The sequence below is a fragment of the Crassostrea angulata genome, chromosome 7, assembly GCF_025612915.1.
Source record: "Crassostrea angulata isolate pt1a10 chromosome 7, ASM2561291v2, whole genome shotgun sequence".
NCBI classification, from domain to species: Eukaryota; Metazoa; Mollusca; class Bivalvia; order Ostreida; family Ostreidae; genus Magallana; species Magallana angulata.
Window position 1 is genome coordinate 16,784,775 of NC_069117.1, and position 288,358 is coordinate 17,073,132.

Here is a 288,358-nt window from a genome sequence, read left to right on the forward strand (position 1 = left end):
AGGACATGAGTAGTACTGGACCTGGATTCCTAACGGTGGAATGGGTGACATGTACTTTCACCATGGGTTTTGCTTTCGGTGACTTGTCTACCCTTGCCACATGTGTTGTATTCTACTACAGCGCGTGTAGAATAGTTTTGTTAGGATTTGTACTCTTTAAGTCACTGGGGTGGCTGTTGTCCATTTGACATATATGTATAACTCTGGATATTTTATTTTTCTCAGCATGTAAAATGTTACATGAATAAATTCTTTAAATTCTAATTATATTAATTAGAGATGGGGGATGATTTTCTGGACTTGTTTGCTGACATCGAAGAAGTAAACGAAGTGTTACGCCAATGCGAAACGGAGTTCCTTGAGGTAAAGTTTTACGCCAGAGGCATGGGTTGTCCTGTGAGTGGATGTAATGGGATAATGTTTCCCACCAAGACTAAGTTCACTCGACACTGGGAGGAGAGGCACAGGATACAGACAAGGAAGTTCCTGTGCCCGGTGGCTGGTTGTTCGGCAGAGTGCCGCCGCATGTCAGACATGAAGGCTCACCTGAGGAGCAAGCATGAGAAGGATCCACAACGCCTGGAGACCATATTGCTGAAATGTCAGTCGGTGGTGAGGGAGAATAAGGGTTACATCGACCCAGGACTCTTTATTTTCAAGGGTGCCTCAGTCACTGAGGAGACAAAGACTGTCCTCCCGACAGTGCAGGAGATTGCGGAGACGGTTCAAAGTGACAAGGATCGGACAGGGAGTGACAAGGACCGGACAGGGAGCGACCAGGACCGGACAGAGAGCGACAAGGACCGGACAGGGAGCGACCAGGACCAGATTCTGAGCGACCAGGACCAGCCTTTACTCAAGCGGCAGAGGATTTCGCTGGAAGAGTACCGGGATAGAAGCACTGCCAAGAAGGAAAGTTCAGGGACCTCCATGGCAACCCAGACCTCCTGGAAGGACTATTCAAGCCTGTGTCTCCCTATCCTGCCAAACACCAGAGAAGAACTACAAAGCTGTCTGGCGTGGATTTGTAACAGTATGGATCAACTTGGCAGGGCAAGGGAGATCGCGAAGAGGAGACTCACCGACCTAGAGGGAGGAGAACTACATCGTGAGAGAGAGGCTAGGAGGCTGCTGGAAAAACGAGACAGGGAACTTGAGAAGGAACTACAGATGCTGAAGGAGAGGGATGCCCTTTTTCTTGAGGAATAGACTATAGTGAATTGACTTTAAGTGAAGTGAACACTCTATTAAATAATGCTTTATTGTTATGAATTTAATATACATTTCGTTTGTACATGTATAAATATATTTAATAATTGATATTATCACTTTAAAAATGCTGTTTCTATTGTATTTGTATGTAACATGTTGATATTTATTGTAATTTAATATTGTTTTTGACTAATGTGGAATCCACATTAGATCTTAGGGAGGGGGAGTGTGGTGGTTTTTCCTTATTTTTATTTTAGAGTTATTTCCCTTTAACCCGACCGGGCGTGGTATGCGCGTACCGGGACTATAGAGCCCGACCGGTCGGGGTGTTTTAGTCAGTCTTTAACTCTATTATATCAGATACAGACGCACTTTCGGGGATTAGGGCTAAATTTCATATTCATCTATTAATTACGGTAAATATCACACTCCCTTGGATTTTTATATGATACTGTTTCATACCTGTTACGTTTATATTTGTTTATGTCTGTTATTTATTACAGAATATAATTTCTAAACACTGAATATATACTCGTTATCCTTTTGAATCCGGATCACATACATATGTACGGGACTTAACCCCTAGACGGTCCCGTTACAATACATTAACTCAAACATATCCTCATTGCTTCAAAATACAGGATAGCAACTTGCTACTATTAGACACAGGAAACAGAATATCCACCAGTGTGACAGAATTATCGGTCCCAAATCATATTATTTGAGGTAAGAAAATTCTTCACAACATTAAGCGATAGTTAAGACCAGTTGGCACCATAACTTTTCAACATAAAGTTTTTCTTGAATAAATATTTACAGTATCTACATTAATTTGTTGCTTTACCTCAACAAAGTTTATGTTATCGAAAAGTATAAAATCAGTTATGCTTGGTTTCTTCTTTCAGAAATGTTGTCTTAAAATATTATTTATTCTATAATGCAACCAAAAAAGATGTTTATTAATCATTGTAACACATCCACTAAAAATAAACTTGATGTAACAAAATCTCGACCCTTACCAAAGTAAAATTATTGCTGCAACAATGCCGCAATATTGCGGCAATATTGCAGCAACACATTTTTGTTACCAGAAACCAGATTTTGAGACTAGTGAAATGTTGCCGCTAGCTGCAACAACTTCTGGTAACATTTTGGCAATACTGCTGGAGTGTTGCCGCTAGCGGCAATAACTTCTGGCAACATTCTGGCAATACTATTAGAGTTATTTCTGTAAAAAATTATATTAACATGCACCTCGAATATTGCCACTAGCTGCAACGACTTCTGGTAATATTCTGGCTACACTCATCATACTGCCAGAAATAATTTTCTGGTAACATCTACATGTATTTGAACATTTAAAATATGAACTAATTTATACATAATATATATAATTCGATCTGGCAATACTGCTAGGCATCATATTCGATTTCTGCTTTAATTATAATTTGAGGAGAAGCCGAGCAGTGGAGGGGGGTTAAAAATTGTCAATTATTTAGATTATGATTTCAGTTATATAACACCTCAAAATTTGCCAGAAGTTTACCACAAACTTTTCTTTTTCCTCTGATTTATTATGCTTACCCAGCTTGCAAAAGCTTTAGCAGAATTTAGACTTATGAAATTTTACACATTCACCACAAGTCTAAAACTGTCAATTATAATTGCATGCACACATATTTCCCCCCAAAAAATAATAATAAGTCGAAAAAATTAAATCTAATAAATATTTTTTGATTAAAGTCTTATTCTAAGAAAGTCTCAATTAAAAAAATCCAGTGATATTCCCTTCAATGGCATATAACTGTTATGCATGGTTACGATGTTTCACTATAGAATAAAAGACTTTGAATCACACCCCCCCCCCCCCCCCCAACTCATGTTTTACGTGAATACCGACCTGTCTGTTCTTTTGTAACGGTATATTCTTTTTTATTAAGTTAAAATATCAGTCTACTTAGATTTGAGTGTCTAAACTGCTCGATGCATGTTGAATTAAGAATTTCGTATGCTGTTTGTTTCCACTTTTACTTTCGTTTCAATGTTAAGTTACGCGCGCGCTGATTGGTCGATCAAATCGCTAGCCGCCAATTTTCACATTCGAAGCTGCCATGTTGTCTGCCATCGAATCTCCTGCGAGCTGCCATCACTGGAGAAGGTGAAATGAATGAAATACGGGAATTATCTGTAAACAGGGTTGAAAAATACACTGTCAATGGAGTGTTTATCTGTAAAAAAAAATCAACGGCTGAACTGAGGACGAATCTGAGTGAACGATTCGAGTGTTGACATCCCCTGCACCATCTGCATGAGCACGTTTTTGAAAAAGTAAGTTTAGCAATAAAAATATATTCATTGAATGGCAGTTTAAACATGTTTGTTATAAGAATATAAACCGAAAGACTGCGATCTACCATTATACCAATGGGTTTAACACTGTTTAAGAACCATGCGCGGATCTAGAATTTTATTCGCGGGGTGGGTGGGGTTCGACGGTTATTTAAGTTTGCCAGGGGAAGGGGGTCCGAGGCATATTTTTGGTAATTTTATAATATAATTTTAAAAAATTTGAAAGGGGAGGGGGTCTTGACCCCCCCCCCCCTCCCCCTTGAAACTGCTTAAAACCTGAAAACAATTTCCAATGTGCTTATATGAAATCCATTTATCTTCCCAGTAGGTCTGCCCTGGGTTACACAGACCTGAAGAAAACCATGAAAAAGCTGTCACCTTACTGATTAAATGAATGGTGGTACTGGCAACCAAAAAAGAATGATGACGTAATTTGTTTAAGATTATGGAGAGAACATATACTCAACAGTGCTGAATTCCAATGTGGATATTGTTGTGATATTCTGATAGCTGTTTTTGTGATTTTTTATGTGTGAAATCAGAATGCCCACGAGGCTGTCAAAAAAAAGGACATTTGGAATGCCCAGGACGAATGCCTTGATCAGTCGTAATACAGCAAGTGGTTGTGCAGGACTTGTGAACTATATGGTTTGAGCTTTGCTTACGGTAAACAGTGAACTTTTGTCCATATCCGTCTGTGCGCGTTGTGTCAATCCGTCTGTGCGCGTTGTGTCAATCAAACTACGATACATGTTATTCTGCAGCAATAAATTGTCACTGATTGGCTGAGTACTTTAAGTCAAGTTTCATCATGATTTGTTCATCATATTTGTGTTTATTGTATTTATGTGTTAAATTTAAAGATTATTAATTTTAACTGGTGTCCTTTATAAGCATGTTGAAATTCCAGTTTCAGGTCTCTAATATTATACATTATATTTTAATTCAATACTTATTTTGTGCATGTTACATTGAATAATATAATTTTTTTACTTCTGTAATATTGTGTAATCACAAACTGTTTTTGATTTTTTATTTTTGAAAGTCCAAATTTAATGTAATGCGAAATGTTAGTCTTGTTGTAACCTTTTTGCATCTTTAAAAAAATAAAACTGTAATGGCAATTAAAGATTTTTTTTTCATTTTGGTTGTAGATTAATATAATATACATGACTGCTTTACTGTGTACATTTATTATTTATAAATATTGCATATATTGTACCATTGATGCCAGAGCACAGAAAATGCATTGAACCAATATTTCTGCAATGTCATTTTTCTTATGCAAATGTATTGCCAGAAAGGTGTTGTCGCAACAATGTGTTGCAGCAAAACTTTTGCGGCAACATCTTTCTGGCAATATTGCCGCAATCTCATTTGCATACGAAAAACGCTACTGCAGCAACATTGCCGCAATGTATTGCCAGAAAGGTGTTGCAGCAAAACTTTTGCGGCAACATCTTTCTGGCAATATTGCCGCAATCTCATTTGCATACGAAAAACGCTACTGCAGCAACATTGCCGCAATGTATTGCCAGAAAGGTGTTGTTGCAACATGTTGCAGCAAAACTTTTGCGGCAACGTCTTTCTGGCAATATTGCTGCAATCTCATTTGCATACGAAAAACGCTACTGCAGCAACATTGCCGCAATGTATTGCCAGAATGTTGCTGCAATATTGCAGCAATAATGCCAGAATGTGTTGCCAGAAGGTCAATATTTTGGTAAGGGGATTTAAGCGACAAGATCCTTGAAGACCAAAGGAAGAGATAAAAAGATTAAATTAACTTTACATTGCAAGACGGAACAAAATAAACTCTCACATTTATCATAATGCACAGTTTCCTGAAAAAGATGTTTTTGAAGTAACATACGTCAAAAAGTTAAAAGTTTAAGCTGTTTCACATAACAAGTGAAAAATGATTTTATGTCATACAGTTACTATTCATTTTAAAAAGTATGCGCAGAAAAGAAAGCATAAAATCTTAATTATATTCGCATCAGGAAGGAACCTTGTGATTTATAACAGAAAAATTAAATGGTCCGACCTCTTGTCTCTAAATCTTTAAAAAAAAAATGGCCTTCAGGCAAAATTTTGTGTAGAGCATGTGATCAGCTAACTCTCTAATACGCTACATTTATATTGACAAAATTTTAAGGACAGGAAAAAAGGCCGCTAAAAGTGACAATTGGTTTTTGATAATGTTGAATGTTATACGTAATTGGATATTGTTCAATAAAATATCTGAATAGAAACCCTTTTTTAATTTTTGTAGAAAAACAACTATTACTGCGGAATCATCATTGTTTGTGGAGGACCAATGTACATGGCTATCGTGGGTAACCTTGTACACGAATTTACATCCCCATGATCCTATACACAATCATTTTATAATTATTAATATTATCCAGATTATACAACCAACGAAATTATAACCCCACGAACATTGGCCTCCACGAATAAAACACCTAATTTTAAAGGTATAATAATTGTGAAAACAAAACTGATATCTTTTTCTTTTATTGTTTATCATTTTAAAATTCATTATAACTTAAATTATAGGATGAACAAAATAGATTTCATGTTTCACTGTCGTGTATCCGCGCCGGTAGTGACGTGTTTGGATAAAGTGAAAATGGTGGTTCCGTTTGCTTCTTGATAAGTTTTCGTGTTATTTAAGGCTTATATTGTCTACTTTTACACGAAAAAGATCGTCAGATCTATTTAAAAGTGTATAAAATCTTTAAAGTTCTACGAATTTTATGTTAAAATTATGTAAATAAGCAGTTCATGTCGATTAATTGTGAACACGGAACAGGTTTGGATGACCTTCTTTTTCAAAATAGGATCGGTTTGGATACGCATCTGATACGGTTTGGATGTAATTAATTTGTGAGTGTAAATAGTTCCTTTAATTATCCCCTCGCGAAGGGGATATACCATCGCTACTATGCGATATACATGCCCTCACTGAAAAGCATGCTGATATCGTCATGTGATAGACATTAAAGTCACATTGTTTAAAAAAATAAACATACACGTTAAAGACTTGTGCATTTAAGCCAACAAAACTTAATATACCGTAATTTGAATTTCAATTTTACACACGCTCCAAATAACGTGCAATTGGCTTACAAAAATTGCATACAGATTGCTTTACAGATATGTTAAGTCTATTGTATAATCATTCCATCGACATTAATTTCGAAAGATTCAGCCTTACCAAAATCTGTACCGACACAAAAAACATGTGTTTAAGACAGTTTCAATCGTTATGCTTCTATATCGTTATCGGCTTTAAACGTGAAAACGTCAAACAAATAAAAGAGATCAGTCAAATACAGAATTCTACCAACTTTAAAAAGTTTAAAGTCTGTAAAATCATCTAATGATACAAATATTTTTTTCTTTTAAAATTGAAACGATATAATATATCGATACACTGTACAGAACAAACCGTGATAACGTGGATATTTTTAATTATTGGTATCCTGATTTGGGATTCATGAAAATGAAAAAAAATTCTCTTTTGATACAGAATATTTAACTTATCCAACATTATACTTGTCTATTTTTCTAAATTAAAAATTGAAACGTTCCAAAACAACTTCTTAGTTTTGCAACAGCCTAACAACTTTGCCCTGGCAAATTTTTAACTATGACATTTTTATCATTATACTTTCATGTTAAATACTAACGCGGGTTTTGTACTTTTTCTGCAGTGACACCACCTTCATTACCCGCATGAGTCACCAAAATCTCTTGATATACATAGATACATATTTATTGTTTTGATTTTCTGGTGAGAATTATGATTGAATAAAATTTAATGTACATATAAAATGGCGATGTTTACTTAGGTCTCGTCATCACTTGAATTTTTTGGACAAACTATTTCTAACAACAGAGTAAATATATGACTTGGCAGACACCTATGGTACTTTGTATTATATCAGCATAATCACTGGGAGTGAAATAATTGTAGAACTTTCTTTGTCTAGCGATGTACAGGCTTGGTATTGAATGCAAACGAGGCTCACTTTCATAATATTATTACCAAGCACGTTCTCCGTTAAACGTACTTCACGATTATAAATATCATTTCAGAATAACTAAAAAACACATCATATTGTCGCTTGCCACAAAAGTAGTAGATAGTTGTCTGTTAAGGTGTGTATATGATATATTGCTTTTCAGGTTAAAGGTGAAAAACTTATATTTTCTTTATAATTTAAAATTAAAGAAAGTATTCTTTTGAAATGTCAGTAAAAAAAAACTTGATATAACTATATTTACATTTTCAATGTCTTTTCATTTGATAACGCTAAGTATCAATTTGTTCATATTCAGTCCAATAAATTCAAATGACGTTTGCTTATTAAAATATTTAAAAGTACAATTGCTGTGAATTAAATTAATATAAGTAATAAGGAATCATTCTTTCGATATTGTGAGGTGTAATTTCGTTTCGAGCTTTATTGGGTTTGACCACGCCCCGACCAAAATAATCAACTCATGATATTCGAACAAAGAATGATTCGGATCCTTATTCGTTAAATAATCAATTTCTGATCAATTATACACTAAATATACCATTTTATCAGAGGGAAAGCACAGGCTTGTCTAAAGAAATAAACTTATAGTCATCCAGTTTTAGTTCCCTTCGAACATGTGGAAGTATTTTGGTTTTAAAATATGTCATTATAATATTATATAAAAATATTAAAAATCCTAAAACTTTAAATTATTCAAACCGTACCATTTGCACAATTGATATTTTAGCATCCAAACCGGAATAATTTATTTATCCAAACCGTACTACTTCTTTAGCAGGTGCATGAAGTTATTGCTATTTTTATACATATTAATGTATTAAAAAGACATCGGTTTGGTTTTATTTGGTTAATGCAATGTTTTAAATTAATTTTGGCTGCTTCAGATTTTTAGTATGTGTTATATTATCTACGTAATCTAGAAATAGTTCTTGGTTTTGCGTTAAAATGACACGTTAACGATTGATTTTTCTACAAATAAGTCGTTTTTATAAACGATGAACGAAAATAACGCACACTCTTTTCAACTGCAAAACCTTCAGAAAAATATGAATGACTATTACGATATTTTAATTAATATTTACCCCGTTGTCGATAGAAAAAAGGACACAACACTCATTGTTTTTGCAATGGATACGCCATTTTCACGTTATCCAAACATGTCACTACCGGCGCGGATACACGACAGTGATGTTTGTGACAAAGTTGTAACTAAGGTGGCCATCTTGAATTTGATGCTTAGCATAAACTATTTAGACTAAGAATATCTACTAGGATAGCTTACCGTTCAGCAGTGTAGCTGCTACTTAGCCCTACGTAGCAGCTACGCTCTTGAATGAAACCCTGGTATTCTATAAAAACAACGATCAATCAAATTGGTAGTCGTAAAAACAAACACCAGGTGAATACGTTTTCGATAGAAACATGTCTTGTGATATCGTTTATTATTACATACCTTAAAGGAACGGAAAACAGTGACGTCTATTTCATTATACGCCTAACAAATTGATTAGAAAACCTCAGTTATACCTATATTATCTTAAAATTGAATATGAAAATCAAATTGATACAATTTATACTTGATATTGGATTTCCTATGTGAAAAAAAAAACAATTTTAAAATGCAAAAGCAGTCAATTTTTCTGACAAAGCGGAATAACTTTAACTATGGATGAATAGATAAATATTCTGAATAGGGGTGAAAAAGTAATGGATATTGTAAACAGACCAAACAGATAATAAAGTTTTTCACATGTTGGAAAATGTAACAGGCTGCAACATCCCCTCTCCCTTGCCATAACTTCTGTGCCGGGGGTCCTCCCTGACGCCGGCACTGATTAATAACTATATTTATATTTACACGTTTATTTACATATTTACAACGTACATAAACTACGTCTTCATTCGATGGCATTTAACCTAGTTCTCCCTTCTCTCTCTCTCTCTCTCTCTCTCTCTCTCTCTCTCTCTCTCTCTCTCTCTCTCTCTCTTCCACATGTTCCCTGGGTATGGCCATAATATCTTGGAACTCTTATCATGCACAATAAATAAAATGACAACTACAGAGATTAACTTACAAATGATAAAACTCATGCTTTCTCGCTTACTTAACAAGCTACAACGATACTTTTGAGAACGGCGTCTACAACCGTATTAAACCTTTTATACCACAATTTTTACTCAACATTTATTAATAATAATTACCGGAGAGGTGGCTCCCTAACATTTCCTATCATAACAAGTTAATAGTGAAATGTAATGAAAATCAAGAATCGATTTACAGCATTTTTTTGCATATATATTCTTTGTAACTCTTCTTATGGCCATAAATAAAAGTGTGTCGAAAAGAAGGTTAAAGATGAAAGGTCTTAATGATGACCCTTGCTTTAAAAAGAAAACCCATGTAAACACAAACCCATCCGTCAACTTTTTTCAGATGCAGTAGAAAAGAAATCTGACGTAGGACATGTGATGTTCACGACGTTGTTAAAATGGTTTTTGATTGGTCAATTGTTTCTTATTTAGAAGAGACACAGACAGGTTCTCTGTTTAGTTCGTAAAATAAAACAAATGAAAGTTGCACAGCTGCTTTGTTTACTTTGGATATTGTATTTAAACACTGATGTTCTAGCTCAGAGGCAAAGAGGTGTTAGAAAAGAAAATACAAGGAATGATGAACCGGGTTATGGTAGGAGACAAGGTAACAAACAACAAAAATTCTGATAAATATGCATGTTCTTTACCTGAGTCAGTGTATTTACTACATCCCGTTTAAGGTCAAGGCGAACTACGATTGTGAAATGACGAATGAATATATCGTCTTTACTTTATTGCAAAGTCAATTCATAAAGTCACAATCAATGGATCCAATATGTTGAGGATTCGAGCTACAAAGATTTAAATATTTAAAGCAATATGAGCTGCAATTTTCATTATGAAATTTTTTAAACGAAAATGTTATTTTTTACTAAAATGACAAAAATATCATGGTTTTTAAATTTCTTTTCGCCAAATTTTTGTGGAAAGGGCTATTGAGGAGCCTTAATTGGAGCGAAATTGAATTATTGTCTCCCTGTACAAAAATTGATTTGCTATATGTTCCTTAAAAGAAATATCTTTCCTCTGACAAAAATTTATGATTTTTTCCAACCTTATTTATCATAAACGTTTAAGTTACATGCAGACTTAGCATACTAGCAGCTACGAGTTTTTACAGCAAAATAAAATTCTAAAAAAAAATTACAGCTCATATTGCTTTAAACAAAAACAAAAGCTTGATTCATTTATCAATTTTTAGAGGGCATATTAATTAAAGTTTTTTTCTCTAAAAGCTTCGCCAAGTATAGGAAAACCAGCAGAGAGTAGGGAGAGGAACCGAAATGATGGAAGGAATAGAGGTAAATAATTACTTGCCTCAATAGACATTAATGTCACTTTTTTTTTCTTTTCTTTTTTTTTTATTTTTTTAATTTATGCTTCAGAAACTGATGTGGTGGTTAAAGTTCAAACTTTTGATAATTATGTAACAAAGAATACGTTTCAAAATTAAAAAAAACTATACGTTTGGTAAGCGTTCAAGACTGATGTATAGTATTACGTCTGTAATTGATCTGTAAAAGACCGACCACACCGAAACGTCACCGACGTAAAGAATAAATTGCTATACCCTTGTTCCAATGAAAGCCTCTTTTAACTGCATATATATAGCTCCATAATATAGCAATGAACGAAAACATTATTTACTAAATATTTACTAATAAATTTCACTGTTGTTTTATGACGTCTAAACGTTTATGACAACTTGTAAACAACGTCTTTCTAGCGTGTAAGAGTAACATGGAATGCAATCACAACTTTGAGGCTTGATAGCTCTTCCAACTATAGCCTCTTTAAGGGGCATGGTCACGATTTTGAAAAAAAAAATTATCTTTCCGATTTTAATGTTTACAATGCTTCAGTAAGGCATTTTCAACAGGCAACCAAAATTTGAGTGTCTTTCGTTGAGTTATAAGCGAGTTACTGAGCTTGCAATTCTTTGCTTTATAAACAAAGATTTTGTTTACATTTTGAATGTTGAAGTGGAAATTCCAGTTTTAGACCTATAATGAATGTGTTGAACGTTAGAAACTATATATTTATGCTTAAAAAGAATTAAAAGATAGAGAAATCAGCTTGAAAAAGATTTTTAACAGGCATATTGAACCTATGTAAACGAAAACAGGGCACGAGCCTTGTTTACATGACAAAGATTTGTGAGCCCTTTATCTTGCTTATAACTCTACGACTGACTCTCAAATTTCATTTGATTATTAGAAATACATTTCTAAAACATTGTGAAAAATAAAACAGAAAAATGGAAAACAAAATCGTGACCAGGCCCCTTTAATTACCGGCCTTGGGTCTAGTTAGTAAGATTAAATCATTACGTTCAATGTCTACTACAAGGTTATCAATCTCTGGCATTGAATCAAGGGGGAAAACTCTGGTATCCAACTTAATGGATGAAAAATATCTTTGTTTGGTCAGATATTGTTCTACATTTCATTTGATGACATGCTTTAACTTTCTCTGTTCTTATGTTAATAGGTCACTTCCGCAATCATTGAAATTACTTTATAAAGACAGTTCTACTTTAATTCTAACCTAATTTCTAGGGTAGAAGGATGCCATCATCATATAAAATCGTCTTCTCCGATTGTTCCTGTTTCAAATCTTAATATTTCGTTATGTTTTGCTGCAGATGTGTAAAACAATTATATGTATGCACAAAATCAAAGGCATATATTTAAACATTTCTTAACCTTCAACAAACCCAACGCTCAACGGAACAATCGGAGTAAGGTGGGCCTGGAGGACTGCCTATATTGAGATAAATTGGACTGTTAAGTTCAGACCAAACATAAGTAAATTAGTTTACAATGATATTTTTTCATTGAAGATATATAAGCCTGAAAACAAGTTAAAAATTTGAGTCCAAATGCTTGCATAGCTAGTCAATATTTTCTATAGAGATTTATCATATATTTCCACTAATCAATTATTTGGTGACCTAAAGGCTGAAGTCTTTCTTTTCGCAATACCAGTTATTTCTAAACAGAGACGCAAACCATGACCTTGATCTGTTCGAGCTTTTTTTTTTTGGTTAATATTTGAATTTTGATATCTAGACTATACTGTATCTATTTTTTACAAATTCATTTGGTTATACAAAACCATTCGTCCTGACCACCAAAAATGTTGACTTGTCTTCTTCTGTCCTACATTTAAATGATCTTTCACACAAAAATTGGAATTGATTTTACACGTCTAAAGAATCCTCGTTCAATAAATTTTCATTTCCAGTATTCCTAGTTGTTATGAGCCAACTGATGTATGCTGTCAGTTCTAAGTGACTTGTGAGATTTACTTAAAATTAAATATTTTTTAAAGTAAATCCACCCTCCTGTGACGTCATACATTTTACATAAACCATGAATTCATTAAAATTCTTGCAAGTAGATTTGTAATTTTTAAGTTATTATAGGTGCACATCAAAAACTCAAATCAGTGTTTACTTGGAGATTTTTTATAAGCGTTTTTCATCCTTATATTCGACATAATTAAATAATGACAAAGGGAAATAACTCTTTTCTATTTTTCTCGAAGTGATATATCTAAATGCTATAATTTTTCTAAGGTAAACATTTTTTTCTTTTTTTTTTAAATAATTTTAGTTTTCTGGCATAGTAAGCAATAAAATTTAAATATATAAACAAGTGTCCAACCACTTTTATTTAATTTCTAAACAAGAAAAAGTGTGATTTTCAGATGATAATTTCAGCCTTTGGTTTTTTTTTACCTTACATCTTAAATAGTATGAATACATATATATTTTATTTATTTTTTGATGAAATTCAAGTCCAATAAGTTAAAAAAGTTAAGTTTTTTTAACTATGAACCCATAATTTTATAGGTACGGAGTTACCTTAAATCAACTTAATCTTCACCATCATATGCATTCTGCAAACTTTGGCACTTTTTAGAGATAAAAGCGATCATAAATCCACGAAGAAATAAAAATTCAATCATTTTTATTACCTTTTAAAAAAAAAACTCACTCGTGTTTTTTTTTATTTCATACTGTCACTACATTACTTGTGTATGGTTTGTGCATATGTTTAACTTAGGAAAACTCAAACAAGAGGCCCATGGACCACAAATCGCTCACCTGAACAAGTCCTTGTATCATTTTATTTCGAAAGGGTTTATTATGAAGTGAACTCTGAATAAATATTGTAAAACTCATATATTTCAAGATTTTGCCATATATTAAACAATACATAAAAAGAAGGAACAATTTTATCTTTGGCATGTTTTTATTCATAGTTATTTTACACATCAAATGAGACTGAATTTAAAAGCTCTAAAATACCCATTTGCAGTAAAAAAAAAAATCCCATTTCACTGAAAAGATTGAAAAATTAAAAGATGATATTGGCATCTGTTTTGTATTTCAATAATGAAAAGCTTCTTTATCGATTCATCAAATAAAAATATTGCAGGTGTGATGAGGACATTAGGCATGTTAGATTTTGCATTCTCATCGATCATCTGTCTTATAGACTAAACTCAAAAAACATGGAAAGTCTTTATATAGCTGATAAAGTCTATCAATGATTCCTCCTTTTTCCATAACCATTTTTTATCTTTTGTTCCTTTATCTTTCCTAACTGCGTGTTTGTGAATCAAAACTTCGTAAAAACTAAGATCCACACCTTTTTGAAGTTGTTTGAATTTATGATCTTTGATCCCGATCACTTGGATCCCAATATGTGAGTAATTGATGTCGGGATCGAAATTAAAAAAAAACAAAAAACAAAAAACTAGTCGATAAACATACTCATGTATTTCCAGATAATTTAACTTTGATAAACTTATCATGGAAATTTCTTTTTTCTTTTTTTTTTTGAATACTTCTTTTAATAAAAAATGATTTAAACAATTTAGAATCTGCACTATCTTATAATGATTGCATAGTAATCTCACAAACTGTAGCATTGTAATTCTTAAAAAGAAGAGTTTAAAAACATTTTCCCATTATATAAGTCTATGTTAAACTTTGAACATTTTTTGGAGCCGTACGGAGTATTAGTTCGGGGATCACGGTTTTCACAGTTTAGAATCTACACTATCTAAGGGTACTTGTATAGTAATCTCAATAATTTTAGCACTGTAGTCCTTAAGAATACATTTTTAAAAACATTTTCCCCCATATATTTCTATGTTAAATTTGTCTTTTTTAATCAACTTTGAACCCCTCTTGGGACCCGAGATTGACCGGGGACCGTGATTTTTACAATTTAGAATCTTCACTATATATACAAGCTTTGGTGTAAATATTGGCATATCTGGTGCAGTGGTTCTTAAGAAGAAGATTTTTTAAGACACCCACCCAATTTTCGCAGTTTCGCAATTATCTCCCTTTTAAAAAGGGCTGTGTCCTTTATTTTAACAATTTAGAATCCCCTTCTTATATGGATGCTTTGTACCAAGTTTGGTTAAATTTGGCTCAGTGGTTCTAGAGAAGAAGTCAAAAATGTGAAAAGTTTACAGACGGACGGACGGACGACGGACAAAAGGTGATCAGAAAAGCTCACTTGAACCTTCGGTTCAGATGAGCTAAAAACGGTCTGGGTATCTATTAAGGATTTATAAAAAATGGTTTTGATTGCTCAATTAGGTTTTATGTACAGGCGACACGGACAGATTCTCTCTTTAGTGCATAAAATAAAACAAATGAAAATTGTACAGCTGCATTGTTTACTTTGGATACTGTATTTGAACATTGGTGTTCTAGGTCATAGGCAAAGAGGTGCTAGAAAAGGAAATACAAGGAATAGTGACATACGTTATGGTCGGAGACAAGGTAACAAACAACAAATATCTTGATAAATAGATAAATATGCATGTCCTTTACCTGAGTCAGTGTTTTACTACATCCCGTTTAAGGTTAAGACGAACTACGATTGTGCAATGACAAATGAAATTATTCGTCTTGACTCTATTGCAAAGAATGTTGGATAATTTTGTTTGTATCAGTTCATAAAGTCACAATCAATGAATCAAATATCTTGACGAATGTGCAAAGATTTAAATAATAAATCAAAAACAAAAGCTTGATTCATTAATTTATATTTGGGTATCTATTTATTTAAGTTCTTATTCTCCTATAGCTTCGCCAAGTAGAGGAAAACAAGCAAAAGGAAGGGAGAGGAACCGAAATTATGGAAGGAACGGAGGTATTGTCTACAAATGTCAGTTTTGGCAATTCGAACGAAAATATTGCGTGTCAGCAAGTAAAATGTGAGACGCTGATCTTTTAATTCATTGTTATGGAGACAAATTAGCTCGTGCCATGTCTTTGTTTATGTACTGTAAAGAAATTATGAGATCATTGCCAAATGGAGTGTCACTTCGCGACTTTATTTTTACATGTGTTTTGAATCAAATTAACCATTTGTTCCTGAGGTATAATGTTTACCGTACATACAATTTTAATGTCGTAAAAAAACTTTCGAAATAAACAGGATTTGGTCTAGTTTAAAGATCTTTTGCAAATGTTTTCTTTCAATCTTGCTTCGACCACATTTTTAAGCACTGACTTTCTTTAACCACCAAAATATTTTTAATTACTATCAATATATAGCGAGACATATCTAAAGCTAAGGTCTTAATCTATAATTTGTTCTAGGATACCTCAAATATACTTGAAATTTAATACACATTATCGCAGAACAGTTACGTGCTGATCTACCTACTCTTCTTTTGCAAACACAATATATATAAAATTCACAAAAATAAGCTTAACATCTGTTAATTGTGTGTACAAATTAGACGTCAATTTTTCTTTAGTGACGACTTTTACTTTTCAACCTAAATGATCAAAAAATGATTTCGTCAAAGATTTCAACTGCTATTCATTACAGGTAGTTGAAATTTGAACCCACTCTTAATTTAGGTTTGCCATATGATGGGATTAATTTTTATTAAATTCGATATTAACTTTCTGTGATATGTGTACTTCCTTTATTTTGTATATTCACTTCAACGCGGGGGTATGACCAGTAACAAAATTCTCATGTATGTCTTGTTTCTTCTATCTAATACGGGACTTATACCTTGTTGAAACCTCAAAGAACCAGCATTTGTTCTAACCTCGGTTAGAAAAAGTTATGGCCTGTTCGATTTCCAAATAAGTTGTTGCCCATTTCTTTGCGTAAAAGCAAAGTCCTCTTTTCGAAACGTTTCCTCTTTGAGTGGGACCTTAAGTGATGATCATCTAAATGATGTCTAAGTTTTTGTTTCATTATTAATGACATCTGGGACACGGGTCCTGTCCTAGAGCGGGGCTAATAATGCCATATAGTGAAAATGTATAAATCTTAGACAATCTTTACTACAACACACGTGGAGAAAAAAATGAATGCATGGTTATAATGTCCAAGAACTCATCTACCTAAATTGTAACATTCATGGCCCCTGGGACAGGAATTCAAGCCTAGGGCGGGCCAATAATCCCTTAAAGTGAAAATGTACTTACAAAATCTTTATCACAACACATGTGGAGAAAAAACTGAATGCATGGCTATAAGGTCCACGAACTCCTCTACCCTAATTGTGACATTCATAGCTCCTGTGTCAGGGGTTCAGGCCTTGGGCGGGCCAATTTTGCCATATAGTTTTAATGCATACAGTATAAAGTTTAAAAAATCTTCTTTTCTACTCCCACATATATGTAAGAAAAACTGAATTCATAATAATGTAGACCAGAAAGCGCGGTCTTCTACCAAAATTGTAAATTTCCTGTCCCCAAAGGTACAGGTTCCGACTCTAGGTTGGGTCCAAAATGGTCAAATACATGTAGTGTTAATGCATTTAATGTTTACAAAATAAAAGTGTTTCCTTTGATTCTGATGATACTGAATGAAAACTATTTGCAAACTAAGAAAGAAAATAAAGCCTTCTACCAAAACGGTAAATTTTGTTCTCCAAAGTAGGGTTTTGAATCTAGGGTGGGACCAAAACAGTTATCTAGTGTATAGGGTAGGGGTTTTAGTGCAGGGTGTGGCCAAATGGTCATAAAGTGTTAATCTATATTATCTTTAAAAAATGTCCATTGACATAGAATAGAAACTGACTGCATAAAAAAAATTAAGTTGCAATCTTTGATTGATTCATTCTATATTTTTATATTTTCTTTAAAGAGTTTAAAGAAGGGGGGGGGGGGGGGTAAAACAGTTCATGGAGTTATGTTTACTTGCTTGTTCATAATGGAGTTATCTTCCCTTGCGTGTTCAGATTTAGTAGTTTATCATAAAAAATAATGTAATTAAGAAGTTGTACGATTAAAAGAGATATACAAAACAGTTTTTGAACTTCGTGAATAAACAAATAGACTTATCAATAGTACAATAATAATTGGCTAGCCAAAATCACTGTTAAGCAGTGCATGTAAAAAAAAAATTGGGATAAATATTAATGCAAAATGGTGATGCAGCAACAATGGTTGAATATTAAACACTGGAATATGCGAAGGAAGTAGAAACGTAAAATAACAATGGGTTCTATTTTGTCGTTTAATTGCGCCAATTTAATGGGGAGACTTTCTGTCTAGTCCCTTGCGAAGGGGATGAGAGGTTGTTTAAATGAAACATGTATAATAGCAATCCTGTTTTAGTTTATCTTTGAAACCACACACACAAATCTTTCTTGAAAGGTAACAAATATGGGATAATCATTCGCTGTCAGAGTTTTGCACCTTTTCAATATCAGGTCATACACTCTTTTATGATCTTAAAGTTTTTCGCCGAAATTATCGGTTTCATTGTTCTTTGACAATATTTTTTTTTAAAATCCAGAATGAAACTGAATTAAATGCAAATATGAGATTTCCTTGACAGGACTGCGTATGGGTTATGGTATTCAGGTGACTGTTAAGGCATGTTGGCCTCTTGTCTCTTCTTAACAGTCGCAGATGTATATGAGAAATATATCTTTTTACATTATTCATTAGAATGTATAGTTGGAAAATACTTAATGACTAAAACTATTCACTTTTTTCATCGAGAGAAGGACGAAGACGAGCATCTCCTGAACCAGTTTTAACAGAGCGGAAAATGATGCAAACTCTTTGTAAACATTGCAATAATAGAGACCCAAACAGCGCAAACTGTCGATCTGTTTGCCAAGGTATGTATAACACTGATTGAAGCATTAACCAATTCTAGATATATCATATAAAATTAAGTTAATAGTTTTCCTTTTTTTCTTTCCATAGAATCAAACAGCCCCGACGGTAGCAGAGCTTTCTCTAGACAACTCGGAGATTCGTTTTGCTACTTTTGTGAAAACTACCGAAGCAACTGGAGTTATTACCAATTATGCAGAAATCGGTTATGTGCAGCAGGAAAGTAGTGGAAAAAATCGTTATTTTTTGTTTTGAGAAATAATAAAAACAATCTATTTTTTATTCATTTTGCTGTTAAATGAATAAAAGTGAGCAAGCCAGAAATTTGAGATTGTATTAAAATTATACAACTATTGTAAATCTTCGTTGGAAGTGACGTGCAAAATCTAAAAACAAAGATAAAAAAAACTGAAGAATACTCAGCGTCCATTAATAATTGTTAAAAGTTAGCTCGCTTTAACTTTGCATAACTAAACACTTATAATGAGGTAAAAAGAATTCTGAAGTTAAATTAGGTAAGGAAAAGAAAAGTAAGTTACGTGTTTATGTAAAATTTCGAAAATATTTCACTTTGTACATTTATGGGTTTTTTAATATTCGTTCAGGGAAAATTAATAGCTCTTGGTTTAAAAGCTCAACCAACTAAAGCCTCTTAACTACCAGCCTTGGGTCCAGTAAATAAAATTTACTTTACTTTACTTTAATGTCTACTACAAGGTTATCAATCTCTGACATTGAATCAAGGAGAAAATCTTTGGTATCCAATTTAATGGACGAGAAATGCCTTCGTGTGATCAAATATGATCTACATTTCATTTGGTAGCATGCTTTAATTTTCTTATGTTTAAACTAGGTCACTTTCGCAGAAATTGAAATTACTTTATAAAACGTATCTACCTTAATTCAAACCTAATTTCTATGGTAGAATGGTACCATTTTCATACAAAATTGCCTTCTTGGATTGTTCTCAGTTTCGAATCATAGTATTTCTTTGTGTGTTTCTGCAGCTGCGTAAAACAATTATATATTAGCACAAAAGGATAAGCATAATTATATATTTAAACATTTCTCAACCATTCAACAATTCCTCGGAACAATCAGAGTATGTAGTGCATAAAGGATTGCCTTTGATGAGATAAATTGGACTGTGATAAGTTCTAGACCAAACATAAGTAAATTAGTTGAAAAAAGTATCCTTTTTTAATTGAAGATTTATAAGCTTGAAAACAAATGGTAGATTTACGTTGCAATTTTTGTATAGCTAGACAATATTCTCTGTAGGGATTTAATAAATATTCCACTTATTAATTTTTTGGTGACCTAGGGGTTGTAGTCTTTTTTTCGCAATACCATCAAATAAACGGAGAACAACTCTGACGAAAACCCTGGCATTTCTCTGTTCGATTTTTTTTTCGAAATTAAAATCATGCACAATTCAGATGGAATTTAAATATATATACTATAATGTATCTATTTTTACCAAAAAAAAATTCATATCGTTATAACAAACTTCCCGTCTTCACCACCAAAAATGTTGATTTGTGTTCTTGTATCCTATATTTAAATGATCTTTCAAACAAAAATTGCAATTAATTTCATACGTCTCATGAATCCTCATTCACTAAATTTTCATTTTTAATGTTACTTGCATTAGTTGTTTTGAACCAACTGTTGTATGCTTGTGAGTTCTAAAGGACTTGTGAGATTTACATTGAATTAAATATTTTTTTTTAAGATCATCTTTAACTTTTGCATCATGTGTATTCTGCAAACCTGGACACTCTTTCAAAAAAGCGCTAATAAATCCACGCAAGAAATACAATTTAATAATTGTTATTGCTAGTTTCAAACAACTATTTGAAGTTTCTTAATTCAAAACTATCACTGCATTACTAGTGAATGGTTTGTGCAATTGCAGCGATTTGTTTAGCAGTACAACACATAAAAATGGTCTGGGTTTGTATTGAGGATTTTTTAAATATATGTGCATTGAACTCAGTTTGATTGGTCAGCCATCAATGATATATTTACCAGTGTAGTGGTTGTCAGTTTTAATATTAAAAATATTTGCTTTCAGCGTTCAGTGTGGGTGAATGAAATGCCTGAATTCGGTGAAGCATGAATAGTATTATAGTCTATTTATAGGTATGTGTTGGGATAAGCGAAACAACCCAACTTAAGTGCATCCGTATGAAATTCAGGGAGTATTTGATGGTCTAAATAGCTGATAAGATCATTAAAATGTGTTGTTCAGCTTATCTCCACTGTTCCTTTTTGACTGGATTACATCTTCGGAATATGTAGCAAATGGAGTAAGTATAAAGATTTTTAGAGAGGTTCCGAACCGTTGCACGATAATATCTCTACAAAATAATTAAAATGATGGATTTGCGAAAGAGTATATAACGTTAAGTTCGATGTAAGTCATATCTACAACCTTCAACTTCAGGTTTAGTTATTTTCCTTTTTGAAAAATGCAAATGTCGTATCAAATTTTAAAAAGTCATGCATATTCTATTTTCAGAAAATGAAAAAATATAGATTGAATGTTTCTCAAGTATTTGGATTAAACACAGAACTATATTAAGAGATTTTTTAATACTATTTCTTATTAAAAATTTTATTTAAATTTTGGTATGACATTTTATCCAACTTTAATCGCATGATACCATTATTATTTTTATATTAATTGAATCAAACCTTGAAGTAACTAACAATTCGAAAACTGTAAAAACTATAAAGGTATTTGCAATCTAAGAGCAAAAGTATTTTCAATAATTTTCAAAAAACACTGTACCGTTCTTTTTAACTTTGCTTTTTAACAGCTTCCTGTAGATTTTTTCTTAGCTGGGTTTATAAAAATTACAGTCGCTCAATCATTCCAATCCATATTATTTGTATTGGTCCTCATCAAAGCAACACTATATATATCACCACAAAACCCCCAAATGTCAAAAATTCAAAACATTAAGACTAAAAAAGATTTTACACTTACCAAATCTTTTCACCTGTTTTCAGAAAAACACAGATGTTTAGCTATTCAATTTTTCATGCAATGTGTCAAGCTTGTCATTTTTATGAAAATTGAGTAGACTCAGTCTGTCACTTTATTGACATGCTACATGTATCTACAAAGAATGCGCAAACATAATTTAAATATCAAAATTTGGATTGGTAGAAAACATCAATGTTAGTTTCCTTTCAAAAGTATAGCTGTAAACAAAGAAAATCAAAGAACGCTTTTTTCAGTAAAGAAAAAAAAACATCAATGGCGTTTTTCACTAAAGGTACTTTTTAACATTTACTTGTTTGGCTTTAATAGTTTTGAATAACCTGACTGAATTATACAATATGTACCAAATTACTATTGCATTTAACTTAATTATCTTAATCATAAAGGCAATCCATTTTGATGAAAATTACTTATTCAAACTTAATTGCAAAAACCTCATGACATACTTACTGAAAATTCAGAATGAAAAGCAAAATATTCATATTAGTATTTGAAATGAAAGTCTGGTATTACCGATCACAGGCACGACGTTATAAACATGTAACTCTTTTTCTTATAATAAAACAATATACCCTCTACCTAATAAAACAGAAGGTACACATTGCTGCCAGCTTGTCTATACTTACTAGCCTTTTTGCAAAGAAACTACAAAATGCAAGCACCAGAATAACTGCTTACATCTGTGGTATTTCAACACTTACGTGTGAGGTGATGCCCGCAAGCTATAATTGATTTTAGCTGATAAGAAATTATTGTGAAGTTCATCAGAAAGCTACTTTCATTTTCGATAAAGTAGCCCGAAATAGCAAAAACGCTTTGGCTGATCAAAGTCAGCGGTAGTTTGCATCAAAATATATACTTGCAATGAAATGATATTGAATTATTATGTAAGAACGAATATATTTAATGGTAACTTATTTAGAATTTATATAAAAATTATTATTTAACAAATGTTGAACTAATAAAATGAGCCAATTCGTTTCTTGAGTGCGCGATTTTAGTTTTGATGGATAGAACGCTTGCGAAACACGACCTCTGGTGACAGAATGGGATAGAACTTTCCAGAACGGGGTAACCAAGAACGCAGGTATATTCTAGGCATATTTCACTAGTCAATGTCAATTTTGACTGATGAAGTATACCTAGAATATGCCTAGAATGCCTACAGTATCTCCAAAAACGGCATTAACCAAGCTTCTGAGCTTCTTTCTAAAATGATGTCAAATTGAATAAATGTACCGGGATCGCTTTTTACATGATTTGATATAGAACAAGAAATAGTTTTATTTTCTACATAATTCTTTGAAAACCGTTAAGGGAAAAAATATCATTAAATCAATTATGACGTCATAATGGTTCTAGCACCATAAGGACACTCTGGAATTATTTACTAAATCTTGACCTTAAAATTCAAATATGATACTATCTAACAGGTCTATCAACGAACAATGGTACTCAAGTGACCGTCTAGGTCTTTGTCTCTTATGGGGACGGGAATACTTGAACATTTACTTTTATCATTTAATGTATACTTTAACTCATAATTTTGTAAAATTATAAATACATTAATATATGAATGTCTGGCTTTCCTGTATGTTTTTAGACTAGTCCTGATATGTATTTGCTTTGTTTTCAATTTTCATTCGAGAAAAGATAAGACATGTTACAAACAATAAAGGACGCTGATATAGTACTGCTAACCTTTCATTTTATGCATGCAAATAGCTTCACTCAATGCATTAGTGTAAAGAAAGAACAGTACATTTTATCTTTTAAAAAAAAATGTAATTTATTTTTATAAACTAATGCTAAAAGCAATTTGCACTTTTAACAAATGACGTAATGTATCGTTTATGCATTCAAATACAGATTAAAGTCCCTTCAAAAAGTTCACAAGATTAAACATTCAATGACGTGTGCATTCACTACTAAAAGAATATGTGCAAGAAAAGATTGATTTTCAAGCTTTTATATTTCTTTTTAAAGAACAGGTTCTACTTGTAAAATGTGCTGGCAATGAGTTTTTCATTAGTCTTACATTAATTGGGTTTTTTTTTTATTTGGAGAATGATTGGTTTCGAAATCAATTTACACCAATCTTTAAGGCCTGATTTTCGGAGGTCGGATAATTCAGCCTCTTTTTGACAATCCTAAATCAACAAAATCAATGGATCATTGTATGACAATCGCCATTTTAATGTTGTTTCAAAAATCCATATCCCGAGTTACACATTTTTTAAACCAAAACTTATTCTATTTATTTCTTATGTCTTTACTAATATCAATCATTTATTTTGTAAACTACCTTTATATGTTTATTTGATGTTTTCAAAGCGTTGTTATCGCTTTGGTCAATAACAAGTATCTATACTCATAGGCGTCGGAACCGGGGGGGCTAGGGGGGGCTTAGCCCCCCCCCTTTTTTTGCAAAGTTATACCTAACCATTACATACATAACATGATAGAGGGTTCAGCCCCCCCACTTTTTGTCGTAGGAAAGATTAAGTTACCTTGAAAGATTGAGAAGTTAGATTCAGAAGCATACTAGCCCCCCCCCCCCCCCCCCCCCCCCCCCACGGATTAGGAATTTCATGATTTTTGGAAAAAAAATTTGGGTATGTAATTTTTTTTTGGGAAGTATAGGTATCCTCCCCCCCCCCCCCCCCCCCCCCCCCACGGATTAGGATTTCCATGATTTTTGGAATTACTTTTTTCTCAATATTTCTGAGGATTAGTCTAGCCCCCCCACTTTGAATTTGCTTCCGACGCCTATGATACTAAAAGTACAATGTGTTCTATGATATTACTTAACTCGATTGTTTCATCAATAAGAGATGCCGATGCTTTGATTTGCAATCAATAATGAAATTTCCAGCATTTCTGTCTTTAGCGATTGATCATTGACACTAAATAAACTGAATTTTATAACTGCATTTACATCAATGAATATTTTGCATTGGATATATCATAGTGAGCAAAAATGCATTAAGTATTTACAAAAACCTTTCCGATTTCAGCCAAATTGAAAGTTAATGATGATGAATGTTTATGGATGAAGATGAAGTTATATATCCTTTACAAAAAAATAAGGGGATTAAATATGAATGGAACTTTGCAACTTAATGCAAATTCCCTTGAGCACAGTGCAGGATTGTCGACAGACACTTGGTGCGTATGGTAAATACTGTCCAACATCCATCCAATTGCCAACGTGATACAAATATTTGCATTGAATGGGAAGAAATGGGAAAGCTAGAATATACAATCAGGTGTTGAGTGGGACTATAGGTAATGTTTATTGCTATAAGCTGTAAGTTACTCCCACAACCTGACACTTAGAGCACAAATGTTTCTGTCAACGGAATTTATTTGCCATTATCATGAGACTTTTTTCCACAATTAGAATACTATGAAAAAGTGTCATGTCGTTAGTTTACGCATACTTTTGGCAATGTAAGATTGTTACATAATAATTGGCTATTACTGAGGACAATATAATTGGATGAAATTACTTTAAAATATGCGAGTTTTATTGTATGTTCTTAGCCTACCCGAGTGCTCAATATTGCTTTGTCCTTTATATTTCACTTTTAAGGGATGTATACTTTGACAAATAAAGTGATAAAGTGTGAATTTAATTATTGAATAAAATTGCATATTGTGCATACAACACCGAATAAGAAGACCAAATAAGAAGTTAATGATTTAATCTTTAGAAGAAAAAAAGTGGTGGTCCATCATGTAAAATAAGTTTCGAGACAGAAAAACAATTTTAACTGATACAATTGCATCACGAATGACAAGGCAGATCTACTTTGAATCGTTAATATCATTGTACATAATCGGTGATGCATTTGGCCTTTCCTTAAACTTATTTATGTGTCTTTGTTACATAATCAATTATCTCAACAATATAAAACCCAAACAAACTAGAGTGTCTATAATCTGATCTGGGAACCCGTCTATTCGTCCTGTGGTATGTATGATGCTGCACGGTCATTTTAATGGTTGCTCTATACGTGTCTCTAAGGAAACTTAACCTTTTTTTACTTCATCTCAAGATCTCTCAATTTTAAAAACTCTTTTGTCTTCTTCATATTTCTTAATATTGTTTTTTTAATATCTTTATTTCTTTATTTATAAAATTTGCATGCATTGTTCATGTAAAGGGAATTTCTTTCATATATATTAATCAGATAAAAGTTATTATCATAGAGGTATTTTATTTTTTTTTCAAAAAAACGTATTGTAGGCTCCTTTTATTTTTTAAAGGATCGCAGTCATTTTCTTAAAATGAATTTCCGTAAATTTAAAAGCGCTGAAAATTCACAATAGAAAAATTTTTCAACTTTCAACGCCTCAATCTCCACCTTTCATTGTTCAGCCATCTGCAAGTTGTAATTTGCCAAAATCAGCGAAGCGTATTGCGTTCTTTGATGTAACCTACATCGTTAACGTTGCTTATGGCAAGAAACTAAAACAGAGACTGGTTAAATATACAGCGACATTAAATTAATATCTAAAGTAATTTACTTATCTCTCTCTCCCTCTGGATTAAGTGTTGTACGACACCTCATTCTCCTGCATTTAATCATTCTGTCAGAGAGAGAGAGCTCTCCTAACTGTACACAGAGAATGTTGATTACTTCACTCCAAAAGATTCTCCCTCTCACCAGATATCCAATGTACTGCAGGAACCATTCAAGATTGTGGATCGAAGGATTATCATGCACTTATTGCTTCCGATGCTCATTTGTCTAGTGTATCCTGTTTGGATTGTAAACAGCGATCATCAGAAACATCACCAGTTTACCAGATACAGAGGTAAGAAATTTTAACGTACCCATTTCATTAACCTATTGATACAAATTCTCAAAAACATTATCATTGCATGTTTATTTTGTTTAGTTTTTTGTGTTTCAAATTTGCTAATGTTGCCTAAACATTAATGTGTTGCTGCTATTTTTGTTGATTCGTTAAGATGATGCATATAAGTGTTATGTTGTTATTTATGCTGTTAGTTAAAGTACATACACATGTCCCCTCTATATAATGCAAACTTTCTATCTTAATGCTGATTATTTTGAATCCTAAACTTCAAGAAAATATGCGTTATCGAAAACATGACGGCTTGTCTTGGCTCTTGCCAATTTCTAAATTAATTAGTAATCGGCTGGCACCTGGAACTCGATTACCGTGGACATTTCTAATTACAAAATATTAATTAATGCTGTTTTTTTAGAATGTGTACACCTTGCAACAGCATACAGAATAGCATATTGTATGTGCATTGGAAGTATAATATCAACGTTTTATTAAAACTATAAATATTCATCCATTTTACATACAGATGTATATTGTAATTTCAGCATGTTTAAAATTGTTTGAAAGTTACTAGTAAAGTTTTCCCATCAATATTTTCAAACTTAATGATTATCTTGTTTTGTTTGAGTTTTACTTAGTATCACTTTGCATTTATTTCTGTGTATGCAATATTACATTTTTTTACCTTAAACATTTTTGTGTTATGTCAGGCATTCCTTTCTTAGAAAAAATAATTATGCGGCATATGATATAATTAGCAATCTATTGTGTTAATGTGACATTCTTTAAGTCATATTTTGGTTTTTTCTAAGTTACAATATTCATCACACGTTCACTTTTTTATTTCCGGAAGACAATCATCTCGAAGGTTTACATAATAATAACATAACAAAGGAACATGATGAGTGCATACATCATACATTGTATACTGATAATTTGATACTTTAAGTCATATTTGTTATAGTAGGTACATACTCGTTTTATATTCCATAATAACTACACACTTCATCCAAATTTATAATATTGAGACCTAAGTTTATTTGCAATATACAGATATTTCCATAAATTGCTTATTTCTTTTGTGTTTGTACTACAAAACAATCGAATCAATTTGAATATCCTTGGTTTACGATAGTAGTGTAATACAAAATATAATACACTTACGTCTTAAATAAGATAAAATGGACATATAAGTACAAAATGATGATCATCCTCAATCTCCATAATATTGCATAAATCAAATGTCCTATTATTTCTTGATTAATTATCATGTAGAGACAATCTTAAATATGCAATCATATTTTAATACTTTACATGTATTGGTTAAATCTAAAATAGCAGATTCTTTCATCTACCATCATCCAAGTCACCCAAGCCTTAGGCGTATAATTCATTTTTGGTATTCAAAATCCATATGTCATTGTTCATAATCATGTCATCATAACATGTTTTTCATATACAATTTTCACTTTTCACATTTCTTATTTTCAACCAGTATTTAAAAATGTTTTGTTTATTATTAAATATTTTTATAGAAATTATTCCAAATTCGTAATAAACTGCACTTTTACAAGTATTTTTTCGTACTCCATGAATGAATTCTCTTAAGAAGTAATATGTACCCTTTCTAAATCTAACCTTTATGACAACCCATATTTTAGCACAATAACATGGCACACTTTTTACATAAAAATCAAACACGCTTATCTGGGTTTTAACATTAAAATGTTTTATTTTACAAACTACACTAGACAACGTTTTTGTACCTCGTATTACACAGTGTTTCTGCGTAGATGAAAACTTACCGTTATAATTAGACACCATCCCCAAATAGTTAAACTGGTTCACTACTCCAAATTTGTTACCATTGTACTCCGATTTGTCGTAATTATTAATACATTTTTCATTTCTAAAAACTACAATGTGGGGTGGTTGTACATTGACAGTTACATTCCAATCTTCTGTGTATTTATCTGTTTATAGAGTTCATTTAACATTATTTGTAAGTTGTCAGCCGGCTCTGCTATAAGTGCAGTCTCATCTGCCAACATTATTAGAAATATATGAATCATCTGCATTTCAATTGATGTACAATTACTTTATAAAACGTCTTTCAAAATCATTAAGATACACTGAGAATAATATACGTGACAATATTTCACCTTGGAGGACACCTGCTGAGATACTAAATGTATCAATCAATTTTCCTGGTGTTCTATACATGCTCTAACATTTCTGTACAATGACTTAATAATACACAAATTTTCCCTTGTATGCCATCTTCTTGCAATTTCTGTCATAATTAAGATCTATCAATTAAGTCAAATGCCTTTGTATAGTATTTAAAACAACAGTACAACCCTTTTATCACACGTAAAAAAAAATGATATGCAGCTGTAGAATTCTCTACATTATACAAATATGTTGTTGGAAATAAGTTCAGAAAATGGCAATTGTTTTATTTCGTGTGTATCTATAAACGTGAAGACAATTCTTTTATTTACAAGACTCTTAAATAAAAAAAATTCTTCTGAAGACATTGTGTCAAGTTACGAAGAAAAACAGTTATAAACCTTGGATTGAAATTTCAATTCTAAGAGTGGATGCTACACAGTTTCCGTTTGTATTTTGCATTATAATTACTTTTTTATTTTATGAATTATTTTTTTTTCCTTTTTTTTAATTATATCACAACAATTATTAACAACAAGAAATTATGATATGCTTTCTGACGCCTGCAATTCTGCATTTTAATTACAAATTGCACTTTTGTTTCTGTGGTCTAAAAGATTTTGATTGTCTTATAGTAGTAATAATACACTACAGAAACGTTGGGTTAGACGTTAACCGTTAGAAATGCTTCGTTATATATAACCGACAATGACTATTTAAATTACAAGAGCGCTTTGAATAGTACTGGTAACGTTCTCTAAGTTTTAATCTGTATAAAGTAAAATGATGTGTTCAAAATTGATTTCCTGTCTCTGAATACATTTATGGAAAAATTCGCCTCTAAAGTAGAAAGGTAGAAAGACAACACAAACGCTCTCTCTCTCTCTCTCTCTCTCTCTCTCTCTCTCTCTCTCTCTCCAATTTCCACAGACATAAACCTTCCTTGATCTAATGAAAAAAAAAGACTCAAGGCCATTTTACACACTAATACTCTTCTTGAATAAAAGCTCTCTAATTGTTTAAAATAAGCTAAGATACGTACATTTTGAAGAGCACGCGGGCAATAAAACAACACAAAAACTGAGCTATTAGCATGAAGCTAATCCATAATATCGTTCATTAGCACACATTCCTTCTTTATTTATTCAATTTTGAGTTAAATTCATATTACTAGAATTTGCAACATGGCACTTTGATTTTTAAATTAAAATGTATTTCAGTTTACGAGATTAACATTATAATAAGTTTAGTTTTGCAAATACCAAACAATTCACTACAATAACAATTCTATCCTGTGCTCCTTAACATTTGCATTTTATATTTATTTTCTAACTAATAACCATTTAAAAAGTTTTATTTAACATTTTTAAAATCATCAAGTTTAAAAAACAGAACTGTAACCTGCCACTCGTTTTTGAAACAGCCAAGCTACTCGTGAATTGGTCAATTTCGAACTCACAGTAATATCAAATAAAAAATTGTTAACACGTACATCAACCTTGCTAGCCAAATTGAAGAATTTTCTACTTTTAAAGAATCTGTTTGTTGATATACCAATGTAAACATAAAAAAGAAATCCACAAACATTGGTTATTTTCACATAACAATTATTTTCCCAAACCTTGCATCTGCAAAATGTCTTGTAAACAATATAAACTTGTTGATATTTAGTAGTATGATTGTTATAAAACGTTTATTTTTCGAACAGGTTTTTATTCATTGATTCTGAACAGTTTCTAGATGTGTAAGGTCCTACAAAACCTGCTGATTGACTCATGCAAAAATAGACATCTGTTTTGCTTTTTTTTTGTTTGATGCCTTCCAACAAGCCATGCATGAGGCTGTCCTTTAAATGGGTTTATAAAAATGATATTAAAATGGAAATAGCTTCCGTAAAAACATGACAACTGGAACTTGAAATAAATACACTGTATTTCAAAATTTCTCATAAATCATAAGATATAAATAGCCTTGGTTTTGTTTTAACCTGGCGATGCGTTTTATTTAGATTTTATTGAGTCGTACAACTCTCAGAAGGACAGATAAAAAATCTCTGGTTTCATTAGTTTCTAATATGTTAATCTTTTAACAGTTTGTGATATAAAACTGCATTATCTAACTATAGAACCTATACATATGTAGTATTTAAGATCAAATATCAAGAAATTGAAATACATGCAATTAAATGATACGTTGAAAAATTATCAAAAATGCTGCTTGCAATTACTTTAAAGTACGTCGAAACACAATGAACCTTTGTATACATACGAAGGCATTTTCCTTTTATTAACAGCATACAAAGACCATCTGCGTTTATGTACATACAAATTATTAATGTGCCTGTTTCAAAATTCGTTTAGCATTTTTTGAATTTAGAATTTTTACATTGTGGTCATTGCCTACAAAGATGAAGATGTGGTAGGCTGCAAAGCAGGGCAGGTAGTTTTATAGTCATAGCATTTGTCATAGTCTTGTGAACTTGTTGGTGGTGCGGTCTTTTCTCGTATAGTAAGTAAGTTAGGTTAGTTAAGAAACATGCATTATGTGTCGGAACGTTGTTTGACTTTAAATCGCAGGGCCAGCTTGATGTATGACTGTACAGAAATAGTTTAAACGAGTTTTAATGACATCATTACTCACCTAACTGGCACCAATATAACTTACTAATTTGTGCAGGCAAAAAAGATATTTGTGTTTTACTTGAGGTCTTCTGTACCTCCGTCTTTGTTGTTTATAAAACCTGTGCCTTTGAATCATTCAACATAAGAACATTGACTATTGACGTGTCCTCGGATTTTTCAGACCAGCAAACAGTTAAATGACAAATCTGACATGGTCCATATAATATTGTAATTTACTCTCATTCTATGTAAATGCGGTTTCACGGGATATCGTGGTGCTGTGGTTGTTATTCCGCAGGAATTTGGTATCATAAGTGAAATCTCTTGACATCTCGTTATGTACATTTATAGCATTTTTATTCAAAAAGATTTGTATTAATTTATGTATGTTTTTATCAGAATTACATATAGCAGAACATCAATAAATATCTTTTACATAATTCTAATATTTCATTACTTCCTCTTCTAATTTGTCTTTGTTCTAAACAATCGGCATCCTTACATTCAACATTTTTCTATTTCATTTGTGTGAAAATAACATTTATACATTGTGGACATCACTTTAGATAATTTCCAAGTTTTAGTTAAAATTCATTTATTTTTATTTTTTTATTTTTTAAGATCGCCATCAACATATTTTCCGGGACATTACAAATTTAACCTTGCGCTTTCTGCACCAGAAGACTGCTACAACAATAACACCGACCACTTCTATACCGCACAGTCTTAAAGGACTGTAAGTATTCCTCCATTATATTTCAGTTTATTTTACTTATATCTATATTTGCTTTAAATGGTGCAGTTTTATCAACCACTAATTCAACTATATTTCATAATAGTTGTGTCCAAAAGCAATTTGAGTTTTCGAGGCTCTTCTTGGTAGACTAGATTTGGAAGTTTAGGCTATTTTGGTTAAACACTATTCTGGTTACATGTATTTACTGCAGCAAAAAACAAATTTGCTTTTCATAGATGAACAAACAAAATAAAAACCCAACCATAAATGAACGCAAAACCACACCTTTAGATCATAAGAATAATATATTGTTAAGACTTAAACGACAAATGATGAAATTTACAGACATCGTTAAATACAATCTCGGTTGTAATTTGACAAAACATGCTTCAACTCCCAATTTATAATGGTATCTTTGTGTACAACTTCCACACAAAATTAGCCTTATGAAATTCATATGCTCTGTCAGGTTTACAATTTTTAACAACATTCATTTTCTAGATAATTTACTTGTAGAACTTCTAATAAAGATACACGTATGTATTTTTTTTTTGCTTGTTCGCCACATTGTGAAACCACAAGGGAGATTATACGTTTATTATATGAGCAACATTTTGCAACGAAATTGCTAATCTGGCGTATATGTATATCAGTGGTAACCTATGTATATTTATGAAGCTTTTTTGAAATTCTTATGTTTTATTTTAAGGTAGTCCATCCATAACTATCATGTTTCATATCTAATCGATTGCAAGGTTGATAACTAAAATCTTAGTGTGATTTTAAGGGGTTTATTAAATAGTAAAGATATATCTTTAAGATTTTTTTAAAAATATTGAATATAAACAAATTTATCACATATTGAAGTTAACATTGAAGTCTATGGAAAAATATGTATTTTTAAATATATCTTTATAGTATGAATAATTTTATCACAAATCTCTTGGTAAAAAGTTGCAAAAGCTTTCCCTTTCTTTGAAAATGCCAAAAAAAAAAATCATTTTTATAAATGGAATTTTCCTCATTTTTGCAAGGGGCAGACAACTCTTTTAAAAGTTCCAAGTGCAAAAGGTTCATTTAATTGACTGCATACATATCCCCGAGTTTGGTTTATGTCAGCCTCATAATTATCTTAGAATAGGTATTCAATGTAGTTTATATAAATCAAAATTGTTAAATTCACCCTAGTTTTGGATGGACTGCCTTAAGGAATAAATTGTATATGTTTTAACGTTATTTTCACTGTGAAAAGGTTTTATTGACATCCTCTCTATTTTATTGCATACAATATAAGAAAAATATACAATGTGAGAACAATTTGAATTGAATTGTGTACTTTGCAAGAAGTTGTTGTCTAATTATTGTAGGAGAAAGAAATTCAATTTCAGATAACCGTATGTAATATTCAAACCGATCTCGATAAGTATTAAGACAAAAGAGACACCTTAGATCTGCAATAGAACTAAAACAGAATGAAACACTCTTGGACATGTGTTTTTTGGTGTAAATTATCATGCTCTGGTGTACGACAGATGCGCTTGAACGATTTGACAAATACCCGTGTGTAATAAGTCGGTGTTCCAGTGGTCCTTGGTCCATTCACAACGTCAAAAATAAGTCTTAGGTTTGACATAGTTATTACCAACGACAAAATTACAAGCAGTGACCAAAACCATCTGTTGAAACAAACCTGTCAAAGAAACTCAAAATCTAAAACAACCAATTTCAGTGGTCAAATATCAAATTGAAGAATATTGTCATATTTATACATAGATATTTCTTAATTAAAAAAACAAAACAAAACTATATATTGATATAAAAAAAGATTTTTTCCAAAGAGTTTTAACCTTTGAATATTTTTTGTATTCTTAACGTTTCAGACATGCTCGTAAATATTTTTAAATCACGCCCCCTTTATATTGAGTATTCTTGTGTGCAATAAAGACATTACATCTGTTCTGAACAAAATTTTAACGAAGGAACTTCAACACACGTTTTTTAGATACACGCAATCATACATGGTAAAGTGACAAATGTGGTCAAGAGTAATTAGATACCTCCAGGTAGTCTTTTTATAATGAGCCTATTAGACGTATACCTACACGAATACAGGAAAATTAATTGGAAATAAACATAGTAAGCTGGATTTAAAAGCACTTGCTGTTATGAATTATGTTTAATTATCATAATGTCTTCTGACTTGCTTTCACTTTTTTCGTTATACCTATTAAATCATATTTCGTTATGAAAAGTTAAGTCATAAAACTTTGTAATATGGATTTTTATTTAAATAACAATCATTAATTAAAATGTGGTTAGTTTTTAGAGTCAATTCTCTTTCAAAAAATTTTCATTTTTAATACACTTTAACAAAGATGTCTCTTCATCACAATGATAGTATTTAAGTCGGCCACTTAATTTGAAAACAAAAATCTGACGAATTTAACAGGTTACGTAATAAATGAATTAATAGGACAGAAGTGGAGAAAAACTGTGTCACACGAGAGCATTTTAATCCAGTGAGATCAAACAGAGATCGATTAGCAGGCACTGCTTTTGAAAACTTTTTAAAATAACAGAAAATGGACAATAAATGTAAAAACACTAATAAAATTCTGAAACTGCCTAAACATGTTATAATAAAACTTGTATCTAATAAAACTGCAATATGATACATATATCGCTTCAGTTTTTCATCATACGTTAAAAAATTTAAGAAAACTGGTCCCTGACTTTAATCTATCCATAAATTTAAAAGGCTTTGCTTTTGAAAACGAATACTGCAAAGCAATCGCAAAAAATGTATCATTTGTGAATTTAAAATTCATAAATTTTAAGAGGATGTGAAGGAACCCATTCATTGACTGTACTGATATCTATATCATCTCTTTTTAGAATTGTGAGGAACGAGAAAGACATCATGGTTATAGAGCTGTGTCAGTATTTACAGCAGAGGAGATCACCATCATGGTTCCATAGATACTTTTGTGTCAGAGATTTCAATCCAATCTGGTGACACTGTCCTCTGTCTAGGAGTAAGTTGCCTTTTTGTGTGAAACCATTTTATCGATGTAGTATTAATGTTTCGTGCACAACCAATATATTCAAAATGAAGTAAAATTTAAGCTATTGATATTAAGTAATTCAACTGTATATAAATGAACATTTTATATTTTATGTGAAGCTTATACAGCTTTGCAATTCATAGTTTGCAAGAAATGCATTCTTTTCTTTTCTTTTTTACGTAATTAATCTGGTATGATAGGCAAAAATTATTATAATTCTATATATATATATATATATATATATATATATATATATATATATATATATATATATATATATATATATATATATATATATATATATATAATACAGCTGCCTTGTATTATTTGTGACTATATTGCAAACGTTCTTCGAATTTGCGTCCAATATGGCTTTTGTAACTGATGTTTCTTTTTCCCTTGTTTCCAGGTTTAAGTGTGTTTGTTCTTGTCACGGTATTTGTATCCAGCATAAAGGTTATGCTAATGACTGCAAGTAGCGGTGGTCTATCCAGTGTATGTACCATGTACAAAGGGGACACTTACAGTGTGATATAATGGTGAAATATGACAAAAATGCTGGAAATTAGTGATATTTATTATTTATAAATCATTTGTGTACTTTTTGAAGTGTGTACATCCTCCTTTCTCATCAAAGCTTAGATTTCTCATTCAAAGTCATATTCAGTTGGATATCAAATGAACGGTGTTGTATTTTTAGTTCTTTCTGTAATACTAAGTATTGTGATTTCAAATTATTATTATCTATTATTAAACTTTCAGATATGATACAGTATCAATCATCGTTTTTAGATAGTTGTTAACAACATGTTCAGTGTATGTCACAATGAATCCTTGGTTTAACACGATTTGATATTTCGTCATGTATTTTTCTTTTTTTCTTTTTTAATTATGTATGGATATACTTCATGTTTATTGGCACAGAGGAGAGAGAGAGAGAGAGAGAGAGAGAGAGAGAGAGAGAGAGAGAGAGAGAGAGAGAGAGAGAGAGAGAGAGAGAGAGAGAATGAGAATGAATTCTGCTACTTGTAAAATTGTGAAAACAATCATTTTAGAAAAAGAAAATACGTGTTTTATACCTTTCTCAGTTTTTATTCGTTAAAATAAATTCCTTAACAATATAAACTATCAATTTTATGAATATTGAGTGGTATTGTTTTTAATTTCATGATTCGAATTTTTAAAAAAATACACTATGTATGAATTTTGATACTTACATCACTAGGAACACACAATTTAAAAATTTTAATTGAACAAAATACTTCACCCGTATTTCATCCATCATTATAAGGACTAAGCCTTGTTGACCTCTGTAATCAAGCTATTTGCATACAATCAGTTCATTAATTTGTTAATTATTATACATGTAATTTGTTGTTTTATCACTCAGGTCAAAATGGTACGATTCTACAATATAGAATTAAATGTCGGACAGTGTTTTAAATGAGAGCACGATTGCAGTCGATCCTCCGGTGAATGACTTTAGAAAATGCCAAGTCACGACAAGGTGATTTGGTTGTGTTTTAATTCTCTCTTGTTATATAACTATTGTCAGCGAAAAGGACAATTAGCATATTACGGAGATAAGATATACTGCGCGGTGAAACATATCTGTGTATTGAAAAGGTCAGGGTCATAGTGATTTGTTATATTTCGTTATATTGAATCTATATTTAGGATAACACATGTAAGGGTAAACTTTGTTTTGCAATTTTCGGCTTTTTCTGACTCGGGCAGTAATATCCAATAAAGGCCGGATTTTTATTTTATTTTTTTTTTGGCTACTGTATATATTTAATTTATTACAAATAACTATAATGCATGATTGAAAATATCGTGGTTTCAAAATTATATATGTATGATAATGGTAAGTTTTTGCTGTGAAATAAAAATTTTATATAAAATAAGCCTATAAGAAGGATGCAAGACAGATTCTATAATGCGTAAATCTTATTCTGGACAAGAGGTTATGGGGCATATCGCTCACCTGAACAACAGGTCTGAAGTGCACGAGTTCTTAATAAATATTTTTTTTATTAAACTCTAAAAGGAGAAGTTGGAGAAGGTTAGGTGGTACAAAATTGAAGTAAATGTAGTTTTAAACTTTATTGGTATATGATGCTTTAATAATAAAGTCACGAGTTGAACAATTATATTTTATATCGGACACTTGAAAAAAAAAGGTTTTCAATGATATACTAATACGTATGCTAATGTCTGGCTTCATTACTGTTCAGTGTTGAACTGTGAACCACTCACTTGTCTCCAGTATTGATTCCGGGATCAGGGTTGGGACACTATCTACACTATACATGTATCATGAACCATCCACAGTAATACAACAAATCATAGAGTTGTAGTTCTGGAGAAGATTTTAAAAGATTTTTCTCTTTATATTTTTCGAAGTTGATTTATGAACCCTTTCTGGGGCTTCAGTATTGGTCCAGGACATGGCTTGCACAGAAATATCACAAATTGCAGTTTTTAAGAAGATCACTTCCTATATATTTATTCCTTAAACTTTGAACCCCTTCTAAAACTCCAGTATTTATCGAGGGGTTTAGATAAGAACATTTTAGAATCTACACTTGTCTATAAGAGGGTGTCTGTATTGTCACTTATTTTATCACTCTGGCCAATTTTCTGATAAGTGGTAAAAAAGTGGTGCAATATCGGTCCATGTTACCATTAAGGAAATGGAAAACTTGTATTTTAACCCCTCTTTGGACCCCAGTATGGTCCTGAGATTAACGGTTAAAACATTTTTTTTTAAATCTTCAATACGCATAGAAGCTTGATAATAAATCATAATAATTATAAATTATAAATGGTTCTTGAGTAGATTATTTTAGGACACCGCCCTGTTTTCGCAAGAGAAACTTTCTCTTAAAGAATATGTTTAGTTTGATAAAGGCCAGCAAATTTAGGAAAATTAGTGCGACTTAAAAAGAAGAAAGGACGGCCAATTGGAAGGAGAAAACGCACGGACGACGGACATCAGGTGATGATCAGCAAAGCTCACTTCAACATTCGGTTGTAAAAAGAGTATCAGAGAATAGTAAAGAGTGTAAATTAATTTGTAGAATTATCTAGTTAAGCCTGTTAAACTATACTGATCCGTCGTAGAGCCATATTTTTCGACTACATCGATAGTTCTAGGTACAGTCTCTGTGTATAACAGAATGCCTCCCATCTGATGAGAACCATTTTTACCAGGCCGACGTTATTGCTTCCTTTAGTCGTACAGATGATTCAGGTAATTTAAAACGATAAGTCTCTATAAATTTGCAAGTATTCAGAAAAGACATGAAATAAAGGACTTGCAATGCCTTTATCTTACGACATTTCATTTTACAACACAAACTATCTTAAAGTCAACTTGGCACAGAATAGTGACACCTTATGACATTATGCCTTTGTCACTGGGCTTCCAAGAGAAGAATGAGGCGTCGGTCCGTTTTGCAAAAGAAACTACAATATATTCCAAATCAGGAACCGGACTTCTGATACACATTTTAAAAAATTAACGGTTTTGTTGAGGAGCCAAAAGATTCTGGTTTGGTTTCATTTGTATGTTCTGTTGTACAATGTACCTTGTAATCAGAATAAAAAATCTTTTACCGACTTTTACACACATATTTCGCCTTCATCGTGAATTTCATATTTAAAATAGGAAAACCTCCGAGACAGTGACAAATGGTTTCTGTATACTGCTTTGCCAGATTTCATTTTCTTTTCACATCATTCGTCTTTTAAAAGATGGAACCGCATGGTATGTTCCTTGAATGGACATTAACAGCACTTATTTACGGGGAAACGTGTCGGAGATGACACTATCCCCTATACAATATACAGCGTGTTTTGGTCCGAAGTTCAATAGTTTGTATGCAAGACCAAGAGCTATTAGATTTATTGTTAATGACATAATGACACAACTTAAATTACATATCGGTTTGCATGTTCAATGTCATTAATCAACCAATTTAATTCATCTAATTTTACTACGAACATTAATATAAACTGGCCATAAGAAAAAACGGTTTACATTCATTCGGTTTCTAGCCAAAGTCAAATGCTTTTTTGTATATATTTGTTTCATTGAATAAAATGAGAAGTAAATGATAAAATGAAAACAAAGTATCTGCAAGGTCATCCTTCTATTAATTTTCCAGAGTCATTTGCTCTTATAAATTTCAAAGAAAAAACTTACGAGATAATATTGTGAACGGGATAACCTTTCTAATTACGGAGTTCACGATGGAGAAGGTTCGTTTATCTTAATGGTATAGGAGGCCATCACGTAAAAACATTACAAACCACATCGTTTTGGATGAATTCTCCACATTAGGGTTCTAGGATCCCTATTCTGCGGCAAGATACAATGTTATACACAAAAATATTTTGTTCTTCGCAGTACATTGTATAATTCAAAATAAGATAGAACCTTATCTTTGGCATGTTTTAAAAATACTAGTGATAAATTATATAGTAATTCAACACAGCCACAAAAGGCATGTATTAGTTTACCATTTATTGTGTTCAGACTTACAGAACTTAGCCACTGGACTTATAATAGAATAACCAAACAAAGTCAAAAACAGGCCTCGGACCCTCACCCCGTCAAACACATTTATCCAACGGTCCACCCCAACCCCCTCCTTCTGGCAGACATACATGTAATTCTCCCTCGAATCCTCCCTACGGCAATTTGCACACTTTTCACGTACTGGGAAAAAACCTTTTAATATTTTTTTTTATTCCTATTTGTTGAAAAAACAAAAGGCCAATGGGCCACATCGCTCACCTGAGCAAAAACAGACATAAAATCAGCTTTATGAAATAATATCCAAAATATCGGGACAATGAATAAGTAAAAAGATAAGGTATTAAAAAAAATTCAAAATTTTCTACAGATGTTCTTATGTTGAGCCCTTTTTGTATCTAAAATATTTCATAGTTTACATCACATATTGAACATTTCCATTCTAAAAAAGATCTTAAACAACTGTTCATATAAATATAAACCTACATCAAACTTTGAACCCCTTGTGCGGCCCAAGAGTTATTCAGGGCCACAGTCTAAACAAATGAGAATCAACAAATGTCAATATGCTTGCATATTATCAATATTATATTATATTTTTGAGAATAATCAAATTTATTTCCTATGCAAAAATTTGACCCCCCCCCCCCCCCTCCATTATAGTCTCTTCATTTTTCATTTGATTTTAAAGATTTTTTTCTATATATACCGGTATATTACACTACACTACCTGATGATGCTTCTAATCAAGTCACAACTTTTCTGGCCAATTGATTTTGGAGAAGATATTTCTCTACACATTCCTACAATGTATGTAAAATTCTACCCCCAATTGTTGCCCCACCATACTCCCGGGGATCAAGATTTGAAAAAAACTAAAATCTACACTACCTGAGGGTGCTTCCACACAAGTTACAGCTTTTCTGGCCAAATGATTTTTGAGAAGATTTTTCTGGATATATTCCTATGCATTCGACCCCCCACCGTGGCCTCAATCTACCCCCTGGGTTCATGGTATGAACAAACTTGAATCCACACTACTTGAGAATTCTACCATACAAGTTTCAGGTTTTTTGGCCAGTTGAATTTTGAGAAGAGAGATTTTAAAACATTTTTGCTATATATATATATATATATTCCTATGTAAAAATTTGACCCCTAAATGTGGCCCCACCATACCCCCGGGGATCATCATTTGAAGAAACTTGAATCTACAATACCTGAGGATACTTCTAACAAGTTGAAGCTTTTTTGGCGGATTGAATTTTGAAAAGATATTTCCCTATACATACCTATGTAAAAATTCGACCACCAGTTGTGGCACCCACCTCACCCCCAGGATCATAATTTTATAGAATTTGAATCAACTCTACCTGAGGATGCTTCCACACAAGTTACAGCTTTTCTGGCCAATTAACTTTTGAGAAGAAGATTTTTAAAGATTTTTTTTCAAAATAATCCTAGCTACGCAAAAATTTGACCCCCAACTGTGGTCCCATCATACCCCTGGGGATCATGTTTTGAACAAACTTGAATCATCTCTACCTGAGGAAGCTTCTACACAAGTTACAGCTTTTCTGGCTGATTGATTTTTAAGGACTTTTCTCGATATATTCCTATGTAAAATTCGACCCCTGATTTTGGCCCCATCCTATCCCCGGGGATCATGATTTGAATAAACTTGAATTTTCACTACTTGAGTATGCTTCCACACAAAATACAGCTTTTCTGGCCAATTTGTTTTGGAGAAGAAGAAGAAGAAGAAGAAGAAACCAACAAATTTTTAATATTTCTTAATTATCTCCCTTAAAATGAGGGTGTTGCCCTTCATTTTAACAAACTTGAATCTCCTTTACCAAAGTATGCTTTGTGCCAAGTTTGGTTGAAATCAGCCCAGTGGTTCTGGAAAAGAAGTAAAAAATGTAAAAAGTTCACAGAATAGTCCAGAATATTCTATTAATAAACTAACCTACTAAATATTACAAGACAGATGGACAGACAGACGGATGAACGCCAGACAAAAAATGATCAGAAAAGCTCACTTGAGCTTTCAGCTCAGGTGAGCTAAAAATCAAATAATTTAAGACAGTTAAATTACATTGCTTTGCCTTCAAATTTTCTCTAGCAACTCTTCAAAGGCATTTAAATACAACATTACACTTTATCCATAAAAGATGGGAGAAATGGATAAAATAACTACAATGTATAATAGTAATTAGACTAAAGTGCTCTAAAAATAAAATAGTTTTCTATGACCCAATTAAACATAGCAAATATATATATATAAGCATAACTATTATCATAGTTTCAAAATAAAGGTTCAATAAAATGAATACACGATACAACAAATAAAAAGTAGGAAATCCGACTAAAATTCAAAGCCTCATAAACTATTAAATACTACATGTTTGTATAGATGAACAAACTTTTGTATTTCAATGAATTTTACAACTTAAGGACAATTGATTGAATTATTTTGAAGTGAATATGGAGAGAGAGAGAGAGAGAGAGAGAGAGAGAGAGAGAGAGAGAGAGGTGTTTACATTCAGATTGGCAGTGACTGTAAGACATACAAATTTAATATATGAACATTATCGCATCAGTTGCACAAAGAATACATGTAAGGGATAAGGAGTTAGTTTTAATCTGACCTGCTAATTGTATGTATAAATATAATTTTAAATAACTTACATCAAATTGCATGAAAAGGAATACAAAGTATAATCAAAATATAGTTACTAGTATTTCTACAATCCTTGTGCACATAAAAATATGGACAGTGATGGTTGTAAACCATGACAAACATTAAACATTTCAGTGTATATCTATGATACACCTATTCCACAAAATGTAAATATTAGTGGCAGTACTTTTTGTAAAACCTCCAAAAACCATACCTGGTAGATGTATATAAATCTGAGTTTAATGCCATATCATCAAAAAGATTTCATGATTACTTGATATGTAATAAAAAAAAAATCATGAACACTTATATGTGTAACTTTTGATGAAAAATTAGGTTACCTCATGTGTAAAACTGTATAAACCTTTGATGAATAATATGGTGACCTCATGTCATAATTTTTTTAGTGCTAGTACTTGAAATAACGTTACAATCATTCACTCTGATTTCCAGCACAGACTACATGTACACTATATATTTTCAAAACTTGAATTTGTGTAAAATTGTCCCCGGTGTATTTTTTTAAATGCTATCATTCAATACAACTCAGCTTCTAGAGAAAGACATAAGAGGGTGACTGGAGGAGTAGCCACTTGTTATGTTAGGGTCTTCCCTGGTTCCCACCTCACTGACATGGTATTTGTTATTTTGTGTTTTCCTACACAAGTACTGTCTGACTAAATCAGCAGTCAATGACAGGGTCACTATGGTAATGAGTGAGATGGCCATGGCGAAACTCCGGAAGGGGAACTGCTGTCCATTATCCTTGCTGTACATTGGATACTCGATAAATGGCTGCCAGTCCAGCAGGACTTCCCCTGCACCAATCCGAAGAAGAGTTCCAACCAGGAATCCTGGGATAGCTCCGTAAACGTTGGTCTTCTTGAAGAAAACAGCACAAAACAGTTGTGGTAGAACAATCACAAAGACAATGTCAGCTGCTAAGACAAATAGTCCATACACTATGGGTACAAAGAGAGAGACCAGGGTAGCCAGTGTACCAACACAGAATATAGAGACAGTCTGTACCCACAGGGTTTCTGTGTCCTGGGCCTGCAAAATAAGCAACATTTACATGTAGATATTTAATATCTATATACATTTAGATATTTAATATCATGTTAAAGGTAAAACTTAAGAATATTTAATTTTCTTATATTGACATGCAAACTAAAGATAGCTAGCTATTGTCCAACAATGGGAAACAACTAGATTTTTCAACTTATCATACAAAATAGCATAGGAGTGTGTACTCATACTGTACATGCTGAAAAAAGAAAAACAAAGAAATACACCTTGTGTAATATCAGTTACAAATATTCTTGATAGTTATATATATATGCTATTGTCTTTATCGCAGAACCACCATTTTTGTGAGTTTTACCTTTTTTCTAATGATCTTTTTATAGATGTTATTGGTAAACATAGAACTTGAGCCAAGTATTGAACTATCCATTGAGGACATCACAGCTGCTGAGATTGCACCAAGACCTTAAAAATAACATAAGATATCCATGTACAATTCCGCAAATAATTTTGCAATACTGATGGTACAACAAGATCATTTTATGTAAATTTTACTCTATTGTAGTAGAAAATTGTTGCAACCTGTCAAAATTAACTTTGGTCAGCTACAAAGAAAATGGCTGCATGTTATTTTTTTTATATCAAATATCACTGTTATCTAGCATTGATTGTCATTGTAATCTTAGGTTATGTGAATTTGGGTTACTGTCACTAATCTTCAGTCAACTAGTACATAACTACTGTAAATTAGAATAATGATACTGTATTTTTAGTCCCTATTACTGTTATTGCCATCTTCAAATAATTTTAACAGTCATTCTGGATCATTAATAATGTTGTTTTCAGTCAATTTGTGAAATAATATTGGCTCCCTCTATCAGTCATCATTAGTCAATAATTACAATAATCTCGAGTCAGCTGTTACTTTTTCCTTTGATAGGTACTTATTGATACAGATTTTTTAATATCCCAAAATATTTTTCATCTTGAGCCACTATGCTAATGAATTCTAGATCCATGTAAGCAATGTTAAAAAAAGAATTGCACGTTTCAGCATATTGCATACCTAAAATAGCAACCCAGTTAGGTGTGAATTCATGTAGAACATAGGGCAGAGTCATGCTTGATTGATTCAATGCCATAGGGGAGGCACCAAGTGTAGTGTTGCTCCAATCTACAAAGAATATCAGCAAGAGGCCCATGGGCCACATCGCTCAACTGAGGAACAATGGGTATGATAAAATCAGCTTAATGAAGTCATAATACAAACAATCTGGACAATGTACAATAATACATGCAGATCCTGTATAAATAAAATCCATTTTTCCCCCTGGATATTCTTATGTTTATAATCATTAGTCCCTTTTCTAACAGGATGATTTTACAGTCATATCACATGTTGAGTATTGCAGTCCTCAAAAAGATCCTTTACAATTGTTTATATATGGGATATTAAGCTACATCAAACTCTGAACCTTCTTGTGAGGCCGAAGAATTGTCCTGGAGCCAAAGTCTTAACAATTATAAAGAATCATCTGGTTGATTAGTTTCTGAGAAGAAGATTTTAAAAGATTAACTCTATATATTCCTTTGTAAAACTTTAACACCCCCCCCCCCCAATGTGGCCTCACCCTACCCCAAAGGATCATGTTTTCACAACTTTGAATCTACACTACCTGAGGATACTTCAACACAAGTTTAAGCTTTCCTGGCTGATTAGTTTCTGAGAAGAAGATTTTTAAAGATTTACTCTATATATTCCTATGTAAAAATTCGACCCCCATTGTGGCCCCACCCTACCCCTGGGGGTCATGATTTTCACAACTTTGAATCTACACTGCCTGAGGATGCTTCCACACAAGTTTCAGCTTTCCTGGCTGATTAGTTTCTGAGAAGAAGATTTTTAAAGATTTACTCTATATATTCCTATGTAAAACTTCGACCCCCCCATTGTGCCCCACCCTACCCCCAGGGATCATGATTTTCACAACTTTGAATCTGCACTACCTGAGGATGCTTCCACATAAGTTTCAGCTTTCCTGGCTGATTAGTTTTTGAGAAGAAGATTTTTAAAGATTTACTCAATATATTCCTTTGTAAAACTTCGACCACCCCATTGTGGCCCAACCCTACCCTTGGGGGTCATGATTTTCACAACTTTGAATCTACACTACCTGAGGATGCTTCCACACAAGTTTCAGCTTTCCTGGCTGATTAGTTTCTGAGAAGAAGATTTTCAAAGATTTACTCTATATTTCTATGTAAAACTTTAGTTTAGTTGAAATTGGCCCAGTAGTTCTTGAGAAGATGTTGAAAATGTGAAAAGTTTACGGACAGACAGACAGACGGACGGACGGACAGACAGACGGACGACAGACAAAATGTGATCAGAATAGCTCACTTGAGCTTTCAGCTCAGGTGAGCTAAAAATGGATAAGTACATGTATATAGGTAACTGCAAAATTGAATTAAATATTTTTTTTTACAATGTTTATCTTTATGCTTGTTTGATTTGCATATAAATGTACAGAATAGTGAATTTTAAATAAATCCATCTAATCAAAGATAATCTGTTCCATGCACTTAACATAAATCAACCCCATAAATCTTTTTCCCTCTGTCTATGAAAAAAAACCAGAGTTCCTATTGAAATAGCTCTTTAAAAAATGTGAGTATGTGTTTAAGTCTGCAATTTCATTAGTTTAATTCTCTTTCAGTCTGATCTTATAGATAAATTGCTCCATTGATTATCTGATAATAAGCATATTCTGACCCTTTGCCTGGCTTTGTCTTATTCGTTACCCAGATACAGTCTTACGGTACATGACTTACTGGCACTCACTGCCACCGCCCCAATAACCACTGAGGGAATGGCCAGGATCACAGCACTGAACGCCCCCACCACTGACAACAGCTGGGCCTGTCTACCACTTCTGACAGAGAGCACTCTCTGGAAATAGGCCTGCCAGGGAATGGTTCCAAAAATCTGAAAAAATGCAATAACACAATCATGTGAGAAATCTAAATGTGGAAATAACAATTTTTGTGGAGCCAAATACCAGACTTTGTAGTTTTTTAAGATGGCTGACTTGATTACTGTATACAAGAAATGCTTGCCCCGTTTTATTTTCACCCCTTTCGCCCTCGTTGTTAGCTGGCAAATTTAAGACTTTACGAATTTCAATGTCTCAAGTTATCTCTTTTGCAACACGTCTGAGTGAATTCGAGAATGTAAGAAACTGTTTGCAAGTGTAGAAGGATGAAAATTACATAGGGCAAAAATAACCTTGTTTACAGTATATATTTTGTTTTATATGCTTATATCTTTAATTAGTTTTTATGCTATGCTTTTATGATAAATCCTTTTATCTTTGAAATTTTACATATTTAAGTAGTTTCTTTTCCCCGTACCTCAATGAAAATTATTAATCTGACAAAAATTATCATTTTAGATGAGCATTACCATAGCAATGAATAGGTCAATCCAAGGACTGGTGATGCTTGGGTCAAATTGTCCAATCCATACTTCTGATGATGCCGCTACACTGCCAACATTTTGATTGGTCAGAATGAAAGGCAGTGTCAAACCCTAAGCAAAACAGTATCTTCAGTATTGACATCAAAGCAACAAAACAGCATTTTAGATTTCAGAGAAATTATATGACTCCAATTTTGGAACAATAAATAAATCAAGTAGAGGGTCCTAAAGCACATCATTTGACTGGTATGTATGTATAGCATGTAGCAAATTACCACATGTCTTCACTATGCAAAGCTTTATATTACTCTTTCTATATATGCCATATTGTTTCACTTTTTAATTGATTTCAAAAAAAAAGAGGTTTATTTTGACTTTCGGCAATAAATGGCTTTAAAAAAATAGCATTTATCCTTCCTTATTGTGTATTATATGAATTAATACAAAAAACTGATTTTCTAGGTGAGAGATAGCTAAATAGCATACAAAACATAAACTTATCCCAATATCCATAGGATAGACATTTAGTATATCACAAATGCAATAATACATCAGATTTATAAACATCAATTCGCGAGCAGCAAATATCTTTGTACGGTAGATAACATGAGTATAATAGCTTAGTTATATCATATGATTTGCAAGTGATTTGGAGAGTTAAATATCTTGATGTGAGCAGCAATTGCCAGCAAGAATGTACTAGTACATGTATATGATTTAGCAATTAGGATCTCAACTGTTTTTCAAGATTATATTAGCAATGCTAAAGCAATGGAGTCTAAATGTCCATGTTGGCACTTTATTAACCTTGAAACAAGCAACAAGAGTACATATGGAAAGGTATTTGTTAAAATATTAAAGCACAACACTGATGAAGGAAAAACTGATTGGAAAAGGTATTCAGAGGCATGTTCAACAGGGAAAGCGCTCGCCAAAACTAGTGTTGCAGGTACAGATAATGTTGAACACACCTCTTGTTACTCATAAGACCTTAAAATCAAATATTTAGCATAAAAAAGGAATGCTGTCATTCATTTTTGACATTTAAAAGATAACTTTTAAAGAATATTCACAGGTATGAAGTTGTCCATGTTAATTAATACACACCAAACCAAAGATGATGAAGATGAGCTGAACAATGTCTGTGTAAGCGACAGAGATCATTTGACCAAACATGGTGTAAAAGATGGTAGCTGCTGAGGAGCTGACAATGGCTATACTCAGGGGGATGTTCACAATAACACTAAGGCTGGTCCCTGTCAATAAACACATCACTTCTGTAGGTGCAAGCAGCCACTCTTTACATACCAGTGTAGATACATGTACACAGAGGAAATAATGTCACCATTTCATTCATTAAAGATTTTTTGTCTACCAAAATCCTGCAAAGCTAAATGATGAAAAGTTAAAAGGCAAAACATTAAAAAAAATTTGATTTTTAAAATTGATTTTTAGCATTTAGAAGTCAGAACACACTTATTTAAGCTGTTAGTAAATGCCTTTTTTATCCTTTGTGAGAATGCATTAACAGCATAAAAAAACACATCTATGATAAGTATATGACAGTCATAATATCAATTATGCTTTGTGATTATGTTTATCATTTTAATTCTGTACATGTATTTAATTGGCAATCCTTTCTGATACCAACATGGCTTTTAAACATTTACAGATTAGAACAAATTATATAAACTCTTTCTTCTTAGATGTAAAAAGTATGATATTACAGATAAAAAAAAATTTTGACCAATTTTTTTTCTAAATTGGTTTGTAACTATTGTAGTAGAGCGGTGAATTTTTACTGTATAAGCATTAGAATAAAAGAAAAACAATATCCAAAAAGAACATGTACATGTCAAAAGAGAGTATATGTAATACACGAACTTTCATAAACTGATACAGAAGAATGGTGCTCTAAAGCTTACCGAGAGCTACCAAGATGGAGGCCGTCCAGAACACATCCCCACACAATGTAGCAAAGTAGACCAGAACCACCACTAGAGCTCCAGACTTCTCCTGGATGGGATCCAACATGGTCAGGTACTGACGGTCTCTCATTGGACGAGCAAATATAACACCACCTAAAGCAATCAGCATTCTTCTGTCATACATGTACTTGCATTGGTAGGTTTTTTGAACATTATGTACATGTACCCTGTATACATTATAAGAACAGAGAACATATTTTATCATTGAAAAGAATAAGTCACAACAATTTAATTATGGTTTCATGTATACAGGAGAATTTTGTGAAGATAAAGTTATATTCATTTATTTAATTAAACCAGTAGGTTCAGAGTTGTCAGTCACATGGCTTTAATAAACAGAGGCCCATGGGCATAATTGCTAAAATGAGCAACATTGTCAATATCTGGCCCAAGCAGCAAACAAGCTTTACTTTATCTACAGTAATTAAATCAAAGACAAAAAGTCATCCTCCATTACTGTGATCTTTCTTTGATAAATTACAGCTCCATTGATATCATAAGATGTACTGGTAGCTTCTATGATCTTCACGCGAAAATTTTAAATGTTCATTTTTATGATGAACTTTGACCTCCATATGGGTCTATTTCTAAACCCCTGTAAGTGTCATGATTTAAATAAACAAGATTCTACTCTCTATTAGAAGCTTAAGTTATGTGTAAGTTTTCTTGATATCGTTGTCCGTGAGATTTTGAAGATGATTTTTTAATAACCCCAACTAATTCTCATCTATCCATGGAGGTGGGCTTTGCCTATCTTTAACATTAAACCTCAGAATTTTTTGCTGAGTTTGTGGTTGAAATTAACTAATAGGTTATGGTGAAGACAATGCAAAAGTAAAAGGGTTAATAAACAATAATTAACAATGATAAAACTATGACAGACACTGGACAAGGCTCTTTTGCATCTTGAACTCAGGTATGGTAAGCCAAAAATGTAATCAGATACCAATATGACATAATATTTCATTAAACTGAATACCGGTAAGCTGTTTTGACGTCTTATTTTACCTAGGATCAATCCAATGAAAATACCAAATGGAGCTAAAGTCCACACCATGCCACTAGATGCAATGGACTCGGCTGTTCCATTGATGTATCCTCCCCCAACAGTTGTAGCTGATAATGAACAGACCAGTGTTACAGTAAGATTGAATTATTAGCTGAATGTAACAAAAGATTAGGAATGACAGAATTATCAATAACATTGAACAAGTTAATTACTTAAAATATCATTTAAACAATCTAATTCAATGAAATGCATGCATGGATAAATGTTCCGCATTCGCGATTTTATATTCTCTCAATTTGATACAGAACAACGGGATCACAGAATTATGTACTCGCGTAATATAAGGTATTTACAGTAAAATACATAGTACTGTAAACCGAGCCTTGATCTGTACCTGTCATGGTGAAGATCCCTACAACCACATTGATATCCCTCCCAGCCACGATGGCCTCCTCCATCCTAGAGCTCCCATTCCTCTTCCTCTTGAGCCTGGCCGCCAGAATGCCGACCACGATAATGACCAGGTAAAAGAGGAGCAGCACCACCAGACCCAACACATTAACCGCCATGGTCTAAATATTACAAATATCCAGTATCTTTATTTTCTGTCTGAATCAGAATGAATGTACCAGACTGAGTACTTTTATTTTCTAGCTGTTTACATTATAAGAATGACGTGCTGGTATTTTTTAAATTGATTTCTAGCTGTTTTAAATGCAAGTCCACAGTCCTGGTATGGACCTGTCTGATAATGAATTGTTGTTTTATACATTTCCAAAACAGAAACAGGTCAATAGAATGCACAACAATGTATGTGTTACCTATTTTGTGACTTGTACTGTGTGTGGTGAAATAAACAGCATTGAATGAAGTATGTATCACATTCACTTTGGGCAAACAAAATATTATTAATTTTGCAATAATGTTTTCCAATTCAGATACTAATTACCTGATATATCACTTTGTTACAAAAAATCTACTGTAAATCAAAAAACATTTTCAAAAAAATTAATATAAATGTTTTTTCCATCAGAAGATAAACAAATTAAATCTTCTGAAACAAGCATCATAATTGGATCATTATATTTTTATAAGAGCTTGCTTTATGCATGTTATGTGAATTCTACAAAATGTAGCAGTTACATTCTGAAGAAGATATTTTTAACATGTTTTAGCCCTTGAAGATTAAAATGTTTATGTCATGTCTTAATTTCTTTCATTTTTCTTTAACTTAAGGTAGTCCTATACTCGGCACTAAATGGGCTCAATCATTAAAAGCTTAGCTTTAAATGATAAATATACATTCTAGCAATACATATACAAAAGAAAATATGTATGTTTACATGCTAGTTTGTTTGTCATCAACTCTCAGACGAGTGTACCCCCTTGCGAAAATTATTGACAATTATGAAATTTGCCAGACGTCCGTTTTTCCTAAAAATAATTACTAATTTTGGGAAAATTAGAACTGAACATACAAAATAGAGTATACATATTTATTTAAGCCATATCTCATCAATAATTTTGCGCAAATTTTTGTAAGTAAGTACGCTTTATGGACCTGATGTATCAAAATAGAATACAAAAAATGCAATGCTAGTATCGCGTTTGGTAATTTTTTTCACTATTTTATGGACTCAAACTTAAATTCATGGTGTTTATTCTATAGATTGAAATCTTAGAAAAAAGATTTGGTAAAATAAATTATATGTTGACGGATTACTTTTCACGCTATAAGCTCTAAACCAAGTAGACCCTGGCGAAAAAATCCGTAAAAATCACATTTTGCTACAGTTTTCTGCCTAGATCTGTCAACAATGTTAGATATCATTTAAACATTAATTAATTGACAATTGATTAAATTCGAAATAGCTTCTGTCTCTAAATTTAAACCGGTTTTAGTAAAAGAAAAATTCGGGGGGGGGGGGGTCAAAACAAAGAAGATATAAGCATACCTGAGATCCTGGTTAATCAGAAACTTCGTTTTTCATTTTACTTTAACAGAATCGAGTTTCTCAACATTAATCATTTCTATCTCTCATAGAATACATCTATTACCGTTCTAATTGCTTATTACTGCCATTGTTTACAACAGCGATGTAGAGCAAAATCAATACCGGGTATCAAAAACGCTTTAGAAAAGTCGAACCAATATTGTAAAATCCGTATTATGACGTAGTGCGATACTCGGACTACTTTAAGCAGGTAAATCTTCAAGTGTGTGCATTCAATAATAGAAGCCCTTTGAATGTGTTGAGTTAAAAGACCTCAAGTTCTGTTTGTTTGCGATACAGGTGACTCTTGATGGCTCCATAACTTATAAAGTAGCTCTTGATCTCTCAAAGTGAAGTAAACTGTCTCAATTTACGTCTTTTCTCGATACCGTACATGTAATAACTGAGCAAATCTACTTCAGATTTCTCTATAATCTTTTGCTGCAGTAAAATTATACATATTTGATTATTCATTGTTTTTTTTAACCTGTTAAATAAAGTGTACATAAATAAATACACATCATTTATTGTATATAATTCACCCCGAGTGTACCTCACCTCTCACATGTAATAACAGTACATGCATGGTGCTTATCAATTGTTTGTATACATAGCTATAACATGTATAAAACACCTATATATATGCTTTGTTTTAAGGGTATATTTAATTGATTTATAATTTGCTCTTTATCATTAACTCTTGTGCAACATAACTTTGGTCAATTTAGCTTGTTAAGAATATTTGAATTTGCATGCATATCAGGCCTTCGATCTTGCAACATATGCGGGTCCTTCAAGAAGTACACTCAAGACCTATGTGTTTTAAGTCTTTTGGGTTTTATATTATAAATACCTGGTAATTAAATGCCTACTGAGCAAAAAATAAGAAACAGGGTAGCTACCATTTAATTGACAATTCAGTGCCTACACTATAAGCTTAAATAAGAGGCTAATGGGCCACAATACTCATGCATGCACCTAAACGTTAAATATGCATGGTTTTACAAATGAACACTATACGTAATGAGTCATTAACTATATATAGTTTACAATCATAATCTATAGTTAACAGTTAAGTATAGTTTATGGTTCATAAACTACAATTAATGGTCAATAAACCTAGTTTATCAATTGTGAAACTATAGTTAACACCATTAATCTATATTTCACATTTGTAAACTGTAGTTAATTTAACATGAACATCTATGTTTAAGAAGTGAAAACTATAATCAACACTAAAAAAACAAACATTTGTGATTGCAAAGCATATCGTTTATCTGATAAATAAAGTTTCATGTATTTGAAACTATGATTAATATGTTTTACGGTGCGACCGTTGGGGCGAGCGCAGCAGGTGATCAAAAATGAATTATGATAAATCAATAAAAATAAAAGTAGTGACGTAAAGTACACGTAAATGAAGAATGCAAAATAAAATAAATATACCAATTTTCCAGTAAATTTTTATTATTCATAATTCATAAGATTTTTTATTTATTTATATACCAATCTGATTAAAATCAGATCTTAATAACGCTCCGAAATTCTGATAGTCGCTGAACAAATTGTAGCGACATCAGAATTTGTCGGAGCGGATCAAAAATCTGGTTTTGATCAGATTGTTTATATACTGGTTGCACGCCGGGTGCGTCGATTTACCCAAATGGACCCAAATGAACCCAAATGGACCCAAATGAACCCAAATGGACCCAAATGGCGACCCAAATGGCCCCAAATGGTGACCCAAATGGCGATTAAAGTGGGAAAAAATTATAATAAAATCCTTATTACTAATATTATTACTTGTTTTAGTCATGCCATGAGGTTGTTAGCCGTTATTAAGAAAAATAAAGACCCAAACGGCGATTTAAGCGGAAAACAATTATAATAAAATCCTCAATACTAATTCTATTACTTGTTTAGTCATTTCATGGGGTTGTTAGCCGTTCTTCAGGCAAGTTAAAAATGAATTACGATTGACTTGTCTACTTATTAACGTTGCCCAGCTCTTGCCACGAGGAGGCCACCCCAATAAAGAGCCATAATTTAGGGAAAGGACTAAGTGCGGTTTTATGCAATTTTTGCCCCCCAAAATCAAAGTTTTAGAAAGAGCTTTAAAATAAGATGAAAGATAGTTAAAATCATATTGGAAATAAAGGTGTAAAAGGTTATCACCACAGTGACGTCATAACGTAGGAATGACGTCATGAATATTGCATTATTTTGATAAATTGTTGTTTTGTAGCAAAATATGGGTGTTTTCCGATGGTTTTTCGATTGGGAAACATCGAGCGCAGGCTTGCTCAAGTACCATCTTTTAGTATAATGTGTAAAACTATCTGAAGAAAAGTATATGTTAAAATCGCACTTGAGCAGACCTGCGCTCTATACTTCCGAATGCAAAATATAGAGCAAAAATGAGAATATTTTCATTTGTTTGCAACTTTGCAGGAATTAGGTCATTTAGATGACGTCATAGATAAAAAGCGAGTGAGCAATACTGACTTAAATCAAGATTAAAGTTATAGGCATCCTCTTTACAATGATTTGTGAAGATTTCATTCTTATACGATACTATTTAAAAATTGGTTGAAATCGGGGGCAGATATTTGACCAAACCGCACATAGTCCTTTGGAAAAATAAAAGCCGAAGGTCCAAAACAATAATTAAAATTATTTCAGTAAATCTTTGTAATTGAAATGAGAAAACTAGTAATATCCTCTGTAGAGTTATTGTAAACAAAATGAAAGATGCAGTGCATAAAGTTTTACGGGACGAACAGACAGTATTTAGATCTAACAGTAGCTGTACTTACTAAATAGCAACTCTAAGAATAATTGTGAAACAATATGTCGAATGGCAGTCATCACTGTCTGAACATAAAGTAGATGGGTGAGTAAGTCGTGTAAAATGCCCATATGAGGAATAAATAGATACTGCAAAATTAAAATATGTGATAAATTAAAAAAAAATTATTAAAAACAATGCAACTATATTTAACGTAACATCGATGTTTTTTCAATAAGTATGCCAAAGGTACTAATTTTAATGGTTATGATACATACAGAGCAACCCCCTACCCCAAGAGAGAGAGAGAGAGAGAGAGAGAGAGAGAGAGAGAGAGAGAGAGAGAGAGAGAGAGAGCCCGGTGTGTAATTTCCCACTTTTAAAATTTAATGGTTTGACTATATGCAATATCTACGTAAATTTTTGAACTGTTTATTTTTTCATTTTATTCCTTTCTATTTAGTTCAAAATGTCCTATTATTTATTTCCTCCTAGATAGAATGTTCTATCGTTAAAATGACAGATGTCCTACGGACCCGGTTTAACGATAGAATTCGTCCCATATACTCGCTTGGTAGCAAATAAAAATATTATATCGTGCTGTATCTCGCCTTAATTTTCATATGATTGGTCTTAAATACCTACAATGCTGCTCTTTTATAATCCCATATTACCACATTAAATGTTTTTGCAACGAAATCACTGCCACTTTTAACATCATGTTTGAACACTGTTAATACTATTTGTTTTATGCATCTCTTATCCTGCTAATTAAGAGAGCTATAATATTCATAATTATTTATAAAAATGTTATGAAATTGTTCCCAACAGTTACGTTCATTTAATTCATCATGATTTATCTTTAATTCGTCTGAATAACGGCTAACAACCTCATGAAACAAGTAATAAGATTAGTAAAAATGATTTTATTGTAATTTATATTTTTCTTGAATCGCCTTTTGAATCGCCATTTGGGTCTTTAGTTTTCTAAATAACGGCTAACAGCCCCATGAAATGACTAAAATAAGTAATAATATTAGTAATAAGGATTTTGTTGTAATTGTTTTCCACTTTAATCGCCATTTGGGTCGCCATTTGGGTCCATTTGGGTCGCCATTTGGGTCCATTTGGGTTCATTTGGGTCCATTTGGGTAAATCGACGCACCGTCGCACGCCAGTATAGAATTTATCTCAGAAAAAATGTTGTTGAATAATAAAGATTTTAACATAATGTTTTAACATAATATTTCCTCTTTTCTTGCAGCAGACATTTTTCTTAAACAAATAAAAATTGACTTATCACAGAATCCCCCCTCCCCCGTTTAAATAGAAATCAAATTTACGTATAAAAAAATTTGTTGATCACATAAGGAAAATGGATCCCCCGGTAGCATGTAAAACCGTATATGGTATATAGTAGTGAAAATAAAGACACTTTTGAGCAGCTAAAGAGCTAAAGGCATACCACGCACTCCCCATTCCTCACCCCGATTAGAATTTTCCTGATTTTGAGAATTTTATTTTTCTTTTTGCTTGTGAAGATTTTTTGAATGATGTTGCCACGCCCCACGCCAAAAAAACGTTCCTGGAAATTACCGTAAATACAGTGAATAAAATAAATGTGAGCATTCATCCAAATGAGAGCAAGTTACAGCTTATCATTTAGTGCTGAAACGAATACCATAAATCAGTATTCGAATATTTGTGAGTGCTATTCGATTCATATTCGAATATTTGTAGATGTCATAGAGAAGGTATTAAGCATATTTGATAGTTTGTATTACTAAGTGGGTGTATGTGTAGACTGCTTAAACACGTCAATTCGAAGTTGAATCTTAATGCATTAGTATCCATTGAATTGGGTGCGCATTTATTTTTTATGCAAATAATAATATATTTAATTTTTTTAATTTCCATCAACTACAATCAAAAGATTAATTACTTCTTTAATAATATACTGCAGTCTTGACTCTTGTATGAGACTGATATGTAACTTCGTAAGTCATTCCAAATATTTCCGCCATTTTTGATATAGTATTAAACTGAAAACCAAAAATGCTCATAATTCGTGAAATGTTCTGTTTATATAATTTAAAAAAACAAATTATATTGAGGTATCTTTTTTAAACAAAAATTTCGATGTACCTTTCGATATTAACTCTCTGTAGCTTACACTCGTTCAAACATTTAAGCAAATTAAGTATTTCTTCAGAGTCTGATATGAATTGAAAAATCCAGAATGTTTGTATTCGTTTTGATGTAAACCCTGCTTTTACTTTCAATGTAAACAAGCATGGTGGATGAGTCTATTACTAGGTTAAGTAATAGACTCTACCAAGCATGGCAGTCATAGATGGCTTTCTCTTTACTTTCGTTCAGAGTAAAATGTTTCCAGCTTCTCTTTTCCATTGTAACGAAATAACCTATGCTGCATAGTTTACAGTTCTTAATATGGGTGTGAAACATGTGATCGAATATTCGAATGCTATATAGATATATATTCGAATATCAGAAATTTACTATTCATTGGCGAATATTAGAACATTCGTTTCAGCATATTATCATTCGAAAACTATAGTTTACAACTTTTAAATATTGTTTTGCAGATGGAAACTACAGTAAACAAATCGTTAATTATAGTTTACAGATCGTTTACTTAACTATAGTTTACGGTTTGCAAATTAATCGTTAACTATAGTTTACAGTTCATAAACTATAGTTAACAAACAACTAAAAGTATTGTTTACATCATTAGCATCATTAAACATAGTTAACAGTCAATAAACCTAGTTTATCATCTTTGAAACTTTACTTAATGCTGTTAATCTATATTTCACATCTGTCACCCATAGTTAACGCCATCATCTGTGAAACAACCATTTGCAATTGCAAAACATAATTTATCTGATAAATAAAAATTTGTTTCACAATTGTTAAACTATGATGAACAACTCTTAACTATATTTAACCAGTGCAAATTATAGTTTACAGATGTGAATCTATATTTATCAGCAAAATCTATTAATTGTTAACATTATTTGCACACAGATAAACTAGCTTAGATTATTATTCGTTAATAACTATAGTTTACAACCGTGAAATATAGTTTTACAAATGAAAACTATAGTTAACAAAAATGTTAACAAAACAGTTTGCGCTTCGTAAACTATAGTAACTAGTAGATAAACCTAATTCATCAAATTACGAAATGTGAAACTATGTTAAGCTTATTTTTGTGAATTTGGCGTGCCATACATAGTTGCATGGTAGCCTTCAGCAGCCCCTAATCAAATCAGGGCAATATTGCTGAAAGTCACTTTTATTACATTAAATTCTAGCCACATCCTTGAACACCCCTAGGAATATGTTTGGAATGTTTTCTTTATCGTTGATAAATACGTAATAAATCCAGAGGTGCTCGAATGAAAGTTCACGAGACTTCACCGAGATTTGTTCAGTTCCTGTGAAATTTCGAGCGGAAGTATAAGTGTTCGGATAATATTCTCAAAATACGTAAGTTCTGGTCGTTTTTATATCATATTTTACATTGATTTATGTTAAAACGTGAAAAGCTTTTAAGATGTATGTCTTATTTCACCATCTAGCAGTTATTTATATTAAACGATAATATTCAGAACAGAATTATTGTTTGTGTTCAACCACGTGTAGAGTGGTTGAAAATATAAACATTGGGTTGCTTAATAAAATCATAGTCATATTTGATGTGTGTGTGTGGTGTGCAATACCATGTTTTAAAAAAAATAATGGGTGTCTGTTTTGCATAAAAACTTAGTATATCTATGGCACGCCAAATTCACAAAAATGAGCAAAACATAATTTCACAGTCGATAAACTAGGTTTATCGACTGTTAACTATAGTTTACGGATGGTAAACAATAGTTACTGACGTTAATCTATATTTCACATCTGTAAACTATAGTTAAGCGATAATCTATGTTTCACATCTGTAAACTATAGTTAACACCAAAAACAATTATTTGCGGTTGTTAAACATAGTTTATCTGATAAATAGGGTTTTATGATCAGTAAACTACGGTTTACAAATCTAAAGCAAGCCCAATTCACATAAATTAGCAAAACATAGTTTCACAAGTCGATAAACTAGGTTAATCGGCTGTTAACTATAGTTTACGGATCCTAAACTATAGTTACCGACGCTAATCTATATTTCACATCAGTCTGTTAAATATAGTTTACGAATGCAAATCTATGTTTTTCTGTCTGGAAATACACGTTAACAATAGATTTTGCTGATAAATATAGATTCACATCTGTAAACTATAGTTTACATTCGTAAACTATAGTTTAGAGTTGATAAATATAGTTTCACGATTGTGAAACTATATTTATCAGATAAACTATGTACAATTTGCATTCATGAACTATAGTTTAGAGTCGTTAATTATAGTTTCACAATGGTGAAACTATTTTTATCAGATTGCAATTGCAAATGATTGTTTTCAGTGTTTACTATAGTTAACAGACGTGAAACATAGATTAATTATCGCGTTAACTATAGTTTACAGACATGAAATATAGATAAACATCGTTAACTATAGTTTTCGATCCTTAAACTATAGTTAACAGTCGATAAACCTAGTTTATCGACTGTGAAACTATGTTTAGCTCATTTTTGTGAATTTGTCTGATAAATGTAGTTTCATGATTTGTGAAACTATAATTAACAACTCTTAACTATAGTTTATGATTGTAAATTATAATTAACAAATGTGAATCTATATTTATCAGCAAAATCCATTGTTAACGTTTTTTACAGATAGATAAACTATGATTATCATTCGTAAACTATAGTTTACATTCGTGAAATATAGTTTCACAGTTGAAAACTATAGTTAACGAATTGTTAACTATAGTTTAGGATCCGTAAACTATATTAAACAGCTGATAAACCTAGTGTGTCGACTGTGAAACTATGTTTAGTTCATTTTTGTGAATTTGGCGTGCCATATATATCAAGTAAGCCATTTTCAAGGAACATTCTGCATAAAATAGTATAGTCTGTTTCCCTATTGATGTTATTACTAGGTCAGGCGCGGATCGAAAATTAATCATCAGGAGGGATCTCTTCCAAGCGTGTTAGTTGTTGCAACAGCAGACAAAAACTAAATTTTGTTTTGTCACATTTATTTCTAGAACACATTTTATTCACCAATTAATGAAGATAAAGTTTAAAATCAATAATCCTATAGATTTTATATTTGACTACAGAACCTAGATACTGTGAAATAGACTATAAAAATGAGGTACGATTTTTACTGCAAAATTGAAAGGGTCAAATGAAACCATGTGGTCTAAAATTTGAATACCATAACGTATCGTGTATAATATGCACTCGTGTATAATACGCACCCCCCAAAGTTGACCAAAAAATAGCGAAAAAACAGTAGGTCCTATGTATAACACGCACCCAAAAAATAGCGAAATCAAATAAAATTTGAATACGGTAACAATAACATTCCTAGGGGTGTTGAATACTAGATAGACACATTCACTGATCACAATTGAAATTATGAAAAGATTAACATTGAGTTTGCCTAATACATGCAAGTATTTACAAAAAAAATTCAGCCAAATAATAGTTAACAGCATATCAAAATATAATACATACACCACTGTCAAGTGGGTTCCAGTCAGCTACTGAAGGTTTGTTGTTCTACATCCCAGCAAGTTGAATACATGTCACTGACCATCACTATAAATTACATTATACACTGTTATGAACACATGTGATAAATGGGTTTTTTCTCTCCAACAGAATTTTTTGTAGATGTTTTCTACACATATTTTTTATTTTAACAAAACCGGAGTCAATGACTTATCATACAAGTAGAATCAAGAAAATTAATCTCTCTAACAGGCTAACTCAATCCATGTGCTGCTGTTTACCTGTTTACAAGATACACGTGTAGGTTCCTTCAAAATTCGGTTCAATGGGTTTTTGGCCCTCCTCGATTTATGTCAACTTGAAGAATTGTCTTTTTGCTTACAACATTACATATTACAATTCATGTTGAATTAAAAAAAAGTTCTAAAACACGCTAATCAACAACTTGTGACATGATAGTACATTAAACTGTTACAACCCGACAAACGGCATCTGATATGGGGTTCTGACCGTATTTTAGTAGGTCCATTCAATGCAAAATCTTTTTACGTATAATTCAGAAAATGATTTATTATTTTAACACTTCATTATTTTTTTATTGACTTAAAATAAATTTATAAGTTTTGTTTTTTGTGAATGTCCTTGATTTTTGCCTAACAAGAATTATTCTTTTTTAAAAATGAAATTTCAAAGAATTTACGGTTTTTAAACTTACCCTGTATATACAAAGATGGCGTCGAAGAAACCGTGTAGATATGGCGGGAATTGTTATAGAAAGAACCCACAGCATTTACGGGATTATAGCCATCCAAATGATTCACCAGAGTCAGATGAGGAAGCAAACAATCCCAAAAGAAAAAGAGCGAATGATGTCATCGATTCAGAGGAAAATGAAACGAAAAAAACTAAAGGTGTGGATTCGCCAAAAGACAATGATCCTGAAGAGGCATCGGAGAGCCCCAATGAAAGCAGTTGTGATGCCAAAGCAGAAGAAGAAACTGATTCAGATCAAATGGATAATGACATCCCATCCCCCGATAATGTTAAAGATAACATTAAGCAAAAGTATCTTATGGAAATGCCAGAAGATTTTTACCAATTTTGGGAGTTTTGCAAAGAGCAAAATAAATCACAACCAGAAAACGCAATGTATTCATTCCTGGGTTGGAAGCTAGTCGGACCATATGACATTCTTGCGGGAAAACATAAAGGAATCAGCAGAAACAAGAATGGAAGAAGGCCTAACTACCTCTTGCACTACCGCTATTACTATGATCCTCCAGAATTTATGACTGTTATTAGAGGTGATGACAAAACTCAGTTCCATATTGGATATTTCAGAGATGTTCCTTCAGAAATGCCAGTGTTTGTTGCTGTGAACCAAGCAGCAGATTCATGTAACATAGTGCCTAGAGGAGAAAACATATTTGGTGCTGTGAAAAATATCATTGATGAAACATTAAAAGCAAAATCTACTGATCAGGAAAAGAAGAAAAAGATGGAACATTTCCAGAGTAAATTGGTTAACTTTGCGCAGACCAAAGGCATTTGTTTAGCCTTACAAAGCCCTTCAATGAAACAACGCAATAAAAAAGTTGTTTGCAAGAGTTTTCATGGGGCTGGAATTGTTGTTCCTGTTGACCAGAATGAGGTTGGCTATAGGCCAGTACCGGAAACACCAGCTGATTTAAAGAAAATGTTGAAGAAAGTCGTGGATAGTAAAACTGAAAAGGAAAGAGACAAGAATATGGACCCTATTCAAGAACTTGTGACACTTGTACAGTTTGCAAATGATGAATGTGATTATGGGGAGGGACTTGAACTTGGCATTGACCTATTTTCCTATGGAGGAGATGTCCTTCATCCCATTGTGGAACATTTGCTCCCCCTCGCTTATCAGCTTCTGGGACGTTTTGAATACAAAGAAATTATTGAGTTGCATTTGCGACACAGATCGCATAAAGTTAACAATGAACTGGAACTCTGAAAAATAATTTCAGTTTCTTCCGAAAATGCCAGCAACCATAGATAATATGTATAGTTTACTTGTATTCATAGTTTGTACCTATTTTCAAGTAAAGCAGATATGTACACATTCAATACTGTTGTTTAATGTCATATTTGAAAGGATATTTTTTAATTATTATTTATTAGTGCTATGTAACATGTATTCCTATGACTTTTACTAGAAATGCTGATTTTTTCTTCAGTCTAGTGATATAAATTATATCATTATTTTAGTTTCCATTATATCATATAATGGAAACTAAAATACAAATTTGCGGAAGCTATAATGTGTTTAAGTGCTTTTTTGTGAAATTGCCATTTGCCAATGAATCAATGTTTATCAGTCCATCTGTAAAGTCATTCTAAGACTTAACAGTAAATAGTACTACATGTAATTACTAATGAGTAAATATTATCCAAGGATATTTATTCAATATTTTGTGAATTTCAATCCTCTTAAACTTGTAACTTGAGAAAAACACTTTTAGAAATCTGGAATTGATGGGTGAACAATCAAAGGGAGATGACTTGTCAATTGTCATTTTCTTTTATCTGATTTTTATTTCTCATCTTTCCCATGGGAAATTTTTAAACTTCAAGCATTCACCTTAAAAAGAAAATCAGTACATGTACCGTATAAACATGATCAATCTTCTGCAATAGGATTAATATCATTATTATATGATACTACTATAATATTTTAGATATTTTAGGATTGTATATGAGATTTATTTAGACGTCAAAATTCACAGATGTGGCCATTTTTGTTCCATTAATTTAAACTTGTCCTAATGATACAATGGATTCTGAGATATTAATCACAGACAAGGCATCTTTCTCGGACATGAGTCGGGCCAGTGCTTATCCCCGACTTCAGTGGTGCCAAGATGATGAGAGTGATTGAATCTCCCTGGATGGGAAACTAGTCCTTGGCAGGTTAACTAAGCCAGTACCAATTTTCAGCTGGGTAGACTGAGACAATGTAGATACATTGCCTTGTCTATGGGTACAACACACGACATCCAGTGACCGCAGCAAGGCTTGATCCAGCTACCTTTGAGTTTCTGGCCTAATGCCCATGACCACTGAGCCATATGCTCTTTATATATAAATCATTACTGGTATGTTTTCAAACATATTTTGTCTCTTTACTTCACCGGTATGTGCAAACAAATGTTTACAACATGTTAATTAATATGTGAGCACACCACCAGTCATCTTACAAAAAATAACGATTCAATGTTTAAATATCCTTAAATACAGTAAACTACTGTAACAAACCTGGCCTGCTGTCACCCACTTCCCCCCCAATCAATGCTCATCCTCAAGTCCGACTACTGTAAGTCGTTTAAATTCTACGGTGTTAAAATTTCATGATTTCTATTAAAGTACCAATCGCGATGGTTTTAATTTCAGGCTGCTTAAAAATCATTTGATCAGAATATAAGCATTGAAACATTTTTCAAAACTATTAAACTAATGATAGTATTCATGATGGATTTAATTTCGCGGGAAAATATTAAATCTCAAACAAAATGAAATTATTACCATCGTGATTATTTGCCATTCTACAGTATTGACCTCAAATTTATGCTCTTTCCTTTAAAGTATTCGAGTTGGGCAATTTAAAAATGGTGGCAACTGGTATTATAATATATGATACCCCTCAATATTATGCCACATTATAATACAGTAACCGTTTCATATTCTGAATCAATAATATACACCAATATATTATGATCTGAATCATTGTTATATCATGTGATTTCTTGTTTATTGATATTATAAACAATTATGCAATTTGAAATGTTTAATATCATTGGATGCATCAACCATCTGACAATTTGGTAAAGATGGGACAGGTAACTTAGTTTAACTTCCTCCAGGAATCTAAAATAATGTGGCTCAAATTTAGTATCCAAGTCTATCAAGCATATGAATGTCATAAGGTACATAATCCGTCCAAGTTTGGTGAAGATAAGACCAGTAAGATCTCATACTTAACAAATGCTCCAGAAAGTTGAATTATATGCCAATGCCAAGGAAATAGCAAAAGCTTCCCATTCTATCTCTTTGGCCAAAAGTTTTCTACAGTCTGTCCATTTGTCAACAGAAGTAATTATGCATATGCATTTAGGAAATGTTTATGGCTTATTCAGTCTGAGTTCCGTAGACCGAAATTTTGCAGAATTGTCCAAATTCTTACTGGTACTGAAATAAGCTAATTTTTAAAATATTTATTTACTATTTTACTATCATTCTAAATAAAAGCATCCAACATAGAAATTGATCGATTTTGGTAATTCATTTGATGTTAGCATTTCCACACCTTTGTATTCCATATCACAATTAACACACAACACAAGGTAATGATTTAACATGTATTTAGCAAAGCACAATACAATTAGTATAATAGAGAAACAATTTAACAGAGAAAAGATTTATAAAATATTACTAATTCAACATTTAAGGTATATATTAATCACACCTACATAAAACATGCAGAAAGTACAAAAGAAAAACCAAATCCAAAATATTCTAATTGAATAAAAAAATATAAATTACGAAAATCCAGCTAAACAGATTGGATGTCATTAGCTTTGTTCATATAGCTAGAGCTTTGTCCTCAGCACTTTGGTCAAAATCAAAAACAAATCAACGTTAAGTGAAGAAGAAAGAATTGTGTAAAACTTCAATTCCCAAAATTTCTAGATCTGTGCTGGTGCACCAGGAAAATGAATATTGCCATTGTCAAACAACAATATAGAACAATTTTATATGTATACAGTATATTAGAAAAATTACACAAGCTTTGTCATGTTCAAAACATTTGTATGAATAGGCACTTTTGACTGGTTGTCATTTGCTCAAGAGACATGGTGTGCATGCAGTGCTGCCTCCCATAGTTGTCCTGAGTGCTTCAAGGATCTGCAAGGAAAATAGGGTGAAAATGGTCAGTTAAGAAGAATGGTTCCTAGTCTTCTGATATAATATACCATAATTGCATTTGTAGTTTGACTGAAAAGTTTGGTATGCATCAATGTTCATTCTCCATTGAAGCTCAATCATAATTAATATATTTGACCAATAACCTTAATTTGGAAAAGGATATAAGCCTTATCTTTAAAACTACATGTATTTATACAATTTTACCCCTCCTTTCTGGTTTTTTCATACTGTTCAATCCAGAAAAATACCCGTAAAGAGTATATATGAGGCCCATACTTACTTCACAATGTCAATGAAGGATTGGGAGAGGGTTTTCATTTGGTATGGAATTCCATGCTTTTTACAGAGGGACTGAACAAGAGGCTGGATTTTGTACAGGTTATGTCTAGGCATGGTTGGAAACAGGCTATAAAACAAATTAACAGGCAAGCTTCAAAACATCTGACATGCTGTTTAGTGTATACAATGCTGTAAGAGTACATAAAATGTTTATGTGATGATTATCAGATAGATATTGAACAGCATGTAATTGAGCCTACACCAATTTTTCATATGTCTTCATATATTTTTATGACTTATCTGCTTTGAGTAAACCAAAATAAAAAAAAATGTCAGGTATCAATTCAAAACATCGTCAAATTTAAGCAGATTTATCTTGCAACATTCTGATATAACCATTCAGTGCTGTGTCATTGTATCACTTAGGAAAAATCAAATATTACATCATGGATTATCTAAGATTGCATGGTTTTAGCATATCAAATAAATTCTTACTGGTGCTCTATTTGGAAATTAAGATGTCCTGTGAACCAATCATTGAAGAAGGATTGTTCAATATCACATGTAGCCTTCATCTGGAGCCTGATCCATGGCTCAGCGGTATCACGATCTATGTCCATAGGGATGTGGTTTGACTGACTGACCCAGGTAAACCAGTGACTCTCAAGCACCCTTACATTCAAAAACACAGTCTTGGATCATTATTCTTATTTTTTTTTTATATGAATGTCTTCAAAATCAAGTGTTTTCTAAATATGAAATTAATATAAACTCTATGATCATATTTTTTGATAATCAATAAAGATCATTCATTAATCAAAAGAAGTTTTACTGTTTTTAATTTGATATTTACAGAATAGAGGAAATACTGTAAGTACTACAATGATGTAAATGCCTGGTGAATGTTACCTCATTATTTCATAGTAAACCAGTGCCCATCCTAGTCCAAGCATTGATATATAAAGGTAGAAAAATTTCACATAAAAGGCCATGACCACAATGAAATCCTGAAATATTAAAATAAAATACAGATAAAATTCACTACTACAATGCATTGAAAAACATACAATCTGCTGATATACATATAATAAAGGAAGAAAATGATTAAGAAGGTTATTTAACCAACTTTTATTCGCATGCAAGAAATATTTGCTAGGTTTGTGAAAGCCTTGTTGTAGCGATTATTTCTCGCTGCGAACCAGTTCTCAAACAGATAATCAGCATCTTGATCACAAGAATCAGTCACCTCTAACTTTTTTGTTTCCAATTTATTTTGAAATAAAATTGTCGCGAATAAAAGTTGGTTTCCAGCAAACAATAAACATGTATACTGTAAACCAACTTTCATTTTCATTTTGAATTAAATATGTTGTAAAGTGACTCTAAAAGCATTAAAGTAAAACTTGTATATTACAAACAGGGATATAACGAAATCGCAGATATAGCAAAGATTTTTTGAGTCCCCGGTAAAACTCTTAAAACAAATTTTTGCAAAATTTTACGGTTAAAACGAATTAGAACACAACGACGGATATAGCGAACTGATTTTAAGTCCTGTCGAGATGAATTATGACAAAATTTAACACTTTTATTTCTTCACTGATTAAAAAGTTTGCACTCCCATTTAATATATTCGTAATAGTTTAAATGAGTTATTTTCACATAAATTCATCCATTTACAATCTGATTATCAAAACTATCAAAAGAATGTATTTTCATTCTAATTAAGCCTCAATTAGCAAAAAAACACAATGTGTTCTTACGCCATTTGACGTCATAATTAAACATCCCCTTTTCGACATTTTTTTCTAGTGTTATAGAAAAATAAATGGTATTTGTTTGTCATCATGAACTCACCTTCCATAGCCTTCTGGTGAAGATATGTCTGAACAACATAAACTGGAAATACACAGGGAACAGGAGAGGAGGACCAACTATAAAACAAAACCCTCCAAAATTAGCACAAATTACTAAATGTTAAAATCCTTAAATTACATATCCATACTTTGACTGATGGAAAATGAAATCAATTTACTTGATCAAACAATTACTTTCTTTAATAGATTTAACAGTAGCATTTATCAGTTTTGTACTATTTATCCTGAATAATAAGTCATAGAAATATTAATATATGAATAAGTACATGTATATGTGTATACTATAAATTTGTTTAAACTGTATCCTTTTGGCCTATTGATGATTTTCACAGTTACTAAAAAAGTATCAGTAAGGAATTTTATGTCTTTATATCTTGCAGCTAACAATACTCACTAAAAAAGAAGTACTTGTGCTGCAGATTGTAGGGCATGTTGGATTTCTTTGACTTTGCAACCTTAAAAAGTAAAAGGTAATTTGGAAATAAAAGAAAGTTTTAAAAATGCTTTATATACAGTAGAATGATAATAAAATTTTGTAGAGATAACATGTTTTTGATTTGTGATATAAAATTGTTTCTTGGAAATTTGATGTTGTTGCTTTAAAAAATAATTATTCTATAATCATAACCCTTTACCAATGAAAAAAATCATCAGGAACTTAATTTATTTTGATTAAAGTTCTGAACAAAATACATTTGTAAAGAAATAATAATCCCCAACCAAAATTTTTCATCTTTTAATTAGGGTATTTGTTTTTCAGCTGATATGAGTTAATCAGTAGTTAATAAAGAATCTACATGACTGCTAGTACATGTATTTGTTAGTGAGTATACCTCTAGAGGCATTTTCTCTCCCACAACAAACAGCTGGTCCACCCTCACGTCAGGGTCCTTGCCCATCTAGAATTCAAAAGAAAATATGCAAACATTTTATACAATAAGGTAAAACATTGTTAGTGTTTTAAAAAAGAATATTGACAAATACCGGGACATTACATTGATCCTTTTTAAAACACAAACTAAGCGCATGCAATCTTATATAGACAATTACCAGTAGTTCTCAGTTTACAAGAAAGTTTGCAGATAAAACATTTTATTAGTTTAACATTTAAATTAGTATTAATCTTTTATGCATGCATTAATTTACAGGTATTTAAAAAAAATCACTAAAGCTTCTTGGTCTTTTACATAAAATTTTATGTACTGTTTCTTGAATGTTTTATGTACATTGGATGTTGTATGTACAATCTTCATGTTGCCCCTTAATTGGTAAATAAAGAATTTGAAATTGTTTTAAATGACAGTTTTGGCTATAAGTATGCATGTGTATATGCTTGTTTTACAACTCTGACATTCGCTATAACTCATGGAAATATGGTATCAAAAATGTTTCGGTAAATCAAAAATAAACCTTTGTACATTTTTCCACTAATCTTTGACAAGTGTGATATGTTTACAATTGATGCATAATATGCAGGTTAAATAAACTCAATCAACTGGATGAAAAAACGGGTCCCTGTTCTTAACATGTCCAAGGTGCATTTACTTTGAGGGGTTTTTTTTGTGTTCCTATACATATATTCTATTTACTTTGAATATTTCTACCTTTGAAAGGAGAACGATTCTGCTGGTGAAAATAGGAGAAAATCTACAACTTTTTAAGATAATTGGTTTGAATGGAAAAAAAATATTTGATACTATACTTAGCCAAAATTTTGGACCAGTCAGCTTTACAAGCAACAGACAATCCGTACTTACCACATTAGGTTTGGCATGGTGCTGATAATGCATATGGTTCCACCAGCTTGGAGAAGCACCCTTATTTAAAGAGAAAACCTCTAATTAACCTAAGAATGTATGGCTTCCTAAAACATGCATCAACTTTGAAAATCAAATGATCATATATTTGAAAAAAAAAATTATTTTAATAAAATTTCTTTCATTTAAATCAAATATGATATACAGCACATTTCTAGCATTCACAATGCTTTTTGTATATAATTGCCATGCAAAATGCATTCTGGCCATGATGTATTATATCAATTTTAGAGATATGTTAATAAGAGTCATTTTTTCACAGCAAGAACTTTACAGAGATTAGGAGTAAATGCCACAGAAAATGACATTGTTGATAAGTTGTTACTTTCACACATTCCTAGCTTCTTTTCACATTACTGATTACTGTATTATAGCTGGATTGATACTGTATCAATTTTTGTCTAGACCTGAGTTGTTGGCATGTGTACAAATCCAAATAAATAAAATTTAAAAAAAAAAAAAAAAGGAAAAAAAACATTCAAGAAAAAAAAAATATACAAATAAAATTTTAAAAGACACAATCTTGCAACATTAACATTTTTATGTGGATACATTATACACACAACACAACAATAAAACACTTTAACTGATTATATTGGGAAATAATCCTAAATATTCAATAATGATTGGTAAAAGGGGCAAAGTCACTATTTTGGTCAAAATTTATTTTTTTCATTTTTAATGTTTACATTGTTTCAGTAAACTTTTCTTATAGTAAACCAAAACTAAAGTGTAAGTTATTAAGATATAAGCAAGATTTAGAGCTCAAAATTCTTTTGTTATATATATAAACAAAGCTTAGGTCATGTTTTTGCTTACATTTAAAACATAGAAGAAAATCCCAGGGTTTGTGTTTTTTTGTTTAAAACAAATTAGCATAAAAAAAAAATCGGCTTGAAAAAGAACTAAAACCGGTATACTGAACCAATGTACCAATGTAAACAAAAACATGGCTTGTGCTAACAAAGAATTGCAAACTCTGTATCTGCATCTGTATCTCATTAAAAACTAAAGCAATGTAAATAATAAAAATAAAACTTGACCAAAATCCTGACTATGTGGTGTAGTAGTATATTGAGGATGAGTGGTAAGTAATGTTTTATGGGTAGAAATCAGAGGCACTTAATTGTTTTTATAATAAACGTTTACCCCAAATATATACAACAAAATTCATTTAAAGCAAAGTTCATGGAACCATTGAAAAAATTTCATTATAGCTGTAATTCGCTAAACGTTTACTACTAATTCGTAAGAAATATTGTAGCAAATTTTTCAAACTATTGTAATTTATCAAATTACATGACCTAGTATTACCACCATTTACAAAAAAAGTCAATATAACTATTTTCACTTCAATTTAAAAAAAAAAAACACCCTTATGCTATTTGAATTTGAGTATATCATATATGCATCTGAAAATTGCACATATCTTCAATGAAATTCAAAATGGAAAATATTTGTTATAAAAATGATAAAAAACACTAAAAGTTTGCAAGCGGGGTCTTAAAATTACTTCGGTATAGCCCTAAATTTGTTATCGCCATGTTCGTTATATACAGAAATTTTCTATAGGTTTATATAAGAAATTTGCCGGAATATAAACAAGAATACGTTAAAGCCGTTAATACGCTATATTCATCTTTGCTGCTTTTGAGTTTTGCTGTAGTACATTGTGTAATACTTTTTTTTATACTACTTGATTGGAACAAGAGCTTGCCTTAAATGTGGTGAAAGTGCATAATTCTTTGATTTACACGTGTATTTAAATGCATTTCATGTAAATAATTCTGGTGCATTAAAGTTTTCTTATTTTTTGTCAATTTCAATTGGAGAATAATTACCAGTACAACTGTTTTTTTAATATGAATAATATATAAGTATGTATTTTTTATATGATTTCAGACATCACTTTTGTCATTTTTCATCTCATTAATTTTCAAATCCCCAAAAACATTCAAATATATCTAAATACAATTACCAATTACAATTTTTGAAACTCAGTGCTCCCTGAAACTAAAAATTCATAAATAAATTTAATATGAAATTTCTTATTAAATTAAATAATTTTACATAGTAAAAGCTTATCAGTATTGATAGACCTCAATGACATTTGATGCTTATTAGTATTTACAGTTTTGAAAATGCTGTTCAAAAATTTTATGATAATTGTGGCCTCCTTATATAGTTTTAAGTATTTTACATCATTCTACTACATTTACTCAAATAACTATTCAAAAAGCTATCAAAAGTAGTTCAAAATTATCAATTAAATTTAAAATTGGTGCTAAATATCAAAATGCAAGTTCTACTTTACAAAAAAAAAAATAATTCAGATTTATACATTTTTTTTAACTGGTAAATGAATGAATTGCAGCTATACTAAACTTAAGCCATACCAGTAGCTCTGCTGCTGATTACATATAACTATTTCTATCATGTAGGAAAGCCAAGATGTTGTCATTAATAAACAGCTCCTGATCCATGAATATTAAGTTTTATTAAAATTGCAGAGATTTATTAAGGGACCAAGCTTCAATGTTTTCTAATGTTATAATTTTTAAAGGTTTTTATCTTTTAGTACATGTAACTCTAATATACCAGTTAATTCTTTAAAATTTGTTGTAAACATCACCTAATGGCACCTTACAGGTCCTTTAGAGAGCACAGGAAAAGAGAGAAGGGGAAATAAAAGAATTGAATGTTAAACAGAATGGTTGGCATTATTTCATTTCAGTATGCCAACCAGCCTAACAAGTACCTTGATACATCCTATTGTTAAAAAATGAAAAAGATGGTCGAGCCAGCTGGCCTTAAAAACAGATAGATGTCCAAAGTCATGCTGCAACCATCCGACCTGGCTCTGCAAGTAAAGGGTTTATAAGAGGTTTAATCAACAGTGGAAGTTATTATTATTTATTCAGTCGCAGAGACCAAAGTTGGCAAGTGGGGTAACATTACCATCCCCAAAGGTTTGGACACACTTCCTGTTGGAAAGAAACGAGGTATAGAGGGTTATTGGGTTAATCATGCACAAGCAAGCAAAACATGGTGCTAGGTTATGATTAGCTTGAGTGTAAATGTGAGAATGTGTTATTGGGTTTTTCTAGCTCAGTAATCACCGCTAAAATGACAATGCCAAGAAACAACATAGAGAGGAAATTGCTCTGATTCGTTTGTTCTGCATCACAGACAATCCAACTGGTAATAATTCTAGCATATTCCTTAAGGACAGCTAATCTTTACTTTTTCTCATTCTTTCTAGCTAAGCTTTTCCAAACTAACTGTTGATTTCCATTTAATGGAATGCCAGGCAGCAATAGTTAGTTGGCTCTGATGCAAATGCAGTACCAGAACAAGCAATTCCATTTCCTCATCATTCAGTTACCTTTGTAAATCCCATAGTAAAGAAATGGACCATGTGATCAAAGGTTGTATTCTTAAATACAGATAAGTGGCCAAAATCATGCTGAAGCCAACCACATTGTGCCTTGAAAACAAACAATAGCCTGGCTTAGGTCCTGCTTGCTTGTCCTACTGGTAACACAACACTTGGTCCACAGACCACTAACATAGCTATTCTGAGAGATTTATTACAAATGAATGCACAATTTTCTATCTTTTCTTTGTATAATATTTGCTGTAGGTACACCATTATCACTTGCTACAATCTTCGTAGCAATTGAAACAAAGGCCAAATCAATGAAAACAAAATTAAACAGAAGGCCCATGGGCCAAATCGGTCATGTCAGAAATTATGGCACTTAAGTTTCACAATTTCCTTCAGTCAGAAAAAATTCAGCAAAGACCTACCTTATTATTCCGAATGTCAAAAGCATATCCTAAGCATTGCAACTTTGCCAAGAAAAACGAATTTCATAATCTTAGTAGCTAAATGTATATAATCTCTGTTCATCTGTTCTGATTATAAGTGCAATTAAGAATTTCAGGTGCTACAAAAAATTAACAGTAGTTATTTAGAACAAATTAACCTAAGATGTTCAATCATAAGGTGTAGTACTTGTACAATCACCAATGAACAAAATGTAGAGATGCTGACCAAGTAATGTAGTGATCATCTTCCATTCCACTGAGCTTTGTTAGGTACAAAAATGTGTGTTTTAAGAGTGAAAAGAAAATAATGATAAAACAAAGTTCAACCCAAATCTTTGATACCCTGCATGCATGCATTAATCAAAACTGTCAAAAATCATTTAAATACCTTTTGGCAGAAAAATTTCTTGTTAATATATTTTTTTAAATTATGTTTTCATGTTAATAATAATTAAAATTAAAAAATGATGATTCCTTGAAATACTTGCAATCCATCAAAGACTATAAGATAATGAGATCTATATTAGTACATGTATAATACACTCAAGCTCATATTTCAGATGAAAAAAGATTTAGTTTAAGTACTACAGTAATCTTTAAAACAAATGACCAGTTCCCTTGCAAGACTTGATAGTAAAACACATATTCACTGCATGTGATGATTTCCTTTACATCAAATTTAAATCATTTCATATTTTTTATCTCATAATTCAAAATGTTGCCACTTTCATGAACCGCCATTTGTATCTGCATTTATTCTATCTCTATGAAAATACCAAGTTCTTGGGCACAAAATAAATATTAAGTCTTCAAACTTATTTGGGAGACCTATAACTACAAAATGCATGACACATGAAATAAATCACTGATGGAGCAATGGAGTATGTTAATAATGCTCTGGGAATGATGACATGGCAACCCATGTATTGATCACTTCTCTCTGCTGCCACTGGCTGTGGTGGAAGTCTGATATCTTACTCCCTGAAGAACATTCTAGCTTTGAGTTCTAAACCTGAGATTGGTTGCATAAGCAGAAAAAAGCAAAGAATACACAATGATCTGTGAAAACAATATTGGTTGTTATCTAAGCTCCCCTCCCAACATCTTTGTGTTACACTTTGTACTTTGCTAATGTATCAATTACAGTGTATTTCCAAATCAATGTAAAAATCAATAAAACCCACTTCTAACATCACCAGAAAAATTTTTACATTCCAGTAAATAAATGAAGCCACAAATATAATTCTTCAAGTTATGAAACAAATTTTGTGCAAATTCTGTTGAATACATTTTTTCTTGACTAAAGAATTTTATATTAAATCAATTTGAAGACAAGATAACAAATATATTGTTTATTGTTTTTTTTACTTCATATATTATATTTTTTGTAAAAACTTCTATTAGTATCATTATATTAGGTAGCCAATAATGAGGGTAAAATAATAGTTTTATGAGGGCAACTGCAGCGTTAATACTCAACTTCTAAAGTATAAGTACAGTACATGTATTTATTCAAAACAAACAAGTAAAATACTTTATAAACATTAACAAAATATTTACAAATAGAACAAAATCAATGACATCCATGAAAGCTTTCAAATACAGTTATTCTTTATTTAAGTTGTTAAAAGGTGTACAAATTGTTTTTTTTTTTCTGATAACATACCTGCACGGTGGCATAGAGACAGACTGATACTAGGAATGGTATCCACCCTGTACCAAAGTAGTACAAGGTTAAATAGGCCATCACCTCCATGGCAATGATATGAGCCAGGTGTAGGAAGAAAAACAGGTAACTGGGCTTGAACAAACCCTAAAGAATAAAGACAAATATGATAAAATAATTTATGTCTACAATGAACAGATGTATTCTAATTTTAAAATTCAATAGATTTTTTATTCATTTTGTTTTCTGACATCTGTACAAAAACTATTTCCTTTTGAATGAAAAAAATACTGATTGTTCCGATAAAAAAAACATCAAATATGTAATCATTATATAGAAACCTGCATCATGTATGTGACAGTATATTACAGAATTATTTGAATCATTTCCCCCTCCCTTGTTCTTTAACCTACTTGATATAGCACTCATGGAACCTTAATTATCACTGTAATAAATAAAGTCACAAACAATATATAAAAGATTTTAATAGCTTTTTGGACTTACAATATACATGTATTTTTAAAATATTTGTACCTCTCAAACATTGAAACTTACCTTTTTCTCAGCAGTTTCTCTTAGGTTTCTAAAATCATTCTCCAGAGAGTAATTTGTATTGACCTCGCCTTTTTGAACACTTCCAATATGTAGAGGTAAAAGATACTTCTGAACTTGATCTAGGTCATTATGGAAAGCTCTAAATGCATCCTGTAAAAAAGTCAGTACATTTACAATTAAGTCAGCTGCAATAACGATACCCTCTGATTATTTAGGTTTTTGTAGTTTCTTGGATTTAGTGTTTAGTGTTTATAAAAATGTGCCCCTTTTCCAATTTTTGGTTATTGAAAGTGAGGGGAAATCTTGTCCTGAATACTTTTAACAAATAAAAAAAAAATTTCAGGAAAGCTTCATTTTGTCATCTTTCATTGATCTTGCACAGCGGACTTCTTTTAAAAATACGTTAGTAGAAAACAAGCTCTCTCTCTCTCTTCTTTCAAAACAACACTTAATATATCTCTTCATCCTCTCCAATGAATGGTACAAATTTGTGCACTTATAATGATATCAGGTCATGGCTATTCTTCTAGCGGTATTTATTTCTGTTTCTCGTTCATACATGTATAATGTCAAATTACAGTCCTTACTTGCATTTAACAGCAAAAACAAGCAAAAAATCAAATGAAATGTATGAAGCAAGACTTGAAATGTTGACTACATTTATCCAAAGGAGCATGTTTCATAACTGCAAAAGCATGGTGACTCTGCCAATTATGAAATTTCCATGAGTCGCCAAAGTAGTACGTTACTTAACAGTTTTGGTAATGTTCAGACAGGTATAGGGTCAGGGCATGTTTAAATCGCCTTCTAACGATTGAGAAATCAGAACGACCTTGAAATACCTTGAGTAATCATGAGGCCAAATGAATATCTCATAACCTTTAGTTTAGTTTCCTCAGGTTCACCCACACAAGTTAAATGTCCTATAAACACATCCACTGTTATACAAAGATATTTAAATTTCACTGTGAATGGTTACCTGTATCCTAGTTATGAACTATTTGAAAGCTCAACATTCACACTGCTGGGTTTTATGTCTAAGCTCAACAAAATGCTGGAATAGAGATGTGAAGCTGTGTCTATATCCTCTTGTATACTCAACATGAGCATTCTATCAGTTTAGATTAACATTGTGTGGTTTTTAATAATCAGGAATAAATTGTAATTTCTTATTTTTGTTACAATCATCAATGGAATGCTAAAGAATTGACAGTGTGTCATAAAGCTGTTAAAAGTCATCAAGTTGATGCCATAGTTGTTGTCTTTAGTTGATTGACATCTAACTGACATTGTACAATATTGTACCAAAACATAAAGCAGAGTTCTGTATAGGGCAGTGATTTTACAATCTTTTTTCACAAAGCATTTTGAGATTGAGTACTTCATTATATAAGAATACCAAAAAATAAACAGAACATTTACACTATATATATGATGCATAAAAGTCATTAAAATTCCTTTTATTCTCACCCAGTTTTTATCTACAATGCATGCTTTTAGGTGGGCTTTTAAAATGAAACATTCTTCTGTTGCTAGTAGGTCCCCTTCCTGTAATATGGTATAGGAGTGTTCATAACCTTCCATATGTGATACCCTCTATCAAACTTTTGCTGCATACGTGATATTCTGCACAACCCTGAACTTGCAAGGATTTGTCCTCAATATCTGGTCATTTTCTCTGATGAGGTTGTTACAGTTGCAATCAATATGGTTATGTGATTAGTTTAATAATGTGACTCTGCTCTATCAACAGTGATCTATGTCTACAGGGAAGTTGTTTTATAATCAAGGACTACCAGCGATACATCTTCCTGACAATTGCCCTGACTTAATGTACAACCAGGAGACCATGATTACACCACTTTAACTTACAGTGGCATCTTGTCCTGCATAATGCCCGATGACCCTAGAACCACCGGGGTGGCGGCGTGCCCAGTTGGTGATGTTATATACTTGGTTATTGATGATGATCCATCGGTCATCCCGTTTGTCATGTTTGGACACTTCCTGGTAGGAATAGGTGCCCAACTGTTTCCCTCCTTTACCCATGTCTGTGCGAGCTTACTGAGGCACCAGTATTACCTGGAATTAATCAGATTAAGACAGATTTAAATGAATGAACTTTCATAATACCAGCAGACATGTGGTTTCTTGTTGAATTGAGTGTGAATTAAGATTTCATGTTTTGGAAGGATAAATGGTTTTCTCAAACTCTGCTTACAGTTTCAATCCAGAGAGCATGCATTCACCAAATTTTATTTTAAAATCACATGCTCAAAACACACAACAATGCCTCTGATGTTTATAACACATACTATCCACTATTATGCCACACCAAACACCTTATATTAATCCACCCATATAATGCTTTGTCTATTAAAAAGTCTGTTAAATGTTTTTATCATAAACAGGTGTCTGGATAATCACACAGATCAATATGACAGATAGGGTTTCCAACATGCACATTAATCCAATATTAGGTCACAGTGGATAAATTTGATAAACTTTAACATTTGAGGGTTTAAATTTGAGAACTAAACATATTAAGGTCTAAAGTGTACACAAGCAAAGTTAAGGTTCTCTGATCCTCAGAGTATTTTTTTTTATCATAAAAATGTTATTTGCCTTTCAAGCTTTATTAACAAAATGAAATAAAATGAGAGAGAGAGAGAGAGAGAGAGAGAGAGAGAGAGAGAGAGCATACATGTTAAATAAATTATTAGAGGGAGAGAAAACAGAGAGGGCAAGAGAACAAGTTTTAACAGAGAGAGAAAAGAGAGAGAGTACATGTTTAGCAATTAAGTTCCTTCTTGATTCATTTCTTGGGAGACGCTAAATGAATTAAAATGTAATATTGATTTAGTTTCATTTTTGCAAATAGAAAATGATTTTAAAAAAATAATAGACAGGAGTTTTGAAATACTTTCAGTATATTATTTACTAATTTTTGTCATAATTGAGTCTTATAATGAAATATTTACATTTTCCAGTGTCTTTGCCTGTGATAACACTATATATCGATTTTGCACTATATAACCCAGAACTACAAAGGACGCCAAATTGAGGTGCCAGCGGGGTTTGCTTATTTATATTCTAATATTTAATCGTACGATGGCTTAAAATTATATAAATATAAGTAATAAGGAATCATTCTTTGAATATTATGAGGTGATAATTTTGGTCAGGCATGATCAAATCTATCATAAAGCCCTTCGGGCTTTATTGGATTTGATCACACCCTGACCGAAATTATCACCTCATCATACTCAAAGAATGATTCCTTATTCCTTAAATATTTCCCAACTTGACCAAAAAGATCCACAATTTCCCCATCCTATATGGACCTGTGTTTAATGCCCAAAATGTGTGTGCAGTACGTTATAAGCTGATGCCCCTGGCTGATCCTAATGTTTTGCAATCCTCACTAATCAAGTAATTATTAATATACATAAATGGAGTCAGGACAGACAGATCAACTGAATAAAAGTATTTGATTTGAATACATTCATAAGTTAAAGCATCAAAATTGGATGCCTGGGGAAAACTTGTTTTTTTTTCTTCTCCTTTTTACCTTTTTTTTATGGTTCAAGCATTAAATAGGCAAAAATACATGACATAGCAGACAATCCAGAAACATTATCCACTCTCATTCATAGGCATATTTAATTAAACTTAATTGTCTGTGTGGGAAAAAGAATCTCAATCACTTCTAATGATGATCTTCTATTTTAATACCGGTAAGCAACATGTATATGCATTATTCATGGGTTATATCAATACAAACAAAACAAATGTCACAGAAATTCAAACTCATCCCTAACATAATCTGTACAACAAAATCCATTATGCCAAGCATGGAACATAATTCATCAGATAACATGTCACCCTGGATTGTGGACAATCTACAAGACCTGACACTTTATTATTTACACTACACTGTAGTACTTTTAGAACCATTTTAACAAGATCTTGGACTTTCAGTAGGATGTAATGATCTATTCCTTGCGTCAAAACAAGTTAAAATGACGCTGGTTTCAAGTGAAATATACACCGATTGCTTAGTCTTTGCTCTAAAGCCAGACAAATCCTGTTGATTTCAAAGAGCCATGGCTGAGTGGCCTACAATGAAATAGACAGGCCTATGTCACATTGCCGTTTGACTTTACTACACAAAGTCCAAGCTCTTGTTAAAATGGTTCTAATATTCAATGCCTTCTCTAAATCTAAATTCTTATTGTTTTTATGGGGTTTTTTTTGGTTCAATCTACTGCCTGAGTAAGATTCTAGATCATCCATACAGCTAGACTATCAATAAACACCATGTAATTGTGTGGCAAAGCAGAAGTAATAAATACATAGAACAGGAACCAGCTGATTCAATCACTTCCCAATTTCAAGTATATCCATGTAATAGACCAGACAATCAATCTTTGCTTTGTTTTCAAATCTAATCGCTAAAAAAACAAAAAAACTTTATAGATGACTAGTTCAGAGTAATTCATAATCTAAATGAAATAACATCTCTTGAAAATTATTGAAATTAGCCAAGAGTTGCGTGTATGCGTCGGTGTATATATATATTATCTCTTCCAGAAATGCACATGCCTACGAAGAATTTCAAACAGAAAATACAACAATCCAAACAAAATTATCTAAAAGATATTATTTCATGACTCATATGAATAAGCTTTTTCTAAATTTGTCATGTTTTACGCATTTTTTTTTTAGTAAATTGAGTAATTCATCAGTAACCCAAAATTATAAAGTATACATTTTAAATAACATTCAGATGATCAATTGATGCAAACATTACAGAACTTGTTCTCTTACAAAAGGAATGATTATCTGCCAACTGAAGCATGAAAATCTTATCCTTATATTTAAAGCCTAATTCAAATAAGAGAGTTTTATTTCTAAATAAATCAATTATTTATAAGACAAGTTTATTTAATAAAGTTTCATAATCAATAAATCTGAATTCAGTCATTAATGAAATAGAATGAATTTGTTAAACCTCAGTATCATATTCCTAAAAAGACTTGATAAATTAAAAAAAAATCTTTTCTTTATATCAGAGACATTAACAATTTTTTATATATATTTTATTCTCTATTTATATGAATGGTAAGTATTTAAAAATGCAGTTGTCTTGCATGGTCCACTCTTTAAGTGCAAGCTATACACTATTCCGTAGCACACCCTTAACAACAAACAAATATTGACGAAGCTAAACTAAATAATCGTGCAGTCGATGCAAGTGTCAATTTAACATACGTAGGTTGTACCACAAGTGTGGACTTTAGCTCTCCAAATACAAATTAAGGGATTACAAAACCATTCCTTTAAATGGCATGCCGAGACAACGCAATGCAAAAGGGCACATGCACTTAATGAGTAAAAAGTTGAATTTATGTAACACCGTGACAACGCCAAATTTCTCTCTCTGTGCGATTATTATGAATAATGTTGAGCATACATTTCAAGTCTACCATCTATTTCGAGACAAACGAAGCATATTTCAACTTACTTATAGCAGAAAATAACACTTTCCTAATTGACACTTACCACACATCTATCAGCCGACACGATCACGCACCGGTATGTTGGAATTCCGTGAACTCTCATGCGCACCTGCTTTTCCTTTAGCGACAATAAAACACCGAACCCGATCGAATTTAGTTCGACACAATAATCTTCGGGTTTTTTTTTTAGTATGGTGGCATATCTCTGCCCCTTGTGTGCAAGTTATTTTTCTATTATTTAATTATGTCGACATGCAAGATAAAGATGTTGACCTGCGAAATAGTTATGTCAACATGCAACATGACTTGACATGCAAGAAAAATGAGAGTTATAAAAAACCTCAATTGACAAATATCGCCAACAAGTGACATCAAAGATGCTAGATACGCTATATATTGATGTCAACATGCAACTTATCTATGTTAACATGCAACTTCTTCATGTCGACATGCAACTTATTTTTGTGGATATGCAACTTAGTTATGTTAACATGCAAGATAAATATGTTGACATGCAACATATTTATGTCGACATACAACTTAGTTATGTTGACATACAACTTATTAGTTGCATGTCAACATATTTATCTCGCATGTAAACATAACGAAGTTGCATGTCAACATATTTATCTCGCATGTCAACATACGTAAGCTGCATGTTGACATAAATAAGTTGCATATCGACATAAATAAGTTGCATGTTGACATAAAAAGAGTTGCATGTCAGCATATTTATCTTGCATGTTAACATAAATAAGTTGCATGTCGACATAGAAAGGTAGAATTTAGCATCTTGGATGTCACAGGTGGGCGATATTTGAGATTTTGTATAATTCTTATCTGATTGCAATTTTCTTGCATGTCAACATAGTTATGTTGCATGTTGACATAATTATTTTGCATGCCAACATAATTATCTTGCATGTCGACATATTTGATAGAAAAATAACTTGCACACAATGGGCAGAGATCTGCCACCATACTTACCTGAGCTGTAAGCTCAAGTGAGCTTTTCTGATCACTTTTTGTCCGACGTCAGTCTGTCTGTCCGTCCGTCTGTCTGTCTATAAACTTTTTACACTTTTCACCAGAAACACTGGGCCGATTTTAACCAAACTTGGCACAAAGCCTTCTTAGGTAAAGGGGATTCAAGGTTGTTAAAACAAAGGGCCATGCCCTTGCTCTTTCAAAGGGAGATAAATGAAAATCATCGAAAATTTGTTGGTATTTTTCAAAAATCTTCTTCTCAAAAACCATATGGCCAGAAAAGCTGAAACTTCTATGGAATTATCCTCAGGTAGTGTAGATTTAAGTTTGTTCAACTCATGATCCCCGGGGGTAGGATGGGGCCACAATGGAGGGGGGTGTCAAAATTTTACATAGGAATATATAGAGTATATCTTTAAAAATCTTCTCAAAAACAATTTGGCCAGAAAAGCTGTACGTAACTTGTGTGAGAGCATCCTCAGAATGTGTAGATTTAAGTTTGTTAAAAAAGCATGATCCTTGGGGGTAGGGTTGGGCAACAATGGGAAGTTGAATTTTTTCATAGGAATAGATCAAGTGCCTGTGGAATAGATAGAGAAAAATCTTAATCTCAGAAACCAATTTGCCAGAGAAGCTGTTAACCCATGTGGAAGCATCCTCATGAGGAAATGTAGATTCAAGATTGTTCAAATCATTATCCATAGGGGTAGGGTGGCCGGGGCGACAATAGGGGGGGGGGGTGTGATTTTTACATAGGAATATAAAGTAAATCTTTTAAAAAAATATTCTTCTCTAAAACTGATCAGCCAGAAAAGCTGTAACTGGTGTGGAAGCATCCTTAGGTAGTGTAGATTCAAGTTTGTTCAAATGATCTCCAGGGGTAGGGTAGGGCCACAATGGGGGGTTGAATTTTTCTTAAGAATATAGAGAGAAAAATCTTTAGAGACCTTATTCTCAGAAACCGATCAGCCAGATAAGCTGTTACCTATGTGGAAGCACCCTCAGGAAGTTTAGATTCAAGTTCGTTCAATCAATTTTAATCAAAATACTGAGGCACTGACAGGAGTTGATGTTATCGATTATTATTAATTTTAAAATCAACAATACGTTATTTTGCATGGCAAGTAGTTTCTAATCTGTATTTAAATTACGCAAATTTTTATAATATGAATTATCGAACTTTTCCGACAAGAATTTTGAGAAAACCCCATATGAATGATGTTGTGTAATATTTAAAGGTAGAATCAATTCCATCAAACTATGTATCAGTAATCGAAATATTTCTAAAAATTGTTCACATGTCTGGATCCAAGCAATATTGAACTTTAGTCTCGTTCAACCAGACGCTCGGCTCTCCGACTACCAAGAGAGACTCTGCTTGTCGGAGACTTACGGAGACAGCCGAGCGTCTGGTTGAACGAGACTTTATCGAACTACATACGACTACAAAAATACCTAAATTGTTCGTACTATTCAAAATCTGACTATTTTCAAGGTACAATGTAATTATAAATAAACTCGTTTCCTTGAAAAACAAAGTTTCAGCATACATAACACCGAGTTTATCTATTATTTTCAAGGTCTAAGTTTTGTCAGCGGTGATGATTTGTGCTGAGGTCCAAACACTGTTTCACTTTCGGTTTGCCAGAGTAACTGCATAGGAGAGTTGATTAAAATCAACTCCCAAAAATCATCTTCTTTAACATAATTTGTCAAGAAGAGTTTATCTATTATTTTCAAGGTCTAAGTTTTGTCAGCGGTGATGATTTGTGCTGAGGTCCAAACAGTTTCACTTTCGGTTTGCCAGAGTAACTGCATAGGAGAGTTGATTAAAATCAACTCCCAAAAATCATCTTCTTTAACATAATTTGTCTAGATAAACTTCATTTAGTTCAGATACTGTAATAATATAATAAAATTTGTCAAAATCATAATCTTCAGGAGAAGGGTTGGGCCACATCGGGGGAGGGGGGTGTACAAAGGAAAACAATTAAATTAAACACAAAAACTCAAATGTTATTATATATCTTTAAAATTGTTTAAACTCTGGCCCCTGGAAAATTCTTGGGCCTCACAGGGGGTTCAAAGTTTGATGTAGGTTTACTGTAGATTCCTATTTGAACTTTAGGAATTAATTTCCGCGTAAAATCGCGAGAGGCAACCCTCGCGGATTTTAAAATCACGCTTTTATTTTTCAGACAGTTTTGAACTATAGTAAATTATTGTAGAACATTGCTGATCGCGATTATATATTCTCGGGATTTGATACAGAACAGTGGAATTGCGGAATTAAGTACTCGCGTAAAATAAGGAATTTACAGTATTATCCATATATAAACAGTTGTTTAAGTCTGATTATTTTCTTGAGAACTGCAATGCTCAATATGTGGTATGACTGCAAAATCATCCTGTTACAAAGGGGCTCAGTGATAACCATAAGAATATGCAGAGGGATTTTTTTTTGGATACAGAATCTGTTATACGACATTGTTCAGATATTTTGTATATGACTCCATAAAGCTGATTTTACTCTATTGTTGCTCAGGTGAGCGATGTGGCCCATGGGCCTCTTGTTACAATGACACAATATTTTGATGCTGTGTAATTATCTAGCATTTAGAATTTGTAGAACTTATTTCAGCTATTATGTATATGGCTTGATGCTGTTTTTCTTTAAGTTTAATAATTTTTTTTAAGTCAATTTAAAAATAAAGAATTCCTAATCTAGTTGAAATTGATGTTTATTTTACAATTATGATTACGATCAGTCTCCTAAAAGTAATGTTTGAAATTAATATGTCCTTAACCTCTTGAACTCTTAATATCAAAACAATAATTTTAATTTCAATCAGAAGTTGCAACTGAAATTTTCACAATTTAATTATTCTCATTTTGCAAACCATAACACAATGTAAAAATAATTCTGTAATGGATGCAATATTAGAAATAAACCAAATACATGTATAAAAGCAACTGTTGTAAAGAAAACACAATGTATTGACAAAAAGCTAGGCAAATAAAATCAACATCAAACAGTAAGACAGGATGGTTACCATCAAATATATAATAATTAAGTATATTAGAGAAATAATAATTGTATTTAGTTTTTAAAAATAAATGACTGACTAGAGGGTTAGAAAACAGAACTACTGACTAACTCTTCAAACGAACATCATGTGTGGCCATATTATGCTTGTTAATCAAATGAATTTACATTATGGCAGAATGATTACAGTAAAATGAAAACTTGACTAGCATAACAGAATAAATACATGTACTTAAAAACAAACTATTACTATGACAGAAAGATAATTGTAAAATGAAACTATATATTTACTGTTTCATATAATTATGGGAATTTAGAACTACTTTCAGTATGATAACAGTAAATAATACGACACTACATATTTTAAAATGTTACAAACCAATAACTGAAAAATGTTGTAAGGCATCAACACTTATAAATACATGTATATGTACAATATTATTGATTGTTTAATAACATATTTTTAACAATTTCAATTTAATTGATATTTTTATATAGCATATACAAAATTGCAAAACGATAACAAAACATGTTATTTGTAGTTAACTTCACTGATCAGTTACTTCGCAGAAAGACACTCCAGTTTCGGCGTTATGTAATAATTCCGTGACACTGGAAGGTGGAGGATGGGTCTTCCATGATTTCCAATGCTGGACTGAGATTCAAGACTTCTGAAATATACATAGAAATGTAGATTTAGGCATAGTCTGTCATGCACATGTATATCAAGGCAATCAATCCAGTGAAACACCAACTGATGTCAATTTGATATACCGGTACCAAGTATTTATGCATTTTCACACTGAATGGAGTCTGTCACAGAATGCATTAAAGGACTTCCCGCGTTAGCGGGTTATGTTAATTTTTCCTGCAATGATCGCTACCTTCATAACCCGCATGAATCATCAAAGAAAGCATTTTATTGTTTATATTAACATCTTTCTTTAACTAATTAATAAATTGATTATGAAAAGTTAGTAAAATTCACTAAATTACTGTTAATGTACGTAAGTACGTTAGCTAAAAGAAACAGCCAAATCGTTTCTTGTGAGACTTTGAGTCTGGTATCATCATGATTATTTCGTGCAGTCCGTGAGTTTACTGAGGTCGCTGTAGATTCAGACCAATCGATAAACAGGGCATGTCAGTTTCAGTCCAGTCACTTTCAGCCGCTGTAGATTTCAACCAATCGATAAATCGGGCGTGTAAATTTTAGTTTGGCTGTTTCTATAGAGCTATGAATTGACTATATTTTTCCGTAAGAAAAAGAGGAAATTATACATGGTAGATGTAAATATAGAAAAATAATTGCAGTTTCCCCGTATGGACCTAGTGGAAAAGAACAATGGACATGCAAATATAGTTGTATAACCTAAATTACTTTGGCATTCTTTGATTTTGCTATATCCATATGATCTAATGTAATATAATATCATATAATCGCATAGATTATCATACAATACAAAATACCCTTTCATTACATAGTTTAACCAGATATTTCATTCAGCAATGACAGTAGATTATTAATAGAAAATACAGTATGACTTATGAAAAGCTTTGAAAATTTACATTGTTGATAACTGTTAGCGTAGTGAAATGATGTAAAGATGGCTGGGGTCAGTGGGGTGTATGTTTGATATACAGAACCAAGTACTATTACCTTCTGGCATTAAGTCTCTCTCTGTTAACATCATAGTTCAGTAAATGTGGTGAGACTGGTATTGGAGCACCTATGGCATCATCTCCACAAGAAAACTGAAAAGGAAATTAAAATGATATACAAGAAAAGTAAGCATCAATGAGCAATTGGTTAATGAGGAGTACATTGATTAAGAGATGATAAGCTTTCTACAATTGTGACATACAAATGGTAAGAGCATTTCAATTCTAAGGAACATAGCACACAGATGAATTAAATAAACTGACCTGGGCATTCCACAGTGACTGTTCATCTGTCATGGTGGACAACACACTACAGCCCTCAACAAAGGTGGGGAGGTGGAGGAACTCATGGACTCGCTTGTGACCACGGGCACACATGGTCCTGAGAGACTCCCTTTTAGCAGTGGCTGCAAGCTTGCCATAAACCTCAGATTTGTCGTGTGCGATGGTATTCAGCAGTGGGTGAACTAGAAGCAAACCCGACTCTACAAAAACTTCTCCAAACCTTAAAACCAAAATAAACCAAACAAATTAAAACATGAAAATAAATGACAATTGCTACACATAATGAATGGCAGGGTGTGAATTAAATAATAAAACAATGTAATTTAATTTTAAAATGATTGTAACTCCCAAAACATCATCACATCAAAACTTCCTGAAAGTATGCAAATCTGTACTTTTGTTTGTAAAAGCAACAAAATTCTAAATTCAAATGTGCCAAAATACACAGAAAAATAATGAAATCAGAATTTCCTGGTAATATGTACATCTACACACTATGTCCTAAATACCTTCAAAGTTTTAAGAAATTCCATGCAGCAGTTTTAGGAGAGTTGCACTGACAAACTGTTTATAACTATATTCAGTATGTGGCCAAAATTTAAATTTTCAGAATAGTAATGGAATCAGAATTTCCTGGTAATATGCACATCTACACTTTGTGTCCTAAATATCAACAAAGTTTCTGCCTGGGGTATAATAATCCCTCTTATTAACAACTCAGCTATGAAATAGAATATGTATGTACATGATGTATTCTCTCCTCTCTTATTTAACAAATATACCAATATAAACTTTTCTCTTTACCAATAAAAGTTGTCCACACAGTAAAAATATATCTCTTTCTTAAAGAAAAATTTATATTGTTAGAGAGACTTGGCTTTCTCCAGAGAAATATATCTCTATGTCTTGCACAAATACAATACATGTACTGTCTATGGAAATACATGTCCCATACAAAGACCTACATTTTCCAGAGCATTTTGAAGAGATTCTTTTTCTCTTGGTTCAGAAGGTTGATCTTGGAGTGCCAGATGTTCATACTCTTGGTCAGCTTTTCATCTATCTGCTTCACATACTTTTCCATGTCTCTCCTGATGTGTTTGCTAAGATCCTCCCCTCTAAGGATCTCAAGCACTCTAGCTGCAATGTTCAAAACATCATTTTACTTATCCTGGAATCCTGCTGTGAATAGTTCCATGTTGTGCATGACTAATTTCTATGAGCAAAGAGCATGGAAACTATTTTACAGAAAACATTGTGGACATGAACAAGATCTAGATACAGTCACCTAATTACCACAGCCTGTACAGATGGACCTGCCAAGGAGTCTCATGCTTGCATTTTAAGTTTTATTTTGGAATCTAAACCCTAATCCAAGACTCCTCAGACTGTTACTCCCACATTTATTATATGATGTTTGCAAACATCAGTTTTTAAAAGAAGGGCAAGAGTTGGAGGAATCTCAGACTATCTGTACTCAAGCTCCAGGGGTTAAAATTATAAACTTCTGAAAAAAAAGAGACCAGCATGGTCACTTGTTAACAAGTAAAATGAAAGTTTGTACCCAAGAATGTTGTGAGATTTAGTAGCCTTCACTACCTGTATATGGCCATTTTGGCCCTGTCCAAGGGCCTTAACCACTGAACCAATGATAACGAATTTCACAATTTTGGTAGAGGGCTTCATGAACACTATAATCTTGTATTTAGTTTATATCTCCCACTACTGTGGAAGAACCAGTAAAGATAATTTTCTTAGAATTAATGCATTTTCACTATATGGTCATATTGGCTCCACCTTAGGGCCTAAACCCCTGACCCAGGAGCCATGAATTTCACAATATATGAATATCATAATCATGCATGCATTTATTTTTTCTCAAATTTATGCAAAAAGAAGAAAAGAAGACTTCCTAACATTTAATACAATGTCATGTTCACTATATAAACCCTATTAAACCCTCCATAGGTCTGAAACCCTGACACAGGGGCCTTGAATTTCACAACTTTGGAAGATGTACCATAAACAAAATTACCATGCATTTATTTTTCCCCCAAATCTGTAAGAAAAAAGATTTTTTAAAATTTGGCCTTTTATTTTGTACGTTTGGCCCCATCCATGTAGCTCCAGTGACGGTAAGGTAATAAATTTCACAGTCTAGATTTCTCTTATCCTAGAAATGCTTCAGACCAAAAATGGTACAGACCCTGAAACGTACTACTACACCACACGCTCGCTGCACGCTCGCTACTCGCTCGCTAAACGGTTCACACGAAACGCTGAACGGTTTACACGAAACGCTGCACGCTTTGCCCGAAACGCTAAACGATTTACACGAAACGCTGAACGGTTTACACGAAACGATTCTCGCACGAAACGATTTGGTCGCTTTTCACACGCTTTGGACACGCTTTTATCCTGATCGATTCGGGCCCTCTCGGATTTTTACCCTGACTCTGTAAGTAAGAATTAGTTTTAAGAAAACACGAAATAATAGAAATACTGATATTAGAAACATATATGTACATAAGTATTGAATTAATTAATTAAATTAATTTGGTGCTTATATTTAAAGCAAAAAATATTTATTCTCAGAATTAGCGAAAAATATTACTTCTATAAATATATTTATTGCTCAACAGAAATATCCATGATTCTTATAAGTCCCGTAAATAATAAAAATTCCAGAGAAAAAAGTTACCGTAACACAATATTCAATACCAAAAATAAAATCCGTATGATTACAAACTGAAATCGGTTTTTCGGTATTCGGCGGGATTTGTTTTTTCTTCTCACATTAATATTTTTATTGGTGTCAGAGAATACGATGTAAAAATACTAACTGTAAATAAACCTGTAATTATTTACATTGATAATTTTGAAAGTTATATAAAATAAAACTAGTCACATAAGTTAGAAAAATGCTATAAAACAGCCGATTAATTTTTTTTTATGTCGAATCATTCGCGTAAATAAATGTTCCGTACATAATATCACAGAAAAAAATCAATGGATTAAACAATAAAGAAAGTTGTCATTACTATTTCGGATTTCGGAAAGAACAAAAAATAAAAAATGATTTAGATTTTTGTCTCAATATTCGTATACATAACCGCACCCCGCATAACGGCGTACAATATATCCATCATAATCTATTTGAATTAAGTACCATACATATAGATTCCCATAATTATTAATTGCATGTGTACATTTTAGAAAAATTTCATTGTGTTTATTACTTGTTGTTTTCCGTTATCAGTGTTTAAATAATCAAAATAATAACTAGAAATATTTTTATTGGGGATTCAGAAGAATTTACTTCCCGCATTTCATGGAAATGAACAGTATATTTTCTTTCTATGTTTACATTTAATTTTGTTCAAATTAATGTTAAATAATCTATCATTGAAATTGTGTGCATCACCAAATACAGATTCCGACTACCTTGAAGTCATTAAATTTTCATTGGCTATTGACAAAAAAAGAGACGCGTGACCATCCAATGAAAACGAATACACAGAGTTTGATTGACAGGTTCAGCCAGGTGCAGGTATTACCCGATGTCCGAGGTTATGTGTACTGGTTGTACACAGCCGACTAGTCTCAATAACTAGTCTTCTTTCAATACGCGTACTTTTCTTTTGTTTGTTGAAATTAATTTAATTTTGTAAAAAGATAAGTATATCATTTCTTATAGATTTTTTTCACGAGAATATCTCAAAGGAGTTTTGCCAATCACAAACAGTTTAAAGTAATGTTTAACACGAATGCTATTTTGAAACAATTAAATTGTCAGAGAGTTCCGAATGAAATCTAATGAACGTTTCACACGGTTCTCGCACGCTTTGCCCGAAACGATTTACACGCTTTGCCCGAAACGCTGCACGCTTTGCCCGAAACGCTAAACGGTTTACACGAAACGCTTCACGATTCACACGAAACGCTAAACGGTTTATACGAAACGCTAAACGGTTTACACGAAACGTTTCTCGCACGAAAGTCGCACGCTTTTTTGGTGTAGTAGTACGTTTCAGGGTCTGTAGTAATCTACCATGTAGTTTTCAAGAAGAAGATAAAAATGTAAAATTGTTAAGAGGCGATGCAAGTTCCATGACAACCGATGAAGACCAATGGCAATAGATCACCTCAATGACCTGGTCACCTAAAAAGCAGGTTTATTCTTTATGGTTTTACATAGAAAAAAAGAAATAATAAAATGTGATTTATCCAAAAGGAAAATTCACTTAATATGGTAGCTAAAATATTGCTTAACTACTCTGTGCATACTTCTCCCCACTGGGAAAGTAGTAGGGTCCAGGTTCAGGGGCCATAAAACTCAGATAAGCTTTTACAAAAGGAAAGGAAGGTAAAGGAAAAGTAAGACTGGGATAAAAAGTGAGCTCATTTAAGTTCTATGGCTAGATCACAGTCAGTGTTATAATATAATTTACTAACCTCGAGTTTCTTTTATGGATTTAAAAGCAACATACTGCTCCATCATATAGCGAAGCCTTATTTTGGGGATTTCTAGTGATTTCTCCAACAGGCCTCGGATTAACTATTAAAATATAGAGCAGGTAAATCAAAAGCAATCAATAAATCAAAAAGTTTTCTTTGCATGCATATAATATTAAAACAAACTTTGCATGGAAATTATGATATCAAGTGCTCGGTTCTTACAAAGTACATGTCTTTTGATATTTTGTTCTTTTCATATGCCTGCTCTAACATTCTGATGTTTTTCTTTTGGTCCGTAATACTCATCTCTAGCTCTTTATCATGAACATTTGGTCTCTGAAATCACAACAAAAATAGCAGCTATATGATACAAGCACATTCCTGAAATGTTAACACAATCATTCAATATATTGATGAATGTGAAATTTAGATGCAGTACAGTTAAGTATGTATTATCTTTATTTTTTCATCATACTTACATTTTTAAGCTCCATTTTCATTTGTGATATCAAAAGACCTTCATTTTCCTTGACTTTTTCATCAATGGCATTTTGTAAATCACCTTGCCTATAAAATGATTGGATTTATTTCTTAATCCTACATGTGCATGTGAATTCTATATTTCAAAGATCTTATTTAATATATATCATTACCCGAAAATTCAATGACAAATACCATCAAATTTTTAATAATTCTTTATTATCTCCACTTTAAAGAGGGTGTGGCCCTTTATTTGAAAAACTTCAATCCCTTATCCTAAGAAAGCTTTGTCCCAAGTTTGGTTGAAATTTGCCCAGTGGTTTTGAAGATGAAAATGTGAAAAGTTTATGATGATGACAATGACAGACACATTGTATACATCGTGTTACTACTGGTAGTACCTAGATTTCTTAACAAACAGAATAAATTTTCTATACAACGAAATGCACAGCAGATTAATAATGTCTTTCTACAGGAAAACTGGTACAAAAGCCACAACAGCATTACATTAATCCATGCAAAAAAATGAATCTAAATCTTAACCCTGATACAAACTTCCAGAGAATACATCTTTTACATCCTTCACAACAATACATGTTTCTTTTACTTTTTAGTAGAGTAGCATAGAACACAGACAAGAAGGCAAGAAATTCATTAACATTTAAGTATTTAACTCATGTAGATGATACCCTTGAAGTGCAAAAATTTTAAGCAGTGAAATACATGCAAGTCACAAAAGTGAGATTGTTAATTTAAAACTGTAGATTCCTTATTTTATGTAAGTGCTTAATTCTGTGGTTCCCCCTTTTTGTATGACAATATCACAAGAATATAAAATCGGGAATGCCAAATTTTTATCATAGTTTCATTTAGTTTATGAAAATATGAAAAACAAGAGGCCCATGGGCCACATCGCTCACCTGAGGAACAATAGGTATGATAAAATCAGCTTAATGGAGTCATAATACAAACTATCTGGACAATGTACAATAATACATGTTGATCCTGTATAAATAAAATCCATTTTTCCCCTGGATATTCTTATGTTTATAATCATCTTTTCTAACAGGATGATTTTATAGTCATATCATATGTTGAGTATTGCAGTTCTCAAAAAGATCCTTAACAATTGTTTATATATGGGATATAAACGTACATAAACTCTGAACCTTCTTGTGAGGCCAAAGAATTGTCCTGGGGCCAAAGTTTTAACAATTATAAAGAATCATCTGGCTGATTAGTTTCTGAGAAGAAGATTTTTAAAGATTTACCCTATATATTCCTTTGTTAAACTTTGACCCCCCCATTGTGGCCCCACCCTACCCCGGGAATCATGATTTTCACAACTATGAATTTACACTAACTGAGGATGCTTCCACACAAGTTTCAGCTTTCCTGGCTGATTAGTTTCTGAGTAGAAGATTTTTAAAGATTTACTTTATATATTCCTATGTTAAACTTCGACACCCCATTGTGGCCCCACCCTACCCCCGGGGATCATGATTTTCACAACTTTGAATCTACACTACCTGAGGATGCTTCCACACAAGTTTCAGCTTTCCTGGCTGATTAGTTTCTGAGAAGAAGATTTTAAAGATTTACTCTATATATTCCCATGTAAAACTTCAGTCCCCAATTGTGGCCCCACCCTACCCCCAGAAGGTCATGATTTTCACAACTTTGAATCTACACTACCTGAGGATGCTTCCACACAAGTTTCAGCTTTCCTGGTCTTATGGTTCATGAGAAGAAGATTTTTAAAGATTTACTCTGTATATTCCTATGTTAAATTTCGACCCCCCCGTTGTGGCCCCACCCTACCCCCGGGGGTCATGATTTTCACAACTTTGAATCTACACTACCTGAGGATGCTTTCACACAAGTGTCAGCTGTCCTGGCTGATCAGTTTCTGAGAAGAAGATTTTTAAAGATTTACTCTTTGTATTCATATGTTAAACTTCGACCACCCATTGTGGCCCCACCCTACCCCCAGGGGGTCATGATTTTCACAACTTTGAATCTACACTACCTGAGGATGCTTCCACTCAAGTTTCAGCTTTTCTGGCTGATTAGTTTCTGAGAAGAAGATTTTTAAAGATTTACTCTATATATTCCTATGTAAAACTTCGACCACCCATTAAGGCCCCACCCTACCCTTGGGGGTCATGATTTTCACAAATTAGAATCTACACTACCTGAGGATGCTTCCACACAAGTTTCAGCTTTCCTGGTCTTATGGTTCGTGAGAAGAAGATTTTTAAAGATTTACTCTGTATATTCCTATGTTAAATTTCGACCCCCCGTTGTGGCCCCACCCTACCCCCGGGGGTCATGATTTTCACAACTTTGTATCTACACTACCTGAGGATGCTTTCACACAAGTTTCAGCTTTTCTGGCTGATTAGTTTCTGAGAAGAAGATTTTTAAAGATTTACTCTATATATTCCTATGTAAAACTTCGACCACCCATTAAGGCCCCACCCTACCCTTGGGGGTCATGATTTTCACAAATTAGAATCTACACTACCTGAGGATGCTTCCACACAAGTTTCAGCTTTCCTGGTCTTATGGTTCATGAGAAGAAGATTTTTAAAGATTTACTCTGTATATTCCTATGTTAAATTTCGACCACCCATTGTGGCCCCACCCTACCCCCAGGGGGTCATGATTTTCACAACTTTGAATCTACACTACCTGAGGATGTTTCCACTCAAGTTTCAGCTTTTCTAGCTGATTAGTTTCTGAGAAGAAGATTTTTAAAGATTTACTCTATATATTCCTATGTAAAACTTCGACCACCCATTAAGGCCCCACCCTACCCTTGGGGGGCATGATTTTCACAAATTAGAATCTACACTACCTGAGGATGCTTCCACACAAGTTTCAGCTTTCCTGGTCTTATGGTTCATGAGAAGAAGATTTTTAAAGATTTACTCTGTATATTTCTATGTTAAATTTCGACCCCCCGTTGTGGCCCCACCCTACCCCACGGGGGTCATGATTTTCACAACTTTGTATCTACACTACCTGAGGATGCTTTCACACAAGTTTCAGCTTTTCTGGCTGATTAGTTTCTGAGAAGAAGATTTTTAAAGATTTACTCTATATATTCCTATGTAAAATTTCGACCACCCATTAAGGCCCCACCCTACCCTTGGGGGTCATGATTTTCACAACTATGAATCTACACTACCTGAGGATGCTTCCACACAAGTTTCAGCTTTCCTGGTCTTATGGTTCATGAGAAGAAGATTTTTAAAGATTTACTCTGTATATTCCTATGTTAAATTTCGACCACCCATTGTGGCCCCACCCTACCCCCAGGGGGTCATGATTTTCACAACTTTGAATCTACACTACCTGAGGATGTTTCCACTCAAGTTTCAGCTTTTCTAGCTGATTAGTTTCTAAGAAGAAGATTTTTAAAGATTTACTCTATATATTCCTATGTAAAACTTCGACCACCCATTAAGGCCCCACCCTACCCTTGGGGGTCATGATTTTCACAAATTAGAATCTACACTACCTGAGGATGCTTCCACACAAGTTTCAGCTTTCCTGGTCTTATGGTTCATGAGAAGAAGATTTTTAAAGATTTACTCTGTATATTTCTATGTTAAATTTCGACCCCCCGTTGTGGCCCCACCCTACCCCACGGGGGTCATGATTTTCACAACTTTGTATCTACACTACCTGAGGATGCTTTCACACAAGTTTCAGCTTTTCTGGCTGATTAGTTTCTGAGAAGAAGATTTTTAAAGATTTACTCTATATATTCCTATGTAAAATTTCGACTACCCATTAAGGCCCCACCCTACCCTTGGGGGTCATGATTTTCACAAATTAGAATCTACACTACCTGAGGATGCTTCCACACAAGTTTTAGCTTTCCTGGTCTTATGGTTCATGAGAAGAAGATTTTTAAAGATTTACTCTGTATATTCCTATGTTAAATTTCGACCACCCATTGTGGCCCCACCCTACCCCCAGGGGGTCATGATTTTCACAACTTTGAATCTACACTACCTGAGGATGTTTCCACTCAAGTTTCAGCTTTTCTAGCTGATTAGTTTCTGAGAAGAAGATTTTTAAAGATTTACTCTATATATTCCTATGTAAAACTTCGACCACCCATTAAGGCCCCACCCTACCCTTGGGGGTCATGATTTTCACAAATTAGAATCTACACTACCTGAGGATGCTTCCACACAAGTTTCAGCTTTCCTGGTCTTATGGTTCATGAGAAGATTTTTAAAGATTTACTCTGTATATTTCTATGTTAAATTTCGACCCCCCGTTGTGGCCCCACCCTACCCCACGGGGGTCATGATTTTCACAACTTTGTATCTACACTACCTGAGGATGCTTTCACACAAGTTTCAGCTTTTCTGGCTGATTAGTTTCTGAGAAGAAGATTTTTAAAGATTTACTCTATATATTCCTATGTAAAATTTCGACTACCCATTAAGGCCCCACCCTACCCTTGGGGGTCATGATTTTCACAAATTAGAATCTACACTTCCTGAGGATGCTTCCACACAAGTTTCAGCTTTCCTGGTCTTATGGTTCATGAGAAGAAGATTTTTGAAAATTTCTCGAAAATTTTCATAAATTCCTAATTATCTCCCTTTGCAAAAGGGCGTGATCCTTAATTTTCACAAATTTAAATCCCCTTAGGCTAAGGATGCTTTGTGCAAAGTTTGGTTGAAATTGGCCCAGTGGTTCTTGAGAAGATGTTGAAAATGTGAAAAGTTTACAGACAGATGGACAGACGGACAGAGGGACGGACAGACAGACGGACGACAGACAAAATGTGATCAGAATAGCTCACTTGAGCTTTCAGCTCAGGTGAGCTAATAAAAGCAAGATTTTAAAATCTGCGAAATATGATTTTATGCAGATTTTAATTCTTCACGTTTAATTGGGATTCTACAGTACAGTGGTACACATATAAATGGCAGTTTAAATACAGTGTCACACTGACTTTAGACATTCATTAAATGCTGCTAACAAGATAAACACATGTTGTAACCGTTCCTTACTTAATGGTAGAGCTAATTATACTGAGATCCTACATAAATGTTTAGATTTATGTTCCTACATCTGTTAACCCAGTTGCATATCTCCCCCTTTGTAGAAAACTGACCACTTTTTGGGAGTTGATTTTAATCAACTCTCCTATGCAGTCACTCTGGCAAACCGAAAGTGAAACAGTGTTTGGACCTAAGCACAAATCATCACCGCTGACAAGTCTTAATTCTTGAATATAATAGAAAAATTCGATGCAATGTATACTGAAGCATTATTTTTTCAAGGAAACTTATCTATAAACACTTTGAAAATAGTAAAATTTTATATAATACGAACAATTTAGATATTTATGTAGTCATGTATTCCTATGCCAGAGTTTAATATAGTCTCGTTCGACCAAAAGCTCGGCTGTCTCCGTAAATCTCCAACAGAGAGGCTCATATTATAAAAAAGTGCGCAATTTAAATACGCACTAAAACTAATTGCCACGCAAGATAAGTTGATTTTGAATAAATGATAATTGATTAAATCAACTCCCATCAGTACCTCAGTACTTTGATTAGTTGAAGAAATGCTCTCATAGTATGTAAGTGGGTATTGTAATTTGAACATTGAATATTAAATGAAAAATTCATACTCAATTGGACTTTAACCTTAGGCCTTTGGAGCTCAAAACCACTGGGCTGCCCACACCCAATAAATGAATTGATAGATATTCACACACTTTTTGACCTACCTTTTTTTAAACACAAAACAGTAATGCTGAAAGTTCATCATGCAAATAAAGAACTAGTGCTGCTATTAAACATACTTACAACTCTTAAACAACTGAAATAAACATATTTTGTATTAAATTATACCCTGCTTTGTGCATGATCATCTTTCTTGAGAATGTACAGAAATCATTTTAATTTATTTCTTATTTCAGATTACTTTGAAAAGTAAAAATATTTCTCCAGAACACGAAAGTCACAAATTCATGCAAAAGAAGTAAAAGAGAAGTTTCAAATGCAGAACAAATATCTCCAATAAACTCAAAGTAAAGATATGTAATTCAAATACCCTATTAACCGTTATCTTGTATAATGAAAGTAAAACTAGCTTGAACCATAAATAACCTCTGACCATCACATCATTATTTTATACTTACAGTATGGTCATGTCCTTATTCAAGTTGTTATACATCTTCCATACTCTTCTATATCGATCCAGTAAAGCCAGATATTTTCTATCCTAAAACAACCAATGACTCATCAGTTAGTGCCGCAGGACAAAAATCAAATTGATCATCACAGATTGGTTATGTATCATTTAATCATTTTACCAGTCCAATGATATATGAAAAGAATATTTCAAAATTTATGCTTTTTAGTGCAGACTACAGGTGTCATTCATTATTATTCACTCACGTGAACTTCCTGCCTCTCTGTAAGTTCTTCAAACTTGATCAGCTTTTCTTTAGCCATCTTAAGCCTCAGTGCAAGTTTTTTAGATTCTTCTTTGGAAACATCTATTTGTTTCATATTTTTCTGTAAATATTCAAATACAATTACCCAGTAAGTAAATATCTGACCACTACAGGCTGAAGATCTATTTAATTCTACTTGGAATAAAGAGATGCATTGTACATGTACAAAAATGGTGAAACTTCCAAAAATGGTCCTTTTATTAAATGTTGAACATGAGGGTCAAAATGTCAAACATAACCATTGTCTTATAGGATAAAATGCATTTAGTAATAAATATCATATCAACATTAAATGTTTACTTTTATCGAGCCTATAGAATATTATCAATCAGTTTTCTACAACATATTGTTTTTTTCTAACCATACTAAGTAAACAGTACCTTGACTTCTTCCATCCTTATTCTGTTTTCTGTCTGCTTTCCAGCTATGAACTCCTTTGTGGTGGTCATAGTAATAGAACCTTTGATCATCATTCTCATTGTCAGGAAAGCATTGGCCATCACAACCTCCATGTTGTGCATGACTGACAAATAAAAAAAGACTTATTCATATAAAAAGACTAACAACACTGCAAGAATAAGTGGTAATTTATCAAAATTGTATTGCAATCTGTTTATCAAAATAACAAAGATAAAGAAGATTAAGAAGTACTGGCACATTATAAAATGCTTCCACAACTTTCTTGGAAGAAGAAATTCAGAAAAGTCGTCTTACTTACATTCCACAACACTCCCAACAAGTAAAGCCAGTAACTCTTTTGGATCTGGGACTAGCTGTAACAAGAAACAAGTAATTCCATAAAATTGAATTCAGCAATTTTTAGTTGACTTATTCCCTTTGATATAGTTACTTCAAAGAATTTATGTTACTGAGGTTGAATTAATAATAAAATATCATATCATAAAATGAGATTGCAAATCTCAAGCATTCTCACCTGTAATTCATTGCTCAATATTTTAAATTATAACTTCTTATTACATCCTGTATTATCAGGGTATAATTTTAAGATTTAAGAGAAAACTTCCAAAAATACCAGAACTTGATACTGATTCTGTGAATAGCATATACCGATACATGTGTAAAATTACATTAGTGTGTATTGAAAAAGTAAATTAAGACTAAAACTTGACCAGCACAATTCTTACTTTATCGGGGATGAGTGACCCGAGGCCCTGCAGGGATCGGGAGGCGTCTTTCAGGCTCTCTTTCTCTACAATTGTACAGACATGGTCACGGAAGTGCATGATGGCACGAAGCACCCTGACCACATTTTTTTGGATGACATTCAGCTGTTCCTTGTGATTGTCTTCCACCCTCTTCACCATTGCTGCATTCCTGATCAAACAAATGAAACACTGGTCATTTTCATATGGTCAATGCAAAGAACATTTTTTTCATTTTCATACTACAGTTGAATTTTGATATCTCGAACACTGATATCTCGAATACAATGGATATGCCGATTGAAGTTGATTATAAGTCCCAACCACTTATTTTTTAAGTATTGTACCCTCGATATCTCTAATACTCTCATATCTCGAAGTTTTTAAACAGTCCTATCTAGTTCGAGATAACGAAGTTTGACTGTAGTTTGATCTTCTTAATTCTGAATGTGAAGACATGTCTTTAATCATACACTACAGAGCTTTTCCAAACTATATTTCTCAATGCAGTAAAATTTGTTATCTATTTTACCTGAGCCTCTCTTTGGTTAGATGACTTTTGATCTTCTCTAGTTCTGCATTGAAGTCCTTCTTCATCCCTGCCAGGAGAGTTTTGTAGTATGTGCTGTCTTTATCACCGGTCTCCACAATCTGACAAAGAATATAATCAGTGAACCACCTCATGAAATAAAACCAACTGGACAAAAGTATTTCACTTTTCATGATTGAAGTGGGGTCTTAATTTGAGTGACATTATAATTGATGTTACTGATGTCAATCTGACAAAGAATAAAATCAGTGAACCACCTCATGAAATATAACCAACTGGACAAAAGTATATCATTTTTCATGATTGAAGTGGGCCCGGTCTTAATTTGGGTGACATTATAATTGATGTTACTGATGTTATTAGAGGATGAACTAAACTAAAACCTTGCACTCATCAAATGCTATGTGAAAAAAGAATGTGAGAGATCTCCATTGTGAATTAACCCCAAACTCCATTGGTATCTTCTTTCTATTTTCAATAGCATCAAAGCATTGCATTCAGTCAGTTATCCTAGTTTTCAAATTATTACAAAAGTATTAATAAAGATACAGTGCACAAGAAAACAAAGTGGTATGCTCTAAAAATTTATAGATGTCCCTTCTCTATGGTAGATTACACTTGTATAATAAAAAATTTGAGTTACCTTAACATCGCATAAACAACAAGAGGCCCAATGGGCCACATCACTCACCTGAGCAACACTGGCTTTAAAAGGCCATTCAAAGGATATTGTGCCATATGGCCCCTTGGTAGATTCACCAAAAATGAATATTTGAATTTTACACTTAATTTTTGCATATACTTAATCTTTGACATATTTACCTTTATGGAATACCATTTTTACTGAAAATAAGATTATATGCAATATAAATAACTAAATTTTCAGTTTGTGTTCACGGTCAACTTCCTGTTCCCTTTATTTTAGCCCCCCCCTTTCCAATCACATTATAAAACGATTAAAATACGTGAAAGCATAAAGGTACATTTTCTCCCTCCACTACTTACTAGTTATTGTATTTTATTTTTAAAAATCCTATATGTGAAGGAAGAAAAGTGTACCTCAATGCACCAGTATGAATGCGCTCAATTCCTCAAATTAAAGACATTGAAAAATTTAATTGGCCTTCTCCATTATAAACGATTGTCGTTTAAAATGCATGAATTAATTTTGAATGACATTTCATATCCTTACTCACTTAACTGATGAATAAACTTATCTGAAAAATTGTTGTCACATATGTTAAAGAGCTATAATTCAAATCAATGTATTGGCAGGCATGTCGCTCTATTGTACCAAGGCCCACCCATTATTTTCATCTTTATTAAAAGTCTACAAACAAAGATGATTTACCGTTGCAAATTTTTTTTAAGAACAACGATAATGCTTTCGTCCTCATAATAAAAATGTGTTAGGACTATGGAATCTGTTTAAAAGACGCTTTTATTTACTTGTGTTCGAAAAACTATCAAAAATTTGACGTGTAGATTTTATGCAATCATCATTTAAGAAGGGGCACCAAAAAGTAGTTACAGCATATCATCCTTTTAGCAAGGCATTTCTATTGATCAACCAAAATTTCAGCATCAATCATAGAATTATAAGCAAGATACATAGCTTGGTTTGAGTCATGTTTTTGTTCACATGAGTTTATTACATTCAACTTAAGATTTTTAAACTTGGTATTTCCTATTCAGCATAGCTGAATTTAAAATATAAACAAACTAAAGCATGACCTCAGCTTTGTGTACAAACATTCTGTAGCATTGTGTGCAAAGCTCTGTATCTTGCTTATAACTCGAAGCTTGACTCTCAGGTTAGTAAATAGAAATTTGTAAACAATTAAAACAAGAGAAAAATGCACTATAACAAAAAAAATACACAATTTAGTTTTCATCTTATATATATAATTATAGCAGCGAGAATAATCTCTGTTTAGATTGAACTTGCTAAGCATCTTAATAAAACATGTTGCATTAATCAACCATTACGTAGAGATCGTACCAAATTACATGTACCAACAGCATGAATAGTATTTTATAATATGTTGTTAGTGCATCAGATTTTGCGCAGGTACATGAAAACAATCAGCTGTCTGATTTACAAGTCTAACGTTACACATAAAAATTTTAAATCCAAAATAAAGATGATGGTTCCTCTCAAGTTAAATTAAAAATAAACTAATCATGCTATAAACGAAAATCAAAACAAGCTAAAACCACTGTCACAAATGAAAATGTCAATGCATTGAAATATTTAACCTTAATTTACTTCACATAAACGGCACAAATATATTTTGGATGTTTCAAATATTCCCTTCGCACGTAAATTGTTGCACAACAAGCAAATTCATCTTACATAGACTGGTACTTTAAACTGGTTTTCGATATATGAAATATCGAGCCGGAAGTTTAACTGATTGACCCCCATTCTCTCTGTCTTATTATTATTTTCGTAAATTACTCAAATTTGAAACAGAATTAGCCCTCAATTTTTGCATTTTATATTTTCCTTTCCATAAGGATTATTTATGCTAAATAACCTAGAATTTGACTCAGTAGTTCTGGAAAAAAAGATTTTTAAAGATGCTCCCACCTTTTTCTACAGTTTCAAGGTTTTCTCTGCTTTGAATAAAGATCGGTCTTTCATTTCTGCAATTTATATTTGCCTTCCCATAAGGATGCTTTGTGCCAAAATTTGGTTGAAATTGGCCAAGCGGTTTTAGAAAAGAAGTTCAAAATGTAAAAAGTTTACAGACGGACGATAGACAAAATGTGATCAGAATAGCCCACTTGAGCTTTCAGCTCAGGTGAGCTAATAAAAAAAACCAACAAGATATTTGTGAGCCAATGCTCACTAGTGATACCCCCGCTCTGATGTGAATCGCAAAATAAGCAAAGTCAAAATTTAACAGAAAGCTGGCATCCGATTGGTACAGAAATATATCCCACAATATAGCATGCCAAAACAAATAGTGTGTTAAAATTTCAAGCATCTAAGATAAATATAGCTGCTGAGAAATCTTTGAGGAAAATTTGTTTGAAAATTTTGGCTAAAATAAACAAAGTACTCATTTAACAGGAAGTAGACGTCCGATTGGTACAAAAATATATCCCCAATATGGCATGCCTATACAAATACTGTGTAAAAATTTCAAGCATCTAAGATAAACAGTTGCTGAGAAATCTTTGACAAAAATTTGTTTGAAAATTTTGGCTAAAAATAAACAAAGTCGTCATTTAACAGGAAGTAGACGTCTGATTGGTACAAAATTATATCCCACGATATGGCATGCCTATACAAATACTGTGTAAAAATTTCAAGCATCTGCGATAAACAGTTGCTGAGAAATCTTTGACAAAAATTTGTTTGAAAATTTTTGCTTAAAATAAACAGAGTCGTCATTTAACAGGAAGTTGACGTCTGATTGACACAAAAATATATCCCACAATATGGCATGCCAAAACGAAAAGTGTGTAAAAATTTCAAGCATCTAAGATACACAGTTGCTGGGAAATCTTTGACAAAAATTTGTTTGAAAATTTTGGCTAAAAATAAACAAAGTCGTCATTTAACAGGAAGTTGACGTCTGATTGGTACAAAATTATTTCCCACGATAAAGCATGCCTATACAAATACTGTGTAAAAATTTCAAGCATCTAAGATAAACAGTTGCTAAGAATTCTTTGACAAAAATTTGTTTGAAAATTTTGGCTAAAAATAAACAGAATCGTCATTTAACAGGAAGTAGACGTCTGATTGGTACAAAAATATATCCCACGATATGGCATGCCTATACAAATACTGTGTAAAAATTTCAAGCATCTAAGATACACAGTTGCTGAGAAATCTTTGACGGAAATTTGTTTGAAAATTTTTGCTAAAAATAAACAAAGTTGTCATTTAACAGGAAGTAGATGTCTGATTGGTACAAAAATATATCCCCGATATGGCATGCCTATACAAATACTGTGTAAAAATTTCAAGCATCTAAGATAAACAGTTGCTGAGAAATCTTTGACGGAAATTTGTTTGAAAATTTTGGCTAAAATAAACAAAGTACTCATTTAACAGGATGTAGACGTCTGATTGGTACAAAAATATATCCCACGATATGGCATGCCTATACAAATACTGTGTAAAAATTTCAAGCATCTAAGATAAACAGTTGCTGAGAATTCTTTGACAAAAATTTGTTTGAAAATTTTAGCTAAAAATAAACAGAGTCATCATTTAACAGGAAGTAGACGTCTGATTGGTACAAAATTATATCCCACGATATGGCATACCTATACAAATACTGTGTAAGAACTTCAAGCATCTGCGATAAACGGTTGCAGAGAATTCTTTAACAAAAATTTGTTTGAAAATTTTTGCTTAAAATAAACAAAGTCGTCATTTAACAGGAAGTTGACGTCCGATTGACACAAAAATATATCCCACAATATGGCATGCCAAAACAAATAGTGTGTAAAAATTTCAAGCATCTGCGATAAATAGTTGCTGAGAAATCTTTGACGGAAATTTGTTTGAAAATTTTGGCTAAAAAATAAACAAAGTACTCATTAAACAGGAATAGACGTCTGATTGGTACAAAAGTATATCTCATGATATAGCATGCCTATACAAATACTGTGTAAAAATTTCAAGCATCTAAGATAAACAGTTGCTGAGAATTCTATGACAAAAATTTGTTTGAAAATTTTAGCTAAAAATAAACAGAGTCATCATTTAACAGGAAGTAGAAGTCTGATTGGTACAAAAATATATCCCATGATATGGCATGCCTATACAAATACTGTGTAAAAATTTCAAGCATCTAAGATACACAGTTGCTGGGAAATCTTTGACAAAAATTTGTTTGAAAATTTTGGCTAAAAATAAACAAAGTCGTCATTTAACAGGAAGTAGACGTCTGATTGGTACAAAATTATATCCCACGATATGGCATACCTATACAAATACTGTATAAGAACTTCAAGCATCTGCGATAAACAGTTACAGAGAATTCTTTAACAAAAATTTGTTTGAAAATTTTTGCTTAAAATAAACAAAGTCGTCATTTAACAGGAAGTTGACGTCCGATTGACACAAAAATATATCCCACAATATGGCATGCCAAAACAAATAGTGTGTAAAAATTTTAAGCATCTGCGATAAATAGTTGCTGAGAAATCTTTGACGGAAATTTGTTTGAAAATTTTGGCTAAAAATAAACAAAGTACTCATTAAACAGGAAGTTGACGTCTGATTGGTACAAAAGTATATCCCACGATAAAGCATGCCTATACAAATACTGTGTAAAAATTTCAAGCGTCTAAGATAAAGAGTTGCTAAGAATTCTTTGACAAAAAATTGTTTGAAAATTTTGGCTAAAAATAAACAAAGTCGTCATTTAACAGGAAGTAGACGTCTGATTGGTACAAAAATAAATCCCACGATATGGCATGCCTATAGAAACACTGTGTAAAAATTTCAAGCATCTAAGATAAATAGTTGCTGAGATAAATGCGACAGAAATTTTTGTTACGGACAGACAGACAGACGGGGGTATAATAATGATTTTCTACAACTACGTTAAAATTCAATGTCAAATTAACTTACCTGGACCTCAGGGGCAGGATCTTGTTGAGGCTGTTCAACTGCCACTGTTAATTCTGCCTCCTCGGCTCGACTTATGGCTTCCTCTAACTCCAGCTTCAACTGCCGAACTCTCTCTGTGAAAAATAAAGAGGGAATAAATGAAAACATTTTGTACATCCTTAATTCACATTTGTTTAGAATAAATACAACAGAATGATGTAGAAAATAACATTGGAAAAGTTGAAACAACCAGCTATAAATATATATGAAGGTTAGTTTTGTTTTATAAACATTGCACTAGTCATATAATCAGTACATGAAAATGTTGTGCACAGATACAATCAATATACAGCCATTTTACCTTTCTCTTTCCTCAGGAGTCTTTCAACGCTTCTGATTTCATCCTTTGCCTTTTGGAGTTTGGTCTGAAAATAACAGTATTCTTGATACAACTGCACCAAAGGACACATTTTATATGAAAAACAAAACACACATACTACCAGCAACAGCAACAATATTATATAAAACAAACATAAAGTAAACCCACATACACATGTACATATGTACTCGTTTATCTGTTATAGTATAAAATCATACCTTTTGCTCTTCTATTTCTTTCTCTGCCTCACTCAACTTCAACTGGGTTGCTGAATCTATCACCTTAATTATTTCTGTAAAGCAAACAAAAGAATCATTGTTTTTACAATTTCTTAGATATTTAATCTATATATACATGTACCGTATTTCACTGAATTTAGGTCGATACTTTTTTCCCTTGCCACGTGGACCTCGCCCTATTCATCGTTTCGCCCTATTTAATGGGTTTTTTTTTAATTTGATATAAAGATTTTCAGAAGTTAAGGCAAATTTACCTATAAAAAACTATTTAAAAAATCAAAGTTTCGTCAAACACCATTCAATATCTATTGTATGACTTTTCATTATTACCGGTATTATAATGTAGTAATATATCATGACAAACCTAATGTGAATTAATCTATTTCCTTCATAAATTTCTTTTTTAATTGCAAAGTATGATAGAAAGGCTTTTGCAATAACTAACACGAATGTTACAATCTGCTTACGATAAACAGGAAATCGATGTCGGTTGGTAAAAGTAAAATGAGAACCATACAAAATGTAATTACGGAATAAACTTGGATTTTTTTTTTTGTCATTTATTTTCAGTTTTTTAAATTCGAAATCTAAACCAGGTATACTTGTATATTTGTTGAAATAACGACCAAAAACAGGGACTACACGTATATTGGATTCATTAAGGTATTACGGTTATAAGAATGATAAAGTTTATTAACTTTTTTGTTAACTGTTTTTATTTATTTACCGGTATAATCAATTGTAGGATTGAAAATGTTTTCCCGATCAGCCAATAAATTATCAAAATAAAGTTCCAATGAAATGTTTGTTTACAAATTAAACCCTGCAATCAGTGTAAAGGTGACAAATTAATTGTTGTTTTAAGAAAACCAATCGGCGATGTGATTAGAAAACAAAAGCTCCCAATCAGAACTTGTTTTGTTTTCTAACGATGTTTTGACAGCGAGAAATTTCAATCCGATGGAGCCTTTAAAATGGGGGGTAAACCGCGTAGGGGGCATCAAAGTCACCATGCCTCCAGTGCGGTCCAGACGATCCTTTACAGCCGGCTTCAAGTTAGAAGTAATCACCTATGCAGAAGACAACGGTGGAAACATGGCATTTGATACTAAAACTTAGTATATGAGTGTCTGAATTCAGTTTGGGAGATAATCAGTGTACTTATTTAAACACAGTCAAGCTATAAGCATGCTAATCATGCCCGCAGGCTTTGATAAGTTCAGAGGTTGATCCATGTGCATATACAGAGTAAAAAGTCGCACGATTACCAAGATTACGTAATTCATGTGGTACGATACCTGAGTAAAAGTTTAAAAGTTATACCGACTAAAAGTCTCGACGAATAATTATAATGCCGATAGTGGCCGGTAACATAATGAAAATGAAATAAAAACCCGCCCTACCCCGGTTTACTAATCAATAATGACACAAGGTTGCATATGCTATACATGCCTCCGGGCAGTTTGAACACGTGACAGGGAAGTGAACTTAAGCACCTTGATCAAATAGTGTAAACACTCTACCGGGTATAACAAACGTACTGAGTAAAATGGGTTGAAAATCATGGTGCAAATTCGCGCATTTTATTACGATGCATAAATTTAAATAATTCATTTTTTTTATTAACCTTCTATTGAAATTGTTAACCTGTATAAGAGTGCTACTATGATAACGTTGTTGATTTAAAACACTGCTATTTTTATTCATTCAAACTAGCGGTAATTTTTCGACCAATTCATCGAAGTCGACCTATTTATACTTTTTTTTTTGTTGTTGCTAAAAACGGGCTCCTTCGCCCTATAAACCATATCGACCTAAATTCCGTGAAAAACGGTATGTATTTGTCTCAATATCTCGTTTGTGTATAGCAAACAAAAGAATCTCCAGGCTTTTATCATTGTTTTTACAATTCTAAGATATCTAATCTATATATACATGAATGTATTTGTCTCAATATCTTGTTTGTGTAAAGTAAACAAAAGAATCTCCATGCTTTTATCATTGTTTTTACAATTTCTAAGATATCTAATCTATATAATTATACATGTATGTATTTGTCTCAATATCTCGTTTGTGTAAAGCAAACAAAAGAATCTCCAGGCTTTTATCATTGTTTTTACAATTTCTTAGATATTTAATCTATAAAATATACATGTATGTATTTGTCTCAATATCTCATTTGTGTAAAGCAAACAAAAGAATCTCCAGTCTTTTATCATTGTTTTTACAATTTCGAAGATATCTAATCTATATATACATGTATGTATTTGTCTCATTTGTAAGACCTTATAGTTATAGTAACTGTTCTAGGAAAAGAGAGCTACAAACTGTTTTGCGTACAAGTAAGCAGAGGACCTATTTATCAAATCATCCACCTTAGTGAATTACCTGGGGGTGGGGGTGAGGGAGGTGGAGGAGGGGTGGCAGGTCTAACCTTCTCCACTACTTTGGGTCCCTTTGCTACTTCCTTCTGTAGCTCCTTGATCTGAGCATCCAGCTTGTGACACTTTTGTGTGATCATGGCGCTGTTCTCTTCTGATTTTGACTGAAATTATTTTTTTACAAATTTGAAAATACAATAATCATAGAATTCTATAGCATAGCAAGTATTCTTACAGCTAAAAATAAATTGCTTCTGATTGCATTGTGCTGATCATGGCAGGAATATAAGTTTATATTACACACATGTATTAACAATTGTAATAATAGTAACTAACCCCTTTCTTTAAAACTTTTTGAAAATTTAAATTATATTTTCAAATCTCCCTTCCAATATCAAATTTACCAGCATATGTTTCTTTTCTTCAACCTCAGTTGTCAGATTTCTGACATTCTTCCTTAGATCTTCTAGTTCTTTTGTTTTGCCCTCCACATCAGCCTTAGCAGTTTGGAGTTTCTGTGATACAAAAAGAATGTATGGTCTGCAAAATTTTACACTGAGTAAATGTAAAACAGGCAGAATAGAATCTGAAGCATTTAGTCCTCTTTATGCTGCAGATTAATTCAATATCTTTAAAACAGATTTTTTATAGATCTTTTACTTGTAACTTGCCATTCTGGTGTCAAAGGAATTTCAATGTTTAAACCATATATACATATTAACTATAATAGTGTGCCATAAGACAGTCTCCTTAAATCCATGTATTGTATGTAATCAGATGCTTCAAAGACTTAAGACCTCCAAGCATTATCCATACCGATTTTGCTTCATCGACAGCTTTCCGTTTTTCTTTCAACTCTGTGTTCCGTTTCTTCATTCCTGATGACAGTTCTTTAAACTGTGACATGCCTTTCTTGATCACTGTTCAAAACAAAAACTGTTTAGAGTTTTTAAAGTCACATCATAAGTCTATTATTTTTATCTCTATTTCTTTCTGTGCGTGCAGCTGTTCTTGTAGTAAAATACATAAATGAGTGTGATAAACTTTCAATTTTGACAATTTAGTAAAGAATAGTACATGTATACCAACCATTCTTGTGACTTGCATTCTTTGTCCACTTAGCAGCATCATCAAAAGTATTTATGATCATTTTGATTGCTTTCTCCCACTTGTTCTGATCTGCTAACAGCAGGCGCTCTGTAGAAATTTAGAAAGAGAAATAAAACAGACACTGTGTTTTGGTATGTCAAACATGATATACCAATATTACATTCATTTCTATCGATTTTTTTTTACCCTCAAACTTTGACAGTATGTCAAGTCAGTATTCTTTGATGTTTGTGAGTTTTCGTGGATATGACAAGAATATGAAAATAATATCTTGTACAGTATATGAGCAAAGTTATATGTACAAAGTTGATATGTGAAAAGATAGGTTCAAAGCAATTTGCCTGCCATTTTTTAAAATCTTGTTTTCATCATCTTCCCATTTATGTCAAGCAATATCACATACACATACAGTATGGTTGTAAACACTGAACAGTCATGGATGTTTCTTAGAAATGTTGTGCATTGAATTTTTCTTTACTGTCATTCAATAAGAAAATATTTAAATAAGCCTAATGTGTACAAACCATCAATGACAACTGTTTTGTCCTGCTCTTTTTCCTCTATTTCTTTAGCCTGCTGTTTTCTTTCTACCATTATGGCATGTGTTGTTGCTAAGAGACAGTTCCCAAAATCCAATACTTTTTCACTCAGACTGCCATATCTATGAAGAGCTGTCCTGCATGCACAATGTAATAAAATGCAGTGCCTGGGTTCATGATACACCTGTTTGTAACTATGTGATACATCTATCATGTTTATCAGATTCAAATATGAGATGGCAAAATATTTAATTTTTACAACATCGATTTCTCTAACAACCTACCAGGTAATCCTCTCCTTATTTTTCTTTCTTACAGCTACGTACATCACAATACTTTCAATATAATTGTTAACAATATATACATGTAATTGGACTCATATTATGAAAAGTTTCATCAGATGTAATGTATTTTCTAGTCCAGAGCATACAATTTGGACTGACTGCAAGTTAAGTTGTGTATTGTTGATATATATATATATTTAATAGTTAGCTTCCATTGGTCATATATAAGTACCTACATGACATGACTGTGAATTTCCAGGAAATGTCTGCTCATTTGGTTAAGATCTGCCTCTGCTGGAAGATCACTGACCTACAATGTCAAACAGAACTCTGTTTTCCATCATTAATTTCATTGGATTTGAGATGAACATAAAACATAAAAATCAAGGCAAATTTAATGCTGGAAAACAGTATTAGGCCTTCTTTTATTTATATTTTTTTTGTAGATAAATATAACAATATTTAATTTATAGTGACATGTTTTGATTCACCTACCAGATCGGTAGAGGACATCCAGTGCTCCACTTCTGCCAGGAGGGCATACCTCTCCTCACACGTTCCCTGATAGCTGTACACTCTCTGCAGCACAGCTTTCTCTTTCTTCATCTACATATCCATTGATAATATAGGGAAACAGAAAAAAGCAAATAAAAACATATATACAAAAACATATAAGCAACAAAGCAACTTGAGTAAAATGTTGAAATGAATGATTAAGCATGCTCTGACTTTTTCATTAAAAACAGCAATTTCAACAATTCATAATCTGGGCTTGAAGTTGTTTCAATCATATTTTTTTTTAACATTTTTTTGGGGGGTAATATATGTATCACCCATTGAAAGAAGACTACACAATTACTCAACAAGATATCTGTGAGCCAATGCTCACTAGTGATACCCCCGCTCTGATGTGAATATGCAAAATAAGCAAAGTCGTCATTTAACAGGAAGTTGGCGTCCGATTGGTACAAAAATATATCCCTCGATATGGCATGCCTATACAAATACTGTGTAAAAATTTCAAGCATCTGCGATAAACAGTTGCTGAGAATTCTTTGACGAAAATTTGTTTGAAAATTTTGGTTAAAAAATAAGCAAAGTCGTCATTTAACAGGAAGTTGGCATCCGATTGGTACAAAAATATATCCCACGATATGGCATGCCTTAACAAACACTGTGTTGAAATTTCAAGCATCTGCGATAAATAGCTGCTGAGAAATCTTTGACGGAAATTTGTTTGAAAATTTTGGCTAAAAATAAACAAAGTCATCATTTCACAGGAAGTTTGACGTCCGATTGAGTCAAAAATATATCCCACAATATGGCATGCCTATACAAATAGTGTGTTAAAATTTCAAGCATCTGTGATAAATGGTTGCTGAGAAATCTTTGACGGAAATTTGTTTGAAAATTTTGGCTAAAAATAAACAAAGTCGTCATTTAACAGGAAGTTGACGCCGATTGGTACAAAAATATATCCCACGATATGGCATGCCTATACAAATAGTGTGTTAAAATTTCAAGCATCTGCAATAAATATTTGCTGAGAAATCTTTGACGAAAATTTGTTTGAAAATTTTCCTTAAAAAATAAGCAAAGTCGTCATTTAACAGGAAGTTGACGTCTGATTGGTACAAAAATATATCCCACCATATGGCATGCCTATACAAATACTGTGTAAAAATTTCAAGCATCTGCGATAAACAGTTGCTGAGAATTCTTTGACGAAAATTTGTTTGAAAATTTTGGTTAAAAAATAAGCAAAGTCATCATTTAACAGGAAGTTGGCGTCCGATTGGTACAAAAATATATCCCACCATATGGCATGCCTATCCAAATACTGTGTAAAAATTTCAAGCATCTGCTATAAACAGTTGCTGAGAATTCTTTGACGAAAATTTGTTTGAAAATTTTCCTTAAAAAATAAGCAAAGTCGTCATTTAACAGGAAGTTGGCGTCCGATTGGTACAAAAATATATCCCACGATATGGCATGCCTTAACAAACACTGTGTTAAAATTTCAAGCATCTGCGATAAATAGTTGCTGAGATAAATGCGACAGAAATTTTTGTTACGGACGGACAGACAGACGGACAGACAGACAGACAGACAGACAGACGGACGGACAGACAGACACACAAGGGTAAAACAGTATACCCCCTCTCCTTCGGAGCGGGGGTATAATAAACCCTTTATCAAAAGATATCATGTGCCATGTTTGGTTGAAATTGTTTCATGAGAAGTGGTTTAAGAGACGAATTATGTTAATGCTGGCAAAGACACAAATATTACATGTATATTGTCAAAAAAAATTTGATAACCAAAAAAACTCAGGCCACTCAACTGAACCTTAAGGTTTGCTGCGTTAATAAAAGGAACAGTGTATGGCACGCCAAATTCACAAAAATGAGCTAAACATAGTTTCACAGTCGATAAACTAGGTTTATCGACTGTTAACTATAGTTTACGGATCGTAAACTATAGTTACCAACGTTAATCAATATTTCACATCTGTAAACTATAGTTAACACTGAAAACAATCATTTGCGGTTGTTAAACATAGTTTATCTGATAAATAGGGTTTTACGATCAGTAAACTACGGTTTACAAATCTAAAGCACGCCAAATTCACATAAATTAGCAAAACATAGTTTCACAGTCGATAAACTAGGTTTATCGGCTGTTAACTATAGTTTACGGATCCTAAACTATAGTTACCGACGTTAATCTATATTTAACATCTGTAAACTATAGTTTACGAATGCAAATCTATGTTTTTCTGTCTGGAAAAACATGTTAACAATAGATTTTGCTGATAAATATAGATTCACATCTGTAAACTATAGTTAACATTCGTAAACTATAGTTTAGAGTTGATAAATATAGTTTCACGATTGTGAAACAATATTCATCAGATAAACTATGTACAATTTGCATTCGTGAACTATAGTTTAGAGTTGTTAATCATAGTTTCACAATGTGAAACTATATTTATCAGATAAACTATGTTTAACAATCGCAAATGATTGTTTTCAGTGTTAACTATAGTTAACAGATGTGAAACATAGATTATCGCGTTAACTATAGTTTACAGACGTGAAATATAGATTAACTTAGTTAACTATAGTTTTCGATCCGTAAACTATAGTTAACAGTCGATAAACCTAGTTTATTGACTGTGAAACTATGTTTAGCTCAATATTGTGAATTTGTCTGATAAATGTAGTTTCACGATTTGAGAAACTATAATTAACAACTCTTAACTATAGTTTACGATTGTAAATCATAATTAACAAATGTGAATCTATATTTATCAGCGAAATCTATTATTAACGTTTTTTACAGATAGATAAACTATGATTATCATTCGTAAACTATAGTTTACATTCATGAAATATAGTTTCACAGATGTAAACTATAGTTAACAAATCGTTAACTATAGTTTAGGATCTGTAAACTATAGTTAACAGCTGATAAACCTAGTTTATCGACTGTGAAACTATGTTTAGCTCATTTTTGTGAATTTGGCGTGCCATAACAGTGTACCGGTATATCCAAAACTATAAAAGATTTAGCATTGAAGTTTTACAAATTAAAATAAACTCCACTGAATAATCAACATTATGCTAACACACTCTACTATTTCCAATATCTTTTTAACAGTTTGTCTTGGACCATACACATATATGTAGGTTTTAGTAAACTAGTAAACTTTGACTCACCATACCCAACTGATGGAGTGAACAGTTAACAGTCTAACATATCAACTTATATTTTCAACAAAATGTAGTTTAATTTTATTTTACAGTTTTACATAGCATTGTAGTACAAATAGTTTTCATTTAGAAATACTTATGTTTTACCTTCTCTCTTCTCTTCTTCATGATTTCTAGACTGTTGATTGGTGGAAATTTAGTGACCTATAAATGAATATATATGTAGCAGGACATCAGTAATTATGATAAAGAAATATGGAGCCATACACTTTAAAATATTAAATTTTCAAAAAAAATATAATATTTTCACATTGGTATTAGTAAGAGGGAAATGCAACATATGATCAATACTTCCTGGAAAGTTTTGGTTATTTCCTTATACATGGGTTTTTGTATATCTTAGTCTCTATTTCAGTATACAACTCTACATATGGCTAACTTACCACATCTAAATCTTCATCTTCATCATACATATCAACAACATACAATGCCTACAAATATAACAGATTTTTTTCATCAACAAAATGTAAAACATCTAGATACTAGAGTATAGTCATGAAAACTGCTTATGACATATGTTTAAAATTACAGGCGATGTTCATAAATATAATTGTTTCATTTTCCTGCTACATTTTGTATATCATGGTGTAAAATTCAACTTATTTTAAGAAAGAGTATTACACTATTTTTTAATATAAAACACCAAAATTACCTCTTTTACTCTATCTTTGATAGAATTAAGTTCTTCCTTTATTTCCTTACGGAGACGTGAATGTTTTCCAGCATCAATGTCCTCCATGATTTGACATACATCTGGAGATGTACTGAAAAGACGTGAATCAGACCCTGCTCTGTCACTCAGATCATCACGGCGACAGAGGCTTGTCTCTGATCCTATAATTGTATGGAAGGAATGATATTATATGAACAGTTAAGGTTTGGTCTACGAGAGATTACTTAAATTTTTCAAAGACTGGAAAATGCTAAATTAATTCAATTATTTGTATGTATAATAAAATATTTTAAAAAATCATAAAGGACTATGTGCGGTATGGTCAAATATCTGCCCCCTATTTCAACCAATTTTTAAATAGTATCGTATAAAAATCAAATCTTCACAAATCATTGTAAAGAGGATGCCTTTAACTTTTATCTTGATTCTATTCATCATTGCTCACTCGCTGTTTATCTATGACGTAACCTAAATGACCGAATTCCCGCAAATTTGCAAACAAATGAAGATATTCTCATTTTTGCTGTATATTTTGCATTCGGAAGTATAGAGCGCAGGTCTGCTCAAGTGCGATTTTGACACATGTTTTTCTTCAGATAGTTATACATATCATACTAAAAAATGGTACTTGAGCAAGCCTGCGCTCGATGTTTCCCAGTCGAAAAACCATCGGAAAAAACCCATATTTTGCTACAAAACATCAATTTATCAAAATAATGCAATCTTCATGACGTAATTACTATGTTATGACGTCACTGTGGTGATAACCTTTTACACCTTTATTTCCAGTATGATTTTAACTATCTTTTACCTCATTTTTAAAGCTCTTTCTAAAACTTTGATTTTGGGGGCAAATATTGCATAAAACCGCACATAGTCCTTTTTTTATCTTGAAAAAAAAAACAGTGAAATTTATTAATTTTTTTATTGCAAAACCTGACACATATTCCTTATTTTATAATTCAATTACTGTATGTTAATAGATCACAGAAAACATAACAAACAGTATATGCACTGTCTGATTTCTGAAATGAAATATACATGCACCCTCTCCTCAAACGTACTACAAGCCTATTGGATTCAAATACACTTACCAAATCTGCGGTCTGCAACAATGCCCTGCAATAGCTGTTCAAGTGTGATCATTGTGGGGGCTCTCTTCACACGCTTTTCACTGGAAACCTTTTCAATGATCTAAAAAACACAATATTTTCAACTAAAAACGTGAAAGGAAAGCCTATTTTCTCATGCTTGTACAAATAGTTAAAACACCTCTACACAAGATGTCTTCTTATACACTGTATATACTTTTGTAGAATACATCTACCGCATTTGCTCTTTATCTTGACAAACTAGGTCTGACCTTTATTTTGACAGGGGACAGTGTATCCTTCCTCTCGTGGTCAGGCGTTACCCCTCCTTGCCTTTTACGGACTCCCATTTTCTCTGGTGAAGGTGATTTTGACAAACTTGGATTGATATGTTTTTTCTTCTTCTGTCTTTCAACACTCTTTAGCTCAGGTGAGGGAGACAACCCATCATGCTTGGCTTTGGTACCTGTCTTCTGTTCTGCCTCTGGGACCATTTTGGAAAAATGAACTTTCCTCTTGTCTTCCATATTTAAGGTATTCCACACATTTGGCTGAAATAGATTTTCATCCTTAAACTTAATTTTCTTAACATTGAATCATGATTTACTGAGTAATGCCATCTTTATAAAACAAGAGGCCCATGGGCCACATCTCTCACCTGAGGAACAATAGGTATGATAAAATCAGCTTAATGGAGTCATAATACAAACAATCTGGACAATGTACAATAAAACATGTAGATGCTGTATAAATAAATAAAATCAATTTTTCACCCTGTATATTCTTATGTTTATAATCATTAGTCCCTTTTCTAACAGGATAATTTTATAGTCATATCACATGTTGAGTATTGCAGTTCTTAAAAAAAAGATCCTTAAAAATTGTTTATATATGGGATATAAAGCTACATCAAACTCTAAACCTTCTTGTGAGGCCAAAGAATTGTCCTGGAGCCAAAGTCTTAACAATTATAAAGAATCATCTGGCTGATTAGTTTCTGAGAAGAAGATTTTTAAAGATTTACTCTATATATTCCTATGTAAAACTTTAACATCCCCCCCCAATGTGGCCCCACCCTACCCTCAGGGATCATGATTTTCACAACTTTGAATCTACACTACCTGAGGATGCTTCCACACAAGTTTCAACTTTCCTGGCTGAGTGGTTTCTGAGAAGAAGATTTTTGAAGACTTACTCTATATATTCCTATGTAAAACTTAGACCTCCCCTTTGTGGCCCCACCCTACCCCCGGGGTTCATGATTTTCACAACTTGGAATCTACACTACCTGAGGATGCTTCCAAACAAGTTTAAGCTTTCCTGGCTGATTGGTTTATGAAAAAGATTTTAAAAGATTTACTCTAGATATATTCCTATGTAAAACTTCGACCCCCCTTTGTGGCCCCACCCTACACCCGGGGGCCATGATTTTCACAACTTGGAATCTACACTACCTGAGGATGCTTCCACACAAGTTTCAGCTTTCCTGGCTGATTAGTTTCTGAGAAGAAGATTTTTAAAGATTTACTCTATATATTCCTATGTAAAACTTCGTCCCCCATTGTGGCCCCACCCTACCCCTGGGGGTCATGAATTTCCCAACTTGGAATCTACACTACCTGGGGATGCTTCCACACAAGATTCAGCTTTCCTGGGTTTATGGTTCTTGAGAAGAAGATTTTTGAAAATTACTCAAAATTTTTCATAAATTTCTAATTATCTCCCCTTGAAAACGGATGTGGCCCTTAATTTTCAAAACTTTGAATCCCCTTTGCCTAAGGATGATTTGTGCCAAGTTTGGTTGAAATTGGCCCAGTAGTTCTTGAGAAGATGTTGAAAATGTGAAATGTTTACGGACAGACAGACGACAGACAAAATGTGATAAGAATAGCTCACTTGAGCTTTCAGCTCAGGTGAGCTAAAAAAATCTGTGCATTGGGGGGAGGGAGGTTAGTTAAATGCAGATCAAATTTCTATTCAATCTTTTGACAATTATTAATATTTTTTTCATTTTCCTTTCTACCTTTAATCATTTAGTTAGGAAAAGGCAAATTTTAACATTTTTTTCCAAGGTGGAAGAATACTTACTGCCATCATTTATGTTATACAGTACTGATTTTGAAGGAATTTGGGGATTGGGACTTCGTTTTTTAATACTGCATTAACAGTTTAATTACAATATCAGTACTTATTTGCAAAAGCTATAGGAAATTTTTCCAATTATTAAATTTCATTTGAAGAAAAAACCTTCTGTAAATGCAGAATGATAAAACATTTAGCAATAAAAGTCTCCAATATTCTTGTTTTATGTTACTAGTTCAATAGATGAGGAAAAGTATTCTTATCAGCTTGATTTAAATACATCTCTTAGACCAAATAACAAGAAAATGCCAGGTCACTGATAAGAAGCAAAGTAAATATACCAATACTCTTATCAATCTAAAAATTTTCCATAACATTTGGGATTTTAAAAATCTAGTGAAATTCATTTACATGTATTTTAAACTTCAGCATAAATTATCTCTATCTGGGCAACAAAGGAATCCCAAATATTCATCTTGTCATAATGAATTGTGAATATAGTCAATTGGAAGTTTCTTAATTAATGTTTTCATTACAAAATTAATACATATAGCTTAATATAACATTATTTCTAAAAATTTAAGGTAGACCTGATGCCACTGTCACCAAATTTTTAATCCCTCAACTCAGTCCTCAACTGAAATACTCAAAACAAATGTACATATATTTGAGGTCAAAACTCAGACTTGAGGTTGAATATTCACTTGAGGAAACTTGGTGACGACAGGGCAATGGTTTATTTGTTTACCACTAAGCCTCCTTAATAATGAGATAAATATGGTATTATTATACACATTAATATTACCAATGGATCTGGTGAGGGCGTTCCCTGCTTTAGTATGGAGAGTTTCTTCTTTTCCTGATGACCGCTCCTGCTCCCCATAGTATTTCCAGGTCCATCATTTTTCTTCAACTTTTTCCTATAACCTGTTAATTTTTGTGGACTGGTGCTTAATGCATCATATTTTGTCCCTCTTTCTCTCACAACAGGCTCAATTTTCTGTGACTGCAGGAAGTTTTTTAGTCTTGATCCTAAAATACATATTATGCAAATAATTATCACTATCATATCTATGTTATGTATGTATATTCATGGTAATTAAACTTTCTTGCCAGTTAAATTTCAATTCAAAATAGGATGAAAATATATTCAACATCTTTTTGCATTTTAAAAGTTCCCATGAATATCAATTAATTTCTTTTTTACATGCAATGATCATTTTGATATTACAGAATACTTGATGGTTCTTAAAAAGATTCTTAAAACACCCCCACTCCATTTTTATTACTTCTTAATTATCTTCTCTCATGTTAAGTACATCTTTTAGGATCAAGAAATGCATGCAAACCATAACCAGTAATTTAACTCTTCTATGGCATATTCTTAATTCCAAAAATGAGTTCAACATAGTTTCACAGTTGATAAACTAGGTTTACTGTCTGTTAACTATAGTTTACGCTGTAAGCGTATTGTTAACAAATCCAGGGACATATATACTGTTATCAAATATACTAGCTGTTATATATATGTCTCTGACAAATTGTTAACTATTAGCAGGTTACAATTTGTAAACTATTAATTAATAAACATACTGGTGTGAAACTATGTTTAGCTTAATTTTTTTTTAATTGGCATGCCATTATCGTCTTCTTTGACATAAGATCCTAATTGATCATAGGAAAATTCAGCTTGTTAATTGTGATTATGCGCAGATTACTGCCATGTTAAAATCAGCTGTAATTATCATGAATTTTCATATATTTTTGTAATATTCATCATTCCTTGTTTTAAAATTATTTTTTTTATTTTGACTTCAATTAAAACACAAATCAAAACAACACACACTTTTCAGATATGGCATAGTCGGCCCCAAGATATTTATGCAGCCCAATAAATTTTGGCAATTTTTTTATGAGATTATATGCACATACCTGTGAAAGATGTGCATTTTAAATCAATGTCCAAAATATCTTCATTGACACATTATCATTTTTTACTCGAAAAAATTCACAGCAACAAAAACAGATTTCTTAAGGGGATTTAAAACAGGAAATGTTTAATTTGGAAGTCACTTGGAATAACTCGCACAATTCATTTATTGACACTTATATAGTGACTTAAATTACCATTGTTGGCATAAACATCATAAACATAACAGTCTGACATACATACAAAGAAACAAACTCTAAACACTTGTTATTCAGTTAATGGAGTGTACTCAACTTGAGTGTTAATACTCAAGTGATATCCCTGGTAAAAAGCTAAAACCTATATGAAAATGTTTATTTAAAATGGGTAAAAGATAAAAGTGGACTGTTTAGTGCAAATGTATTCGCAATAAATCCAATATATCATTAGTATTCTCTACAACCCGACAAGATATAAGCTTTTTCGCAATTATGATTCGAAACATATACATGTACCTTTACTCCTCATGTCTTTAAACAATTTTAGCGCGCCTTCTTCATGTCAACAGTACACACGTGGTTGACCCTTCAACTATGACATTTCCGTTCAGTGAAGGTACTGGTAGGATTTTTGGCTCTTAAATGGAAATAAGAATATCTCCTTAAAATAGGACAAATAACTTTCATTTTAATCATCAAAACTATACCATTATATTTAATACGTTGCACAACTGTAATAAGATGCTTGCTATTGAGATTTTATGACACGCAATGCCTGACCCCCCTTAAAAATGAACTCTTCTAGACATTGGAAAATGTTTGTGACGTCACTATGGGAATTGGCAATCTATCAATATTATGTCGCGTAGTAATTTTACCTTTACCTAAATTCATAAAATTTCAGAAGGAACCGCGTATATGTAACTTCAAAGTAGCTTTTCATACAAACGAACAGCTTTAATATTTATTTTTACTCTTTTATTGATATTTATTATGTTTTACATGCCGATCTATATTTATTCGCGGAAATACCACATCTACTTATGCACTGAGCGCTTTAGCGAGTATGAACAATCAACGACTAAAGAGATTACACCGAATTTACCGTAATAGGTCAATTGACTGTTGATTGAGACTAGAAGCACAGGTATAGTATGCGTAGTATTCGTTCTTCTCTCTATCCGCGGCAAATTTAACGTTGATAATTTCCTTCCTTGGTTGTTCAGATCCTCTGTCATTTTGTGTTTGTCCCCATTCATGAATAAAGAATTTTATAGAGCATTGTTCGACAACCGTAGTGTAATCCGAACATCTGCTTAGTATATTTTTGTTTTAAAATTTTAAATGTACTTAATTTAATTTGAAGCAGATAGCAAAGGGGTTCTGCCTTTATAAATGGACATTAAATTTGCAAAATTACTATAAGGGACAAAATGGGGGCTTAATCTTCAATATTCTTATGTGCTATGGGTATATATATACATAATGATATATGTATATTTTTTTTTTATGAATATACATAATTACAAAAATGTTATACTGAAAAACATGTATGTTTTTATATATCTGCTTTCATTATGTTTTTTATCACAGGTATCCCAATCTGACTACTACAATGTTTAATTCTGAAATGTTATGTGCTTATCATTAGCTGCAATAGTCCAATCCACACTTAGCAAAAGTTGTTCCCCTTTGTGGGGTCAACCCAAAGGTCAAAAGGGAAAAAACAACTTTTCCCTTATTTAATCAACCAAATATTTGGGCTTCCTGTGAAAAAATCTCTTGGAATTTAATTTATTCCTTCGATGTGTGGGTTGCCCCAACTTGCATGGGGCAATCAACATTCACAGCGGAAACGGATTTCTAATGTCATATGACGAAGTTACAACACTCTAAAGTACAAAGGCTACAGTGAGAAATACATGGGTTTTTCCCCAAAGATGGCGGCCATGGGACATAACTTTTGTAAAGTGTGGATTGGTCTACCTTTTTTTTCCTCTCCAAAAAAAGTCAGATAAATAAAATTGGCGGGGCTACATTATTGCAGCTAAAAATCTGCTATGACACATCAGACTTCAAAAGTATTAAATTTTTCTTGATGTTCAATACAATATTTGCAGACTAACAAATTAGAATGTAAATATTGCATAATTTTATATGAATTATTGATGAAGCACACATTTATAAGTTTTGAACTTAATTGTGATACATGTATGATTATGATATTGATTCTGTTCCTAAGCTATAATGAACATGTCTCTAGAGATGGGTGCTAGCCACTAATGATGTGTTGGAAATATATTTCACAACTGTGTCTGTTCTTCTCAAACCTTTAAAAAATGTTGTTACACCAGTAATTAACAAATCATATAACAAGGCATGGATCTTAGAACCATTTTAACAAGCCCTTCGACTTTCAAGGACGTAAGTAATTATCTTTGTCTTTCATCAAAACAAGTTAAAACTGATGCTGGTTTCAAGTGAAACATACAAAGGTTGCGTAGTCATACTAGCTCAAAAGCCAGACAAATTTTGTCGATATCAAAGAGCCATGGTTGAGTGGCCGGCAATGAAATTGGCAGGCTGAAGTCACAGTGCTGTTTGACACAACTACCCAAAGTCCAAAGCTCTTGTTAAAATGGTTCTAATGCTGATTTCAACATCATATAAATATATTGATGACATTTTACAGAATGTAAAAAGACTTCACAATGAAGCGCAAATTGGAGGGTGTTGACTCCTCTCCTCAGACGTCAGATGCTGAAAACAGTTGTAGTTCCGTCATTACCAACAGCAGCTCAGATGTTCCGCTGGACAGCTTACAAAGTATGTGTTTATATATGCAGTGGAGCCTTAGTTATCTGGACGCTTTCGTTCCAAAGGCCAATCGTCTGGATAGGGGAAGCGTCCTGATATCTGAAATGTGTCTATTGTTGTCATGAATGATACTGTATTTGTGTACAATGGCTCCCAGTGTTGATACTTGGTTTTTTGCCTTTCATACTAAATAGCAACACATTATAGAGTTGTCTGTTGATATGAACATTTTTAAATATAAAGAACCCCGCTTTATCAGTCTAGATGGACTCCCAAAATGGGGTCAACGGAAGTGAAATATGGAACTAAATTGACAGTCGTAATCTTTTGTATTCAACAGGGTAGTATTGAATTTTACCGTCCAGTTAAATGAAGCAAGATTAGTAGTAAAACAGTGTTTTGTGGTAAAAATAGACCGTCCGGAACGCGGAATTCCAGATAAATGAGACAAAATAGCATATAAAAAATCTGTTCCCAAACAAAATCGTCTGTAAACTGAAGCGTCCAGATATCAATTGTATGATCGGTACTTTTCATGAAACCTTATATGGTGTAAAGACCTGATTTAAGTGATTTTGATGTTTCTTGGTAAATAAATTAAATCCATTTGCATTTGAAACATTATAAGTTACTGGTGACTGTAAGTTATGAAAGTGTAGATACAATAATTATGTATTTTTCCTCTTAGATCTCTCCTCGAAGAGGAAGAAGACGAAGACGAAAAAGTCGGTCAAGTTCACTGGGGTGACTGTGTTCTACTTCCCCAGGATTCAGGGATTTACCTGTATTCCCAGTGAAGGTGGATCTACTCTAGGTAATTATGAAGATATTGAGATTGGAATTGAGATTAATACAATTCATTTATTTAGCTTGAACAATAGACAGTTTTATGCAAATTTAGAGTATAAATTCATTTATATTTTAACAGTTTGGTTAAGTCATTATCTTGTTTTATTAATTGAAATGAAAAATTATGATGAAACTGATGAATTTCATGTCCCTGTAATTATTTACTTTAAATATTAACAAAAAAAAATTTTTTTTAACAGGAATGTCTGACAAACATCTGTATAGTAAGGACTTTTCTTTGCAAGAGCACTTTGTAGAGCAAAAGAGAATCCACAAGTTGTACTTGGAGGAGCAAAGGCGACAAGGGAAAATAATTCCTGAATTTTTGATGGAGGACAGTGAGGAGGATGAGGATTCTGACTTTGACGATTCTGATGAATACTGTTTCCTTCAACCATTGACCGTTAGGCAGCGTCGCATAACTCTTAGACAGTCTGGAGTAAAAAAAATTGATAGCACCGAAAAAGATTACTGCAAGAAAGTTAGAAATTCACGTGAGTTTTGTGGTTGTGATTGCAATATATTTTGTGATCCTGATAGTTGTGCATGCAGTCTGGCTGGCATTAATTGTCAGGTGGACAGACAGTCATTTCCTTGTGGTTGTTCAAAAGAAGGCTGTGGAAATATAAATGGTCGTATAGAATTTAATCCGCTAAGGGTAAAGACTCATTTCATTCATACAAAAATGAGACTGGAGCTTGAAAGGCATGACACAGATATTCCTATCAAAGTGGATCACTCTTGTTCGAAAGAAACCCCAGACAATGTAGCAGAGACTGAGAAAGACATATCTTGTAAAAATGACAGAAAAGAAGCCATTGACTTAACCGAGTTCAATAGCAATGAGCTTGGAAGTTGCAGAGACTGTCAAAACTGGGAGGTTTGTAATGTTATGATGCAAGAAGTAGAGAATGCAGAAGCCGAACAACAGAGAGCGGTCATGAATATCTACAGCAACACTACGCAGCAGATGGTAGAAATCTCCAACACTCTGCCAACAGGTGTCTTAATGTTTAATGACAATGAAGGTGAACTATATCAAAGAGAGAGTAGCCAATCCTATTACCCTTACAAACAAAATGTACCTTTCTCTGGAAATCAGGCGTGTCCCAATGAAAGCACACCAAATTATGTTGAGAGAACTGATTTTCCTAAAACTTATCAAAATCTGTCATCATTTCAGAACTCTGTTAGCTGCAATAGTACAGAATTCTGTGCTAATGCAGACAAGACCAAATCATCTTATGAACAAAATGGCCATTACTACCAAAAGTTCCATAATGCAGTAAACCCCAGCAGTCTTGAATATAAAATAGATTCAACTTACACAGACATACATCATTTTGAATGGGAGCAACATAAAATGATGCAAAATCAGGTGCAGCAGACTGCTTTGAACCAAAATGCCTGCAGTTATACCACCATGACAAATACCACCAGTGACAAAATTGCTGAGGCTTGTCCTGGTATTTCTTCACATATCAGTAGCATCAACAACCAGGAGCAATGTACCACACCCATCAATGAATATTCGGAGAGCTACAACTGTGAGACCAACATTGTCACAGGGAAGACCTATCTTAACCTTGATAATACAACCACATCTCAAGAACCAAAATTGGATGGCATCTCTACTACAACGCAGTCCCATCCTGGGCTTTTGGAGATCAACTGTCAAGTTGGAGGAAGCTCTAATTTCGGTGAAATTATCAAGGAATCCCTTGTAGAAACAGTGTCAGCTTAAATTGAAAGTTTTTCTTTTTTTCTTTGAAATGTTTCCTTGCAGTATTCTTTATGCTCCAAACTGTTAAAAAAAATTTTGGAAGAAAATGAAGTATTTTCCAGTATAGTGCTACCTTTGCATCTTGTATTATAACAAGGTCAATATAATACATGTATTGCGAGGGATTTTGCATTATTGCAAAATTTATTGATCTCTATGACATATGCTTTTATGATTTTATTTTAACCACTACTTACATTTTCATCTCTAAATGAACACAGCAAGCCATTTCCTGTACCTGTTGTCATTTCTTATATGTCATGTTTTGTATCTTGTACATGTGTATATATTTGATATTGTTGTTTGTACAGTGTTGGATAAATGTAGATTAAGACAGAGTGGCAAAATTTCTAAGTCATGATCTGATATGCATTTATTTTTATTTTTAAATAGATTTTACATATATTTTGTAGATTGCAAATACAATCTGCTATCAAATGGTTGTATTTCACTCCAAGTTTATAGATCATGTTGAACAATATGTCTATTGAACAAAATATTGTAGTTGTTGCATAATCAATGGTTTTAGAACTTTCAGTTTTTATGCATATATATATATAATGGTATAAGTACATTTGTTTTGACTTGTAGATTTACTGCAAATTTATGAGTTTTATTTTTGTGAAGTATTTTTTATGAATCTGCAGTAGCTAGTTTTTACATGGCTTATTCGTGTAAACAAGTTTATTGTATTACAATTTACAAAATTTCTTCTTTTCTGTCCTTTTGTGATGAACACAGTCCTCTAGATGTTCCCAGTGCTTGTTGACTGACATAACCAAGTGTTGCATACATTATTGAACTTAAATCTGAACTTTGATTTAATGTATATGAAGAAAACAAAAATGATTATGTATAGTTTTGGACCAAATTCTATGGAAAAGAAAATGATATTTACAAAAATTATTTTGACTACCAGCAGTGTCATTTTAACATGATATTTAAAGCAGGTGGTATCAGATATGAAGTAGATTTGAGTGCTAATACTTTTTGACTTACAAGTCGAGTTTTTGGTTAGAGGTATATCATCATTTGTAGACTTATTATTCTTGCATCTTTGTATTTTTTGGAAGGAAAGTGTGCCATATCACATTGTTAATGTTATTCACCCTTTAAATGGCTTTAATCGCTGACGGGAAAAACTACAGCAACATCCCTAAATCTGTGCTTTTACTGTAATCCTGGTGCCAAAGACAAACAAATGTTTGAACAGCTGACATAGGTCTAGAAACTTCTTTGTAGATTTTACACATTCTATGGCTATAAATCTAAGGAGGACAAAATTATTTTGATAATGCAAAGTTTTTTAAATTGAAAGTATTTAAAACCAGTTTTGTTTTATTTTCTATGGAAATAACACACTATAAATAGCATGATGCTAGTTAGGATGTCAATTATATGAAATTAGATTTGAAAATTTTGACTATATAGCTGCACAAGTCTAAATTTGCCCTGCTGTAGGTTTCTGCTGGAAAATATGCTGGCTGTTTTCATTATGATTGTACATTTGTTATCATTATTACTTTAAAAAATACTTTCAGGTCAAAGTATTATATTGTTTCAATTGTAATTTATTTTAAAATGCAACCAGAATTGCAGGTCTCTTCTTGTTAACTTTTCTACCAATATTTCAAAGAGTGAATTTATCTGCTTCAGTTGATATTTTACATAAAATGGGTGCAATATTGTTTTTGCATTTCTCTAGTACATTTACATCTTTTCATTGTAATTTCTCAGCAAAACCTAGAGAGATAATAAAACTTTGGTGCTTTTATGAATTTTCAGTCTCTATAGTTGAACTCTCTGTGCATTAATGTTATCTCAAAAGAGGAAAGAGTATAACTGTCATGTCAATCCTTTGTTTCTTTGTATGTTTCTCAAGCATGTTTAGTGGATAAATACTTTTATATATATTGTAATGTGATGCCTCTTTATACAAATTATTTGCATTGTAATGTGTAAGTGTTAAATGTACAAAAAGTGCATGTGCAATAAACATCAAAATAAAGCAGTGTTTGGTTGATATATTTGTTTGAATTTCATCTGAAGGGAACAGCTATGTAGAGTTTTCGTATCAGATTAATTGCTTTAAAACTCGCAGGCACTATATATATATTTATTTATTCACTAATCAAGGGCCCTCAGGGGGCATATACATTTTAAAAAAAAAATAATAATAATATCATGATTATAACAAATAATGAATGAAATACTGCTCACAATGTCCAGGCAACAATATGAAAAATTTTTCACTAATACAATGAAGTATATGTATGGGATTTACACATCAGTGAATACAACAGCGATACAGAAACAAAGTGGCCTGAAAACAGAGAGTACCAAGGGACGGTGCCTGCACAGTCGATTAGACTGGTCTACTTGTACTCAAAGTGTTCAAGCCAGTATGCTTATACATAACATAACCCGCCCCCCCCCAACCAAAGTAAATACATTGCATAATAGATCTGTTTATATAACTATAACCATTATATTCCACCTTTAAGAATCATTTCACTGAGTTGTACAAGTACTTGTAAATCTTCATTTGTCATAAGCCAGTAAAATTTTTGATTATTGTCCATATATTGAAAATTTTTACAAGAGTCATTAGCTAATTTGTACAGAGTATCTCTTAATGCCTTATTATGATAACATGAGAATAAAAAATGTTTTTCATCATCCACTGATTTGACATTACATCTATTACAGTATCTTTCATGGCGTGGAATGCCTTGATATCGTCCTCTTTCAATATTAAGTCTATGAGCGGAAATGCGAAAACGAGTTAAACTTCTCCTCTGCTCAAAATTTTCAAAATCTTAGGTAGTTCTCTTGGCCAAAATTTTGCTTAAAATTGCTGTAGCAACTTAGTTTTTTGTCAGCGTGTATAGTGAATTTAGAATTCCATTAATTCTTTAATATAATATTTAAATAGATAGTCTCTAAGTGCTCTTTTGAATTTTTGTATTGTTACCGACAGTAAATTGTTTGTGCCATGAATGCTGTTAGTTAAAAATTGAATTGAGCCATACCAGGAGGGAGTATTTTGTTGAAACAACTGTTTTGATTCACAATATATATGTGAGTACAGTGCTGCATGACTAGATATAATTTTGTTGTGCATTTTGGTTTAGGGTAACTTTTCGTTGACTTTGAATATTGGTACATGTGAGAGGATAAGGCTTGAAACTGGAGACATTGAAATTTGATGTTTTATTGCATATACTGTGGGATCCACTGATGTATATTTTAGTGTTTTACTGGACATCTTAATTGCTGCCAAAATTTTAAGAAAGTTTGTTTACTTTTGGATGTTTGGATAACTTGCATATACAATTTAAAACCACGTATTCATTTGGATTTGGACCAATGTGTAGAAGTCACCACATGTGAACTGCACTTACAAGAGATCATGTAATATACAAATCTGTAAACCACCATGCATACTGCATATAATGAAACCCTAAGTTAATTTCATGATTCAATGGATAAAGGGATATTGAAATGTGCCAAAACTATATGAGAGAGAGAGAACATAAATACACGTGTCGTTTTTACATAAAGCACTTTTGAGGATTAAAAGACCTGGGTCTGAATTACTCTATGGAAAAAATACTAGTATACAGCATTCCTAGTTTCGAATTAACATGGTTATAGCATCTTGATAGTTTTACTCGGACATGGTTTTTATACGTAAATATTAGAATCAAAAACTATGTTAAAATATCACATTCTTTGATTTATGTAAGGCGAGTTCGAAACTGTGTTGACAGCAAGCAACAAATCCACTTCCGCTTGCGGCTGCTCAGTGAAAAATATTTGGAAATGGAAACCTAAAGATTTTCGTTTTTAAAGCAAATTTCTTTAAAATCTGTGCTTATTGCGAAAATATTCAAAAGAAATGTGCATACCACAGATAGACGTAAGTTAATTATGATGATGAGAGAAGAAATACAGGAGAGCATCACGTCCTACACTAGCACTAGTTAAAATGATGGCCGCTTTTATCCTTGGATATATGTAAACAATGTTGATTTTGTGATTTTTAAACAGTATTTAAACAAATTAATTGCGATTTTTTAAATATTTATTTTGAAAAGTTCTGTCATTTAATTTTGATGAACAGGACGAATACACATTCGTTTACAGGAGCTGGTGGTTTTGACCTCAAACAAATTCGCATTGCTGCATTTTATAGGCTCAATTTTCACCATAAATGAAGTTTAACATAATAGTTAATCCCTTCCAAAGAAGATAATAAGACTGTAGTGAGGTATGCTATTCTGTGTAGCATTGTATAATAGCTTGCCAACAGGATTTTTTTTTAAATTTTAGATTTAGTATGTGTTGTGTCAGATTTATTTTCCAGATTAGCCAAATGTATAATACTTTCAGGATTGTGCAATAATTAATTACCATATTGAGGGCAAGGCCAATGAACAAAATTGCATTTTCACTAGTCTTTAATTTTTAACAGACTTTCCAAAAAATGAATCTGGGATGTTTCGCACCTTTTCTGCTTCGCCCTGAGATGTTTCGCACTAGTATCAACGCAAAACATTTGATGTTGTTTTTATACCCCCGCAAACGAAGTTTAGGGGGGTATATTGGTTTCACCCTGTCCGTCTGTCCGTCTGTCTGTAGACGCAACTTTGTCCCCCCTATAAAATTTTTTATTACTGCATGGAACAGTTTGAAAATTTGTACATATGTTGAACACCATCTGAAGATGTGCACCTGCAATTTTTTTTAAGATCAGACAAGATTTAATGATTTTATGACAGTTTTCATATTCCTTATTCTATATATTGTACACTAATGTTGAAAAGAAAGGGAGGTAATCCTTACAGATTTTATTAATTAATTAATAGAAAACACTCTAAAATATATTTATATAAATACATCCAGATGGAGTTTTTTGTCTTTATGACTTAATTAATAAAAAAAAATTATTTCTTATAAGTATTCTATCAACTGACAATGCAAAGTTTTTGTTTGTCAATGATAAATATTTAGGAGCTAATAAGAACATCAAAGACAAGTGTGGCTGAATTCATTTGTCCCAAGGGAGCCATTATCTGAGCCATGGTTCAGATGGAGCATGTGTTTAGGGGAAATTGATAATCTGTAAAATGGGTGATGGTTTTGGGGCTATTTTAAAACTGTTTCATGTAAACCAAAAGGTCTATCATAATAAGGAAATAAATAATATCATTATTAATAAAGAATTTAAACTATTTTAGAGGTTGTTTAAATTCATTTGTCAAGTAAATTGATGAAGTGACCCTATTGGGCATTAATTTAAATGAAATTCAAAATTACTGATATGATTGTAGTGTTTTGGCAATTTTAAAATTGTTTGTAATATTAAATTTTCTTTTTACATATTTTTACATAGTATGGTAATTATGGTAATGTTTTGGGATTTTATTAAATTTAACAAGATCATCAAAGAAAATCATAGTCCTATGGGATCAATTTTCTGATATGGAGTTCCATTGTGCCATAGGAGAAAGTGAGGAAAATTTGAAACAACTAATTGCATCTGTCAAGACTCTACTTAGAAAGATATTGAAAGTTTTATCAACAGAAGAGCATTGCTTGGCTACCAGTATTTCTATTCACTGCAAAGGGAGGGGTTATTGTCATTTTGTTGGTTTTTCTTTAAATCAATTAAATTAAAAAAATATATCATCAAATACATACATTTGTAAATGTATTACTGTTATAGATATGTATTTACAGTGAAATTCTGACAATTTTGATTTCAATTTTTCTTTGTTAACTAACTTTTTTTTTTTACAATTCTAGAAATTTTTTTTTGTATGTGTTCCAAAGCTTTATTATTCAATTCAATTATTTGTCCCATTTGAAATTAGCCTAGCGGGGGTATTAATCCCATTAGGACAGTTCTAGTTGTTTTTATTGTCACCCATCTAAAACATAAAGATAATTATTCTCGCTATAAAAGACATTTGAATTCTGGTAATAAACTTGATTCCTTGTCAGAAAAATGGATCATAATTATTTGAGGTGTTTGTTTGTTTATTTGAACTGGGCCTCTTGAATAACAGTTTAATTATACTTGTCATTTGGAACAAGTTATTAGTACTTTTTTGTTCATAGTCAACACTTGTTTTACAGATTTCAGATTTAGCATAACAAAGAAGAACCATGTCACTGTTCAAAGCTCGAGATTGGTGGTCCACAACAGTGGGAGAAGAGGAGGAGTTTGATCTGGGATGTCTCTGTGTAGCAAATATTGACAATGCCACTGATGAGCTTGGTAGGAGGTTTTAAGAATTATTATTGAACAATAGACTGTACATGTAAACTTTTTTCTGTTTTAGTCTTAATGTATAATTTGTTCCTTTTGCACATTTTAATCGTTTTCTTTTTTTAGTTTTACAGGTTTTTTTTTCTTTTTTAGTTTTACAGTTTCATTCCTTTCTCGTTGTAATATATATGTATAATATTCATTTATTTAGATCAATCAACTGGTCATTCTTATTTTATATCTAATTTGTTTTTAATTTTTAATGGTTATATTCTATATTATTCAAAAATAGTTTATAAACATTATTTGAACCATAAAGAATCCAACTTTTTAACAGTTTATATTAAAAGTTGCCTCTTTTTTAATTGACAGACAAGATAATTATTGGAAGTTATCATGGAATATTAAGAATATTTAACCCCAAACCTACAAAGACAGATGATGGTTGGTCTGGCTATAAACCTGAAGATGTTTTGCTAGAGGCCTCATTACCTGAGCCCATTCTTCAGTTGGAAGCTGGGAAATTTGTTTCGTAAGTACATATACAAAGTTTGCTTGCTATAGCTCAAATGAGTGTGTAAATACCACTATATATATATTATTAGAAGTAAAATGTATATTCATATGTATTCTAGTTAAGTACATGTATTTTAAAAATATCGTTGGAGTGCAGAATTTAGATATCTTAAATAGGGCTTTTACTGGAGTTTAGAAAGTAATGTATGATTATTGAATAAAATGACTTACAAATTTCACATACATGTATTATCAAGAAAAAGATACACAGGCAAAAGCAAAAACGACACCAAAGGGGATCTTTGAGCATGTTATATATGGGAGTACTGTGGTACTTGTTTAACCATTTACTCTTTCAATGTTAAGTTTCTTACAAGTCATTTCAAAACCTTATTTTATTCATATTTCAGAGGAACAGAAAACTTACATTTAGCAGTTCTGCATCCTAGAAAGATAGCTGTTTACAAAGTTGGAGGTGCTTCTCTATTAAAAATCCACAATTTCTGCAGCCAAAATGATCGATTTTATATACTTAAAGAATTGTTGCATTTAATTTTTTCTTATTAAAAGAAATTTTTTTTATTTCAGTCACCTCAGGGGCTGTGGAACATGGCAGACACTTTCAACTTAATATGTCATTTGAGCATAATTTGAAAAGGACAGCGTTCAATTTCTGTTTTGGTCCATTTGGGGGTGTTAAAGGTAAATGCTGTATTTTATTTTCTTTTCAACCTCATTCCTGCATGTGAACACATTTATTTGTGTTTCGTAAAACTTATTATTATCTCATGTTCTTATATACTGTAGAAGCAGAAATATTCCTTGAGGATTTAATTTCGTTATTTTCGTTTGCAGTAGCAATCAACGAAATTAAATCCATGACGAATTTTTAACCAAAATAATAATGAATACAAAGATATTATGATGTGACGAAATTAAATGCCAATGAATTTTATTTGGTTTAAAAAACAACGAAATTTTGACCCAACGAAAATATGTGCTTCTACAGTAGTTTAGGATCAGTTTTCTTTATTCTTCTTGAACAGGGCGGGATTTCCTTTGTGTGCAGTCCATGGATGGTACTGTGAGCATTTTTGAGCAGGAGAGTTTCTCCTTCTGTCGCTTTTTACCGGGTGCTTTATTACCAGGTCCAATAAGATACATGCCAAAACAAGACAGCTTTGTGACAGTCTCATCAACATGGCAGCTGGAGTGCTACAAGTATGGGAAAGTTTTAATCTTTTGTATCATATTTGACATTTTTCAAAAACAAAATAACTTATTAACTATTTATTATTGTGCATATGCATGTTAATGATGCAATTAACCTGATAAGTCTTGTACATGTATGGTAGATACATGTACCAGGTATATATTTTGTATGAAGATATTTTCCAAGGTTTACAGGGGTTTTTTTTTGTCATTGATGGATAACATTTTAATTTGGTCAATTCTCGTTAAATTTAGTATCAAATAGGGTTTAAGAAAATAAGTAATGCTCACAATAAATTCAAAATGTCTGACAGCTAGCTGAGACACTCAAAAAGTTTTGCTTTATTTACAGACACAGTAGAACCATAATTAAAATTGTAAATAAACTATCTACTAAATATATGTACCTTGGGTGTAGTAAAAGCTATTCTTGTTTATCTTTAAAAGGAGCAAGCATCTTCTTTGGAAAACAGAGTGTTTTGTATCATTGTATTTGGTACTGGTAGTCAATAAATATTCTGTTGCATGTTTTCGTAAAACTTTTGTTGACTGTTGCAAAATACCCGGTACTTCAAATATGGTAGGTTGTTGTGATATAAAATATGGTAACAAAGAATTACCAACTAAAGCTTACTGATGCAAGCAATTTTATCATGATTGTAGATACCAAGTACTAGCTGTAGCTACTGATGCCAAAACAAAAGAAGAATCTCAGAATATAAAATCTGGGAAACGGGTTACGGTAGGATTTTCTACATTTAAATGCATGTATCATCAGCTTTGGTACAGATTAACCAGATGATCAATAAAAAATACAACACAGTATTTCAAATGACTCTAAGATTTTAAATAAACAGCAGAGCTAGTGCATAATAGAAATTTGTAATAATTATTAAATAAGATATTAATTGTAACTTCTACCTACGGTAATTGTTTTAACAGTGGGACTGGTGTTACAATCTGGGAGAACAAGCCTTAGATCTGGTTGTTGTAAACTATGAGAACTGTCCACCGTCCATCCTAGTCTTAGGTAAGTTTATCCATTTCATCATTTAAAGGAATGTAAACTGAGAAATACATGTATAAGTAGCAATAAGATGAAGAATTTTTTGGGTTTGCATTGAAATATGTTCAGTATTAACTGGTGGCTGAAAGTGGATTGTATACACAATTATTGTTGTATAAAAATTTGAGCAGAATGCTAGCAAAGCATTATTTCAGTTTGATAATATACCGCGCATCCCTTTTTTTTTCGCATGTCACAAAATCTGCTAAATTGGAGTAAATCTGTAACATTTTTAATTTGCATCAGTCATTTTTTGGGATTTAAAATGTTTCTTATAGAAAATGATACAGGATATAATGCAATTTAAAAGAGATCATGAAAAAGGGGAAAATTAGATCATCACGAAAATTACCGGATGTATGGTAGTTATTTTGATACATGTATTTATTTCATTACTGTATTTTTATTAAGGTAATCATTGATTTATGATCAGCATGTTAAGTGTGTGAATGATATTAATTTTTAAAGGGGAAAGAAACATATTCTGCTTGACTGAGATAGGAAAATTAAGGTGGATGAAGAAATTAGAGTATGAACCTAGTTGCTTTTTGCCATATTGTTCAGGTATAGTATTACTTGCAAATTTACAGACTTGTGTATTGTCATTCAGAGTTTTAAAACATCATTAGAGCTAAGTATTGAATATTTTGGTTTTTACTTTTAGTTGTAGAAAACACAATAAATTGCCTGATTGGAACTCATACCACCAATTCTCTTATGGTGTATCAAGACATCACCTTAAAATGGGCAGCCAAGCTAGATTTTACACCAGTCCAAGTGAAACTGGCTACTTTTCAGTAAGCATAGATACATGTATATTTAGATGTATGAATAAAAAGTCAATGCAATGATGTATAGTTATCATTCATGCCATAAATGTGTAATCTTCATGTATGCATTCTACCTCACTCAGGTATTTGTAAACTGGCTACTTCAAGATCACATTATCTCTCATTTGAGGATACTTTAATATATGTTAATAGTAATACAATGTATATTAGATATTAATTATTAATGTCATATATATTATAATAATATAATTAAAATTGCTAATATGCTAATTCCAGGGACTTAAAAGGTGTTATAGTGACCTTGTCTGACAAAGGCCGTCTGGAGTGTTCTTACCTGGGAACAGATCCAGCTTTGTTCATACCTCCAGTGCCAGAATCCAGAGAACTCAATTATGCTGATATGGATCGGGAAATGGCACAGCTACAGAAAAGAATCAAGCAGTCTTCACATAAAGCTGGTATGAATTTGATTTTTGATGATGCAATGTTACACTTGAGTTCTTTTGTTAAATGATATCAGATATGTACATATTTTCATTTTGCATTACAGTTCTGATGCCGAACCTGAAGAAACAGGAAGATGATTTGCAGCTGCTGGCCACTGTTAACACAAACTTTGATGATGTTTCTGTAAGTATTACCCATAAATTATCACTCTTTGAAGTTTTTTTTAATGTTAGTTTACATTATCATTTTCATTTCTGTTGTTGAATGTATAAATATTAGTAGGGGGACATGTATTTGTAAAGCATGTAATAACATTCCTAATGGTAACCATACCTTTTAAAGATGGCCACTGAGGTTGAATTTGAAGACCCCGACCCTGTGCCGTCCATTACCGTCCGTGTTCAGGTCAAGGCCAGACTTACAATAGAGCATATCAATATGCATGTCCATGCCTGCTGGCCACTTAAGTCCAACGTCTCATCATTTGAGATTTCATCTGTTGGTAAGATAAATTCACTTATAAATTCATGGATATACTAAATTGGTATTGTTGAATATAGTTACCAGAAACTCCATATATCTTATATTGACCACAAGTAACAAATTAAGAGAATCGCTATTGTGGTTTTTTGAAAACATTTAATGATAAAACTCTTTAGAAATGTGTTATTTAATTTCTTTCTTTTTTTCAGATCCCAGTAATCCGTCCGAACAGTTTGTGTCATTTTTCATTGTTGGGAAGGCTATGCCTGCTGACATGACAGTCTCTGTTTCAGCCAACTACATGAGTGCCTCTGGTCAGACTCAGTTAATACTCTTTGCACTGACTGTAATGTTTAACCTAATTTCATATTCAAGACATATGTATACATTCTGTACATGTATGTTGAAGATATCTGGAGTTTAAGAATGTTTTATTTGATGATGCAGGTGCTCCAAGAGTTGCCACAGCAAGGGTCAAACTTCCTGTAAAACTTGTCATAAAACCAGTGGCTCCAGTCAAAAATGCAGAGTTTAAACTAACACTAGACAGTAACAAGCCTCCAGCCAACTTAAATGAAATTTTCCCAGGTTTGTAAACCTCAAGTAGTAGCAAAATACTGAATATATGATGAATGAGTTATTCCCCTTTTTAAGATAGTAATGAAATTACCGTAATGTGGCAGTCATTTGCACAATGTAGTAGTGCCTTAAAAACTTACCTTTTTGGGCCTGGTATGAATCGTCTTGGCTAATTCTTAATTAACTGAACTTCCAGCAAATGTCCATTTAATGGTCAGTGTCTCATTTTTGCATCAAAGGTATTACTTCCATTAGAATAGCTTGTAACTTACATTGATTATCTTGAATTTTCTGTACTTTGTAGATTTACTTGGGGAGAATGCTGGAGGTCAGGGTGCTGCTTTAGGATTTCAGTATTATGGAAATGGTCCCATTGTGACAGTTCTGGCATCCAAAACTTCTCGTAAGCACTTCTTAATGTCATTATCCATTATGAGTGAACTCATTCTCCTTTTGGGGTTTAAATTTCTCAAAGCAAAACTTAACCTGCAGGATTATATTAATAAAGAAACAAAGCTCATATGATTTGGGAAAGCATTTTGGGTTGATTAAAAAGTTTGATAAATGAGTAGAAGCCTTTTGAATTGAGTAGGGAATTGCTTGAATTTTTAGAGAGATACCGGCTGCAGTGTGATAGGTTTGAAGCCATGTGGCTGATGGTGAAGGAGCTGTCAGGAAGACTCAATAGTCACTTCAACCGGGGGAAAAATGACAGCTTCGCACTTTATTTTGCCGGTCAATTACCACTGCAGGAATATTTTGATTTAATTGATGCCCACTTTGAGGTAGGTGTTATTTCGATCTACAATCAGGGTTTCAAAATCCTGAGTAAAAAAGAAAATTGCCTACAAGGAAAATGCATGTTTTTTTCTCATTGTTACGCAAATTTTTTAGCACTACTTACATATTTGTAACTGGTATCTCTGATAATATTAATTAAGATGTAATATCTTTACAGCATCGGCTGAATGCAGACAGATGTAAAGAAATGTTGAATCAGCGAGCCTCACAATTCCGTGCAATACAGAGAAGGCTATTGACAAGGTTCAAAGACAAAACTCCCTCTCCCCTAGCCAACCTAGACACTCTGTTGGAAGGGACATATCGACAGGTCTGTAATACAACTGCAGCTAAAATCCCCCCTCTCCCCCCCCCCCCCCCCCCCCCCCCAAAAAAAAAAAAAGAAATGAAATTTTTACATACTTGTATTTCTTGTGTGATAAAAAAAAATATAGTCTAAAATAGTTGAATATAAAAAAAAAAGAGATATTGAATTTTATAATAGTTCATGATGATAATTTTTTGGCAGATCTTACATTTAGCAGACACAATAGAGGAGAACAACCAGTCGCAGGAAGTGGCGGCTCTCAGTCTGTCCAGTGCTACCTCCCTGTTTAATTACCTGATCAAGCTGTGGACCAACATGTCGGAGGAGGAGTACAAGGTCCTGCAGCAATGTGTGTCTCCTGTCGTATCCAGCTCCACAGAGCAGGTACACTCCACACTCACAGCCTCTGTGTTAACCTGGTCAAACCAGATGAAGTCTCTTAGTTAACTGTTATAAAGATTTTGGCAGATAAGGTCAGCTTATTTTTAAACAAAATTATACATATTTGAAAAGAGGTTGTTTTAGCAATTCCTTTTGTAAGAATAGCCAAAAAATGTCTGACAGAAAAAATGTTTGGACAGAAAAAGAATATCTTCAAAGCTTGTTAGCATGCCAAAAACATGAGTTATTACAAGCTGTTTCTATTGGGTATTGATACATGTATGGATTTTACACAACAAATTGATGAACTAGCTTTCTGTATAAACAGGGTTGGCAAGAGTCAGTTGATGCTGCAGTGACACACCTGCTGAGAACTACCCTAGCCAAATCATCGAAAGACCAGACACTAAACCCCCAACCCCTACACATACCAGAGGATACGACCAAGGTGAAGAAACACTTGGCCCTGATGTGTGATAAACTGGGCAAGGGGGCCAGGCTGGTGGAGGGGCTGCCTACAAACTCCATGGGTAAGACACACCGTTTGTAAGGGGGTATACACCAATAAACCAGTTACTAAAAGTTGAATATTATCAAATTCATAGTAGCCTATCATTAAATTAATGGATTGATTAAAAGAAATTAATACTAAATTTGAGATAAAATATGATAGTGAATCAGCAACTGAATTTGAACTTGTATTAGTACTGTTGTCTGTTTTACCATATACAGTGAGATGCATGAAATGGACACTGTACAATTAAAAAAAGCTTTATTTTTGTACATTGAAGAATTGTTTCATTTCTCTACTGAAATTGTTTATTTAAACTTTTCTGATATATATCCATTACCTACACAAAGATGATATTACAAAAGCCAGCGATTATGTGTATGATGTTTGATATAATTGTTACATGAAACAGGTGATTTATCACACACTGTTATTATGATGTATATACACAATAAAGAAATGTATATTTTTGCTTACATACCGGTACTATGAAATTTTTTATTATGGTAAACCAAAGTAATTTTTTTCTATATTATCTTTTAGTAAATATGAATCCTACCCCAAGAAAGGAGAAGAAAGCCAAGATTTCTGCAACAAGCAAAACTGTGATGGAAAATGGCCATATAGACAATAGTGATGATACAGAGACTCTTATAGGAAGTCAGTTTGGACAGCATAAGAGTAAACGTAACAAAGAGCAGGATTACAGATCAGATATCAATGGATTATCAGATTTATCAATGCTAGGATTACCAGCTGAAAATGTGGATGATGGTTAGATGTTTGCCATTTTTATTCAATAATTATTTTAAGTGGTTATTTCAGTATCTTTTCATTTCGTTCCCAACAGATGTTAAGTTCTTTTTTATCTTTTGGAATTCTGTTGTGATGAACTTTAGTCTTAATTATAATGCATCTTCTAGGTAGATGTCACACAGTTATTCAATTATGAATTGAGTAACTAAAATAACCTAAAATATTGTATTTGTTATGAAGGGATGACAGAGAAGAGAAAAAAGAAACACATAGAGGCCATGGTCCCTGATTTAGATGACATGGATGATGAACCAGTAGCACTAGAAAGTTAAAAGAGGTACTTGGACTTCTATGCACATTGCCATAATTTGTACACAAAAATGTACCCTTAAGAAAATCTTCATAAAGGAGTTATTTGTAATTACAGTTTTATTTTATACAGGGTATGAATGATTTATTAAGTCTGGTGAATTTTTTTTATCACAGCATAGCTTCTTTTGACATGTTACTGTCAGGATGTAACAGAGCCATTATGAATCTCCAGTACTGATCTGAGAGAGAATTCCGTCCATTTCCGTGAGGGAAACAGTCATTTTTTTACCTGTCGGTGTACTTAAACTTTCCATACCTGTGATATCTACACCCCATGATGTGTTGTGGAGGAGATTTCTTTCAGAACCTCACTGATTTCTTCTGATGTGACAATGAAGAAAGATCCTCACATCTCCTCATCAACTCATCTCATACATAAGGTTGTGGTGACTCAGATTTATTTATTTTTTTATTTTATGCACCTTAGTACTTACCTGAGACCTACAGGTATGTGTGCTGTATGTTACCTGTTAAACAATGTGGCTAGTAAGACGGTAATAGTTCACACTCTTCACACTTCTTGTATTGTTTATCTGTGATGTTTGAATATTTTCATGAAATGTATTTACTGAGTGTTTTTGTTCTACTATTTAGTCATTGAAGTATAGGAAGTGCTTGTATTAAATAGCTACCTTTTGATCTGTATTTAACTTACTAAATGGAGGGCTCAGGTGAGAGCTTTTCTGATCAAAATTTGTCTAGCATCAGTTCTACTATCCCCATTGTTGTTCAGTTTTCACATTTTCCGTTTTTTCTTTTAAAGCACCCTGTATTTTAACTAAATTTGGCCTGTACTATTGTTTTCAAGTTTGCTCAAATAATGGTCAGTGCCACCCTAACTTAATTACAATGGATGTCAGGTAAACAGGATACTGTTGGGCTGATTTTCTTAACCCATGATTCCACTGGCAAGCAATATATAAGATGCCACTGCACATGTATTGGGGACCTACATATTTACATTTTTCATTAAGAATAAAATAGGTTGTAAAGTGAGATTAACATTGTTAAAGTGCATCCATTTTTTTCCTATTTGCATCCACATTTTTAATAATAGAAAAAAAAATTTGCTTGTGATAAATAATGTTAATATTTGTTTAAAAATGATTTGAATTTAAATGTTTTTTTATTGAAGGGATATACATGTATTGTTGGTAATTATAGATTGTAGCAAAGACAAGTCAATTGGTCCAATGGCCTCTTGCGGTTTTTTTTATCATCATTATTATATTATCTGTGAGATATCCACATTGTCATTATGTTAAAATTCACCAAGTTCAAATTCAAATACATTTACATGTATTGTTTAACAGAATTATTTTAGTTAAGAACACTATATTTTTCATATACATTTAGGTTAGGTCTGTTAAATTAATGCTTTTTTTATTTTGAACATGTTTTTTTTTAAATGCATGCTATATTTTTTCTATGAGAGTCTAGAGTTATGTTTCTTTCTGTGTATTGGATTAAGGAGCACTGGTCTGTGTGTGGTGTAAACTCCTCACCCTGTCTCTTACATCAAAATGACCATTCCTTATTTATTTCATGCTCATGGATATTCTCATGTCAGCAAGCAGACTTAAAGATTTGTTCAGGGTTATTGTTTGTCATTTTAGTGCTGAAACACTCTCCTGTGCATCTATATATCTGGAAAAAAATGTCTTTTGTATGGTGGCGTTAGTGTTTAATGATTTTGTTGTGATTATAATGGTGCAGTTTCTCCCTCCAGTACACCAGAAGCTTGTGCCGTGTGATATGTGCTTTCTGATTACAGAAAGTCTGATAGTCCTCAGTGTACATGTTAATTACTGTAAAAGGTGGCATCAAATGATTAGACATTGTATTTATTGGGGGGAAAAAACTATAATATCTCAGTTGTTTCATCTCCAGAATTCGTCACATATTGAAGGAAGCCATCGTAACGTTTCCTTATTAAGATAATGTGGTTTGAATGATACTTTTTCTGAATTTTGTTTTATTAGTTTATTTATTTTGCAAATTGACTTGTCGCCAAGAAATTAAAATCTTTTTTAAACTTTCGTAATGGAAAATTAAAGGTTACTTTTATTTTAAAAAATAATTTCTACCTTGTTTAACAAGAAATGTGAAGATAGAAAAGATCCATTTTGGTAGAGACAGGTTTTAAAGAAGTTTACAATGTGCTATGATGGTTTGTGGATGCCTTGTTTGTTTTAATTTCATGACTGTTACCTGAACAAACATGTGAGCTGCGATAATAAATTCTAAACACAAAAAATGCTTTGTTCCATCACCTTACATATCAACGGAGAGACAGCAGCTGGCTACAGTCAGTAGTGTCCATGTTTCTCTTTCTTCTAAAACTCGCATTTTTCTGCAGGCATCGTAATTATTGGAAGGAAGAGAAACTTTTCAATCCATTTTACATGATGTTGATTTTGTTTTCACGTCTGAATTTCCAACATTACAAAATGACTGAAATATGTATATGTACCGCGGTAGATATAAAAAAAAATATACACATATGTGTACAATTGAATATCATAAACGTGACTTAAATATGTAGATTTTGATGAAAAATATTTATCTATATCTACGACCGAGTACATATAATTTATGATCATCTATTACAACGGTAGAAAATTTGTTTTTCATGAATTTGAAATACTAGTACGTAATCATGGTTGTCAGAACGAATTACTAGTGGGAATATGTGTTTGAGAGGAATCTGGAAAATCGTCTGTATTGTGTTACGGAATCAAAAACTTCTCATGACAGATGACAATGATGAAATTTAAATAGGTGTGTAAAATAATATTTCACTTGCACAAACATTTTTGGTTTGTCCTTATTTTACTTAACATAATTACTCCCCATTTCTGGCTTGAGATGAGGCAGGTCATCCAACATGCTTTTAATTGTTTTCACATCACATTAAAGAGAATCTCTTTGTGGAATGAACAAGCGTTTAAATGCCCCATATAACAGCCTGCAAATACTAGTCTATAACTTATAGAACACTTTTAGGAAATTAGGTAGTTCCTGTGAACCTGTTTGTAATCTTAGCTTTAACCTTCTGATTTTTCCAGAAAACGTTAAACATAACGAAATTAAGTGCCTTTATCTACAACAATTAAATGAGATTATTTTAATGAAGTTTAGACGTCTTTGATGCTCTCGAGGAATACATTATACAAGTTCCATCTGAAATACCCCTATCCCAATAAAATGTTTGACACAATCTTTTCATCTCTCTCTCTCTCTCTCTCGCTCTCTCTCTCTCTCTCAACTTCCAGACAATCTTGGATGAATAATTTTTTTCTACTTCCAAGCCATACAGTTAACCATTTCACTCATCTTGATGTAAGGCTTACACTTCCTACCGAACTTGAAACAAGTGCAGTTACACTAATTTTGTCCCCGTGGTATGAAAGCTGCTTGCACGGTAGGTAAAATATGGGGCAAATACTTATGTATGGAAATAAACTTGTCTTATAAATTTCATTTTATGATCAAGAAAAATTAAAACAAGTTCATTAACACAGTTTTTTGACAACTTTTCACGAAAAATAATAGAAAAAAGACGCCATTTTCGCAGTAAAATGTCATGCACAGAAGAATTATTACGTTATGAAATGCAACAATATACAATAAAACATACTGTTCAGTTACGTGTTTCAAGAATTCTGAATATATAAATGTATAAAATAAAACAGTAAAATGCATGTTTCAACGTGAATGCAGTCCTGGTTTAGCATTTTCGACCTGGCTGAAGAACATACCGGAATGGCCAAGTATCAAAAAGAGATCGTTTGTTGGTTAGCTTCAGATGACGACTATAATTATCAACAATAACAAAAAATAATTTTGTATATATCTAAAACACTCATTAAACTATACTTCAAGTGTCATGAATTTTTAAGGACATTTAAAAGTACATTATGTACATATACATGTAACTAGTTCTATTGAAACTAATATTGCTGGAAAATTGTGGACATGCATTTTTAATCCCTTGAAAATTTCTTTCTGATCGATAGCTCTATAATTTAAAAGCTAAAACGTTAGGATTGTTTGCTGAACAATAATATATATGTAAAAAAAAAAATATATATACAACATTTTAAGATTATTCTGAAGGGTATTTTGTTAATTGATCAGCCTATAAATCGTCAATTATCTCTTGTGCCCTGCAATGATATATTTCTACTTTCAGTCAGTATTTACTGATTAAAGCACTCGCATCTCGTCAAAAATTTACTCACATGTACTTCCTTATGACTATTCCCCCTTCTCGGCATAGGATGCCTTTAAGATTCCTCCAGCTCCCATTCTGTACCATTTTTGTGTCAGTTTCTTGGTATATCCGCCATTTGTTTCTTGGCCTTCCCCTCGTACATCTATACGGGTTCATTGATGATATTGCCATATTGAGAATTCTGAATTTACATCAACACGGTAAATTCAAAATTTACATGATTACAGTAGTCTATAGCTAGTGTTTTTGTTATTTGGCTTGCGCATTGTTCATCTCGTTGACATATCATGATTCCCTCTCAAATGAAGAGAAAAGAGTAAAATAGTGTTAGAGTAATGCAACAGAGGTGAAAAACCCAAAGCTATAAAACCGAATAGGCGGACAAAGGATAGAAAACAGTTTAGAAAGGAAACTAAAATCAAACCACATTTCCCCGAAGTCAACTCCTGGATAATAAGAGCTAAGTTCAACACCAAAAAAAAAAGAGCAAGATTAATTTGAAGTCTATCTAGTTTTTTTGAAGAAAGACGCCATTCACCAACAACTATAAGCAGTGTGGATAAACCAGGGAAGATAGATACTGGTATGGCAATACTTATGGGCGACTTCAATGATATGATTAGGTGTAGCTGACAACATTGGCTACGATGAAGTCATGGACATACAATGACTGGGCAACATGAACGAGAATGACGAGAGATTTGCTGTCCTATGCTCCCTTAACCAGCTTGTAATAGGAGGAAGCATCTTCCCTCATAAACGGTTCCACAAGGCCACACCGAGATCCCCTGACAATGTCACAGAAAATCAGATCGAGCATATTTGCACAAACAAGAAATGTCGAGCAATGGAAGATGTCAGGGTGATAAGAGGAGCAAAAGTTTCATCAGATCACTATCCTCTGATGACGGCAGCAAGAGTACTCCTCAAAAAGTTAAACAACATGACAACACGAGGACAAGATACAACGTGAATGCTCTCAAAACAAAGGAAGTGGGGACAGTATTCCACTTAAGCCTGTCCAACAGATTTCAGCCGCTACAAGATTAGCTAGAAAACGATGACACAAATATCGAGACAGAATGGGAGCATATCAAGAAAATGTGGTAAGAAATATGCGAGAAAATCCTCGGCAGAAGAAATGCTCACCACAAAGAGTGGATCTCTGTTGATACCATGGGGAAACTGGATGTGGGCAGCACTGAAAGCAAGCCGGACAAGAGCAGCAAAGGCAAACGTTCAAGAGGACTACACAGCAAAGGATAAAGAAGTCAATAAAAGCATCAGGAAAGATAAACGGGACCACATTGACAACCTGGTCAAACAAGCTAAAGAAGCTGCAGGACAAGGAAACTTAAGAGAACTGTATATGGTTACCATGAAGCTCTCTAACAAGTTCCAGCAGACATACAAGCCAGTGAAGGACAAAAACAGGAATCTCTTACAATAACTGAGAAACAACTAAAGATATTGGTATAACTCTTTAGACAGTTATTGAATAAACCAATACCAGAAACACTTCCCGACACACAACCAGCCGAAACACACAACCCGATCGACTGCAACACGCCATCTACGACAGAAATCAGGAGAACAATTACCACATAAGAATAGAAAAGCGGCAGGGCTTGATGAGATACCAGCGGAAGCCATCAAAGCAAACACATTGACATCTGTCAACATTTTGCACAAAGAAGATATGGGAGGAAGGAAAATCCGGTGGAATGGAAAAAAGATAGGAGATTTGAGGGATTGCAATAATTACCGGAGTAGTATGCTCCTATCAGTGCCTGGCAAGGTCCTCAACAGAATCATTCTCGTTCTACTACCAAACTACAAATCCTCAACTCCAATGTGAAGTCGGTCTTGTTGTTTGGAGCAGAGACATGGTGAACAACCAAACCAACCCTGCAGAAGATCCAGACATTCTATAACACCTGTCTAAGGCCAAAATTCAACATCCGATGGCCTGAAAAGATCACAAATAAATAACTCTGTAATAGAGCGGAACAATAGCCAATAGATACATGTATACAGATTGGACGGAGGAAGTGGGGCTATATTGGACACAGGCGTAGATGTAGCAGAGTAATTATCAAGTAGTATTGGTGTAGGAAGATGCAAAATCAGAGATAAAAGGAGAGAAAGAATAGACATCCTGATGGACAACTATACCAATGACAACGATAATGGGCATTCAAAATAGTAACAGAATTTATGGACCCTGTAACTGCAATTTTTGTTTGGTGAAAGCAAGTGGCGGATTCTATTGTTGATTACAGTTTACGTAGACTTTTACAAAGGTCGAAAAAAGAATGCTTACTCGAATATCACGCATTTTCGTCATTTTAGTACACCTGATAGTGTATATGGCAATTTGATAAAAACTAGCAATCACGTAATCATTCCGTCTTTCAATTGCATTGAACCACCCCATGACGCCATCAAACGAGAAACAATTATCATCAATAACAGTTTTGCTGAATAATAGACAGTTGTAGGATCAGCATACCACCATGTATTTCTTAAATACCATGAAACGTTCTGGCAGGATAACATTACAAATTGGAGTAACTAAAGTTAGCAGCGTGCTTATGTTTCAAATATATCTTTTCATCGGTATAACAAAAATAGTGTTTGGAGCCACTAGAGTATCTTTGAAGTTCACCTACTACACCAATTTGCATAGTAGTTTAAACATTTTCAATTAACATTGATACTTGATCAGCCCATCGGTGATCATCGAGGTCCATTCAAAGTCACCTCTCTTTTGATGCATGATGACCCCCTTCGACCAATGGGATGCATTGTTACAAAAGACATTGAAATTCTAGTTTCTGTGTGTCATATGAACGCTTTTGTTTGATTGGAGCTTGTGACAAAACGTCTCGTCTAGTTTCTAATTGTGAGAACGGCTTTTGTTGGTCTGTCATCGGAGTGTGATTATCGAGATTTAGTAATGATTTGAACGGAAACTTGATCAGAAACCAAATCTGATGACAAGATTACGACTTCACATGATCAGCGCACTACTGGATGAGTGAATACCCAGTCTAGCCGTTTGAAATGTTTAGCATTCTTGTTTTATCGGACCGGTCATTATATTGTCGTCCCCTGACAGATCAGCAATCGTTAATTTATGATTTGATATTCACAATGTCATCGCTCAAAAGCACAAAAGTGCTGGCAACTTTAAAAAAAATCAACGGCAGTCTAAACACCCCATGATTACGAACTCGGCTTACAGAATGTAGATCGTGTAGGAGCATTTTGTTTCACGGTGGATTTTTCAGCCACTAATATCATAAATCTATCACACGCTCTATTACCAGGGAAGCACTTCTGTCTCTCGTGACTTATGCTTTGTTGTATTTTTTAATGGGAATGATCTACAAGATGTAACAGAATCGAGAACATTAAGGCCTAAATCATCCGTTATTATATTACACTTCAAGCCAAACAAGATGGAAGTTTGATATAGTACACCATCATTATTTTACGCATGACAATGTCACAAAAAAAACCTCTTTCGAATATTCTACAAGGTATTTCAGATAACATGCCATCATTTAAAAGTTTAATGAGACATGGTTTGTCCGTTATATAGAGCAAAAATTTCGTCAACCATTTATTTATAGTTTGTCCCATGTTATTGCTTCCATCACTTTTTGATGATTTTAAATAAAAATACACATACATGTGAAAGAAGTACAGTTGAAATCGATGAAATGGAAAATATTCAAGATATCTTCATCGACAAATTACCCCTTTTCACTCATAAAAGTTTACAGGGACGAAAACAAATTTCTTACGGAGATTTACATGTATAAAGGGAAAAGTTTACATCTTTTCTCCATTCGGAAGTACTCGGGACACCTGGCGCAATTTTTCAACGTTATCATCCGCGCTTATTAATGGCTGATGCAATGCAATATCCCCGTAGACTTTCTATTTTGGGATGTGTATTGAAACATGAAGCGGTAGAGGGGGCGTTTCAAAACAGATAATCTGGACATTTTTTATATTAGTGGATGAATGTAGTTTGAGCACAAAGGTATTTATTACTATCAAAATATCAAGCGAAAAGTGATAGAAGCAAAAACACGGGATCGATTTTTTTTTTGATATTGAATACTAGTAATTGTTTATATTTTTAATTTTAATTTAATTTTTTTATTGGGAGAGAGCTGGGGGTGATGATATCACCAAAATCTATATTGAATTAGTTTGAATACATTTAGGAATCACTGTCTAGTTTTCCGGTTTGTGGTGATTTTTTTTATCACCAACCACTCTCGCCAATTAGTTTGAAATATATTAAAAGAATAACATAGTTTGGGGGTTTTTTTTAGGGGGGGGGGGGGGTCTGATGCCAATATTTCGATTGTAATCAATCACTTGATATTTTGAAGAAACGCGTAACAGGTTTTCCTAACATGAATACACTAAAAGAATTAATTTATATCAAGATGAGCTCGAAGATGGTGCGTTCAGTAATGAAAGTGTTTACTCATTAGTACGACTCCCTGCGATATCCAAAAAAAAGAAGGTGTTCCATCCATTGTTTAGAATGTTTTGTTCAAAAATGGTACAATCTATCAAGTACAGCATTTTTACTTTTCATATAAAAATCTACAAACTTACATTAGATGATGTAAAAAAAAAATGTCAAACGGATTTGTAACCATAACCTCATATCTGTGCATTTTGTTTTAAATTGCTTACGTACCTACTCATTGATTAGAATGAGCCTCCAAGTATTCTATAAGTATTTATTTTATATTAAATATGAATGACCCAACTAACCAAAGCTAGGTCATTTGGACCTTGGAGAAATGTACCGGCTATTTCCACTTCATAAGCCTCGTTAACACTGAAAAAAGGTACTTTTTTCGTTTTCAAAAAATAAAGCATTTAATGTTCAGTAAACAACATTGATTGATTTTTGTTTCCTCTATTAAATATCGCAAAATCTTTACTTCTTTGGAGACGATTTGTCAGTGTTGGCAAAACACAGTGGTTAAACCCGTGAAGCATTACGACTTCCGGTATATTGAGTGCCACACTGACAGAACTCTGCCTATTGTTAATAAGTGAAGATATGTAGATTTATGTTTATTTTTGTGTTTACAGATTAAAAAAAAACGATATTCCTTCCGTATGTATTTCAAAATCAGTAAATACTGAAAACATCACATTCACTGTGTTTATGCAAACTTTGATTTCTCTTTCACTATCTGGAGATAAACGTATTTACCGACAATGGCTAGGGGATTCATAAGTTTTGAGAATTTTATAATAACAATTTAGCATTTATCTATTACTTTAAAGAACATCGACGATTAAAATTCTTCCTATTGCAGCAATGAAGATGATGCTTTTTTTAAATACATGTACTAGTATACCCCCAGAAAGGCCTTGATTTGGTCGAAAAATATGGTTTTAACCACAGTTTCTTCAGAGACAAATCAATTTTATTCTCTGGTTTTGTAAACAAGATAGATAAAGAAGTCGTCGTTTAGTAATATTGGGATTTATTCATTCTAAGTTCTTAACTGTAAATTTCGAGTATGGGTCAGACAATCATAATATTTTTTTGAATTTTTAACTTGACTTCTCAAACAATCATTTTAATCATGAATAAATATGAAGTCTCTAGACATTATCGTTAAAATTAGTTTGTTGTTTTTTTTAAAGAAGCGTTCAGTGGAAAGATATTAGTATTGACAACCTAAAGGTATATATTGGGGTGTTTTTTTCCCTGCTAAGTATGAGTGATAAGCTAAACGGGTTTTATATCATTTTTATATAATATCTTATTATGTGAGTTAGAAAGTAAGTAAGTTATATTTTATCATGGTAACATTGTGCATTATAAACATTGTAATTTGCACTGTAGACAGTTAAACTAACTGCACCCGACCCATTAGACCTTTAAGTCCCTTTTTCCATTATAAATCACATTGTATAAATTTACACATGCAAACGATTTTTTCTATGATTAAACGCTGTATGTGCAAATTCGGCTACTTTTAGTTGGTAATCCTGATTTAACACTGAACAAATATCCAGTATCATTATTATTCGGGTGGTCATTATATAATCTATCAAAATATTTTCTCCTTAATTTATAATAAGTTTGATAGTCTAATATGAAGTGTTTTTCATCTTCGACAGAAGAGATTGAACAGAAAATACACGTTCGATCACTTTAATGTTCATTTCTATAACTTTAGTTTCTATACAAATAGGAAGAAAGCCAGTGCCAGGGCTGAACATTCTTGTTTTCAGATGTTTGAAGAAACATACGTTGTTTTTTTTTTTACATTCTTATTTTTCTCAGTTAGATTTAATTGAAATAAGTCCTTAATTTTGGAGAAGATTGTATTTTAACTTTACACTCGTTTTCAGCGTATTAACGAAGTTTTTGGCACACAGATAAATGAATAACAGGGTTGGAAGGCATGTATGTTTACTGTCGTCTACAGTAAACAAAAACTATTCACTGCAATGCCAGCAATGTTGATGCTTTGTGAGAACAATAAATAATATTTTTTATGCACAAAACCTTTTAATGTGCTTTTTTCTATTTATATTAATTAACACTTTATAATATTCCTTTGTTGTCTTCGCCATGCAACCATTGGGTGTTTACGTGTTTGGTTGAATCAAGTTATCATGTTGTGAACTTTTAATTTATTTGGTGGGTGTGAATACAAAATTTTAAACATGATAACTTTTCATGTTGAAATTTTTTAATCATGAAGAAAACAAAATTGTGTTCTTGTTCGCTGTTGTGTCTTCAATTGCTTTAGTATTACTTACTAATCTTGCAGCAAACAAGAAGGAAATCATCTGTATTATGATGTATCAAATTACTAGTATTGGAAATAATACATGCTTAAAAAAAATTATTTTATTATGTGAACTCTGATATATGGTAGAAATATGTTATTTATTATAAATGAAAAAAGGGTAAAAAGGAACAAAATTTATATGTACTTGGTAACACTTCAACAGACACTAATACAAGGTAAAAATGCAAAATAAATTTGGATGGCACACAAAGAATAAGAATGCCACCAGTTGTAAATTGTCGAAAGTAAATGAGCGATCACATTGTGTCGTCCAAATATTACCCTGTACCATTGTAATCTTCTTTTGGGTTCATCTTTACATTATTGAGATTGTACAGAGTGTATTACAATATTTACAACGTCAGCTCTAGTCACATTGCCTTTTAGAAAAGAAAAGAAATCGTTCTCAACTTTAATTGGATCCAAAACACATAAAGATGGGTAAATACAATATAACAAAGTTGTAAAAGGGGTACGCTAATATTTAAGATTACCAAAGAAATTGCCGAAAACTTAAATAAATAGAAAAAGGTGGCTACAAATATACAAAGCAAAGAACATTATAGGGACGCACTAACACACCGTATTCAAATTTTACAACATTTGGAGTTTCCCTAGGTGCAGGCAAATAGAGAAAATTTCTGTAACTATTTTTGCATTTTTAAAAACTAAATTATTGACTTTAGAAGATAGTTGAAAATTGGTGGAATTTATCTCATTTCGATAATGATAGTTTTTTATGTAGGTAAAAAGTCAGGGGGAGGGGAGGACCTGACAGCCTGCTGATTGATTGTATGTTCATTTGACTCCCAAACAAACCACACGGGCACTGTGTGACCCCGCGGGGCGACCACAGAGGTATCGAGCAGTCCTTTTTTGTGTCAAAGTGAAAGACTACAGACGGTATATTGATATAGACATTTAATTAAGGTGATTAGTCATTTCAAAGAAAACGATTGGCATATAACATTTATAGCCGAATAGTGTTTGACCTTTAAGGTTGGTGCCCAGAATGATTTTAATATTTACATGTATTTATTAGAGTTTGGAAATAGTTGTTGACAGTGGATACACCGGCATTGACATTCTATCACATGTAAAACAAAAATCTCTAACAAACAAAAATCAGGAGGGGAAAAATAACACCACCTCCTGAGTTCATAAAACCAAGAAATACCCCAAACGCGAACGCATTTGACATTTTTTTTTTACCTTTTTAAACTGGCCCCATTACTACTAGTATACACTGAATATACACTAAACATACATAAAATATACTTAAGTAACCATTTTTTTAATACAGCTCAAATATTTCCTCCCTTTGTTTCAGGCAGACGAACCCACAGTAAAACATTTATCTATATTTTGATATTATTCTTCAAGTGGTATTACTCTATAAGTTTGACTAGTTTCTTTATCTATTCTCATTTGATGGTCTCAAGACAATCTTCATCTAATCTAATTAATGCTTATTCTTATGATAATTATTTTTAAGTTGCAAGCATACCGGTATGCCGTAATTTTCATGATCTTAATTTTAATTATTTTTTAAGGAAGATGATAATGATTTACTTCTTTTAAAAAACTTTAGGTTTGGATCAGTATAAAAAATATATATACATGTATAAAGCGAATATTTCTTGTATTGTTATAAAATATATACATGTACTTATTTCGAAGATCATATTATAATATATAATTAAATATAGTATAATGTATATGTGATTAAAAACTTAAGTTCAATGCAAACATTAAATCGGTAAAAATTGAAAACATAAAAGATAAAGTTTAATAAAAAAAAAAAAACAAACAAACTGCACTTCTTACTTTTATGAGAAGTGCACTCATCGAAAATCAAGATTGATTGTCCCTTTTTAAATGAATTTAAAAATTGATGTGATATATCTTTTCTACATAGTTAAAAAAAACCTTTCTTGTTCGCCAAAATAAAATAAGTGATTAAATAGAAATTCCATTAAAAAGAAAAAAAATTTAAGAGCTTTAATCTGACTTTAAAAGAACACAAAATCATAAAAAGTCAATGAAAAAGGATAAATTTGATTGACGAAACAAACTGAAAAGATTCAATTTAGTCATAAATCAAATTTAACATCCTTTCATTTTTGTCGAGCCAGTTTTCGGTGGCCAGAGAGGCGTCAGTCGGTCTTTTCGGCCCGGGGTGGACGATCCGATTAAGACTACAACGCTACATGTCGTCCGCGCACCCCGTTCAATTTTCTGCCTGTTATCAGAGTTTAATTCGATGATTATTTTTTCCATAAGAATAAAGATTTATTGATGTAGAATACTGATAATGTAGTCTTTTAAGCGTTTGATAACGGGGATAGAGAACGAAGGGACGTGCTTTCAGCTCCGTGTTTCTGCATTAATATCATTTGTAACTTTTGAAAAAAAGGCTAACAACCTAAAAACAGGGAAAAAGAATTAACAAAGGTATAGAAAGATGTTTATTTTGTTCTATAACAGACCAAAAATTTCATGCATACGGCTCTTTTTTTTGGGGAGGGGGGGGGGGGAGGTTATCAGCTATTAATTCGGCTAAAATATTCCATTGACAATACGCTGATTAAAAATCAAGCCGTAAATGTTTGGACAGTAGTTTGTTAAAATATTTGTAAAACAAAAACCAACAAGTTAATGAATTTTAAGGCTGTATATATTTAAAAGAGGGATTAAAAAATGAAAACATCTTTTTTAAAACCGATGTAGATAACTTTGTTAACAGAAATGAAAATGCTTATTGTTAATACATAACATGACTTTAAGAAAATACAGCAAAGTATCGAGTTTCTTGTTAAGAGCCGGGGATTTTCTGAATGAACTGCGATTCAATAGAACGTTGAATTCACGAGATAGGAGCAGGACAATGCAAAGTATCAAATTACGTTACAAAATTTCAAAATCGTGAAATATAAATTTCACATAACATAAAAAAAATCAAACAAAAAACTCGAACTTGATGGCCACACACGATATTTTACACCTTATTCAATTATGTGAAATCAAACTTTGAAAAGAGTTAAAAGAGAAAAAAAAAACATAACTCATTTACTGAGCTCCTCACAAATACCCATATTAATCTCTTGTTGTTCAGTCCGCCAAATACCAGTCGCCAAATGGCTCCACTAGGAGCTGTATGTTGAATTTTAAGTAATTCAATTCCTTTTCCATTTTTTAGAAAAAGAAATAATATTTCATTGAAACTCTGCACGAGTCCATTTTTTATATATCACTAATTGAAAATCGTCAAAAAAGGCGTTTATCGTGAGAGAAAAAGTAGGACTTTTTGACATATTGAGGAATTGTGAATTTTATTTTAATTGGTAACATAATATCAGAAGGAAAAGATTTAATTAATTTTTATATCGTAAAATCGATACATTTAAAAATGACATAAGTTTTTTTTTTAAATAAACATGATTCCCCAATTTTTTTATGTGATTTCCTGAAAGTAATTCACAACAGTTATGTTTCAACTATTTAATGGTTAAGATTTCCTTCTATAAACAAATTGATTACTATTGGTTGGTCTTCTTTTCCTTTTAGTTCTCACAGAGAAACTATTTTTTTTAAAAACATTTTTTTAAAGCTCTCAATTTAAAAAGCTGAGCTTTATCTTGTCTTCTGTATTAATTCACAAAGGCACAGACGATAAAATGCCTAAAACAAACAGTACAAATAAATCACAATTCAGTGGAGAGAGATAGAGAAAAAAATCTTTATCATAATTTGTCATCTTTATTTACCACAAGTATATCTACTTACTAGAAATACATTAGTTGTCACGATGAACGGTTTTATAAAGATCCTTGGACGGGGTTTTGTTTATAATATAAATTAACCTGTTTAATAAAAACCCATTTTCGGCGCCCTTGTTTTCTGATCAGCTAATAGAGTAAGTAAATGGAGAATATGAAGGGAAGGGAATTTTCATTGTAAATTTTAATGTACTTAGTTTCGCCCGATATAGCGATATCTCTAGACTGAACAAACAAGAGTTTGTATATACAATATTTTAACTTTGGTTTGCAAACATGATTTGGTTCTGGCAAAGAAAACACACACGTTCATTCTGTATAGAGAAACTTGCATTTCTGAAGGGTAATACCTGAAATGTAAACAAACATAAATTGCTGGCTAGAATCCGTTCTCTCCAGGTAGGTAGGCTTCCACGCACATGGGACCTCCCACAAGTAAATGATGGCCCAATCTCTGGGCCCCTTTTGTGTCAACTAGGTTGAATTGACAGTCGGGAGAATTACCGTGTCTCAGGCCGACTGTAAAATGAGCATGGCTTAGGTTGTTTATGAGAGCCAATAATGATGTGCTTCTATTAACATGGAGTGTACTATCAAAAGAAGACCCCGATAGTTTAGAAGACCACAAAGACAGAAAGTGGCCGTTTGAGAAAGTACCAGATGTCGAGACTGCGTCGCTTAGTATGTATTTCGATCTTGAATTAACATTTGATTTACTGCTATAAAATGATTAACTTTTTTCGGGATGTTCAAGTTGTGTTTGCATTATAGTTTCAAATTTCTAGGTGTCATCTTGGTAATCAGTAGCAGGCGAATTCTGAATGGTATAAGAAGACGGAATAATGAGGTTCCAAGTCTCAACAGAGCTGAAGGTTTCGTTTCTCCGGTAAGTGATGAACCTGCAGATAACTTGGGATCGGGGAGATGTATCGCCATAGAATTCAACCTTAATCAGTGACAAGATCGAAGAAATTAGACTTTTACTAGGAAGAAGAATTCCCATGGTTTTCTTTTCTCTATTCTTAGGGGTGTCAGTAATGAATTTCTAAAGCGAATTTATCATATTCTCTAGCATTTTAGCTGCCAAATGTGACTTTATGCCAAATGCGACTTTATTTATTTATCGTTTAAGGTCTCCTGTAAATTTCATATCTGATACAGGGAAACATTCCTTGCGTGTCAACATCGCGGAATAAAAAGAGAAACTAATTTATTTTTTAGTCTATTTATCTTTCAGAGCCGTAAATCGATCAAGTGCTTACAAAATTTGTGTTATTTTATATATACACAATCCGAGATTTCCGAAAATTTTAACAAACATAAAAATCGCTGGTATCACCGACGCAACAGTCTTTACTTCGTTTAGTTTCTTAACCCAGAGGGGGAAAACCCATTCATTTCGAATTGAAAAATAATTGCTCGATAAGTGTTCCACAGATAAAACTGTCATAAAAAACCTACATAACTCTTGTCTATGGCTAATTAATGTCCGCTTGCGAAAAAATGGGGAGCATTTCTTTCATGGCTACCGGGGGGATAATGATTCTATCGATGTTACGGCAGTGTAGAGATACGGATCTCCCCCCATTCGGGTGCGCGACACACACTGTCTGAGAAAGTGTCGTAAGACGGGGAATTGGCGACACGAGGAAATAATCGGGAAGGCAAAAAGAGTCCGCTGGATTAGTGACGGCCCTTCTTCTGCGGCGGGACACACATTGTGTAAAATACTTAATTAAAATATTTTACATGCGAGCACATTATCGCCGGAGATGATAATCTCAGATTCGCTCAGTAGATTGGAATCATCAAGTAAATCATGTCCACCGAGGAACAAGGCCGATAATCTCGATCTGATTCTCCTTAAAGATAATCCATGGTTAAGAAAAAAAATGACAAATTAAACTTCATAATTGCATTACAAGCTTATCTGATTTTTTGTACTTTTAGCGAAGTATTTACATTATTGAAGTACTATATCATGTTTCATGATTGTAATATTTCTTATTTTACAGATTGGATGTTACCCTGAATTGAGGCTTAATCAGATGATAAAATCTTCCAGCGAAGTCCATTAAACGACAGTGCTTCGGATAAACGGGGATGTTTCTTGTTCTATTCTCGTATTGGACATAAATCTTCGAACGACTTGCATAACTGTCTTTACTTCTACCAAAAGCCGTGTGTCGTTTAGTGATTGTTGGTGAACCACTTAATTATGGTGTACAAACCCCGGACACCAATAAAACTGTAATTACCATTATGTTTGTTAATAAGGACCAGGGACCATAGCACCCTCTGACAAAATATCGAGAAAGGCGTTCTCCGGCGATAATTTTTTTTTATCACAACGAAACAATTCTGAGGAAATTTAGCGATAATATTTGGTGTTTTATCTAGTCTATTTATCACAGATTCAATTTTTATGAATTTATAGTCGTGAAAGAAATTTTCCAGAAACTGACTAATTGATTCGCATCCTGAAGAGTTTATCTCGTGAACTAATAAAAACCCAAATTAAGGGCTAGACGTTGTAATAAGTGTTATTGGACAGGAGGATTCTACATCATTCATGAATGATTATCTCAACCAGATTCAAACGAGAAAAAGTTTCTCAAGAGGACCACATCCATTTAGCAATCAAAAACATATACCATACTTTTTTCATTGATAAACGAGGGGAAAAAACTAATTTGCAAAAAAGGATCAACACATTAAACCGCTGAATGTGATTAGTAGCGTGTGCCTTCAGAAGAAAACGGGATGAGACAATACTATGAAAGGATTGAGGCATTTGAACGTACCAACATGTCATGAAATTTTACTCGGAGTACTTTTCATCCTATTCTTCGTGGACCAAACTAAGACCCAATTAATAGGCAAGTATTTCAAATATCTATATCTAATTTCTAGGGCAATTAATTTGATTCCAATCTCGTGGTATCTATGTCTGGTGTGAGAGAATTAGACCACGTTGAATTTGTTCCGTCTGAGATGAGCTGCTTTTTTTTTTTATTCTTAAATCAAATAGCAATGCAGATGACAAGATTTGAATTAACCATTACGGCATTGTCATAATACGTGTTACCGTGTCAGGAACAAAAGACAGGCAAAGACTGATCCGATTCAGTGGCACCAAAAATATATATAGCACAGCGAATTTTTATCGATTATATTAATTCATACCCCCAAAAATGCAAACAAGACCGGTGGTTTTTTTTCTCGTTTTGTACGAACATGATGTCAAATTAAATGATTTTTTTTGCACATCATACATTAATACATTTTTAACCTGAGAATTTATAACTCCCCCAATCGACCTGCAAGCACCGATTTATGATATTAATCAGTTTATTTGATTTATTTGTTAAACCACTAACTTTAAATATCGTGTATTTTCCATACTGGACGTAAATAGGCCGACAGGTGTTAATGTATGCAAATCATAAGGATTTATGAGTAAAACGTAAAGGCACTAATTGTATTCAAAACCACTCAAGGACATATTACCTAGACCTAATTAAAGATTGAACATTTTTTTATTAATTAATTGTTATACCGAACATTATATTCGGCCAAAAATAATTTGAAAAAGTAAGCAAGTTATTACCAATAAATCAATTAAGAAACAAATAAATGCGAAAATTCTTGTGGTTTTCGAAAAAAAAAGTGAGATATGGAACTTACCAAATGAGGGTCTTTTTATTGCTTAAGCTTGTCCCAGATAAATCTCTCTCTCTCTCTCTCTCTCTCTCTCTCTCTCTCTCTGTTTAGTTAGCAGGTGCAGAATAATTTCTTTGCTTATCATCATAAACGAAAATCATATCCGAACATAAAACCTGTCTAAACATATCATAATAAAATGTAAATAAAATTTTAACCGTTGAAAATTTGCAACTGGGTTATAGCAATTTTATTCAGAAAATCTCATAACTATCAGTTCTGTTGAGATTTTGACATTGTTAAAATCTATTCTATTTCTTATCTCCACGTCAAGGCCAGTGATTGTGAATTGGTTTTTCTTCAAAGGTTTTTTTTGGGGAGTAAACATAAATTATTTGCCATAATTGCCTTATTTGAAAAATAAAACTTGCACTCAATTCACTTTAAACACTTCTGATTTTCATACCGTTTGAAAAAAGAAGTTTTCAACTCATTCAACATATGTTTCGTATAAAATGCCTACCACGAGGGAGAAGCTTGTTAAAAGAAATATATGTTAATTTTATTTTGATATCCTTGAATAAATTCCTAGGTTAGAATATTCATTCAAAAAACACCGTTATATGAAAATAAAATCATCATAATTCTTTATGATTTCAAAGACATTTTACAAGTGACAGTTGTGATATTTGATATATAGGAGCGAAAAAGAAATACATCCATGCAAAAAGGTTCACCGAGAGCCATTTATTCCAATTTTTATGACAGGTATTTTTTACGCAGGTGTTAGGATCATAATTTTCAGTTAAACTATTTCAAATGCAGAGAGAAAAGATTAATTAGCATGTTGTCTATGCTAACGTTAGGCTTCTTGAGATACAAATTCAAGAAACAATTCCGATTTTTTTCTCAGCAAAATAAACACAACCATCTGCAATACAACTACAGATTTAAATATATTTTGCAGCAACCACAGAAGTAGCAATTTGAGTTGCACCGTATCTTATTATCAGTAATTTGAATTTATTGAAAAATAATATAAAAAAAATGAGATGTAAGAACTTAAAAAGAAATCATATTTCTAAAATAAATTAAAAATTGTTGATGAACAGACTCAATTCATTTTATTAGAATATTTTTTTTTTGGGCAAATATAAAGGTTCTGAATAATACCTCAATTTGTTGCCATTAAGAACAAGTACACTAGTCTTTTGGAGACGACGATCTGTGTAAAGTATGCGGTGATAGCGACACAGTCTATATCCTTCTTGTAAAACACACGAAAGACCCTCAAATTTCCTCATTATTTCCTTTCTTTCAAGAAAACTAAAGGCTATTACACATTGGAGAAAATCCATTTGATTCTTCTGTAAAATTTCAACCATTTAGAACAGTTTTCCTGTAGAAATACAAGAATTCATTTTCGTTGAATCATAGATGTCAGAGCTGTAAATACATGAATGAAAACGTGTATATATGCCGAACCATGAAAAAGAAAAAAGAATGTAGTTTAATTAGTCTGCATTTGGTAACTTCACGTAATGCCATTTAACATGGGGCTTATTTGCACAACCACAATTTGCACATCTCAGTCCTTCTTTAGAAAATTAATTTTTAAACAAAAACAGTCTTTCTGTAACAAATTCAGTGTGAAATAATTAAGTCTTTAAGAAATATATATTTATAATTTCAATTAACATATTGATGGCAAGTTTAATTAATTCGTACTAAGTATAATGACTATCAGGTTTCAAACTGGAGAATTTTCATTTATAGCCTTCTCAAGTGAAATGTGCGCTCGTTATGCGCTGTTAAACGATATGCGTTTTACATGTTGTTACAGTTGAAGTTTATCTTTTAAAGAAAACAAACATTTTGAGATCACGCACGAGACAGGGTTATATGGCCACACACGGAAACCAGACTAGTGAAAGTAAAATGGATAATTCAATTCATGAAAGCTCTGAATTAACGGAATAAATCAACCAAACCAAACCCCATTTTATGCCGATCTGTTTCTTAGACCAGCAACGCAGATCTGCGTTTCTATGTATTCAGTAGACTCGAGAAACTTATTTCCCAATCTCACCAAGATTTTGATTTTTTTCTAGAACAAAATCAGAAAAATCTATAGATAAATCTATCAAATTTAAAACTTGCATGCATTTCTTTTCTTTGTGGTGAAATTAATTGCAAAAAGTGCGGAAAAATGTTACACTCTGGAATATTTGGAGCAGTGACTACCCATAGCAAACTTTCACATTACACAAAAAGGGATTTTAATTTATGACCGCCAGACAAACATAGAATAAAACTTTCAAATTGCCAGTTGCAGACGACAACTATGTCTCTATTATCAATGAAACGTTAGACGGTTAACAGAGGAATTTTCCATTTATAATTGGCGAAATGTCTCTTTTTCCTTCAGTAATGAATATCTTTGCCATTTGTCGGCTGCTGCAGGAGCTCCTGGTTTGTGTTGATTGCCTGTATAAATATTGAGAAAATGATTCAATGTTGTTCTAATCGATGTCATGATAAAGAAGAATTCTTTGTCACTGAATTAAATTCAAGTCTTCTTTGGCGACCGGAAACCGTATGTTTTAGGCGGGAAGTTTTTACTGTTGATCTATTCATTACCCTATCGTCTGCTTTATAACTGATTTATGAATTTTCACTCAGATGGTTGCATCTCTATTAGGACTCCTAAATCCCCCTATATAAATAGGTGTCGCCCAGCCCTAAATGTACCCACCGATGCTTGTGAAGCGTTGCTTCACGAAACACCATATTTCCGGGGTGGTTTCATTGCAAAAAAGATTTCTTAAAATTGCAACACAGCAGGCGTATCCTGTGATCCGGCACCATAACCGTCAACACAAATGAACGTTTTGAAGCATTGCTACAATTTGGTTGTTAATTCGTTTTAAGTGATTTCTAAAAGAACGAAATTTGTTCAGAAATTCTTTTCAAAGGAGTTTCAATAAATATCACTGTCACTAACTTCAGGAATGCAGTTTATTAAAATATAGGTATATAAGGTGTTAATGTCAATACATAGATATTGTTACCATGACAAAATTATTTTCCTTTTTGATAGGAAGTATCAGAAGATGCGAAAAGGAAGGTGAAGAAATATTCATCCCAAATATATCAGACAATCCCTGTATATATTGCTTTTGCAAGGTAGGTAGAATTGTAATTAAATCAATAATCCATTTCACGCTAAAAGATACATATCTCATTACACACAACACTTTGCTATCAAAGAAAATATGCTATCCTTTCCTTTCCTCATGAAACATTATATCTATTACATAAATAATTCCTTTATGATTTAAAACATTAATTAATGATCATACACGTACATTTGTATTGTCTGTGTCTACAATCTCATGTCTGTACTGTCAGAAGTGTATAGTATCAGCTTCTGTCCTGTGCTAGAAATGTACAGTCTAAACGTCTTCTCTGTGTCATAAGTGTGCAATCTCAACGTTTGTACGTAATGAAAGTGTATAATATTATATTCCCTATTGTGCTAGAAGTGTAAAACTTCAACTTCTGTCCTGTGCTAGAAGTGTACGATCTCAATTTCTGTACTGTGTAAAATCACAACCTTTGTACTGTGTTAAAAGGGTACAAACTCAACTTCTGCACTGTGCTTGAAGTGTAAAACTTCCAACTTGTCTAAATATTGTACAAAAGTGGTTGATATTATGCTCAAACATTCTACAATATTGAAGCGCTTTACTGAAGTCTCAATGAAATTAAAAACAAAATTACATATACTTTTCATGTTAACACCCCTTTTATAAAAAAAAAGTCTTGCTTAGGTTCACTAACGGTTCATTAACATAAAACACAAGCCAGACCTCGACCTGGGCTCGATCCCCTGACCTTTGAGACACCGGTCTGGTGTTCTAATTCATTAAAGGCTTCGCGGTAGTATTTTTTTATATAAAGGGACTTTGTTGGTGGTCAACATCTATAGATGTGTTAATCATGGCCTTTAGCCCGAAGACCGGAGCAACATCAACCGCAGTGAAACATCGGATGTGGTTTAGACTTAAGAAAACATCTTGCACCAAATATATAAGTACATCTTGGCGAGACATGCTCTGGCATTCTTTGTTATCTATGTATTAAAGGAACATAGCAGTTTTGACGACTGAAAATATTTCATAATTTATCATCAATAATTGTTCATTTTACAAGGGTTTTTTTCATACGAACAAATATAAAATGTACGCAGGGGGTATTTTTCTCTATTTCAACGTCTTCTTTAGAAACGATATACTAAGCAGTCTTAATCTTGTCTGGGTGCTTGTCTGTGATATATACCCTAACACTACATGTACATAGACATTTGATGATATACAAACAATGGTGAGCGATTGCTTTACTAGGGATTGGTATGAATTATGAATGAACAACGTCCCATTCATCCATTCGGCGATAGAGTCATGTGGCTACCCTTAACAAGAGATTGTAAGCCAGCATGTCTTAATACGTTTCACATCTATCATATCTACACAGTACTTGTACAGTTTGTGCGAATTGAATTTGCTATCATCTATGTTTGTTTTGCTGTCCGCCTTCTCGTGTAATCACAACCTAAATGCTTTTATTCGGCGAGAATAAAGAGACCTCAATTCGGGTAGATAATGTTTTTGCTTAAAAAGTCACTATTTTAACCCCGCTCTTGTACAGGTGTTTAAGAGGTGATCTACAAAAGAAAAAAAACAACAGCATATCAACCTTTCAACTATCGATATACAAGTGGGGTTTATATGCTATTTCAGAAAGATATATATTGCAAAGTACATACCCTTACTTGATCTGAAACAATTAAATGCAGTATCCTTTTAAGATTTGTTTTAAACAATCAATCAAACCTTTTGTTGTTAAAAGAATTCTTTCATGGATTGAATGCCAACATACTAAGATACTTTGTAAAAGTAGCGTTTACAGGAAATGTACCTAGGTACTCGAGTTAATTCAGAAGTAGACAACGGAACGACATCTAAACATCGCTTTAAATGTTATGTAAATTCCTTTTTTTTCAGAAGGTTTCAGATCCTCTTTTTTATTTTCATACATTATTACTTTCACCATATTACATCTTTAAACTCCGAAAGTCGATTGTTTCGCCTCCTGAAATTAAGCGGGTCGAGAGATCCAAGCATGCGATGTCTGGGCCAGACTTTTTTAAGTGTATATAACGTCGACCACTAGTCTGCGATGAACTTTTATCTCATTAAAATACCTTTAAATAGTTATATAATCATTTCAGTGAAAAGAGATAAACGTTTTGACATACTACATACAACCTTCTTGATCATGGATTTATCACGGTTAGACGTCGCCCTGCAAAGAAATGAAGATTTATTGAGAATATCGCGTAGAGTAATGAATGCGGCGGGCGTCGAAGACCTTATAAAATATCAGTTTTGCGACCTGTAAATGAATTTGTATAAAACGTCTTTATGAAAACACCTGATATCATTTAATCATTGCTTATTCAACTGTTAAATTATCGATGTAGCGACTTTGAGGACAAAAGAGCGCCAATGATGTTAAGGCGGCCTGTTGTAACTCTCCTGTGTTTGAGGTATAAAGAAGGGTGTTCACTTCTTCTCAGAGACAGCCGGTGTCGTCATCAAGACATTAAGATAACTTTCTCTGGTTGTTAAAGAAACAGATAAAGCAAATTAGACACTTCTAAAGATTTTAACAGTAGTATTCAAAATATGAATGGGAAACATGTACAGAAGCGAAACACACATGTGACAGAGTGTATCCGATATGAGTACACACAAAATTGCACGTTTAATGGTCAAATATTAGACAATACGTTGCGCAGAGCCGATATATTAGATTTATTTAATTTTTTCTCTGTAACAGTAAAAAAACATGATAATAGATAAATCAACGTGCAAGAAGATGGATGTTACCTAGACAGACCATCTACCTGAGTATCCATCTCAAGTCGGTAAGCACAGCCTAGAGTAGTGCTACAGAAGGAATGAAGTACCACTCCTGCCTAAAAAAAGTACTTTTCAGATATACATAGAATTAGAGAGGATATACCCTCCTCCTTTTATTTTCTTCAAGAATCTTGCAGAACAAAAAAGTCAGGCCATTGCTTATTAGCTATCGTCGAGACGCGGGGTCCTTGACTTGATTTAAGTGATTCTTAAGCACCCTCTAAGGCAAACAAGTGGTTTTTCATACGACAAAATCGGAGACGAAGAGAATGTGTAATATTTTGTCTGATCACAACCTACTCAATACTAGACCACACAACCTATGTCTCTAAACCTTTTATGAAGGAAGAGTGATGTCGACATCATAACGGCATCAGCAAAGAGTCTCCTTGCTGAGTGACATTTTCATCGTCTCGTTGCAGTGAACATCTATAACCACTGCATTCCTCCATTCCAATAGTTCATCGATGCTAACAATATTGGTATTCGTGCTGCATGGTGTTGACACAAAATATCACAAGACATCGCCAAATGACAATGTCTGCAGTTGAAAATTTATAAATGGAGAACTTTATTAGAACGCCGGGGACCTTAAACATGCAAACAAAGCAGAAAGAAATTGAATTTACCAAATGATTTTCATACCAGTGATCGTTTGTTGAAATGATTTTGTTTACCTTGGATATTTATACTTCATTTATATCAATGGTTTCTGGCTGAATGTAAATTTGAGTAGCTCTACAGCTAGAGTCAACTCATCTCTTTTAAGTCTTATTTAAGACCAGGGTGGTATAATGTGTCTATTTAACTATCCGGCGCGCTGGGCAAACAAACTACGCGCCAACCATACATATATATTATATCTCTGAATGTATTTAACAGATATGTTATGATTAACTTATGCAAACATTTGTATGGTCAAAAAAAGGGTTACTTTAAAAGATTTTTCAAGAAATCCCTTTAATTAGGATAAATATTTTTGCACTTAAGACTACTTCAGACTTTTTTTGTATGCGTATTGTATAGTCCAAAACGAACCAACCCTGGTCGTTTAACACGCCACTTAATAAAAGTCTTGTTCTTTATCAGAGTAATCGGTTTGTATGGAAGAGGTATACGGTGAATCGTTACATGTTAGCAGTACTGTTGTGACAGTCGCTATCAGTCCAATCACTAAGCTGTTTGATGTACAACAAGTGTTTGTTTTCTACAAATTGACTTAAACATTATCCAGCACCGATAAGCCCCCGATAAAATTATGTCGACTCCAGAAACAAACATACTAAACATTGGTATGACATAAGCAACCGATATCTTTTGCTTTATTCCTTTAATGGACGATTGATGATAATGAGGTGTTTAAATCTTAATACCTTAGAATGTATATATAAAATTTTTGCCTTTGAAACTGTTCAGCTGGTTATAAATTTCAAGACAGACTATATACGTTTATGTTTCTTGGATCCAGTCTTTGATCTTTGATCCCATATGTCTTTCTTACACTCTTAAGATATGTTGATTTATTCAGCTATTCTATGGAGATCTAATCTAGTCCACTATAGATTTATGGCAACTCTAAATTCAATATGTTTCACACTCATCAGTTTTTGAGGAGAAGTCACTGTCCACTAGGGTCAGACCTCTTCTATGACGTCAGAGACGGGACTCGTACAGTGGCCGCGAACTCTGTCATAAAACAAGAACCGAATCACCTCTCTGAAGATATCTACTCAAGTCTCTAGTGTCTCTTAAAGTCCTTCCTCTTTAAAACAACAATATCAGAAAACTCGTCAACACAGAACTATTGGTCCACAATTAACGTTAATTTGTCCACAGTTGCAATAAACCAATTTTGACTAAAATTACGTTTTATATTTCAGAATAAAGAAGTCACTTGTCGACGAACACAATGTCCTAGCTTAGATGGATGCCATATGATTCTGTACGAGAACATACAAGACAACAGGAAGTGTTGCGAGATGTGTAAAGGTTGTACATACCAGAACAAAGAGTATGCCAGCGGAGACCAATGGAGTAGTCCCGAGGACCCGTGTGTTCAGTTGTCCTGCAGGGTAAATGACACTGAATTATCAGTTACAATTGTAATAGAACAAGTAAATTACAATTAATAGAGTACCAGTATATATATTTAGATATAAACAGTTAGTAGAGATAGTGAATTAATAGTTATTTTATGCTCGTCTTTCTTCTAACAATTTCGATGATAACGAAGAAGGGTTCGTAAATTTGAAAAGTGTTCATTAACCATTTCATATTGTTTTTTCGGGTCTGAATTAAAAAATTGGTTCTGTCGCAGAATATCATTTTCCATGTTATCTTTTTTTGTCTTCTTCTTCCAAATTGGACACCCTGAACAAAATGTTCTTTGAAACATTTCAAAACTTAATATCCGGTATGCACTAACCATTTTGTACTCATTGGTTTTACTGGCAAGAACACAAACTGCATCAACATTTTTTTTTTAATAAACTGTGTTTCTTTTTAGTTTTTACCCAGTACTGAGTGTATTGTCGTAAACAAGAAAACATATAAAATATCATAGTTATTATTTTTCTATAAAAATATTCTGTAAACATATTTCTCGTTTGGAAAAATGTTGGCAATATACATGTACGTCATGTATATATTTACCCACACAATGTACATGTATCAATGGTATCTACAGTTTCATTGGCCTTTTACTTGACTTGGCCTACTTGTATCTTATTTCTTCTTCTTATCATCAAGCCGCTTTCTGTAGATTGTAATTTCTATTAATATGCCGTAAAGCTTGATTAAACATGGAACTGTATTAAAGTCGAATATATGAAAAAAATCAATGTAGACAAGTACGAAGAGGAGTATCAAAGTAGTAGAAATAAAATCGAACAAGGATATGAAATGCTACATTCCTATCTTTAATTCAAATACCTGTTGCATAAAATCGAATAATTACCACTAAACTTGATACTTTAGACTTTGATATTATTTTAATGTCGATGAGAAATAGATACCAAGACACATTAGTACATCAAGCTTCATGATTGAAGTTTTTTCCTGTCCTGTCGTGTACAATCCGTGATGTCGTTTAAATTTCTGAATATTCGTTTTCATTCATACTTTTCATTCCATGCATAGCTGAGACACTTTTTACCTGAGGACGCGTGGGATATAAAATTTATGGTGTAATTGATTGTTATATGTCATAAATAGTTTGATATCTTTGAGGTAGATTATGAATAAACCCCCTACACTTAAAAACTTTTTCATTTCAGGCAGGGGTAATCACAAAAGCCAAAACGAAATGCTACTCAAATTGCAAGAACCCTATCCAAGTGCCCGGAAAATGCTGTCCTATTTGCCAAGGTACACTCCATTAATTAATTATTGTAAACTCCTGTTTTGTGTGGCTTTCAAAATGACTTTCTTCGTTACCTACATGGCAAATCCAGTAAATAAAAGAGAGCGGTTTTGATGAAAATTAATGACACGCTTGCACTTTTCCTTTCTCAGCCAGTAATTTTGCGTATTTTAGGTTGTGAAAACAGCGGCAGAACCTATCAGAATGGAGAGGAATATTCCCTCAGCACAGATGCATGCACAAAATGTACATGTCAGGTATATTAATACGAAGACTGCATAACGGTTGATTAAAACGTGACACCTTTCCTAAAACAGAAAATTAATTTTAACCTAAAATTATTCATCATATTCTTTTACTATATTGAAACAAACCTTGATCATTTCTAGGTAAGAGAATTTTAAAAGCTTAATATACAACATCATTAACTTTAAATAATTTTAAATAATATATTTTTATCTAGTAATTTGCAAATTTTTTTTCAGAATGGAAATGTATCCTGTGTAAAAGAAGTATGCCCGGTGTTAAATTGCCCTGAATCTACAATTATACATAAAGAAAATGAATGCTGTCCTTCTTGTGAAGGTAACATATTCATAATGCCATTTATATTTAATAACTTTAGTTTTCACTATTTCACGATAGAATATCATGAAAATGTAAATTGTAAATTCGTCAGAATTAACTTTTTGAACATTGATACTACGCTATTGCTTGTACTCATTAAATATCAAACACATGGATAGACTCTATCCCATTGTCTTTTGTAGGCCAGCGTAAAATTTTTAATTTGCCAAATGGATTTTGTTTCTTTCAAAAGAAAATCTACAAAACCAATGACATTTTTCGACCTGAAGACTGTACAGAATGCAAATGTTTGGTATGGTTCTTTTTTCTTTTATGCATTTTGCATTCATTATCAGTGAAAATAATTAAAAATTCTGAATTTAGGTGTCATATATCATAACAAGTGTTACAAGTTTACAAGTGTAAATCCAATGGAAATCTATTGTGTGGTTGTTTTGTCATCGTTTCTCATAATTTTTAGTTTATATAGTTTTCGAAACTCTAATTCAATAAAACAAAACTTTGTTAATAAAATAACAATAAGATATAACAATATGTATTTAAACAAAGTTATACGAAAGATTCTTCAATATGTTAAATATCAGGACTTGCCAAACCAGTCTTCGTTATAAATGGTTAAGATGGCATTGGCAGTGTAAATGGTAAAGGAAAACACTAAAAGTATTTGTTAGAGCTTAGAACATTAACCCAGAACTATTTTCTGGAACAAACATGGATATATAAAATATAGCCATAGGTCGCTATAAATAGGTATTTTATATTTAATAAAATTTGTAGCCTGTTATGTTGCAGTTTTTAAATTAATATATAAGTTATTAATTTTCTTTTAAACATTCGTTTAGGTCAAATTTGACCGCTAAGCCATTTCCCCTTTGATAAAGCATCCTTTGTACTTTACGTATCCTAAGAAGGGTCAAGATAAACATGATTCACAGAAACTTGACATCCATGCATAATACTAATTATAAACTTAAGGTTGTCATGTGTTGTACATTGAGTTATTGTATACAAAATCATTTCGCTAAAAATTAGTTAAAGTCCCGAATGAAAAAGGGTTAAAACAAAAAAGAAATTATGAATTGAAATTTATGCCTCAAGATCGGTGTATTTCATTGCTATGTTAAGAAAGATAATTCAAAATAGTTTCTATGAATTCTATTATATCCATTTCAGTCAGGGACCATTGTCTGTGACCGAGAAACCTGTCCACCTATCACGTGTAGCTATAATATGACAGTCAAAAGTGAAGACTCTTGTTGTCGCGTGTGTCCACAGAAGGATGAGTGTATCTACGAGGGCACAACTTACCAGGTAAGATATATACACTACTACTATTTTCTTTGTAGCAAACTCCCAGCAATATGCAAGTTATATATGCTTTGATTTTACTATTCATTATTATTATTGTTTTAAACAAAATACTAAATAGAACATAGAAAAGCAAGTTGTATATTAACATAGATTGTGTGTTGGAATTTATAATCCCATCATCCCCATTTGTGATTGTTCGGTAAATGGGCGCTTTCCTTGTAATTACCGTACACCTTTTGGTTCTGTTACAGGACTCTGAAGTGTGGCAACCTAACCTGTGTACCAGGTGTTCCTGTGACGACGGAACGACCCGGTGTAGGGTCCAACAATGCAAAGTATCCAGCTGGTGTCCGGCGGTAGGTCAAGTCTACAGTTCTTGCTGTATATTTGCTGTCCGCAAATTGTAAATTTTTTTAATCAAACGTATAGAATTGATGTTAAAAAACCCCAAAAGGTTCAATGAGACAGGACATTCTAACATGAATAAAATGCAAAATTTTAATTCCAGGGATATGTACTGAAATATATTGACGGTGAATGCTGTCCCCGGTGTGTTGAAGGTCAGTCTATATTGGGAATATCTCGTTTTAATGCAATACATAATTATGCATTCATGATTTGGAAGTATTTCACAAATACAAAGGACAAAGGTTTTTTAAAAAATATATTCTCGTTTTCAGCTAGTGGAATATGTACAGTTTTTGGAGATCCTCATTATAGGACTTTTGACGGCAGGATTTACAATTTTCAGGGAGCTTGTAAATATTTATTAGCAGAGGACGAAGTGAGCAAAAAGTTTTCAGTAACTGTACGCAATGACGCGCGTTCGTCGCCATGGTTCACATGGACACGTATGTTAACAATATTCATAGGAAAAACCAAAATAGGACTTCATCAGAAACTCACAGTTAAGGTTAACAGAAAGAGAATAAAATTGCCTTACAAGAGTAAGAATCCTACTTTCTCCGTTCATCGAGAAGGGAATTCAGTGATATTTAAAGCAGAATTTGGACTGCAAGTCGTCTGGGATGGCGACAGCTATGTGGAGCTGACTGTCTCTAGTCAGTACAAACGTCGGATGGCAGGTCTCTGTGGTAACTATAACGGGTTTGGTTCCGACGACCTCCAGGGCAGGGACCACAAACTCTACACCGACAGTGAGGAATTCGGCAACACCTGGCGAGTGGGCAGCAAGGCCGCTTGTGTTCTTAGTCACAACGAGTCGGAACACTCTTCCCTTTGTGATGGAGACAAGAGGAGAAGAAAACGGGCGATTGCTGCTTGTAGTTTTCTTCTTGGGAGTGTGTTTTCTAAATGTCGTCGACGGGTAGACGTGAGGACATATTACAGGTAAGAAGAATAATTTAACAATGACCAATTTGGTATGTCGTGAAGCGAATTTCCAAAAAGTTGTAAAACATTTTCTTTTGCAGTTCTTGTATATCGGATATGTGCGACTGTCCTAGAAACAAAATGTGCGCCTGTGAATCTTTTAAGGCCTACGCACAAGCTTGCTCTCGGGAGAACGTCAGCATCCGGTGGGAGAAGCACATCCTCTGTCCAAGTAAGTTTGACCAAAAAGACCAATGTTCACCAGTCTTTAATGTTGGAGTTTTAGAAAATTTGTTTGTTGTTTTGTTGTGATAGGAGTAAAAATTTGGAGTTGTTTTAAAATAACAACCTTAACATAGAGTAATGTTTTTTCATAAATCTCTAAATCATCATTACCTTATCATGTTCGCTTGCAACAAGATAAATTACGGAGGCTGCTTGGTCCTCAAATCAGCCATTACTTCTACTTCAAATTTTAGCCATTAACTTGAGCTTAATTAATATTTAGAAAAGAAAATTGTTCGTATATTTTAGCTTAAAAGTTTGAATACTTTCCTATGTCTTTATACAGAGCTATTCTTCTTAAGGAGATCAAAATGGCCCTCTTAAAACAAAAATACATGTACTATTTAATCAATGGTTTTAATGGGATGATCATTTGGAGAACTCATTATGTCCATATTCTAGGTCAGTGTCCAAGAGGAGCTATCTACAGACGCTGCACCAGGCGTTGTTCCAAGACGTGCGACGAACCCAAGAAGACGGGCTATTGTCGAGACAAGTGTCAGCCAGCATGTATCTGTCCGGGAAAGCGGGTCCTTCACAACGGGAAATGTATCGCGCCACACACGTGCCCGGGCGCGCCTAGTCCGTCCCTGTGATGTTTCAATACTTATTATTTATTTGCCAGTATACATATTTTTCATGTTTTCTTTTTATCTGCGAGATTAAACAATTTTTATTTTTTATTTTTGTGTGTTTTTTTAATAACACTTACAATGAGAATCGATGCCTCAAGAACAAATGAAAGTTTACGAAGACAATTAAAATATTACAAGTAATTGAATATTGATTTTTTCTATCTTCGTCATAAGTTAAAAGTTTGATTTAGTTTGAAACGATGGAAAAACGTTAATGATAAACGATTCTTGTAAAAACGGTATATATCTAAAATCGTATAGAACACTTTGTCAATAAAAACCATTCAGTTCTTCAATTTACACCTATCACAACATTAAGGTTCCAGAAGATGGAAAGGAATCCTTCATTAAAAATATATTGAACATGCGGTGTTCATGAACAATGTTATGTACCATTGTAAAACTATGAGATGAAATTATCAATTGGGTTTCAAATAATCTCGATACAAATCAGAATACGCCAAACCATGAATATGGTCATTCAGGAATACACATACAACACAGTTGAACGTTTGGATTTCAATATTTTATTGTTTAAAAAAATAATTCAACGCGTTTCATGAAGATATTATGCATAAGTCTGAATACAATAATAAAAACATCAAAAACATAACAGTATAAACATTTTCGCTAAACAAAGTAGATTATATCACATTTTGATGTCTTATATAATGCTAACCAACCAATATTACTGTTGGTACTAAATGTGTTTATATCTCATAACTAGAATGGAATAACTATACTCGATGAAATTATCAACTGTTATATAGCACCAAAACAGCAGTACGTACTATATCAAAAAGTCCATCGTACATAATAGTTGATCACATTGTTAAATATACTAGCTATAAAGGCGGTTAAAAAAGAGATGATACCGGTATAACAATGACAAAAAACACTGAAAAATCAGCCAAGGTCTTAGGATAACGGTATTTACATTTGCTACAAACAATATGCTCGTATATAACCAAAGTATATAGATATAACTAATTATAAAAAAAAAGATGAACATAAAATAAAGACATGTATGAGGATTTCCCCTTTTTAAAACCTTCAGAAAGAGAGCGTTATCATCATCTTCAACATCATCATCATATATAGACCAAAGGTCTCATTCGTTTGAGAAGTAAAAAAGAAGTTAAACAATATTATCATACAGGTAAGTTGAATTTAAAAGTCAAAATAATTATTGGTATAAAGGGTATAAAACATACATTTGCACAAATCCATATACATGTACCTCAGTTTATTAGGATAGTTAGTTAGGAACCTATTTTCTTTAATGGTTGAGTCCCAAACCTTTAGACTCCCTAGAGCTATGTGCAATGGTAGTTAATCTGAATATGAGTTAATATTTATATGCTGTCATATCAACCGATCTGAATTCCTGCTCTGGCAGCGTGTTGTCCTTGTTATCTGGCACAGCAGTTTTATTTCTGACTTCATACAGCGGATTTTCCATCCCAGCCGCATTGGCGGAAGCAGTGGGCTGGTTGATGTCCGTAATGGACGTGTAGCGGTCATCCACCGGGCCGCCCTCATCCGGGACATTGGGAGAATTCACGAACTTTGCATGGCTGAACATATTTGTTACAATTCTCCTAAAAATGTAAACGAAATCGTTAGCTCTAATAATTACATATATTTACTATCAATTGGTTTAGGATAAACATGTACTCAAAAATATTTCGAATGTGATAACTATTAAAGGAGAAAAAAGAGAGTCATCGTATGACTTTTTGGAGTGAGAGAAAGGAGTTGGAGAGTGTCGACCTATTCTATACGCATACAGGGCAATGATTCTTACCTTTTATACATAACATAGACAAGAATAACGATGATTACGATGAAAACAATGATGATAACAATAATGGTTGCAGCAAACGTCCCGGAACTAATGGAGCCGTCACTTTGCTGAGATTCAGCCTTTCGGTGCAGGGGATCAACGTTCGGCGATGGTGTACCTGGAAATATAAATTAGAAAAATCATTGGACTGTCGTTGATTTGGTCTTTATGCTTTCGAATTTGGAGGCAAATGTATTGAGTGTATACCATCTGCGTGGGTTTTTTTACTGGCAAAAACTTAGAATATTAAATTATTCATGTCTGTCATTTATAATCTAGTCTTTTTCGATGTCCGTTCGTTTTACTTTACTGAACTACAAAACATTTTAACCGTTTTCATGCGAATTTTTTTTATATCATTGAAGGCTTTATATTCTTCCTTCGCAGGTCGATTAAAAATTGCGGCATCGACCCAATATAATGAATGCACACGCCAAAAAACCCCACAACAAAATAAAATACATTTGTGTTGTCAATCATTATCACCAAACATACTTGTTGTTGTTGTTGTTGTAGTAGTAGTTGCTGTCGGTGGTGGTACTTTTGTTGTTGTTGTTGTTGTTGTTGTTTTTGTTGTTGTTGTGGGTGGAGGGGATGGAGTCGTTGTTATTTGCTCTTTGCCTATACATGTATAATAAGAAAAATATTTAGGGGACAATATCGAATAATTGTTCATTGAGATTTTGCGCTAGAAAAAAAGGATACTGAAAAATAACAGGATTTTAGTAGAAGGAAAGTGTCTTTAAATAATAAAGTATGAAAAATGTGCTAAATTTTTTTTTAAACAAAACAAAGATTTATAGGAAAGTCGCAACTTTCTAAAGTTAGAAAATGGGTTCTTATGATTGTTAATTTTAAGAAAATAAAATCTTTGAAGATTTATTATAGTCTGTGGATATTTAAAGTACTTGTCGATTAAATTTTAAACATATGGCTTGAACCTTGTTTCAACTTGACAACGAATAAAGCATCTATTGTAGTAAATGAGGATTTTTTCAAATTTATTTCATATCTTTATCAAATAAGTTGACTTTTACATAAAGATATCATCATTTAACAACATTAGTTTTTTAATTTTGAATTTACACTTATTAAAACAAACCAGTTGACGTGTTTATTTAATTAATTTGATGACATAGATATGCCATAGGTTATAAAATTTCTTAAAGAATAAAAATTGGATGTTTCCCTCAAAACTGTATGATGGCTAATAGTTATAAATATGTTTTAATGAACACCACTGTTGTTCATGGATACTTTTTTATTTTATTACTTCTTCACTATTCTTACTATAGGCATTGGCCTCTTATTTTAACTTTTTGTATATTTGAGAGTTGGCATTATTTTCATTTATCATTTATGCTAAATAAATACATGTATCTTGTTTTCCATCTCCGAAAAGAGTACTTAATCTATAATTTTGGTTAATGACATATAAGTACAATTGTTATCGTTATTTTATCATATTGTTTTAACAAAAGAAAAAGCTTTGAGTCATTAATCTTAAAAACACAAAAATTCTAAATAATGAGATTTGGAAGTTTTCAAAAAATCTTAAAACATAGGAAGTGCTCGGTTAGTTTTTGATACAAGAAAGTGAGAAGAGGTGCGTATTAAGGATTTCTTTTTGGAAAGTGTTAGATTAATGTAATGTGAAATATGGAATGGATTTAATTGAATTAAATTCTAGTGGATTTGGAGTTTTGTTTTTCAACGTTTTATTTTCACACAACAAAACAACAACAACAACAACAACCACAGGTGCAAGTTATCTATGTCCGAGAATCAATCTATATGCTATCCATTCATTATATATGTACACGGAGATCGTACAATTCATGAGAGCAATTAATTAATAAATACGTGTCAATAAATAACTTAAAAGTTAATCCTAAAATTCGCATCCTACTTACATAACATATTTACGTCCACCGACGTCTGCTGTACCCAGTTGAGATGATCGTTGCACGTGAGTTTTCCAGTGAGTGTTTTCAGATATCCAGGATAGCATTCATAGTCACATGTACTGTTGACATATCCACTGCACAGGTCCGACAACTTGCCGTGTTTGATTGCCATTGAGCACTTTGGTACTAGAAATATATATATATATATATATATATATATATATATATATATATATATATATATATATATATATATATATATATATATATATATATATATATATATCAACACTCATAAAAAGGCACTTCTGTACCATACCTATCTTTTAACTAATTTGTTGAAGAAAAAAATTAACTAATAATAAACTTTATCAAAATTTGATATTATATAAGTCGGATTTTGTTGTGATTAAGTCTAAGGAAAGAGATTTATACAGCAGTAACACAAGAGTTACCTCCGCTACATGTCCTCTGGTCCGCCATAAGGGACACACCCTCTGGGCATCCACAGGAGCGCTGGTTGTTGGGGCGAGGGAAACAGAACGTGCTACAGAGCCCGTTGTTAACGGAGCACTTTTGATGAACTATAGAGAATAAGTAAATAACACATGAATGTCTTTATATTATTTTTAATTTTTTAAAAACAATTGTGTTGGTTAAAAAGGGAATGGGGTTGTTGTAGTTGGGTTTTTTTTTTCAAACAAGCAATTTGTTCGGTTGAATGAGCTAACCAAAGGATTGACATTTTACGATGACATCTGAATTTTCGCGTGTAACATAATATGTAAAGAATATGTAACATAATATGTAAAGAGTATGTAAAGAATAGCATCTTTGGCACCGTGCAAATATTAGAATGCAAGGTGTAACTTAGAAGAAAATACACTACATGTATTTGCATAACAAGATAAAAACGGTTAATGGTATATTTTTATGATAAAATAGATTGGAATTAAAAAAAACATCAAATAAAATGGATTTGGAAAAAAAAATCTTTCACATCAAAAAGTGTTTAAGTTCTTTCTTTTTTTAGTTTTTAGCAGAGCACAATGGTGACATTATGCAGGTAAAAGGCAATCAATAAAAAAAAAGAACAATAGTTAAGAAAAAGGTGGGAGGATTTTACCTGGAAGAGCTACACTTTTGTCGTACAAGGTGATGGTCTCCAGTCGCCCCAACTCCGTGACGGGAGACATCCATTCAGTGACCAGGAGTCCGGTCGTTTTGTGTATCTTTAAAATCTCCCTGGAAACAGTGCGTTCAAAGAATCTCACCAAATATTATATGAAAGAGATGGGGATTTTTTTTTCAACATAAACTTGTATATCTGCTTGAAATTTCTGATACCTAGTGACCTTTTCCTAATGAATTACAAATACATGTTACACTTTATCATACAATTAATTTTCAATACAAGTTCTATCCTCCAGTACACTTTGCCCTTTTTCAATTTAATAAATATAAGACCATTTATTTAATGACTTTTAATTAATTTTGTTTACGTTAACATTTGAGACAGATGTGACTAATTTGGCTATTTCAAATATCTCGGAATTATACACAACCTTTAATATTCTTTTTATAGCCGTTCATTATCGCCAGCGATCAGAAATGCGAGATAACGTTACGATTGAAACATAGTAACTCCGAAACAATTCATACACGGATTAAAAAAAACAGGTGGAGGGGGTCTGGGGTATTTTGAGGGTAATCTTGCTATGAACATTTAAAAACAAGTCAATTTTCCAGGGATTAAAGTGAAAACTTCGGTGGAAACGGACGGCTTACTGTTTATAAGCGGCTGTGCAGTAGACATATTCTCCGGCGACCGCTAGGTGTGATAACCCAGCCACCTGGTTCATATGAAGAGTCTGTCTGTTTCCCCCATCCAGATTCATATAGTCGATTCTCTCACCATCGATGTAATACACCTTGTCACCTAGAAAATGGAAATAAATAATCACTGAAAATACTGTAGTATATCATAAGTTGAAAAAAGAAGCAAACAATCATTTGGGATTGCAAAACATATTAGTTTATCTGAAAATTATAGTTTCGCCACTTGTAAAACTATGATTAATAACTTTTAACTATAGTTAACGAATGTAATTTTAAGTTTACATATGTGAATATATATCTATCAGCAAAATCTATTGTTATGTTCTATTTACAGATAAACTTAGATTATATAGCATTTGTAAGCTATAGTTTACAACCGTTAAATGTGGTTTTACAGATAAAACTATTGTTAGTAAACGAATCATTAATCATAGTTTATCAACTGTGAAACTATGTTCAGCTCATTTGTGTTTTTATAGTAGGTGTGCTATATATTTCGAACTAATTTTACTTTTGTAATCAACGGCGATTGCCATTGCTGACGTCATCCCATAAGCGACCAGAAACAGGGGGTCAGTTCCATCCATATTCGCTCTTCCCACCATTCCGGCACCGTCTATCCAGAACATATACCTGTCAAATGAAACGGGGTTAACAGTTAACATCGTTCATCATTCAAGAGTTTATTTTTATATATGTGTGAAAATAAAATTAACGTTCAAACATGAAAAAAGTTTGGGTGCTTTCATTCAATATCTTATGTGTGCCAGAAAATCTAGTATTGGAGAATATTGAGATTTTTTTGGACAAAATTAAGGTAAAGGTTACCCTTTGGGTGGATGTAGAGCCACACTGTAGGCATACTGGATGTTATCCATCAGGGTTTTATGTTGATGTGAATTGTAATGGATCACTCCAATCATTGAGTATTGGATAAAGTATGAGTAAGGAAGACCGGTGTAGTATATGTTTCCCGTGGAATAATCGACAGCGATGCTAGCCACAATGTAATTTACTGGAAATATAAAAATGTATAGACATTCATGTACCCTTAAGCTGTGTCAAATGAAGATTTCTAGTTTTTTAATTACAGGCACTTCTGTACATAAGAATGTAAAATTAATCTGTGTAACGTGCTGTCAAATAAATACAAAGAGCCATTTTTTTATATCAAGAAGGTACGTAAATTTAGTATTAACTTACAATAAGTATATCTTGTAAAACATTATATTCCTATAAACTTACAATAAGTATATCTTGTAAAACGTTGCATTCCTATTTTCTTACAATAAGTATATCTCGTAAAACATTATATTCCTATTAACATACAATAAGTATATCTTGTAAAACATTATATTCTTATCAACTTACAATAAGTATATATTGTAAAACATTATATTCCTGTTAACTTACAATAAATATATCTTGTGAAACGTTATATTCGTAATTAACTTACAATAAGTATATCTCGTAAAACATTGTATTCCTATGTACTGGCTATGAATATGATAATGCTGATAAACTTTTCTTTAAATAAAACCATTACTGATAATTGAACTGGAAATAATAAATACTAGTAATCGTATTTTTGGCTACACTTCTTTCGAAAATTTATCCCCCCCCAAAAAAAAACCCCTTCCAAATACTAGACATACCTAGACTGTACACAATACTAGACAAACCTGGACTGTACACAATACTAGACATACGTGGACTGTACACAATACTAGACATACCTGGACTGTACACATTACTAGACATACCCGGACTGTACACAATACTAGACATACCTGGACTGTACACAATACTAGACATACCTGGACTGTACACATTACTAGACATACCTGGACTGTACACAATACTAGACATACCTGGACTGTTCACAATACTAGACATACCTGGACTGTACACAATACTAGACATACGTGGACTATACACAATACTAGACATACGTGGACTGTACACAATACTAGACATACCTGGACTGTACACATTACTAGACAAACCTGGACTGTACACATTACTAGACATACCTGGACTGTACACAATACTAGACAAACCTGGACTGTACACATTACTAGACATACCTGGACTGTACACATTACTAGACATACCTGGACTGTTCAGAATACAAGACATACCTGGACTGTTCACAATACTAGACATACGTGGACTGTACACAATACTAGACATACGTGGACTGTACACATTACTAGACATACCCGGACTGTTCACAATACTAGACATACGTGGACTGTACACAATACTAGACAAACCTGGACTGTACACATTACTAGACATACCTGGACTGTAAACAATACTAGACATACGTGGACTGTACACAATACTAGACATACGTGGACTGTACACAATACTAGACAAACCTGGACTGTACACATTACTAGACATACCTGGACTGTACACATTACTAGACATACCTGGACTGTACACAATACTAGACATACCTGGACTGTTCAGAATACAAGACATACCTGGACTGTACAGAATCTCTGTAATGTTGGTGTTCAAGGTTGTGTTCAGGATGTGGTCATCCATGTAGTCTGCCCAGATAACACTCTGGGTCGACGGGATGTAGGCGGTGGCCAGCGGGTCCGCGGGCTGGGGGATATCCACTGCCGACACTTTCTTATCCTTCGTATTGTCATTCATTGATATTTGGTATATCAGTCCATGGTTGAAGTCGACCGCAAGCGCAAACATATCTGACTGTGCGACTGAAGAGAAAAAAAACAAAACTCATTGAACATATGAGAGAGAGAGAGAGAGAGAGAGAGAGAGAGAGAGAGACGGAAAGAGAGACGGAAAGAGAGAGACAGAGAGAGAGACAGAGAGAGAGAGAGAACTCATTCTAACATCAATATTATTAATGTTAGAAAATGATAAGAAAGTTTTCTTTCTATCACTCACCTGTGGTGCAGTTGTGTGCATCCCTTTCCAAAACATATCCCAGTCCGCACTCGCAGACTCCTTGGGTACCGTCGGGTATACATATCTGTTCACAACCTCCATTGTCTATATCACATTTGTCTGTTAATGAAAACATCATAATAAGACAACTCATTAGACGGAATCTTCACACACTGAATAAAATGGCTGACATATTTTCGAAACAGTCTCATTAAGGGGTTTAATTTGTTCCCGTTTTGCACACATTTGAAATGTTGGAAAAGAAAAAATGTGTGCATAACGGGAACATGTCAAGGTAAGATAATTATTCAATTGCTATAGTCTGTATCATATACATGTGTTTATGCATAGATTATTTGATACTTTTAAAGAAAAACACAAGAAGATTTAATATTAAGGATACTAATAAAATTCGGTATGATAACTTTATGCTACTATAGTTTTGTTTTCATACCAACACATATCATATATATAATATATTTTAATGTATATCATACCAATAAATATTGATAGGAGCGAAAACGTACGTAACTGTATCAAAAGATTATTTTTTTCATGTTTTTTTTTAGACTTTTTTTTAAATTTAGACGTATACATGTATATCCAATATAAAAATTTGAAAATCCTTTGATCTAAAAAGAGATTCTTACTGTTCTCTTTTGGCTGAATATCCGGGTCAAATAAAGCAAAGGCGGTGATGTCAGAAATCTTATCAACAGTATATTGATTTTTGTCAGTTTCATCATATAAACTGTATACTGTTATCTGATTATCTCCCTTCGTGCTGATCGAGTAATCCTACAATACAATGAATGTCAGAATTAAAACGTTAATTACTAACGTAGATAATACCTATTCAGTTGAAATACTTTATATGAAAATAAAATACTGTATAAAACCCAAAAATGTTCTAAAGAAGTTTCACAATTCTGTTACCAGAGACAAATACTCATTAAAAGATTCTCTTTGATTGTGTCTTGATGTAAATGTTTGATAACATTCAAATCAAACTGCACAACATGAACATACATGCAAGTAAATTCTGTTTGCAAGACAGTTTAGATTCGTCCTTCTGTTAAAACTTGTTAATAGTTATGAGTCAGTAATGTTAATTTTATATGATAAAATGTTGTTGACCTGCAAACTGAAAGTCAGAAGAAGATATGTCTTTGTAATCAAATAAATTAAATTGCACAATTTACAGCATACTTACTTTGTATATCAATAACTTTGTATCTGTATTTAATAAATGATCGGTATTTAGGTGAAAGTTAGCACTCTTGCTGAAATACGTTAACTTTTGCTGACTGATCCAAAAAAGTCTGTTGGCAAAAAAAAAAAAATAATAATAATCATGGTCATGCAAATAACATCGAACTAAAATGAAATCAAATCACATCTGATATTTGAATGTTGTATTATGAAAATTGTAACTTTACAGAGATTTATCTAAGACAAGAAGTAGGATCATAATGAATTAAAATGTGTTTTACATGAACACCAAGTTTTACACTGGCATGCCATAAATATCACAAAAAATTATTCCATACTCGAATAGTTTAGGTTTTCTGTGCAAATTATTAAAAAGAATTCGGATATTGCAAATTTTATCATTTTAATTCTTTGTCTAGGTTAATCAACAAAGTGTTATCAATGATTAATTGTTGACATTTTTTAATTTCAATCGATACTGAGAGAATATTTTCAGACTGGTGCGTTTACATATAAATGAACAATAAGCCTTAAAAATATCTTATTACGGTACAAAAACCTTTTTAACCTGTTCGTATAGCAGTAAACCACTGAACCTTTATTTTTCATTGTTCATTACACATACTGATGCTATTGCAGCTCTCTAACGAAAAACAAAATTCTTTACATGAATTGTGAAGCGAAGGCCGTGCAAAATACATTTAATTCTAAATCATCAACAAGGGGCCCAAGAACCACATTGCTCATCTGAGCATCTAATCAAATCAGCTCTATGGTGTCATATTCATGTACGAAATATCTTGATAAAGTAGGAGAGTATATCTTGTTTTAAAAGATTTTCAAATTTCTTAAACAATAAGACTCTTTTGTTGCTTCAGTTTAAATTTGAGAAGATTTTTTTCTCTAGTTATTCTTATATAAAAATTCCCAATGTAGCCGTGTCCTATTCCCGGAAATCAATTGTTTTGAATTAACTTGAATAGATCTACACTACTAGAGAATGTTTCCACATAAATTTCAGTCTGAGACGGATTCAAAGATACTTCTCTACTTATTCCTATTTAAAAATTTAACCCCATATTATGGCCTAGCCCTATTCTCGAGTTGTTCTGGAGAAGAAGTCAAAATGTGATTTCAAAGTTTATAACGACAAAGACAATGCCAACAATTAAAAAGCCAACATACAATTTAAGTCCAGAGAAGCCCAGTTTTTGTATATTTTTTACCCAGGAAGTCAAATTGTCTGCTTTGTCCACTATTACTCAAAAACTACCTTTACTTACAGTTTGAGACCACCATCAAAGAAGAGTCCGGAAGGGTTATTGAACAGTTGGCTTTGGAATGTTTTCTTGTCACTCCCTGTAAAGCTTCCGGTCTCAATTTGTAAAGCACCACTTTGTGGTGATGTATTAATCCAAAACAGTTTTCTGAAAAGATGAAAAGTTACATCACACAGTCAAATAATAATAAAAGAAAAATGAAAAAAAAAGAGTTCCACAATGCATATTGGAACTGTGCATTTTCTTGTTTCGTTTTAATTGTATACAGTCATGCGTATGTTGTATACATGCTTAGAGATAAATAAGAGCAAAATATAGAAATTCAACAGCCAACGACAAAATACCTCGTCGTACTTTTGATCGATATTGGTTTTTTTAATATCTAATATCAGAAGTATAAAACTAGTACACACTTCCATTCTATTATAAACTTTACAATTTGTTTATGTTTTCCTCCAAACAGTATGAATGTAACATGCTTCTTTGATATTACATATTGTTAATGTAGTTTTAACCGATTTTTTGTTACATATTCTGTAGATTGTTGCGAATATCCTAATCTAACAATTAACAATAATTTACTCACTCGTTGTGTGGGTCGATGGCTAAATCCCGGGGGTTGTTCAGGTTAGAGTAAATTGTGTAATCGGTTTTAGTAGCGCTATCCAGTGAAAGGAGTTTTATTTTACCAGTGTCCGACTCTGACCAAAATACATCTCCCCCGATCCAAGAGTACACCAAACCTATGAAGCCAAATGAATCAAGGGGTCATAAATTCATGTCATTCGAGTAAGAATGCTAAGAATAATCAAAGAACTGAAAAGGTGTATTTCTTTAAAGATTTTAAAAAATGGTGCCTTGGTATGTGTAGATTTCATACGTTTTAACTTTGAATCTAAAACAATTTTTATCGTGTAAAACAGCCCGGTTAAATCTAAGCTTTGACTTTATATTATATAAATTTAGTTGATTTCTTTTTAATATATTGTTAAGGTTTTTCATTATATCCCTAGTTTCATGGTATAGTATAATATTTAATTGAATATTTAAAGACATTTTAGATTACATCTAGACTTTCAATTGCATTTTATCGTATATGCTTTATATTACATAATTTACTTCACCATCATTTTCAAGAACTCTTGTATGATAAGTTTATTGTTAATTAGATGTACCAGAAGGTTAATTGTTGTTATAGAAAGTTCACAGGCCTATGAGTTGTTTAAAATGATCTTTCTGTTTGTCTCCGATGTCACAAAACGCAGTGACTTTGGGATCAGAAAAATATAAACATTTCTATATCTCTTTTACTCATTTTGCTAATCGATATCACATCAGAAAGTATAACTTTTAATATTACCAGATACTTTTCCTGTTGAGACCAAAGATGTATTTTGCTTAGTTACTAGGTCATACAATATTAGTTCGTCCCCAGCGGCAAATATAACTTTGGAGTCATTAGCTGCCACCGCGATGTGCGTGATGTTTGATGTCCAGGCTAGGAGACAAGTGGCGTTTGGTCGTACTCCAGTAATAACCCGGATGTCTACGGTGCAGAGATTGTTCCCACTGGACAATATTATCCCGCGGCCATGTGCAGAATGGGAGGCTAGACAAATTCAAATAGCATGATATATTACATAAGTATTCTGAAGATGACACAAGTATACTTTTCGGTGCACTTTAAACAATGCATTACCATGTTAGTTGATACATTAGATGATATCGTTTCATGACACACCACATAAAATACAATTACCATTGCATGTTTTTTTGTCTTCGTTAAGGGTGTAACCCTCTTTGCAGTGACATACAGCGCCGTCTTCAGAATTAGTACAAATGTGCTCGCAACCATTATCTTTACAAGGATCTGAAAAAAATAAAGAACATACGGAATAGAATAAATTGAAAAAAGGAAATGATAAATAAAGAATATGGTCTGTTCTTTTGAAGCTACGGTCTGTTTTTTATATTACAACAATTTTTATTTTATTGAGAGTTTCTAGTAGCAAACACTTTTGATTTTTAGTGTGTCTTACTTCCCAGGCAAGAAATTAACCTTTAAAATTCATTATCAATTTGGAAAATAATAATTCCTGGGAGTAAATAGTTTTCTATAGGACATATAAAATCCGGTAGGTTTTTCTGAAATTATATGTTAGATTAAAACAATTACGCAATTTTTTTCCAGCGTGGTTGTAATGAACTAGGCTATATATGAAATATGGTGAATTGTTTTTTAACATTTGTATTGCAATTATAAGCGTCGTACATTTTCTTCACACACATAAATGAACTGTGATAGTCTACAGGACATCACTGAACCTTTACCAATGGTGTTAACTTATTTCATAAAGCCAAAAAGTTCCAACATAAAAAAATCTTTAATGTAAACAAATAACTCGTGGATACTAGTATTCAGGAGGCATCGCACATTACTGAGCAGTGGACACCATTAATGCCTATAAAAAACAAACTTCAAAAGAACAGACTTGATACCCGAGTTATTTTAAAAACATATCAAAAAATGGCACGGTTCAAAGATTTCTTGAGTTTACAGACTTTTCCGAAGAACTGATGACCAGTTCAGACTTAATCATACTTGAGATGGTTGTAACTTTGCTATCCAAAAGAGTCATTCCCCATGGATCTTCGAAACTGAATTCATGTCGCCATGACTCTTGGCCGGTGCCGATTCCCACACAGAACACAAACTTCTCGTCGTAATCGCTGCCACACAGAACGTCCTGAAACAGGGAGGTCTGTGTATCTTTTTCAAAGAAGTCATTTTCGGTGACATATTCTTTTTTAGATTTAAGTTTGGTTTAAGTTAAGTTTTAAAAAGGTTAAGTTTTAAAAAGGTTTTTCACCAAAGTGAGCCTCATTATACCACAACGAACAATCTACTATTATACTTTCATGTTAAATACTGAAATCTGATTGGTTTAGAAGCAGTTGATAATATGCAGTTGTTGACTGGGGTCGAGGGCAACAGTTAATCTGTCGGACCGGCTCGCAAACTGTTGCCCGCGGCCTTCGGCCATGGGCAACAGTTTGCAAGCCGGTCCGACAGATCAACTGTTGCCCTCGGCCTTGGGCAACAGTTTGCGAGCCGGTCCGACAGATCAACTGTTGCCCTCGACCCCAGTCAACAACTGTTTTGTTATACCCCTTCTAATCAATTACACGTTTTCGCGGAATGTGACGTCACCGGTCAACAGTCTTTTTGAACAGTCGATTTTAACAGTTCAAATCCAACAGTTCCAGTCCAATAGTCAAAATGATGGACTTTTCTTCGTATAGAGTTATATAGTAACTGTTTTACAGGGGTATAACAATTGAAATTGACACCCCGAGAAAAACATTGTCAACCGACGCGAAGCGGAGGTTGACAATGGTTTTCGAGGGGTGTCGATTTCAACTGTTATCCTCCCAAACAGGCACTACTTATTTTATTTAATGAATGTCTTAATTTTAGAGAAGCTTTTACTGCTTTTATGATATAGAAATGACGTAAATTCTACGGCGAACGTACGCGCATAATTTACACGCATGTTACAATTCGTTTTATTATACTTTCATGTTAAATACTGAAATCTGATTGGTTTATACGCAGTTGATAATCTGTTCTATTACCCTCAGCGGTAGCAACACACTTGGCAAGGGGTAACACAACGAACTGTTACATGCGCGTAAATTATGCGCGTACGGTTCGCCGTAGAATTCACGTCATTTCTATTTAAAAGCAGTAATAATTTCTCTAAAATTAAGACATTCAGTTTAATAAAATAAATAGTGCCTGCTTGGGAGGATAACAGTTGAAATTAACACCCCTCGAAAACCGATGTCAACCTCCGCTTCGCGTCGGTTGACAATGGTTTTCTCGGGGTGTCAATTTCAACTGTTACCCTCCCAAACAGGCACTATTTATGTAGTGTTACCCGTTGCTAAATGTGTTGCTAACGCCGAGGGTAATACAACGGATTATCAACTGCGGCTAAACCAATCAGATTTCAGTATTTAACATGAAAGTATAACAATATATAAATAGTGCCTGTTTCGGAGGTTAAAAGTTGAAATTGACACCCCGAGAAAAACATTGTCAACCGACGCGAAGCAGAGGTTGACAATGGTTTTCGAGGGGTGTCAATTTCAACTGTTATCCTCCCAAACAGGCACTATTTATTTTGTTATACTGAATGTCTTAATTTTTAAGAAAATTTTACTGCTTTTATATAGGAATAACGTGAATTCTACAGCGAACCGTACGCGCATAATTTTCGCGCATGTAACAATTCGTTACCCGTTGCTAAGTGCGTTGCTAACGCTGAGGGTAATAGAACAGATTATGAACTGCGTCTAACCAATCAGATTTCAGTATTTAACATGAAAGTATAACAAAACGAATTGTTACATGTGCGTTAATGATGCGCGTACGGTTCGCCGTGGTATTCACGTCATTTCTAAATGCAACACCTAATCACTGCGTATGAATTTATGAGTAATTTACATAAGTAATTCTCAAACAGTGATTTCTATGTTGTCGGTTAAAAAATGTATTTCATGAATATTGTCAAAACACCATGTATTATAATTATTCAAGAAAAGGGTTGACTTTATTGTTAAAAGCAACATTTCAAGAGCTTTTTTCATGGATTATATTTTCATGCTCGTCGATCTCATCTCAACAGTCTATGTGAAAACCAGTTTAAACCGGTTTTAAGAAACAGCTGTTCTTGCTGTTACTAATTCACTCCCTCCGTGATCTGCACTTTATATCAATTTGTTTAAGTAAATAATTAAATTTTTCAGTAATGGAATGTAAATATAAGCATTAAATGATTTATTTTTGACGTCGTCGTGTCAGCAACTGCCGTCAGGTGAGCAGACAAATTATCATAACGCGCTAACGCGCGTTATTCAATTTGTCTGCCCACATGACGGCAGTTATTGACACGACGACGTCAAAAATGAATCATTCAATGCTATAATAAAAGCAGTAGAAAAATCTCTAAAATCAAGACATTCAATATAATAAAATAAATAGTGCCTGTTTGGGAGGATAACAGTTGAAATTGACACCCCTCGAAAACCATTGTCAACCTCTGCTTCGCGTCGGTTGACCATGGTTTCCTCGGGTGTCAATTTCAACTGTTACCCTCCCAAACAGGCACTATTTATATATTCTATACCGTATCGTTAGTTTAACTTCATATTTTGTGGTATCTTTGTGGATCTTTAAATTATTTACATTGATTCATACGGATGAAAATGCCAAAAATTAACAAATTGAATAAAGAATATAAAGATGTTTCGCAACTGTTTATATGGCTTTTATTTTGACCGTTCATGAGGGTGGAGTAACTTGGGTCTTTGAGTTCTTATTAAACACAATATAATAACTTATTATTTTTTAATCATTTTAACCAGATCTTTGTTTTCCTACAAAGATTTATAAAGAAACAGTCGTCTGGATCATCTCAAGATGACAAATTCTACTAAAATTTCTTATTTTCATCGAATATTTACCAAATGAGATGTTAATTCGGTTTGAAAAAAAATGTACATTGATACATGTATATGAAAAATATTTTCCTTATCAAAATTATTTATGCTAAATTCATCACGAAAAATATTTTTTATTCGGTAAATGTGTTTAAAAATTTGATTAATGATAAAAATGGGACAAAATAATCTTTGAACAAATAAAACTATACAAAGTTGAATTTTGATAAAGTAATTATAGATACCAAAACTACTGAGCTTTATAACGTTAGAATCAGATAATCTTACCTTGTATACTGCGATGTTTGAGACTTGCAGGTAAATGTTGGGTGAGCGGTAGACAACCTTCCTATTCATTCCGTCATAGTCACTCATCTCCAGGGTGTTTCTGTAATTGTCTGCCCAGTAAATCATCTGTTTGCTGGGATCCGGATCACATTTTATATCTGGAACCCAGAGTAAATTTTTCACTATTATTTTTCTCTTCTTTCCAGATAAATCTGATCTCTCAATGAACACGGAATCTCCATGGTTTGACCAAAACAAACGGCTGAAAGAAATTAAGACAATATATATAAGGCAAGTTTATTTGGCTATGTTGTAATTTAAAAAAAAATGAGAATATTTATTTTTGTAATAGAATCATTAACGGGTCAGTTACAGAAGATATTTGCTTCAGAACTAGTAGCTTGGAGATGAGCAACAGGCAATACAACATGTAATCTAATGTGAGATACATTATATTGATTACTGGGGAACATCCTTTGACATTCTGACTTGTGCACGCTGTTTGACTATTTTCACTTTAAATAATTCATCACAATATTCAATCAAAGGAAACGGCTTTTTATATCGACTTTATGCCACCTTATCAATGGCCGGTAGCGTATGATGATCAACACTTTATATACAGCCACTATTTGTATTTTTGTTTTCAGACAAATTGCTACTTTTTTATTCAATTTTTCAATAATCGCTGAATTATTTTCTTAAACACTACAAAGCGATGAAGCTATTGGCTCTTACTCGTTATTGGGGTCCACTGCTATAGCACCGGGCGTTGACAGCTGGTCACTGATCAGTATTTTGTAGTTGGACTGATCGTTAGCATGGACTGGTTGCACGGCAATCCAATTGTACAAGGCATCTGTCCAGTACATATTGCCAGTCAGGTGGTCATAGGCAATTCTGCTGGATATGGTGTAAGAAAGACCCCTGTGAACCAGATATATGTATCCGAACTTGGTATGGTTCATCCATATATCGAAAGCTTCCATTTTTAATATGGATTTTGATAAACCATCCATGATGTAAAGGGTGTTATTGCCATCCCACTGCATGCTCATGATGTCAAAATCATATGGGTAAAATCCTGCAACATGCATTTTATAGGAAGCTTCGTCTTCCGAGAACTGGTTTGCATATCCTTCAAATGTGGTTATTCCTCCGCCATTGAAAAAAGAATTGGGCAAGTCTGACACAATGAGACCTATCAAATAAAAAAAAAGAAGTCAATTCAAAATAAAATATAAAATCAAATCAAAATAGATATACCTTGTGTATTGTCTGGATTGTTATATTCAAGTTATATTCTACAACAAATATCTTTGGTATAATTCGGTATATAGAAAATATATCAATCTTTAACATTTAATTACCATGTATTCTAAAACGTATGTTATGCCATAACCACCTTATTGAGCACAAGAGAACTGAATTAAAATTTTTAAGTAGATAGGTTCGAATCTACATATTTTAAGACACTTTTGAACCCTGTTAATGTCTAAATAAGCATGAGAGTATTCGTCATTTGGCTTTCTACCGGTTGTAATTTTGATGATAAAAAGGTCCTGTATTCTGTAAGCATCGGAGGAAAATGTTGAGGTTTTTTATAATAGAAAAAAACCGAGACACCGTGTAGTAAATTTTAATGAGGGTTTACAATTATAATCTTAGAATCAACAAGTCCAAATAAAAAAAATCTACTTTAAACAGAGCACAAAAGGTTACAAAATGTAGAGTTTACTTATTTTGATGAATTGAAAGTTATCAAATATTCAACCCGGATCTTGTGGTAATAATATTAATATTTATCTGAATTCTTGGTGATCAAGGTCATTGACTCAGACACTGCATAAATATAACCTATATAGCATTAAGTCTCCTAGATCCGTGTTTTGCAATAGGCCTAATGATTTTGAGAATTTATCTAAAAACAGAAGAAAGAATCAAAAACCCTAATGACCTGACTCAGGATATGCGTTCGTATATACAATACCATAGCCCACTTCTTAATGAATCCGGGTACTAACTTTTACTTTGAAAGCTTTAAAATTAAGATAAAAAGTTTAATAAGTTACAACGAAATATATTTAGTGAACGTTTATTCTGTTTTCAAGTAATTGATACATTTTACACATAAATAAAGCCGTTTCTTTTGTTTATTCGCTAAAAAAAATCTATAAAACATTGGAATGGCCAATTTATGTATAAAGTATTTTGCAAAATATCTAATCAACTTTTTGAAGATGAAATAACGGCTGTGGTCCTCACTCTTACATTTATTATAGAAATTTAAATTCGTTCTTTTTATTTCGTGGCTGATTAATCTTACTATACTCTAAATTCGGTTACTGCGTCTTGTTTTGTAACATACATGTGAAATCTGCACTTGAAAAATCCACATTTAACGTTACTTCTAGCATTCATAAATGAAAGCATCAGAAAAAGGATATATATATATGACTCATTCAGAGGATGGTATCTTTTTTTAAACAAATTTGAAACTTCATGCTGAAAGATCACTTATGTTAAATATGTTCCAAGTCGTGACAGAGCCAGACTATTTTTAAAGCATGGGTACGGTCTGTATTTCACATTGTTATGCTCAAATAACCTAAACTGTAACGGAATCTGTTTGATATTTGAGTTTGTTTGAGTCCACAAGTTTTGGAGTTTTTTGTTTGTGGAATAAATCATCTATCTTTTGATATATTTCTTATATCTTATCTTCCTCACTATATTTGGTCGAGACTGACTTATTTTCACTTGAACGCATGCGCTGAGGAAGATGTTATAAAAAGAGTTTTAACTATTGACTTTCTGAAAATGATATGCCTTGTTGTTACGCATGATTATAATAAAATGTAACCATTATTTTCTATATGATTGCAATCTATAATAAAGCTTGTAATTCTACTGAACTTTTAAATGAAAATAAACTATACAATACAATATCATAAGTTCCATTGATGGAAGATACCACTTGGATATCATCAAATTCGGGTACTTTTGACTTCAAGTTTATAAAAGAGTAAAAAAAAAATCAGTGCAAACCACACACAAATGAACCATATTTGGCATGATGAATAAGAGGTATCGTAAACTGTTCTAGACAGTGTTTCGCAACTATTTAGCTGTTTTGCAATTTAAGGCAGGAGCTTTAGTTTTCGAGGGAAAACAATCTGCTAAGATTTTTTTATACACGGGAAAATTGCCTTTATATAAAGAATTTACAAGGCAAGGCCTTTGTGCTCATTTCAAATGAATTTCCCTAATTCAATTAAATGAGACGACACGACGCCCTGTGCAAGCTGGTGATATTTTGACTTAAAGATCTTTTGACGAAAGAATGCCAATTTGGACAATTGCTGTATTACAGTGGTGTGCGTAACATTACTCTCTCTCTCTCTCTCTCTCTCTCTCTCTCTCTCTCTCTCTCTCTCTCTCTCTCAAAAGTTATATGAATGCATTTCAATGTATTATTCTTTGAAGATATACCCATTTTGCTTTATTTGTTTACTGAAAGCAGACCTATAAGATTCCCCAATGACAGTACATGTACATGCATTTTCACATTTTATCACACAACGTAACTGCTACATGTTTTATATGTGTAGGTTTTTAAGGAGTTTGATATCGAATATGATCATTAGATACGGAAATATCGGCATACATTTCAATATTTTACTATTTTAAGCCGTGCTTTATCAATGCATGTCTTTGAAAAGAGATGCCAGGTGAGGAACAGGTACCTGTATGATGGCGATTCATGTTACTCGTGACAATAATAATAGTCTGTTATCATCTACATATATCAAATAATACAGAAGAGTTAGATCGTAATCTGTCGATAACACTTCTATATCTGATGCAGGCAACTCGTGCTTGCTTAAATGTACGAGCAAATTTTGTAGACATTGTATTTTATGCCATTAAGATATCTTTTATCGACCATAAACTGCATGTAACTTTTGTATGATATAAGGAATAAGAAATCATTCTTTGAGTATTACGAGATGATAATTTCGGTCGGGGCGTGATCAAATCCAATAAAGCCCGAAGGGCTTTATGATAGATTTAATCACACCCCGACCGAAATTATCATCTCATAATATTCAAAGAATGATTCCTTATTACTTATATTTATATGATATTAAGCCATCGTACGGTTATATATTTAAATATTAATAAGCTAACCCCGCTGGCGCCTTGATTTGGCGTCATTTGTATTATGTATGGAACGCCATAGCTGCCTTATGTGCCTATTTCATGTAAAGATGATGCTTTATTATATTATGCTGTGGTTATATCATGTGAAGATGGTGCTTTATTATATGAAGATGGTGCTTTATTATATGAAGGTGGTGCTTTATTATATGAAGGTGGTGCTTTTTTATATGAAGATGGTGCTTTTTTATATGAAGATGGTGCTTTATTATATGAAGGTGGAGGTTTATTATATGAAGATGGTGCTTTATTATATTATGCTGTGGTTATATCATGTGAAGATGGTGCTTTATTATAAGAAGATGGTGCTTTATTATATGAAGATGGTGCTTTTTTATGTGATGATGCTTTTTTATGTGAAGGTGCTTTTTTATGTGAAGATGGTGCTTTATTATATGATGGTGCTTTTTTATATGATGGTGCTTTTTTAATGTGAAGGTGGTCACTCGGATCTCCTCTAATTTTTGAATACTGAGTTAACCATTTATGTATTATCTCGAAATATTGAAAGTAAAACAAAAAATTGATGCGATCAAAATCCATTTTATACACTATTGCTAGTTCCTCTTTTTTCTAGCACAATTAGTATATAAGCTATCGAGGAGATCTAGCTGTGTACGACTTTACCCCAACCGAACTTAAATCTATTAAGTGACAACTATATAATGACGGAATATTACAAGAATTAAAGCCTAGTAACGTTACCCTGAAAAGCAGAACATTGAATTTACTAATTATTTGTGTTTAAGCGAAGGTTATGTCCTAGCAATCTGATTAAAATAAGGTCTTTGATCCGCTCTTAATTGGGAGTTGATTTTAATCAACTCTCCTATGCAGTTACTCAGACAAACCGAAAATGAAACAGTGTTTGGACCTCAGCACAAATCATCGCTGGTGACAAGACTTAGTTCTTGAACATAATTGATAAATTCGATGTAATGTATGCTACAGCATTGTTTTTCAAGGAAACTTATTTATAAATACCTTGAAAATAGTCAGATTTTAAATGGTACGAACAATTTCGATATTTTTTGTTGTCGTATTTATTCCTACGCCAGAGTTCAATATAGTATCGTTCAACTCGACGCTCGGCTGTCTCCGTAAATCTCCGACAAGCAGAGAGTCTCCCTTGCTTGTCGGAGATTTACGGTGTCAGCCGAGCGTTTGGTTGAACGAGACTATGGAGTTCAATATTGCTTGGATCCATACAATTTTCGAGAAATATTTCTATTACTGATACATAGTTTGATTGAATTTATTTTATCTTTAAATATTATTTAAGATGATTCATATGGGGGTTTCTCGACATTCTTGTCGAAAAAGTCCAAAAATTCATATTATAAAAATGTGCGTAATTCAAATACAAATTAGAAACTACATGTACTTGTCATGCAAAATAACATATTTATTTATTGATTTTAAAATAAATAAACATCGACAAAATCAACTCCCGTCAGTTTTTCAGTACTTTGATTTTGTTATTGCCATCGCCCAGTCGGTCTTCGTCATTGATGACCGTTCATCTGTAACCTAAGTGGTGAGTTTGGAGGAAGAGCTCACATTCTGAGTGTTTCAAAACAAAACATCATAAAAAAAAACCAAATAAAGGAACGGATTGAGGATCTGATTTTAAAGAGACTGATGCCCTAGCTATAGGTGATAGGATTTGACTGGAAGAGAAAGTAAGGGAAATTAAGTCACAGGGAAAAGTCTACTATACTATAATATAGCTCAAAGAAAGCCCTTTTATAAGTGGTAAAGGCAAAAGTAAAATGTTAAGAAATACTGACAAAATATTGTATTATTCAATTTATCATATTTGTCAATTCAGTTGAGATGAAGTCGTACAGTTCATCTCGTCACATAAATACTTATTATGCTAAAAAAGAGAAACTAGCAATTGTGTATTAAATGGATTTTAACTGTATCAATTTTGTTCTAGTTTCAAAATTTCGAGATAATAAATGTTTAACTCAGTCTTCAAAAAAAGTTCCGAGTGACCATCTTCACATTAAAAAGCACCATCACATAAAAAAGCACCATCTTCATATAATAAAGCACCATCTTCATATAACAAAGCACCATCATCACATAAAAAGCACCATCTTCATATAATAAGGCACCACCTTCATATAATAAAGCACCATCTTCACATAAAAAAGCACCATCTTCATAAAATAAAGCACCACCTTCATATAATAAGGCACCATCTTCATATAATAAAGCACGATCTTCATATAATAAAGCACCATCTTCACATGAAATAACCACAGCATAATATAATAAAGCACCATCTACATATAAAATAGCCACATAAGGCAGCTATGGCGTTCCATAATTATGGGTTATATAGTACAAAATCGATACGTAGTGTTATCACAGGCAAAGACACTGGAAAATGTAAATATATATGCATAAAAAATAAAGATGCAAAATGATACAAATCAAGTTGTCATGTAGTTTCGATAGATAAAGTTTATAACCGAAAAGGAATTACAAAAATAAATCAAACAAAGATTTCTTCTTATATAAAAACAAATTAACTAGGATGCATTTCAATTACTTCATTAAGATAAATCTGTTTGGATATAACCTAAACAAAATCTTTAAACAGAACATTTTGGCCTCACTGAATAAAGATGCAAGAGGTACATATGTACATGTAAGCCATAATCTTCTATCATTACCGCCACTTATACACTGTCACCCGAGTAATTTAAGTGTTTATCCCATGTGTTACTGGCAGAGGATACCTACAAATTATTGAGTCGAGGCGGTGTCACCTTCATTTTTTACTACCTTGTTCCATTTCTTTGCTTAGAATCTGATCTTCCGCACAACTGCAGCTTAAAATGACTTGCGCTCTAGTTCGAAATGATATTTGTGTGCGCAAATGTAAATTCAAAAAGGGTATATATAATTATTACTTTTATGAAATGTGCTATGCAATAAGAACCTGAATTTTAGGGCGTATATATAATTATTACTTTTATGAAATGTGCTATGCAATAAGAACCTGAATTTTAGGGCGCATGGGAGGCGAGGGGGTGAGAGGGTGGTGGTACCCACTTACTATAAGCACGAAAACGGACAATGTCAGTTTGGTGCCAAAATATCAAAAATCTAACTGACGCTGTGCCAATTAAGTGATGGTAATTTCCCAACATACTTATCCACATATATGTATAAAAATATGTACATGAAACAAAACTGTTTTGTTAGAGTTCTCTGCCAGACTTTGCTATTAAGTAAAATGTACTGTATCACAGACAAAATTAAACAGAGCATGGAATTCATAAATAATAAAATACACTTCTCAAAGCTTCTAACGGCACACATTTGTTAAAGTTACATTAGATTACCGGCATATATATATATATATATATATATATATATATATATATATATATATATATATATATATATATATATATATATATATATATATATATATATATATATATATATACACACACGCTCTACAAATACAAAACATTGCAATCAGCAGAAAGCACGTGAATTCTAAACCTTGCACCACCCAACCACCAAACCAGATTGACTTCACAGTTTTTTAAAAGTACTGCACGGAGATTCAATGGATTTTGTGTAAAACGTGGACACTTGAAAATTATGTTGGGTAAAATGTAGCACAAATTCTAAATCTAAAAGCTGATGTGATGGTGTTTCGGGGTGATGAAAATTGGGAGGGGGGGGGTATATAAAATAATTATTCTCAGGTATCAGATAAAGATATTATGTAATTCGAAAGATAATATACATGTCAATTTCTAGCAAAGAGTTAAAAGTATTAATAACTGTATTATTACTTTATAGTAGTAGATCTAAAAGCATGTGATGTTAAATTTTATACGTCAGTTGTGAAATTGACGAACTGTGTCTCTCATATATATATATATTATGTTTACATTATGTTTATAATATCTCCCTTATGGCGTATTTGAATGCTTTAATGTGACCGAGAAGAATACAGAAATAAGGAGAATTGGGACAGTGGATTTAAACCCAGTCCTCGCCACCCAAATAAAGACGTTTCCACACGAACTCCGCAGTTCAGTCTCAAATATAACCCCATTGCAAAACTGGAGCCAAGGCCACTTTACTTATTACGAAGTTTGTTGTGGCTATATATATATAATTGCTATATATTATTCATTTTGGTAAGCGACTGATCCATTCAAAAGTATCTTGTGATGCGTGGTAAGGGGAAGATCTCTTTAAAAATGTGACTAAAAGAACCGGAAATTCTTTAATATATCCCCCCCCCCAAAAAAAAATTTTTCTGGGGTAAAATGCGCATATTTTTTATACAATACTGTGACAGCAAAAATAACATATACATGTTAAATTAACCAAAAATATATATTTTTAAAATAATTATTCAGTCATATTTTAAATCAATTATGTAAACTCTACTTCAATACATGTATTCAACATGCTTGAACGAATCTCATATTAAAAAGAAACATTTCAACGTGTTCGATATGCGATTATAATGACCAACTGGAAAGGCAATATGTTAAGGAAATGGAGTGTGTTTTGTGGATCCCCTTGTACTGGTAACAGACATTCACTTATAACAAGATACAGAACAGCCGTGCACAGTTTCTGGTTACAAAATTGAAATGTTTACAACATTCCTTGAAGTGGATCGATATATATGTGCATTTAAATTTTACCTTTCAACAATAATAATCACGAACCAGCACAAGACAATGAATAAATCTGTATTGACAAGCAGCTGGAAGGGCATGAGGAGACAAACTTTAGAATAGAATCAGGAATGGCGATTCATACGCCGACATATATGTACATACATAGTTACAACAACCTGTTTGTGGCGTTATATTGTTATAAAAAATTCAACGTATGAAATTGATTTTAAAAAAAATGCATCTACTTTAAAAGGATATAGCTGGGTTTTTTTTTTAATTCAAATATCAAATTCATCCGAATCAAGTTGCAATGTTTCCTAACCAGTCAACGCACAGTGAATGTAATCGAAAAAAAGGGGTTGTTTATATGTATGTTATGTGAAAGGACACAGCATGCAATAAATTTTTGTTGGATAAACTCAGAACTCTATTAAAACCAAATGTTTTTGTTGTTATATAGTAAATGTTTGTGCTATGATTATTGTTGTTTATCTTGAATGTGGTTGTAATCGTGACCGTTGTTTGTTGTTTTCAGTGCATGTACATGTAATGTGGTTTTGTAAACAACCCGGGACAATGCATTCAAATTTCATTACAATATTTAATTTGAGAGTCCACTGTCGGATTTCTCTAACCTACAGACCTTGATGAAGTCAGCAAGCTTACGAATAGCGATATGGTCGTCTTTGAGTAAACTCAATACATCAATCGATATATTTTGTCTTGAACGGAGCCCAAAGCCAAGAATAAGCAACGGTTAAAATATTGATCTGCTCTACTTAGGAGGGTTTTCTTAAGGTACTTGTATCAAAACAAATCTCGCATAGCATTTTAAAACAATGTTTAAAAAATGTTTTATATGGGTTAGTAACTTGATAAAGATACTATTAATAAATTGTGTAAACAGGGGTGCCATCTCTTAAGGGATCTCAAACCTACTGTTACTCGACATCTTACAGTTGAACTAGTTTGAAGTGTTTAATCAAAGGTGTTATATTTGAGCGCAATTACTTGCCCATTTAGATAAAGACAAAAATAACAATGGCTGGTTGTGTAAGACCAGTGGGGTTCCTCCGATTATATATGCGTCTTACCACCCGATAGCAACGAATCTCCATGTTGGCGCAACATCATATACAGACAACGATAGCTTTGCTGTCAATAGTTTTGGAAAATCAATCATTTGCCGAATTAACTAATTATTGTCCCCTCCCTCACCTTATAGATTGACACACGCGTAATATATTTCAGATTGGCCTTGTGGGCAGGGGTTTGTTCATGTACATAAGCAAAATAATAGAAAAGGACAGTGTTATCCTACCTGTATTTTGTGCTGTGCAGATTTGGACCAGCAACATAAAGACCCCTCCTAAGGTCCCCCATAGTAAAACCATCCTCGCCAGGTATTTAGGTAAATGTGATCTTTCCTAGCATACGCACCGACTCAGCTATTGATACACGGTCTAATTGAATCACAGAGTCAACACAAATACAGGGTTATTGGCGTTATGCCGGGTGAATGCATCCGCATTGGACCGTGGACCTGATCTATAATGGTATTTGCAAATTGTGGTAAAAAGGTCCTTTTGTTTAGTTTTGAGAGCGTTTGTCTTGCATAACAGTACGAAATGCAAACGCTTCAGGGCAATAGGTGATGATCAAAATATACACTTGCGCTTAAATTATCGTGCCGAAAGATCTTTGTTACTTTTAACTCGTAAGATATGCTTAAAAAATGTTTTTTAAGTGTTACTCTTTATCTTTAGAAATCGAACACAGTTTGTCTTAGGGCAAATATGGGTATATAAAAGCAAGCAAAATACATCTATATTTACATACTTTAAACTTTGCATTAAAGGCTCCAGTCAAATGAAAAGATGGTCGATTTTATGTTTTTAAATATATCGGAATAAATTTAAAAGGTCAATCACTTGGTACTGTATGGTCTAGGTAAAATGTGTCAAAAGACTCACTTACAGACTGTATACCCACGTTTACCAACAGCTGGAGAGAGAATACTCGTGTTTATATAAAACTAATAAGGATTCAGAGTTTTCCACTCTATTTTATTTTGCAAGTGGTCGTATGTTGTAAAAATTCGATAAAAAATACTTCTCTATATGAATTTAACACACACGGCACTTTGATTTGTGAAAGGAACACATTGGAAAAATCAATAGATACAAGAAGGAAGCATATACTTATTTAATAAAACCTACTTTGATTCATTACACGGTCATGGACTCGCGGACCAAACTTTAAATTCTTTTACGTTCAGATCGGTCGCAACGGTGATGCCTTTAAAGCTTTTCTGTACAAAGCATTGAGGTAATTGCCCCTTTTCACGAAATGGTTGGAAATGTTGACATAAGCCTGAAGGGATTTTAATATTACCCAAATAAAGAAATAGGTTTATTGCCGACATCTCACCAGCCTATGCTATGTAGAGTCGTGGTAGAAAAGTGTTTTCATAACGCGAACATGTTTCTTTTTATCACAACACTACTTAGTTATTTACACGAAAAGGAGAAGTAACCCAAATTTTTACTTAGGATCTACTAATGTTATTTTAATTGTCCACTCCACCTCCACTCAACCCATGCAACCTCCCCCCCCCCCCTTTCACCCAACGAACACATACAATAATCCCACCATCACTTTTTAGAGAAAGCGTCAGATACGCAGAACCATTCTCATGGAAACTAAAATTAAAAAAAAAAAACAACTTCGTTAAGGTTTGTAATTACTTTTAAGTCACTTAACACGGCTCATAACCTCCAAAGGCGGAAAAATATATCATTCACCAGCAATTCATCCCTTATCATGATACTTTATGAAGAAAACTTGCGCTAGATTTATCAGAATGATAAATCATGAAATTTAAATATTCATATGTGTGTATATCTTTTAAAAGACGTCATTATATAGGATAAGAATGTACACCACACAATCAACCGATTTTTTTTCATCATTTTAGCATGATGCCACCATGAAAATGCTATTGGGTATTATATTACTCTTTGATAAATTAAAGAACTATAGATAGGATATACGTTCACGAGTTTGTTCTGCTTCATATCAAATTCAATATATAAAATATGATATTGATAATATTACTTTTAGTATAAAGTGCATTTGTTACTTGCATATAAATATATGTTTGTACTGTTTGAATTGAATTAATGTATGGAAAGTTTATTTCAGCAATGAATTGATATTGATACTGTGGCGCGGTAAAACGGGCATACTGTAACAAATAAAGACATGAATCGTTGTCATTAATTTGATTCGTAACTTAGGAATTATCTTATGCCCGATTCGGTCACGAAAACAAAAATAGTAACTGCTGCAAATCATTGGTTCATTCTTTATTTCAAACTTACCTCACGCCGGTGCAAAGAAAACCATGTAACAAAGATGTGATTGTCCGTGATCGTAAAAATAAGAAAACTTCTTATTTGTTGTCTTTTAAAAAAGCATAATGCAGGAATAAAGAAATACATCTACAATTATTTTCTAGTGTTCAAGACCGTAGGGGAGAAAAAAAAACTATGGATGGAAATCGTAGAGTTCGACTCGCGTCTTTAAACGAACTCAACAGATTCTTTGTAATGTACAATACAAGGAAATATATGTAGTTGTGGTTGTTGAACCGTGGAATTTTCTTCCTGTGAAATGTACTTATGTCCAACCATGTATGACCGCGCTATATAGAATATGTAGGTCCTTATTCCTCCCCTGTCTTCATGCACCCTAGCTCAGTTTCTGCGTCTTGCTTATTCTAATGATCTTCTTAGAATCTCATACAAAGAAAACTGGCGACCAATTTCATTATTTTTTTTTACCTTAATCTCCCTATGACCTTAATTTATCTAAAAATAAAGAATTTTCCTTATTTCCGAATTTTCATTATTTTCATATAAACTGTCCAATGTCTGTTCACCAATTTTTATTTTCTGTTACAAACTGGAGAGAAAAAATACTTCAAAAAATTCATTCTTATCTTCATCTTTTACAGTTGATTTAGATCAATTCGAAGATGCAATATACATGTACCTGCAGTACGTAGTACATGTTCATTCGTTTCATATTGTGTTTACAAATGTAACATTAGACGGAGCATTCAGATCCCTTGAACACATTTCCTTAGTCTATAATTTATCTGTTTTCTCTGTTTTTCTACTTGGTTTATCATAAAATTTGTTTTAGAGATCAAGAATCTTTCCAAATATGAGCCAAACAAAGAATACAGATATTCTTTTGTGAATTTCTCTTGTTTACAGTTGTGTAACTTGTTTAAAAGCGTTCAAACTAATTTGTTCACGAGTTTGTTTTCGTCTTTAGAGTTTTCTTTTATCTTTTGTCAAGAGATTATCAACGAGTATTAATCTTTACTGTTCATGTCTGTCTTCTAAAGCCCTTTTTGAAGGCTAACCTTCACAGCAGAGAAGAGGTCCCTGCACTAATGCACCACCCATCCATTCACACCTGTGTTTTTTTTTCCACTTAAGAGGCTCCAATAGATTTTTTGAAAAAAAATGTGATACTTGGAAATGTTAACAGAAAATAGTTTGAAAGGGGCATGATCACGATTTTAGTCAAAATTTTTTTTCCGATTTTAATGTTTACAATCCATCAGTAAGGCATTTTTAATAGGCAACCAAAATTTGGGTGTCATTTGTTGAGTTATAAGCGAGTTACAGAGCTTACAATTCTTTGCTATGTAAACAAAGCTTTTGTTTACATTTTGAATGTTGAAGTAAAAATTCCAGTTTTAGACCTAAAATGAATGTTTTAAACGTAAGGAACTGTTTATTTATGCTTAAAATGAATAGATAGATAGACAAATCAGCTTGAAAAACATATTTTACTGGTATATTGAACTTACATCTATGTAAACAAAAACAGGGCACGAGCCTTGTTTACATGACAAAGAATTTTGAGCCCTGTAAGTGTTTCTTGCTTATAACTCTATTACTGACTCTGATGCCATTTAATCATTAGAAATACATTCCTAAAGCACTGTAAATAATAAAAACAGAAAAATAGAGAGCAAAATCGTGATCATGCCCCTTAAATCTATATTTGTAGGCTGGGTGTTGTGTAGCTTGGTCTAGACAAGTGCTGTTCATGAGCTTATGATTTATTTAACAACATTAAGGATTTTACAAGGTGTCAGGTTTATTCAATTTAATTTAATTCAGAGTCAATTTTAATTCTAGAATGCTATGAAAAAAAATTGATATGCATGTATTTGTTACTCAGAAAAAAGTTAATTACGCAGTATTTCTATCTTGATATTCCGTAATTCGTGTATTCTTTTCATAAATAATATTGCCTATTAACACATCACATTGTGTACAATCAATTTCTTTTTAGCAAAATTTCCGTCTTCGCTTTGTTTGATTCACAACATTACAGCGTAAAAATTTCCTTTTCTTCTATGGTGATGCATTTGAATCTTGGATTGTGACCAATTTTATACAGTTATATATAAACGTTTCAAGTTTTAAAGCGTAATTCAATCTTGAATTTTATTTTTATTAACAGACGTCAAATACGGGTGACTTTTTAGTACAAAGAAAACATTTCTTTTATGGAGAAGGAGTATGACTGTTATTTTGCACTCGATTCCAAGGCGGGGAAGGAAAATATCAGTTACAGTGTACATATATTATGAATATCATTTCTCTGACAGTTTGTCATTTCGTATGTTTTTGTAAGTGATTTAACTGATAAAATCTACAACGAGAGAGAGAGAGAGAGAGAGAGAGAGAGAGAGAGAGAGAGATGACTCTGAGCTTCGCCCTTTCCATTGTTCTAATAATTTTCCTTCTGTCTTCAAAAAAAATTGAAATTAAACTTCTTTACGATTTCATTACATATGTTCTGAAACATCTCTCAACCGTAAATGATTCCTACAAGCCCCACTTTAACATTGACCCGGATATTTCACGTTTATGATCGTCTTTGGTTATAGAAATTTTAAAGGAATGACATAACACGTTATATTAAATATAGCTCTCAAATTGTCACTTTACAAAACAAGACTAGAATTTATCATGTTTGGCATGAATTTGAATAACAACGCATTCCGAATTCCTCCGTCTATGCTTTTATTTCCCTCTCTGGTCCTTGAACAACTGACCACCGTCATATGGTTACAAACGAGGTCGCATTAAATTTCAGATTTTTGTACATGCTAAATATACAGCCAGGTACGGTACTTGTTTCTCAATAAACAACGAAGCTTGCACGTACCACCGGGAATCACCGACATTTGATATCCCGCTACACATTATATAGCTCACCACCAAAGAATACATTTACTCTTAATATATTTAAATCATTTCTCCTTCATTTCCTTCATTTAAATTTTCGATTTTTTGTGGAATTGTTTTATCAAACACGCAGATCGTTTGTTATATCAAATGACGCTCTCATTGCGATTAATCGTGCGTCGGTTTAACAGCTATTTATCAACCTATAAAAATTTGTTCATTTATACCAGGAAATGATAGCTTGCGTTTTATCTTATCATTTTTTCCTCAATTTCTTACACTTGACAACTGAATAGAAACTGAGTACTCATAAGTTAAACAAAACAATTTTTTACTGGTTTGTCAAAAAAATCTCGAATTTATTCTATCATTTCACTTTTAGTTATACACAAAACAGGGTACTGACCAGGCATATAACATCAGGGGGCAGGGGGGCCTCCCCCCATTTTTTCGGTGTAACTAATTTTTTAAAATTATTTTACATATAAAAAATATAATTATTATTGCCCCCCCCCCTTTTTGGGAGCATGTAAAAAATAGGAATGAAAATAAGGAAATATGAAATTACGAGTGAAGTTGAAGTTAAGGGGGATGTACGACCATCTTGTACATTTGAGGATAAGAATGTTAACCTTTCTTGAACTGGCTTGTTTCTGCCCGAAACTGACCTAAACTGTTGCCAAAAGATATAAAAGCAATAAATATGAAGTCCTACATGTCATTTTGTTTCAAAAGTATGCATACAAGAAGAGGACAATGCCTTTTTAATCCCATAAAACAGCTGCGCAGCTACAGACTTATTTTGGAGATTTAAAAATCCGAAAAAATGTGAAGGGAGTTCCTCTCTTAACTTCAACTCCACTCGTATTTTCCTTATTTTCATTCCTATTTTTTACAGACAGACAGCCCCCTTTACAGATTAGGTTTTTGAAGACTTTGAAAAGCCCCCCCCCTTTTTTTTTTTTGCTTGTCAAGATTTTTTGTTTTGGGATGAGTCTGCCCCCCCCCCTACCCAACTTTCAAAAACGATGCTACGTGCCTGCAGACATACAGCAGCTTATCGAATATATGTATCTTAGTTTTTACCGGATCGACTATTCGAGCTAGATTTTGGCATTTAGAATCCACGGTGAACCATTACCGGAAATGTAGACCCCATGTGCTTTCTTTTGACTTCCGGCACGTTAACGGTATGAAGTACACAAGCAACGTTAATAAAAACTTATCGAAAACGGATTAGTTTGTAATGAATTGCTCAAATTAAATAGTTAAGATGGGATTAAACATTTTTGTGATTACTATTTACAAAATTTAATTGCCTAAGAAGAAGCATGAAAACGATGTATAGACCCCCCCCCCCCCCAATATTAAAAACACACACGTTATGTTGAATGAAATTTACCTGTTTTTAGAATATGAATGGCGTGTGAACATGGCTTTGATATCAACATTACTGAATTGACTTTTATTTGTAGGCACTATGACTGAGAACTGGGATGAGCCTGCTCCGGCAGTAGAATTGCCAGAAATCAAGCTCTTTGGCAAATGGTCATCAGATGATGTCCAAGTCAGCGACATCAGTTTAACTGTAAGTCTTGATGGGTAAAACCATACCTCGGTATGACAGAAATTTTGTTTGAATCTTTCTACAGTTTGGTCAACGTCTGCAGTTAATCTGTATTTGATATTGGTAAATAGTCCAAAGTATGGTATCTAAGATTTGCACAGAGTATGTTAGAAAACAAAGTTAATCGATTTAAAATATAAAAATGTTCATATATGTGGTAAATTACAAAATTTCTTGAAGTCGATACGTGTCAACCTAAATTTCCCATAAAGCTACAGATGTGCAGCTTTAATATGAAACCTTATAGTTAAAATACTTGTTTAAAAGATCTAAATAAGCATGTATATATTTAAATTCTTGCATGTAAAATTCAATTGGCCTCGGAAAACCGTAGTTGTAAAAAATGTTTAGCATAACTTGCAATTTTGCAGGATTACATTGCTGTCAAAGAGAAGTATGCAAAATATTTGCCACACTCCTCAGGCAGATACCAAGTAAAGAGATTTAGAAAATCACAGTGCCCAATTGTTGAACGCCTGACATGTTCACTTATGATGCATGGAAGGAACAATGGAAAGAAACTCTTGACAACCCGCATTGTGAAACATGCCTTTGAAATCATTCACCTGCTCACAGGAGAGGTAAATAAATTTGATGTAGTTAATTAAACTTTGAACAGAAAAGGTTTCTATGTTATTTTTGGAAAACAAAGTGATATTGTTATTTAACTTATTTCAATCAAACATCAAATTAAGTGTTTAGAATCAGGCAAAAAAAGGTTCGATTGCCAAATGCTTTAAAATAGTGATTTTGATGTTATGTTTTAGAACATTCAATCCTGTTGAGAGAAACATTGGCCATTTCAAAATTTTTTTTGGAACGATATCACTTTTAACTCTTTTTATACTGTAACTGAACTTTGTATATCATTGAAATCTGTGAAAATTTGAAACAAAAAATCAACATTAAGAAATGAATTATTTCTTAATTTTTGAGTTCTGAAGTATTGAAGATGGATAGATAATTTGAATAAGAATTTACTATGACATTCAAATCAGTCAAAATTGCCTCATAAAAGAAGTGTTTTACTGTTTAATGTGCATAGTTTTGAATTTTTTTCTGTTTCTAAGAAAATTCTATGAATAGTTGACATACAGTGTCTGCAACATTATTTTTTAACAAGATAAATGGTAGGATAGGATTCATGCTCATTATGATAAGATTAACACAATACAACAGGATACAGACACAATGTAATAGGACCGATACACAATATGATATGATTGATAAACAGTAGGTTAGGGTTGTAAAAAATAAAGTTAAGGGTACTGTATAACACATGTGTAAGGAAAAATTGCAGATTATGAGGTAATAATTTTGTTGATCTTGAACATTGTTCTTACTTTGAATTCCAACTAATAATATGATAGTTAATCTTTTTAGAACCCTCTCCAAGTTTTGGTGAATGCCATCATCAACAGTGGCCCCCGTGAGGACTCCACTCGTATTGGTCGTGCTGGTACCGTCAGGCGTCAGGCTGTGGACGTCTCTCCACTGAGGCGTGTCAACCAGGCCATCTGGCTCCTGTGTACCGGGGCACGTGAAGCCTCCTTCAGGAATATCAAGACTATTGCTGAGTGTTTGGCTGATGAGCTGATCAATGCTGCCAAGGTATAGCGACTTATTTTTAGCTCATTTGAGCTTAATGTACAAGTGGCCTTTTTAGGTCACCTGAGTCACTCAGGTGACCTATTGCAATTGGTCTTCGTCTGTCGTCGTGCGTTGTGCGTCGTGCGTCGTGCGTTGTGCGTCGTGCGTCGTGCGTTAACAATTTTACATTTTTAACTTCTTCTTGAAAACTACAAGGCCAATCATTACCATTTTTGGTGTGAAGCATCTCTATAGTAAGAAGAATCTAAATTGTGAAATTTATGGCTCTACCACCCCTGGGGTGCCACGGGCGGGGCCAAATATGCAAAAAAAGCCAAATTTTCAAAAATCTTCTTCTCTACTTCCACACAAGTGAGGAAAAAAATGAATGCATGGTTATGATGTCCATGAGGCCCTCTACCAAAATTGTGAAATTTATGGCCCCTGGGTCAGGGGTTCTGGCTCTAGGGTGGGGCCAATATGGCCATATAGTAAAAATGTATTAAATCTTAGAAAATCTTCTTCTCTACTCCCATATATATTTGTTAAAAACTAAATGCATGGTTATGATGTCCATGAAGCCCTCTACCTTAATTGTGAAATTCATGACCCCTGGGTCAGGGGTTCAGGCTCTAGGGTGGGGCCAATATGGCCATATAGTAAAAATGGATTAAATCTTAGAAAATCTTCTTCTCTACTATCATATATATTTGTTAAAAACTAAATGCATGATAATGATGTCCATGAAGCCCTCAACCTAAATTGTGAAATTCATGGCCCCTGGGTCAGGGGTTCAGGCTTTAGGGTGGGGCCAATATGGCCATGTAGTAAAAATGTATTAAATCTTAGAAAATCTTCTTCTCTACTCTCATATATATTTGTTAAATACTAAATGCATGGTTATGATGTCCATGAAGCCCTCTACCTAAATTGTGAAATTCATGACCCCTGGGTCAGGGGTTCAGGCTCTAGGGTGGGGCCAATATGGCCAAATAGTAAAAATGGATTAAATCTTAGAAAATCTTCTTCTCTACTATCATATATATTTGTTAAAAACTAAATGCATGATAATGATGTCCATGAAGCCCTCTACTTTAATTGTGAAATTCATGACCCCTCGGTCAGGGGTTCAGGCTCTAGGGTGGGGCCGATATGGCCAAATAGTAAATATGTATTAAATCTTAGAAAATCTTCTTCTCTACTCCCATATATATTTGTTAAAAACTAAATGCATGATTATGATGTCCATGAGGCTCTCTACTAAAATTGTGAAATTCATGACCCCTTTGTTAGGTGTTCATGCTCTAGGGTGGGGCCAATATGGCCATATAGTAAAAATGATTTAAAAAATCTTCTTCTCTACTCCCACACATGTGGGCAAAAAACTGAATACATGGTTATGATATCCACAATCTCCTTTACCTTAATTGTGAAATTCATGGCCCCTGGGTCAGGGGTTCAGGACATTGGGGGGGGGGGGGGGGCAATATGGCGATAAAGTGTTAATGCATATAATGTTTAAAAATCTTTTTCTCTATTCTCACACATCTGTATAAAAAAAACGACTAATAATTATGTTTACCAGGAAGTCCTCTACTGAAATTTTAATTTTCATGTCCCCTGGGGTATGGGTTTTGACTCTAGGGCAGGGCCAAAATGGATGTATAGATGCTAATGCATATAACGTTAAAAAATTATCTTCTTTACTCCCACACACCTGAAAGGAAAACTAAATTCATTATTTTGTAGACCAGATCTTTTAGTTTTTCACCAAAATTATAGGTTTCACAGTTCTTTTTGAATTAAATGTGGTTGTCATTACAAATTTATAATTGTTCTACTCCAGTATGAAACCTAATTAATTAGATGCATATATTAGACTCCATGACAAGTTTGTGTATTGGATATATGCTTAACTCAGGTGACCGTTAAGGCCAATTGGCCTCTTGTTTATTAAATATTTTTTGTTGTTGTCCAGAATATGATCTTTTTTTGATTTTCTCTGATACTGATTAAATTTGGAATAAAGTTGGTTTCAATGAATAGGGCATGCCTACAGTGGAAAAAAGATGATTTTAACAAATCTGCTCAAAAGATTTGTTTAAAAGTCTTTTGGAAATTACTGCACTAGAAAATGCAGTTATTTTAGAACCATTTTAACAAGAGCTTGGATTTTCAGTGGGATGTTTTGCTTACCAAGACAAGCTGTCAAATATTGACCTCATCTCTTCTAATTCACAAATTCACCCTGACGTCTCTTCTGTAGAAGAACTTCAATGTTGTGTATTTGTGTTATTCAGTGCAAGCAGCCATATTAAATAATGCTTTGTAAACTTTGATTTTTAAACTCAAAGATGCATAGAAATGCTTTCTTAAGTAACCAATTTGTTTAAATCATTACTTTCAGTAGACAGAAAATGAAAACAGAGTTCAGATTTTATACAAAAAATAGTAGTATAAACCATGAAATTTTACCCCATTCACCTTCACTGGAAGTGGGCAAATTTAAACATGGCTAATCAAAATTACAAGTTACTTCTCTTTAATTACAATTGTGTGTTAATACAAAATTAGATAAGAGGGAAATTTTCATTTTGGAGACAGGTATGTTTATCAATATTGGGATATTATATTATGTATATGGATATTAAAAATTAACTATGAAAAGATTTTGATATTTTCTTTGCTTTTTAGGGATCTTCAAACTCCCATGCTATCAAGAAGAAGGATGAATTGGAACGTGTTGCCAAGTCCAACCGATAAAATATTTACTGTGCTTTCTGTGAACAGGAAAATAAACTGTCAGGCTAAAAATGAGTTCTTTTTCACTCTTTAAGACCCTACTTAAGTACCAGTATTAATGTTTCTTGCATCATGGAGGCTGTTAATTAGTTTTCTTCATAGACATGGGTAAGAAAGACATTTAAGAAACAAGTCAGTTAATCATTGACTTGTCCAGAACCCATGGTTTAGTCTTACTTAATCCTCACTGTTGCTTCTTGACCAGTCATCAGATATCGGTAAAATCCTTTTTAGCTCACCTGGGTTGAAAGCTCAGTTTTATTCTTCACATCTACAGGATTTTTTTTTATATAATACAATAACTATTATAATAAATATACTTTTTTTAACACAATAACTAGTAAGAAGTTGAGGAAGGAAATCTACCTATATGCTCTCAAATATTTTGATCGCTTTATAAAGTAGGGGAAGGAGGGGGCAGAACGAAAATATAGGGAATTAGAAGTTAACAGTGTACCCCTGCCAAATGTTTAGTTTTATATTTTGCGTAGGATTTTCTTATTTTCGGTCAAAATGGTATTCCATAACGGTACAGTGTCAAAGATTACGTGTATGCAAATATAAGTGTAAAATTCGAATGCTTTACAGTATATATTTTTTGTTATTTTACCGAGGGGCAATATGGTACAATATCATTAGAACGCCCATATAAAGTCATTGTTGCTCAGGTGAGCGATGTGGCCCCATGGGCCTCTTGTTTGAGAGCATGTTTTCTACTTCCTTAGCCCATCTTGTGCTCACCTGAGCTTTTGACTTTCCTGATTAAAAGTTTAATGTTGTCATTATCATTAACTGTTCACACTCCCGAACCACTTGGCCAGTTTTAACAAATTTAGGTCAAAGCATCCTTAGGTTAGGGTATTCAAGTTTGTTTAAATGAAGGACAACAGTATCTTTCAAGGTTAGATAATTTGGAATTTTTAAAAAAATCTTCTAAGAAACCATTTGTCCAGAGATGTCCTCGGCTTAATGGCAATCTCAGCAGAGCGCGATTCGCAAGCTTCATTTTGTTGGAGCAAATCGTAATACGCCCTCTGGTGAGAGATAGAGTTTAATTTTATTATTTAAACAATATTTTATTCAATAAAATACATGTATATTAAATGGGATTGGGCAGCAGGTACAGCCTATTTTAGCTCTCTCCCTAAATAATGAATGCATGTTGGTTAACATGGTTAAGGGCGTGCAGTGACCTTGTACAGGGTTTCTTTGTTAAGAAATATTGTAAAAAAAAAAAAAAAAAATTCACTACGTAGTGACTGTTTTATACAAAATAAAGGGGAAAAGATGTAATGGGAAAACATTAAACCAATCTTAGAAAACAAAACAAGAAACCTTTCCATGTACAAGATATATTGACCATCGATGAAATCTAGTCGCAGTAAGTATTACAGACACGCTGCATCATTTTCATTTCTTTCAAATTGAATGGGCTTTAATTTTGGTTTGACAATGTACGTTAATTTACTGTTGTCATAATTCCTGTAGTATTTAGCCTGATTACGACCCCACACTGTGGCGCCCTATAGCTATCGGTTTGTGGCGCCCTATAGCTATCGGTCTGTGGTGCCCTATAGCTATCAGTCTGTGGCGCCCTAAAGCTATCAGTCTGTCTGTCTGTCCGTTTGTTCGACATCACTTCTCTGGAGCGTATTTTTCCTTTACTCAGTCTGGCTCATACTTCGCCGACAAATTTTTGACCATATTATGAAAGTGTAACTTTCATCCAGATAAAATGAAAAAGACGGGATTCAAACTAATCTTTATGATTTGAAATACATGTACAGGTTTTGCTTAATAATCATTTTGTAGATGAAAGAATGTGTCTCGATGAGTTTTAAGTCTTTTCAATAATATGGTTGTTATGTATTAATTGAATTGTTTATTTTCATTTTCCAAATATGTCTGAAATAGGCGTTGTATCCACTTTCTCTGAGCTACATTTCTCCAATTCCTGTGTTTGTAATGCTGTCTGCGTACATTTCTCAATTGCGAAAAAACATCTGAAATGGAGAAGTTTTGATAAACTTTATATAGTTGCATTTATATGCAGACTTGAGTAATAAGTCCATAAACGTATATAGTTGTTTAAAAGCACCTATATATTTTGCTACAAAAATTGTTAACCAATGTCTCTTGGATGTATAAATTTAAAAAAATAACCGCATCTATAGTTCTTTGGAAACGCCTCTCTTAGTTTGACTTCTTTAAGGTACTTCTCTACACCGAGACTTATACTTTTTGAGACACTTCGTCACAAGATGGCAATTAAAATGGTTTGTTAAACTGTTTGTATCAATCGATTCAGATGTATATCGTCAAAGCTCAGTGGTTAAAGTGATTTTCTTTTCTCCTTCTAAAAGACGACGCACCAGTAGTAAATATGGAAAATAGTTGTATTTTGTGATACGTACTCATTTCTGTAGAACTTGCCATCTGTGCCACACAGAGGGTCCAAAGTTATAGGGCACGTATCAATGGTGGCCTGAGAACAGAAGACTTGGACGATGATGTCTTGTGTGGTGGTACGCGGGGGAGAGGTAGAGGACACGGGGTCAGGCAGTTCCACCGTGGACGAATTTAAACAGGGCCCAAAGTATTCCATCGTAATGTCCGGCTTCCGACATCGGCCCTGGGCATAGAAACAACTGTAAAATATTTGCATGACTCATGCATTTTTACAGTTTTCAAGAGATCGTAAGAGTAGTTACGATGAAATAAAGATATATATGTGTAAACCATCCCTTTCGATTAAATGTTCATGTGTACTATCTGTCGATTTGCCATTGATTGTAATTTGAGGAAAACCCATCATAAGATGCAAAAATTTTATACACTAGTATTATATAAGACTATGCTAATGTGATGATTATTGTATATATTTGAGGGTGAAAAAATTAGAAAAAAAAATGACATTTATCAGCAGAGATTGACAGGTAATGTCATGATGTAAATTTTGCATTTATATCCACCCTGTAAATTCGAAATTTACAAAGTGATGGATATATACCGGTATTTTCAATGAAAAACTTTATTTAAAATGAAGTGAGCAATTTGGTTTGTTCCCGTTTTGCACACATTTGAAAATTAGGTATCGAAAAAATGTGTGCGAAACGGGAATTTGACCAGGTGTCATAATTGCTTAATTGCTATAGTCTATATCACAGTTCCAGCAAGGGCAATTGACAATGAAATAAATAAAACATGTCTACTCGCAATTGATATTTACATTTATTCTATGTTACAATATAACTTGCATAGAAGCACATTTACATTATAATTGACATCCATGTTCTGGAATTTAATTTTAAACATCGATTTGGTCATCAACAATTTCATTAATTTCTTTAAACAAAAAAGATTATTGCAAAAATGTTGTGTATGTAGTGCTTTTGTTTAACTTCCTGCCTTTAGGAAGTACATTTACACGCTACAAGTTTGAAGAGAAAATATCATATATTAGTATTTATTTATTGCTTTTGCTTACATAAATGGAGGAAATGTGTCTAGTGAAAACGCTGCTAATTATTTCTCATTTATGCTGTGGCTTGAATAATCGAAGAGAATACTATTAGACAAATTAATGTATGACGATATGATGATAAGTATGCAATTTTATATGCTTAAAAAACTGAAAATATTTTTTCACAAAACCTATCAAATGTAGACCTAATTCATACATTTTCAACCTTCTTCAGTTTGAGGTATATCGAATCAATATTTAAATTATTATTTTTGTCGGAATTTATTGAGCTGCTGATTTGAAAATCCAGAAAAGTGACCAGCAATATACAAAAGCGGTGATGTCGATCATAAGATCTACTGTCAAGGCTGCTACTTCGAAGATTGAAATATTTTGTGATAAAGGTCTGTTTCTTTTCATAATAATCTTTCTGTTGATACCAAACAACCAATTATAAACATGCGATTTACATATTTGCATCTACAATGTAAGTTGTAAAAAGAGACACGGATTACCCCATATGACTGTCCGTGTAGTTTTCCCCTTTATCATATAATTATCCACTGAATCAGCTTCCAATTGGCCCGGGACCAGCAATTTTTCCTCAATTCATCGAGTTTATATTTAAAGTAAATGGGCAAAAATGTAAAAGTCAAATCATCTAATCCTTATTTTTCTTATCAGTGAGCGGAAATTTAAGACTAAACATTTTATGTTGATCTTTATTTTATCAAATGAAAAAACAAATTGTGATAGTTATTAGTCTAAAACACAACAAAATATCTATATTCTTCTTGTTTCATGGCGCTGATGAATGAATGATAAAACACAAGTAAAAATCCTGGTAAAATCTTTGACTGAAAGCAGAGTCTGACTATAATTGCTATCACAACACAATTAACACCTATTGTTCTATACCCAATTATCAAATGTGTGCAAAACGGGAACACACCGAGCAATTTATTCTTGTGAGAGTTATTCCTCGTACTAAAGGAATTTGGACTTCTATAAAGATTAACAACACCGATAAATCTGTTTTGCTGTATATATAATATACCTACATTGTTTAACTATGGTAATACAAAAAGGAGAAAAAAGCACCGGTACCCCATTCAATAATGTTACACCTGGTACACAGTGCTTTGTATGGATATCTAGGGTCATATAAACAAATCTTTGGTGTATATACAAACGATGTTTTATAGTAGTACTTCTGTATATCTACATGTTAAGGTGGGTCTCCCTGTCCGGTACCTAATTCACTATTGTCACACATAGTACAGATATCCTTAATATCGAATCAGGATATTGATATCAATGTACCTTAAGCCTAAAAAAGATTATTCTATCTCGCTATAAAGACATTTAATGATGATGATATATATATATATATATATAGTTGTACCTCGGTATACCTACAAGTTTATGTAGGTTTCCATGTCTGGTACCTAATTCAATAATGTAATTTCTAGTACAGATATCCGTAATATCGATTCAGGATATCGATATCAATGTACCTTAAGCCTAAAAAAGATTATTCTATCTCGCTATACAGACATTCAATGATGATATATAGTTGTACCTCGGTATACCTACAAGTTAAGGTAGGTCTCCCCGTCTGATCCACACAGTCTCTCGTCTCCGTCGGCAACGTACCCGTCATTACACCGCAGCATCAGGACCTGGTTACAGAGAGAGGACAGGACCTCCCATGTGATTGGGAAATCCTGGGCAAGCAGTGTAGCTGTCGAAAAAGTTCACACTGCTACATCATATATATATATATATATATATATATATATATATATATATATATATATATATATATATATATATATATATATATATATATATATATATATAAATCAATTTTATTTTATATTACCTGCAGTGTGTCCAAAATTATGTGTGCAAATCATATGATGTGTGCAAATCGTACCATTTTCTTAAATTGTAATTGTGGGAAAATTTACATTTAATTAAAAATTGCCCTTTACAAACGCCTCGGCTTTTATATTTCAAAACAACATTTCTCGACCTCAGAGGTTATTCTGCAACATTCACGAAAACTCGTACTTTATTTCTTAATTTGACAGATTAGAGATAAAGTAATATTTCTGCTAATTTTTTGTTCGCTCCACTGCACTTAAATTTTCAACAACAAAAATGATACTATTAATCTTCAGCCCTCAATAAACTATAAATTAATGTATTTGAAAACCAAATGTCTATTTTTGTATTTTATATAAAATTACATATATTATACATTTTCAAAAGGCGATTTTTTTGTGAGATGCGAGAACTATTTGCAAACTTTTAGTACGTTACCTTTACATGTATGTTTAAAACAAAGCAAACGTCAACAAAATGTGTAGGTATGTGTAGCATCTGGTTCAATCGCATGATGTATATCAGTTACTATTTTGATAGATACTCGTGAAATAGAGTTACGGAATAATACACCAGACTATAATTATTAACATGATTGCATATGAAAGGGAAGGTGTATTAATAATACAAACTAAAGTGCGTGTTATTTTTTGAATTCGATAGTGGATGTCACGTGCTTGTGTACGAGGATTTTATTATCCTAGTACATGTATGAAACATTTGATGCTTGTTGCGCTCGTGAAGTTTTGAATAGCTGTTAATTATTAATCTTCTGGCGTTAACACTCTTAAACTGTTATTTCTTGTTAAAATTTTATCTTATTTATTAATTTACATGTAGTACATTGAGGGAAATATACAGGGTTAGTAAGTATATGTATTAACGTAAGGATTATTTTTCTCCTTTCATTCAAAATCAAACTCTTACCTTGTAAAACGAAAAATGTCTTTAAAAACTGAGTAAAAAACATTCTGTTGACTACTAACTCCTTGGAATAATAACAATTGGCATGGTGACTATTAACTTCGGGGGCAGCTGACTACGTCAAACATGATATGTAAGACCAGCGAACGTGACCCCTCCAGGTAGATAAATATATCTTCATTCCAGATTAAAGACGATTCCATGTAAACCATTTAAAACAGGAAAGTAAACTACATATATGTGTCATACCTTTGCTAGGTAGATTTTTCACCATATAGACACTTGGGGCATTTTAAGTAAACCCTATGAAAACTCACAATGCGCATGCAGTCAAGGAAAAACAAACAAATAAAAAACAAACAAACAAATGAAATTCTTCAGAGATTATATACTTAAATCATTGACCAATTTTATTTGAAAAGTAAATTTCAAAGCAATCACAGTTAACAGCGTTTATTTGAATTTGTAAGAGAACGTGGAATGAGTTTACAGCGAGTACACAATTTAAGAAATATTTACATATATCATCACAACATTAATCGTCATTTCATATAATAGGGACGTCCGACTAACATATTCGTCCTTGATGAAATAAATATTTTAAGAAATTAAATACATCCCCTTATGGGAAGTTTAGTCATTACTATAGTTGTGTGACTTACTTTCAATTCAGTTTATTCGCTCAAACCATGAAATGATACATGGTACTTCAACATCACTATGTATTTTTCCCCTCAGGGACACCCACATTCATGTAAACTAATCAGATAAGCGGCGATAATAATCTAAGTAACAAGTAACTACTTTCCACTTCCTTTTGTACGATTGCGCCTGCGTTTGAATTTTTCAATAAAAGCCCGAGTGACGCCGGTGCTTTTACAGTCGCTCAATCCAATCTTCTCCAAGTCTGGTATTTTACATTTGGCTTTATTAAAATCGCATCTGTCAATGGAAAATAAAAGATTACAATTTAGTGTAATTTTCGGACAATGTTTTTTGCATCAACTGCCTCTGGTCATAATTGCTTTTGTTCATCAAATTATAAAGGGCAATTGCATTTGCATTAAAACGTAGGATTAGTAATTAAAACATTAGATAGATTAACAAGCAAAAACTAACACTTTAATCGCAAAGCGCTAGAACTGCTTTTCATTGTTTGGCAATGATATTCATACAAAAATATAACAACAAACTTACAAGTTGACGTAGAATATCCGGTTGTTTCCACAGATAGGGTTGAGATCTGACGGGCAGGGTCGAGGGTCGGCACAGAACTCCTGGGTCAGAGTAAAGTTGTCAATGGTCTGTGCGGCCTCGGGAATGTCCGTGGTGAAATTGGTACTGGTCATGTTGCTACGGGGGTTCTTATCCTCCTCTGTGCAAGCGCCGGCGTGCATGGGTTCTAGTCGTATGTTATCACATTTGGCCTGCACGTACCAGCACCTGAAATGTGTACACGTGCTATTTGTGTAAAACCATATACTGTGTACCCGTAACCTTATTTTATATCGATCTACATACGATATTGACATATACTAGCATACTAATCTTTTTCAACCTACTGCACCCCGCTTACACTAAGTATACCGCATGATATTACACCCAACTATTGTATCCATTAAACAAATAAAATGTAACTTTGTTGTTTCATACGATATACGTAATGGTTGGCAGAAAGAACAAATGATGCGTTTGAAAACGTGTTATTTGATTAAGTGTCGCAACCGTTACATCTGGTATAAAACAACATTGAACGTTTCACTTTAATTTTTAAATCTTCATTTTACGTTTGTTAAAGGACTATATATGATATGGGCCTAAAATGGCCCCCTTAAATGAACATCATCATTTACTATCATTCTTTGTTTTCTTAATACAGATATGTATGTGATGTGTTTACATAATATTCATTTTGGTTCAAGTGCCCACAATTTAGATGACATTGTAACGACAAACTTTTCCCGCCATTTTTGCATTTTTAGCGTAAAACAGCTTGTTTTCAAGCAGTTTTTCCTTCCGAAAACATAGAGCGCATTCTTGAACAAATTAAATATTTTAATCAGAAATGTATCTAGCCAAGAATAATAAGTGACCAAAAGAATTCCTTGTTCAAGCATGCGCTCTATATTTCCCATTCGTAAATATATAAGAAAAATGTCAATTTTTGGCCGATTTTGATTGAATTATAGAAATGGCGTCACTTCTGACGTCATATACTGCCAGTGAGTGCAAATAAATCGAATAAATAGATGAAAAATATATTTTATATCAACTCTTCTAAAAAATTAGTTAACATTTTATTGTACCCGAAACACTTAAAAAATGGCGAATTATGGGGGCCATCATATATACCGGTAGTTCTTTCGACCTATATCAGTCAGTGTGCAACAGTGATGTGAGAGCAAAGACAGGGCTCCGTGTCAACACTTACTCGCTGTGCAGAAGTTCAAAAGTCTGACGTCAGTGCATGTGCTAATTCTTTTTTTCAATCGGACATAAATTGTCTAAAGTCAATCTCAATGCCATTATATGATAACCGTTTTGTTATTTGTGACGTATGTACACACGCACTTTCATTGTGGCAAATAATCTCTATGTTGTGTACCTAAAATTACTATGTTAATATACTTATTGCAATTAAAAGAAGTGTACCAAATGAGGAAAAACCTGTTCTTTTCTACAAACAGTTCAAATATCGAGGGTTCACGCAGTGAACTGGGTTATTGGGGGTTAAGGTCACAGATAGTTAATACATAAGATAATACAATGTACTAGTAAAAGTATATATGCTGACAGTGACCCCTCCTAAATCAATCTCAGCCCTTCTCTAGAACACTTGATCTCAGGCTGGGGCATCATAAAACAGAAGGTACCCAGTACAGTTACCGAGTGGGGAGGGATTTAAAAATTTTGTAGCTGGAGTGTCAAAGAATTAGAACTATCTTAGATTTTAATTTACGCTTTCATTTTCTGATAAAAAACGAGGCCGCAATATTTCGACCTTTTTCTACTGGAAGACATGGCCCGAACGAGCAAATAGATAATGCTCTTAAGAAAGAACTTGGGTCTCTTTTGTTCAAGTCCATTCTCCTACTATACATAAGTTATTTTCTATTTGCTGGGTTTCTTTTTTAAATAAATAGTGTGGTTTAGAGAGTTTTAGGACTTTTTGAGCTTTTCTAAACAGTATTTTTGTTTTAATTTTCTGAGCTTTGGTACATAAAATGTACTCGTCAATTGATTGGAACTATTTATTTTTTTTTTAAATAAAAACCGTACTTGTTTTTGTATGTTTTCCCGTCCGTACAACACACCGTTTCGTCGCCATTGGAGTGGTAATGGTGGTTGCAGTCTATGACTCTCAGAATGTCACACATGTCTGTTGTGTCCACCAGAAGTCCCGTGGACGTTCCCGCCATTAGCAGCATCAACATGGACAAGAAGCCTGCATGGACAAACGTTAATGTAGAGATAAAATTTCGAAGCAAATAAAATATCCCAAATTTACATTTTTCAATGGCATTCGAAGTAATTCGTAAAATATGAAGCAAATATTCTATCTGCTCTTGATTATTGAAGTGTGCTTTGGTTTAATTCAATTGTTTTAATTACGTTATTATTTTTTTGCTGCTTTAGATTATTGTAATCGCCAATCAGATCAAACGGTATTTTTTAATACATCTATAATAAAATGATAACTTTCCTTTTCCTGATTACAGATATCTCCATTATAACCTTTCAAACAGCGTCATGCGAATAGGATAAACATATATCAAAATTACTTATAAATATTGAACAATATAAAAAAAGGGGGGGGGTGAAATTCGAGTACTGTGGGTAAACCATTAAATAAATATGACAGATAAATCGGTGAATTTTTTAATGCTATTTTCTTTGAACTGAAACATTTTAAGAATTAATATATCGATTGAAAAATCCTTTAGAAAGAGATAAAATTTAATTTCATTACCTTTTGGCCACCATGTCTTTGGTATCCCCATTTTCACTGTGAGAGAAAAAACAGAATAAAGTGACAGATTTCCCCTGCTATCGTTAGATTGGAGGCCGTATTTCAATTTGAACAGATTTAAGGAGTTGGTGCTATCAACCAGCTCTAGGATTATTTATTTTCCCAGGACTTGTTTTCGTCATAAGCGATTTCTACTTCATCTACTTTAATAAAACATAACAGTTTATTCCGACCTGTATTCTTTTTTTTCTTCTTCTTAACAATTTTGTGTGATTGATAAAAAAAGGTTAAATAGGAGAAAAAGAGAAATCTATTTAAACTAGATACATCAGTATAAATTCACTCTCTATAAGATAAATTAACGCAAGACAAATTGTATAACGATTGTTTATTATTCTAAATACTGTTAAATGTATCTACAGAATTTAAATGAATAACTCAATTGTAGTTTGGAAACAATTGTTTAAAATAAAAGTGCCCTTGTATCATTATATCCTACATATATGTAAATCAATAGGTTACTAGTGTTTTTCACGCAATCAAAAGTTCCACTTCACTGATCTCAATAAAACTTTCATCGATTGTCCAAGTTAAATGAAGTTCTCAAATATTCAGGTAACAGTAAATTTTATGTCTTGCTTTTAGCGAAAATTGACATTATCAGCATCAAACCATTAAGATTGAGTCAAAGAAACAATTACCTAGATCTGATGCTATCTCAGATTCCGGTGGTCAGCTGCCGACGGAGAGAGTTATTCGTTTGTCATACATACATTGTGTGTTTATATATTCTTATGTAGACATGTTTGTCAACTTCCTTTTTCTCTTTTCATTGACACATGGTAAGATTTTCTTTATTTATCATTATTATATTGCCTTGCAAATCTTGCAATCTCTACACGTTAGACGTGCATGCTAATATCATCATGTTCAAGAATTATTCTTTTTCTGTATTATCATTGGTATTATCACATATATTGCAAATTGTTGGGTTCTTTGGGGAAGTCATTGATTAGTTAACAATACCATATTTTTACATAATTGTGCAAATTGTTTGTGTATTTTTCATTGTGTTACATATAAAATCCAGTAGGTGTCTCTATTGAAATATTCACTTGATATGAATTTCATTTATAATAAAACCAAACTAATTTCACTTAAAAACCTATATAGAATTCGTAAAACAATTTGCCTTGTAGAGCAAGTCTGACGCTGTTTGTAATTTCTTGTTTTATATAAGGTATCATCCTTACAATGTCAGGAGTCCTGAGTCCACTCGTGGCGGTGCCACGGCCACGTGTGGACTCGGGACCCCTGACATTGTGAGGATGATGAGGTATCCGATCCTCAGCAATGTTCTTACATATTTGGAAATTATTAGTGGTTTTATTTAATGTTAGACGTGTAAAAACATGTACCGTTTTATATTACACACTGGTAAAAAAAAAAACCATTCAGGTTTGGTGGTACCACGGAGAACAAATATATGCTTAGGAGCGCTAGGTGGTCGTGGCAATTTCAGACTGTAACAATCTACCTGAAAAGAAGAGCTCCATATCAAGTTGGGGGAGGGGGGGGGGTAATCAAATCTTGACGTTAAATATTTGCAATTTTCTTGACTAAACTATAGTTAATAACTAAAAAATCATATCAAAATTTTATAGAAGATCTGATGGGTAGTTTGTTGACCATCCAGTCTCCTGACTGTGTGACGAAAATACTTCGATTCATGGAAATTTTACCAATTTCTAGATTTCAAATTACATTTTACATTCAAATTCTACATTTTCATATATTTTCTATTACAATTCGGGAGGACCAACATGTTATATCTTTTGAAAACGCCTGGATATTTTTCGATTTTCTTTAGATTTCAATCTATAGCTATATATATCGCACGAAAAACTTGAAATAACACTACCTTGAGCCGAGGATCGAGGAACAGAGAAACAAAACTTACAAAAACGTTTTTTTATGTTGCAAATAAGACACAAGAAAGGTAAGGAAATATGTGTATACATTACTAGTATATGTTCTATCATGGAATGCATTGCCTTTCAGTTGAGTGTGAAGATGCTCTCATCGTTTCGCTGGCACCAGATAGATCAGATAACGGCCATCTTGTGTTCTTTAAAACCAACTCTTTAACCCATTCTTCAAAAGATGACCCAGTACCTCTTGCTTTTCCAAATGCAACGAACATCAAAGAGTTGCTTTACGATCCCCTGGAAAGGACCCTATATATGACAGATATTCTATCCAATTTATTCAGAACGGAAAACATCTCCCACAGCATCAAGCCTGATGAACTTACAAGTAACGTGATTGATACGTTTTCTTCTTCATCTTCAAAAATAGCCATAGACTGGGTATCAAAGAACCTCTATTACATAGACCCATCATTCCGATGGATCATTGTACAACCTCTCTACGCCGTTGGTCGCTCGGGCAGGAAAACGCTGATCGAAGGACTGATATCACCAAAAGCCATTGCTGTTGACCCATTAAATGGGTGAGTGATCGGGAAAACCTGGCGAGTTGTTCATTAGACAGTTATGTGACCACAATAATATCATCGAATTGTTTTATTGCTAGTAATAGGAATATTAAATGCCTTTAGTTGTCATGGATATATAATCAAAATGGCATACGAAATGTTGAATAAGACTCCCCCAATTCATAATCATTTTGTCAAAATAAAAAAACCTTAAGTTTGATAAAATTATTTGATCAAAAAATCAAGTTTCTCAATAGCTGATTGAAAATATGTTTATCGAAAATATGCGGTTATAGACCAAATGTCATTACAAGCCTTTGTAATTTTATTGACGCGTGTTACCATATTAAGATTTTTAAAAAATTGCTTTGAAAAAAGCAGGCAAAAAAAAAAAGGATTTCGTATTAACGTCAATTTATAAAATGCTATTAAATTTTTAAGCATGCCCAAAAACTAAATATTATTCCACTTTTATCCACCTAAGTAAAAGATGTCTCATACACTCTAACCTCAAAGCCATTCGGTTGTTATGTAAATGTATTTTAGTATGTATGATGAGTACTCTAGATTTCATTTTTGCTCATGAAAAAAATTATGGATGTTAATGTTAAAAAATCATTGCTCCAAATTTTTTTCAATCGAAAATCTGTGCAAAGTCTGCTTTGCTTTGAGGAAGAATTGTTTTTGGGGGAAGAATGGTCGGTTGTTTTTTTTTTATTCTTCGCATTTCCCTTACTCAGCCTCATTTCTTGCAAAAATTCTACAGATATTTGTTTTGGTCTGCGGGACACAGTGGACGATTTGCCATCTTTAGGTCATCCCTCTCAGGCAGTGATCAAACGCTGTTGGTACACAGTCTCCTATTGGTCAGTGATATCACCATCAGTGATGTAGAGAAACGGGTCTATTGGTTGGATATCGGAAGAGAAACTCTGGAAACATGCACATATGATGGAACAGATAGAAGAGTATTAAAGCGATCCGACTCTTTGCTTATGTTAATGAGTGGTCTTACTTTGCACAAGGTATACAATACTATACAATTATTTAATGCTTGAGCAGTCAATAGACCAGAATATTTTTCCCGAGGTGCAGGGAACAGCTCAGTATGATCTATTGCCCGAGGCCAACGGCCGAGGGCAATAGATCATACTGAGCTGTTCCCTGTACCAAGAGAAAAATTCTGGTCTATTGACTGTTCAAGCATTAAATAATTGTTTTATTACCTAATTCCTTTTTTAGTTTTCGGGGTTTACAATTTGCATATTGCAGATGGTTTTCGTGCCATTGTTATATACTAAAAAAATTTTTTCATCTTTTACATGCACAAAACCTGTTGCATGCATTACAACATCTCAATTTAATATTAGTTTACACAAAGAAGGGGAAGTCTTCAACCCATTAGATTTTAAATAGTCTTTTACCTTATATGAGGCTTTAAAACTAAACTGTTGATTATTTGATACTCTTTTTTGATAATATTGAATTTGGTTTCACCAAGTACTAAAAACAGCGTCTATGTAAAGGAATATTCATTCCCTGAGAACTATCGAAAAAATGTAACATTAACATAACCGCGTTCTGAAATACGTTGTCGGTCCAATAGATCGCAGTCTATTGACCGGCGGTCCAATAGATCGCAGTCTATTGACCGGCGGTCTAATAGATCGCAGGCTATTGACCGGCAGTTCAAAATAGACGCAAATATTTAATTTGTAATAAAACAACAAAATCCCTTTGATTAGGTAATAAAGTTGAATATGTTACATCAGATGCCATAATCAAAAGCTTAAAGTAACGCAAAGAATATTTTATCTCAGAATTCAGAAAATATTAGGTATTCAATACATATTAGGTAAAAAAATTGTTTAATAGTCAGTGATGAAAAAATTATACCGTAATACCTTTATAAAATTCAAATAAAAATACCAGTATTATGTATTTTCAGGACCTTATTTGTGTTGCTATACAAGCTGCTTACCTTGTTGAGTGCATTGACAAGGAAACCGGACAGACAAAATGGCAGCACCTGTTTCAGTGGCTGAAAGACGGCAAATACGAATACAAGATTCCCAAGACCCTCAAATTTATCCCAGCCATGACACTCGAAAACATAACACGTGAGATACATTCTACCAACATTATATAAATGTACATGCATCTTGACATAAATTATTTTACATGAGTTAATTGAACCAGTGACTATCATAATGGAATCTGAAACTTGTAATCAATTTTTTAAACATGCTTGAATTATGATGTTGATATGAATACCACGCTGGTATATAATGACTTGTCAGCGTATTCTTCTACAGAAATGTTGCAATGTGTATTAAAAAATATGTTTATAAAATATCTATTTTTTCGGTTCTAGAAATATCTATTTTTCGGTTCTAGAGCCATGTGAAGAACAGAACTGCGAGTATTTGTGTATAATTACTAGAGAAAGCATCGCCAAATGTTATTGTCCAGATGGATTCATATTGGATGTCAACGGACGCAACTGTACACGTAAATATGACGTCATAAATCAGGCCCTGTTTAAATAGCCTTGCAATAATTTTAGATAGTACACGTTTTCAAAGGCCGAATTGTTGACACACACAATTATCTTTATAACATAACTACCTTCTCCTACACTAATTTTCGAGAGAAAAAAATCGGACAAAATATTTAGAAAATAATCATTTCTTTATTTTTAGGAAATAATGTTTTACCTCAAAAATCTCTTTTGCTGTCAAACACATCATCAATATGCTTTGTGGATGTTCTATCTCTAACTGGGATGCCAATAGCGCTGAATTGTATTCAGCACTGGGAGAGATCCATATCTAACGTTGCGGTTGATAGTCGTCAAGATAAGATCTATTTCGAGGACAATGACAGCAAAAAACTAATGATACTGGACGTACAATCCGGTCAAACAACAGAATTCTTTTCAATTTCTGGTGTTTCGGGTGAGTATAAATGCCAATTAGCCAAAGTCCATTCTCCTTGTCTTTTGTATTTTATCACGTAAATCCATTATTCCTTGTTATTAAAACCTAATATTCTATGTTTTCAATAGTGATCTGATTTTTTGTGAAAAACACAGTTTTTGGGTTTACCTGCAAACTGTTTTCAGGTATTTGCATAGACTGGTTGACCAGTGATGTCTACTGGGCAGAGAAAACGGCGGGATTAATTATATTTATCAACGAAAGGTTTCCGATGGAGATGCCTTTATTCCAAAATGTTGACAATCCATTCTCTCTCACGATTGATCCTCATAACAGGTACAGGGTTGATTAATAAAAACGTTTCAAATAACTAATAGAATTTTTTTAAAAATTGTCTTTCTACCAGTATTGCATTTGATACACGCCTTCATATCTGTTTTGCCAAAAAATATACATATGGATATCTTTTCTATGATTTCTGAGAAAAGTAATTTGTATTCTGCAAGGAAGTTGAAAGGTAAGGCTCACCGAATTTTAAAACCACGTGTACATATTTATTAAATGTGCATTAAGATTTTTGTTATTGCTGTTGATTTGTTGTCATGTCACTGAATTATGAACAGAACATTGTACTGGCTAAGCGGTGGCATGGGTACCTACAAGATAGAGGCGGGGTCCTCGGACGGCACAAAGCGGTGGGTCGTGGTCGACAGTCAGCACCTGAAATATCCCACACAACTTTTATATACTACCACAGATAATAGGTACTCATCATTTAATTAGCATCTCTCTCTCTCTCTCTCTCTCTCTCTCTCTCTCTCTCTCTCTCTCTCTCTAAATAGGAAAAAAAACAATGTCCTTATCAAAACTGTTTTTTTTCGTCGGTAGGTTATCGTGGAGTGATGTGGATGGTGTTTATTCTTTGGACATGGAAACCTCCAAGATACAATCATTTCCTTCCAGCAATATCAAGTCATTTACAAAATATAAAGTATAACTCCATTTCTCAATTATATTAAAAAACCAGAGTATTTTGTGTATTAAAATTGAAATGTCTATAGTATAAAACAAAATTGAAGTCATAAATTAATCATATTCATAGGGATTCATCATGATTTTGAAAAACAACAACGAAGCTCTGGTAATAGACACGGAATCTAACAGTTTACACCAACATTTAGACTCTCCGGGATTTGGAAATGTTATCGTTTACGATAGATCTGAACAACCAGCAACAAAAGGTAAAACCATAAAACACTGAGCCCGATAGATATCTTGTAAAGAAGAAATTGAGTCGGTTTATCAATGTAACAACGTGATAATATATATGTTATATATTATATGTTATATTATATTATATGTAATATATATTCCAATGTTCCTTTAAATTTTTTTTACTCAGACCTTTGTCGTGTTCGAAATGGTGATTGTGAGCATATCTGCATTCCTAGAGCAGAGGGTACCCGAACATGCCAATGTCGCTTAGGATTTAAGTTAAAGAGTGACAAGAAAGCGTGTATATCTTGTAAGTACTCTCTTTTTCTGCATACCCTTCGCTGCAAAAGCAGTACAAACCTTGTCTATAGAATGCATTACAATTTATTCATTCGTTTGAACATTTAGCTCCATTAAAACACGATTTTGTGTTGACTGTTGACTTTACACACGCCGCCATTTTCCAAGTGTCAATGACCGATGCTGAAGTAGTAGCAATTGATGTCAACGAAACAATGCATCCAGTTAACGCCATATTCCACCCCCTCCACCGTAATCTGATCTACTCGGATGCGATGTACCGCGAGATCAGACAATTATCATTGTCGGGACACAGTTATGTTTCTCTGACTAACACAGGTACCTAAAGCAGGAAAATTCTGGGAAATGTTAGGCATAACAATTCATGACGTTATCAAATCAAGATATGAGGCTATCTGTTCATTGCTAAGTGGGTGTTTGCTCAATCAATTTTTAACCGAGATCATGCTCAGTATGATAGTAATCTCTAAAATAGGGTCTTCTAATTAAAAGTGTCCTAAAAATTGTAATTTCAATGTTGGTTAATTTTGTTGCAATGAATAGACAAATTGATAGCTAACAAAATAGTCAGATAGATTCAGATCATTGATCTTGCGATAATTTATTTGTACTTTGGAACAGGTTCATTCGAACCACAGGCCTTGGTTGTTGATCCAACCACTGGACATCTGATCTACTCTGCTGTAAGTAGCAAGTCCTACATAGGAATACTGAATATGGAAACCAAGGAGAGGAAAACCGTGGTTCCCGGACTAACATCTGTCTACAATATAGCTATATATCCAAAGAAAGGGTAATTAATTACATCTAAAACACGGCTATAAATTCAAAGAAATTGTATTTTATTACAATAAATCTATAAATCCAAAGAAAATACATAATGTAATCTACAACATAGCTAGCTATAAATCCAAAGAAAATGCACTTAATGTCATCTACAACATAGTTAATATATACCCAAAGAAAATGTACTTAATGTCATCAACAACATAGCAATAAATCCAAAGAAAATGAACTTTATGTCATCTACAACATAGCTATAAATCCTTATTAGTTGTAAACCCAACGAAAATTACTTAATTCCGTCGACAACATTCACTCGTGAACATGGATCTATAACATGACTTTATATCCAAAGAAAAGATAATCGTATCGATCAGTTTTGGTTAATGACATTGTAAAGGTACTAACATCAAATTTAAATCTACAACATAACTATAGGATGCTGATTCTAAAACGAAGTTGCATCTCTTAAGTTTAGCATTACATCTCTTTAGTTTAGCATTACATCTCTTAAGGTTAGCATTACATCTCTTAAGTTTAGCATTACTTACCTAAAACTCTAAGTCTGTATCCTACCTTCGTCATGCAAATCACGCCGCCTAGGTTTTAAAAAATACAACTGAGAACACGTGGATTTTCTAGTACATTATTACAGGCTGGCTTTTCTCCATTGCATGTTTCAGGTTTTTGTTTTGGTCGGACCTCGTGTACTCTGCCTCCTATATCGGCCGTTCCTATATGGATGGCTCGGCGATGAGCAATCTGATATTTAAGGACATCTTACAACCAAACAGCCTGACGATGGATTATAAAAGTACTTTGTTTTTGGGTTTTTTTTGTTTTTTTGTTTGTTTGTTTTTTTTTACAAAATTTTAAATTCCGTATCTATACAGAAGTTAGATAGACAATAAACAATTAAATGTATGATACCCAAAGTTCAATTCTGTTACGTTTAACGCTCATATCACATATATCAAGCCTTAAAGCCTTCGTTTTTATTTCATTTAAACCAAACGTAAGTCGATGTTTAAAAAATATGTATATGCACAATGAACATCAATTTCAGATGAACTGTTATATTGGACGGATGGCGAGTTACGAACAATAAACTACTGCGATCTGAACGGAGAGAACCGAGGAGTCCTGTTAAACGACAACACGAAGAAGTTTATGTTGTTTGACATCAGTGGAGACTATTTCTATTTCACGGCCCTTGATGACCAGTAAGTCCTTGCATGGTCAATTTTATGTACAGTTCAAATTTGAAAATCTTTTAAAATATAATTTTGTACATGTATTTCTTTAGAAAAATAACAAAGGCCTCAATTTCAAATGCGAGCGAGATCGCGTGGATGAACTATACAGCGAACTTTGGGAAGCTTCATTCGCTGCAAGTCTATGGCGTCAAGGATATACCGGGTACGAAATAACAGTTCATGTAAAGTCGTTCGACTTGCCTTTTAATTGTATTGTATGGCCGTGTTATTCACCATACAAAGAGTATCACTGCTGACTGACAATACATTTTTTCTATTTTAGTAAATGATGTTTGTTCGAAAACTAATGGTGGTTGCAGCACTTTTTGTCTACCTACTGCCAACAGTCGCAAGTGCGCATGTCCTGACGGAGTGAAACTACTTTCGGACAGAAAAACATGTGACGGAGGTAAATTGTGGAATTCACTCTGCATGAACACAACAGAATCGATTTTTTTTAAAAAGAAAAGAAAATGGCTCCTTATTTAAGACAATTTAAAAAGTGTGAAAGATGGACCGACATTGTACGAATTTAAATAAAAAACGCAAATGATCTGATACCCATTATTCTAATAAGTCTCCTTTCGCTATTTTAGTAATTAAATGTCCAGAGGATATTCCAAATGGTCGACTGAGTCCCGACTGTGCTCCCTACTTTGGAAACAAATGTACATTTACGTGTAACCCGGGCTTTACAACGCAGACTGCCGAAGTTCTGTGTCAGGAAACTTGGAACGTTTCATCTCTTTGTAAGATTTGTCTTGCAATTGTCGGGGCTAGATTAAAAAAATCAAGACCCGCCGTCACCTCTTTTCAATTCAATACTTAAATTCAAATCTTGAGTATCGACCTCAGATATATGCATTTTTTTTAGAGGATTTGAGTTGAGAACAGAGTTGTGTGATTTTGGTAACGGCGTGACCAGGTTTGATAACCCGCCGTCGCAAACTCTCCTTACTCTCAAATCTTAGATTTAATCTCAAATCTAGGCACTCCTCTTAAAAGGGAATGATAGAAACGTTATTTTATGTAGGCGTGGCGGTGGTCACCGAGCGTGCAATGACGGACCCGACCAATGATGGAGCCATTGCTGGGGGGATCGTGGCAGCCAGTCTGGCGGTGACCCTTGTACTGGTCCTCATCATCATTTTTCTCTGTCGAAGGTATGCCCATGCGGACTTAACTCATTTAATCATTATCCCAAAATCTTGCAATTCCCGAACAAATATCGAGAATTGGTTAAGTTACTCAATAGGTGTCATGTGTAATAACTATCCATTCTACACTCAGGGCCAGCGATTCCCCTACCCCCGACTCCGGCACCATTCACTACGGGGCTAATTCCAACGGCAATTCCAATGGTGCCAGAAAGGCTTCCAGGGTTATAATCGAGGAAGCACCCTCCAACAACACCTGACAGATTAAAGCTGTTCTTTATGTTAAAAACAAAAATTTAGATATAATAAATTCGAAAAGAATGAATGTGTGTGGAAGAGGGGATCCAACATCTAATTGCGTTGTTTGCTCTGAAAATTGTGATTTTCCTTTAACAAGTTTAATGCAAGCGCTTACATATCCAAATGGATTGCAATGTTGTGTAGAAATAACAATACATTTTCTTTATTTTCTATTATTGCATTGAGCTACAAATACGAAAGATCTTGCATTTAATTTAATAATTTATGATTAATAACAACACACTTATAGCTAAAATCTTTGATTTTATTAAAGAAACGTAACGAAACGTGAGCATTGTTGCCATGTTAAAATATATCAATAAGCAAGTTAAAATGAAATAATGGTATAAAATTACACAAATCAGAATTTAATGTACAATCACACCTACATGTAATGCTCAAGTCAAGACACACAGTATGTTCATCTTCCATGATTGGAAAATTAAAAAAAAAACCCAATTAAGTGTGGTCACTATAAACATATAAATTAAAACTGATAAAAATATAATTAACGCCCTAGTGGTCCTATCTACTTTGATTTAAATCTCTAATTTTTCCGGAGATATTTTTTCTGCCGCTTCCTCGATTCTGTTGCGTAACAATTTAGCAACATCGTCTGCTAATTCTTCGACGGTTGTGTATCGTACATACTCAAAACTAAACATGTCTCTGAGAAATTTCAACACCGATTCCTGTTAAGAATAAAGAATATCGCAAGAATTATTATCTTTTTCAGTAGATAAATTATTTTTGTCATTTAATATGTGTAATGTAAAGGTAAATCAGAAATTATTTTTGTTTTATTAATCAGCGTAAATTCTAAATTAAGTATTACACTCCTGGAGATAAATAATAAAAAATCAAATGAGCATTGTTTAAATTAAAATATGAGATGGATCTTTTAACAAACAAAAAAGTGCAGGAAGGAATTGCCCTAATTTTTTTCGAGGATGGGGTGTATATATATTTAAAACAACTCGCCTTGAAGAGCAGACACAATTGTTTAAGCTGTGATTCTGGTCCCATGAATCCCCAGGCTAATACTGGACTTGTGTGCTCAGAAATAGCATAGAACTTGGCGATAAAGCCATCTGAAAACTAAATATTAAGTCAATCATAAAAAAAAGTTCTCTTGTAATTTTAAAAGTTTTTTATGCTATTCATAAAATCGAATGTTTACTGCTAACGTGATGCCTCACTCACCTTCAACATGCGTCTCTTGGCCTTTAGAACAGACCAAACAGCTGTGGAAAGAGCCTGTCAATCAAAATGTAAAATACATTTTAAGGAGGCTGGGTGGTCAAAAATTGGACAATACATTCATCTTCAAACTTATTCACATTGTCTTCTACAATTAACATTGACCATTCATTTTAGCCCTCTTGAGATGAAAAGGCGTGAATACTCACAGTTTCTTTAAAGCTATTAGATAGCCATCTGTTTTGGATGACTGCTATGACTGAGGAGGGTGGGTTTTCCAAATCATCAAAAGCGTCCATTAATATAAAGTCCAGCACGATATCATAAAATGTCATACATTTTACCTGGAAAAGGTGATGTACACAGGTGTGTAGCAAGTAACCCTTACACAGTGCAAAAATTTTCTTCAAAATGCTGAATTTTTTGTAAAAAAAAAATTTTTAATTCTTAGAAAAACTATTTTCTTTCTAAAGTAAAACATGGTAGAAATGAACAAACCTATGACAAAGTCATGCTTATGTTATTGTCAAATTATGTTTACATGTATAATAAATCAAAATCTTGTGCCTGATTGAATTACTGTATCAAAAATATGGGGGGAAAAACACATGTATTTGATAGAAGTGATAGAAGAACAATTTACTCATTAGAACGGAAGCTACTAGTACTTACTCCACGACCCTTAAGTTCCTCTTCAATTTTATGCCAGCTGTCTTCAATTTCAACAAAATCCAGCATTGCATTGTATGTTGTGTAGAATTCCTCTGGATCCTTGATAAAACATAAAAAAAATATTATTTACTTATCATTACTTGCATGTTGATTTACTTATTATTACTTAGATTTTTTTATGGAAACTTGCTTCTGCTTATCATTCACCATATCATATAAAATATTTAACAATTGTGTTGTGGAATTGTAATGAAATGTCAATGACATCACACAAAACCAAAATTAAGCCTTTATATAGGGAGGTACATAAACATTTTTTGGTCAAGCAAATGAAATATCATTTCAAATGTAGAGACCATTTTGACCTTTTATGTATTAGTTCAAACATATAAACAGGTACACATGTTTTAAGATTTTTAAACTCTTTGAAACCAGTGTACTATGATGCTAACTCTTACCCTATCAGCTCTGATCATTAGATCACCAATCAGCTGTTTACCCATGGTTTTAAAGTAGTCTCTTTGACTTGGTTGTTGAAATATTATCTACAATAATATATAGAATCATTTTTACAGCTCTGCAGACTTTGCGTAGTTGTATCAAACAGCAATGTGACGTAGGCCTGTCTAATTTATTGCTGGCCATGGCTCTTTGAAATCGACAAGATTTGTCTGGCTTTTTAGCAATGACTGCGCAAGTTTCACTTGAAACCAGAGCATTTTTTAATTTGTTTTAATGCAAGAAACAGATAATTACATTCTACCAATAGTCCAAGGTTTTGTTAAAATGGTTCTTAAATATAATTGTCAATGTTCAGTGGACTTTAAACATTCATTAACTACACTACACAGTTAAATCAATTGCAATATAAAATGGTAATGGTACGTACATTAAAAGCTAGCCGTATACAATGCAATTTTGCCAAGAATTCTGTATCAGAAATACATTGAGTCATCTCAGTCCTGAAAATAAAAGCTTATTATTTACTTAATAAGCATTTCAAAGTATAAATCATATATACAAAAGCTGTTTGTTGGCTGTACATGTATTTATGGATTCATTTCTACAAAGCTTTTATATAAATTATTTTGTCAATAAATGTATCAGAATAGAAAAAAAATATTATGTGTTCGAAAAATATTTACTACAGCTGATAGTCATACAGATTGAAATACAACCTTAGTGTTCTGCAAGGTACATGGCCATGTTTTAATTCTAAGAGGCCTGCTTCATACAGAGGAAGATGCTGAAACATTTCTCTATGGGTATCTAAATCTGATAAGTTAGCCATCTGAAATGAAAAATGAAAAGACTAAGCAAATATTTCTCTGTATGTCTTATCAAAGCTTGCATGAGGGGCAACATTATTTTAGTACATGTATTAAGGTGATAATTTTTATATCGGGTGGTCAAGAATCTCAGAGCATACAAATGTATTAAACAGTTTATAGCACAGAGTATTACATATTAAAATCATAATAGCTAACAATCACATGTAAATGTACCAATAAAATGTGTGTAAATTTTCTAAAAGAGAATGTATATAAGTGTATTCCTTGCTGTTTAAATAATTTCTATACATTTGCTCAAATAAAATTGAATACTTCTTTAATTATAATGGTAAATGTAAGGTTTTATTCCATAAATAAAGCGAAATATGCCTACATCAGTAGCGGAGACAAAGGAATCCTGGTCACTCAGGGAGCCAGCGTCAAAGCTCCGAGTTCTCTCGGACTGAAGATCAGTCTCAGTGAAGGCAGCCATGGCAGATTCCAGGGCTATATAGTCAGCCTGTCTCTCTGCCTGTCTTTCATAAGTGTCAATCATTCTGTATGCTGCATCTAGAAATTGGTCCATCTGGTGCTGCAGTTCTGCCGTCTCGGGGTCCTGAAGAAATAATTTGATAAACACATTCCAATCGCAGTCTTTAAACTAATATTATTTTTTTTTGGTTAAGATAAGTTGAGTCATAAGTTAAATATTTCAAATTTTAATAAAAAAATTTTTGAAAGTGTTTCATATCTGGAATTTTTATCAGTTAACTGACCAGTATTGCTGGTTTTGATCTATCCTCATTAAAAGACAACTTCATTAAACCATCTTCCCAGTATACCACAGCTTGTTGTAGAGTTTCATAGCCTGCAAAAAAAGGGGGTTTTTTAAAATAATTTTTAAGGAGGTATCTATTGCAAAAGAATAATTTTTACAACTTTTCAAGAGATAATGTTATTTAAGTGCACAAAGTTACCTAGCTTGCACAGCTGGGTAGGCGACATGTGACTTGTGTCCACAAGTTGATGAGTAATTGTAGAGGCTGAGGAGACCCCACCAAAACTTGAAACAGACCCTGATATAGACTTCTGTTTCAAGGAATTCAAAAGAGATGATGGACTCTCTGTGTATCTACCAACAGGTTGTCCATGAATATCTAAAATTTCAGCAAAAATAATTTTTTTAAGCACACAAAATTTAAATAGTTGTGTAAGTGAAAGTCATCAAACGTATACTTCAGTAGTGTTTGAATACAAACCTCCATTTGGCAATTGTAAGTTGTTTCTTCTGGATGATTGTTCTGAACGTGCTTTTAATTCTTTCTTCTTCATCTTTCTTTGATAACGGAAGTAAAATGTCAACATCCCCATTATGGCCATCCCCAGGGTTACACTTAATGTTGTTATTCTAGATGGCCATATTACCTTCAGTTTGGGAATTGGTGGTATTTTCCAATTTGCATATGACATTGTGCCCTATAATTTTTTTCACCTGTAATGATATAACTGAATCTCTTGAATTTACAAAATTAATACGTGACACTTAGCTATATGTGATAAAGTGTAATCACAAATTTCTTCTTAACACATGACCATTACTTATATACGATCATATAAATTTCAAAATTTAGATAAAATCAGAGACATAAATAACATTCATTTATGTCTCTGGATAAAATGTAATTCAAAATATAACCCTACATTATCTCAATCAGTGTTACTTATGGTAAATTTTTATATCATCTTCACTGTTTATCATTATAATATTGATGACTATAATGCATTCAATTTATGATATATGTATACATCAAAGAATTTCAACCAAGAATTACCAAAAGAGATTTAGAATTCATTTTATCTTTATTACAAATATAAATACCTAAAAGGACATTGACGACTTGTTATTCACTACGTAGTTCCGTGACTTCGCATAGCGGCATCCTTATGTTTGATAAACAAAAATCTTAAATAACTGCAAAATCCTCATCATTGTAAGTATACCGGTGACATTGTTAACGTTTACGTAGAGCAGAAATATACACAGAATAATGAGAATTTCATTATTTACACTCCAAAGTCAAGGCAAAACAAGTCACCGGAACAACAATGTCAACAATAACAGAGAAAATGAAATGAGAACTGAAAGAATTATTTTCCCGGTTAAGAAACTTCTGGTTTGAACATATAAAATACAAAGGGTTCGAACACAAGTTCTTGCAACTTACTAGGTTCTCACCCAATTACAATTAATTTGCAATTGTCATAAAACATGGTACAAGTATATACACATGCATATATTGAAAAAATGGTAAAGAACAATATAGTTTACTTATATAAATCTGCGAGAATTGATTATAAAGTTCTGCACAGCTGCGAAAATTCTAACATTAGTTTTATAATCTAGGTTGCCATTCCCCCATAGTAAAGTATGCGAATCTATAATACCTAAATTTTGTATTTGGAATAGTTCATTAAATAAGGTATTCCTTGCATTAGAAAATAGTTTGCAAACAAATAAAAAATGATATACATCTTCTTTCTTTACACATATGCAATTTGGAGAATCAACAATATTTCTTCTGTGTAAATCATAATTTAGTAAACAATTGTGTCTTAATTTTGTATGAATAATGTTAGCTACTCTTTTACCATGAAGAAAATATTTAGGAACTTTTGAATCACTGCTATTTGATTTTTCAATATCCGAATTTAGTGAGTTCCATTTGCTTATAGCATCTGGAATAAATGATTTTTTATATGTATCATACTTAACTCTAGGAGGTATATAATTGTCTTCATAACGAGTATTGTAGCGAGAATTATCTTTCCTATAAATGTTAGCAATATCACCAAGATATTGTGGTACAAGATTGTAATGAATTTTGTACATAATCGTTAGTTTAGCTATTTCCCTTCTTTTAGATAGAGAGTCCCAACTCGTTTCGAAATACAATGAATTCCTTGAGGCCAAAATTGGAAGTCCCGTGACAATTCTTGCAGCGTGTAGTTGCACTTATTCTAACTTTTCAATTTCTGCGGAAGAACAACCATCCCATACAACAGAAGCATATTCTAATATTGGCCTTACAAAAGTTATATATAATTTTGATAGTTTGTCTCTGCCTAAAGTAAATTTAAATTTCTTAAGTAGTCCTATTTTTTTTTACAAGCGATGTTCACTATATCATTGATGTACAGAGACCACTTTAAATCATCAGAGAGCGTTAGGCCTAGATGTTTATGACAAGAAACAATATCTAACTGACAATCTTGAAAAAAACAGTTCTAGGGTTACATTACGTTTTGATTTGGTAAAAAATACAACTTTGGTTTTATTAGGATTAAATTTAAGTAACCAATCATTGTACCATTTTCCTATAATATTCTAAGGTCATGATTTAACACATTTTCTACATTTCTTAAGTTTTTATCTGCATACTGGATTGAATTATCATCTGCGTATAATCTACAAAAGGACAACATATTTTGTGCAACATCATTGACATAAATTAAAAACAACTTCTTGATTATCATATTGAACAAGTGCGATCAAGATAAAAGGGATATATAATTATATCATTGAAAAGATTTTAAATAAGCTATCCAGAAATTCAGTCTGACGTGTGTGTGTTCCGTGTCATTTTGTAAACGAAGAGTGGTATTCCTGGATAAAATGGCTAAAAAAAAAAAACAACCCTTAAATATCTTGTATTAAAACCAATCTCTAAGGAAAGTTCGGACAAATCAAAAAAAAATTCAATAAGTAATATGGCAAAATAAATTTCAAATATATTTGAAATATTAATTTTTAATAAACAACCGAACGTGTTTGTAGATTATACTGGATCAAAAAAGGGATATTACTAATCTTTGATGATATCATTATATTCTGTGATATACATAGCAAAATGTTTATTTATATTTACAGATTCGATATATTTTGATATCCACAAAAACGAATAAGCGTTTGAATACTCATAACTAAATGTTTTAGACATATTGACATCTACTCCTCCCATTCATTGGGCATGCGAAAAGAAAATGATATAAAAGAGAGCTTGCAGATCATCTCAAATATATAGTTTACCTGATAAGTTTCATTTTTTTATATTATGTAAAAGAAATTAATGGAAGAAATACAAACTTGTACATGCATAGATTGTGAATAAAATAAAAAAGTTACGAGCAAATTCAAACGGTTATTAGTGAACGTACATGTAAATGGAACTTTCTTGTATCAAAAAAAAAAAAAAAAAAGAAAAAAAGAAAGAAAAGAAAAAAAAAACAGGTACCGCACGCGATGTCACACCACAACAATGGTTATAAAGTTTACAATTGTTTGAATTCATCTTTGAAAGTATCAGCAATCATAATAAATACTGACGTAAAAGGAAGCTTGCATGTATCTCTGACAGGATCGCAGTTTCAAAGGTATAACACCACCGCTTGGTTTTTTTTTCTTTATAAATTACGTCAAAACGTGCCATGAATTAAAGTCGATCAGTACCTCTCAACAACAACAAAAGTTAAAATTAATGGTTTTGAGTTTCAAGAAATAATTAATACATCTGTACTCTCCGGAATGTATAATATCAGTTAAAGGGTATCAAAATACGGCAGGTGGTTATAGGAGGGGTTGATTACGCTAAGCTTATGTGGATTTTTTACTCAACTTTTTTAAAAAGTAAAAAATCTCTCTCTCTCTCTCTCTCTCTCTCTCTCTCTCTCTCTCTCTCTCTCATGCAGGCATTTGCCAAAGTCCATATCCTTAAGGTACAAATTCAAGCAAGCGAAGGCTTGAGCCTCAAGAGAGTGCTTTGAGATCGACTGAACTTCATTTCATTTATACCATTTCAAGGAAAATGTTAAATTGATGAAGATGAAAATGAAAAATGTTAAATTAATGCACGAATTACATTTATATTTAATTCTTGGCATTGTAATGTTGCAAATATAAATTTGTTTTTTTTTTAATAAATGGCATCATACATCACTGTCATTTATTAATTGAATATTTGATATGCGAGAATATTATTCGAAAATGGCACAGCATTTATTATTCAGTAAGTTTACGAACAACAATTCTACCAAAAAAGTTTGGTGAATTATATATCAACAGGCCAATTAATATAAAGGACATTGCAAAAAACCTGTATGCCGCCTCTGCTTGAATCTTTATAAACTCTTCTGCTCTATCATAATAAAAATAAACTGGCCGCCCCGATAAGACCGCGGAACATTAACTGGCAAGATTGGAAATATACAGCTTACGTCATTTTCACTTGTTACAGACAAAACATTTGAAATGGGCGGGAACAAATTGACACGGACGTCTGAGAAAACATAGCATCGATACTGTAGTTATAGGAAATGTATTTTCAATCCACCTCAGCATTTCTAACTTGCTAAATAATTTAAAGCGATCGAAAAACATTTTAATTAGTATCAGAAAAGCGGTTGAAAAACATTTTATTTCATCAGTAAGTAAATAATCAGCAAATGTGAAAATATACCAATTTGGAGATATTATACGATCGAAGGTCAAAGCATTGTCCGATGACTTCTTATATGAAACATTTTATATATTCTATTATTGGATATAATTTTAATCTTATAAATGGGAACTTTGATTGTTCTCTGTGAATAAACCCCGTTTCAACTATGGCCAGTATGGCCCCACTTGATTTCAGACTTGTGACGACTGATTCTCTGAAGTCATCGGACAATGCCTTGCCTTGCGTATTATATTTGCTGATTATATACTTATTTGGTGGAATAATTTTTATTTTCAATCACTTTGCTGACATGTATATAGCAAGTTAGAAATGCCGAGATGGATTCAAAATACATTTCCTACATAACTACATGTACAGTTTCAATCCGATGTTTTCTCAGACGTCCGTGTTAATTCGTTCCCGCCCATTTCAAATGCAAGTGAAATTGACGTACGCTGTATACTTCCAATTTCCAATCTTGCCAATTAATATTCCGCGGTCTTATAAGATATAAACATCCATTCAATTTGATTTATCAAGGTTATACATGTAGCTATGGGTTCTTATATAATGATGTTGGTAGAACTTATCAAGGTACTAGTTTAATAGGTTGCATTGAATATATGATTATATCAGAAAATTTTCTCTCGAATTGCACTTGATTTATGAAATTCTGTCCTTATCCCCTATTTTGCCAAAATACAAATTTAGCAAATCCATAAAAATTATTAAAATTATTGTATCTCAGTTAAGTTTACAAAGAATTTGACTGTGGCGTGCATTCTCTGTGAAATTTTTACAATTTTAAACCATGCATATGAACTGATTTTTATCAAAAAACTTTTTGTATATTGCTCCTATAAACCTGTGACTTATCAGCAATGCATCCGCTCTCTGAAACATCATGTTGGAGGCATGTATGAGTTGTCATCTCGCATTGACTACCAAGAGACACAGGTCTTGAAAGCTGAAAACTGATCGCTACTTAATATGCTGGTCCTAATCCCGCGGATGCTAGCCTTATAATATACATCCCCCATGCACGATGGCTGTCATTGCAGTAATACCGCGCTTCACAGATTGAGTTCTTCCTTGGTGTTTGAAGCGATCACTGATCCGAATTCCACGACTGCTGCTTTAATAGATTGTGTTATGAATTATTGAAATTTGACGTTTTCACGCACTTCCAATACACATGTTGAAATTTGATTGGTATAAAACAGTATAACTTGAAACCTTGAATAGTTATACAATTTTGTCTTCGTTGTGGACCCAAGTTTAATCGTTAACTTAAAAATGAAGGCATGTACAAAAATTACTGTGACGTCACCTAAAGCTAACGGATTAAGAAACTTCATCAAAATATTTATGGTACAAATTCTTATAGACTATTTCCTTCTCGCCAACCTGACATTCTCGATAACACGTTTCCTGTCAAGTATACACTATCATTCTACGAGTTAGTGATAGAGCAATTGTCAATGTTAGATGCATTTGTAGATTTTGAAGAATTGAATTTCTTATTTATTTATTTATTTATTTATATATATAAACAATTATTTCTGTTCCAAACCTTCAATGTTCAAAGCGATGTAACTTATGTTTCCTCATAATCTTCGCGAAGCAGATAAAATGCGTGTACAACATTTTGTTGCTCAATTTCTGAGGATAACAAATAATTCGATTATATATTTTAGGATGTTTGCAATTTAGATTGTGTTTCTTCGTTTAAAACTGTATAATGCAATATCGTTTGTATAAATAAACCTATCTAATGCACTACTATGTAGCATGCATTTTAAGAGCACATTTATCATTAGTTGCTTTTACCAATATGCATATTTATCATTTGTTGTCATTTATAATTCATAATGTCATAGCAAATAAACTAGTTCTATTCTACCTAATATTCAATGTGCCAAACATTTTCATCTGTACAGTTGAGCTTGTTCATCTTCATTTATAATATCCGACTAAAAATGGAAAACGTTGAATTTGTAAACTGGGTCAGATGAGTTTGTATATATACTCAGTATATTGAAAATACAAAACGTATCCCGTTGGTTTAGTAATCTTATTGTCCTTTCCGATATATTTCATTTTATCAAATAAAATATACAATATGACGTAGTCATGTTGCATATTTTATTTGATAAAATGAAATAGTCGTGTTGTATATTTTATTTGATAAAATGAAATATATCGGAAAGGACATTATCTAGTCTTAGTTGATTAGTTGATTTAGTCTTATTTTCCTTTCCCAAATGATTGTGATACTATTAAATAGTCAATGAAGCAATTTATCAAATACTAAATTATATAGTTGTTATCGGGTACCTTGGGAACGACGACATCAAATCTGTTTGATATACCTTCCAGGTGTAGACTAAAGGACTGAGAGAGAAAAAATCAACTCCCAAAAGGGTAACCTGAAAGGTTTACATAATTCCAAGTTATATAGGTTTGTCCTAGGGCGACAATAGAAGAAGTGCTAGAAGATCAAATTATGAGAACTAAAAAAGATCAAACAAACACTTTATATTTCGTAAGTAAATGCAAAAAGCAAAAGGCTTACAAAACCCAAACAAAAATCAATAAAACAGACTTAAAACAGGTAAGATCGACATAATTGAAAATAAAAATCAGAAAGTTACATTTAATCAGCTCCCTTTGAGTGACCAAGCTGTTCATATGATATTATAGTTGACATGATAAACCCATTCTTATCATGACTTTATTGTTTTAGAAGTTCTCTTTGAACTTGATAATGATCATGTTTATACTTCATATATCTGTTGACTGTAATACTATTATTTTCTACTGACTGTAGATCTCTCACGAATTCTCATTCAACAAAGGGAATGCATTCTCATACCAATAACTTATTTACGTAAATTTGCGTAGAAAAACCATTTGTATAATCTAGAAGTGCAAGGCTTGTCGACTCACCTACCTATTACCCCTAATGACTAGTGGCGCAATTCTACGTTCTTTTAATTGTAACGAGAAAGGCGCCATTAACGGTTTCATTGTGGAATTGTTTGAGTCCAATTTCCATTTTTTGACTCAACAAAGCAATATGCTTAAATTCTTCATATTTATACTCTATTGCATTGTATGACAATCCGAAACGTTTGTTTACTTTCTGATTAAAACCCAAACATTTGAACTAAAGGTCGTCATTAAGATGCGCAAGATAAACTGAAATTCAATATGGACCATCTTCATAATTAATGACCCTGGTTCACGGAGGAGATTGCGCGTGTCACATTTTCCAGCGCCCACGAAAATCAGAAAAGAATCGTCGAAAAAAAAATAATATATTGCGGTATGAATCCACTCTGTTAATTGCTGTCAAAAAGTCGTGAAAGACTGGACAACTAATGCTCATTGGTAATTAGCAATTTACAGTACTTCCTTCACAGATTCAGCGCACCATTTGAATAGAAGCTGCGAGGTCGAATTTCGCACCAACACTAATGGTTGCTGGCGGAAACAAGCGAGCGTGTTAGCTGTCTGACGATGTTCCGATAATCTTTTGTTGTATTCTCTTTTACAATATCATAATCTGTAAATTTCCTATTTGTCGGACACAAGACACATCTCTCCAACACGTCATCTTCTTCTTGACAAACTAACTCCCACTGCTATCTGATTGGCTGAGCGTCTATAAAACTATTCTTCCCGGATAGACCTGTCCATTTTGAATTTGAAATTCGACTAGAATTAAGATGAATATTTCCAGGTAAGTTTATCATATTTTTTTTCTTAAACTTGACAAAAATTGCATCATGGTGATGCAAGAAATGTACATGTTAAACTTGAAATGTTTCATTTTATGGTAATAATAAAATAATAATCTAAACTGTTTTAACTACTTCTAGCAAAATTTATGTTAATTTTTAGAAGAAATTCATATATCTACTAATATGAGGCAACTTTTTTTTATCAGAATTTTTAAATTTATCATTTTCATTAATATGCCTTTTAAAGCATGTATTTTTCATAAAAATCATGAAAGAAAAATATTATTTCGGATGCTAAACTCATATGGTAGCAGCGATTCAAATTGTGCAAAACTAAATTATGACATACTGAGAAAGTTACCCCATAAATCGATCTATATTAAATAAATCTGATGATATTAATTCTTATAACTAATTTTATATGTTAGATTAATTGCATTTAAACATCAGTTACGCCATTTCCTACACTAATAGGTATATACGATTACTGTTTCGCTTGTAGCGCCGCCATGCTGCGTGTTTTCGTGGTCGCCCTCTGGGCAATAGCAATCCTGTGTCAAAATACAAACGGACTAACTGCACTAGAAAACATTCTAGCAGAGGAAACCAAAGACGATTATTTGAGGGATGTCGATGATGATTCCGTCTTGGACCAGAGAACAAGGGAAGAAGGTGGGAACTAATGTTTAATATTACTCCAATCTTAATTCGTTCTGTCTATATATACAAAGCTTAATGGTCTTTTCAGCATGTTCAAAATCTGTCCAATTATGGTTTCTGGCTGAATTATTCCGAAAATGATATTGTAAATCGTAGTGGAAAAAATCTTAATGAAAACTTACTCACTTAGCATCAAAGCTCCCACAAAAGTACGTGTACTGTTAAAAATCGCTTCGAGAATTTTGTTTACCTAATAAGAAGGGGATAGTTAGGTTATTATAGTTATTGTTTCTGTAAGTGTGTTCGTACATTTTCATTAGGGAAAGTGTTGAAACTGATGACTTTCATTGATACAAATACACTACCAGCATAGAAGGAAATCAGTTTTGAATTTGTACTTTTTCAGGACTTTTAAAAGGTTATACTATTAAATTCCCCATATATGAAATTACCATTTGCCGACAGACTTGATATATAGGATTGTGTTGTGTTTTGTTTTTGATTTGGAGCTACACCTTTAACGATTATTGTCAAAGTGTTATGTTTATTTATTTGGAACGTAAACTTTATTCAGTTTTACAAAGTTAAAAAAATGCGTCAACCTTGAACAATTTTTGAAAATATAATTGCATTTTTTTGTATATTGAATTCGCTGTTTATTAAATAGATGAAATTGATAATGAGAGATAGCAAAAGGTAATTTAAATATTAAACAAGTAAGTTGTTGCCATATTGCTCGTGATTTATTCTAATTTTTGTGTTATATTATATTTTCAGACCTGAAGAAGCTTATTTTAAAGAAGTTACGATTTCGAGAACTACCAAATGATTCTTCATCCGAGGTGCTCAACAGTTTAGGTATGTTTATTTGCGTTATAAAAACTGAAAGCAAAACAACGTTTACTTTCCTTGAATCCTTCTGTAACATATATTGTTATACGTGAACATAAAAATATGTTATGAATATTGCTCAATGATACGAGAATTTTTCTAAATTCAAATAATAAATTTACGCACAATGCCGCAAAAATGGTACATGTATATCTAATATGTAGTATAAATATATGCAGTTGATGGCATTTGGTATATCGTATAAGTTGTGTGGCTAAAATATCTAAGATTCCAGTTCTGACAATTTTGAATCAATTCGGCGTCTTCAAATACAACATCACCGGTGTGTTGTATTCCAGCATTTTAGAATCTGTAAACGTATATATAAGTTCTTACTTTGAATATGATACGAATAATTATTTAAAATCTAGGCTAAACTATGAAGGGTTTTTTCTTTATATGTTTATCATTGTTAGGTGCACGATGTATGGCAATAAAGTAAGCGTGGATTTGAGTTATCTTAACCAAAATCTGAAAATACCTATTCGTATACATGAATGCAAGGCAATATTTAAGCACTGTAAGCGGCGTACTTTAGCTGAAACTGCTCCACTCCAAGAACGCTGAACATTCAAATGTAATACATTAACCGTAGGTCCAACAATATCGAATTTAATTTTTGAGGTAGATCTGATGGTTTAGAAATTGTTGACCATTCAGTCTCTGCAAGTTTAGAGCTTCCATGTTTTATAAGGTTAATCAGGCGAAATTATTTATTGAGCTTTGAAATCCCTATTGTAGTGTCCAAAAATAAAATCCACTTAAAAAATAATTATTGTTCATATTCATATTTATTTATTTGTTTGTTTAGTTAAGAGAGTCCCCGACTCGTTTCGTTATGGAGATTCCTTGGTGGACAAGGTGGCCGCTTTGCTGAGAATCAAGATGAGGCCAACAAAGAGCCCCCAGGTCAGAATGCCCAGTCTACGATTTGGCTGAGGACGTCCAGAGACAGAATAGAGTGGTGTAGAGATTTATTTTATCTCTTTGTTTATTAAAAAGAGAAAAAAGTAACTCTATTTTTTTTTTTTGCATCTGTATACACTGAAACTTCGAAAAGAATACTAGAAATGCTTTAAGAGAGTGGTGGTTTATATTTTGTTTGATAAAGTGTCATTTTCAGATGTTTAATAAAAATATAAACATATTAAACTGTTTTTATCGTTATGGACACTAGCAAATTAAATGATGAATTATATATGTGACGGCTTTTTTATATCTGGAATTCATCTTTCATACAACTTTCTTGTATTGCAAAATGAAACGGCAACAAAAATTCGTGATACAGATATTATAGTCAAATTTCATTGCCAGAATGTCGAATTTTAAGTTATTTTTAGAATATAAAATCTATCTTTATGACGTATGGTCATAATTGCAACATCACCTGATTCAGTTGACATTGATTGTACACATAGAAGTAGGTCTAAAATCTAATAAAATCATAATCATCCGAGTCTTTGAGAAGAAAGTTCGCCATCAGTCGTGTTGTGTCTATAAAAATAGTTGTAATATACAATTTCAAGGTCACGGTGATTCAAAAATTACAGTCGTGTAGATTAGAATAAAATTGGCAAAGTGGTGCGAAAAATCAGGTAATCGCTTTATACGTCAATAAATTGTCACATCCAAAATAATGACTCATGGGCCTTTCTGCTCACCTGAGTATGTTCCCAAAGCTAGATATGCAAATTAACAATAAAAGCTTGGATAAATTAAGCAAAAAAGAACTTTTGCATTTGGTTTGGAAAAAATACACGAGGCCAGTTACCTGAGATACACTTTACGGTGGGTCGTTGCTGGGTTTTTTTTTCTTTTGTTAAAGACCCCCCCCCCCCCTCCTCGATTGAATAAAAACACGCCTTTATGTAAACTTACCCGTCATAATAGTCAATGCAGCCAGACATGAGCAACAAATATATGCATGTACATTGTACATGCTGTAGGGATGACGGTTTCAATCATTGTTAAGGTATTTGACCAATTATAAGATTAGAAGAAAAGGTGGGGATAACCAGGGCCATATAACTGCCAGGCATGTTCAACACATCTCGACTTGAGCAGTACAAATATACATGTATTGGGTAGGAATGATTTCCACTGACAACTGTTTTTAACATATATATTTGATATATATGGAATGGAAACGTGAAAAAAAAAATCTCGGGTCTCACCAAAGCTTGTGTGGTAATCAAATCGTGTATTCAAACCTCAAGGCTCCGTAAATTACGAGTTAATGTATTCAATGGTTGAAAATTTAAATTGATATGAAACTCAACGCTTTGCAACTCCAGTAGTACCATATTCAGATTCAGCAATGTGACGTAGGCCTGTCTATTCTTTTTTTGTCAGCCACTCAGCCATGGTTCTCTGAAATCAACAAGATTTGTCTGGCTTTTGAGATAAGACTACGCAATCGGTGCATATTTCGTTAAAACCGTCATTTTAAACTTGTTTTGACGCAAGAAATAGGTAGCTACGTCCTACTGAAAGTCCAAGGTCTTGTTAAAATGGTTCTATTTCAGTCTCAAAACCACTTTACAATGGTATAAAGAGACTATGAAATACATAAAATATACCAGAAATATGTCAATGGTGAGTGCGATTAGCTGAACATCACGTCACATCAACTATAGAGAAAACGACCTCTTGAAATAATTATTAGTATATATGTATCAATTTAATAGAATACAAAAATTATATTCACATATATCGGTTTTACAATAAAGGGCGTAAAACTAGACTAAGCAGTATTATTATTATAGTCTGTCCAAGGTTACCGTTTTTGCTGATTTTCTTAATAAATACACATACCTGTACGTAAAAAAGAATTGAATCAAATATAATATGTCAAACATTCTAAGATTGCCCTCTTTATACCTGGAGAAATACACAGGAACGAAAATGCATGATTCATATTAGGGAAAATCTACCAGCTTTAATCCATTCAGAAATTCTTTTCTTATACACCTTAAATTATTTTTGGTTGTTGATTGTTGTTTGTTGTGCGATAGAGGGCGCATTTTAAAATAAAAAACTGGAATTTTGTCATTTTAGTGGATGAATGTAGATTGGGCACAAATTAAGGAATTTTTGATTATTCAAATATTTAACAGATGTAGCCAAGGGGTAGATGCTGATTTCATTTGATGAAATGGTCAATGGTAAGATATTAAGGGTGGGGGGGGGGGGGGCTCAACTATGTCATTATGATATTATGATTTAAATGACCCACATTGACCAGTGTAACTTTTTTTCCTATTTTCAGACCAAAGACAGCAGGAAAAAAAACACCATATAATCAATTGACAATCTTGCGAAGTACTAGTAAGTAGACTTGTAAGTACAGTTTTTTTCCTTTATAGGAAAATTATTATTGTATATAGAACTAACAGAACTAAATTTTATATTTTCATGCTAACTTTATATGTCATTGAATAACTTCAAAAAATAAAATAACTTATATAACGAATTTAATCACGTGAGTATAGGATTTGATAACGGAGTACACATACATTATGTGAAGTTTTAAATTCTGTGAACATTTCATGTTCCGATTTCACCATGAGTCTTTCGCATAAGGGAGGATGTGTTCATTGATTCTTCATACGTCATGTAAAATGACTGTTAATGGGTGTACCGGCTTTGGAGAAATGAAAATTCCGTGCTGGGAAATTATATGCCAGTTTCCGGGATAAAATCCTAAACTATAGCTAGATTAGGATAAATCCTACACCGGATCATTCATCTCACGGATTTATAAATACATAGACCGGCTAAAAATGTCGACGGGTTCGTGATCCTTAACTTCGACCTTCCGTGAACTCTTGACCAATTAGGGCCAAGCAAAACGTGCTTAATTTTTGCATTTTGTCAATTTAATTGAAATTGATTTTGAAATCACTGTATATAAAGGTTTGAATTATCTTTGTGGTAATACAGATGGTCAATAACTGCAACGGTAATTTTTTGTTGTTGAAATTTTCATAATAGATCTATTTGTAACTGAGCCAAGTGAGTGTGTGTATATATATATATATATATATATATATATATATATATATATATATATATATATATATATATATATATATATATTCTTAAAAGGTCATGGTCACGATTTTGGTCAAATTCTATTTTTATGTTTTTATTACTTACAATGCTTGTGAAATGCATTTCTAATGATAAAAAAAAAATTGAGAGTCATTCGTAGAGTTATATAAGCAAGATAGAGGGCTCACAATTCTTTGTCATGTAAACAAGGCTCGTGCCCTGTTTTTGTTTACATAGGTTCAATATACCAGTAAAAAATCTTTTTTCCAGCTTATTTGTTCATCCTATTATTTATTTTAATCATAGATAAACAGTTCTTAACATTTAAAACATTCGTTTTAGGTTTAAAACTAAAATTCTTACTTCAACGTTCAAAATTTAAACAAACGCTTTGTATACACGGCGAAGAATTTCAAGCCCTGTAACTCGCTTATAACTCAAGAAATGACACTCAAATTTCTGTTGCCTTTTAAAATTGTCTTTCTGAAGCATTGTAAAAATTAAAATCGAAAAAATAATTTTTGACCATAATCGTGACCATGCCCCTTTAACATCCAAGTTACGTTTAAAGGGGCATGGCCACGATTTTGGTCAAAAATTATTTAATGTTTACAATGCTTTAGAAGAGCATTTTTAATAGGCAACCAATATTTGAGTGTCATACGTTGAGTTATAAGCGAGTCACATAGCTTACAATTATTGGCTACGTAAACAAAGTTTTTGTTTACAATTTGAATGTTGAAGTGAACATTCCAGTTTTAGACCTAAAATAACTGCCCTAAACGTTAGAATATTTTTTGATGCTTAAACGAATGGGAAGATAGACCTATCAGCTTGAAAAAGATTTTTTACTGGTATATTGAACCTACGTAAACAAAAACAGGACACGACCCTTGTTTACATGACAAAGATTTATGAGCTTTGTATCTCGCTTAAATACCTCTACGACTGAGTCTCAAATTTTATTTGATCATTTATAGATATGCATTCCTAAAGCATTGTAAATAATAAAAAGAGATAAATAGAATTTGACCAAAATCGTGCACATACCCCTTTAAGAATATGTATACACATTATATGTATTGTTAATCGTTATAGATTTCTTAATTCCCGACAATTTAGTTGTTAATTGTTGTTTATTTATAAATGTGTATGTAAATAAGTACAGTGTTCGATAAAACTCTATATCCTAATAGTTTTAACACTGTCCTATATACCCACATATATACAATGAAGTATACTTAGTATTATATCAACCGAGATACGGGTTATCAATGTCAGTGCTACCGAATGACACAGAGAAACCCAAAACAAACAACGATCATGAATCGTGCGTGGCTCCCGTTCCTGGTGGCCCTCACTCTGTCGCTGACCACTAGTGGTGCCAGCCCCACCGATCAAAGGCTGCGACTGCAGGGGTCGGTCTTCAGCTCCTTTGGTAACATTGTTTTATTGGTTTTATGATTCGTTTTAATCTTACATGCCCTAAAGTATTAGTATACACAACAATCTTTATAATTTCTGAAATTCTTATTTTTAATCGAGTCTTTTTTACATGATTCTGTTTACATAGTACGCTTGTAATATATGCCGTATATTAATTATGGATATTTCGTTATTGCGTTCATACTACCTGGCTTATCAGTTGCGGAACTTGGCCGATCCTATACAGATCATATTGTGAATAAGGTGTTGTTTGTAGGTAATATTGGAGAACTGTATAGCTGTCCGGAGAGAACATTAATTTCTTCTAAAAAGATTCTTCTGAAAAGTTATAGTTACAGCTATTCAAGAGATTAATTAAACTGCGTATGTTATATAAAAAGTTACACGATTTCTGTTCGTTTTTATCATTCTTAATTTCTAGTGAAAATGTGATTAAGTGATATAATGATACTATTTTATCATCAAGTGCCTTCGATTTGGAAAGAAAATAAAGGTTATATAGAAACATTGTAATAATTAGTACCCGAATTAATCAACATTTATTTTTCAAATAGTCCCCCGTATTTAACACTGACATTGAATTTCATATGCATGTACGACAGTCAAATGTCGGTGTCAACTGCTTTTTGTTATTGTTTACAGATTACCGCATTGCCTTGTTCTGCACGCGGGCAAATATGACTAAAAAGATGTCATACTTAAATATTTAATATATTTTGGGAAAGGTTACATTTTTTTAGCTGGACAACACTGTTGTGTTTACTGAACATTCCTGGAGCATCCATTTTCGGGTCCTAACCCGTATGAAAGTGAAACAAAATATTCAATAGATATTTCTAATCCACATCCGTTTCTTTACTTAAATAAACGGTATAGTGTTATCCAAACATCATTCTAAGTTATGTATAGATAATAACCGAATCAACCTCTATTCTCCTTGGTTTTTTGCTCATCAATAAACAGTTTCATTTTTTCTGCATGTCGTTGCATTCTATATAGTGAAAACATTTTCACTAAACGCTTATTTTGCAATGTTCCGTAACAGGCAGCTCAAAAATAAAATATGCCAAGAAGGCTGAAATATCTTCGGTACATCACAATAACTTCAATAGCGTTTTGAATGCACAATATCACTGCTTATATCGCCTTTGCACATGCATACTCGCAGAAGCAAGAGCGCGGTAAGCAGTTAGCATTAAGCAATACTAGTAGAACCATTATAACAGGAGCTTGGACTTTAGGTAGTTGTGTCAAACAACAATGTGACGTATGCCTGTCTATTTCATTGCTTCCCACTCAGTGAAAGCTCATTGAAATCAACAAGTCTTCAGCCAGACAAATCCTGTATATTTCAAAGAGCCATGGCTGAGTGGCCTAGACAGACCTACGTCACATTGTCGTTTGACAACTACCTAAAGTCCAAGCTCTTGTTAAAATGGTTCTATTAAGCAGCTAGCTGGTAGAAAGCAGGCAGAAACTGGAATGCAGCTGACAGTTGGCTGTCTATGAAATTTCATATTATTGTGACAGCATTAAATTCTTCATGTTTTTCAGGAGAAGTTAAGAGTTTTCTGCGGGAATGGTTTGCCAAATTCACCAATAATGTCATAAACGATGTTGACGAAGATTCTGAAAAAGATAGTCGACGGGAGAAAAGGGACCTAAAACCACCCATAGATTTTGAAGTCATAGCCCAAGAATATTTGAGAAATGAAACGAAAGAGTACTTGATGCAGTTCTTAGGATATGCAGAATATCTTAATGTAACCAACAAAGAGTCCCTAGACCAAATTTATCAGCGAGAGGAGCGCCGTCTATCGACCATGTCTCCATCGGAACTACTTCATTATATGACGTCACTTAGCAAAACGCTCAGTTCTGGTACCAGCGGAAGTACAATAAATATTAATGGACAAACATTTGATCTTAGCCATGTTGGAAGTTGGTGTTGTCCATTTTAAAAACTTCATTTGCTTTGTGTCAGTTTTTAATGTTTTATTTGGTCTGTTTATAAAACAAAATAAAGATACGAAAATTAAAAACAATCGCGATATAGTATCTTCCTCTAATTTTTTTTTTTATACTTATCCAACAAACTTGAGCTCAGTAAGATGCAAAGCTTTTAATGGGATACTTATAAAACGATGAAGATGTTTATAAAAAGAGCCCAGAATTATTGAAAGTATTCAGTTGCAAAGAAAAATTATTTTTTGTTATGTATACTTCATATGAAGTAGAATCTCATTCATCGAATTTCATGGCTTTATTCTTGAACTTTTTTTTGGATAATCTATTTCTCTTGGCCCAGTCTTGGTAGTGAATTATAACTTGTAACAAACAATACTGAATAAATATATAGCGACCAAACTAACAACAATGTCTTTTACAAAAAGGTGTGTTATAGTTTTTATATAATTTTAATTTTCATCGTTTTGAACGAGTTGTCTTGTATTTTATTTATTTACATAATTTAATTATTTTTTCATTTTGTTCATCGATTTATTTTAGTTTTGTTATTTGTTTTGTTATTCATTTTCAGTGGTGTTGGCTTCAATTATTGTTTAATCGACTTTCTTCTTTCCTTCTGTTTTTTTTCCTTAACTTTATTATTTTGTTTTTTTTTTTGGGGGGGGGGGGGGGCTTCATGGGGGTCTGCCTAATTTGGCTTAATTAAATGGACATGATTGTTGAATTTTTCCGAATTGTGTAAATTCAAATAAGATAAAGAAAAAAAGTTACTTCAAAAGTACGAAATAAATAAGAATAAATAAATATAAAGAAATAAAAAAAATAGTTAGTTACTTCATTAATCGATTCGGGTTTTTTTATATAAATTTTTTATAAATGTCTACGGATCTATTATATAAAAACGGGAGAGTTTTTTTTCTTATTTTTTATGGGAGAGTGTAAAAAATCTGCCGTTTGTCTAATAATTTTTATTTCATCGAACGTTGTCTAGATTTATCCTCCGTATTAATAGCCTATTCCGATAGGTGGCGCTTTCATATACGTCACGGAAAGGCACGAGATTCAACACAGAAGAGGATGAAAAGAACATAAACAAACCCGTTTTTAAAGTCGACTTCTGCTTTTATTATGTGATATTACCTTGGCAGCATGTGTAAACTGTTCATTTTGGTAAGTAATTGCAATAAGTATGTAAAAGCATATCTATTTCATATAAATCTTGCAGACTAAATCGTCTTTTGTTTCGCGAGAGAAGTGGCAGATGTTAGCCGTGGGGTACGCAACGGGGTTTGTTTATTTTGTAAATCGGATAAAAAAAAAAGATATATATTATGTTATCGAGCTTGATTTCTTGTTCACTCAAAGTGCATGCTAAATATCATGACTGTATCGTAATGTAGATTATTTATTCGAGTAGTGATGTTGTATTTTGTTTGGCGTTGTGTGATCACAGCTTTCTATAGACTCTATTTTAATTCATTCTGTAGAAGTAAAGCCTTCATCTAAATATCAAACAAGTGCACGTTAGCTTGATGACATAGAGCTCAAATATGAACGTTCTAAGTTTTGATGCCTACTGCTGTCAGTAGTTTAACATGTTTAAGGTTTGCCTACCAGAGAAATATACAGGGATTATCTTTACACCTGTCTTGTCCCCCTGACACATAACACTGGTAGCTATGTTCCTGTACTAATTACTGTTGGATAGTTTTGCAGTTTTTACAAATGACAGACCAGATTTAAAAGATAAACAAAATAGCCTGAAACTATAAATGTTAAAGTTATATATTTTAATCTTATTGAATGGGATAAATTATATGAATAAAACTTCTGTAGTTGGATATTCTAAATGTAAATAAGATTAGGGTAAGAGATTATGTACTTCTGTTAATTCTTTAATAAAACATTAATGAACAGAAGTTAAAACTTTAAGCAAATATTTAAAAAATCAAATCTCATGATGCTTATCTCCTAATGCCATTAGTACAAATATTGTTAGAGTGTTTAACCTGTGGTCATAAAATGTCATCAAGTTATTTCTTAACTCTAAAAATCCAGTGAAGCAGCAAGACTGTTTTATTTGACAATATCATTGCATGAGTGCATTGTTTCTAGAAATCATTATGTCCAGAGTGTAAGTGGAAGGAAGTGGTAGAAAGCTCAAAGGATTATCTTCATTTTCACTGGACATTTAGATTACAGAGAAGGAAATGGAATCTTGAATTGTGTTTATGACATTTCCTTAGTTTTATCCTGTGTGTTGGGAATGAACAAGTTTATCTAATATATCTCTTGGACTTAAATTAAGTGTTTGAAAAGTTGATATGAGCAACTTATATGAAAAATTTGACATACCACCTCATAGTGAGGCTGAGGATGACCCATATTTTTATTCAAGTGAGTGTCAAAAGTTTGTTCAGTTTTGTTTTTAATTATTTGTGTGCACTGATATATATAGTGTGGGTAGTATGTTCATTTATCTACGGTAATATTTTTTATTTATACGATAAAGTGGGTTGGTAAGGTAATATGATTGCTACAATGCCTAACTATCTGTGTATTCTGTATATGTTACATGTAAAGCAACAATTACATTTGGTTGACAATATTTTACTTTTAGTGTATTTATAGTGTATTTTGCATAAGTAAACTGTTATGAACAAATTTATGGCCCCTTAATACTCTTTGTACAGGATCATAAAAAAAACGAAGAACTAGATTTTCCATGTTTTTGACTCTTACCAGTTAGACATAACACATGTTAGAGAGGGACATGTTTTAATCTCAGTTTTATGTTCTAATTTACACTGTGAGGCATCTATCTGTGTAAGAAGTTATTAAAGTGATTGAGGAGGTGCTAATAGTCATGCATGTACTCGCTAAACTAAGTCAAACAACACTGAAATGTGGTCTAAAAGTACATAATGCACTGGTACTGTATGCTTAATACCGCTGCAGCATTTAATTTTACATTACTTTATTACTATTACACTGAATGTGGAAAGTGTATTATACATTCTCTATTAATTTTGTTTCCAGAGTATCTTTTAAAACGTGCTAACACTGCTGCAATGGAACATATCTATGAAGAAATCTTGAGCCCATGTAAGAGATTGAAAGTGTCCAGCAATGTGCTACCAGATGGTCTTCATCATCCCAACCTCCCACTGAAGGGTTACCATGCTCCCCCGCCATCAGTCATGTCCTCTGAAGACAAGAAAACCCGACCTCTCAAAGTCCTACAGAATGAAGGTCAGTATATTTCTACTATTCTTTTGTATAAGGAGAAGATTATTTAAGTCTTAGAACTTGTGTCTGATCCTTTTGACTTTGTATCAGTTCATACTTGAAAAGAATAGTAAATGATGAATGCCTCCATTTACAAGTGGATTGAATCCACAGGTATGTCTAATTCGTGTTGAATTCTGACGCCCCTTTCTCTGATGTTTGGCTGTTTGAAATACAAATTCTGAAGACAGAAAAGGAAGATTCATTTTTGAAGTAGTTTATGAATGACCTTTAGTAGCTTGTGCCCTTGGTTTTGAATTTTCTTTCAAAAAATGGTTTCAGTTTTCTTTTTTATCAGTTAGCAATGGCATGGCATCATAATACTGTCCCCATCGATAGGGCCTGCCTAAATTTGAATGACCTTTTAATGTCGTTTTTATGGATACTTCATCATCACCAGCAGTGTGATAATTTCCAAGGTGGTTGTAAGGAACTTTAACTTTGTAATGACCATTCTGATTGACACATGGCTGTTTATTGCCAGGCTCTCACAGGGAGGGTATTGTCCATGGGTAGGAGGATCCATTGTGATGTCATCTAATGACTAGATCACCACAGGTTTATTTCCTCCCTTACCCAGATTGAGGTGCTTCTAGATAAGGCCTGTGTTAGGTCATTGTTTGGAGAATCACTTGCTCTCATATCTGAAGATACCATAGCTGTATAGATCAATAGAAATCAGTTATCTGTAAGATGTCTGCGACAGGGCTACCACTTAATGTAGTCTAAACATAGTAGTCCAAACTTTTAAAGTTTGAATTTTTTTGGTTGCAACTACTTGTAATTGGTTTCACAGGCAATAGAAAATTTGCAGATTTTTAGAAGTTTTTAATCATGATCCTGTATAATTAGAGATCATCTATTTAGGGATAAGAAATTGAGTTGACTTTAAATACCAGCAAGTGTAATCTAAAGAAAACAATGTGTATGACCCAAAGACAGAATGAAATTTAGTGAATATTTTCCTTAGTTAATTACGGTTGGTTTTCATGGGCTTGTTATTGGAGCCACATGATTTACTGAATTCCCTAATTAATCATTTTAGTTAGGCAAAATTGTTTTCCCACAAAAGAAAGTTTTAATCAGATGAATAGGGGATTGATGGTCTCATAGGGCACCCTCTATGGGAGACTCTCGCCCTTCTGTTAGTGGTTCAGTCAGTTTGGGGTTGATGCGCTCCACATGCTGCTAAAGATTAATGTGAAAAGGTCCTGCGTTTATGTCCAAAGATTTTCTGTGTAATTGGCCGCATGGTGAGTGGTTCTGACCCCCTGTGGTTCCAGTGTAACCAATATACACATGCTGATAAAAATACAGCAGTTTAAAGAGGATGTTGATGGATCCACTAGGACAAGTACTGGGTAAGAAATATATTGGTCCTTAATTGTTGTTTATGTTTAAATAATCCAGCAACAGATATTATGGAAATTCATTTTTCCATCTTCAAGATTAATCAAATCTAATTGTAAGAACTATGACATTGAAAATTTGATACTAGTATTGCCTTTTGGGGTTGTATTGATTTGAAGAGACTTCATTAAACCTGAATCGGGACAGTATTGAATTAGCTTAATGGTATTCTGAATATCAAGTGTCTTCACTTGGGAATGACAAATTATAGTGTTAAACTTGTCATTTGAATTTTTAAAATTCATTTTGGCACGTGGTGAGGCGTGCTTTCAGCAGGTGATACACAGCAATGTGACAGATTTCTACCTGTATCTTATTGGTCACCCCGCTCTACACCTGCTGCTTCAGACCGTGAACATTAATCTGATATGATGTATGTCATCTTGAAGTACACCCTTTTATTGTCCACCGTCAGTATTAGGTGATCATCTTGGTGGAAAATTATTTTGTCACAAGCAATAAAAAAAATTCTATGCTGGTTCTCAATTTCTTGAATGCAAAGAAAGATAAGCAGGTGTTAGATGTGCTTTCATGATTTGCAGTTCGGCTTTTAAAGTAATGATATTTTGAAAAAAGATTAAATATGTTTCGTTTTTAATATACTTCTTAAGAAGTCTGAAAAAAAATGATATATAAGATCTATTGTTTCCCTTTCTTGATTTGAATGGTGTTTCTGATGAGTGGGTATTTGTAGTGTTGAATGTTTAATGAGTATCAAATTTCTTGTCCTTAAGGGATAGTAGCCTAGAAGATCATTGACTATGAGCAAACATCTTCAAAGTCAAGGGTTGTGTAATATTGAGTGTTTAGTTTGTAACCTAATGTGTGATTTCTTATATAATGTATATGCATTATTCTTAGATTATAGTCCATTATATAATGAACTTCTTTACTCCTGCTCCTTTGATCAATGTTAGAAAGCATTACATTATTTACATAGAATGTAACAGGTCATTCGGAATAAGTAATGTTGAAGGTCAGGTACATTAAAGTGAAAGATTTTTCTCAGCACAGCAAGAGGTAATGATATATCAGAAATGAGTGACAGTCTCCTATCAGTTATAAGTTTTTGCAACTTTTGAATATTTATCAGGATTAGACCTGGATATATTTTACAATACAGTTTTGTTTGTTCAGTCCAAATAAGCTTCTATTCAGTGGTCTATGAATTTGGAATATGGTGTGGAGAGTAAACTGTACTTTTCACAGCTTGGGTTCCCTGTCTGCTTAGAAGCCATTCAGTTACCCAGGTAAACTTTCACACCTGCTTCTGTAGACATTGAGTCTAACCACCAAATTGACCACAACCAGCCAATCACAGCCTTGTTTTCCTGGGTGCCTTTAGATATAGTGTCAAAATTACCAACCAGACTGGTTTTGTCTGTAGCATGTGAATTTGTCATATTTCTTGTGTTCAAGTGGAGGTTTATTGGATTTGGGAATAATTTAATACATCTGTGTGTCCTTACAAACTGTTGTGAATTGAATATTGAATTGTTCACCATGGTGTTTCAACACTTAGATTCTGGTGGGAATTACGAACGGAAAATAATGGGTACCAGAGGTATAAATCTAAAAATGAATTTTCCTTAAGGAAAAAAAAATATCTATTACTATTTTGAGTTGAAAAATAGGCTATTTCAGACTGAATCATAAATATTTCTTGTTCTCTTTCAGGTCAAATAAGATTGTCAGCTTATATGAATTTTGGATTACTGACAGTTCATGGTAAGAATGTTATATTGAACTATTCTATTCACCCATTTTGAAATTTTGAATTATTATATGAATTACAGTAACTAATATTTAAAATCTTGTCTCTTTTTAGTTATTCAAGCCAGACACCTAACTTCAAAGTTCTCACCATTATGTAATGCAATTGTAAAGGTAAATATTTACTATAAAAATAAAAATTAAATTCAGTGCATTTCGATGAATCTATTTTAGGTTTTTCATATTTATTATTTAAAAGTTGTTTCATTTGTCAGTTAGTAGCTCTCTATTCATTTTGAACTACAAATAAAAAAATAGTTTAATGTGTTTAGTTTTACATGTATTTTATAAATTCCTTTCTAGATATAGACAACTTATTTTGAAATTAGTGATTTAATGTTGTGTTGTTTTTTTTCTCCAGATGTCACTAGTGCCGGATGAAACAAGAAAATCAAGATGCAGAACAGAAGTTGTGAATGGATCCAATAACCCACTTTTTGATGAGAAATTCTCCTTGTGAGTATACAATTTTATGTGTGTATATGAAAATTTTTTTTACTATCAAATTAAAATCTCACTTAATACATTGGAGTGTTAGTAATGTAATTCCTTTTAGTCTTCTAATTAATTAGTTTTTAAAACCTAACACTCTTAAATTGACATTTGAATAAAACATTTAAAATATTAATTTTTGACACTTATTAAATCAAAACTCTCAGTTTGTGACTTTTAATTTTGTTTTCCCATAACTTGATCAGTCTTGCCTAACAAGCATTGTTCATTTGGAAATTGTTTGGTGGTTTGTTAATTAGACTGCATCTTTCATGCCTTGGGGGCCCTTTTAGACATGTGATCTGGAGATATGTTCCAACTAACATGTGGCAAGTGCCCCTCTATCTGACATGTCAAGATACTGTTCAGATAATATCACTTCTCCCCTTACATAGTGTCATTGTGTAATTGCTATTTGCAAGAATTTTCCTGACAACTATTGTGAAGGTGTCATCTGTGTATAGCAACCACTGTGCATCCTTGACCAGGAGCTGTGGAAACTAAATTAACAAAACTTCTGCAGGCCAATATAATAAAAAAATAAATTCTTAGGAAAAATAGGATCATTGCTAAGAATGCAGGAAACTCCCTTAATTAAGCAGGTCTAGACAAAAGATTATAGGATCTCCCCATGTTTCCTGGGATGGTAGTCTCTTATCTGTCACTCCCCTGAATTATTAGCAGTCCCCCTGCTGTAATCTGCTATTGTCAACCAATAAATCCCAGATTTCTCCCACTGTTCTCACTGTCAAGTCTTATTGTTTCATCCCCAGCATGTGTTAGGATATCAAGACTTGTCTCTACAAGTTAAACTATATTTCTTTATTGGAATGCATGAATTATCAATATTGATAAGTTTGAAAATACAGGATGTTGATAAACGAGAATATAAATATGGATGTATGTTTCCGCAGTGAGCTTCTAGAAGAAGACAACAACAAACGGCTGCTGATTTCTGTTTGGAACAAAGAATCTGGAAACAGGTAAAAATTGATATTTTTCATTTGATGAAAATATATATATTTTTAAAATCAGTATGATAAACATATTTTTATTCATTTTTTTAAATATATCTTCTGTTTATATATTTTTTTATTTTATTATATTTGATTAATCTATTAAGTAAATAAAGTAAAAGTAATTGAATTCAGTAGTTGTATTACTCTAGTAGTAAATATTTTCATTTTGTAATAAAGACAATAATTTGATGTTTATAGTCAAACTAATTACCCATTAAAATAGTTGTTTGTTTACTGATAAGTAGAACCAGACTTTAACTCAGTGGGGTTTCCATTACTGATTGATTTGTGATCTACAGGTTGACCTAACAATAGTGTTATGTTCTTGATTTGATAATTACCCATCATTAAGTGGGGGGCTTCTTCTACTTAAGATAGTTAAGATATTTCTATATTTTGAGGAAAAAAGCAAATTACAAATTCCCTGTTGTTGGTAATTCAATCATTCTGGCATGTAGCTTGGACTTGATCAGACCAGATCAAATTCATTACTGTAAATGATAGGACCCAAGTTGGACAACAGTACATACGATGTTATTTAATTCCAGTGAGTTTTTGGGATGTACCTCTTTTGGCATTCGTCACCTGATTAACCCCAGGAAGGACACAGATGGATGGTACTATCTGCTGACCGAGGAAGTAGGTCGTAAGAAGCACTTGAAGTTGTCCAGTAAAAACCAACCCAAACTGCAAGTCAGAAGTAAGTCTCTTCTTAACTCTTCCTTTTATTGTTCAATAATGTTTAACAGGAAACCAGATTTAAGATTATTTATTCTGTCATGAGGGATTTTATATGAAAAGCATTTGTAGTTAAGAGTTACTGGGATATTACTGATAAGATAGAACCAAAAAGTTTAAATCAGCAAGATATACATTGTAGTAAAAGACTGTAAAAATATTGTAGCAAAAGATTATATCTTATTTGATACTTGTTGATGACATGGACTATTTATTGCAAGAACCTGCCTTTAATACAACTACCGATACACATAATAATGCGGAAGAAAATAAGTGATGAAAACATAGGTTAATTAAAATATTCATTATCCTTCTTTTATTGCAGATCAGAGAGAAAATGTGCCCCCCATTAACAAGGACATTTGGGGAATGGAGTCGCTCACAGTGACAGTACACAGGGGAGAGCATGGTTATGGATTCTCTGTGGTAGAGAGCTGTCCTGTCAAAGTTGGCCGAGTTGATAGAGGTATGCTTTTTATAAACAACAACAACAGATACTAAAGACTTGCTTTGTTTTGTTAAGATAAAGAAATATCTTAAAGACAAGTCAAATTCTTACATTTTATGATTATTTTTCAGGGTCCCCTGCAGACCATGCTGGGCTTTGTCCAGGAGACTGTATTATCAGAGTCAACAATCAGAACGTGTCACGATCCCAGTCAGCAAGTGTAGCCAAGCTAGTCAAGTAAGTCAAATGTCTAAATTTTTAGAAACTAAGACATATAAAGTGTATTTTCCTCCAGTTGGCTTAATTGAGAGTTGAGGGTTTTATTTATATGTCTTTGCTTTGTGTTGTAGGAGTGCTGGTCCAACCTTGACAATTGACATCCAGCGTTCCAAGGCTTACGAGATCCTGGACTCCGCATCATGGCAGCAGGTGCTCCCTCCCAACTCCTCCATAGAACAGATGGAGCTGAGGCGAGGCCAGGATGACAACAACTCGGGAGAGCTTTCTGATGACAGTCACAGGACTGACGGATCCGTGGATGAGGGCATCTTCTCCCTGCCCAGCCATCTCATCACCAGCACCCCACTCCCTCTCTTCTTGAATGGACACCAGGTGCTTGTTTAATCACAGAATGACATATATGATAATTTATCCTCGCAATACTGGTTGATAACTTGTACATACAAAACTTGCTGATAATTTGATAAATTTAATAACACTGATTTTTTTCTTAAAGACTGTGCCAACTCCTGAGAAGAGGAAACAAGAAGCCATCCACAGGTTGATGAGCATAGAGATGGATTTCATTGATGTCATGCATGCTGGAATGCAGCGCTACTCCAGACCACTTCGTCATTGCATTTTAAACCCAAGACAACATTTTACACTCTTCCAAAACATTGAAAAGGTAGTTTTGAAATTCTTTTGCTACATGTATTTTAGTCATTACCAGTTATCATAAAAATGCTTTAAAGACATAACTTGATGGGGAATGCAAGCACATTAATTGTTACACAAAGTTTAATCAGTTCTTTTTCATTATTTGCAGTTGGTTACCATTTCTGAGTACCATCTCAAGCAGATCAATGACAACATGCCCTCCTTCTGTTCGGACACTGAAGGATCTTTTACATCCAGTGAAGGAGGACACAACTTCTCCATTGGAATGATCTATCAATCAAAGGTAATTATCTCCAATAATTCCCAAGCATAATATTTTCACCAGTTAAAAACCATGAAAATATTTTAAGAACTTTTTCACCATTGATAGTTTACTTAATTTTTAACTGTTTCTTGTAGGTACATATGCTTTCCCAGGCCTATGACTTGTATTCAAAAGGATTGGGAGAGGCCAATGACCTCCTATCTGATCTACGAAGATCAACAGAATTTGTCAAATTTGTTCGGGTAAGTTATTTATAAGATCTTCAAAATATATAGACAAACTTACCTTAACTAAATATGAATGATTAATAAAACATTGATTGAAATTTTATAATTATTTACAGGAACCCCCTTTGGAGCCTCAGCAACCCTCCATCAGCACATTTTTAACCAGACCAGTTCATCACATTCGAGAACTTTACCAAGTACTACAAGATATCTTCATGAACACCTCGAATGAAGAGAGTGACTTCAGAGGCCTCAAACAAGTTGTAGAAAGTAAGGACCATTCATTGAATATGGGATGAATTAATGGATGTTTTAATTGTTTTTAAGCAAAATTTTCACATAATGTACAAAGTGTTTGCAGTCATGGAAATGCATGTTCCTCTCATTAATTCAGTCCAAGCTGATGCATGTCTTTAATTATGATCAGATACCCTGTGCTTATAAATTTTTTAATAACTGTTTAATTTACTGTTTTAGGTTTAAATGAGTGTGTGGGGAACATCTCAAACTACAGCTGCGTGGACAGAGTTCCCAGTATCTCCTCCCTGGCCTCCTCAACAGGGAGCACTGGTCACTCCAAGACAGAGGCGGGCTCTGTGTCCGGGAAAGGCATCCTGGCCCCGTCCTGTTCCATGAATACAGTGCGGTCCATCGACTCAGAAGTAGCCAGAATACAGGATAGGCTGGTGTTCTCATCTAAAGTGTTGGTAAGATAAACCTGATTTTAAGATTTTCTTATACAGTTTGATAGGGCACAAAACTTTATTGAAACTAGTAATTACCAAAACTATACGAATCAGTGTGTATGAGAGTAGCAATACCATGAGATATAATGATTTTTGATAGGTAGTCTTTAATGAAGAAGTCTTTTGTACATTTTCAGAAGTTCCAGCTTTGTACTGAGGACAGACATCTGATCTATGCTGGGGACATGTTCAGATGGGAAGGAACAACTTGGAAGAAGGTGAGAATTCTCTTAAAATTCATATGAAAATTACCAGTAAAGTGTTACTTAGTATTCCACTGATATGAGTTGTAAAATGTAGTGAATTGGTGTGCATAGAAAACGTTGCTGATTGTTTTCCCTCTCTTTACAGCTGTTTGTACTGCTGTTCTCTGACATCCTGGTCCAAACAGAACAGGACAGAAGTGACCAGTTACATGTGATGTATGAACCTGTGTACCTGAAGCACATCACACAGGTGGATGGACAGAGAAATCACAGTATGTATTGTCTCCCTTAGTGTTCATACAAGATAGAATATCAGTAACAAAAACATTACAGCTCTACTTTATTTATAGTGGTACTTGTGACTAAAATAGTAAAAATTTGTACTTTAGGTTCAAATGACATTGTAAGGCTTGGATATAGCTTATGTAAATAATCTTATTTATCTTTCAGCCACAGAACTTGTCATCCACCATGCTTCCAACACAACCCCTCAAGGAATACCCATTACCCACAAGATGCTTTTCCGGGCCCCAACAACAGAGTTGAAGTACACATGGAAGTCCCTGCTGGAACAGAAGGTACACAACGTTCGGGGGACGTCGACCACAGACTACTACAGCCTCAGTGACTGCTCGGGGTCCGCGGTCATCATATGAAGTCATAGCCATGAATGGCTACCGACTGAATAGTAGTGCTTCAACTCTAATCCGAAACAGTTAATCTGATGTGAATTTGTAATGGAGACTCAAGTCTGAGTTGAGTTTGTAAGAACCTTGATGTCATGGCCTTTTAAAGATATTATACACTGTCAGTGTACTATCAAATAAAACTTTGTGTTCAGTAGTAGCTGCTCTGTAGCTGTAAAAATTGTATGTGTTTGTTGATTGCAGCATATAGCTTGTTACGTTACTTTATTGACCTAGATTCAGTATTTATGGAGTACAGATTCTTGTGTGTATAGGAACTATGTTACAAACATAGCTAGTCAAATAAACAGCAAGTTATTAGTCCAGATGACTTGCAGTACATGTACTATTTGTAGGTTTTTATCCATTAGCAGTATGTAAACATTTGTTCTTAATGTTTAGCTACTATGTTTATTCAGAGCATTTCAATACTCAGTGTTATTTTTAACCACCATTGTATTCTCAGTGATATATTTTATTGGATTTTACATTACATGGAATGGGATGTAGTGATTGGATTTTTAGACTAAGTATGACTAGTATGGATAACATAGTAAACAAGACATGGGAGTGTGTTTCAAATAGATTGCACTTATGAGTTGATGAGGAAGATATTCCTTGAATTGTGTTCAATTAAAAGACAAGACATGTAAAAGTAAACCAATTACTTGTAGTTTTGTGTTGTACTTTTTAATACACTTTTTGAGATATTTTTATCTGTTTTATATTTGTTTTTTTTTTCTGACACGAAAGTGCTATTGTATTTTATATTTGGAATTTATGTTACGTTAAAACTTTGGAAATCCTTTCACTTTGTCATACCTCCTTCCACATTCGTGGTTCCACTTTTCCTCCTTTTTCTCTGTCCTCTGAACTTTGTAGTATTTATTTTTTTTAAGACCTATTAGACGATTAGAATAGAAACTTTTTGTAAATTTATTAGAAAAAAGTAAATGCATATAAAAACAAAATCAAGAGTTGTGGTGTCTCCTTGTTGATATTGTAAATTCAATAAATTGTGTTAATATTTGGCAATCAACAACTATTCTGAATACTAGAGTTCAGATGGAATAAAGCATAAAGAAAACGTACCAGTATATTGACAATGTAATTATCATTAAGATGGTATGGGATACCTATCAAGGATAGAGGTACATTATAACTAAAATACTTTCACAATTTTAAAAGTTTCAAAATTTACAAAATTCGACAAAAATGTTTTTTAACTTTTTTTTGAAAAGTAAAATTATAAAAACCCCAATCTCAATGAATGAATGGAAGTGCACGCGAAAATCAAAAGATTTGCGTTTCACAAGAATGTAATGGTATAGGCAAAATAAAAGGAATTGCAAACAAAAGCCAAGGACTGGATTATAGGGCGCAGTGGCTTTTTTCAAACCCAAAGAGTGTGGGGGGTATATTGATCACCCACAGAGATCAATTATTTAATACATCCCGAAGCTTGGACGCTTTTTTAAGGCGTCGAGCTAATGCTCGGCAGCCTTCTAGCGATCGTCTGGATTGGCAATCGTCCAAAAATTCACGCGCTGCACCGCCTTTTAAATGCGCATAAGAAATAAGTTCCTAAAAGTATTAAACGTATTTCAAGATTTTTTTTTTCCATTTATTCAACTAAATTGTGTACAAAAAACCCAACTTTGCCTCCCTGGTGATTGACAACTCATTGCATAAGAATAAATTTGCTTAATCAAGAAATGGCGGATGAATACAATCAGGCCTAAGTGTAAAGATTCACTATTTATTATTTTAGTTTATCGCTTACATTTTAATTGGAGACTGTGCCCGATAGAAATAACATTTTAGATGTAAATTTATTTGTTATCGGGCTCGGTCTCCAAAATAAATGTAAGCGATAAACGTATCTAGTAATTTCGTTGCAAAAAGTAAACTCGATAATGCAGTTAGTTTGGTCGAGCTTTATAGATAGCATATGTTGTGGATTTGTTTGTAAACAACCATACCATAGGAAATCTTGTTTCAAACGGGAATTGAAATAAATAAATGTATGTTTTATTATTATAATTAGGGACACACTGTTAATGTATTCAAATTATGAACCTATGAAAGTTGTTCAAAGACTGCTTGAAGCAGAAAGAAACAAATTATTTTTGAACTTTGAAATTTCTTCGATTTTTGCAATTATGATGAGTTATTGTATTAAAAAAGCACCACTACCTATTTTATAAGAAAATATACCAATTTTTGTTTTTAAAGCAGCAGAAAACATAATTCAAATACTTTCTATTCTAAGTCTAATATCATTTGATATGACTATTAGTACAGAAATTCAAATTATTGGTATCATTCTATATAAAAGAAAAAAATGTCAGCTCGACGCCTTTGTGGCCGTTCCGGCCTTTGATTTAATTTATAAGTGTGGTTATTTTACTGTTACCGATGATTAATTATTGTATTGTACATCGCTGTATAATTTAAAACGTGTTCGTTTGGGGTCGGAGGAAGGGGGAGTGGCTTAACGCAACAACAAGCCCCCTAAAATAAAACGACCCGAAAATTATTTATTAGAGAATCAGCAAACAATCATGGTATAAAAATTTTATAAAAGCGTAAATACTGTGTAATCAATTTAAATTCGAGTATAATACTTTCCGCACAGAACTACAACGTAGGACGTAAATCTTACGGGAGATACCAACCCATCATTCAGAAAAATGTCCACCATTGTAAAGGTTTAAAACCCGTTATTTTGAAACATAAAGTAATTTTTGCAACTGCAAGTTGAAATTATTTACTACTACTTGGCCTGATGCATTCAAAATTGTCACATATTGATGAACAAATTATGTTAGCTCACACGTTAGTAAACCAATTACCAATAAATGCTTAGTAGTTTCTTTGCGTATACATTATTTGCCATTCGATTATATTCAATAATATTACTAGGAAAAGAACTGTAAATGTATTAGTGCAGACATTATAATATAATAGGAGCAGAAAAATAATTCAATCGGGTTCGGTATTCACTGGCATAGCAACGCTGTCAACACCAAGAACTTGAAGAAGGAGCCGTTGCGTTGAAAGATGGACCAAACTAAAAGGCCGCTTCTTATTCCTCCGGAATTCAGTACATACGCCGAGGAACATGGAATTTTCGATATGTACAAGGTCTGTAGGTCACATTCTCTGTCACAACTAAAATCTGTAAAAACGACGTGCACACAAATCAAACAAGCACCGACCGCGCACCTAGGCCTAGCGTGTTGCAAGTGCTTTATTATATCACACAAATCATCGTACCAGTATTTATTGTGTACAAATGTTTTGAGCTAAATGCAAATATTCCATCTATTGTTTTGATTTTACAGTATAGATTGTATGTATTATATATATACATCATAAATCTTTATGTAATATAATTTTGGTGCAGTTTATCACTATAGCTTCATATGAGTATGTATATAATTATAAATTGACTAATCATTACATGTAAAGTAGCTTCCTATCATATCGCGGGTTCTATGGCATCGCAGTATTTCTGTTTACGAATAGTAGCACGTACGCGCTGAAATTGAGGGATATTTTTAGACATAGTAAACAGAGGCACGCTGAACACCACTGAGGTATATGATAGAGGAATCCCCTAATAACATTAGTTTTTGGTTATATTTCAGTATTGATAGATTTTTTCACAAAATGATTTAACTACTGCGATATCATAAGACGGGCTCATATACTTGTATATGCACTGCCTTCTTGAAAGCAGTGTATTTATTTAATAATTATATATAATAATGAAAAGTGACTAAAACTTTTACACAAATGTTGAACATATACATGTTTATTAAAACTCAAAGTATGATTGATTTATAGAGGTTGATGGAGCAATTGATTGTAAACAAACCAAGTGACCCTTTGGCATTTCTTGTGGAACAGCTGAAAAAAGAAAATGACGATGGTAAGTACTGTATATTTCAATAACAAACACAAAAGTATTTGCATATGTGCTCTTAAATTAATTCCCTTTAGTGGAATGCTATTGTCAATAAACATAGAACAATGGAAGTCAGGTAATTCATGTATAAGTATAGGGGTGGAGAAAATGCTAATTATATAAAGCAGGAGAAAACTCCCTGATATTGTCACTGCTACATTCATGCAGCTGTATGGATGATGTGCTATAATATAAGTATAGAATTGTGTTTCTGCAAATGATTTAAAAGTACATTGGATGCTTTTCTCTCCAGTACCACAGGTCATTATCCTGGGACCCCCGGCCTCAGGGAAGAAGAGCATCAGTAAACTGTGTGCCAACAAGCTGCGCACTGCGCACCTGACCACAGAAAACCTGATTCAGGAGTCGGAGACTGACATCAAGATGAAAGTCATGGACCTAATCAAGAAAAAAGAGGTACCGTAGAAATGGATACTTCAATAATTTTGTATATGTAATACACGCATTTTCATAGAAATTGCACAAAAATTCTTTTCTATAATATGTGCTTATTATAGTTTAAATTCCTTACATATACCAGCCGGTACATAAATTTCATGTTTTAATGATCTATATAAGAAAAATCAATACAATGTATAAGATTTTATTATTTTGTACAGATTCCGAAATATGATTTATTCACAATATTGTTTATATTGATATAAATTTCTGATATGTTCATCTAGACATGTATGGTATGTATTGCAGACTGTGCCAACAGAAATATGGGTGCAAATCTTGACAGAGAGACTGAAGTTGATGGACTGTGTTAAAAAAGGATATGTGTTGGAGGGGTTCCCCCAGACCAGAGAACAAGCACTTGCATTACAATCAGTGGGAATCCACCCAAAACATTGTGGTAGGGAGAATGTTTTTGCAATGATCAAATCAAGTTTGAATTACCAATATTTAAATATCTGCTGAAAATTTTGTCAAATGTCAATCTGGTATGATTATATGAGAACTGTAAATGCATATATTATTGGTATTAATGAAAACATATTTTGTTTCTAGTTATACTTGATGCACCAGACACAGTTCTTATTGAAAGGGCTCAAGGAAGAAGGGTGGATCCGAAAACTGGAGGTGAGTTTCAATTGGAAGCTATTCTTTTCACATATTGGATCAATGCATATGCATTGCACTTAAAATTTGAAAAACATCTTTTCCTTATGTCAGAGTCTTTTCATAATTTTACAGCAGATAATGGCTTAAGAGCATACACCTATAATATACACAGTTTAATATTTTACTAATTGGACTTAATTCATACAACTTGCTTGTAAACAAAGTGGAAGTGAATGTACATGCACAGAAATTTTTTGGGTAATTGATGGAATATAAAAACAGTATGATTTTTGACTGTAAAATCCACATTCTTTTCAGACATTTACCACACAACTTTTGACTGGCCTCCAAATGCTGAGATCCAGACGCGTCTGGAGGAGACTCCAGGTTACACGGAGGAAGACATGGTCAACAAACTGATTGAATACCACAGACATATTGACGAAATTGAAGAGTGCTACAGAAAGGTCATCAAGAAGGTCAATGCTGATCAGCCAAAGGCAGATGTTTTCTCACAAGGTAATATTAATAAACAAAATTGAGAAGAATTTTAGTCAGTATTTTGTAAGATGTATTGTTGACTATCCCGGTAGATTTTTTATTTCACATTTTCATCCTTTTCCATAGTGTACTCCTATCTGTGTGGCCAGCCCAGGTCCAATGCTCCCCATACCCCCAGGATTGTACTTCTTGGACCCACAGGCTCAGGGAAAGGTGTACAGGCCGCTCTTCTGGCTAACAAGTACAACATTGTCAACGGTATGGAGTCCATATTTATATACTGTGTATTATTGTAGAAGAATGAATGTGCAAGATTTTCCCAAAAGTGTACAGATTACTGGAAACAGTGAACGTTTGTGAAGGTTTTTCGTCATGAATACAAGCAACCTTCAGTTGCATTAAAAACTGTGTAAACGCATTTGCTCCCAGTTTTGAAAAATCAAGACAGCAATAATAATTTTAAAGTTTTTATATATTCAAATATATATTTGCACCCATTAAATATGATTCCCCCTATTTATTACTGAAATTGATTTTATTTACATAGCTCTAGAAACTGACAGGACTGAAATCTACATGATCCAGTTCTAATCAGTTTATTGATTGGTCGAAACCTTCAGCAACCTAAGAAAAATCACAGACTATATACTTGTAGACTGATTTTCAATGCGTTGTTTTACTTTGTTACAGTCTCCTCTGGTTCGTTAGTGAAACAATCCATCGCTGATGAAACAAAGGCAGGACAAGCTGCTAAGGCTTACATTGAGAAATCTATGATGGGTAAGGTTTCTGAATCAGTTATAGGCATAAACATACCTCTGTATTAATCATGTTTTTTTTACATGAATTTAATGCCATCCCATGTAGCCCATATGGATCCAAATGTTGTGCATAGCTAAATGTTGTTCAGCATGATATTTAGCTTTGTAGGTACCCATGTACATATCATATTATAAAACTGTTATCTCCTGACTTTAGTAATACATGTTCTGTGTTGACTTAACTAAAAGTGTTAATGTTTGATGTTTACATTAATCTCAAACCTTCAATAGTGAATACCCCAATGTACAGTAATAAATACTGATATTCATGTAGAATATTCAATGATAGCACATTGAGATTGCTATAAATATAGCTTATAAGTCAAATTTTGTAACAGTGTTGTAGATCGATACTCTGTTGTCTGAAGAATTTCATGCTCCCAACCATATCATTTATTCCATCAGTTAATTCATGAACCTTATATTCTCACATTTTTTTTTTATTACTATGCACAAATGTGTTTTTCAAAGGCGTGTTTGGAAATGAACAGGTGGTTAAATGTAAGTAATTAGACAAGGCAACTCCTGAGTGAGTTCCGCTTTCTTAGATGACATCAACATCAGTAACTCTATACTCAGTAACCCCTCTAACCTAGCGGACTGTTTCAGAGAACATACATTTTATATACAAAATATTGTATTCTACAGTCTTAAACCTCACAAAAGATTGTAACAATTGTGCATGAGAATCAAATGTTCTGACAATTTTTTAGAAAGAAAAGACCATTAAACCAAAGGCAAAAAAAAAACGCCTTGGTCAACATGTTTAGTTGAAATCAAAAATATTAGACACTATTTTAGAATTAATTATTTTATTAGAAGAGATTAGAAAAGAAATGCCAAATAATGTATAAATTTATTAAAATGCATGCAAGTTTAATTCACAATTATATTTATAATCAAATTAATCATATTTAGAGATTAATTGCACATATTCTAACAGTATAAATGTACATATATGTACCGGTATTTATAAACATTCAAAAACCTGCAAACCCACATATTGAATTGCAGTTGTAAGGTAGATTTAGACTCTAGTGTTTCCCTAGCATTTTATTTACCCGCAGTGATTGTGTTTAAAGGGAGTGAACTTTGTTTATTTTGTTTGTCATCTTCCTCTTGTGAGCAGAGTGTTAATTTAAAACTTGTGTTTTATTTTATTTGCAAACCTTTGAATCTTTAAACTGTCTTTCAGCTTTTTCTATAATTAAATCTATTACATTGCTTGACCCTGCATTGGAAAATGTTTCTCTCATGCAGCTTTAAATGAAATATAAGTCTTATACATATCCAATCAGCTCTTTCCTCTATTTCCAATTTAGAAGTGACTCAGTGATAGGCAATATAAATACCATAATTCCTGATCAAGCTATTGTTCTGTACATGCAATTAATTATTCTCCCCTCTTAATTTATTCATTCCAATAATGTAATAATAAGAAAACAATAACACTTTTTTTTATAAAAGCATTTTAATTATCTATAGTTTAAGAGAAAAATTTACAATCAGGATTTCATTTCCATTTGGTGAAAAAATTTCCCATCAAACTCTATAATACATTAGGCTTCAATAAAAGGTGAAGGGGGGATAACTTAATGGCACTGATACATTTAATATTTACCAGACTACCAATTAACTCAAACTTTGTTTTGCAATAACCTTTGATTTATTTTCCTGGTCAGTGCCTGACAACATTATCCTGGACATTATGAGGGAGCGCCTGGCTCAGTTGGACTGTGTCAGTAGAGGGTGGGTCCTCCATGGCTACCCACGTACCAGAGAACAAGCGGAGGCCCTCGCTAAAGACGGCTTTGTCCCCAACAGGTAATACTGATGGCTCCTCTACAGACATGTCTAAATCTTTATCATTATATCAGTCTCTTGTAATTTCATTATTTTAAGGCCTATTTTGGCTGCTCTATTTGAAATCATGAATAAATCATTCAGTGAAAATTTTTCGGGTTTACCGTATTTACAAATTTACACTAACATCACAATTTTTGCAGAATCTTCTTCTTGGACGTTCCAAATGATTCTGTGATTGAGCGGTTAACATTACGAGCCACTGATCCAATCACAGGCGAGCGATATCACATGCTATACAACCCCCCACGGACTCAAGAAATCAAAGAGAGGCTTCAGAAGCACCCCAAGGACAGCGAGGACGCGGTCCGCCGAAGGCTAGCCGAATATTCTGCATATGTAGAAGAACTTGCCGATTACTATACCGAGGGCCAACACGTAAACGCCGATCAAGATCCTCATACAGTGTTTGAATGTATTGAGAGCATGATCGTAAATCCACTGCCAAAACGGTTCTCTACGTAATCTAGATAGACTCATTAGACTGTACCCAAGTGACTTTTTTCGAAATTTGTAAAGATTGTTTTAATTATTTTATGAAGTTGATGTTATACATGTCCTTTTCATGTTAATATTTTGACATTTATTCTAATACATGTATTGCATACACATGAATGAAATTGCATTTTTATTTGTTATATGTTCCTTGCAATAATAATGTTGTACATTTATGCAAATATACTATGAAAGATTGATGCTTATAATTCATCATCAATTCACTATCAGTAAAGATATCGATACAAAGTGTAGTCCATAAATTAATTATTCCATTAAGATTTGTTTCAAACCTTATTAGAACTAAATGTACATATCTTTACCTTAGCACTCTCTGACATCAAGAAAATGAAACAGGGACTGTGAAATGCTAGTATATTTGGCTATTTCTGCATTATTCTGGATGAAAACTCTTAGAGAGTTCATTTCAAATGACTGGGACAAATGTTCAATTTCCTAAATGAAAGCTAGCAACTCAGATTGAAACATGAGGTTTCTTTTTAAAAGAAAGATATACATTGTATGCCTGTATCCAATATGTTTATTTGTCAAGTGGCAATACAAGGCCTTTCTGAGGATAAAACCTGAAGCCCTATTTACACACTCTGATTTTTAAATAAATTTTCTAATCCAGACTTGACAGATTGAATTTGTCTCATCATATCAAATTTCCCACACATTCTTCTTAAATATATCATACTCCATGACTGATTACTGTTTCCATGAGACCATGATTTTCCTGATATCACAATGTTACCCCACATAATGGCAATGTGATCATGGAATCATACAGAATCTTCACTGCCAATAGAGTTGAATATTTCCCAGTATACCGGTAGCTGTGGATTTGTTTACAGGTCATCAATTCCAACAATAACAGAGGGCTTTCAAATGCATATTCAGAAACATTGAATAAAATGTGATTCTTACGCCTGTTTCTCAACTGCATGTTGAGCTAGCTGCAATAATATAGCTCTATATAAAATTCAGGCTGACGGACCGAATTTCCTTTAGAGCTTCAGGTCTGCAGCCATTGTTGAGCAGCTTGTAAATGGAACAAAAATACATGTACAATGTACTAGTATAGAGACTTGTGTTTAACTACGGTAACAAAACCAAGGCTATGGTTTTCTAAAATCACTTCTACTGAGCTAACCAGTCCATATTCAAACATTTTAAACTTGTTAGGAAGATAAAGTCCACGTATTCCATGAGGAAAGTTTGTTCAAGTGAACAAAGGGATTGCATACCAGGTAAGTCATGCTAAGATAATTCATTGCAAACATTTTTTTTGCCTTGTAACAGGTTAGGAAGATATTAAACACAAAACTCTTTAATATCTACAAGTACTCTTATATATATATGCTAAACTAATAACAGAAAATAATAGGTAAAACGGACTTGTTTTTATTGATGTTTTCTGTGGCAGTTTATGACAATGTAAAACAAGACAACATTTACACTAGCATACTTCTCTACCATATTCACGGGCATTTACTAAATGATAAAGCTTAACAAAAGAGGGTCAACACTAATGGAAGATACAATAATTAGCACATTCAATATACATGTAGCATAGTACATGTAGTATGCTACACATGCACATAAACTGTCCTCATGCAAGACTAAAATTCTGGACAGCGGAAAAATAAATATCAATATAGTAGATTTGTTTTTGAGCCTCTTTCTGTGTGGAATCAATTTTGTCATCACTTCTGATTTCACATTTGAATGTTTAGTCATGTTTTACTGCTTGTACTAGTTACAGCATTTTTTGAAGATTTGAATCTATAACCACCGCGAAGCACCTCGGTATTCAGATTATTCCCGGCTTTAAATCTCTAAAATTCTAGAAAGCTGTCATGTGTTCATTTACACAAATACATATATTGTATGTGTGCATTACAATTAAATTCTATATTTACACGAGTTATAGTATAATGTTACACACAGTCTTGCTACTGCTCAGCAGAAAATCAGAAATTGCACAAATGTTCATGACTGTGCATGTTGGTGCATTTCATTCTCATTTCACTGTTAAAAATGTGAAAAACAAAAAATGATTCTTAAACTTTCAGTGCATTTTAACATCTATAAGCACCATTAACTACTACTTGTATCCCTGCTCATCTTTGGCAATAAATTCTGTTAAACATTTTACTAATTAATTTATATATCTGATAAACATACGAAAAATCAATAACAACCTTTATATACAAGTTAGATACATGTACTGGCAATTCTTTATTATACTGTAGCTTAGTTTTTCCCCAAGTTTTAATGACTAGTATAGTCTCTACTATTCAATAATTAAACATATATTTCATGGTATACGAAAACTCTAGCAATTGGGAAATTGAGAAATATATATTTTTAAATTGTAAAATCATAAGATATCAACAATTAAAGTCTATAGATAACCAAGAAATAATTTGATAAAATATACATGCTCTAACAAAAAACATATACACTGTATATGTTTTCTATATATATATATATACATATGGATAGAAATACCCCTCAGTTCATTTTTGACACATTAAAACTTGAAGAAACATATCTAATAATTAATTGAAATTTTTTAATAGTGAATTCATTTAACCAATACCCAACCTGCAATATCAAGTATCATTCAACAAAACCAAACCACATAAATAACACATTACAAACAATGAAACATACAATGCAGTTGTAATACATGTGTACATGGGTAGCTTTCTTCTTCCTTCTGAACAAAAGAAATCTTACATGCATACGGAAAATATTTGCCTTAGAGCCAATTTTCTACTCCAAGTTCAAAATATATATACCTAAAATTTAACAAATTTAGACTACCATTTCTTTTTGTGTTCATCCATACTAACACCACCGGGTCCATAAGCTACAACAAGCAACAACCCGCCAATGACAGAGAGGGTCTGGAAAAAGTCATACTTCAGGAAATCTCTCATCGGCTTGTATGCTGGGATACTCCAGAAGGCGTTGAAGTACACATTGAGAAGGGATAACCAAACGACAAGTACTAATGCTGATAACTTTGTTTTGTATCCAATGGCGATAAGAATAATAAGTGCTGTGCCCACCAAATTCTGGACCATCTGGAAAAAGTCCATTTCAAATCTAAGCAGGGTGAGAAACATCAAAACCAGAAGAATTCGGCCGCTCAACTGCATGTACTGTTTGGGGTTGTTCTCTCCAAGGGAGGGAAGTCCGGCAAATAAACTCTTTCCTTCTGCTCTATCCTCTGCCAAAAGCAGCAATACGCCACCAGCTAATGCCAAATTTCTGTGGAAAAGGTCTAGTATTAAGATCAAGATATTCATACAATATCATTTTAGAAATTATACACCAGTATTATGCATAACAGTCAAAATATTTGGAATAACAGGCGGAAACTTATATAGCTCATGCAATATCTACTAAATAATTCAGTATTGTTCATATCATTAAATAACTGTGGAACCATTAGAATTTGTGGTTGCTTGCTCAATTTTCTATGATTTTGTGGGTTTCTTTACCAATGAATTTACATCATCAACGAATTATGAATTTCAGTATCAATTTGTAACTCATAAATCACAAGTAATTTAAAAACTTTACATCCTCATAAACCTAGGATAAATTGACCATCCATGAAATTGGTCCCCTACAAAATTTATTGATTCCACATCGAAAGTTAGGGTTCTCCATCATTTAAAATTTTACAAAGAAACTAAATGCAGTGTCATATTCACAGACAAAACATATTTTTACAAAATTATTCTCCATGTTGCATGTACTTCTCATTCATTTCTTAACGAATAACTACCCTAACTTCTTGCAGCCTTTTTTTATGGGAACAGATCTTGATGAATTTTGCAGAGAAATTTTACGTTAGCATAAAACATTTAAGCATTTAAAAGAATTTGATATTCCTGTTAGATTCAAGTTGGATGTCTTTAAAACATTGTACAGTATAAATCAAGTGACTTTTACCTTAAGAGAAACTTCACATCCCATAAAATGCTGTATGCAACTGTCTGAAAATTAAAATTGTACACGTCATCAATTTCGTACAACATTCTGTTGAAGAAATATGAAATATTACTCCCATAATGTCCATCATGGTGTGTATGACTTGAGGTCAAAAATATTTATGACTTTTGCTGTCAACACTGAACAGCATCTGTTCAGTTCATTATTTGAACATCTGTTTGTTCACATTTCCCTTGTTTGATAATGAGCCTGTACATACAAAGTTTTTAACTCAATTTACACAAAAGAATTTGTGTTAGATAAAGTGCTCAACCATATTAAAGTACATGATAAGAATATTGAAGTACATGATAAGACTATTTGAAGAGTCTTTAAAATTGCTAAGCGTACTTACTTGTAAAACTATGATTCCAACCAAGACTCCACATGCAATGGTAACTTTAAATCTGCTAAGAACCATCACACAGCCTCCTAACTGACCAATCAGATTGACAATTACAAACAGGGTGGCAAGGAAATAGCCACACCCCCAGGTGTGGTTCATATAGTCTCGCTGCTCCCCCCACTGATTCCACATTCGGAGTCCATCTTCCAAAAAGGTGCTGATCAGACAGAATCTAGCTACATGTGGCAGAACATGCTTGCTTTTTCGAAGAACCTATGAGAAACATGAAGAATGGTGTTTTTAATTTATTCATTAATTGACCTTTATATGCAAATAAATCTGCTCATACTTTTGTTGATATTTGTCAAGCGAGTAATTTTCAATTTGTTGGATTTCTGTCTTGTTGTTTACTTATTTTAAAAATTTGTTTATGATATAAGTACTTTACAGTGGATTTTAATATTACTGTACATAATTCGTTTAAATTGCACAGTAATTGCCTTATACTTAGCAAATTATGATGTTTTCACATTACCTAACTGAGACAAGTATCACTATGTATATTACCTTCTCAGAATAATATTTGATAAACAAAATCTTTACTGAATTTCACTGTTCCTGTTTCATGTCACTCATACGAAATCAACACCGTTACATATGACAAAAGGATCAGTTACAGATGTTAATTTCATCACATATGATAACCTGTATACATGTTCTACAGTTTATTTTTGTTGGTTTAGAAACAAATGGAGTAAACAATAGCATAAAATACAATACCTGGTCTGCTATATCCTCCGCTTTATCGATAAGTTCATTTCTTTGTGCCATTGTCGGTATTTAATCTTGGTAATGTGTGTTCTGCTCTCACAGGCCACGTACCCCCATGAGAAACCGGAAATGTAAAAATGTAAAGTGTGAACCAAAAGTTGAAAAATCCTGTGACGTGTACAGATTTTATATACATTGAAATTTGTCAAATCATATGACTGTTATACCAATTAAAAATGTATAACAATTATTAGTGAAATTTTAAATCTCAAAATTATATTTTAAGCCAACAGAGCAGCCAAATCGAGCTTAAATGCAATATTTATAAGGAGTAAGTAAAATTGACAGAACAGCCGCCACGTTAATCCAGGGGATTTCGAACCCGAGCACTTGAACTGCTGATGCTTTTTGTTTTTTTACGAAAATTGTTTTATTTGTTTATACATACATGTCGGAATTACTTGATGAAATGGACGTTAGTCCTTACAAAATTTACAAAAAATAATTAGAATGTTTTTTTTTTTTGTTTATTTTACAGATCTTTTAAGCTTTCAAATCCAAAAAGTTGTGAAACTTGCATATTCCCTGAAACCATTGCCTTTATATAAGATAAGAATAACTTCAGAAATGATTGAAAATATCATGGATTTGATTGCCTTGATACTATCAAAAATAAGGGGATAACTATATATACTGTATAATTTTTTTTAAATATATCAATCATGTACATGAAATAAATTTTTTAAACATGTAATAAATCTGAAAATTTTACCTATTGATTACAATTTTTTGTTCTATATTAAAAATGAACGTGTAATCTGTTAGCAGTTAATCATGTTCTTTGAGAAACTCACCATTGCCTAAAAGATAATAGTAATAATGATAATTTAAAAAAAAAAAAAAAAAAAACAAAAAAAAAAAAACCCTCAAAAACCCTATTACACAAGAAACCTAACATGATGAATTGTCATATTATGTAATGCACTTATAAGTAACTCATCATTAAATTTTAAAACACAAATTTTATCATCATTTATATTATTCTGCACGATCTATCTGTTCACATCTGATTTAATTGTATACTATTTTTGATTTTTGTTTGTTTGATTTGTGGTTTTTTTTTTCATTTTGTTTGTTTGGGGTTTTTTCGTTATACTTTTTTTACGATATCAAATTGCGTAGAAATGAAAGTCGTGAAAGGGATGTTAAAATATGTTTGTACGAATTTATTGCAAAATAAATGTAAATAAATAGCTACCACAGCTGCTTAAATTTGTAAAATAGACAATTTTGTAATAACAACGCAGTTCTTTCAACATTTAGAATTTGCTTCTTTTGCTTCATCAAGATCACTTATTAATCTCCAATAGTCATACATTAATTATTTTAAGCTAGCTATCTTATTTATAAGCTAGCTATCTTATTCATTATTATAATAGATTATCCTCTGACATTGTTCGTGCATGGTTGACAATATCCATGTATTTGTGAATGACATTGCCGTTCAGAATATATCTCTTTTTATGAAATAAAATTAATTGAGTAAATGTTTTATATAAATTTCACCATCTAAAAAATGATGATCGGAACTTTTTACAAAAGACAGGGCAAAAAATAAAAGCAAAATATTATTTTTTCCAAGTTGCAATTTTTTCGTTTCAATTTTATACACTTACCCCCCAAAAAATACATTTTGAAATAAGAAGATCATATTAGAGAAAATTTCCAAAGGCTTAACCGGGAATCTGAACCGGAATTAAAATATCCGTCTATTCGAAGTCTTGCATTTATGCTCATTCAAAATGGCAGCTTCCATAGACTTGAATGTTGCAAAGAAAAATTTACAGGACTGTTTAGGCGATAAAATGAAACTGTATGTAATGTTTACTTATTTCAATATCTTATGTGATTAAACATATACACAGCCAAATAAAGATTGTTGCAATCAAATGTTCAATAAGTTTGAAAATAGCTTTTGAAGTGGAACAAGTAGAAGAAATGTTGTAAACATTCCATGTTTTGTTGACAATTAATACTCTTAGTCGTTTCCATTTGCCTTTAATAATAGCTATCATCATACACTCTCAATATTTATCCACGTTGAATTGCTTATTTATGAAATTGAAGCTAAATCTAAAGTGTGATGTATTTATCAATTCTGCTCTCTTACCTGTTTAATTTGTCATCCTTTATGTTTGACCGACAGTGATTATGTTAGAGGATTCACATCAAGTATATATTTTGTCTCTGAATTTTTGTTTTGCCATCAACCAATTTTAGTTACCACTTAACTTTATCCCAATATACAAATGTATCTTAGTTATGTAAATAAAATGCTTGGAAAGTATGTATAAATGACTATATTAAGGAAACAGTGCAGAATTTTACTGTTGTAATTGAGGCTATATTGACTGTGGATATCCACATGTTTACTGCAGTTGTAGAGCTCCTGACAAATTTAACAGTGGCACTATGTTTGATTTCAAGTCCAGCCACTAACTTTTCCACTCCTGTTACATTTATGGTTTTTGCAAGCCCATAGAATAACACTTGAATGTCCTGCCTAGGGTATAGAATTTGGATTGTGTTGTCTTGAGGGTTGAAAGCGTTTGAGGAGTGAGATTTGTGGTAGATAAGGCCATATTGATTGTGAATACTGTATATAGGGTTATTTTTGCCCCGTGTTATTTGTGTTCTTCTTCACTTGCAAATGGTTTTACAGGGATGTCTCTAAAAATTGAAGTAGAAGGAGGAAATGAAAAAGTAGAAGGGAGGTCTGGGGGTTTTGCTTATAGCTACATTGTGTTTGAAATGCAAAAATAGCCGGGTAATTAAGGCATTATAGGCGGGGGAATTCCCCGCCTCCCGGGTCTTAGAGACAACCCTGGTTTCACCCTGTCTTGAATTCGCCCATACATAGGTTTGTTTAAAGAGAGACATTTGCCCAGTCTTAAATTCGCCCACTGACATCGAGGGCGAAAGGGAGACGAAAATAAAACAGGGTGAATATTTCCCTGTATACAGTATTTGTCTGAATTGCAAAATCAATCGAGCTCCTCATTAGAATTAAAGGAGTCCTTGGTTCAAATTTGGGCCATCTCAAATTTTTCTTTTTGTATTGCAGTATATTGACTGCTGAATTTTTAGGATTACTTATCTATTTTTATGTATCACATTTGAACCTGAAGCAGAGAAACCATTATACAGAGATTAATATTTATCAATAATTAATATACCGGTATATTACTGGTAGTTTAATCTTAGAAATATATGAGGTCTCTATGTGGTTCTAAACACTTCCTTTTAGTAATGAACTATAATTTAAAACAGGTGTAACAAAATTGTTGGAATTTTCTTTATTAAAAAAATTCAAACGTTATTCAGTCTTTTAGACCAATTTACAAACCTTTTACCCTGATCAATTGATCAGCTACATATCATATTGGTTTCTTTGAATGGATTTAAGCTAACTACTTTATCAGCATTATCTGAGGTAGTCTACATTATATTCTTCAATGAATGTATTGATTTTATTCGTCTATTTGACTTCAAAGTAAGGACAAATACATGTTCTACCAATTAGGTATGTCTGCTAGTATCACAAAAGTTCTCTTTTTCTTTGTAGGTATTTACAGAACTTAAAATCTTGGTTCAAACAAAAGGTATTACTGTAAAGCAAGCCCTAATTTCCTATCAATTTCGTTTAATTCTAAGTACACATACTTATATCTATAGACAAAAGAAAGTAAAGCATCTATTGTTTTATTAGATTACTAAGGAAGAATTTGACATTGAAGCCAGAAAACTTATACCAGAAAGTTCAGGTAAATGGATACCATTTCCACCCAAAGAATGATTTAATTTAAACCTGTTTTGTATATATCTATACACTTATATTGATATAACCATATACCAGATACTGAAACTAACAAACGAGCATAATAGTTTTCACTCTGTAAAAGCTTTTGCAATTTTCCGAATTTCAGTCAACTTAGAAATGAAAGTTTCTATGAACTTATTTGAATGATTTGATTTTTTAAAACAAGTTAAACTATCTTTTGAATTTGATTTCAGTTAATCTACACAATGAATTCCTTTTGGCAATCATATCCAGATGTCAGACACTTAGCTCTTCATTGGGTATGTATTAATACTGCTCATTACTCCACTATCAAAGAACATTGCATAATTTGCATTATTTTACATATAAAATCTGGGACAAAAAAGTTAGATTGCACATAAAATATATATACATATAAAAGTAGGTGTAACGCAGATTAATTTTGAATTTGAAATTTTGAATTTGACTAGTACATAAAATGACTTATTATTGCTATGAGTGTAAAATCTAGCGGGTAACAAATTAAAGAACCCAGACAATTCTTTCTATGTTATACCATACTGTCATTTAACAGTGCCCAGAGAAAACAGTATTACTGGCAAGTCATCCGAACTCTCCAAGAACTCAAAGCCAGGAGAACTGGCTAAACATGTCAAGTCTAAACTGAACAAACTCAGGAGGAAATCACAAGCATCCAAAGGACCCCAGGTGAGAATCATATATACATTCTTTTACCCATAGTAACCATCACCAATATTTAATGGGTATAATTCACACAACTAATTGATTGTGTCACCTGAAATGTAGAAGTTTATTTTGATTTTGGGAGTTGAGCTTGTACATGTATTCAGTCTCTGTTTGCTGTAATGCGAACAATGTGCAATGATATTTTAGGTTTTCATTGCATATACAATGAGTTCACTTTTTTATGTGATCTGATGCACATTTGTATACATGTACTAAAAAGGGACTTTTATTGTGTGCAAAATTTTTTCGTGAGGTCCACGAGAGCCTCGTTGTCTCAATTTTTCTTGCTGTGAAACCAGTCCTTGTTGTTTGGTTGTTATAACAACACGGGTCTGGATAAGGCTTAGTCAAGAAAATTAGTCATCACAAACCAATTAATCCCCAGTTAATCATGAAGTCGCCGCAAATAAAAGTTGGTTTACAGTATCCTGTATACCGGTACACACCGAGCTTATAGATATAACCCTTACTTCACCGAAACAATAATACCTAGTCTAAAACATATAGACATATTCACTGATTCAATGAAAATAATAGCAAGCCACTACCCAATAAATATAGGTACCTTGAAACTTACAAAATATACAAAAAACTTAACGGCTGGAGAAAACAAATGCCCAAGCAGATTTACGGTATTTCTGGCTACCAGTTTACCAGACTAACCTCTGGAATTTGCCAATGTGTAGGACAATTTCAGCAATGTGACTGCACCGCCAGGACTCTCTTAAACTGACCAAAATAGTTACACTAAAAATAGCCTAATTACACTATATACTGTAAATTCCTTATTAAACGCAAGAAATGAATATTCGCGTAAAATCGCAAGAAGTCTGTCTCGCAAATTTTAAAATCTCGCTTTTAATTTTCGGACATATGTAAACATTATGACACTATGATAATATTTCGGCATTCGCAATTTTATGTTCTCGCGATTTGATGGAAAACCGTTGAATCGCGTAATTAAGTACTCGCATAAAATAAGGAATTTACAGTACACAAATTTAAAACTGATATAAGCTGAATTCAACTTCATCAAAGAATGCTCGAAAAGTTTTACACCAAGATGTACATTTTGTACTCTGCTTTTTTTTCCAGAGGTTCCTAGTAGCCAATCCACTAAGTAAATTCCCATTAGCCTCATTAAAAGGAGCAGAGGATGCAGGTACGGACATGAATATTTACTGTGGTGCATGAAATATTTATACGTTATAGACAATATAATTTATTTCGGTTGAACTCGGTGAATTAGAAAAAATTATTTTCTTTTGTGGAAACGCCAATAAGAGATAGGGGCGGGGCTTAAGGTTTTGTAGGCAAGTCGTGTTCGATATGTATTCATTCTGGCGTTCAAACTTTGCACGGGAAAGTTTAAAGTGTATGGTTGTGGTAATCAGTACTTGATAAGGTTCTTATTGAGTATACCGGTTTAATGGTAATGTGCTCTTGAGCATATATGACAAGCTGCTTGTCAAATGAAAACTTCAGAAGTTTTCAGATGTGGTTGATTGCAGAATATTGATGTTGAATATTGCAGATTGTGTGGGAGTGACTTTCTGTTATGCAAGAACGCAAATGCAAAAAATAAATATTGTATTTTATTTTTGGTGTTTATTGCTCTTTTAATTTCAAGTACAAAAGAAATTCATTTATGGTGTTATAAATAATTCTTGCATTAAATCACATAAAACTTTCATTTATTGAATGTCAAAGAAAGGTATCAATAAGCATGTGGTGATTTCCAGAGTTTGCGTCCCGTGACATGGTACTGCCGGACATTACGATGGTCCACGGGAGAATGCTGGTGTGTGCCTGGGAGGTGGGTCTGGAGGAGGTGACAGACTCATCTGTCAAACTGGTCATGCAGACCGTTGAGGTAAGACATTTTTGGATAAGACACAATTTAACTTCCGGTCAGCAACCAGCTGTTAAGTACCGGTATGTTAAGTAAGCTGAATGAGCGACAATAAAATTGTTGAGTTGCGACTCTAAAAACTAAGGAGCAAATTGAGGATCTGATTTTAATAAGATTGACCAGTACAGTGTATTGATATAGTCAGTGACAGCCTATTTATCAGCATCAAGGTATTAATTCTATTTGCAGAATGTTTTAAAGAATTTGCTGAGCCTTATATTGTCACAAAGAAATGGATACAAACTCCGTGAAAAGAAAATGAGATTTGCAATGGGGTCATCTACCAAGAATCCTTACCAAAGACAATCGTACATCAAACATGACAGCAGAACTGAAAGGTCAGATAATCATGCATTACACTCTTATAAATGCATAGTGTTCCTTTTTGATTTTGTTATTGCCAAATGAATAATTTTCATGTGAGTGAACTGAAATATAAACATTGAATTCATATATATTTTTTTTATTCCACAGTGAAGCAACAACCATAACTAGCAATGGGTCACATGTACCCTGCCTGAAGCACACTACTGAACTAGGGGAAGAGGAGGGTGTGTACCAGCTGGCCTTGTCTCAACCCGTCCCCCCCAATCCACCAGTCTCCATGTTTGACCTGTTTCATGCCTTACAAGTAAGTCGCTTAAAATATTTGAATCCACTCTTTACAAAAGCTATGTCCTTTGGTTGCCATTTTTGGGGAATAAACCATAGATTTCCTACAGTAGCCCTTGTAGTGTAGAGGTATGTAACTTTCATTTGATGTTAAAAAACAATTTCCTTCTTCTATTTTTTATTGCCCCAGTATTGGGCTACCCATACACTGAAGGAATATGACAATCTCAAAGAGATTTCATCACAGGATGCACAAATACTTGGTAGCACATAAAAAGGGGAATGTTGTTTTTCTTCCTTTTGACATTTGGGTTGATCCTGTAAAAATAGCCATTTCAATTCACATTTTGCATAGTGTTCATTGGTCTGTAATAGCAATCAAATAAGTTGCTTTAAATTCCTTGCAAATAACAATATCCTTACAAGTTGATAGCTGCCAACTTGGATTTAGGGATTGGTACCATAAAACTCTTCTAAGGCTGCCAAAAGTTAATTCTATGTTTAAAGTAACCCAGGTGTAGGATAAATTGGGTTTTGAAAAAAAACCAAATCCCTATTTTGATTTGATATTTTCCAGTTTGATTATACTAAATACTGTAATCTGTAGAAATTTGAAATCTTTAGAGCACATTATAGACTATAAATCAGATACTCAATGGGTTTATCAGCACATATCACAATAAAAGAGGTAAACTGTATGTAGTTTGAATACTCACTGTATTTGTATTAATGTAGATGAATGAAAATCATTTGTTCGAAAAAAATTTGTTTGTTTTAAATTTATTGCCCTGCCTTGTAGGTTTGTTATTTTGAAGTGATGTTAAAAGCAAAATTCATTTTGGGCTGCCTAATGATCTTGCTAAACATTTTATTACATTTACCAGTATTTATCAATACATGTAATAGTAGGCACGCAAACAGACTTTTTGGATCTTTACCCCAAAAATTATGCTAGAAAATCTTGGTGTGTATGTTTCCTAAATATTAATGATATCCCTTATATCGTTTCAATATCCATGTTCATATAACAATATTTGTTGATTTCTCTACAGAGCCATCCTAGTGTCCTCCCCTCCCACCCTGTATACGAGGCTGCTGTTCAGAGGGCCATCCATCAGCTGTTTCATCCCTCCCACGAAAACATCGACCAGGAAATGATTCACCTCCAGGAGCAGCAGCTGACCCACAGACTGGCCACCTCAAACAGATAGCAGTGACCAAACCTTAGGGATGGGGGGTCACAGCATGTCCAGTGCAGTGACATAACCTTAGGGATGGGGGGTCACAGCATGTCCAGTGCAGTGACATAACCTTAGGGATGGGGGGGTCACAGCATGTCCAGTGAAGAGCTTAGAAATTGCCATTATTTGATGAACATATTTTTACGACTGTAATGATATTTGCAAACTGAAAACAATGTTATTTGTTATTGAATATCTTGTTATGATCTGATTACATGTCCATCTGACTTTCATCATGTTCTTTATGCATATTGTCTTGTTTCATATACGTTGTTACTGTGAGAGGTTATGAGTTTTTGAATGCAGAGCTTTGTCAATTCAGGAAGGCACCAGATCTCATTGAAAGGTTGAAGGTGCCATTTTGTTTTTCACAAAGAGAAATCATTTGTACATGTACCTTTTTGTTCATAAGTGAGAAATTTGATAGTTTTATACACAATGTCTTGAAGAGTAGAGTAGTAGAGCAAAAGTATGCAATAAATAATCAAATAATAGTGAAGTATTATTATTTTTTATTAGGACCCTGCTCTGCACCAGCCGTAAAGTGATCATTCTGTCTGTTTGTGCATCCATCCATCCTTCCGTTCGTCTGTCCTTCCAAAATCGATTGTCCAGAGCATATTCATTTTCTCTCTCCCTAGCCCAATCTGGCTCATCCTTCTCCCACAGAGTGCCTTTTGGTAAAGGGTGTACAGTGACCTTGAACAATGTTTGTAGGTCTAAGGTTAAGGTCATATCAGAATTATATATAAAAACCTTGTCTGGGGCATATCTTCTCTCTGTTTAGTCCAATCTGGCTCATACTTCACTTATAGAGTGTTTATGGTCAAAGGATAAGCAGTGACCTGAATGAAGTTTGTAGGTCAAGGGTCAAGGCCATATTGGTTGAAGCAAAAATCCTTTCTCAGAGCATATATACTTTCCACTTATCCCTATTTGGCTCATACTTCAAATAACAGAGCTTTTGAGTAAAGGGTGTGTAGTGACCTTGAACCAATTTTCAAGGTCAATTGTGAAGGTCAATGCAGATTTATATGAAAAATCCTTATCCGGAGCATACTTTCCCTCCCTTTGTTCCAATCGGGCTCATACTTCACCCACATGGTGTTTTTGAGCAAAGGATATGTTGTGACCTTGAATGATGTTTATAGGTCAAGTGTCAATGTCATATTGGATCACACAAAAATTCTTTTTATAAGAGCATATATATAATCTTTATTTAGCTCTCTGGCTAGTAATTTACTTAAACAAAGCTTTTTGGTTAATGGCTTGCAGTGACCTTGAACCAAGTCAATGTGAAGGTTATAGCAGATCTCTTTATAATCAGTTTTAGACCGTAGATTATTTCCCGTTTGCTCAATCTTGCTCGGATTGAACAAATATGCCTGTATGTAAGGGGTAATGAGATTGAATTAGAAGTTCTATGCCAGCTGGAAAATTTCTAAGTTACATATATAGGTCAAGGTCAAAGCAAAATTCTCTGAAATTCTTTTTATCTTATTGTCCATTATTAAAGCGGGATCCTTTGAGATAGTCACCATCTCCATATTGTCTTAATTAATTTAACATGAAGAAGAAGTAACTGGTATATACTGTATTAAAAGATGCAGATTATGTAACTGCTTATTTGTAATCATGAACAGATGTATATTGTATACATGTGTCATCTGTATCTCTGCAAATCAGCATCAAAACATTTAATAATGTGGTTACATTCTAATCATTTACAACTGATATGCTTGAAGGAAAGTAT

General features: G+C 32.9%; 20 protein-coding genes and 2 long non-coding RNA genes across 31 annotated transcripts; 13 read left to right on the top strand and 9 right to left on the bottom strand.

Annotated features, from left to right (window-relative positions):
* The first annotated feature begins 10,147 nt into the window (after positions 1-10,147).
* Positions 10,148-19,164, top strand: LOC128156128 (uncharacterized). The gene is made up of 6 exons (XM_052818148.1): positions 10,148-10,314; positions 10,946-11,011; positions 15,451-15,519; positions 15,827-15,892; positions 18,726-18,842; positions 18,931-19,164. The coding sequence occupies exons 1-6, from the start codon at positions 10,185-10,187 to the stop codon at positions 19,065-19,067; spliced, it is 585 nt and encodes a 194-aa protein (XP_052674108.1). The 5' UTR covers positions 10,148-10,184; the 3' UTR covers positions 19,068-19,164.
* On the bottom strand, positions 19,159-21,949 carry LOC128156129 (uncharacterized). Its single transcript, XR_008239676.1, has 3 exons — positions 21,836-21,949; positions 19,738-19,847; positions 19,159-19,226 (listed from the first exon to the last, which is right to left on the bottom strand). It is a non-coding gene; the product is annotated as an uncharacterized LOC128156129 (long non-coding RNA).
* A 4,377-nt stretch (positions 21,950-26,326) lies between these two features.
* Positions 26,327-42,593, top strand: LOC128192782 (uncharacterized). Its single transcript, XR_008244563.1, has 4 exons — positions 26,327-26,677; positions 32,092-32,206; positions 35,102-35,241; positions 35,681-42,593. It is a non-coding gene; the product is annotated as an uncharacterized LOC128192782 (long non-coding RNA).
* On the bottom strand, positions 39,165-60,933 carry LOC128192780 (high-affinity choline transporter 1-like). Its single transcript, XM_052865740.1, has 11 exons — positions 60,709-60,933; positions 60,431-60,514; positions 50,393-50,570; positions 49,998-50,105; positions 48,927-49,082; positions 48,109-48,257; positions 46,987-47,112; positions 46,356-46,509; positions 44,590-44,697; positions 43,882-43,988; positions 39,165-43,550 (listed from the first exon to the last, which is right to left on the bottom strand). Exons 3-11 carry the CDS (start codon positions 50,565-50,567, stop codon positions 43,044-43,046), a joined length of 1,590 nt encoding a protein of 529 aa, XP_052721700.1. The 5' UTR covers positions 50,568-50,570; positions 60,431-60,514; positions 60,709-60,933; the 3' UTR covers positions 39,165-43,043.
* A 196-nt stretch (positions 60,934-61,129) lies between these two features.
* LOC128192781 (histone PARylation factor 1-like) lies at positions 61,130-62,527 on the top strand. The gene has a single exon (XM_052865741.1). The coding sequence runs from the start codon at positions 61,158-61,160 to the stop codon at positions 62,412-62,414; it is 1,257 nt and encodes a 418-aa protein (XP_052721701.1). The 5' UTR covers positions 61,130-61,157; the 3' UTR covers positions 62,415-62,527.
* A 2,274-nt stretch (positions 62,528-64,801) lies between these two features.
* LOC128193262 (acyl-CoA 6-desaturase-like) lies at positions 64,802-81,079 on the bottom strand. 3 transcript variants are annotated; one of them, XM_052866614.1, is made up of 13 exons: positions 80,974-81,079; positions 77,281-77,490; positions 75,409-75,558; positions 74,854-75,000; positions 72,115-72,216; positions 69,297-69,356; positions 68,373-68,438; positions 67,934-67,994; positions 67,520-67,596; positions 66,572-66,669; positions 66,158-66,334; positions 65,664-65,789; positions 64,802-65,362 (listed from the first exon to the last, which is right to left on the bottom strand). In XM_052866614.1, the coding sequence occupies exons 2-13, from the start codon at positions 77,455-77,457 to the stop codon at positions 65,302-65,304; spliced, it is 1,302 nt and encodes a 433-aa protein (XP_052722574.1). In that variant the 5' UTR covers positions 77,458-77,490; positions 80,974-81,079; the 3' UTR covers positions 64,802-65,301. The 3 variants fall into 3 exon arrangements, with proteins under 3 accessions (XP_052722574.1, XP_052722573.1, XP_052722572.1); XM_052866613.1 differs by lacking the exon at positions 72,115-72,216 and adding an exon at positions 72,742-72,843 and having other exon boundaries at positions 80,936-81,019; XM_052866612.1 differs by having other exon boundaries at positions 80,936-81,017.
* A 3,588-nt stretch (positions 81,080-84,667) lies between these two features.
* LOC128193022 (uncharacterized) lies at positions 84,668-120,764 on the bottom strand. Its single transcript, XM_052866191.1, has 30 exons — positions 120,620-120,764; positions 119,001-119,227; positions 116,386-116,664; positions 116,117-116,216; positions 115,002-115,183; positions 114,733-114,780; positions 114,437-114,493; positions 111,069-111,179; positions 110,810-110,883; positions 110,275-110,426; positions 109,730-109,837; positions 109,457-109,560; positions 109,045-109,155; positions 108,648-108,804; positions 106,239-106,312; positions 106,003-106,066; positions 105,663-105,775; positions 100,043-100,161; positions 99,493-99,682; positions 99,066-99,120; positions 98,728-98,870; positions 98,289-98,408; positions 98,030-98,112; positions 91,848-91,935; positions 91,591-91,704; positions 91,366-91,468; positions 87,876-88,050; positions 86,890-87,130; positions 86,624-86,718; positions 84,668-85,634 (listed from the first exon to the last, which is right to left on the bottom strand). The coding sequence occupies exons 1-30, from the start codon at positions 120,630-120,632 to the stop codon at positions 85,523-85,525; spliced, it is 3,612 nt and encodes a 1,203-aa protein (XP_052722151.1). The 5' UTR covers positions 120,633-120,764; the 3' UTR covers positions 84,668-85,522.
* A 329-nt stretch (positions 120,765-121,093) lies between these two features.
* LOC128155547 (cysteine/serine-rich nuclear protein 3-like) lies at positions 121,094-127,560 on the top strand. The gene is made up of 4 exons (XM_052817316.1): positions 121,094-121,250; positions 122,796-122,929; positions 123,609-123,734; positions 123,970-127,560. The coding sequence occupies exons 2-4, from the start codon at positions 122,815-122,817 to the stop codon at positions 125,511-125,513; spliced, it is 1,785 nt and encodes a 594-aa protein (XP_052673276.1). The 5' UTR covers positions 121,094-121,250; positions 122,796-122,814; the 3' UTR covers positions 125,514-127,560.
* A 1,776-nt stretch (positions 127,561-129,336) lies between these two features.
* LOC128155282 (protein PTHB1-like) lies at positions 129,337-141,267 on the top strand. The gene is made up of 23 exons (XM_052816911.1): positions 129,337-129,474; positions 131,697-131,838; positions 132,202-132,361; positions 132,756-132,820; positions 132,934-133,047; positions 133,392-133,566; positions 134,221-134,299; positions 134,500-134,587; positions 135,092-135,187; positions 135,288-135,420; positions 135,691-135,872; positions 135,965-136,044; positions 136,204-136,363; positions 136,554-136,658; positions 136,792-136,932; positions 137,228-137,326; positions 137,536-137,708; positions 137,882-138,034; positions 138,233-138,415; positions 138,741-138,942; positions 139,467-139,697; positions 139,920-140,016; positions 140,166-141,267. The coding sequence occupies exons 2-22, from the start codon at positions 131,727-131,729 to the stop codon at positions 140,009-140,011; spliced, it is 2,823 nt and encodes a 940-aa protein (XP_052672871.1). The 5' UTR covers positions 129,337-129,474; positions 131,697-131,726; the 3' UTR covers positions 140,012-140,016; positions 140,166-141,267.
* Positions 141,268-155,420: 14,153 nt separating this feature from the next.
* Positions 155,421-172,134, top strand: LOC128156388 (BMP-binding endothelial regulator protein-like). 3 transcript variants are annotated; one of them, XM_052818501.1, is made up of 15 exons: positions 155,422-155,605; positions 155,696-155,810; positions 156,940-157,807; positions 161,692-161,773; positions 166,455-166,646; positions 167,850-167,940; positions 168,110-168,192; positions 168,421-168,520; positions 168,706-168,815; positions 169,697-169,834; positions 170,086-170,190; positions 170,343-170,394; positions 170,515-171,184; positions 171,268-171,398; positions 171,854-172,134. In XM_052818501.1, exons 3-15 carry the CDS (start codon positions 157,701-157,703, stop codon positions 172,045-172,047), a joined length of 2,055 nt encoding a protein of 684 aa, XP_052674461.1. In that variant the 5' UTR covers positions 155,422-155,605; positions 155,696-155,810; positions 156,940-157,700; the 3' UTR covers positions 172,048-172,134. The 3 variants fall into 3 exon arrangements, with proteins under 3 accessions (XP_052674462.1, XP_052674461.1, XP_052674460.1); XM_052818500.1 differs by having other exon boundaries at positions 155,710-155,810; XM_052818502.1 differs by lacking the exons at positions 156,940-157,807; positions 161,692-161,773 and having other exon boundaries at positions 155,421-155,605; positions 155,710-155,810.
* Positions 172,135-172,590: 456 nt separating this feature from the next.
* Positions 172,591-199,289, bottom strand: LOC128155975 (low-density lipoprotein receptor-related protein 4-like). 2 transcript variants are annotated; one of them, XM_052817907.1, is made up of 21 exons: positions 199,107-199,289; positions 189,630-190,092; positions 188,892-189,153; positions 185,701-185,845; positions 184,858-184,968; positions 184,459-184,707; positions 183,685-183,841; positions 183,102-183,245; positions 181,820-181,928; positions 181,257-181,404; positions 180,607-180,726; positions 180,171-180,413; positions 178,507-178,693; positions 178,190-178,311; positions 177,628-177,778; positions 176,966-177,084; positions 176,295-176,423; positions 175,846-176,025; positions 174,428-174,553; positions 173,894-174,050; positions 172,591-173,687 (listed from the first exon to the last, which is right to left on the bottom strand). In XM_052817907.1, the coding sequence occupies exons 1-21, from the start codon at positions 199,177-199,179 to the stop codon at positions 173,435-173,437; spliced, it is 3,648 nt and encodes a 1,215-aa protein (XP_052673867.1). In that variant the 5' UTR covers positions 199,180-199,289; the 3' UTR covers positions 172,591-173,434. The 2 variants fall into 2 exon arrangements, with proteins under 2 accessions (XP_052673867.1, XP_052673868.1); XM_052817908.1 differs by lacking the exon at positions 174,428-174,553 and having other exon boundaries at positions 199,107-199,288.
* A 5,942-nt stretch (positions 199,290-205,231) lies between these two features.
* On the top strand, positions 205,232-210,097 carry LOC128156179 (40S ribosomal protein S5). The gene is made up of 5 exons (XM_052818221.1): positions 205,232-205,256; positions 205,542-205,654; positions 206,065-206,274; positions 207,077-207,304; positions 209,978-210,097. The coding sequence occupies exons 2-5, from the start codon at positions 205,547-205,549 to the stop codon at positions 210,044-210,046; spliced, it is 615 nt and encodes a 204-aa protein (XP_052674181.1). The 5' UTR covers positions 205,232-205,256; positions 205,542-205,546; the 3' UTR covers positions 210,047-210,097.
* A 141-nt stretch (positions 210,098-210,238) lies between these two features.
* LOC128156181 (tomoregulin-2-like) lies at positions 210,239-216,528 on the bottom strand. Its single transcript, XM_052818223.1, has 4 exons — positions 216,366-216,528; positions 215,145-215,292; positions 212,500-212,733; positions 210,239-212,088 (listed from the first exon to the last, which is right to left on the bottom strand). Exons 1-4 carry the CDS (start codon positions 216,406-216,408, stop codon positions 211,974-211,976), a joined length of 540 nt encoding a protein of 179 aa, XP_052674183.1. The 5' UTR covers positions 216,409-216,528; the 3' UTR covers positions 210,239-211,973.
* A 207-nt stretch (positions 216,529-216,735) lies between these two features.
* Positions 216,736-220,480, bottom strand: LOC128156180 (uncharacterized). Its single transcript, XM_052818222.1, has 4 exons — positions 220,333-220,480; positions 219,642-219,807; positions 217,560-217,805; positions 216,736-217,304 (listed from the first exon to the last, which is right to left on the bottom strand). The coding sequence occupies exons 1-4, from the start codon at positions 220,361-220,363 to the stop codon at positions 217,163-217,165; spliced, it is 585 nt and encodes a 194-aa protein (XP_052674182.1). The 5' UTR covers positions 220,364-220,480; the 3' UTR covers positions 216,736-217,162.
* Positions 220,481-221,058: 578 nt separating this feature from the next.
* LOC128156773 (low-density lipoprotein receptor-related protein 4-like) lies at positions 221,059-230,949 on the top strand. The gene is made up of 20 exons (XM_052819059.1): positions 221,059-221,174; positions 222,394-222,844; positions 223,596-223,854; positions 224,778-224,949; positions 225,227-225,340; positions 225,532-225,786; positions 225,954-226,104; positions 226,392-226,532; positions 226,657-226,759; positions 226,871-227,009; positions 227,171-227,293; positions 227,392-227,622; positions 227,926-228,097; positions 228,771-228,901; positions 229,154-229,310; positions 229,394-229,506; positions 229,627-229,752; positions 229,940-230,092; positions 230,377-230,506; positions 230,634-230,949. Exons 1-20 carry the CDS (start codon positions 221,135-221,137, stop codon positions 230,758-230,760), a joined length of 3,288 nt encoding a protein of 1,095 aa, XP_052675019.1. The 5' UTR covers positions 221,059-221,134; the 3' UTR covers positions 230,761-230,949.
* Positions 230,950-231,044: 95 nt separating this feature from the next.
* On the bottom strand, positions 231,045-236,063 carry LOC128156774 (mitoguardin-like). The gene is made up of 13 exons (XM_052819060.1): positions 235,823-236,063; positions 235,203-235,435; positions 234,921-235,100; positions 234,720-234,811; positions 234,338-234,559; positions 233,851-233,963; positions 233,562-233,634; positions 233,131-233,217; positions 232,673-232,771; positions 232,210-232,344; positions 232,004-232,057; positions 231,782-231,898; positions 231,045-231,492 (listed from the first exon to the last, which is right to left on the bottom strand). Exons 2-13 carry the CDS (start codon positions 235,411-235,413, stop codon positions 231,340-231,342), a joined length of 1,536 nt encoding a protein of 511 aa, XP_052675020.1. The 5' UTR covers positions 235,414-235,435; positions 235,823-236,063; the 3' UTR covers positions 231,045-231,339.
* A 6,959-nt stretch (positions 236,064-243,022) lies between these two features.
* LOC128156107 (uncharacterized) lies at positions 243,023-245,887 on the top strand. The gene is made up of 4 exons (XM_052818117.1): positions 243,023-243,183; positions 243,687-243,856; positions 244,622-244,702; positions 245,547-245,887. Exons 1-4 carry the CDS (start codon positions 243,170-243,172, stop codon positions 245,672-245,674), a joined length of 393 nt encoding a protein of 130 aa, XP_052674077.1. The 5' UTR covers positions 243,023-243,169; the 3' UTR covers positions 245,675-245,887.
* Positions 245,888-250,058: 4,171 nt separating this feature from the next.
* Positions 250,059-252,292, top strand: LOC128156082 (uncharacterized). The gene is made up of 2 exons (XM_052818076.1): positions 250,059-250,226; positions 251,789-252,292. The coding sequence occupies exons 1-2, from the start codon at positions 250,079-250,081 to the stop codon at positions 252,193-252,195; spliced, it is 555 nt and encodes a 184-aa protein (XP_052674036.1). The 5' UTR covers positions 250,059-250,078; the 3' UTR covers positions 252,196-252,292.
* An 883-nt stretch (positions 252,293-253,175) lies between these two features.
* Positions 253,176-265,371, top strand: LOC128156081 (uncharacterized). Of its 3 annotated transcripts, none has more exons than XM_052818074.1 (18): positions 253,176-253,372; positions 255,242-255,454; positions 258,578-258,628; positions 258,729-258,787; positions 259,035-259,129; positions 260,080-260,148; positions 260,733-260,884; positions 261,248-261,388; positions 261,502-261,607; positions 261,721-261,982; positions 262,107-262,277; positions 262,419-262,553; positions 262,670-262,777; positions 262,879-263,032; positions 263,240-263,469; positions 263,646-263,726; positions 263,860-263,986; positions 264,165-265,371. In XM_052818074.1, the coding sequence occupies exons 2-18, from the start codon at positions 255,274-255,276 to the stop codon at positions 264,368-264,370; spliced, it is 2,328 nt and encodes a 775-aa protein (XP_052674034.1). In that variant the 5' UTR covers positions 253,176-253,372; positions 255,242-255,273; the 3' UTR covers positions 264,371-265,371. The 3 variants fall into 3 exon arrangements, with proteins under 3 accessions (XP_052674034.1, XP_052674033.1, XP_052674035.1); XM_052818073.1 differs by lacking the exon at positions 253,176-253,372 and adding an exon at positions 253,397-254,599; XM_052818075.1 differs by lacking the exons at positions 253,176-253,372; positions 255,242-255,454 and adding an exon at positions 256,453-258,464.
* Positions 265,372-267,390: 2,019 nt separating this feature from the next.
* LOC128193033 (adenylate kinase 8-like) lies at positions 267,391-273,319 on the top strand. 2 transcript variants are annotated; one of them, XM_052866208.1, is made up of 11 exons: positions 267,391-267,547; positions 268,253-268,337; positions 268,627-268,790; positions 269,082-269,232; positions 269,388-269,459; positions 269,760-269,960; positions 270,069-270,200; positions 270,633-270,722; positions 271,235-271,264; positions 272,446-272,587; positions 272,770-273,319. In XM_052866208.1, exons 1-11 carry the CDS (start codon positions 267,464-267,466, stop codon positions 273,089-273,091), a joined length of 1,473 nt encoding a protein of 490 aa, XP_052722168.1. In that variant the 5' UTR covers positions 267,391-267,463; the 3' UTR covers positions 273,092-273,319. The 2 variants fall into 2 exon arrangements, with proteins under 2 accessions (XP_052722168.1, XP_052722169.1); XM_052866209.1 differs by lacking the exon at positions 271,235-271,264.
* Positions 273,320-274,512: 1,193 nt separating this feature from the next.
* Positions 274,513-278,485, bottom strand: LOC128193034 (surfeit locus protein 4-like). Its single transcript, XM_052866211.1, has 4 exons — positions 278,262-278,485; positions 277,491-277,754; positions 277,097-277,140; positions 274,513-276,406 (listed from the first exon to the last, which is right to left on the bottom strand). The coding sequence occupies exons 1-4, from the start codon at positions 278,310-278,312 to the stop codon at positions 275,953-275,955; spliced, it is 813 nt and encodes a 270-aa protein (XP_052722171.1). The 5' UTR covers positions 278,313-278,485; the 3' UTR covers positions 274,513-275,952.
* Positions 278,486-280,022: 1,537 nt separating this feature from the next.
* Positions 280,023-287,099, top strand: LOC128157380 (transcriptional adapter 1-like). Of its 2 annotated transcripts, XM_052819897.1 has the most exons (11): positions 280,023-280,125; positions 281,878-281,914; positions 282,022-282,076; positions 282,327-282,392; positions 282,668-282,801; positions 283,936-284,002; positions 284,583-284,713; positions 284,942-285,090; positions 285,227-285,383; positions 286,417-286,596; positions 286,686-287,099. In XM_052819897.1, the coding sequence occupies exons 1-10, from the start codon at positions 280,055-280,057 to the stop codon at positions 286,573-286,575; spliced, it is 1,026 nt and encodes a 341-aa protein (XP_052675857.1). In that variant the 5' UTR covers positions 280,023-280,054; the 3' UTR covers positions 286,576-286,596; positions 286,686-287,099. The 2 variants fall into 2 exon arrangements, with proteins under 2 accessions (XP_052675857.1, XP_052675856.1); XM_052819896.1 differs by having other exon boundaries at positions 286,417-287,099.
* The last annotated feature ends 1,259 nt before the right edge of the window (positions 287,100-288,358 follow it).

Excerpts from the sequence above, each read along its gene's own strand:
- LOC128156128 (XM_052818148.1), top strand. The coding sequence starts at position 10,185 with ATGAAAGTTGCACAGCTGCTTTGTTTACTTTGGATATTGTATTTAAAC. Across the intron at positions 15,520-15,826 it reads ACGTTATGGTCGGAGACAAG|CTTCGCCAAGTAGAGGAAAA; the intron begins GTAACAAACAAC and ends ATTCTCCTATAG. Across the intron at positions 15,893-18,725 it reads AAATTATGGAAGGAACGGAG|GACGAAGACGAGCATCTCCT; the intron begins GTATTGTCTACA and ends CATCGAGAGAAG.
- LOC128192780 (XM_052865740.1), bottom strand. The coding sequence starts at position 50,567 with ATGGCGGTTAATGTGTTGGGTCTGGTGGTGCTGCTCCTCTTTTACCTG. Across the intron at positions 49,083-49,997 it reads TTTCATTGGATTGATCCTAG|GTGGTGTTATATTTGCTCGT; the intron begins GTAAAATAAGAC and ends TGATTGCTTTAG. Across the intron at positions 46,510-46,986 it reads TTGACCTATTCATTGCTATG|ATTTTTGGAACCATTCCCTG; the intron begins GTAATGCTCATC and ends GCATTTTTTCAG.
- LOC128192781 (XM_052865741.1), top strand. The coding sequence starts at position 61,158 with ATGGCGTCGAAGAAACCGTGTAGATATGGCGGGAATTGTTATAGAAAG.
- LOC128193262 (XM_052866614.1), bottom strand. The coding sequence starts at position 77,457 with ATGGGTAAAGGAGGGAAACAGTTGGGCACCTATTCCTACCAGGAAGTG. Across the intron at positions 69,357-72,114 it reads TAACAATAGGATGTATCAAG|GGTGCTTCTCCAAGCTGGTG; the intron begins GTACTTGTTAGG and ends TCTTTAAATAAG. Across the intron at positions 65,363-65,663 it reads TCCTTCATTGACATTGTGAA|ATCCTTGAAGCACTCAGGAC; the intron begins GTAAGTATGGGC and ends TTTTCCTTGCAG.
- LOC128193022 (XM_052866191.1), bottom strand. Across the intron at positions 99,121-99,492 it reads GGTCACTCATCCCCGATAAA|CTAGTCCCAGATCCAAAAGA; the intron begins GTAAGAATTGTG and ends TTCTTGTTACAG. Across the intron at positions 98,113-98,288 it reads CAGAGAGGCAGGAAGTTCAC|GATAGAAAATATCTGGCTTT; the intron begins GTGAGTGAATAA and ends TGGTTGTTTTAG.
- LOC128155547 (XM_052817316.1), top strand. The coding sequence starts at position 122,815 with ATGAAGCGCAAATTGGAGGGTGTTGACTCCTCTCCTCAGACGTCAGAT. Across the intron at positions 122,930-123,608 it reads TCCGCTGGACAGCTTACAAA|ATCTCTCCTCGAAGAGGAAG; the intron begins GTATGTGTTTAT and ends TTTTCCTCTTAG. Across the intron at positions 123,735-123,969 it reads TGAAGGTGGATCTACTCTAG|GAATGTCTGACAAACATCTG; the intron begins GTAATTATGAAG and ends TTTTTTTAACAG.
- LOC128155282 (XM_052816911.1), top strand. The coding sequence starts at position 131,727 with ATGTCACTGTTCAAAGCTCGAGATTGGTGGTCCACAACAGTGGGAGAA. Across the intron at positions 135,421-135,690 it reads GTGAAACTGGCTACTTTTCA|GGACTTAAAAGGTGTTATAG; the intron begins GTAAGCATAGAT and ends TGCTAATTCCAG. Across the intron at positions 138,035-138,232 it reads TGGAAGGGACATATCGACAG|ATCTTACATTTAGCAGACAC; the intron begins GTCTGTAATACA and ends ATTTTTTGGCAG.
- LOC128156388 (XM_052818502.1), top strand. The coding sequence starts at position 155,473 with ATGAGAGCCAATAATGATGTGCTTCTATTAACATGGAGTGTACTATCA. Across the intron at positions 168,521-168,705 it reads ATGCTGTCCTTCTTGTGAAG|GCCAGCGTAAAATTTTTAAT; the intron begins GTAACATATTCA and ends TGTCTTTTGTAG. Across the intron at positions 170,191-170,342 it reads TATCCAGCTGGTGTCCGGCG|GGATATGTACTGAAATATAT; the intron begins GTAGGTCAAGTC and ends TTTTAATTCCAG.
- LOC128155975 (XM_052817907.1), bottom strand. The coding sequence starts at position 199,179 with ATGGTTTTACTATGGGGGACCTTAGGAGGGGTCTTTATGTTGCTGGTC. Across the intron at positions 178,312-178,506 it reads GCTCTACATCCACCCAAAGG|GTATATGTTCTGGATAGACG; the intron begins GTAACCTTTACC and ends TTCATTTGACAG. Across the intron at positions 176,424-176,965 it reads CAAAAGTGTAGCTCTTCCAG|TTCATCAAAAGTGCTCCGTT; the intron begins GTAAAATCCTCC and ends TATTCTCTATAG.
- LOC128156179 (XM_052818221.1), top strand. The coding sequence starts at position 205,547 with ATGACTGAGAACTGGGATGAGCCTGCTCCGGCAGTAGAATTGCCAGAA. Across the intron at positions 205,655-206,064 it reads TCAGCGACATCAGTTTAACT|GATTACATTGCTGTCAAAGA; the intron begins GTAAGTCTTGAT and ends GCAATTTTGCAG. Across the intron at positions 207,305-209,977 it reads AGCTGATCAATGCTGCCAAG|GGATCTTCAAACTCCCATGC; the intron begins GTATAGCGACTT and ends TTTGCTTTTTAG.
- LOC128156181 (XM_052818223.1), bottom strand. The coding sequence starts at position 216,408 with ATGTTTTTTACTCAGTTTTTAAAGACATTTTTCGTTTTACAAG. Across the intron at positions 215,293-216,365 it reads GACATTTTTCGTTTTACAAG|CTACACTGCTTGCCCAGGAT; the intron begins GTAAGAGTTTGA and ends CTTTTTCGACAG. Across the intron at positions 212,089-212,499 it reads GGCAAGTTCTACAGAAATGA|ATGTTTTTTCGCAATTGAGA; the intron begins GTACGTATCACA and ends TCTCCATTTCAG.
- LOC128156180 (XM_052818222.1), bottom strand. The coding sequence starts at position 220,363 with ATGGGGATACCAAAGACATGGTGGCCAAAAG. Across the intron at positions 217,806-219,641 it reads GGGAAAACATACAAAAACAA|GTGCTGGTACGTGCAGGCCA; the intron begins GTACGGTTTTTA and ends TACACATTTCAG. Across the intron at positions 217,305-217,559 it reads CGGATATTCTACGTCAACTT|ATGCGATTTTAATAAAGCCA; the intron begins GTAAGTTTGTTG and ends TTCCATTGACAG.
- LOC128156773 (XM_052819059.1), top strand. The coding sequence starts at position 221,135 with ATGTTTGTCAACTTCCTTTTTCTCTTTTCATTGACACATG. Across the intron at positions 226,105-226,391 it reads ACGATTGATCCTCATAACAG|AACATTGTACTGGCTAAGCG; the intron begins GTACAGGGTTGA and ends AATTATGAACAG. Across the intron at positions 226,533-226,656 it reads TATACTACCACAGATAATAG|GTTATCGTGGAGTGATGTGG; the intron begins GTACTCATCATT and ends TTTCGTCGGTAG.
- LOC128156774 (XM_052819060.1), bottom strand. The coding sequence starts at position 235,413 with ATGTCATATGCAAATTGGAAAATACCACCAATTCCCAAACTGAAGGTA. Across the intron at positions 233,218-233,561 it reads GTATACGGCTAGCTTTTAAT|ATAATATTTCAACAACCAAG; the intron begins GTACGTACCATT and ends ATATTATTGTAG. Across the intron at positions 232,772-233,130 it reads TAATGATCAGAGCTGATAGG|GATCCAGAGGAATTCTACAC; the intron begins GTAAGAGTTAGC and ends TGTTTTATCAAG.
- LOC128156107 (XM_052818117.1), top strand. Across the intron at positions 243,857-244,621 it reads CCAGAGAACAAGGGAAGAAG|ACCTGAAGAAGCTTATTTTA; the intron begins GTGGGAACTAAT and ends TTATATTTTCAG. Across the intron at positions 244,703-245,546 it reads CGAGGTGCTCAACAGTTTAG|TTAAGAGAGTCCCCGACTCG; the intron begins GTATGTTTATTT and ends TTGTTTGTTTAG.
- LOC128156082 (XM_052818076.1), top strand. The coding sequence starts at position 250,079 with ATGACACAGAGAAACCCAAAACAAACAACGATCATGAATCGTGCGTGG. Across the intron at positions 250,227-251,788 it reads GTCGGTCTTCAGCTCCTTTG|GAGAAGTTAAGAGTTTTCTG; the intron begins GTAACATTGTTT and ends CATGTTTTTCAG.
- LOC128156081 (XM_052818073.1), top strand. The coding sequence starts at position 254,527 with ATGAGCAACTTATATGAAAAATTTGACATACCACCTCATAGTGAGGCT. Across the intron at positions 259,130-260,079 it reads TTTGATGAGAAATTCTCCTT|TGAGCTTCTAGAAGAAGACA; the intron begins GTGAGTATACAA and ends ATGTTTCCGCAG. Across the intron at positions 260,885-261,247 it reads ACCCAAACTGCAAGTCAGAA|ATCAGAGAGAAAATGTGCCC; the intron begins GTAAGTCTCTTC and ends CTTTTATTGCAG.
- LOC128193033 (XM_052866208.1), top strand. The coding sequence starts at position 267,464 with ATGGACCAAACTAAAAGGCCGCTTCTTATTCCTCCGGAATTCAGTACA. Across the intron at positions 268,791-269,081 it reads ACCTAATCAAGAAAAAAGAG|ACTGTGCCAACAGAAATATG; the intron begins GTACCGTAGAAA and ends TATGTATTGCAG. Across the intron at positions 270,201-270,632 it reads CAAGTACAACATTGTCAACG|TCTCCTCTGGTTCGTTAGTG; the intron begins GTATGGAGTCCA and ends ACTTTGTTACAG.
- LOC128193034 (XM_052866211.1), bottom strand. The coding sequence starts at position 278,312 with ATGGCACAAAGAAATGAACTTATCGATAAAGCGGAGGATATAGCAGAC. Across the intron at positions 277,755-278,261 it reads CGGAGGATATAGCAGACCAG|GTTCTTCGAAAAAGCAAGCA; the intron begins GTATTGTATTTT and ends TGTTTCTCATAG. Across the intron at positions 277,141-277,490 it reads TTGGAATCATAGTTTTACAA|ACAGTTGCATACAGCATTTT; the intron begins GTAAGTACGCTT and ends TTTAATTTTCAG.
- LOC128157380 (XM_052819896.1), top strand. The coding sequence starts at position 280,055 with ATGGCAGCTTCCATAGACTTGAATGTTGCAAAGAAAAATTTACAGGAC. Across the intron at positions 282,393-282,667 it reads GACACTTAGCTCTTCATTGG|TGCCCAGAGAAAACAGTATT; the intron begins GTATGTATTAAT and ends GTCATTTAACAG. Across the intron at positions 284,003-284,582 it reads AAAAGGAGCAGAGGATGCAG|AGTTTGCGTCCCGTGACATG; the intron begins GTACGGACATGA and ends GGTGATTTCCAG.